Here is a 232,386-nt window from a genome sequence, read left to right as displayed (position 1 = left end):
GGGGGTGCGGGGAATAAGCATGGGGAAGTCGTTTTACTTTGTGTAATGACACATCCACTCTCAGTCTTTATTCAAGCCTAATTTAAATGTATCCAGTTTGCAAATTAATTCCAATTCAGCAGTCTCTTGGAGTCTGTTTTTGAAGTTTTTTTGTTGAAGAATTGTCACTTTTAGGTCTGTAATTGATGATCAGAGAGATTGAAGTGTTCTCCGACTGGTTTTTGAATGTTATAATTCTTGACGTTTGATTTGTGTCCATTTATTCTTTTACGTAGAGACTGTCCGGTTTGGCCAATGTACATGGCCGAGGGGCATTGCTGGCACATGATGCCATATATCACATTGGTGGATGTGCAGGTGAACAAGCCTCTGATAGTGTGGCTGATGTGATTAGGTCCTATGATGGTGTCCCCTGAATAGATATGTGGACACAGTTAACAACGGGCTTTGTTGCAAGGATAGGTTCCTGGGTTAGTGGTTCTGTTGTGTGGTGTGTGGTTGCCGGTGAGTATTTGCATCAGGTTGGGGAGCTGTCTGTAAGCAAGGACTGGCCTGTCTCCCAAGATCTGTGAGAGTGATGGATCGTCCTTCAGGATAGGTTGTAGATCCTTGATGATGCATTGGAGAGGTTTTAGTTGGGGGCTGAAGGTGATGGCTAGTGGCGTTCTGTTACTTTCTTTGTTGGGCCTGTCCTGGAGTAGGTGACTTCTGGGTACTCTTCTGGCTCTGTCAATCTGTTTCTTCACTTCAGCAGGTGGGTACTGTAGTTGTAAGAACTCTTGATAGAGATCTTGTAGGTGTCTGTCTCTGTCTGAGGGGTTGGAGCAAATGCGGTTGTATTGTAGAGCTTGGCTGTAGACAATGGATCGTGTGGTGTGGTCTGGATGAAAGCTGGAGGCATGTAGGTAGGCATAGTGGGGAGTGATCATTAGTTAAAACACACAAGTTGATGGAACCTTATAAATTAACTTCAGTCAAATATCTTATAATTCCAAACCGCAACCTTTACATTATTTTTTTGAGAATAGTACCAGGGGGTAGCCGTGTTAGTCTGTGGACTCCTTGTTGTTTTTTTGAGAATGAATACTTCTGCCCATATTTGTATTTCCATAACTGCCTACAATGCAGAGGGGTTTTTTTAATTATTTTCTATAGTATGTGGTACTGTCCATATTTGGACAGAGCACACTGGACCAAATGGACTTCTGGTCTGATCTAGTATGGTAATTTTGGTGTCTACTCCAGAATTTGTTCTGGTATTTGTTTGGTATTTGTTCTGCAGCAGACTGCAACAGAGAACAATTTGCTTCTCAAATATAAATTACAAAACAAAAATGAAAAAAATAGTATCTGGCTAGCAAATTTGATTTGTAGGGAAGATTTTACAAAATAAAAAATGGCCTGCTGTACTACTAATATACACAACTGGGGCTTGATTTGTCTGGATAGTAATAAACTCACATTTGTTCTAAAACACGGGTTAATTTGCACAAATTCAGAACTCTCCCCTTCCTCACATACATGCTCACTATTTCTCCTATAGAAACTAAGCTGGAAAATTATAGAAGAGATGAAGTTAAAAGAATGTATTTCTCTTCTTGGGACCAGGAAACTATCCTTTACCCTTGAAACTCTCAACTAGACAAATCTGTATTGTGTACACACACAGATACTGCTGCCCAACATTTATCACACAACCATCTAAGGAATGCAAAAACAGTAACATAAGAAAATAAAGAGAATCTAAACCAAATTTTCTAGAGCCATTACACAGCAATAAAAGACATTTGGCTAGTCAACCAGTGAGCCCTTAAACCAGGGGTGAGCAAACTTTTTGGCCCGAGGGCCACATCTGGAAATAGAAGTTGTATGGTGGGCTATGAATGCTCAGAAAATTGGGGTTGGGGTGCAGGAGGGGGTGAGGCCTGTTAGGATATAGATATTCAGGCCTGTCGGTAAAGGCCTGTACTCAAAGAATTTAGGTGTATTCTTATCACTTGGCTAGTTATAGAGGTATAAAAGAAAAAATCAAAATCACTGTCTGCCGGTGTAAGGTCCTTCTCTTACTGTGACAGTCTGAGGCCCTGTTCTTAGGCTAAGGCCTTTGGCTAAGCAGCAGAGACAGCCATAAACTGGGAAGCCAAGGGTCACATCCTTACATTCCAAACTAGTCACATTGAAAGAAGGTGCTATTGGGCTGTTAGGAATACAATCCTGTCCTGATAATGCCTATCGCCTCCAGAGAAAGGGAAGTGCCTAGAAGATGTAAAAGGAAACTTAATTTGATAGCATCCTGTCTGGCAAGAACTCACTTATCAATAGCTGGGCTGTGAAATCCTCACTTCTGTATTGTTTTGTCATTATAGTTCCCACTTTGCTATTGTTTGTCTGTATAATCTCTGTCTGGTTCTGTGATTGTTCCTGTCTGCTGTATAATTAATTTTGCTGGGTGTAAACTAATTAAGGTGGTGGGATATAATTGTTACATAATCATGTTACAATATGTTAGGATTGGTTAGTTAAATTTCAGGAAAATGATTGGTTAAGGTATAGCTAAGCAGAACTCAAGTTTTATTATATAGTCTGCAGTCAATCAGGAAGTGAGAGGGTGGGGGGCGGGGCTGTGTGTGTGTGTGGGGGAAATGGGAACAGGGAATGGGGGTAAGGAAATTGGAATCATGTTTTGCTAAAGGGGGAAATGGGAACAGGGAATGGGAGTGGGGAAATTGGAATCATGTTTTGCTAAGGGCAGGAATGGGAACAGGGACACAGGTGTAAGGCTCTGTGGTGTCAGAGCTGGGAAGGAGGATACTAAGGAAGGAAACTGGAATCATGCTTCATGGAAGTTCACCCCAATAAACATCAAATTGTTTGCACCTTTGGACTTCGGGTATTGTTGCTCTCTGTTCATGCAAGAAGGACCAGGGAAGTAAGTGGGTGAAGGAATAAGCCCCCTAACAAGGCCTCCAGGGTGGGGCCAGAAATTATGAGTTCAGGATGAGGGAGGGGCTCCAGGCTGGGACGCGGGAGTAGGGTGCAGGCTCTGGTTTGGGGATGAGGACTTTAGGGTATAGGAGGGTGCTCTGGGCTGGGACCAAGGGGTTCAGCGTGTGGGAGGGGGATCAGGGCTGAAGCAGGGTGTTGGAGCGTGGGGAGAGGCTCAGGGGTGCAGGCTCCGGGCGGCACTTACCTCAAGCAGCTCCTGGAAGCAGCGGCCATGTCCACACTCCAGCTCCTACATGGAGCCACGCCGAGGTGGCTCTGCATGCTACCCTGTCTGCAGGCGCCACCCCTGCAGCTCCCATTGGCCGCAGTTCCCAGCCAATGGGAGCTGTGGGGGCGGCGCTTGGGGTGGGGGAAGCATGTAGAGCAGCACCCCCTGGCTGCCCCTACACGTAGAAGTTGGAGTGGGGCCATGCTGCTGCTTCCAGAAGCAGCACGGAGCAGCCCCCGACCCTACTTCCTGGCTGGAGCGCAGCAAGCCCCAGACCCTGCTCCCCAGCGGGAGCTCGAGGGCCAGATTAAAATGGCTGGTGGGCCAGATCCAGCCCATGGGCCATAGTTTACCTACCCCTGCCTTAAACTAAGGATGTATCTTCATTTTAAAAAGAGCGTGACCTGCTGATCAAGAAAAGATTGAAAGGATAAGCTGGAATTTCCTGTCATCATTTCTTAAAAAATCATCAGACACTTGAGAATGGAAACCATTAACATCTTAAAACACACTGGAGTGTAAATTAGAGCTGCCACCTTTCTGAAAATGGAATGCTGGACAGTTACAGAAAACTTGCAAAGGGCTGTGGGTAGCAGCCCAAGCTCCAGAAACCTGAGGGGTTTAGAGCCTGAGATGCAATTTCCTTTATCTCTTACAAAATCCTTTAAAATGTCAACAACCCCCAAGGCTGAGATATGCCCCAATTTAAGTTTATACAGTCTTTCAGCTCGATTCTGTGTTCTGCTATATGCAGCTTGTGTCAAAACTCAAGAAGCATGGCAAATGGAATATAAAGTTCAGAGGGCAAGCTGCCTATGCATGGATTTATTCCTGTGAAATTCCAGAGCTCAGGAATGTATATGCTACTGGGCATGCAGTATGGGAGGTAGACACACTGCTCCAACCATAAGACTCTCTCTTTCCTGCCTCTAAGCATGTAGTAATTACCTAACTAAGGACAATGGTTGTCCCCTCATCTCCACCAAAGACCTGTGGGCTTGGCCCCAAATTCTTCAGTGATCTTTGCGACAGGCTGCTACCCCTACACATACCCGTGACCAGTGCTCCCCATCCCCAGCCATCTTGCATTCCCCCTCCACCACACATCCATTCCCTCCCACCTTCATCCTGCATTCCATCCTCTGCAACCCCATACAGATCCATAGCAATGCATGGCTGGAAAGGACCTCAAAAGGTCATCGAATCCACCCCTCTGTGCTGGGTCAGGATCAAGTAAACCTAGACCATCCCTGACAGGTGCTTGTTCAACATGTTCTTAACAACCTCCCTTGGAAGCCTAGTCCAGAACTACCCTTAAAATTAGGACATTTTTCCTAACATCTAACCTAAATTTCACTTGCTGCAGATTAAGCCAATTACTTCTTGTCCTACCTTCAGTGGACATGGAGAACAATGATCACCATCCTCTTTATAACAGCCCTTAACATATAGTCAGACTTATCAGATCCCCCCTCAGTTGTCTTTTCTGAACACTAAACATGCCCATTGTTTTTTTTAAACTTTTCCTCATAGGTCAGGTTTTCTAAACTTTTTATCATTTTTGCCAGGTTTCAGAGTAGCAACCGTGTTAGTCTGTATCCACAAAAAGAACAGGAGGACTTGTGGCACCTTAGAGACTAACAAATTTATTAGAGCATAAGCTTTCGTGGGCTACAGCCCACTTCATCAGATGCATAGAATGGAACATATAGTAAGAATATATATATATATATATACACACACACAGATAAGTTGGAAGTTGCCATACAAACTGTGAGAGGCTAATTAGTTAAGATGAGCTATTATCAGCAGGAGAAAAAACTTTTGTTGTGATACTCAAGATGGCCCATTTAGATAGTTGACACGAAGGCGTGAGGATACTTAACTTTATGGAAATGGATTCAATATGTGTAATGACCCAGGCACTCCCAGTCTCTATTCAAACCCAAGTTAATGGTATCTAGTTTGCATATTAATTCAAGCTCAGTTTCTATTTCCCTAAAGTTAAGTAATTTCATTTTATTTCAGACCAATTCTCTAATTTGTCAAGGTAATTTTGAATTCTAATCCTGTCCTCCAAAGTGCTTGTAAGCCCACCCAGCATAGTGTCATCTGCAAATTTTATAAGCATATTTTCCATTCACTTATCCAAGTCATTAATGAAAATATTGCATAGTACCAGACCCAGGGGTGACCTTAGTGGGACCCTACTAGAGAAACCCTCCCAATTTGACAGCGAACCATTGGTACCTACTTTTTGAGTAAGTCTTTCAACCAGCTGTGTACCCACCTCATAGTAATTTGCTCTAAACCACATTTCCCTGTGAGACTGTCAAAAGCCTTACTAAAATCAAGATATAGCACATCTCCTATTTCCCCCTATCCACTAGTATCTTAACAGGAATCAAAGTTAGGCTGATTGGTCTAGAATTCCCCGAGTCATCTTTGTTCCCTTTTTTAAACATAGGTACTATGTTTGCCCTTTTCCAGTCTTCTGGGACCTCACCTGTTGTTCATGAGTTCTTGAAAATACTTGCTAACGATTCTGAGATTGCTTCAGCTATTTCCTAAAGTACCCTATGATGAATTTCATCCAGCTCTGCCAAATTGAATACATCTAACTTAACTAAATATTCTTTAGCTGTTCTTCCCCTATTTTGGCTTGTGTTCCTTCCCCCTTGTTAATATTAATTGTGTTGAGTCTCTGGTCACCATTAACCTTTTTAGTAAGATTGAAGCAAAACTGGCATTAAACATCTCAGCCTTCTTGATGTCACCCATTATTAGCTCTCCTTCCAGAGGACCTAGGGTTTCCTTTGTCTTTCTGACTTTGGATGGGCTATCACCAGCAGGAGAGTGAATTTGTGGGGGGGGGGTGGAGGGTGAGAAAACCTGGATTTGTGCTGGAAATGGCCCAACCTGATGATCACTTTAGATAAGCTATTACCAGCAGGACAGTGGGGTGGGAGGAGGTATTGTTTCATATTCTCTGTGTATATATAAAGTCTGCTGCAGTTTCCACGGTATGCATCCAATGAAGTGAGCTGTAGCTCACGAAAGCTCATGCTCAAATAAATTGGTTAGTCTCTAAGGTGCCACAAGTACTCCTTTGTCTTTCTGTAGCTCCTAATGTATTTTAAAACCTCTTATTTCCTTTTATGTCCCTTGCTAGGTGCAACTCATTTTGTGCTTTAGCTTTTCTGATTTTGTCCCTGCATGCTTCTGGTATTCTTTTGTACTCTTCCTTATCAATTCATCCATGTTTCCACATTCCGTAGAATTCCTTTTTGATTTTAAAGATTGCCTGATGGAGCCATATTGACCTCATGCTATTCTTCCAATATTTTCTTCACATTGGGATAGTTTGTGTTGCACCTTGAAGACTGAAACTTCCAGCTCTCCTGAACTCCTTTTTCCCTTAGATTTTCTTACTTGTGATTTTTTTAAATTGGTTAAAGTCTGTGGGTTTTTTGTTTTGTTTTTTAAATTCCATTGTTTTTATTCTGTTACTCTCACTCCTTCCCTTCATTAGGATCATGAACTCTATCATTTTTTGTTTCAGAGTAGCAGCCGTGTTAGTCTTTCTATCATTTCTTGACCACTTTCACCCAAATTGCCCTCAACCTTCAGATTTGCATCTTCCTGTTGGTCAGAATCAAGTCAAGAATGGCTGCCCCCAGTTACATCCTTGACTTTCTGAAATAAAAAGTGGTCCCCAATATGTTCCAAGAACTTATCGGAAATATGGTTTTGCCATCTTACTTTTCCAACAGCTGTCTGTCTAGTTAAAGTCTCCCATTACTACCACTCCCTCCCACCCCCATCCTGCATGTCTCCCCCTGGCCCCACACGTCCAATCCCTCCCACCCCCGTCCTGCATGTCCCCCCCGGCCCCACACGTCCAATCCCTCCCACCCCCGTCCTGCATGTCTCCCCCTGGCCCCACACGTCCAATCCCTCCCACCCCCGTCCTGCATGTCTCCCCCTGGCCCCACACGTCCAATCCCTCCCACCCCCGTCCTGCATGTCTCCCCTTGGCCCCACACGTCCAATCCCTCCCACCCCCGTCCTGCATGTCTCCCCCTGGCCCCACACGTCCAATCCCTCCCACCCCCGTCCTGCATGTCTCCCCTTGGCCCCACACGTCCAATCCCTCCCACCCCCGTCCTGCATGTCTCCCCCTGGCCCCACACGTCCAATCCCTCCCACCCCCGTCCTGCATGTCTCCCCCTGGCCCCACACGTCCAATCCCTCCCACCCCCGTCCTGCATGTCTCCCCTTGGCCCCACACGTCCAATCCCTCCCACCCCCGTCCTGCATGTCTCCCCCTGGCCCCACACGTCCAATCCCTCCCACCCCCGTCCTGCATGTCTCCCCCTGACCCCACACGTCCAATCCCTCCCACCCCCGTCCTTCATGTCCCCCCCTGGCCCCACCCCCATCCTGCATGTCTCCCCCTGGCCCCACACGTCCAATCCCTCCCACCCCCGTCCTGCATGTCTCCCCCGGCCCCACACATCCAATCCCTCCCACCCCCGTCCTGCATGTCCCCCCCTGGCCCCACACGTCCAATCCCTCCCACCCCCGTCCTGCATGTCTCCCCCTGGCCCCACACGTCCAATCCCTCCCACCCCCGTCCTGCATGTCCCCCCCTGTCCCCACCCCCATCCTGCATGTCTCCCCCTGGCCCCACACGTCCAATCCCTCCCACCCCCGTCCTGCATGTCCCCCCCGGCCCCACACGTCCAATCCCTCCCACCCCCGTCCTGCATGTCTCCCCCTGGCCCCACACGTCCAATCCCTCCCACCCCCGTCCTGCATGTCTCCCCCCGGCCCCACACGTCCAATCCCTCCCACCCCCGTCCTGCATGCCCCCCCCTGGCCCCACACGTCCAATCCCTCCCACCCCCGTCCTGCATGTCTCCCCCTGGCCCCACACGTCCAATCCCTCCCACCCCCGTCCTGCATGTCTCCCCCTGGCCCCACACGTCCAATCCCTCCCACCCCCGTCCTGCATGTCCCCCCCTGGCCCCACCCCCATCCTGCATGTCTCCCCCTGGCCCCACACGTCCAATCCCTCCCACCCCCGTCCTGCATGTCTCCCCTTGGCCCCACACATCCAATCCCTCCCACCCCCGTCCTGCATGTCCCCCCCTGGCCCCACACGTCCAATCCCTCCCACCCCCGTCCTGCATGTCTCCCCCTGGCCCCACACGTCCAATCCCTCCCACCCCCGTCCTGCATGTCTCCCCTTGGCCCCACACATCCAATCCCTCCCACCCCCGTCCTGCATGTCTCCCCCTGGCCCCACACGTCCAATCCCTCCCACCCCCGTCCTGCATGTCCCCCTCTGGCCCCACCCCCGTCCTGCATGTCTCCCCTTGGCCCCACACATCCAATCCCTCCCACCCCCGTCCTGCATGTCCCCCCCTGGCCCCACACGTCCAATCCCTCCCACCCCCGTCCTGCATGTCTCCCCCTGGCCCCACACGTCCAATCCCTCCCACCCCCGTCCTGCATGTCCCCCCCTGGCCCCACCCCCGTCCTGCATGTCTCCCCCTGGCCCCACACGTCCAATCCCTCCCACCCCCGTCCTGCATGTCCCCCCCTGGCCCCACACGTCCAATCCCTCCCACCCCCGTCCTGCATGTCCCCCCCCGGCCCCACACGTCCAATCCCTCCCACCCCCGTCCTGCATGTCCCCCCCTGGCCCCACACGTCCAATCCCTCCCACCCCCGTCCTGCATGTCCCCCCCTGGCCCCACACGTCCAATCCCTCCCACCCCCGTCCTGCATGTCTCCCCCCGGCCCCACACGTCCAATCCCTCCCACCCCCGTCCTGCATGTCCCCCCCTGGCCCCACACGTCCAATCCCTCCCACCCCCGTCCTGCATGTCCCCCCCTGGCCCCACACGTCCAATCCCTCCCACCCCCGTCCTGCATGTCTCCCCCCGGCCCCACACGTCCAATCCCTCCCACCCCCGTCCTGCATGTCTCCCCCTGGCCCCACACGTCCAATCCCTCCCACCCCCGTCCTGCATGTCTCCCCCCGGCCCCACACGTCCAATCCCTCCCACCCCCGTCCTGCACTCCTCCCTTATTGTCTATGGTCCCCACCCTGCATGTCTCCCCCAACATCTGCTCCCAAGGCACTTCCTCTCCTCCCCCCCCCCCCCCCGGGGCTCCTTTATCTGCCCTCCGGTTCCCCCCTCCCCCCAGGTGCACCCAGGTGCCCGGATGGAGCTCGCCGTGGTCGGGCGGGGCTCGTTGCTAGGGAAGCGAAGGCGCCTCGTCTCTGTCCGGTCGCCAAGGAAGTGAGACCGGTTGCCAAGGCGGCCTGTGGGGCCGGTTGCTAAGGAAGTGATGGCGTGGGGGCGGGCGCGCGGGTTGCCAAGGAAGTGAGCGGCGGTCGATCCCCCCGTTTCCGGTGCAGCGGGAGTGGCGGCGGGGCTCCATGGTGACAGCGCAGGTGAGTCCCGCTCTGACCCCCCCCCCCGCCTCCCATTCACAGGGTCCGAACCGGGCCTGAAAGGGCCCCAGCGGGGGGATGCGCTGCGGGGGTGGGGGGCTTCGTAGCGACCGGCAGGGAGCCCCCTCCCCATCAGAGGGGCGAGCAAAGGAGGGGCGGCAGCGCTGTTGCACACGCCTATCCGCGTCGGGCCGTGAAAAGGAGAGATGGCAGCCGTGTCGTGCACGTGCGTGCGCAAAGGAGGACCGGCAGTCCCTGTTGCACATGCGTGTGTGCACCTGGGTGTGCAAAGGTGGGACGCCACCCCGTTGCACGCGCGTGTGCGTGCCTGGGTGTGCCAAGGTGGGACGGCACCCCCTGTTGCACGCGTGTGGGCGCACCTGGACGTACAAAGGTGGGACGGCAGTCCCTGTCACATATGCGTGTGCATATCTGGGCGTGCAAAGGGGGCATGGCAGCCCCTGTCATGCATGGGTGTGTGTATCTGTGTGCAAAGGGGGCATGGCAGCCCCTGTCATGCATGGGTGTGTGTATCTGTGTGCAAAGGGGGCATGGCAGCCCCTGTCATGCATGGGTGTGTGTATCTGTGTGCAAAGGGGGCATGGCAGCCCCTGTCATGCATGGGTGTATACACCTGGGCATGCAAAGGAGGGAGTGTTCCCACCCAGATGAGCATGTGAAGGAGGAACCAATTCCATGAGTATAGAAAGGAAGAAATCTCTCCTGTGGACATGTAAACGGGTACTTTTCCTTCCCCCATCCCTTTCCTATGCATGTGTCAACCTCTTAATCGGATTGCTGTGTATTTTCAGAATGATTTCTGTGGAGTTACAGGCTGTTGGTGATCTCATAACCCACTGCAATAGCTTTGAGTTCTCTCCACCACAAAGTTCACTATTGGTCAGCTGCATTTATTGTGTGTTATCATGACATTTAATGTCCTATCCGAGATCTAATGTGTCACAGTACCTACAGTATAGGATTGTTAGTCTGTATAGTGTGGTTCTCGTGTTGGTTTGAAGCTGAAAGCGGACACTCAGAAACTTTGTGATCTCATAACCAGAGATGAAGTTACAGCCTTAAATGTTCATGTAGCTTGGGGTTTACATAACTCTCTGTAAGCTCTGGTGGGAGGAAGGTATCTGGGAAGTAATAATGCCCAAACAGTGTTGGGATTGTAATGGGCAGCAGATTAAACATGGGTTTGCATTGTCATATGGCAACAAAAAAGGAGCAAAGGGGTGATGGTCCCTTTCTGTGGTATGATCACACCTGGGACAATCTGTTCAATTCTGGGCACTTCTTTAGCAGAGAGTGAGAGAGAAAAAATTAGTGGGAAAGACCAACAGAGTGGGGGTAGAAGGTATTGGGTTCTGAGAAAATATTAAAAGAACTAAATGCAGTTAAGTGAGTACATAAGTCTACAAATATCTGAAGACCGTACACAGCAAGAAGGGAATGTAGTTATTTAGGATGATGCTTGGCGGTATAACCAAAGTACGGAGATGCGATTTTGAAAAGTAAGAATTAGGCTGCATATTAACAAAGTCTTCCTGACAGAAAGACCTGTTAAGTTTTTCAGATATAGCTGCTCCTTTGCTTGGGAGTATTAAAAATAGAGAGGTTAAAGCACACTAGCATATGTTCAGTATGGTATCAGTCCTGTATTGGCCCCATGGACTGTTCACTACCATCTCTGATTTCTAAAATTCTAATGATTAAATGTGACAATTTGTGAGATCACTTATTTTTTTTCCGGGTATGACTTCATAGTGTAGTAAAAGAGAATAGGGCTTAAAATTCTTCCTGCAATCATTCAGGGCAAAATTTAAAATACACTAATCTCAGTCTTGAAGTCTAATGGATTAGAGGCCATTTGGGATTTTATCCAGATCTCTTTAGATTTACTGGTTTCATGACGAACAACTGTTAATCATAGCATACAAATAAATGGTGCTGTGACGCAAAGCAAGTGATAGTTTACAAGCCCCTCTATCTCCAGCTGTTTCTTGTAGTGCAAATTTTGCAATATAATTTTTGGTGACTATAAAATATGCAGTATAAATTGTCCTTTAATTTTTAGGTGAGACAAATTTCTGTTCAGATTCCCTAGAATAATTTATAATGCTTTCACGGGGAAGAAGAGTTCAACTAATTAATACACAAGTAACTGTTAACAACAGCAACCAGCAGCAATGGAAATGAATCATGATGAGTTAGCATGACAATAGTGCAAATCAGGGATGAGATGAGATGAAGGAACTGACTTGTTTGTGGCAAAAGTAGATCTGAGATGTGCATTTGAGCAAAGGCAGTCCTAGGTGACTGACAAATAGACAACATAATTCTCACTAAATATATATAGGATACCAAACTGAGAGAGTGAGTGGTTGATTCCTCTGCTGTTATGTGTATTTTCTCTTACATTCAAGATGGCCACATGTGAATAGCAATATGCCCTCGTACTGAAAAAAAAATCTACCAGAAGATTAAATGAACCTAGGATCACATAATCCTAGTCAATATCTCTTGCGGAAGGTGCCAGAGATAGAGGCAAGAGGATAACATTAAAAATAAAACACACCTCTGGTTCTGGCTGCTGAATGAATTTCATTTGTGAATAAAAAGTTAGTCTGTTGTTGATAAGGTACATCCCCAGCAGTATTAATTATTGTGTTGTTTTTGTTTTATTTTTCATAAACTTTTTGGCCCAAGAAGAATCTGGAGAATATGTCTTGTATATAGTTTTGATTAACAGAGTCTGCTTCAAAGAATCCTGTAGGACAGTTTGCTGCTACAAACGTTAGTTTAATTTGTTTGACAGAAGAGTGTTACCAAAGCAGTCGGAGATGGTCTTATTCAAAGATTATCCACATTGATTAGAGGTGGCATTTCTGTAACAGATCATAGCCCATGCTTTCAGAATCTCATGAACATTTCCATGCCTAATTTGAACGTACGTATGGTGGTAAAGGTGCAAACAGATGCACATTCATTTTTGTCCATGCGGTTCTGAGATATTTTCAGTTGCAGGAACTCTGCATGCCAGGGCAGAGGTGGAGGGAGAATCATATATGTAGGTGACATTCACAAGTTTATCAGCAAAGAAGGAGGGTATGCTTTGTGTGCTTTTACAAGTCTTCAATCTGACTTTCATATTTTCTCTAGACTGGCATTTTTAAATATGTATTCCTTTCTGTCCAGGTAGTAAGCCTATCCTTATTGGAGTTGTGAATCAGGAGGGAAAAGATCACTGTATTTTAGTCAGCAGCATCTGGAGACTCATTGGCTATACACTGTATTGAATCCTTTGTGCAAGTCTATAAAGCACTGATGCTTAGCCACTTTGGTCAACTCAATGCACGTTCCGGATCATCTACTTTGAGTTCTAAGTGTCTTCATATGGCATACCTTCTCCATGCAGGGAGGCAAGCAGTTTCCATTAAGGCACTGAGATAATTTTAAAGGTCTTACTGAAATTTCAGTAAATATTATTACATGTGTTTCTTCGGTGCTCTAAGATTACCTCCTGTTCTTATAAATGCCTTGTTCCCAGCATGGGCATTGGGATAGAAAATGTTGCTGGTCCTTTAGCTCTACACCTGAACTTCTCAGGAGGTCCCCTCAAGGACAGAGACAAGATGCAATTACAGAATCAAAAATGTAGTCCTCAAATGTGGTATTTTTGCTACAGATCCAGCTAGCATTAGAATAGAGGGAAAGCCCTGAGGGAACCAAACAAATTGACTTTGAAATGTTTCCAACAGCTGGACCTAAGTATAAAGCAAGTTCAGAAAAGCCCATCTAGGATTTAAACAGGCATCCTTCTTAGAGGGTTCATTTTTTTAAAATTGGTTTGTCTGAAACCTTTCAGTTGCGTTTTATGAGCTATGCAGTCACATACTTTTGGTGGCAGCCCATTGATGAATGGCTGCACATTTTCTTTTAAAGGGAAGCTCAATGTGCTAATGACTGGGGATGGATGAGCATGTTTCACCATCTCCAGGTGTCTCCTCATTACAGAACCCATAAACTGCGGGGCTTTGTGAATCAAATTGTTATGTAGCATGAGTTTTGTCTAATGCAGAACCTTGTAAAACTAGATGGCATTCGATCACTTAGTACTTTAGATCTTGGTTGTGGAATATATTCCATCATTTTTGGGTTCTGGAGCAGAGCTGGCCTAGACAAAGAATCCAAATAAAGGTATATTGAGACGAGAATAATTATGCCATAGATTTGTTGACCCTGTGACATCTAGAGTACATATGGCTATCTTCAGCTTAAGATGTATGAGTTGAAGCTGGGGGAAACTGGTGTTACTTTGCAAGCCCCAACCCTAAAGTAGCAGTTACACTAGAAGAAGGTGGAGTATGATCAAAGACCCATGTACTTTTTGCTCGTGTTATTTATTTTGATATTAAGTTTAATTTATTTTATTCTTTTCCCTAATTTTTAAGGACAGGGTCCTCGGCCTCTCATAACAAGTGGTGCAAACGGGCCTTAAACCAGCCTTAGGAGGGAGGAATGTCAGGCTGATGTAAATCTGGTATCCTGAGTCTCCCATTCTCCATCTCTCCGCTCCATGCAGAATATGTATTGGGGCTGGCTACGAGGGGATAGGGGCATGATGGGAGTTGGAGGATGAAGATCCAGGACCACACTCAGTGCACTTTGCTGATCCCTTGTCAGCTTAGTTGTCCCAGGTCGTATAAGTTATAATAGCCTATGGCTGCTCTAACTTGCACTAGGGGCTGGTTCAGGACCAGAGAGTTATAAACATAACCTAGAGCCATCTTTATGGCTTCTTCCTACCCACTCCCCTATGCTAATTGTGAATTGGGACCTGCGTCCTCTATTTTTAACATGCTACAGATGTTTGTATTGCAAATGCATAACTGCACCATAGATGTTGGTAGGGAGGAACCTGAAGGTTTTGGCAACGATCGGGAAGGGAAGCTGAGTTTTACAGCTTTTAATACTGTATGGGAATACTCCTTCCACCCACCTTATGAGCATAGTTGGTGGTGACTTGAAAGTTTGTCATAACCAGCAATGCAATCCTTAACAGCAAAAAGCTGTCTGATTGCGCCTGCCTCAGCATCATCCACTATCTCTAACATCCACAACAAGCACAGTAGTTAAATTAAGTGTTGATATTTAATTGCCAGTTCGTTTCAGAGTTAACACACCATTAAGATGAATGGGGATGGTTTACTCTGCTTTCCTAAGTGTGCAGACAACTCTGCCTTGGTTTGTGCCAATTCACATTGAAGGTTTTCTTTGCAATGTTAAGGACTATAAATACATTTGTGTGTGTGTGTGAGAGAGACTGTTTAGCCCTGGTACACGCTACAAATTTCTATCAGTATAACTACATCTCTCAGGGGTGTGGAAAAACCACACTCCTGAGTGACGTAGTTATACAAACCGAACTCCTGGTGTAGACAGTGTTATGTCAACAGGAGGGCTTCTGTCGACATAGCTACAGCCTCTTGGGGAGGTGGAGTTACCTATGCCAATGGGAGAAGATTTCCTGTTGTTGTAGGTAGCATCTTCATGAAGCGCTACAGTGGCAGAGCTGCACCAGTGCAACTGCAGTGCTGTAAGTGGGGACAAGCCCTTAGATTCTGCCACATGTTTATATCACAGACAGTTGATTCTGTATCAAATTCCAGGGCTCTGGAAACACAGACCATGCTAGGTATAATAGTTGAAAGGCGAAAATAAAGCTTTATTGGTTTCTCTTGAATCCTGGCAGCTACGGCAGTTCCATTAAAGATTTATTATGCTGTAATTAGACCTACAAAAGGTGACTTAAAATGTAACAAAGAAAAGGAAAAAGCATCCGTGGTACTTTTCCGGGCAATATCTTTCCTTTAAGAGATCCTAGAGATGAGTTTTAAACTTGTGGCCAGAAACTGAAGCACTGCATCTTTCTGATGACATAACATGTAAATAACATAGGACTAATTAAATCTGAATCCTGACCCTGAAGTGCCAGAACCCAAATGTGACTCCCTCCAGAATCCAGTGTATTTATATTTGATTTCCAAAGAACCTCACAGTCTGTCAGGTGCTGCTGCAGTAAAAACAATCAAGGACAATTTTTAGGCAACTAAAAATGCAGGCAGTTAAAGCTGGTAGTGCATAAGAGGCTGCACAAAGGCTGCTGTTCACCAGTTCCTTTTTGTCCTGTGATGGTCTCTGTGACCTTCCATTTCTCTGCAGTATAAGGGCAGCTGAAGAGGGGGAGGCAGCAGCATTAGGTTAATGTAACTGTTTGATGCCCTTTCCCTGAAATTAAATGTGCTGTGCCAGGAAGGGTTTTGGCAGGGGAGTGGCTACTCTAAGCTCTTCATTATGAAATGAAAATGTTTAGTAACAGCAGGTAGTTTTAATCAGAGACATCTTTCTAAATTTATGTATAAGTTCTTCAGATGTGTCCTGAATTTATAATTTTGCTGGATGAGTTGAGGCTCTTGATCTAAACACTGATAAGGTTCCTCACAAGAACCTCTAAACAGCATCTTTAATGCAGTAGGCAGCAGCATAAGCACCAGATAAAGTGACTCAAAAGTCATGTGTATGTTAGATTGATAAGAGCTGTGATTTGAACCTGAAGCTAATGCTTTTAATTGACTATTCCAAACCAGAATGTAGAAGAAGTTGATTGCAATGGGTTTAACTAATAAAAAAAAGTGTTAAACAGCATTTCTAATTTTTTTTTAAAGGGAAGGGAAAGGGGTAAATTGACCAACTATAGTGATTTTATTTCATGAAGATTCTTTGCAACATTTCTTTACATAACAAAATATTAATCCATATGTAAGATTTTGATAGATTGTTTCAAATAGATGAAGGCTTTTAAAAATGTTTACCTGAACTGTTATTTACAGGTCAGGTGACCCAAAGTCTGCAGAATTAAATGAGTTGAATCTGTGCCTTTGCCCAAAAAATGACTGAAAGCTGTAGTCACGCGCCCTTCCTTTGTTTATTTCTAGGTTTTCAGCGCTCCTGGCCTTCCTGGATCACCTGTCTGTCAAATCTCCCCTGCCACCGTCCTGTCATCATGTCCAAGTTAAAGAGTTCTGAATCCGTCAGAGTGGTGGTGCGGTGCCGGCCAATGAATGGGAAAGAAAAGGCAGCTTCATATGACAAAGTTGTTGATGTGGATGTCCAGTTAGGGCAGGTATCAGTGAAGAATCCCAGGGGAACATCTCATGAGCTGCCTAAAACTTTCACCTTTGATGCTGTCTATGACTGGAATTCCAAGCAGTTTGAACTTTATGATGAGACCTTTAGACCTCTGGTGGATTCTGTCCTGCAAGGGTTCAATGGGACTATCTTTGCCTATGGGCAGACTGGGACAGGGAAAACATATACAATGGAAGGAGTGCGTGGTGACCCTGAAAAAAGAGGGGTCATCCCCAATTCGTTTGACCACATCTTCACCCACATCTCTCGATCTCAGAACCAGCAGTATTTGGTTAGAGCTTCTTATCTGGAAATATACCAAGAAGAAATCAGAGATTTGCTATCAAAGGATCAGTCCAAGAGGCTGGAGCTGAAAGAGAGACCAGACACTGGTGTGTATGTGAAGGACTTGTCATCTTTTGTCACAAAGAGTGTCAAAGAGATCGAGCATGTCATGAATGTGGGGAACCAAAACCGCTCAGTTGGTGCTACCAACATGAATGAGCATAGCTCCCGTTCCCATGCCATTTTTGTGATCACCATTGAGTGCAGCCAGGTGGGACTTGATGGGGAGAATCACATCCGTGTAGGAAAACTCAACCTAGTGGACCTTGCAGGCAGTGAACGCCAGGCCAAGACTGGAGCACAGGGGGAAAGGCTGAAGGAAGCTACCAAGATTAACCTCTCCCTTTCAGCTTTGGGCAATGTTATATCTGCCCTAGTAGATGGTAAAAGCACTCACATTCCATACCGGGACTCAAAACTAACTAGGCTACTTCAGGACTCACTAGGTGGCAATGCTAAGACTGTGATGGTGGCCAATATAGGCCCTGCCTCTTACAATGTAGAAGAAACTCTTACTACCCTGCGATATGCCAACCGTGCCAAAAACATCAAGAACAAACCAAGAGTTAATGAGGATCCTAAGGATGCACTGCTACGAGAATTCCAGGAAGAAATCGCTCGGCTCAAGGCACAATTGGAAAAACGGTCTGTTGGTAAAAGAAAGAGGAGAGAAAGGAGAAGAGATGGTGGGGAAGAGGAAGAGGAGGATGGAGAAGAGGGTGACGAAGGGGATGACAAAGATGACTACTGGAAGGAGCAGCAGGAAAAGCTGGAAATTGAGAAGAAAGCTATTGTAGAGGATCACAGCTTGGTGGCAGAAGAAAAGATGAGGCTGCTAAAGGAGAAGGAGAAGAAGATGGAGGATCTCAAACGAGAGAAGGAAGCAGCAGAAATGCTGGGTGCCAAAATCAAGGTAGAGTGCTTGTTGGACTCCTTGAAGGGAATGTTCTCTGCGTTTAAGGAAGGATGGCAGTTCATCAAATTGGGACAATAACTTTGTAGAGAAAGTTTCAGAGTAATGGTGAGAGGAGGTGCCTGGGTCAGAAGTTTTAAAAATCAACTTTATGTAGACAGAGGTGGGAATTCCTTTAAAAATTGAATTTAGAATTAGTGGTTCACATTTGTAAGATGTTTTATATAATTTATAAACTGTGGTTGTAGAACCTACTTGTAGGACCTTGGGAAGTCAATACAAGAGATTAAATGTGATATACACACTTCTTATTGTGCTGTAACTTCTAAGTAACAAGCTTCATTCTGTTACTGATTATTATGTGTGAAAGCCTCCATCTCAACCTCTCAAAATGTGGGACAGATTGCCACAATGAAGAACACAAGACAAATTACTAGTGCATTAACCTTACAATTATGTAGGATTTGACAGAGAGAACAATTTCCATAACAACAGGTTTAAATTTGGCTGTTCAGTCAGTGACACCCGTTATAAAGGAGAGTTCAGTGGTAAGTATGTAAGGAATTGTTTTTTTTAAAAGGATGGGTTACATGGCTGCTTGAGAGGTTAACCTCTCGGTATATTTTTTCTTTCAGGCAATGGAAAGCAAGCTCCTTGTTGGAGGGAAAAACATTGTGGATCACACAAATGAACAGCAGAAAATCTTGGAGCAGAAACGTCAGGAAATTGCAGAACAGGTAAGAGGCAGGAAACAGTTTATTATTTTGTGGCAAAGAGCTGCTATTCTAGACCTTTCAGAAAACATGAAGGTAAGAGAAACTATAAACTAGTGTTCTTGAGATTAATGATTGATCCCTAGCCCTAGTTTAATGATTACTGGCAAAAGAGAGATAAAAAGGGCTTGTGTCCTTCTTACTGCTTTATGATGTATAGAGAAGGCCTGTAATCTTTTTTTTTTCCTCATTGTTTTTTACATTAGAGACTCTGGTCCTGTCTTGGTTAGAAATTTCTGTGGTGGAGGACTAATGAAATGATATCCTCATAAGACCCTAGAGGGTGAAAGCTGCAGCAGTTAAATGAGGGGAGGGATATTTAGTCAGACTATTTACAACTTTTTCTATTTTGTGTTTTTGTTGGTGCATATTTAACTGCAATGACTAATTAAGATTTTGGAGAAAGAAAGTCCTTGCTACGGTTTCAACACTCCCACTCCTTTAACTGAGTTTATTCACAATAAATATCCTATGCGGCGCCCAACAAACCCTTCAAAGTCAAATAAACACAGGGTTGATGTTCCTGATATTTCTAAGGTAAAAAACAACTTGAAATTGGAATCTAAATCAAGAATCCTGGATCCCAGGCAAAAGGGATGCCTTGGATGTGGCTTTCATGTATGCAGGCACCAAAAGCAGCAATATGACAGTGTTGATCTAATCTTGTTTGTGGTATTCCTTAGAAACGTCGGGAGCGAGAAATCCAGCAACAGATGGAAAGTCGGGATGAGGAAACACTGGAGCTAAAAGAGACCTATAGTTCCCTGCAGCAAGAGGTGGACATTAAAACCAAAAAACTCAAAAAGGTAAAAAGTAAATAATGCTAGATCAGATGGATTAGAAACTGAATGGCACTGCATGTGAAGGTGATGATAACATTGCACAGTCATTGCTCTGGTTCTTCTCACCTGTTCCAGCTTTTTTCCAAGCTGCAAGCTGTGAAGGCAGAGATCCATGATCTCCAGGAGGAGCACATCAAGGAGCGGCAAGAACTGGAACAGACCCAGAATGAGCTTACCAGGGAGTTAAAGCTAAAGTAGGTCCCATTGCTCCATATGCTGCCCTTAACTCTTGCTAAAGGTATTTTATTCTTGGGAGTGGATTGCAAACCAACTGCTTACAGAACAAGAGACAGAACTAGAAATTCCTTCTCTTTTTCTAGGGCTGTGTTGGAGAGATGGTGGGATGTTAATTCTCCTATTTGCATATGTCCCATTTTTGTTCTTGCCTGTTATCTACAGGCACCTGATTATTGAAAACTTTATTCCACTGGAGGAAAAGAACAAGATCATGAACAGATCTTTCTTTGATGAAGAGGAAGACCAGTGGAAACTGCATCCCATAACTCGGCTGGAGTGAGTTTACCCCCTAACCTTTCTTTAAAACTGGGTCACATGAAGACTTCAAGCTGGCCAAAGCAAGATTCTCCATATAGTTTTAGCCTCATCCAGTAAGAGTTCTTAAAGTCAGAATGAAGTTCTAGCCAAACTATAACCTGAGTATAATAAAGGTGAAAGCAAAGTTAGGAAAACTCTAACCTGTGAGGAGAGGAAGGAAGTTCTACTGATAGTCTTACAGATATATATATATATATATATATAGCATCTTTCTTCCAAAGGATTGCGAATTGCTTTGCAAACTACATATAGTACTGTGTTTGTGATTTAAAAAGTCAACAGATTCAACATATCTACTACCATAGTTATTTCCTATTTTAAATATAAGCTATCTCAGAGGCCAGTGTATAGGAACTGCTGACAAATCCTGACTCTCTATATATGAGGTTCCAAAGAGCAAATGTAGAATGAAAGGGCCAGAGGAATGTACATCATCCTATGGTTTGTACTATAGGAATGTGTAGGAATCCCACAGTAAGCACAAAACAACAAATTGTAGAGGCTAACTTGTGAAGGACAGTATCTAATACCACTTGCTTGGGTTTTTACTGTTAAGTTGGAGCACATTCCCAGGTGCCTGTAGCAATCTTCTTTTTCCAAATAGATACACTGGATTGCCTCAGGGCATTGCAGATATTTTGATTTATTCAAATAATGAGAAATCTTTTTAGTTTTTGGCATGTGAAAGATTCCGTACTCATCTCCTTTTCAGTAACCAGCAGATGATGAAAAGGCCAGTGTCAGCAGTGGGATACAAGAGGCCTTTGAGTCAGCATGCCAGGATGTCCATGATGATTCGTCCAGAGGCCCGGTATAGGGTAAGCCCAAACATGGATGCAGACTGCATCTGTTTACCTCTTGTATTCAGAGGAGTATGAATTTCTGAGAATATATAGTTGTCCTACATAAACTGTGTGACAGATGCAGAAGACTGTGGAGAGGAAGCTTCCCTCTTGACATATTAAAAATGTGTCTTAAACCCAGCAGTCTGGTGTTGCTCAAGAAGAGTTTATGACCTTCATGCTGCTGCTAAGTTACCTTCACCTAGTGTTGATCAGAAGTGATAAAGTAAAAGCTTAAGCAGGGTGATAGGAAAGTCACAAGCCAGAGAGAATGCAGTGGCCCGAGAACAGTCTTTGTGACAAGGGTAATGTGACCACAAGCACAAGGGAAATATATGCTTCCAATAAATCTAGGAGTTCTGGTAACAATCCTTATCAAAGTGTGGAATACGTCAGTACAGTGAGTGGAAAGTATGAGTATGTGTGGACATTGATGGTTCCGGTTCTGCTTCCGCTTTCTTAGGCAGAAAATATTGTGTTACTGGAGCTAGATATGCCTAGCCGAACAACCAGAGACTACGAGGGCCCAGCCATTGCTCCTAAAGTGCAGGCTGCTCTAGAAGCAGCTCTGCAGGATGAAGATGAGATACAGGTGGATGCCTCCACTTTTGAGAGCATGTCAAATAAAAAATCGAAATCCAGGTGAGTCAAGTTGTAGAAAGTAGGTTATATCCACCTCTGTCCATTGGACCCCAGTCAGCAATGTATGCATGCATAGGGTCACTGTCCGTCTGCAGGACTGGTCAGTGAGATGAAAACTAAATTAGCCCTGAGGTAGGTGGAGAGAGATGGGTAAACAGGGCAGAGGAGCAAGCTGAGATTGTTAGAGAATTATATCCAGTCAAACTCATTCAGCTTTTGGGAGATTCGTTTTGATGTGTAACAGGCAACTTTCTTTGTTTTTACTTCTTCAGGTCTAAAACTGGAAGGAAATCGGGGGGATCCTCTTCCTCAGGCACCTCTGGGTCTCAGCTCTACCCACAGTCCCGGGGGCTGGTTCCTAAGTAAAAACAACAATTCCTCTCCAGGGCGTGAACAGCATTTACCTTCTGAGAGCGAAGACAAGTAAAAATCTGCAGAGAGGACTCTCAGCCAGACTCCAAGCCCTTTCCTTTGGGGAATAGCAATTGGCTCTTTGCAGTTTAACTGACTTGTGTCAAAATGTGCCAGTCCCAGGTGTGCTGAACCTTGCAGGAAAAGATTTGCTCACAATCTAGCAATCAGCCCCTATTGGGAACAGATTTTAGTTAGGAAATCAGAAATGCATGAGGTACGTTAAAGTGTGTTAGAAGCAATGGGAAGCATGAGGATCACCTCACAGCATCGCCCTCTCTCCTTCTGTTCCAGCCCCCTTGCTGTACTGGGCTCTCTTGCTGTTGGGCAACAGGAAAGAGTTGAAAGTCATCTCAACAGAATCAACTCTCCAGAACCTCAGAATGAAAACTTAGGGAGGTTAAAAAGTGGAGGGTATATCCAAGCTTGACTAGGTGCATTGTTTTCCTCTTTCTATTGAAAGAATGGCATCTTCATTTGGGGTTAGAGTTGGGTTGAACAATCCTGAGAAGGGCGGGATTGGAGATCTGTTTCCATGCACTTCACAGCTAGACCTTTCCACTTCCCTTTAGAAAAGTAGAACAAGGGAGGATCTTGGAAGTATATTTTGCTCCTATAGAATGGAAGAAATAGAAACTGAAGTTCTCTATCTGTTTACAGACATCAGTAAGAGCTCTTCTAAACTGACCTGCTAAAGACTCAACCCCTACTGGCAGGAACCACCTTGTCAAAGAATAAGTCTGCATACCAGTGCCAGATCCATACTAGCTCTCTTCCTCTCTCTTCTCCATCCCACACCTGGCTTTTTAGACCAGTTTCCATACTGAATATCTAAACCCCAGAGCTTGTATGGCCATTTTCTCAGATCTTCCACCATTTGTAGGAAATGTAGATCTAGCTTGGTGCTAGGTCTCTGCCAGGAGGCACACGTGGCCGGTTCTGCCATTCCCTATGACGTGGATGGAATCTGGAGCACTATGAGGCAAAGCCATATTAGACTTCACTTTTCTGATAAGTATGCAACCTTTCCCTTGATGTTATGAGGAGCTTCAGTGCAGGAGCTTCCTTTTGTGTCTCATCCTGCTCCAAGTTAAGAACATTCCCTTTTCAGTTTTAAGCTTCCCTGAATACAGTGAGGCTAGGTGGGAATGAGGGCCATGTGTAATCACCAGTCTGGGGGTGCAAGGAAATCCGATATAAATCCCAAGGATGGTACACTGAAATTGAAAGGGGAAGAACTCCTGCTTTAGATGGTCTCTTTTCAAAGTTTGCCCTATGACTAATATCACAGGCCTGCATGGTCCAGTGGGGAGAGGGGAGCTGCTGTATTGGATGGGCTCAGAAGGCAGAGTAAGGTGTTCCTGTCTTGCGTCTCACTGTTCAACTTGTAACTTTTAGTTCCTTGTATATTGAGAGTTGAGCTATTTTTTTCTTGATTGTTGTCAACTGTTGTCCTGTGATTGTTTTTTTACCCATTACCTCTCCCTCGCAGATGACCTCTCACGAGACCGACCAGTGTATGAGAACTTGCCTGTTTTTAGAAATACTCTAATGTAGGGACTCTACTTTGTGTTCTTGTTAAGTATCCATTGACTGACTCTGTCCAGTCTGGAACAACTCCATTGTATCTGACCGCCATGAGCAGAAGGAACACAACACTTCTGGCATAAAGCTCTCCTCTGCATCTTGCTGGCATGGTGCCTTGGTGAGTCAGCTGCTCAGGCCTTTTGTCCTTTCTGCTTAACTTGGGTTAAGTTCTAACTCAGCTGCTTTGATTCAAGGAGTATATTTCTGGATGAGAACCAAATTAATATTTTTTTTAAATTTTGATGGGGGGGGGAGGAGAGTTTTGCCTATGGGTGAGGGAGGAGCCATCTGCTCATTTTCTGCTAACCTAATAATGGAAGCCTAACATAACTTTCTTTTTTGTAAACCACTGTTTCTGTACAAAAAGCCTTGTGATGGTCTCTTGTGGTATAAAACAGAGTGTCAACGTCCCATCCCCCCCCCCGGGTATATAATCTTGTTTACTTCATAATTGAAAAAGAGGATTGTATGGTTTAAGTATTCAGAGAATTGAAATGAGACAAAGTGACTGTACAGACTGCGATGGTACTATATACATCTATGCCTCTTCACTCACTACTATTCCATTGGGTTTCTGTATGAAATTTTGTAGTATTTCCCATGTGGCAGGAATAAGTGCATTGGAAATCACAGCCCAAACCCAGACTGTTCTGCTTTTACTCTTAATATGCTAGAACGGCTGATACCTCAGAAAGCCCTGTTTATAAATGCGTATAAGTGAGGGTGAGAGAAAGGGAATGGGGTAAGCAAAGTATAAAATTGACTTTTAGTTAGCTTTACCCACAGCTCCATTTTAAACAGTATGTCCAGTGAATAAGAGATAATAAGCAAATCTCAGGGCAACAGCAGCTTTCAGCTTCTCACTCTGATTACCTACCCCTTGAGTAGATCCATAGGGTACGTCTACACTGCAATTAAAAAATTGTGACTGGCCTGGGACAACCAGCCTGGGCTTGTGAGGCTCAGGCTAACGGGCTATTTAATTGCAGGGTAGACAATTGGGCTCAGGCTGGAGCCTGGGCTCCAGGACCCTGCAAGGTCCCAGAGCTCAAGCTGGAGTCCAAGCCCGAACATCTACACCACAATTAAACAGCGCCTGAGCCCTGTGGGCCCAAGTCAGCTAGCACAGGCCAGCCACGAGTATCTAATTGCAGTGAGGACATACATTTTGTGGGGCAGCGATATTGGGATGAAGTGAATGCATGTGTCTTAAATTGTACAATGTTAGTGAAGTTCTGGATTGACATGTCTAAAAAGTTATCCTGCCAGGCTTGTCTCTCTCTGCTGCATGTGGGTATGATCTGAACCATCTGGGCTTCCTGCAGGTTAACAGCCAAAGAAGACAGGAAATCCACCAAGTTCCTGGAAGAGACCCTGGGAGAGTGTACACAATCAGTCTCTTCAGAGGACTGTTTAAAATCCTCCTCCTCTTTGCTCTGCTCTGTATAATTGGATACGATTTTATTTTTCAAGTTACATGCAGTAAAGGTAGCTTTTCTGTTCCAGAGTCAATTCCCACATGAAACCGAACACATAGGAATTACAGCACTTAACATTCTTAATATAGGTCTGATAGCCCCTTGTTGAAAGGTTTGCATGCTGCTTGAATCTTATAGAACATATACCTCTGTGATGACCTTTTGAACTGTAATGATGCAATATACAGACTTTTGGTTTGATACAGAACTCTCTAGCTGTAGTACTTCCTCACTGTGTCTAGATTCATTGCCAAGTTTCAGAGAAGCACTGATTCCTGTAAATCTGGATATTTTATCTGACCTGTCTTTTAATTTCTGATATCTGACCATACAACCAGGCCTTAAAAGGGGAAGAAGTGATTCTTGTGGCTTTCTTTCTACAGTGTTAAACACATAGACAAATGAGAAGAACATATGTGCACAATGCAAAAGCCATAATCAGATGCTCAGCTGGAACTGAACAAGAACAGTGGTGCCTGGCTGCTTTGCACCGTGCAGTGGTCATTTAGCTCTCTATGATCTAGGCACTTAATACCTTACCCTCCTCAGCCCAATTTCGCTAGTTTCTGGAATGAAATGCCCAAGGATACTTGTGGGCACAACTGTCTTTGTGAGATTTCACTCCTTGGTCTTACACTGATCTTGACCTTTTCTTTGGCGACCTGTAGACAATGAAAGTCCCTAGTTCTGTCAATAGGTTTTACAACTTATATTTATTTGTATCATCTCTTTTGGCTAGGAATGTAAAAGTGATCCTAAAGTAAGATATGTAATAAAATCAATCAGATTTATTGTATCTACCAAAACGTGTCCTTTCTTCATTCTTAAATGAATTTATAAATCATTGCAATGTTCACAAATCCTTAGGTGGCTGTAAAACACCAGGCCCTCATTCTATTAGAAAGTGTCTGCAGAAGCTAGCCTGTTATAACAATGGAATGTAAATGTCATTGTGACAGGTAGCCCCAGAGAATAGCATACTCTTGTTATTAACAGAATATGTATAGTTCAAGCCATAGCAGCACAAACGTCCTCGTTCCCCTCCCCGAAAATGTGGCTCACCTCTATCTTGGAGAGACCACTTGTGGGGCTGAAAGGGTAGGTTAGTCCTTTTGTCCTTTCTGCTGAGTGACAAAAAGGGATCCAGTTAGTGGTAATTATGGTGGAGGTTTTTGTGATGTAAACGTCTGGACAATGGAGTGAGACCACTAAGCTCATTTCATATAAGTCACTATATGGTCTCTAATGAAAGTTGAGTATTTTGGTTGGGAAAAAACCACTGTCTTTCAATTTTGATAATTTATTACATGAAGCCTGGTGTTCTGTTCCTCAGGTATTTTATGACATGGCATGGTGAGGGACCTGTGTCCAAAAAAAAAAAAAAAAAGCTCCAACGGAAAAACCCTAAGCATTCATTCTCTTCGAGCCTCTCTCACTACACACGCTCAGCAGTAAGACCCAGCTCTACAAAGGTATTTAGGCTCCTAACTTATATTGATATAAACAGAAGTTAGAAGCATAAAAAGGGGGAGGGTGTTCACACGGGGGTTTATGGCCCTGGGTCGGAGGGGGGGGTTCACACATGGGTGAATGGCTCTGAGTGGGGGGAGGTGTATGGCTCTGGGGGGGGTGGTCACACGGGGGTGAATGGCTCTGAGTGGGGGGGGTGGTCACACGGGGGTCAATGGCTCTGAGTGAGGGGGGGTCTATGGCTCCGGGGGGGGTGGTCACACGGGGGTCAATGGCTCTGAGTGAGGGGGGGTCTATGGCTCCGGGGGGGGTGGTCACACGGGGGTGAATGGCTCTGAGTGGGGGGGGTGGTCACACGGGGATCAATGGCTCTGAGTGAGGGGGGGTGTATGGCTCTGGGGGTGGTGGTCACACGGGGGTCAAAGGCTCTGAGTGGGGGGAGGTGTATGGCTCCGGGGGGGGGTGGTCACACGGGGGTCAAAGGCTCTGAGTGGGGGGGGTGGTCACACGGGGGTCAAAGGCTCTGAGTGGGGGGGTCTATGGCTCCGGGGGGGGTGGTCACACGGGGGTGAATGGCTCCGGGGGGGGGTGGTCACACGGGGGTCAATGGCTCTGAGTGAGGGGGGGTCTATGGCTCCGGGGGGGTGGTCACACGGGGGTCAAAGGCTCTGAGTGAGGGGGGGGTCTATGGCTCCGGGGGGGGTGGTCACACGGGGGTCAAAGGCTCTGAGTGGGGGGGGTGGTCACACGGGGGTCAAAGGCTCTGAGTGGGGGGGGTCTATGGCTCCGGGGGGGGGTGGTCACACAGGGGTGAATGGCTCTGGGGGGGGGGTGGTCACACGGGGGTCAATGGCTCTGAGTGGGGGGGGGTCTATGGCTCCGGGGGGGGTGGTCACACGGGGGTCAATGGCTCTGAGTGAGGGGGGGTCTATGGCTCCGGGGGGGGTGGTCACACGGGGGTCAATGGCTCTGAGTGAGGGGGGGTCTATGGCTCCGGGGGGGGTGGTCACACGGGGGTCAATGGCTCTGAGTGAGGGGGGGTCTATGGCTCCGGGGGCGGTGGTCACACGGGGGTCAAAGGCTCTGAGTGGGGGGGGTCTATGGCTCCGGGGAGGTGTTCACACGGGGGTGAATGGCTCTGAGTGGGGGGGGTGGTCACATGGGGGTCAAAGGCTCTGAGTGGGGGGGTCTATGGCTCCGGGGGGGGTGGTCACACGGGGGTGAATGGCTCTGAGGGGGGGGGTCTATGGCTCCGGGGGGGGGGTGGTCACACGGGGGTCAATGGCTCTGAGTGAGGGGGGGGTCACACGGGGGTCAAAGGCTCTGAGTGGGGGGGGTGGTCACACGGGGGTCAAAGGCTCTGAGTGGGGGGGGGTTTATGGCTCCGGGGGGGGTGGTCACACGGGGGTGAATTGCTCTGAGGGGGGGGGTGGTCACACAGGGGTCAATGGCTCTGAGGGGGGGGGGTGGTCACACAGGGGTCAATGGCTCTGAGTGGGGGGGGTCTATGGCTCCGGGGGGGGTGGTCACACGGGGGTCAAAGGCTCTGAGTGGGGGGGGTCTATGGCTCCGGGGGGGTGTTCACACGGGGGTTTATGGCCCTGGGTCGGGGGGGGGTTCACACAGGGGTAAATGGCTCTGAGTGGGGGGAGGTGTATGGCTCTGGGGGGGGTGGTCACACGGGGGTGAATGGCTCTGAGTGGGGGGGGTGGTCACATGGGGGTCAAAGGCTCTGAGTGGGGGGGTCTATGGCTCCGGGGGGGGGTGGTCACACGGGGGTGAATGGCTCTGAGGGGGGGGGTCTATGGCTCCGGGGGGGGTGGTCACACGGGGGTCAATGGCTCTGAGTGAGGGGGGGGTCTATGGCTCCGGGGGGGTGGTCACACGGGGGTCAAAGGCTCTGAGTGGGGGGGGTGGTCACACGGGGGTCAAAGGCTCTGAGTGGGGGGGGTCTATGGCTCCGGGGGGGGGTGGTCACACGGGGGTCAATGGCTCTGAGTGGGGGGGGGTCTATGGCTCCGGGGGGGGTGGTCACACGGGGGTCAATGGCTCTGAGTGAGGGGGGGTCTATGGCTCCGGGGGGGGTGGTCACACGGGGGTCAAAGGCTCTGAGTGGGGGGGGTCTATGGCTCCGGGGGGGTGTTCACACGGGGGTTTATGGCCCTGGGTCGGGGGGGGGTTCACACAGGGGTAAATGGCTCTGAGTGGGGGGAGGTGTATGGCTCTGGGGGGGGTGGTCACACGGGGGTGAATGGCTCTGAGGGGGGGGTCACACGGGGGTCAAAGGCTCTGAGTGGGGGGGTCTATGGCTCCGGGGGGGGTGGTCACACGGGGGTGAATGGCTCTGAGGGGGGGGGTCTATGGCTCCGGGGGGGGTGGTCACACGGGGGTCAATGGCTCTGAGTGAGGGGGGGGTCTATGGCTCCGGGGGGGGTGGTCACACGGGGGTCAAAGGCTCTGAGTGAGGGGGGGGTCTATGGCTCCGGGGGGGGTGGTCACACGGGGGTCAAAGGCTCTGAGTGGGGGGGGTGGTCACACGGGGGTCAAAGGCTCTGAGTGGGGGGGGTCTATGGCTCCGGGGGGGGGTGGTCACACGGGGGTGAATGGCTCTGAGGGGGGGGGGTGGTCACACGGGGGTCAATGGCTCTGAGTGGGGGGGGGTCTATGGCTCCGGGGGGGGTGGTCACACGGGGGTCAATGGCTCTGAGTGAGGGGGGGTCTATGGCTCCGGGGGGGGTGGTCACACGGGGGTGAATGGCTCTGAGGGGGGGGGTCACACGGGGGTCAATGGCTCTGAGTGGGGGGGGTCTATGGCTCCGGGGGGGTGTTCACACGGGGGTTTATGGCCCTGGGTCGGGGGGGGGTTCACACAGGGGTAAATGGCTCTGAGTGGGGGGAGGTGTATGGCTCTGGGGGGGGTGGTCACACGGGGGTGAATGGCTCTGAGGGGGGGGGTCACACGGGGGTCAATGGCTCTGAGTGGGGGAGGTGTATGGCTCCGGGGGGGGGTGGTCACACGGGGGTCAATGGCTCTGAGGGGGGGGGTGGTCACACGGGGGTGAATGGCTCTGAGGGGGGGGGTCACACGGGGGTCAATGGCTCTGAGTGGGGGGAGGGTGTCGGTAATGAGCCCTGGGGTGGCTCCTACGAGATCCCAGGGTCAGGGCAGGGAGCGGCTGGAGAAGGGGCCTGCGGGGCTGCCGGAGCCCCCCACCGGCGTGTGGGGACAATGGCCGCCCCCGGGCAGGGAAGCCGGGCCCGGCGGGGCCCTGTCAGCTAACGTGGGCAGGGCAATGACGGCTCAAGCCCAGCGTGCTTCCGTCACCGGCACGCCGGCCCTGGGCGGCCTGGTGCCGGAGAGCCTGCTGGGAGGTGTAGTCTCGGGGCTGGAGCGGCCCGTTCGCCGTTCGCGCCGGGCCGCGGTGGGACTACAATTCCCATCAGACCCTGCGGGTTGTTTTCCTTCAAACGGAAAAGCTCCCCGCCTCTTCCCCCCGCCAGAGCCGAGCGCGGGGGTTGGATTGTCCTGCCGAGGCCACCGTTGAGGAGGTCCCTCCCCCTCCACCTCGGAGCCCTTTGACCCCGTTGTTATGTCGGGCCTGAGCCGCCACTGCTGCTGCATTCCATAGCGCCCGGGAGCTACCCCTCCCCTTGCCTCGCGCCCTCCCTGCCGCCGGCCGCGCCAGCCCCGCCCCCCGGCTAACGGTCTGCACCCGCACCGCGCGCTCCCGCCTCCGAACCCCGGCCCGCGTGCCCGCGCCCCGGCCCCCCACACCTCTCCCCTCAGCCCGGAGCAGGAGGAAGATGAAGGAGATGAAGCAGCGGAGGAAGAAGGAGCGCACATGGGCTGAGGCCGCCCGCCTGGTGAGGGGGAGATCCCCCTAGGAAGGGGGGCGGGGAGGCCCCGCGGTGGCCGGGGCTGGGGAAACACCCTGCCCCCGTGACTAGCGGGGCCCGTGCTGGGCGGGGGGGGGCCCTGCGGGAAGGGTTGTGAGGAGACGGACCCCGCTGTACAATGGGGAGAGGGCGGAGATCGCCTTCCCTCGGGGCGAGGTGAACCCCCCCTCGGAGGGAAGATGGGATGTCTCCCAGAGAGGGGCCCGGGCACGCTGGGGGGCTCCCCAGTGCAGCCAGGGCAGTGGTCGCTCCAGGGGGGTTGGGCGCAGGGGGGGACACCCCACCCTGTGAGGAGAAGGGGCCTGGCTCCAAGGGAGCTGAGAGACACCTCCTGAGGCTGCTTAGCATTATTTGTGTTGCTGTCGTGCCTGGGAGTCCCCATCCTGGACCAGGACCCCTTTGTGCATGCTAGTGCTGTGCAAACAAAATAAAGAGCTGGTCCCTGCGCCAAGGATCCTGCAGAGAGGCCAACATCCCCCTCCCACCCAATCTGGACATTGCTTTTCCCATACAAGAAAAGAGAGAGAGAGAGAGAGCAACCTCCTCCCCATCTTCAATATGAGATGGGAAAGAGAAGAGGCTGTTTTAGAGCACAACACCCCCCACACACATCCAGCCCAACATAATCACAGCATGACTTCTTCTGTAGAAAGGTGGAGAGTCACAGCTCCCACCATTACAACTCTGCCCGCTCCTTTTTTCACCTCCATCCCTCAAGAGAAAGAGATAAATTACTAGCCTCTTTTCTCTGTATATTACTGGTAGGAAGAAAGGGAATGGTTCTAGTCCTAACACATGCACACTCTGTACTGCCAGCAGGGTCTTCATTGCAAACTACAGGAGTGCTTCCAGAAACACTACCTCTATAGTTGCAAAAGAGTCCTGTGGCACCTTCTAGACTAACAAATGTATTGGAGCATAAGCTTTTGTGGGCAAATACCCACTTCGTCGGATGCATGCATGACTACATGCATCCGACGAAGTGGGTATTCACCCACGAAAGCTTATGCTCCAGTACGTCTGTTAGTCTATAAGGTGCCACTCTTAGTCTGGATCTGTAAAAGTGGCAAACATGTCTACCTCTCTGATACTTTACCTCGACAGTATCCTCTTGAGAGACTGTCATATTACATGGGGGAAGGGTCTACTGTCAGATATTTCTCCCTTCCAGATTGCCAGGTTTGTGGGGGCTTCTCTCAGAGAGGGTGAGAAACAGGTCCTTTCACATGCTCTCACACATATTACCAAGGGGAGGGAATGGGTCTTCTAGAAAGAGATTCTCCTTTAACCATGGAAAGAGGAGGATTTTCTCTTTTAGAAAGGTGTGACCACACACCCCATTTATGGTGGTTGGATAAGGCATTTTTCTGGAGAGGCCTTCAGCAGTTTGTAAGCATTGCTTAGATTTCTCAGTATCTGTCTTACAGTATCTTCTCAAATGGTATGAATAGTCTGACGAGGCATTGACAAGGTCTGAGGTGATTTCTTCACCGTAGAAAATGGTACTGTTTGTTAGAGAGCCTTTAATTTTTCTGCTTGGTTCAATTTTACTTACAGGTCAGCAAAGTCCGGGCAGTAGTATAGTAACCATTCTCAGTTTTGTCAGGTCCTACTTCTTATTCTGCTTTCCCTTCTTAGATTTATTTAAACCTCCTTGGAAGGGATCATAGCTTGAGGTCCAGAAAACATTACTGTCAGGAATTTCCTTCATGGCAACAAGCTTCTCCCTGACACCACTAGTATGGGGAAACTAGGTATTGTAAAGGCTATGGTGTTCAAGCGTACATGAAAACATAAATATCCCTCCTGTCTACCAAAGGGCTTTACTTGTTTAGTGTCTTCATGGTCAACATTTTCATTTGGTCATAAGCATGTTCTTGGTAACAAATCTGGTATGTGTGTGGTTAATTTTGTGGCATGTATTTTCATCAGTTTTTTAAAAATTCCATTCATTCAAGCGGCAGATTTCTAGAATAAATACCTGCTTTGGTTATAAGAACATAACGGCCATACTGGGTCAGACCAAAGGTTCATCTAGCCCAGTATCCTGTCTTCCTACAGTGACCAATGCTGGGTGCCACAGAGGGAATGAACAGAACAGGTAATCATCAAGCAATCCATCCCATCACCCATTCCCAGCTTCTGATAAACAGAGGCTAGGAACACCATTAATTATGTCCATTAATACCATCCTATTGGAGCCTTGCTGTACAGGCAAGTCTCATCTTAAGCTGGGGTTACGTTCCACAGTCAGTGCATAAAGCGAAAATTGCGTATAGTCAAAATTACATTGAATGTAAGGGTGGGCGGAATCACCCACACTACAGGTACAGTATTTAAATTGTTATTTTTCTCTTTTTTGTTTGTTTATTTTTGCCAACCGCGCAAAGCTGAATTCATGCGTGTTAAATGCACGTAAGATGAGACTCGCCTGATGAGATTCTGTTGCCTATCACCATGTGGGACAAACCTGTCTTTTATAAAAGAACTAAAGCCAGATCTTAATCTGGAATCCAGAGGTCAACTGTAAAATCTAAAATGGAAACAAATTTTTAAAAAGTCTGTACCAAATAAGAAAATATAAACCCACCAAGAAACTAGAATCAAACTAAAATTTTTAAAAGAGGAGGAAAAGACGGGAATATGGGCCAGTTGATCCAAGTGGAAATTGAACTCTTCAACTGTTGTCTGAACAGTTGGTGCCTTTAATACCCAGCCCCTTAATTCAGTTCATAACACTCTCCATTTCAACTCTGTTGGAGTGGGAGAATAGTCACGTTGCAAATGGCACACTCAGCTTTTTGCATGCTTTATTGTGCTGATTGTTGCTGCTATCTACTTTTAATGCTGATTGGAAAAAGTTTGTTTTGTTTTGTTTTTTCCTCCAGGAACCAAAATGTCTTCACAATAAACTTTTAAAAAATAAAATCCATGAATGTAAGTGACTAGGGGAGGCACAGTGATCCTGCTGTCTCCATGTGAATACTAGTGGATTGGATAGTTTTTCTTCTAAGCTCTGTTTGGGCCAAAGGCACTTGATCATTGATTTACTGGCACAAGATACTTTGTGTGTAGTATGTTGGCATCTATATAAATAATAATAAATGCGTCTTGGGGTTTTTTGTTATGTATTTTATGTATCAAGGTTATGTACCAGATCATGTAGACATTTAATAAGAGCTGGACAATTGTCTTGGGTCCATCCGATTTGGCTTTGCATCCAGTGGATTCTAGTAGTTATTCTAGCTTTTTCTGAATAGGACTTGCTTGCACGCAAGAGGAGATTCCCAGGGCTGACCAACAAAGAAAACATAAGAATGTTCTGACGCAGTATGGCCAATGGTCCATTTAGCCCTATATCCTGGCTTTTGATAGTGGCCAATGCCATATGCTTCAGAGAGAAAGAACAGGATAGGGCAGTTATTGCGTGATCTATCCCCTGTTGTCCAGTCCCAGCCTCTGGCCGTCGGAGTCTTAGGGACACTCAGAGCATGGGGTTGTATCCATGACCATCTTGGCTAATAGGCATTGATGGATCTTTCCTCCATGAATTTACCTAAATCTTTTTGGAACCCAGTTATAATTTTGGCCTTCATAACATCCCTTTGCAACAAATTCCACAGGTTAGCTGTGTGTATTGTGAAGAAGTACTTCACTATATAACCTATTCAGACTAGAATGTCTGCCTTCTGGTAGCTTGTATTGTCCTTTGTGTGAAGATTATTATTTTTGAGCTCACTTGACTTTGACTTTCGTTCTTCTCCTGCTCTTCAAGCTAAAAGTTGCAGCTGGAAAAAAACTAGTGCCAGGTTCATGCTCAGAAGTGCTTCAGCCCGCAGCTCCTGTGTGGGTCCTAGTCTTGTGGGTGGAATACTTGAATGTAGGCACTTGGGGTCACCTGCCAGCAGAGCAGCCCCAGTGTGGGGAAAAGACTAAGGTTATATGTGCACTAGAAATGCTACAGCTGTGCCACTGTAGTGTAGACACTTATTATAGCGAAGGAAGGGGTTCTTCCATCGCTGTAGTAAATCCACCTCTCTGAGAGGAGGTATCTAGGTTGAAGGAAAAATTCTTCCATTGACCTAGCACTGTCTACATTGGGGCTTAGGTCAGCTTAATTTACATTTCTTGGGGGAGTGTGTGAATTTTTCACACCCTCTGAGTAATGTAGCTAGATCAACTTAACTTTCTAGTGTAGACCAGTGCTAAGTCTGCTTGCATAATTTTTCTCGCCACCCAACACACTAAACTCTGTGGTAACTCACTGCTTATTGGCTGTCCAAAAAGTAAGTCTGCAACTCATCTACTTTGGCAACTCATCAGTAGTAATTTAATGGCATAGCACCCATGTTAGTTAATCCTCACTGGTATCTGGTCTACCAGTGAATCTCTTCATGGATGTCATTTGTTACCTTCCTCATGGTTGGGGCCTCTCCCTATGTGCATTAAGTGTATGAGGTCTCTAAACCCCAGCTTCATCTTTGTTCTATTTCTGGTTTGTCATTGGCTCAACCTCATACCAGATTATCCTCTTAGGGAGACCAAGCCTTTCCTAGCTGTTCTGGGTTGTGGGGCTCCTTGCAAGCTGATCTTAAATCCATTAAAAATAGATGTTTGTTTAGTACTAGGCTTTACCACACCCCTGTCAAAGTGTTTTTAATTTGACTCTGTTACATTTTTTATTCTGTTAGATGCCTCCATGGATGGGAAGGAAAAGAACTTTTTGCAGCTTCTAGTCCTGTGGAGTGAATTCTTTGCACATACTTTTTTTTTTTTTTTTTAAACAGAATTTTGAGATTCAGTGTAGTACATATAGCCACAGGGAATATTGAACAGGTGTGTTCAGGTATATATACCTGTTCATAGAATCCTAGATATATGTTCATATATATACAGGTATATATACCTGTTCATTATAAACCTGAGGATTATATTGCTAGTCTAGTAGTAGGGTAATTGGAAGAGTACCATAAAGGTTCACAGTTAGGGTCTTTGGGAAGGCAGGAAATGGAAATATTACAAACAACACATTCAATTTCTGTGGTAAGTGTTGTCTTATCCCAGTGGTACTCAAACTTTTGTGCTGGTGACCCCTTTCACATAGGAAGCCTCTGAGTGCGACCCCCTTTATAAATTAAAAACACTTTAAAATATATTTAACGCCATTATAAATGCTGGAGGCGAAGTGGGTTTGGGGTGGAGCCTGACACCTCGCGATCCCCCATGTAATAACCTTGTGACCCCCTGAGCGGTGCTGCCCCCCAGTTTGAGAACCCCCAAGATATTCCTTCTGGCCAGTGCTCAATACTGCATTAATAGGTTCCTAATGGAGCCACGATATCCTGCCATAATCAGCCAGAGGAGGCCTTGCTTCAGTGCATGCAGGGCCTTTCAGGGTAGGTGAAGGAATGAGAGAGAATCTTGTTGGATGCTTTCTCTTCCAGCTCTAACACTTAAAAGTAGTCATACATCTGATACAGTTGGGGGTAGGAACTGTTCTGAGCAGGGCTTTTTGTTTCTGGCAGTAAGTATTCACTCATTCTCCATTGTGGGCTGTGTTTTATTTGGTTGTCATTGAGTTCAGTGTTTTCCAGATGCATTATGGGCCGTGAAGGTTTTTCTTGATTTGGGAAACATGAATGTTCCATTTCGTGCCTCTCACATTTGACTGTTGAGTGATGTGTTGTCCACATCAGATGCCCATTTCATTTGGGTGATGAAGGGTGACAGTGTCTGATGATGGCACTGAATTATTGTACCCCAAAGAAAACTTGATCAGTGCAGGAGACTGTAGTAGAGCTGTACTGCCTCCAAATAAAAATGGTTTATTCCATTTAAATATAGGTTATCATACTGCTTGCAGTTCTGGCTGTCCCATCTCAAAAATATATTAGAATTGGAAAAGGTGCAGAGAAGGGCAACAAAACTGTTTAAGGGTATGGAACGACTTCCATACGAAGAGAGATTAAAAAGACTGGGACTGTTGCGCTTAGAGAAGAGACAGCTAAGGGGGGATATGACAGAGGTCTACAAAGTGATGAATAGTGTGGAGAAACTGAATAAGGAAGTGTTGTTTGCCCCTTCATATAACACAAAACCTAGGGTCACTCAATGAAATTCATAGGCAACAGGTTTAGGATAAACATAAGGAAGTACTTTTTCACACAGCACACATTCAACCTGTGGAACTCATTGCCAGGGAATTTGGGAAGGCAAAAATTAGAACTGAGTTCAAAAAAGAAGTAGAAAAATTCATGGGGGATAGGTACATCAATGGCTGTTAGCCAAAAAGGCCAAGGATACAACCCCATACCCTGGGTGTCCCTAAACCTGTAACTGCCCCAAGCTGAGACTGGATGACCAGGGGTGGATCGCTTGAAAATTGCCTTGTTTTCCGTCTGAAGCTTCTGACACTGGCCACTGTCGGAAGACAGGATACTGGGCTATAGGTGGACCATTGGTCTGACCCAGTATGGCCATTCTTATGTTCTTATTTCTTGGGCTTTCATTGCCTTTAACCATGGCTTTCACAATTCCAAACTTCCAGTCCCCTGGCAGGCTAATGCTATAGTGCTTTGTGTATTATTTTCAGATACTTAAATGTGACATGGTGGATATGATTTGGTTTTGCTTTTCTTGAGAAGTGTAGGTAGACTTTTAATTGCAGTACAACACTGGAGTGTGTCATTCAGTTTGGACTTTTTCTTTCCTTTAGGAGGCTGGGAAGTGGGGGTGATAGAGATGGTGACCTGCACTGTTTTCTTGCAGACAGTCCTGCTACTGTACCTTTCAAATGGAGACTTCAGTCATTGGTTCCTGACATGATGCTGCAGTGACTCAGTTCTAGACATTGCGGACATAAAAAGGGCATTCATTTTCTTCGCTCACTACTTGTACTAGTTGAATTGAAAGACAAAATTGCATTGCCAACTTGTATGAAGTACTGTCCCTCATAAAATCAGAATTGCATGTCATTGTGGCCATTGAGTTAGGGGAATTTATTAAATTATTACTAGCAGAATATCCCAAACTGAATATCTGTTGCCTCTTCTCTCAGGTACTTTAGGCTATATAGTGAAATGTATTTTTACATTGGAGTTGCTATACTGGATCAGACTAGTGGTCCATGTAGGCCAGTATTCTGTCTCTGACAGTACCCAGTATAAGTTGCTTCAGAGAAAGGTGCACGAACTCCTGCAGAGCAGGCAGTTATGGAGTAACCTGCCCCTAGGGAAAGTTTCCTCTTAAATCTGAATAATTAAAGGTTGGCTTCAGCTCTGAAACACTATGGTTTACATCTCTTCTGAAGCTTTGTTATTTTTAATATTTACGATTATAATTCTGGTTATTCTTGTTATCCATATAAATGCCCAATTCTTTTTTGAATTCTGCTAAGTTGTTGGCTTCAATGATATTTTGTGGCAGAGAGTTCCATAGGCTTATTCAGCATTGTGTAAAGAAATATTTTATTTTGTCACTTTGAATTTGTCATCTTTCAGCTTAATTAAATGTCCCTTTGTTCTTGTACTATGAGACAGATGAAGAGCAGCTCCTCATCTACATTCTTTAGACCATTCATTACTTTATACCTTTGTCATATCCTCTCTTACTCATCTCTTTCTGAGACAAACAGTTCCAATTGTTTAAATCTTTCCATGCAAAAAATGTTTCCATGCCCCTAATCATTCTTATTACCAGTCTCTGAAACCCCTCTGTTTCTTCTGTATTCTTCTTGAGATGGGATGATCAGAACTGAATACAGTGTTCCAGCTGAGTTTGTACTATTGATTTATGTAATGACATTCATATTTGTAACTCCAATATGATAGATGCTTAACAGATAGGTATGAAGAGAAAGTCTCTGCCCCAAAGAGCAAACAGTCTATATCTACTATGTTAATGTCTATTTCAGTGGAAGCCTTTGGTTCTTTTATATATTTTAAAGGTTGTGTGCAGTAAGGGCTTTGTCTGATGTTTACGAAAGTCTGTGGGAAAGCATCCATTAACTTTAATGGTGCGGGATCAGTGCCTAATTCCCCAGCTCTCCCCTTCTCCCCATACTTGCACAATTGTACACTTAATTAGAGACCTGATGACAAAACAGGGCAAGCCATTTGTAGCCCTAGAAAAAGTGCAGGGATCATGCATATATACCGTAGTCTGCTCTTGGGTTAACCTGAATTTTGTAGCAGGTTTTCTTGTGGAGATATTAAGTTTTAGCAGACATATTCCTATATTTGAATCCCAACCCAGGAAACAATTCAGCGAATAAGAATAGAAAATGTTGAATGAAACTTTGGTATTTATATCTCTTCAGGTGTTGGAAAACTACTCTGATGCTCCTATGACCCCGAAACAGATTCTGCAGGTCATAGAGGCTGAGGGACTAAAGGAAATGAGGTCAGTATTGATCTTCTTGTTTATAATGAAGTGTGTGGAGTGTGGGGGAAGGTGGATAAAAAGGGCTGGATTACTTAGTGGAGTTCGCTGTCCTTTCTCTAATCCACCTTTCTTTTCTCTCTCTCTCTGTAGCCCAATAATTTGGGGTAAGAATATACTAGCTGTTTTTCTTTAACTATTGCTACTGGAGGATTTCCAGTTTCTTGTAAACACGGAGTGAACATCTCTGCCTTTCAGTGGAGTTGTAGGATTTTTGTAAAATATTTTAAATGCCAACCATGTGTCTGGCTCTGATATAAATGCTTCTCCTTTGTGTGTTTCTTCTACAAATAAATTACTACTACTGGTCTTCCAGTGTTGGGCCTGTGTTTATGTAATGAGTCAAACTCAGTCCTCTGTAGAGCTTCACCTCTAGAGCAGAGACTCCTCCTTTTTCTGGGGTCAAGTAAGAAGCTTCCCTTATATACGCAAGTATACTGCTCTTTCTACATATTCTACCATACCACAGTGTTAATTCTGCTGTATTTTTTGTGGCCCTTGATATGGATCTCAGAACATATATCACCTGAAGAAGAGCCTGCACAGGAATGTAGGAAACTATAGGGATGGATGGAACCCCAGGTGTTGTCTTAAATTAATTTCCTGGAATTTCCATCTGCTTTTGTTGAATCTAGGAGAAAAGAGATACAAAATACCTTGTAGGTCAAAGGAAGTAGATGTTTGCTAGCCATCATGCTGCAAACTCCTTAACTTGGGTTACAAGATGAAAGTTCCCAAGTTTGACTGCACACAGTAAATCAAGCTATCTTTGGCAGTTCAGCATTCATTGACTCCCATGTGGGATGTTAACTCTGTGCTGTTCTAACTATGCTCTGTTTTTCTTTTTGGTTTATGAACTGTCTTCCACCATGTTGCCTGCATCACGGTTGAACTGCTGTATAACTATAGAAGGTAAATGAATCCCTTTGGGACTGAAGCAATTCAGACTGTTAACTTGTTTCTCATCTCACTATCCCTGAAATTAGGAAACAATCATGATGGTTAGAGTAGCGAACAGCTTCGTAATTAACAGACAGAGGTATAAGGTGAAGGAGTTACCATTGTTCAGAGAGGGACTGTGCCAGCATGCTTTGTTCCCTTGATAGCAGAGCTGTTAGAACACCACTCAATACTCAGGGTTCCTCACAACTAGGTTTATAGTGGGAATGGACTTGGGTGATGGTTTCACAGCATGGTATGTAGAGAGTGGAATAAGGATGGGCTTATAGTGAAAAGCTCCATATTCCTTCTCTTTTAATCAGATATTCACTCTGCACTGACCTACTTTCTTTGATCAGTCCTTTTACCTAGAGAGGTAGGTGCACTATTTGAGGGTCTGTGAGCACTATGCTGTCTTTACTAATGGCAATAACAGGGTGTCTTTTCACTAGTGCAGATTTTCTTGCTGTCTTCCAAGCTTTGACTGGTAACTTATCAAAATGGGTATTTAAAACCAGGCTTCTCTGCGTGTGTGAAGTTAAATCCTTCAGAGCTAAATCATTTTTCTAGAAATTGGTATTTCCCTCCAGGTATATCTGTTTCCCTTCACCCAATTGTTAATTTTCTGCTTTGGGGAAAGATGGCTTTCTTTCTTTATCGTATAACTGAAAGGATCAAGTATTGTTCATAGACCCAGTGTCAAAATACCAACTGCCCACCAAGGCTGTGATCTTGTGTAGCTAAATAGCATTGAACGTTTTCAATATTTACATGGGGTGCTTGCAAAGAAAACCTAAGTTCTGAAAGAAGTAGCATGATGACTCAAGGGACACTCTGAACTAATGCACCCTGATTCTACGAAACACTCAGTAGTTGGAGTGCTGCCTTCCTGAAGAAGTGCAAAATAGCGATCCCCTGTGGTTTATGCAAGAGCAGAGATGTTGGGTCCAGTCCCATGGCTAAATTGTAGCTCCAATGAATGTTTTGACATCTCTTTTGTCTACTGTTTCAATTAGGGAAGTTAATCTTTTCCTTTCCTAAAACTTGTCCTGTGGCTGGTAATTTACTTGCAGCATTCTGCTCAGTGCAGAGGGGGAAAAGATGTGTAATTTACAGGAGAGCGAGTTGGGATTTCTCTGTGGTGTATAAAATGACACATGGTAACTTTGGCTACCTCCAAGGCTTGCAAATAAATGCCAAAAAGCAAACCAGCAGAAAAACAAACTCAATCAAGATTAACTGAGAAGTTGTTCTAAACCCAGTTTTCGGTTTGAGAAGTTGAGACTCAATAGTTTAAGCTTTTGAGACTGAAACATTTCAATTAGACCAGTTTTCAGTTTCACTTTTAGTAATAGTGAACTCTTCCATTGCTTTAATAACGTCCCTTGCAGGCTCTAGAGGTAATGTTTTATATGTGCATGTGTGATTATGTGGAAAATCTGATGATGTGGTGTGTCACAAAGGTTTCATTAGCATGAGTGTGGGTTGAGTGGTTTACTTACAAATGACAAACAACCACTAAGTTATGAGGGCCATCCAAAAAGAGTGCCGTTAAATCCTTTCTGTTACACTATACTAACATGTATTCTCTTTGTGTTATGTATATTGAAAGAAAACTATTTCAGAAATACTTGATTTTATAAACATTTTATTGATAGGGTTTTTTTGAGGTTTTCCATCTATAAAGTAAGGCTGGCTTAGTACCATGAATCCAGCTACAAAGAATTCAGAGAGAGAGCGAGAAAAATATCTCAAGTGATAAACCTCTAAAAATGACCTAGAATGGCTTGAACATTAGTATAATGTGCTGCTTTCCTATTATCTGAGACTTATCTCACTATGATGTGCCTTAGTGGTAAGCAGCTCAGATAGGAAAGCTATAATAGTGTTCAGACTTGTTGAGATCCTGTACCTTAAATCTCGTCACCGTCCCTTCTGCTACCTGCCTTTGATTTAAAAAAAAGAAAAAAAATGCTGTAGGGTTTTGTGTATTATTTAAAAATTGGCAATTAGATACTCTAATCCTCATCTCCCTTTTTCTCTCTGGTTTCAGTGGCACTTCGCCCCTGGCCTGCCTCAATGCCATGCTACATTCCAATTCAAGGGGAGGTGATGGACTCTTTTACAAATTGCCTGGACGTATCAGCCTTTTCACACTCAAGGTGAATTGTGAACTCCTGTCTTCCAGGCTGGGGACAGAGTGTGAGGTCAACTTGTTACGTATTGCTGTTATTGTTAATCCATCACTGGTGATCGCTGTATGAGTTTAGCATACCGCCCTTGGTAACATCATGCGAAACGGAGGCTCTGGGATCCATAATTCTATACATGATGGTTCTTGTGCCTATAAGCTATATGTAATACATTTGTTTTTTAAATTTTATAATTCTTAAATTACACAAGCAAGATAAACTCTCTTCTTCCAGGACATGGAATGTCAGAATTTAGTTCATGCAGTCATAAAGGATAGAGCATCATCAAAATAATGAAACCTGTACGTTTCCCTTATACAGTATACTCCCGTTCATCCAAAATCCCATTACCCGAACCTTTGCATTATCCAAATCTCTTTCTTGTCCCCCATGTATCTCATGCTGGAAGACAAGAAAGGGATTTGAATAATGTGGAGGTTTGTATAATAGAGTAGATACTCCTGGTCAGGACCTCAAGGAGGAGAAAGACAAGCCCCTGGCTGTGGGGGAGGTCACTCTGCTGCTTAATGGATCCTGCAGCAGTGCAGGGAGGCCTGTTCAGCCCTGCTGTCATGAAAGTGAGTGAACAGGGCCATGGCAGTGGAGCTGCAGAGGCCTCCCTGCACTGCCGCAGGCGCAAGGAAGACTGCAGTCATCTGGCAGAGCAGAGTCCTGGCTGTGGGGTCTGTGCTTTGTCCTGCACCTTGCACCTGCAGGGATCAGGTTTCACTGGCAGGGAACCCTCTGCAGCCCCACTGTGAAGAGAGTAAGTGGGGAAGAGCAGATTTCCCCTTCCTCCCCCCGGCCAGGACTGTAAGGAAGATGAGACGGTTGAGTCCCTGACTGCAAGGGAGGCCACCTTGCTGCTGAATGGCTCCTGTTCCCTCCATTATCTGAACTCCCAGTTATCTGAATAAAATCCATGTACCCGTTGCTTTTCGGGTAGTCGGGAACTTATTGGATACCAATCTCAAAGGGATGCAGTCAGCTTACAGATAACATTTGTCTGAAAGTTTTGTACAGACAATAGATACAAGTAACACCTAATATTACTATAATTAAAAAGTTAACCAAAAATCATTTTTCAGTTTGTTTACTCTGTGTTTGACAGCAATCTGCATAGTTCATTCTCTCCTCCATATTGTCTGTCTTTGTGCTGAAAAGACCCTTAAAAACATCAACCAAGAAAAAGGAAAAAATGTATCAATTTTTTGTTTAAGGAATTTTTTTTAAAAGTCAAGACATGCTGTTTAAAGAGGCTTTACCTAATGCAGGTTTTTTAGTACAAGTTGACAGTCCCTTTAATTTGAAATATAGAAAAATATGCTTCTGCTCCTATATTTTTTTAGTGTCTCAGAGATGTTCCTCCTCTCCCACCCCACCTCCTCAAATGCACCTTTGAACCTCTCTCTTCCCCCAAAAGATGCCTTATGTTAATGTGTCATTCTGTGTTTGAAAATGGACTGAATTCCAAAATATTTTAATTTGCCATTTGTATAATGAATGAACATCACAAGTTTGGCATCTCTGCAGCTGTTTGCTGTTTGACACTGTTGTCTCTTTATCTCTAGGAATAAAAAGTGGCTAAATATTGTCACACAGTTTCTCAGCCCAAGAAAAAATAATTTTTCTGAATATTAAAAAAATACCCTCAGTAGTTATGCATGGACAAATATGAGCAAACTGTTTTATTTTTCTCAAGTGTGTTTGAGTTGCACATCTGAAAAGGGTCCACAGAGTATGCCAGTAATTCAGTTCTACTATTTGAGAAGATGGTGTGCGAGTTAATTTAATTAAAATGAACTGTGCTGACTTCTGTCCTGTTAGGAGCTTGAATCTATTGAAGTTCCAGGGGATTAAAATATGGAGGTGGAAAAATCAAGTAAAAGCTGAAAGTCTGCACTGCTGCTGTCTGTGTTGGCAGCATGGTATGAGATCAGAATAAAACCAATGGATTCTGCCAGGAAGTGGTGGGACAGTGGGCCCACAGTTAGGCAAAGGCAAGGGCAGTAATGACAGCAGAAAGTAAAACTGCCTGCTAACACAGAAACGGAAGAGCAGTTATTCCTCCCACTGCTTACATTTGTGTGCTCACACACACTGCTGCTTTGCAAATTTAACTCTGGAACACTGGATTTTAGACCTTAATATACATATGAAATGTTATATCAATGCATGAGTTTTTCTCTCTTTGCAGATCAAGCGTTCTCATACAGCTCTCGAGTTCTAGCTCCATAATTCTTGCACACGCACATTGTGCAATGCATCATAGTTGGACTGTTAAAAGATATGGGGGCACTTGTATGATTATGAATTCTTTAAGTTAATTCTTGCTTGAAATTTTTGATCATTTATAATTAGGGCTGTCAAGTGATTAAAAAAATTGCACGATTAATCACACTGTTAAACAATAATAGAATACCGTTTAAATATTTTCGGATGTTTTCTACATTTTCAAATATATTGATTTCAATTACTACACAGAATACAAAGTGTACAGTGCTCACTTTATATTTATTTTTGATTACAAATATTTGCACTGTAAAAACCAAAAGAAATAGTATATTTCAATTCACCTAATACAAGTACCGTAGTGCAATCTCTCTGTCATGAAAGTTGAACTTACAAATGTAGAATTTATGTACAAAAATAACTGCACGCAAAACTAAAACAATATAAAACTTTAGAACCTACAAGTTCACTCAGTCCTACTTCAACCAAACAAGTTTGGTTACAATTTGCAGGAGATAATGCTGCCCACGTCTGTTTACAATGTCACCTGAAAACAAGAGCAGGTGTTCGCATGGCACTGTTGTAGCTGGCATTGCAAGATATTTACGTACCAGATGCGCTAAAGATTCATATGTCCCTTCATGCTTCAACCACCATTCCAGAAGACATGCGTCCATGCTGATGATAGGTTCTGTTCAATAACGATCCAAAACGGAGCAGACCGACGCATGTTCATTTTCATCATCTGAGTCAGATGCTACCAGCAGAAGGTTGATTTTTTTTTTTGGTGGTTCGGGTTCTGTAGTTTCCACATCAGAGTGTTGCTCTTTTTAAGACTTCTGAAAGCATGCTCCACACCTCGTCCCTCTCAGATTTTGGAAGGCACTTCAGATTCTTAAACCTTGGGTCAAGTGCTGTATCTATCCTTAGAAATCTCACACTGGTACCTTCTTTGCATTTTGTCAAATCTGTAGTGAAAATGTTCTTCAAACAAACGTGCTGGGTCATCATTAGAGAATGCTATAACGTGAAATACAGCAGAATTTGGGTAAAACAGAACAGGAGACGTACAATTCTCCCCCAAGGAGTTCAGTGACAAATTTAATTAATACGTTATTTTTTTAATGAGCATCATCAGGATGGAAGCATGTCCTCTGGAATGGCGGCTGAAGCATGAAGGGGCATATGAATCTTTAGCGCATCTGACACGTAAATATCTTGCAATGCCAGCTACAACAGTGCCATGCGAACACCTGTTCTCGGTTTCAGATGACATTGTAAACAAGACGTGGGCAGCATTATCTCCTGCAAATTGTAACCAAACTTGTTTGTCTGAGAGATTGGCTGAAGTAGGACTGAGTGGACTTGTAGGTTGTAAAGTTTTACATTGTTTTATTTTTGAACGCAGTTATTTTTGTACATAATTCTACATTTGTAAGTTCAACTTTCATGACAGAGAGATTGCACTACAGTACTAGTATTAGGTGAATTGAAATGAATGTTTAACATTGGCACATAAATACCTTGCAATGCCGGCTACAAAAGTGTCATGCGAATGCCTGTTCTCTCTTTCAGGTGACATTGTAAATAAGAAGTAGTCAGCAGTATCTCCTATAAATGTAAACAAACTGGTTTGTCTTAGCAATTGGCTGAACAAGAAATAGGACTGAGTGGGCTTGTAGGCTCTAAAGCAGGGATGGGCAAACTTTTTGGCCTGAGGACCACATCGGGGTTCCGAAACTGTATGGAGGGCCAGGTAGCGAAGGCTGTGCCTCCCTAAACAACCTGGCCCCCACCCCCTATCCGCTCCCTTCCACTTCCCACCCCCTGACTGCCCCCCTCAGAACCCCTGACCCATCCACACACACCCCCTCCTTGTCCCCTGACCACCACCCCCACCGGAACCCCACCCCTTATCCAACACCCCCCCGTCCCCTGACTGCCCTGACCCCTATCCACACCCCCAACCCCACCCGCTGACAGGCCCCCTGGGACTCCCACGCCTATCCAACTGCTCCCTGACCCCTTACCATGCCGCTCAGAGCACCAGGACTGGCAGCCGCGCTGCCCAGCTGGAGCCAGCCACACCGCTGCACAGTCTAGAGCACCGGGGCAGGCCGGCGGCTCTCGCAGCTGCCCTGCCCGGCAGGAGCTTGCAGCCATGCTACCCAGAGTGCTGGCGGCATGGCGAGCTGAGGTTGCGAGGGAGGGGGGACAGCAGGGGAGGGGCCCGGGGGCTAGCCTCCCTGGCTGGGAGCTCAAGCACCGGGCAGGACGGTCCCACGGGCTGCAGGTTGCCCACCTCTGCTCTAAAGTTTTACTTTGTTTAATTTTTTGAGTGCAGTTATGTAACAAAAAAAACCTCTAATTTGTAATTATGCTTTCAGGATAAAGAGATTGCACTACAGTACTTGTATGAGGTGAACTGAAAAATACTATTTCTTTTGTTTATCATTTTTACAGTGCAAATATTTGTAATACAAAATAATATAAAGTAAGCACTACACTTTGTATTCTGTGTTTGTAATAAAAATCAATATATTTGAAAATGTAGATAAACATCCAAAATATTTAATAAATTTCAATTGGTGTTCTATTGTTTAACAGTGCGATTAATCGCGATTAATCTTTTTAATCACAGTTAATTTTTTTGAGTTAATCGCGTGAGTTAACTGCAATTAATCGACAGCCCTATTTATAATTATTGTGAACATAGTCAGGATTAGTGATTGGATTAATAAAAACAAGATTCTATGACCCAGTGTCATAATTTGGTTACGTTATATTCAAGAGTTTCTTCCTGAGGAAGTGTAACTGTAGCCATGATTATGTATGTTCCTGTCAGTCTAGCTCATAAAGCTGCAGAGGTAAGGACTCTAATCACTCATGTTCTGTTTGGCCTTTCTAGAAGGATGCCTTGCAGTGGTCTCGGAACCTATCTGTGGCAGAGGGAGAGGAGCTGGATGATGCAGAAAGCTGTGGGTCCAATGAAGCCAGCACTGTGAGTGGTGATAATGATGGTAAGTGTCAAATAATATTAATATTAGACCAGGGTTCTCAAACTTCATTGCACCACGACCCTGTTCTGACAACAAAAATTACTACCTGACCTCAGGAGGGGGGACCAAAGTCTGAGCCCACTCGAGCCCCGCTGCCCTGTGGGGGGTAGGGGCAAAGCCAAAGCCCGAGTCCCACCGGCCCAGGCAGGGAGCCAAAGCCCAAAGGCTTCAGCCCCAGGCTTTGGGGCTTGGGCTTCACCTTCAGCCCAGGGTGGTGGGGCTTGGGCTTTGGCCACAGGTCCCAGCAAGTCTAATGCCAGCACTGGCAACCCCATTAAAACAGGCTCGCGACCCACTTTGGGGTCCCAACCCACAGTTTGAGAACCGCTGTATTAGACTATAAGCATCTTCCTCAGGGTCTGATCATGTGTTATTTTCTTCCAGTGTCTCTTGATGAAACCTCTTCTAATGCATCCTGTTCCACTGAATCTCAGAGTAAGAGTCTCTCCACTTCCAGAGAGAGCTGCAGAGCAGCCTCACAGGTAGGGGTGAGTGTGGGGTTAATGTCAAGGGGCAAAGCCAGGAGTGTTTATTCTTGAGGAGAGATCTCAGAGCCACATGAAGGCTGGGTGGTAGGGAGAGGGATTAGACACACATCAAGGTCGTCTCCTCAAGCAGGGGCAGAATTATAGAGCCACCTCATGGAGTTGAAATGAGTGTGAGTGAAAGCTGCAGCAAAGGTAGATCTATTATATAAGGCCTTGATTCCAGGGTGGGTGGGTATGTGGCAGTGGTGCAGGATTCTCTGCTGTTAAAGATAAGTTTAATCAGTGAGTGACACTTGAATACTTGGCTGGTGGTTCATTTGTGGCCAGGTGGAGCGATGTGTCTGAATTCAGCTAGGAAGAGGTGCAGTTTAGGTGACCTACATGTACTTTAGCACCCTAAATAGTTTGTATCTTGTTTTTCTCTGGAACACAGACAAGCAAACAAAAGAAAAAGACTGGTGTGATGTTGCCCCGAGTTGTCCTGACTCCACTGAAAGTAAATGGGGCACATATGGAGTCAGCCTCAGGTGAGCATTTGTTGCACCTTGACTGTTTTCAGCCAGTTGCATGGCATGGCCCTTCAGCACTGGTTCTATACAGCTATCCCCATAAGCTCTTCCTAGGCCAGGACAGGAGAGAGATTTATTTAGTGCTCACTAAACATACAACTGATTCTAATTAATTTGTGCAATGCTGCCTTATTGGATAAAATTTGTGTTAACAGTCACCCACTCAGAACTGTCGGTGATGGAGCAATGACCTAATTTTGTCTGTCTAAAAATGGGTCTGTTGTAAGCAGATCGTTGTCATGTGCTAAGACCTCTCCTCCCGTGGAGCTTCTGCTACTCGTCCATGAATCTGTGACAAATGGCTTTGCCTTTAGGTTTCACAGGAAGGCATGCTGATGGAGAAAGCAGCAGCACTTCCAGCAGCAGCCGCTCCTCTTTGGCCCTGTGTAGTGCCACGATGCGCAGTAGGACAGAAATCACCAGGGATACTCCACAGCTGCTGAGAGGTATCCGGAAGCCAGCTGCTGGTACGTGCTTCTGAATAAAGTTGTAAGAACTGGCCATAAAAACCTGAAGCAACTATCAGTTGTGTCCAAGTCTGTCCCCTTCTTATGGAAGAACTCCAAGACTTTTATCCTTCTGAGTGTCTCTTCCAATGTTAAGGCTCCTCACTATCAAACAACTTCTCCTCACCCTCAGTGAGGAGGCAGGGAACTCCTAGATGCTATTTGCTTAATCTGAAATGGAGCATCTGGACCCTTGATGGTGTGTTCGTGAGAGCATGCGTACGCGATGTGGAGTTCCAGAGACGTACTTTCCAAGTCTTTGGGAACAAATGGTTTTTATAAAAACCATTGTGATTGAAGCTTAGTTTTTATCATCAGTTATCTTGTGCATGTTTCGCTATGCTGCACGTTTTTATCCATGTAATAATTCATAAGACACATTGGATTCAGTGACGTGATGCATCCAGAAATAGTGCAAGTCCCTCACCTCTATAAATGGTCTAGCCAGGTGAACTGGAGAGTGATCCTTTTGGAAACTCCTTAGTCCCATCCTTTGACTCTATCACAAAGATACAGGAGTAGAGAAGCGTTGCCTCTTTAATGCCATTGGCCCCATGAGCACAGAAGGTGCTGGCTGGGATCACTAGCCTCCTATATATTAGTCCAAAAGTGCTCTGACTGCAGGAACCCTGGAAAGGATGGTTCTGAAACATACAAGAGGATTGTGTTTGTATGCTGTGATTAAGGTATTCAGGGAACTAGTCTCTGAGCCACAGTGGGGTAGTGCCTTAAAAAGCAGCTCATTTATGGTGTTTGAAATCAAGTTATCTAAGAAGGGCACTCTTATGTCAAAACAATAGCCATCTCCTTTCTCTATTAAATATGCTACCTAGTAATGTAGTAAAATATGAATTACTTGTTTAAAGGTGTTTGAGAGATCCTTCCTTTGTACTGGCATGCCACAGCCTGTTCTCTTGTAATTTGCTCATTTGCAGCAGCAGGTTCGCTTATGAAATGTTGTCATAAATAGTTTTGATTTTATTTTTTATTTGGTTTTCTGAAAACTACAGGGCAAATGAAACGAAACAGAGGTGAGGATATAGATTTTGAGACACCTGGTTCCATTCTCGTCAACACAAATCTCCGGGCACTGATAAACTCCAGAACCTTCAATGTACTCCCCCAACACTTCCAACAGCAACTCCTCTTCCTCTTGCCAGAAGTTGACAGACAGGTACAGGCACACAACAATCACTGTGCATCTTGTGGCTTGTTATGTTGTATCACCCCTGTTCCCAAAGAGCTGATGCATGTGCTTTCCAACTATTATACTTTTGTCCTCCATAGATGGGGGCAGATGGGCTGATGCGTCTCAGTGGCAGTGCTCTCAATAACGAGTTCTTCACCCATGCTGCTCAGAGCTGGAGAGAGCGACTGGCTGATGGTGGGTAGAGTGCTGTTTTGAATGATTGGGAGAAGCCTGCTGTGTACCTTATTTGGTAGAAGAGAAATAAACTGTGGAGTTTGATTCTGTACCAGCTTTGGAGCCTGTTTGGCTACATTGCCTTTTTTTAAGATTTTACCTTACACTTTTTTTTAGATGCCCAGAGGCCTTAAAAACAAAGTGCCAGCTAGATTTGTGTGGTCTCTCTCATACTGCCTCTATTGGGTGGAATATGACTCTCAGACCTGTTCAGGTGTGTATGGTCATGTTGCCCTTTAGTGGCTGCAGTGTGCAGAAGCTGTAATCCCTAAGGTAGAGGGAGGACAGATGACAAGGCGGGGAATCTACCTCTAAACTATTTTCAGGTCCTAGCTACCATTAACTTATTTTTTAAATGTTGTTTTGGGGTTTTTTTTGTTATGGCACTTTCAAGATGTCTTTTTATTATTTATTTATTTATTTGCCTACTCAACCTTACTGTATTAAGTTGGGCTTCAGTTATTCTAAATTGAAAGAAAAATAAACAATAAAGAAACTTAATTGGGTGCTTTTTTTCTCACATTTTCTCTCTGGTAGTTAATGTATAAACTGAACACTGACCTCCTTATTGTGTGGCACATACAAGTTGCTTATTAATCCCATGGGTCCTCAGGCTTTTCCAGATAATGGGCTCATGTTACAACAGAGCAAAATGTTGGGGCCCTTTCCCCTATCTAGTCATAAAAGAAAGGGAGGGTGATCAGGACCTCCCTGGCTGTTTGTGACTCAATTGGAAACCCATGCTCTGATCGATGCATCTTTACTATGTTCATCTCTGTGGTATGTGAGCACTTACCCTTTTTTCCCTTCCTCGCTCCCCCCAGTCTTCCCATCACAAATAGTTACAGTAATTGCCCCTAGGAAGGGAGAATGCATATCCATTGGTGGTAATATCCCAGTCCAACTCCCTGTGTACTCTGTGGCAAACTGGACACCAGTTTTGTAGTAAGCTCCCTGGTTTCTGTGATATGGATGTAAATTGTGTGGCAGCTTCTAATAAATTTCAAAATGGAAACTTATTGAGTTAAGTATAAACATGAATAATACATGCAATACAGTATCCCTGCTACTGTTTTTTTATATTTAATGTAATTAACATTTCTTGTACATTTTCAATGTCAGAATTCATCTCTAATATAATGAGTGCGAGAATTTCACACCGCTCACAACTATTGTTTCACGCTGTCTGAATTCTCTGGGAGAAAGACATCCCTACATTGGTTATACTTATTTTACATTTTGAAGGATTTCTGTACAACTCTGAGAGCTAGAAACTTTTTTTTAAAGGAATGAAAGATTTAGAATTTCTAGCACAAGTACAAGGGAGGATTCTGTGGCTGAGTCTACACTGCACTTCAGGGGACTACAGGGTCACGAATAACTGAGCGCCAAAGCGCTGCGCTGTAACTCCCCCGTGTGGACCATGAGGGCATGAACGAAATGGTTCCTAGTTTGCATTAATGTAGTTCTGTTAGCGAGGACTACATTAATGTGAACTGGGAAATTTTTAGTTCATGTCCTCACTGTCCACAGAGGGGAATTACAGAATAGCACTTTGGTGTGCACTGCTATTTACACCCTTGTTGTCTGAATGGGATAATGTACACGTCCTGTGACAACTTCTGTGGCCCCTGAATCACCAAGTTTTCTTTTGGTTTTTGATGTTACTTAATACAGTTAGATGAGAGTCATTTCTTGCAATATAGTTTATCTCAAGGGGTGAAATCCTGACTCCATGGGAGTCGGTGGGAATTTTGCCATTGACTTGAGGCCAGAGTTTCACAATAGGGGTGGGGATGCTTGCTGTCAGTTGCATAAGTGTTTGGTCACAGCTGAGTATTGCTCTGGAGAAGACCGAGAGGCCTGCTTTTTTTCCCCCTAAATAAGTGATTTGGTGCTTTGACCATTAGCAATATTTCAACATGCCAGACTATCCCATCAGGATATCGAAAATTTCAAAGGGTAGAAAATGTCTATATACTGGCAGGATACTCTCTGGCAAGCACAGAATGTGTACTATGCATGCTCTGAGTGCTATGGATAGTAATGAAACTTGCACTTGCTTGTCTCTCTGCAGGTGAATTCACTCATGAGATGCAGGTTAGAATACGCCAGGAAATGGAGAAAGAGAAGAGGGTGGAGCAGTGGAAAGAGAAGTTCTTTGAAGACTACTATGGACAAAAGTAAGGAATGCTACCTCGTTGGTCTTGTTTTATTCAAGTCGGGTGGATGGGGAACTTCCCTTTTGGTAGCTAGCTGCTCTCTGAGAAGAAGCAACTCCATAATTATCCACTCCTTTTGGGATGCTAGTTACCGAGTGAATCATTCAGATTATCACTGCAAGGGAATACCTACCTAGTAGAATCCTAGAATCATAGAACTGGAGGGGAGCTCGAGTGGTCATCTAGTCCAGTCCCCTACGCTCATGGCAGGACTGAGTATTATCTAGACCACCCCTGATGGGTGCTTGTCTAACCTACTCTTAAAAATCTCCAATGATGGAGATTCCACAGCCTCCCTAGGCAATTTATTCCAGTGCTTGACTTCCTAACCCTTTCCTTTTCCTAATGTCCAACCTAAACTGCCCTTGCTGCAATTTAAGCCCGTTGCTTCTTGTCCTAGCCTCAGAAGTTAAGAAGAACAATTTTTCTCCCTCTTCCTTGTAACAACATGTACTTGAAAACTGTTATCATGTGCCCTCTCAGCCTTCTCTTTTCCAGATTAAACAAACCACGTTTTTTCAATCTTCCCTCATAGGTCATGTTTTCTAGACCTTGAATCATTTTTGTTGCTCTTCTCTGGACTTTCTCCAAATTGTCCACATCCTTCCTGAAATGTGGTGCCCAGACACAATACTGCAGCTGTGGACTAATCAGTGCGGGGTAGAGCGGAAGAATTACTTCTCGTGTCTTGCTTATAACATCCCAGAATTATGTTTGCTTTTTTTTTGCAACAGTGTTACACTGTTGACTCATATTTAGCTTGTGGTCCACTATAACCCTCAGATCCCTTTCTGCAGTACTCCTTCTTAGGCAGTCATTTCCCATTTTGTATCTGTGCAGCTGGTTGTTCCTTCCTAAGTGGAGTACTTTGCATTTGTCCTTATTGAATTTCATCCTGTTTACTTCAGACCATTTCTCCAGTTTGTCTAGATCATTTTGAATTATAATCCTGTTCTCCAAAGCACTTGCAACCCCTTCCAGTTTGGAATTGTCTGCAAACTTTATAAGTGTACTCTCTATGCCAGATTAGTTTTAGATTTTATTCTATTGTAATCTGTTACAGATTAGTTTTAGGTTGTAAATCCTGACATCATTTAATCGTTCTCCTTGTTCCCCATGACAGTTACCAGGAGTAGTGAATACATAATATATTTCTTTGTAGATTGATTGAGTGAGATGAGTGACTGCTTTGTAATCTGTAATGCACCATGTACTGCTCTGGTAGTACATACTGTAAATAAACAACAATTTACATCCTTCCCAGGAGATGAAATCGGACCTAACAAGCTTGCTCTGGGCTTTAAATAATTCTGTGGTTGCTTTGCAGGTTGGGTTTGACTAGAGAAGAATCACAACAGCAAAATTCAGTACAAGATGATGCTGAGAACAGGACGGGATTGTCTGTTCAGGGAGAAGCAGCAAAGCCACAGCATGGTCCTTCCACACGTCAGCGAGATGGACACTTCAAGAAACGCTCTCGGCCAGATCTGCGATGCAGAGCAAGGAGGAGCCTGTACAAAATACGTGAGCCCGACCAGTCTGAGACCCCCAAAGAGACTGCGTCTGTGGGACCAGATTCCTCCTTCCATAAAGAGACTAACGCTGAGGTGGATTTGGGAGGAGATGATCTGACAGGCTCTTCGTCTGCATCTTTGAAGCCAGAGAGTTCAGAATTGCTGTTTTCTCCAGAGGCTTCCAGACTGCACAGTAAAATGGAAGATCTGTCATTTGCAGCTGCATCTGTAAACCGAATTCCCAGTTTGCCCCAAGAAAACTTAGATCGGGAGTCAAAGGACCAGAAAAGGAAATGCTTTGAGGAGGCTGCCTCTACCTCCTTCCCCGAAAAGAAGCCCCGGCTTGAAGATCGTCAGTCCTTTCGTAACACAATTGAAAGTGTTCACCCAGAAAAGCCACAGCCTACTAAAGAGGAACCAAAAGTCCCACCCATCCGGGTAGGAGAGACACTTATACCTGATTATTACATTAGGGACTTTGTGCCCAGTAGCACCAAAGTAATATGAAAATGTCATGTCATGTCATTTTCTTCAAAGAGGGGAATGGAAGAGTCTTTCATTGATAGCGCTGGCTAAGATCTAATTACTGCAGTGTGTTGTCTTGTTTAGACAGCCAGAGAGTAGAATGGAAAATTATTCCAAGGTCTCCTGTACAAGAATGCAGAGTAGCCTCTTTTATTATACAGCTCATTTGTAGTTTTGTGAGTACAGAGATGGCTTTTCCTGAAATGGGCTGATTTAATGCAGTCAAGATTTTCAAACCTTCTCATTGTAACCTTGTAGACTCCTCACCTACCTCCATGTGGGATGGAATCCTCTTGTCTCCAGCTTATACTCCCCTGTAGGTGCAATTGCGGCTGTGTCCTTTTTGGCAGCAGGAGGGCATCCTACTAATTTCAGTGCGAATAGATTATGCTTGACAGAAATCAAAACTCTCTTCTCAAGAGTCCAGATTCAGCTAGTGTTTAAGCCATCAGTTTAATACTTGTCTGGTGGGTAATGACATAGATGATCTCACTATAAAGTGGATTTTAAAAGATACCATGATATGGAGCCTGAGTAGAAACCTCTTGAGGACCTCATCAAGAGGCCAAGAGCAGCAGCACTACCAAATGCCAAAAATTACTTCCTCTAGGAATCTTAACTAAATATACTGAATTTCAATGAACCGATTTAAAGGTTTTTGCTCTCTGAGAATATCAAGTGTTAGTTTAACATCTTCTCCTCTGATTCTTTTTCAGATTCAACTTTCACGTATCAAACCACCCTGGGTGGTTAAGGGTCAGCCCGCTTACCAGATATGCCCCAGGATCATCCCCAACACGGAGTCCTCTGGTCGGGGCAGAACTGGTGCCAGAACACTCGCAGACATTAAAGCTCGTGCTCTGCAAGCCCGAGCCCAGCGAGAGGCCGCTACAGCTGCCATTGGAGGTGGGGGTGGGCCAGGAGGAGGAGGGAACAGCACAGATAAAGGAGGTGGTGGAGGAGACTCCAGTAGCCATACAGAGTGCAGGAGATCAAAGAGAACTCATGGAAGGTGTGCGTCAGATCTACAACGAACACAATTACTGCCGCCTCTCCATCTAGATGGAGAAAAGACTAACTTTGCTGAGGTAGCTGTACAGGTAGCTAAAATAAATGTATGTGAACCTGCAAAACAGGACCCCTACACTCCTAATGGTATGGGAGCCTTCATTCTTGAACATGCTGCAGATGTTGTCTCAGGTGGAACAGAAGATATTGCTCAACATGCTGACGGTTTAGCTAACAGCCAGCTTGGTGATGCTTTGACTGGACCATCTTTTGACACTGCAGCTTCTCTGGGGCGGGAGGAGAACTTTGAGCAGTGCCTCCATGACGTAAGAACTGAAAATGCACCGCATATTGCCTCTCAGGAAGGGCAGAGTAATCAGCAAGAATGCAGCGTTCCTCCTGAGAATGATCTGTTTTGTTCTCAGGTACAGGGGTCTGCAGTTTATCTCATAGATGATATCAATGTTGTACCAAGAATTGAAGATGTTGGCACTCCCGTAGAGTTGAATTGTAGTTCTCCTATGAAGGAAACTTTCTCCAATAATTCTAGCCTTACCCCAGAATTCTCATCAGATGGTAAAGAACAACATGAGCCAGAAATTGAAGCTAGATTTAATGGATCAAAGCCACCCATGGGAAAATGTGTAGCTGATCATGATGATTCAAAAACGAATACTGTTGGAATGGAGAACATGGGCTCAGAGTTACATGCCTTTACACACCTACAGACAGGAAAACAGCATGAAAGTGAACTACAGAATGGAGAACAGTATAAAGGGTCTTTGGTGAAACCTTTTTCACTTGGTGGTTTAACTGTTCAGAATGGAATAGGTACCTCTGAGAAGCTTCCACAGCTGTGGGAGAGGCCATCAGGAGCAAACACAGAAAATGTATGTCAACACATGAGAGAGACACAAGGATTTAAGACAGATGGAGATGATGAAATCCAGAGTACGCATAGCGAAACAACAGATACTGCTTCAGATTTTGAAGCTGACCTAACTGATGAGAATGTGGAGGTGGATATATACTTCAGGAATATCCACCTTAAGGAGGCTACAGGAAAAGGAAATGCCAGCCATAAGCGCAACACTGAGAGAGATGAAGGGATTAGATCGAACTCTTCTGTGAACACTGAGAGTCTCCCATACATGGTGGACTTGCCATCAGTAACAATGGTGAGCAACGTGTCTCAGCCTCAGAGATGGGCACCACATATGCCTCTTCCTCAAAAACCTTCTGAGAGTCAGAAAAAGCCACCAGGCTCCACTCGGCCTATATCTTCTATTGAAGCCAACAACCCTCTGGTGATGCAGTTACTTAAGGGGAACCTTTCTTTGGAAAAGGTTCTACCAGTATCACATGCCAGCATCAAGTTGGAAATTACGGAGTCACTTCTGGACAGACCATCAGAAAACCACTCATTACAAGTGGAGAGAAGTAGCAATTGCTGCTTTGGCCAAGAGTCTTCCCAAGATGTGGGAATAAATACAAGTAACCTAAGCAGAAGTGATGATTTCCACTCTCCAAGTGCTTTAAGAGATCCTCAGAAAAAACAGTGCAACTCTGGGACGGTACTGCCCAAAACAGAAAGCATGGAGAACCAGCCTGATGTTCCAGACAAGCATTCCAAAGTTGGCCGTAACTTGAGCTCTCCAGACCAACTGGCAAGTATGGTGAGTGGCTCTCAGAAACGTAAAGAGTTGGGCCCTAGAGAAAGAACATCATCTTCCTGTAGCTTTGAAGATCAAAAAGAGCTGCCCCTGGTCCATGGTGTCCCACAGCACAGTCCACTAACAAATACTATTACAAGTGAAAGCCCTGAAAAGTTAAACCCACCTGCAGCACCTAGATTTTTATCTCCAAATGTAACCTCTCTTGGTCCAAATCGGATCGGTGGAACCTCAATTAATAAAAGTTGTGTTGGCGTCCAGGGCAAAAAGCTCTTTGGTTCTGGTTTTCCTTGCAACGCTGCTGCTAGATTGCATCATCCAAGAGCTTTGGAGCACATTGCAACCATGGGAACCGCATCCCCCAGCAAGCAGATTTCACTAAATAAGAGCTCTGCATCTGGAGACGGAGCACCAACTGTCAGGGAAGACTGGCCTTCGAAGCAACATGCAAACACTCTAGGAGGAATAAAAAATGAGAACGTACTGGCCTGTGGAGGCCCAACCAAGGGTAGTATCATGAAGAACAGGAAGGATGTTACACGCAACCCAGTGGAACTGATGGAGCATTTGCAGAGTGTTCCCTTTGTTATGGACTTGCCATTTTTCAAGTTACCAAGAGAACCGGGAAAAGGACTCAATCAGCCCTTGGAGCCTTCTTCCATCCCCTCTCAGCTCAATATCAAACAAGCATTTTATGGGAAGCTTTCTAAGCTGCAGCTTCATTCCACCAGCTTTAATTATTCATCCAACACAACTCCAGCTTTTCCCAGAAGCCTTGCTGGAAGCGTGATGCAGCTAAGCCACAAAGCGAACTTTGCTGCAAACCATAATACTTCCCTTTCTGTGCAGATGTTTGCTGATAGCAGCAGTGTTGAAGAAATATCACTCAAATGTTCCTGCAGCCTTAAAGCCATGATTATGTGTAAAGGATGTGGGGCATTTTGTCACGATGACTGTATAGGACCCTCGAAGCTTTGTGTATTGTGCCTTGTGGTGAGATAATAAATTATGGCCATCGGGAAAATTGTATATTTAGTGTGTGTATTTTGATAACTGACCCTAAAACCTGTACACAAAATATTATTCTGTTTATAATAGACACAATATTACACTTTAAGTTTTGGTGAGAGAGTTGATTTGCCTTCCCACTAAAATTCACAGTGCAAAACCTGTTGTTCTTACTCACAGTTACACTCCCCAATCTGTGGGTTGTGCCCTACTGGAGCAATCTTCTGCTTAACGCCATCATGGAAATGTTGATTTGTGCTCTGGGCACACGTGCTGAGGCTACTACCTGACTGAGAGGCAGTTTGCTCTGGAAATCCATGGACCTTTTCTAAAGGAAACGTTTACATCCAAAGGAACTGGAACAGAGTGCTGTCTGTTTTTAAGGGCTGAGCTAGGTTAGTCCCAGCCATGCCTTAGCAGAGCAGAATACAGTCTTCCACTCTCCGTTCCCTGTCTGTGTGGAAAAAGTACTACTGTACAATAAATGTGGACATGAAGCTTCTCTATAGGTGGTGGCTGTGCAGTACTTTGAATGCTACAGCAGAATCAAGTAACTAGTAAAACACTCGGCAGGTGGCTGAAGAGCCATATATGGGTGATTGCATATTGGATGGAGCCAGTTAAGGGAATGAAAGAAGCAAATAGTAGTGGCTGCCAGCTTCAATGCCTTCTGCTGGACTGAATAAGATGTGTAGTCTGTGGAACTGTTGGACCAGGCTGCCTCTTCTGGCCAAATGTTGCTACAGACTTGTATGAAAAGCCAAGGAGTTCATTAGTGTGGCCGGTAACCTCCCCATATTACAGCCCTACAATGAGAACCTTGCCATGCCAGCATCTGACCACCTGTAAGTGTCTGGCTGTGCATCTGTGTGTGATGGTCATTTTACATTCTAAGCGGTGTTTCCTTTTTTTTTTTTTATATTTTAACTTTTCATTCTTGGATGTATAAAGTGAATTATTTGATTCTTGTAAGTATCCTCTATGCATCTGTTTGATCATGTATTTATATGTTGTACACAGTACTGGCCAATTCTGTAAATGGATGTAATGTACATAGAACATAAAGGGGTTTTTTTTTGTTTCTTTATTTTCAGGCTCTACAGCAGTATTACATTAAAGTGGTGTTAGTTCTTAATCTACATCTGTAGTCAAAGCCACTGTATTCTGTGCTGCCTAATGTGAGGCTGAACATGCAAAGGGGTCACTCTTGGTTCAGATTGCCTCCCTCTGGCCTCCGTGGCTTTGCTGTGGGCAGATAGACTGCAACATGCAATCTCAAGGATGCCTGCCCTGATTTGCTGAGCTGGATGTAATTTGCTCCTCGCTCTTCTAAAAAATATTTCTATAACAGTTACTGGTCCTTGTCAGAACTGGTGAGTCTCCATGGACAGCTTGTGTGAAAGCCCGTACGTATCCAGAATTGATGCGAGCAGAAAAAGTGACCGACCCTCCTTTGAGTGTTTGCCTCTCGGGAATGGGTTGCTCTAAGTGGGGAAGAAGCAAACCTACCATTTCATTTACCAGCTTTCTCCCACCCCTTTCCTAGCTCCTACCTACCTCTTTCTTGACTATGCTTTTTTTTTTAATTGTAGACCTCCCTGTTTGAGAGCTGTAGAGAGTGTAAAATCTGTGGGCTGCAGAAACCTTCTTCGTCTCTGAAATGGTTTACCCATAACCCAGGTGGCAGTTTGATATTGTGAAATGGGAGAAAGAGAGACGGGGGTGAATTGAAATGCAGTATTAGTGAAGTCTTGAGGGGATGGTGTGAAAACCTGCTTACCAAAGATAGGGAGCAGAGCTGGGGCAGTCTGGCTCTGTATCCTTTGGGGCCACTGTAGGGTACAGATTGAAGCTGGTCTGGTCTGCAGAGCTCCCCAGCAGGGCCCTGCTCTTGTATGTCCCTTGTGGTATTGGAAAAATAAACATTCTGTAAAACCTGCATGTGTGGTTTCAATCCTCTTCTTCTGAAATGGGCTTGGTGTTCTGGGCTCGGGAACTTACCGGTTTGCTGTTGTCTTGCCATAGCCAGGCTCAGAGGGAAAACACTTGTTTTTTTCAGGCAGAGTTTCTCATTTTTGCCTTGGCAGTGTCCTCACAAGCTTTTAAACTGAGCTGATCAAAAGGGGACTGTCATTCTTGTCTGAACTTCAGTATGTCATTTTTATATACTAACATAATTGAAGACACTGCATCAACTGCCAGTAATGTATATGAGCCAAGTGAAGTTAAAAGTACTTACGGCACAAAACAAGTAGTTTGGGTTGTTGGACTTCTCTCCAGAGTGAAGTTCACTGCTGTACAAGCCCTTCTGCAATGGTATTGCTCCCGGATAGTCACCTTATTGGTGGTAATGCACTACACACAGTACAACCTACCTAGGGAATTCCTTAAGTATTCCTAAACAAGTATTTGGTCTCTGCTATTGTATGGCATTTTCTTCTGATGTCTGGTTAAATTGTTGGGTTAATGGGATTTTAAATGCTGATTTCAAATCAATGCAATGGTTTGGTACCAATTACAACACTTGAAACTAGCTGTAAGCTTAGATTGTCAATAAATTTGTTTCTCTTCCAGGCAGTGATGGTTTGTAGGGGATGGAGTGGAGGGAAGGTTAGTAAGACACTGACACTGCGGTCAGCTGTTGCATCACACGCCTCTATTCAGTAGATCCAGCTTTCACTGTAGTGGAATTTCAACAAGGCAAATGATCTGATAACTCATCTAATGCCACATTTGGAATATATAGATATACTACAGTATGGAAGCTAACTATAATGGTTTATATTCTACAGTGCTGCTGTTACAGTAGCACCCGGTGCTGTTGTCTTCTACTGGCTCCTGAACCTAGGTGACTGCATATGTTAGTTTAGCAGGAGTGGATTCATTCTTGCCTGTAGCTTCTTTAGTTTGCTTGTTAGAAAAAATTAATACCAGCCATAGAATCATAGAATATCAGGGTTGAAAGGGACCTCAGGAGGTCAACTAGTCCAACCCCCTGCTCAAAGCAGGACCAATCCCCAAATAAATCAACCCAGCCAGGGCTTTGTCAAGCGTGACCTTAAAAACTTCTAAGGAAGGAGATTCCACCACCTCCCTAGGTAACGCATTCCAGTGTTTCACCACCCTCCTAGTGAAAAAGTTTTTCCTAATATCCAACCTAAACCTTCCCCACTGCAACTTGAGACCATTACTCCTTGTTCTGTCATCTGCTACCACTGAGAACAATCTAGATCCATCCTCTTTGAAACCCCCTTTCAGGTAGTTGAAAGCTGCTATCAAATTCCCCCTCATTCTTCTCTTCCGCAGACTAAACAATCCCAGTTCCCTCAACCTCTCCTCATAAGTCCTGTTCCAGCCCCCTAATCATTTTTGTTGCCGTCCGCTGGACATTTTCCAATTTTTCCACATCCTTCTTGTAGTGTGGGGCCCAAAACTGGACACAGTACTCCAGATGAGGCCTCATCAGTGTCGAATAGAGGGGAACGATCATGTCCTTCGATCTGCTGGCAATGCCCCTACTTATACATCCCAAAATGCCATTGGCCTTCTTGGCAGCAAGGGCACACTGTTGACTCATATCCAGCTTCTCGTCCACTGTAACCCCTCAGTCCTTTTCTGCAGAACTGCTGCCAAGCCATTCGGTCCCTAGATTGTAGCGGTGCATGGGATTCTTCCGTCCTAAGTGCAGGACTCTGCACTTGTCCTTGTTGATTTCTTTTGGCCCAATCCTCCGATTTGTCTTGGTCCATCTGTATCCTATCCCTACCGTCCAGCGTATCTACCTCTCCTCACAGTTTAGTGTCATCTGCAAACTTGCTGAGGGTGCAATCCACACCATCCTCCAGATCATTTATGAAGATATTGAACAAAACCGGCCCGAGGACCGACCCCTGGGGCACTCCACTTGATACTGGTTGCCAACTAGACATGGAGCCATTGATCACTACCCGTTGAGCCCGACAATCTAGCCAACTTTCTATCCGCCTTATAGTCCATTCATCCAGCCCATACTTGGAGGGTATGGAGGAAAAGAGGAGGAAAGAGAAACATAGCTGAGCTTTGCTGCTATTGCCTAATACAAGGACACATGTTCTATGTGTGGAACAAGGTTCATGTTTTAAATTCTAGATTAGTCTCTCAGCACATTGTGTTGAATTTTATCTATATGTAAGCATCAGTTCTAATGACAAAGCAATCCCTCCAGTAATATGAGTGGAAATCAGATAGGAACTCATTGGCCTTAAATATCATCTAAACGCTGATGCTTTGGTAATGTATTGTTCTTAAAAGTCAAGTGGTTGCTTATGGCAAGTTTTGTTGTTTTGTTTTTGCCATCAGTTGAAGCTCTTTGACTGTAGCTGAGTAGGCCTAGAAGCATGCGTGCGGTTAGATGAGCCATCCATTAAAAGAAAACTTGATCTAATTGTGAAAAATACATGAACTCACCATTTAGAAATGTTAAATATAATTTTAAAATGGCTGAAAACCTGAGACGTCAATAGCTTGTCTTTCTGATGGTGCAGTGTCTGACAGTAGCAGAGTTAGCTGTCTCTGGAGTAGCAGGGATCTGGGAGATCTCACAGTTGGTTTTAAGGTAAGCCCTAATATTTTTTTGCTTGAGTCTCACATTGGTCCAATATGAAGAATACTTAAAAATTTTCTCCATACTGTTTTTCTAGTAAGTAATAGAATTTACTTTTTAAAAAAACCTGAGCACCTCCAACTTGCCTTTTGCATTTAGCTGAGCAATGCTCCGGTATGTGATCCTGTCGTAATGGAATGACTGACTAGCTGGGAAGTAACAGCAAAATCCATCACTTCCTTGAGTCAACAGAACCATTTGCAGGTGTGGAGTTACTGAAACAATGACAGGTATTTCTAACTGTTCTCAAAACTCACTGTAGACATGCACAGTAATCCCCACACCCCATAATTAGAATGGTTCTTCACTACTCAATGTAGATTTAAGAGTAGAGGTCTAGTATTATAAGACTTCATTATGCTTTCAAAACACACAATAGAACACATTTACTAGTGTATATATTATGAAATATCATGAATAATTACAACTAATATAGAATTGTTAGATAAAGTACAATTTAGGATGCCCTCTTCTTGCTATTTCTTATTGACTGCTTACTAATGTATAATATTCAGCCATTCACAGCGGGTCTCCTGGTCACTCCCTTGCAAGGGTCCGTCAGCCAACTTCTTGTCTGTCGCTGGGGAAGCCCTGCCCATTCTGGAATCAAAGGTAGGGCAGTGGAAACTTGTTTTAGCATACAGTCTGGCTCTTTAAAACCTGTCATACCTGTCTTTCCTAGGCCTTCTGCCTCTGTCACCAGATCACTGACGTGAATTAGTGAAGTTTAACTGTGTTGTGGTTTGAGATCCTTTAGTACAGAGGCACCATGTAAGTGCCACGTAGTTATTTATTTTATTATATGTAATTAACAGAGTTGGTCAGGAAACTATTTTTTATGGACAATACTGAATTTCATTTAAAAAAGAGAGTTTTTCACTGGGAAAAGCAAATAAAATTTCCATGAAAGCAGACACTTTTTTAGCAAAAAATTTCATTTTGTCAAAAAACAGCTTTGCCGGTCCCAGAAGTGACTATTGAGGTAGCTATCTAAAATATAAGAATAGCAGCAGCTGATTGTTAAGGAAGAGACAGCACAGCTTGTTTTAAGGTACTTGAGTGATGAAGGTGTTTGTTTATTTTAAAACACCTAAATTTGAAAGCTGTTCTTGGTACCAGTAACAAACAAACTGACTTTCCATGTGTTAGGTCACAGACTGACACTGGGTTGCAAATCCGAGATCTCTAATGGGAACTCGGGAGACAGCTGATGGCATATGTCTCAGTTGGTGGAAAAAGCCTTATAAGCAAGAGGTAAAAGTGACACTAGCTATGTTTGACACTAGAGATCTGAGTCCTGTTTGTTATACAGTGTTTATTAAGTAGATTCAGTCTTATATATGATATACAGATTCAAAAGAAAAAAAGGATTCCACATACTTATGAAATCAGTGCATTTAGCAAGTAATACCATGGAAATAACAGCTTGATTAACAGCTCATTGGTCTTTGTTAAGTGAGGGGGACAGGGAGTTGGCCTGTGCTAATCATTCCACAAACAGAACAGAATTAAGTTGCATCACATATAATAGACACACATTCTAAGAATTAAAATATTAAGCCACACTTACTGGAAAAATCCACAGTATATAACACAAATTTTTATACAGCTTATTGAGGAGGAAGTGCTCATCTGCTTAAAAGAGCCACATTAAGTTGCATAGGTGCCTATCTGCAAAAATATCATTTAGAAATTAATCAATTGATTAAGCAATAAAGTGTCACCTTCGAAGCTGGATTCTCTTTCCATGGTGATTTAAGTGCCTTATGCTCAGTTTCTGAGCGTGTCGTGTCGTCGTCCGTGTCCCCCCTCCCCCCCCCCAAAATGTACTAACTTTCTAAACGAACTGCCTCCTACTCCATTTGGGAGCTCCGGTGTCTCCAGAGAGAATACTCTCCTATCATTTTTATTTGAAATTAACATCTAAGATAATTTAATTGTGAATCAGTAACTGTTCAATTGTGCTGAAGGAAAGAGGGGTTTTGCCCTTCTCCCTGGCCTCCACTAGGCTTGAGCATTGTTCTAGACTCAACTGGAACCCTAAAATCAGCTAGGTAGTGTTCACCTTCATGCCTGGGATGTCAGGGAGGAGAGGCAGGGAAATACACCATCATATGGTTCTACTTCTGTTTGGGGTCCTGGCTGTTTATGGTCACCTCACCCCCTCAGATCAGCTCTCAAATTTTAAGCTACAGCTATTTTTTAAATTGATCACTTAAAAGTGTGTTCGGCTGTGCAAACGCTGACAACTCTTGCAGCACATCCCAGTTTTGTTTCTTTTAAGGTGGTTGATTATGTCAAGTGTGTCTGTGGCTTTGCTAAGCAGATGAACTGGGTGAGGTGCATCTTCCTCTTCAACAGCAGGTTTGCAGAACACACAGGGGCTGGGAGTTCTGTACATGTAAACAGTACACTTTCACTGAGTCCAAAATTAGGAGCAAAAATACAAAGGTTCACATTGGTCTTAGGTAGATACAGGCGAAGAACTGAGCTGTACAGCTCTGAAACAACCAAACAAAAGTTTCTAAAGCACCACTAAATTATATAAAAATCAGACCATGGACGGATTGTAGTTGGTATTCTGGTGAAATACTATGCTACCTTGTAAAAAGTGTTACAAAAAATTACAAATCAAAAGTATATTAACCCTCTGAGTTCAAAGCAGCATTTTGTAAATGACTGGTACTAAATCCTATGGTCACCTGTGGGAAGAAGGTGGCCCTTTGGAGTGGGGAGGTTCAGGTCACATCTGCTGGGAATCCTGTGAACACTTCCCCTTGCTGAAACACTGTCATTGGGAACTGAACATTCCCTGTGTACAAGTGGTGGTGATTAAGACGAGAGGTTTATCATCTTTTTCACTGGTTTTCCAGACCATCTGCTAGCCCAGTGCTCCCCTTTTGCCCCTCACAAAGCCTCTGGAAAGCCAGGGTATTTTGCTCCTGTTCGTTCCTTATCATTGAGAATCGTAAATTGAGATTCCTAACCCTTTAATATCTAGTGAAAACTTACAAAGATGGCTATGAAACAGCCTCTGAGTAGAGTCGGACCACTGATGAGTAAGGATCAGTTAGAGCACTGAGATGTTCTCTGGAGATAGCGCCAAAGAGACTAAAGATGCAGTTTACATAAAACTTTCCCTGACACCAATATGCAGTGGATCCCATTTGTTTCACAACTTGTCACAGGTACTACTGTCACCAGGGCTTCAGAAATCTGAGTTTGTGCCAGCCAGCTGCAGGTTATGAACATGAGTTGATGTTACACAGTAGGCTGTCAGTTCTTCTTCCTATGCAATCATAAGTCTCAACTGTGTTCTACCAGTGGTTTAAATATTAAGAGCTACTAAACATGAAGTTCCAGGGTGATCTGGTAAAAACAGCTAGATGTTGCATAAATACAATTTTAAACAAACTGTAGCTGATGTTGATCTGTTGTAATAAGCCCCTGGGCAATGTTTTTGTTGGCTAATTGGCTGGCAAATTTATGGCTGTGTGTTCTTGATGGCCTCTTAAAAGGAGCGGAGGCAACCATTAAGTAATGTCTATAGAGAATTCTGGGACAGCGATTGTCTCTGCCTCTCTTTAACATTAAGACTTTCACAAATGACTGTAGTTAACATTTTGTAAAAGGTTTGCTACTTCATGGTATTGTACACATAAAAATAAATATTTACATAAATTCAAAGTATGGGAGGATGCAGTGGACAAATCAAGCAGGCTTGTGAAGTGCGGACCTGAAATTTGGGCTTGTGTGTGGTCATTCTGTTCTCTGATACCTTCGCTATGATACTGACCCACACTCCCTGGAGGTTGGTCAGATTTTGTCTATTGTCCACATATGCTAAGAAACCAAATGTTAGAATGTTCCCAAAGAACCACCCTGCTGGCTCATGTTGAAATGAGGGGAATCAACTCTGATTTACAACAAAACCACCGCCTTCTCCCTGCAAGGGCTGTCTGAGTGTAGAAAATGCTCAGGAATTAAATCCCTTTTCTCCAGCAGCTGGGGAGAGTTCAGGGTTTGGGGAAAGTGGTCAATGCACTAGTTAATCCCTTTTAGGGCCAGGCTGGGCAGTCCTGTTCTAGAGAGCCAGAAGCCTGGTCTACTTTACAGCTAAGGAAAGGGATAGGGCCTTGTTTTTTAGCCAGCAGTTTTCCCACTAGCATGAATGGAAACTAATTTAGTTAAAAAGGTTCTTGAAAAACCATTTCAGGCTCAGTCCCTGCTGGTGCCCAACCTGTGCTGCCTGAAAGTGTAAAACCCATGTGTTAGTATGGTTATTTCTGCAGTATGGGGGATGGGGACGGAGGGGGGGAAGGACGGGGGACAAAGTAGACCACCACTGCAGAGCAGAAACCTTCATCACTGAAGTGAGTTCTCAATAAATTGGTCTAAAAGGAGCTAACTTCAGAGAAGGAAACCACCTGCATTTAAAATGATCAAAATTATTTTAATATTCTTCAAGTCTATCTGGTGCTGCTGCTTGTGGTCCTGGCCCTGGAAAGGAGGACAGGAGACTAATTCTGCCAGCACTGACAAGGGAGAGGGTGAGGAGAATTCTCACAGATTCTTAGGCAGCAATTTACTGCTGCTTTTTATGGCTACAGACTATGTTGCATTGCTTGGCCCTGCTCAGCATCTTGATGCTCGAGCAAAGTCCCTGGTTTTAGCAGCACTGCTAGTAGGTATTGCACTGAGCAAAGGGAAGTGCATTGGTTTTGTTTCTTGGGAGGGTGGGAGTTGGGGAGAAACAGCAATGGTGATCAGGCCAGATCTTTCCCCACACTTTAGGAATTGTGAGCTTTTACCAGGACTGTTACTGGGGGGATGAGGGGCGGAACCTGGGCCCTGGGGAGAATTTACACCCTTTCTGCTGCTGAGAGTCTCCTAATTCTTTCCTTTTGAGTAGGAATGAACTGATTGTTTAACTGAAGTAGTTTACTTTTCTCCCTAAAAGTCTGCACTGGTCTTTATTATTCACATGAGTTTCTCTAAACAGGTCTCTTGCTGCTGCCCCCAGCGCTGGTTTCCCGTACACTTGTGGAGACAGCCTGGGATTCCTCACTGAGGAGAGGTCAGACGTCATCCATTGTGACAGAGAGCTGCTGTCCATCAGCAGTGCATGTCCTTCCTTCTCTTCTGAACAAAAAGGGAGCCAGCTGGGGTCAGCTGTCTATCTGCTGGTTTAGCTTTGACTCCTCAGTGTTATCTACTTGTCTGCTCCCCAGTCTTGGATGCACATCATAGTGATATACATTATGGAGTGAACTTTCAGAACCCCAATGAGTCCTGGAAAAAGCCCACAATGGAGTGTGAGGTAGAATATGGATGGTGAATGCATGACAGTGGTTCTCAGATACTTCCTGTTTTGCTCTGCAATGAGCTAAATGAGTGTAAGAGGTCCTTCCAGTTGGAGGTCTACTGAGCTTGCTGAGTCTCTCTGCAGGAGATATTGGACCCCATTGCTACTGCTACAGGACCGCTTAGAGTAAAGGTCTAACAAGACACTCTTTCCTCATTGTTCAGGTTCTGCCTAAGCTTGCTGGAGGCTGAGCAGCCTAGAAGTTCTAGGGCTAGATGGCAAACTTGCATCCTGTGGAAAGGGGTCTCTCCCAGGAGAAGTCGGTGGAGTTACTCAGCCATTAGTAGTGTAGTGATATGGAATGTGTTAATTCACAGGAATAAATTCCTTCTGATCAGACGGACACAAAACTGGCAATCTGTACAAACTCAAAAGAATCCATTTTCAGAAAAATAAATTACTAAAGGGAGAGGAGGGACCATTTCTCAATAAATATGCAATTCTGCTCACCTAAGACCTTGAAAGGTAATTATCTGGGGATGGGATTCTAATGTTGGGGTCCACAAAGGTTATTCTAAATACATCTGCAGCCCCAAGCCTCCCCAAGCTCCCTTCCACCCTAAAAAAATCCCACACCCATCCAAGCTGTAGGTTTGGCTGCTTCTGCTCATCTAGGCGCACCTGTGTTGAGAGAGTCAAAAATATGTCCTTGTGCCCCAAGTCCCAGGTGCTTGGAGTGTGAAAGAAAACAGTTCTAGGGTTCCACCTTTAAAAACTAAATGTACCAGCTACTGGGTGGGAGGACGATGGTTAGTCCTGAGCGGGATACCAGTGGGAGCCTGTTTCCAAAGGGTGTAAATTGTCTTCTGCCACAGGAGCTACACAGACACCAGGAGTCAGTTCTGCTGTAAAATGAGGTTTTCCAGTTCATCTGCAGACCGAAGAAGAAAAGCCGCTGACTCTCGGTAGCCGGCAATCAATTGCCGCACGGCACTGATCTCTGTGGGGCTCAGCTGGGCAGCTGGCATCCCCCTGCTGGTGCTGTTAGAAGGGGCTGTGCTTGAGGCCCCACCTTTCATGCTGAGATCAGTAGGACCTGCAATGGAAAAGTAAGAGGGAGGTTCAGGAAAAGACACTAGCACAGTTGCTGCCCCAAAGTGGCGCATCCAATTTAGAGGCAAAAACTCCACCAGCACCTGCTGTTTTGATTCAGAGCCCCGTGTACAGCACTCTCCATGCAGTCCTGAGCCCTACAGAACAGACTGTCAACTTGTAGGCACCTTCCAACTGCTGCTGTGTCACAGAGGCACTGCCATGGCTCTCGGTTCCCCTTGTCGAAGAGAGCGGGGGTGTGTGTGTATTTTGTGAACATACTGTACGAACAGTCAGACTAACCCTCTGCTCTGCTAGGAGTCAGCTCAGGCACAATTCAGACACCTCCGTTTTAACACTGTAATAAAACCGGCAAGGAGGGAGGGGGTTTTCACCTACAATATGAAGATATATTCACTGCAGTTTGTAATGGGCTGGGATCGCAATGAAACACTGGGGAGCTTGGCTGAATGAGCATAAAATGTAAAGGCTCAGTCAACTCAGAGAAAATATCGTACCTACAGTTGTTCCAACCGACTCCTCAGAGTACTGAAACCTAAGGGTGAGGGGAAACAGTGTTCTCCGTTTCTGGTTCTTCTCTGCATTTGACAGCATGTTGCATGGAGTGGTTTCATTGTTTATGGTCAGTTGTGTAATTTTCATGCTCCTGGCATAGGTTCTGGAACTAGGAGGAGCCCCCCTCCCCCAGTGGTTTCCATCAAATACAGGGTTTAGTTTGGTTCAATGGCTCTCAGCACCCCCACTATACAAATTGTTCCAGCACCCCTGGTTCCAGCAGGGGCGCCCAAGCATACTCTGCAAGAGGGTGTTTCCCAGTGCCAGCAACACATAGGTGTGACAGGAGGAGCAGTAGCCTTGAGCATGTTTGGGGATGTTGCTCTTTGGCTCATCCAAAAAACCTCTTCAACACACAAAATGCCTTCATTTAAAAAAAAAAAAAAAAAAATCAAATGATGGGGACTAAAATATTGTTCTAGGACTGTGCGTTTGCATGATGTGCTCCACCAATGAGAGACAATCCCCGGAGCATATGAGTTAATTCCAACCCCGCAAACACAACCGTAACCTGATGCAAGTGAGTAACTTTTTCTCTCTCTCAGGTACTTTTCTAGTCCTGGTCCCTGGTATCTGAGCACCTCACAATCTTGCTTGTTCTCTCAGCACCCCTGTGGGGCAGGGCAGGGCTGTTCTCTTCAGCTTAAAACTGGAGAAAAGAGCCACTGAGAGGCCAGCTGATTTGTGCAAGCCTACCCAGGAAGTCTGTGCTGAACCCATGTCTCCTCAGTCCCAGGCTAGTGCCCTGCACACTGGGCCCTCCATCCACGCAAGGAGACCCAGCGAGTTTGGTGGCAGCTGCGGGGTGCTCTTTACTACTGAATGAATTTGGGGCTGCTTAAGCAATTAGGAGCCTACTTTCTGAGCAGGCTTAATCCCCCTGCTGTCTGAAGATCCTGGTGTGATTTGGGTTACAGATGAAGAGCAGACAGCACTTGAGAGGAGGCTGGTCGTGGCGAAATGAGGCCTAGTCAGTGGATCTGGGTCGGGGAGGACAATGAAAGAAGGCACAAAGGTGCTGGTGGGAGGAGGAGGGGATAGGGAGCAGTAAAGCAAGAACTGTGGGCAGGGTGCAAGGTGGGAGGAGGTGCAGACCGTGGCAGTGCTTTAAAAGCAGGGACAGTGAGTTTGACAGGAGAGCTGGTGAGCTCCTTGAGGAGAGGTGGTTAAGGAGGAAAATGACTTCAGTTGTTGTGTGTTAAATAGATTGAAAGGAAAGGGAGGCCAGCCGAGGCAGACAGCCACAGCGTGAAGCACAATTCTGGCAGTGGGGAAGGGTGGTGACAGTGGGAGGGAGGGAGGAGGCTGGATGCAATGAGAGAAGGAAATGGAAGAATCGAAGCTAACTCTGTGATTGTGAGTCTGAGTGATGGGGAGGGATGGAGCTGTCGGGTGATGGAGAAGTTGGGCTTTTCACTGTGTTCAGGCTGAGGAAGTGTTGGGACATGTAGGAAGAGAGAGCAGAGATGGGAAAGCTGAGAGTCTAGGCAGGGGTAGATTGAGAGCCATCAGTACAATGGAAATAAGGGACACCCCAGGAGGAGGTGAGGTCACCCAGAAGGTAAGTGGCAGGGAGAAGGGAGAGTACGAACCCAACAGTGGGGGTAACAGGAGGAGAAGGAAAGGGTCCCCTAAGAGGCAACATTAAAGCAGCAATCAACGAAGTAGGAGTAGAACAAACACTGGACAGTCAAGGGACGGGCTTGAGGAGAAGTAGGCAGTCGAAGACAGCAGAGGTCATGGAGGGGAAAGGAGTGGGGTTAGTGACTTGAGGGGAGTTTTAGTGGAGAGGGAAAGGCAACAAACAGCCGAGAAGGGAGCTGCATTGGGAGCATAAAGCTTGCTCAAGAGGAGGAAGGAAATGGGGTAACAGGGAAGTGGGTAGGCTGGGGAAAACGGCCTGTTTCTATGCAGAGTGATAGATAAGAGAGATGGCGCTGCAGCACAAACTCCAGGAACTCGGGTGGGGGCGCGGGGGGACACAGAATAGTGCAGACTTCATTCAAACAGGGGTGAAAAAGGGACACAGATGGGGATGAGGGAAGGAATTATGAGAGGATCTGGCAGGAGCTCTCTTGGCTTTAAAGGAGTTGGCAAGAGCCTGGGCAGAGGAGGGTTTGGGGCAGAGGCCAAAATGGAGAGAAGCACGATTTCAGCTTTGTGCTGCCTGTGCATGCCTGGAATAGGCCCTGGTTGGTCAATTTGCGGTAAGGTGTCATGAGAACAGCTGTGTGGGTGGGCAGCACCTCAAGGAAACTGCACAGTGGAAACTGCCACCTAACCCTAATCCTGCTTCCCCTCCTGCACTGGGAGCCCCGGAATGCCTGTGCTAGTCTAGAAAGGAAGTGTAACATCCTCTACTCTAGCTGTAAGGATTAGGTCTCAGCAGCTGGAGACTAGGGTGGGCTCTTTACTCAGGGTTAAGAGGCATTAGGAAGGGATGATAACAGTTAATCCCAGACAGGCATCTTTCAGGACTCTGGAAATCACATCCTTTCAAATCCTTACTCCATGCAGCTAGGGAGGGGTGGGGGGACGAGGCCCCAGGAAAGGCACTGAGGCCTGGAGCAAACAGGAGCGAGGGGTTCAGTGGCAAAGACTGCTGAGGGGAATGTCTCAGGGAGGAAAGAAGTCTTGTGCTATTGGTTGTGTGCTAATGGAGATGGGCAAGGTGACTTGCATATACCGTTCTAAAGGGGTTCTTAGAAGAACCCAGATAGATCCAGAAGCAAAAGCCCTGTTCCTCTCCGCACACTACTCCTGGCCAGGCTCTCCAATCAGGGTTTCCAGGCATGCACCTGGGTGCGAGGCTGTGGAAGCAGGTCAGGTGATTGCCTGACAGGTCTGGCTAGAGGGGCTCCAGCCACTACTGCTCAGGAGTGGCACAAGAACAAACCCAAGAGGCTACTGCTGAGATGTGTGAGATCCTCTGATGCAAGATCACCCAATTCCATGCTTTACAGAGAGAGGCTTCTGGTCAGGGCATGTCTATGCCAGGCAGGGCTGGCCCTCAGTGTGGTCCTATGCTTCCCCAGCCCAGACTAATCATTCTGTTTACTGGATCATTCACTGTCACGTTATTAAATCTAACTGATCAGGCTTGTTCTCTCCCTCTCCTCAGGTTCTTTCTTTCCCTACGCCTTGCAACACAGACCCCCCATCCCACGCTCCCTTTGCCTGGCCTCCTCCCCCTGACACTACTGCTAGCAAGAGGGTTATTATTTATTATCTTTTAGATTGTGGCAGCACCCACAGCATGATCAGTGCTTTCCTAACTCACAGGCAGACAGGACCCCTGGCCCAACCAGCGTCCTATAAAAAGACACATGAAGGGTGGGGGAAGGGTTGTCTCATATCAGCAAGGCAATCAGGGTGGTGACAGGTGCCTGCCTTGGTTAATTATTAATAGGTGGTACCTGTGGGTTTTTTTTTTAAGTTAAACTAAATTCCTTTCCCCCACAGTTCAGCCCTTGTCTTTCTCCCATGCTGTCTTCCAGCCTCAGTCAGCTAGTTTATTGTGGGAGTAGGGGGTCCTCAGGAGCAACTGAGGGGTGGCTCTGCAGAGGAAGGGGGCTGGTGTGAGCCCCTTGCATCGGCAGTGCTTGGAGAGCAGGAGCAGCCTCAGCCTCCCCTCATTCAGCCAGAGTTGGAGGCATGGCCTAGCAAAGCATCATCTTTCTAGTTGCAGAGCAGGGAGAGCAGAAAGGAACCTCCAGCTCCCTGCTTGTATTCTATAGCACACTCCTCTCAAGCAGTCTTCAAACCCCATTTGAATGGAGCGAGTGGAGACAGAGGAGACCCAATTCTGTGTCACTCCCAAGTGCCACTCCTCTGCCTTTCTTACCATTACTGTGGTTCCCTGTTTGCAGTGAAGTGGGTGGCTGCAGGCTGCCTCCAAGGGTCCCATAGCCACGGTAACTGTAGTTCAAGCTTCCGTTGATGTAGACCGGATCCTGGGAGTAAGATGAAGCTGGCAGTGAATAGGAGGAGTGCGTGATGGCTGTGGAATCTCTGGAGTGCTGCTTATCCAAGGGGATTGGCTCATCCTACAGCAAGGAAAGCAAACCGATTTATTCCAGTGAGGAGACTTTCCTGCCCTTCACTTCCAGTGGAAGGGCTGCACCAAGCACAGTTGGCTTTTCTACTCTCTGATTCCCTGGAATGACCTCTTGGGCCAGCCCACACCAACATCCTGGTATCCCAGCCAATCAGAGCATAGGAAGAGCAAGGATGGCTTCAAACCTAGTTACAGATATGTGAAGCTCCCGTGTTCCACAGCTTTCCCAGAAAATTGTGAGGAAGGTGTTTAAATACACACAGCCAAAGCATGCCTGACCCTTTCCCCCTGGGCAGAGCAGGCATGTGTAGCTGCTGCTCTCTCCTTGTGTTAGGAATGAACTACTGCTCACACGTCCTTGTCAATTAAAGGAAGCATCCCTCACCCACCTCCTGCACAAGAGTCCCTCCACTGCTAGTTTGCTTGTCCCTGTCCTCATCTCTCTTCAGTCTGGGCTCTCTCAGCCTCCCCTGCGCACACTCACTACCATATAAATTGTTTCTTCCTGTTCTCCAGACTGTCTTCCCCCGTCACATGTGCTCTGCCTACGTTCTCCCTCTACAACATACATGCACAGCCTGGTCTTTCCCTTTCTAGGCAAACTGTAAGCAGACCAAACTTGCACGGCTTGAACCAGGTATTGTGCACATCACCAGTGAGCAAGATCTCTGCTGACCTCATCTGTCAATTCTGGTTCATCTTCTGCCTCTGACTGGGGACAGAGCAGATGAAATTGTGCCTAGCATGCAAAGGATTACTGGGATCGTACCTGGGATGTCTGATATATCTCCAGCCGCATTCTCTTGGCTGCTTTCCGTGTTTCACTCTCGCATGCAGCTGCAAGGATATTTTCTGCCATGGCTGAGGTCAGATGTGGTGGGGTGGGTCTGGTCTGTGGAGACATAGAACCAGGTAGGTCATCTTTTGGGAAACATGGATACTGATGGAAACAATCATTTTATGTGTCTTGACCATTCAGATTGTGCATTGTACATTTGCCAGGAGCATGGCAAGAGCACAGAATACTCGCAAGCTCTTAAAAGTTAATATTTAAAATCAAGATATATAAGGTCTCAACTTTTTAACCCGCCAGTGCTTGCATCTGTTTCTCCATCCGCTAGTGTCAGTGTGTCTCTGCCATGCACACCCTTCGGGTGGCAGAGAACATGTAGTGACATTTCAAAAAAAACTAGCATTGGAAGCAGGGGCACAGACAATATCCGAAATGGATCATGATCTGGTTCCTCTCTTCCACACATCTGGAAGGAGGACAAGTCTGCAGGCACTAGGGAGGCCTTTCGAGCAGGAGGAATGTGAGAAAGGGAGAGCAGTAGGGCAACAAGGGCACGGAAGGCAGGGGAAGCAGCTCACCATCTCCATGCCGTTCTTTTTCATACGGCGGCAGGATTTGAGGTAAGTGCGAATGCGTTTGCGAGCTCTCTCCTGGAACTCAGGGAACTGTCGGCTGCAGGACTCGATGATCGCCTGGATTTTCTCTTTGGGCTGCTTGGAGATGGGAACCATTCGGTCCAGATTCTCATCCACAAAAAGGCGCACAAACATCTGCAAAGAGAATGGAGAAGGGTTGGGGAGATGGACGCAGCAGAGACCTAGGACAGCAAGACCCACTCGTCCCTAGCCTGTTACTCTTACATTGAAGGCCTTTAATCGCTCTGGATCCATCCCCTCTGAGTCATTTATCTTATCGTTATCCTCATGGTCGTCATGGTCGTCATCATCTTCATCTGCTGTGGGCGCTCTGCCAACGGTCAGGTCCTCCGGACAGCCACTGACCTCGGTCTTGATGGAGTCATAACTGCCAGAACTGTATGGAGGGGACTGAGAGAGAACAGGGGGAGTCATGAGCACCCAGACCTCAACTCACCCTCCAGTCTTTGCCAAAGGCCAGGAGCCTGATTTCAAACAGGCCAAGGAACGGGGGAAGCAGAATCCCTTTGTCTTTGCCAGTTTACTCTGGCTACTGTGCTCCTTTTACGGGTCTGTCTAAAAGAAAGCTTTCTCCCTCACCACATAGCCTTTCCTGCTGCCTGATCCTGCTATGAAGTCATATCCTTATGACATCACAATCTGCTGCCCTGGAAATGATGGAGCTGTCACAAATTCAGCGTTAGGGTCACTGCAGGATCACACAGGAGCAGATGGGCTAGGAGAGAAAATTAGCAAAAGAGAGACTCGGGCAAACTGTGATAAATAAGAGCATCAGAAGATGGAAGCAGCAAAGAGGCAAAGTCCCATGGAGCCACTCCCTCTTACGCGGAGTTTGTTTAAAGGGCAGGTGTGGGGTCCTTCTATTACCATCTGTGATGAATTACACTGTGGCCAATAGGCCATAAATTGTACAGGGATCTGTTCTCTAGAAAACCCTGCAGTTGGGTTGTGAGACCTCTCATCTTGTTCCTGTCAGGGAGAGGAATGGCATACGGTAGCCCTGTGGCTGAAGTCATGGATTCAGACTCTGCAGCCCTGGATTCAGTTCTCACCCTGCAACAGATGTTGCCTGTGTGATTTTGGCCAGGTCACTTAGAGCCAGATTTTCCAAGGTACTTAAAGATGAAGATGGGATGTGGTGCAATTTTCAAAATGGCCAAAGGAGATTAGGCACCTCGCCCCCATTTACATTTTCAAAGGACTGAAGTAGCGGCACCTAGCTGGCTTTTGGGCCTTTTGAAAATCCCACAGAGCCACTGTCTGCATCTTTAAGCACCTAAATACTCTGGAAATCTGGTACTTTGTGTGTCTAGCCTAGTTTCCTATCTGTAAAATGGGTATGATTGAGAGGCGCTCCCTATGGGCCCTTCATCCCCGTAGTGCAGATAAAGCAGGCCAAAGTCCGGAGCACAAAACAGGAAAGATTCAAGCCATCTGTCCTTGCCCACAGTTCTGTCAAGATCCGGTGGATGCTCTGGACTTGTCACTCTGATCATGGGCATAGGAGCTGTAGGGGGCGCGGCTTACGCATGTGTACACCAGGTGCTGTCTTCTGAAAGTTTTGTCACTGTTTTGATGTGTACACGCACACACAGAGCTTCACTGTGTTCCCAAGAACACTCAGTTGGGTACTCCTGGGAACGCTAACAGGCCCACTGGTGAACCTGTTCCTACAACAGCAGAGATTCACTTACTCCACCAGGCAACGGGCACAACGTGCATTCTGCCACCCAAACTTAGCTTTAAAAAGCTGGTTTGTGTGAGAGGGGATTGCTGAGGCATTACAGGTGGCTGATCCTGGATTTATGGTTCTGCAGTGAGATTGGGAGATCCACCACAGCAGAGACAGCATCTGCTGAAACCTCCTGGGAAGACGCTATGCTTGCGCTGACTGTTGGCTTTGCATCTGTTATGGCTAGGGTGTGGTGGGAGAGGAGGCTGGGGGAATGACTTTCACAGGGAATGCCTAAGGGGATTTTCTTCTATGAAACAGAACTGAAAGAGTTGAGGCTGAGATAAGGGTGGGAGATGCTTCTGTCTCCACTGAGGAGTGTTAAAAGCCCATTCCATAGTAATGTCTTTTATAGGCCATGCGAAAATAAACATGCTCAGCAGCAGGGTCTTTGTGGAGCTGTCTGGGGGCAGGGCTATGGCTGCATGCCATGGGCCCTGGGGTTCCTGGTACAATACTTCCTCTCTCCTTACCTCTGCTAACCACACTGTCTCTAGTTGGGCCTTGTTTTACTGAACAGCAAGAGCCCCAAGCCTGGAGCAAGGCCAGGCACAGCTGCTCTCTAGCAGTTCCTCAGAACCAGCAGAGCACAGCTAGATGCTTTCCCCTTCCCTCCCTAGAAGGGAATGCATTCAGCTCCCTGAGCAGACTCCACCCCTCTCCCAACCAGCCCCCAGGCTGAGCAGTGCTCTCTCCTCTCCATGGAGAGGAGCAAAGTCCTCTGCTGCCCTCGGACATCTCGTGTGCAGTTTCCTCCATTTTATTATCAGGCTGTGGAAGGCTGTAAATGAGGCTGCTCATTTTGCCCCTGCTTATGCAGTCTGTGCACCCCCCGAAGCCCCGCACACTTGGCCAGACCAACCTCTGCTGTAGTCTTTGCTGTGTACTTCACCCGGCTCCGCAGCCCGTCGGCACAGCTGTCTGACTGGTAGGAAGGAGTGACATGGGCAGGCGGGAGCTTGTCACACAGGTTGATGGGCTGGTCCTCGGCCGAAGCAGTGAAGTCCATGGGGGCAGCAGTTCCATTCCCGTTCATTTCCGGGAAGGTGCTGTCTCCCTGAGTGCTGCTGGAGGTGGAGGGGTTCAGGGTGGAGGAACCATTCCCACTGCAACTCTCTGATGAGGAATCATCTGCAATGAGAGGGACATGTTATCTCAAATCCCTCAGACCCCTTCCCTTAAAGCACCCATCGGCCCTAGACCCCTTGGGCACCTGCAGACAAGCCAGGAGAGCAGCTTCTGTGCCCTCCCAAAGGGAGGAGGTGGCATCCTGCTCCAGACAGCCAGCGGGCACACTGGCTGAGAGAGAAATGAGTTGTTTATGACCCTTCGCTCTGCTGAACCTGGGTTCCCAGAATCCCATGTGCTCAGTGTGCCTGGCTTGCACACCAGTCAGCATGGGCACTGCCAGGAACAGATACTCATAACACATAGGCCTAGGCTCCAGGCCATTACCCCTGGGCATGACCCCCCTGCTGAACGATGGATGGCAGCTTACGGGATCAGAACATTCCTGTTCCTGGGAGGCAGCTTGACTGTGTCAAGTCCAGCAGTTTACAGAGCCCCTCGCCGCTGGGGGCTTTCCTGCTGAACAATCCCCGAAGTGAAAGAATGGCAGACACCTTCCTTCCCTCCCTCCCCACCATGGGAAGAGTAGTCCTTTTCTTACTCACTCCCCTGAAGTCAATGGGAGTTTTCCTTGCTGTGGAATTTCCATTTTACCAACACTGTAGGAAAGGGGCCCTTCCCCTCCCTGTGCACTCTCTCTGGTTTTAGGCTATTTCGGAAGTGATGTTCTTCCCCCCGCAGGAAAAAATGAACTTCAGGCCCTCAAGCTTCCCAGGTACTGCCCGCTGCAGAGAGATTTCAGAGTCAGTAGTGACCCAAGAGGACAGACCTCACTGGGCCTTTTGGCAGAAATGCATATTAGTGCAAAATGGAAGAAGCTTTATGGGACCTAGGGGAGCCCTGTCATTAAAAACACAGGCACCCATCCCATCCCAGGGACTTCTTGCATAGGTCCTGTTGTAGCAATGGCTTCTGCAGATAGAACTACCTGCTCCTCTGCACGAACCACACAGACATATGGACACAGAAGAGGGATGGTACCCAGGAGAGAGGTAGGGAGTCAGTCAGTATGCCTGTCTTTCTATCGCTGTGGTATCGGAGCGCCTGAATGTAGACCCCAGATCTGTGCGTTGCAAAGAAACGCCATCCATTCGTCCTCCATGCACAATCCAACTTGCTTCCCACTGCAGCTCCCCCCAACTTCTCCCAGAGCTCCCTCCAATTCACAGTCACAGCTCACTCCCTTTACCTTCTCTCCTTTCTTTGGCTCACTGACATATACTGTCTTTCCCTGCACCTCTGTTATACAGACCATCCAGCTCCCCATTTCACAGGCACAGACACCCTCCCTTCGACCCTGTGCCTACACAGTTCTCCCCCAGCTTCCCGGCACACTTTCTTATGCATATGTCTGCTCCCAGCCATGGTGCCCTGCACATGCTTCCCAGTCTCCTCCCTATGCACAAGCCTCTAAATGTCTTGGACACAACCCCGTTATCACATACCCCTTTCCTTTCATGGACATGGACTGTGTCTTACACTTACACACACACACACGCCTTCACTCCTCCTCCTCATTTACACACACATCTCCACAGCTCCTCACACCATCGGTATGTGGCATTAGTGCTGCTCTTGAAAACAGTTTGATCTTGCGCAGAAATAGCTTTCCCCTCCTGCACACACCTCCTAGGCAAAGCAGCAGGGAGAGCCTGGCTCTAGAACGCCCAGGAGCCAGTCTCCTGGGTCAGATGTCACATGTTTAAACTCCGCTCTGTCTATTTCCTCTTCCCTTCCCCGCTGCAGAAAAACCTTTATTTCATTAGGTGCCGCTTGGAGAGGGAATGGGAGCTGCTTCCTGTGTACTCTGAGCTGTGCTTCAAACAAAGAAGCTGCACCGACTGACAAGCAGATGGCGGTCCCTGGCTTCCTGTTCCCTGTATCCTTGCTCATGCAGCAGGACAATAGGGGTCAGACTGCAAGAGAACAGATGGGATTCTAGCGCATGTGCAGTGAGTCCAAAGGTGTGTGTGAAAGGAGGGGGGAAGGAAGGTGTACTAGCTGCTGCTATCAGTCTGTCCCTCTCCTCCCCCACTCTTTGCTCTACAGGGAAACTTTAATGAGTGAACTTTCCTGTGACCCCTGTGGAGGCTGCAGCAGCAAGGACTTTGTATCCTTTAGAATAAACAGATTCAAGTACAATTAGGCATCTGAATGAAGTGCAAGGGGCCAAGCGGGACTTGGAATCACAGCAACGTAGGGCTGGAAGGGACCTTGAGAAACCATCTCATCCAGACCCCTGTGCTGATGCAGGACCAAGTAAACCTGCACCACTGGCTTTCAACCTTTCCAAACTCCTGTACCCCTTTCCGGAGGCTGATTTGTCTTGCGCAGCCCTCACTTAAAAACGACTTGCTTACAAAAGCAGACCTAAAAATACGAAAGGGTCACCGCACACTAGTACTGAAAAAGTGCTGACTTTCTCACTGGTACCATAGAATTATAAAATAAATCAACTGGAATATAAATACTATACGTACATTTCAGTGTGTAGTATGTATAAACAATAGAGCTGTATAAACAAGTCAGTGTCCCTATGAAATTTTAGCTTGTTCTGACTTAGCTAGTGCTTCTTCTGGAGCCTGATGTAAAACTAGGCAAACCTCTAGATGAGGGGATGTGTACTCTCTGGAAGAGCTCTGCGCCCCCCCGGGGATGCATGTACCCTTGGTTGAGAACGACTGACCTAGACCATCCCTGACGTATGCTCCACACACTGCCCTTCTGCTGATACCAGCTGTTCTATGAAACCCTTTTACTTACTTGTGCACCAGCTTCTAAACCGTTCCCTTCTTCTTTCCTCCTCCTCCCAAAACTGCCTGGTTTGTACCAGCCACCAGACTCTCGCCCCTGCCCTTCCTGTCACACAGTTGTTCTGATCCACTTATTTGTCTGAGCGATGACCAGAGCTGACCTAATCCTCAGTGTGGTATTTAAGTTCCTCTGTGTGGCTCCCTCCTGAATGGGCTGCAGTCCTAGGGTTCGCAAAAAGAAAAGGAGGACTTGTGGCACCTTAGAGACTAACCAATTTATTAGAGCATAAGCTTTCGTGAGCTACAGCTCACTTCCTCAGATGCATATCGTGGAAACTGCAGCAGGCTTTATATATACACAGAGAATATGAAACAATACCTATTCCCACCCCACTGTCCTGCTGGTAATAGCTTATCTAAAGTGATTTCCAGCACAAATCCAGGTTTTCTCACCCTCCACCCCCCCACACAAATTCACTCTCCTGCTGGTGAGTCCTAGGGTTGCTGTTCCTGAAACAGGGGCACAATTGAGCTGGAATATGTGGAATGCCGGGCTGTGTCCAGACAGGGCTGGGAGCTAATGGATGGGATTTGGCTGAGGAATGTGTCCGAGGCAGGAGAAGCAGGTGCGCCCCTGGTGCCCGGATACGAGTGGAAGAGCGTGCTTCCCTGGAGCATCCCTGACCCGTGTCTGTGTGCCCCTTGCCTGGGCATCTCTGTAGGTGCATTGTGCTTCAGCAGAGTTCGCTGTGTGGTCTGTTCATGCTGTGAACCTGCATGCGCTCAGTCCAATGACTCCTTGCTGGCGAACGTTCATACTCCATGTCGCTGTGCTTCCTGGGCCTGTGTGTTACGGCTGCCTGCCTGCACGAAGAGCGAGCCCTGGGCCTGTGTGTTACGGCTGCCTGCCTGCACGAAGAGCGAGCCCTGGGCCTGTGTGGATGTTGTGAGGGCAGAAGCCCCTTGTTTATTCAGCCTCTGCCATGAGGCAGGAGCACAGAAATCAGGCAGGCTGCTCTTGGAGAGCTGGGAAGGGCTCGGGATCTCTCTCCCCCTCTGCCTGGCTGACAGTTTGAGACCTGGCCCTCCCCTGCTCTGCTTCTTCGGGGCTAGACAGGGCTCCCAGAGGGAGGCTGTGGCCTTATCCAGTGATGCCTCTCAGAAGGATTAAGAAGAATTATTCCTCTGCGCAGAGGCACCAGCCGCACGACAGGCCCTGCTGTAAGCCTGGGCATCGCCACAGCAACAGAGCTGCTCCTCTCAGGGTGGCCAATCACAGACCTCCCTCTAGGCCAATGGGAGAAAATCTCAGCTGCCTTGGGACCTCTCCTTGCTGATCATTTTCTCCCTAGCTTAGAGGCAGCTCCTCGCCCCAGGCTGCAGCTGGAGTGCAGCACGCTTGCTGGCTGTGCTCAATCTACCTGCCCTCCTTCCTGCAGAGACCAGGCCTAGCCGAGAGCTCACGCTCTCTGCATCGTGACCGCACAACTGGCCAAAAGCACAGACCCAACCATTGCTACTTGCACTGGGGTGGAGAAGGCCTGGTTTCCAGGATCTCTGCTGCCTCCAACCACACCACACCCCCCAGCACTTGAGGCGGTAGTTAGCATTATTCTGGCTGAGTAATAATTTGAGGACGTGTTACAAAGGTGTCAAAACTCTAACTGAGGCAGATGCATTGCAGCCTTTCTCCTTACGTGCAGGTATCCACGCCAGCCTCAATCCCCAGGCTGGAATTACCCCGGCTGATGGTCAACCTTCCATGAATGCCCACTCTCCTCCCAGCCACCCTGTTGACAGAATGCCCAGTGTCCATCCCCCCAAGAGCTCACAATTCCAATCCATGTCAAAACCCACCAGAACCTCTACTGCCCAGCTACTCAAACACCTATCCACCTCAGCACAGAATTCCCACTGCTGTCTACAACCAAAGCAGAAGGTCTAAGAGGCCATCTCTAGGACAGCTGTCCACACCAAGTACCCTCCTAGAGAATCAAGTTTTGAGTCCATCTTCCCCAGGGTCTTGCACTTGCTTTTGCACACCATTTCAAGCATGCAGAAGACACACACTATCTGAAGATTAAATTTATATCCAATTTCAGTGTAACAATCTTGGGTTTGTTACAGACAAAAAATATGAAGGACATTCCAGAAAACTTGTTAGCAACCTGTACAGATGTAATAAAATGCAATGGCGGTCTGAAACAAATGCCCAGTAGCTTCTGCAGGGAGAATGTATTTGATTTCAATCTAGAATGAACGAAAGTACTTACCAAAGAAATCTGCAAACAAATTAGCCACAGTTTATACATTTTTATAGGCTATGCTGCTCGCAGCACCTCTCTATATTAACAGTGTCCAATTCATTCCAACAGGAATAAGACACTCTAAGGAAGTTATGGAGAAGCTATTTCAAATACAGATATAGACACCTTTGGATCAGGGTAAGAAGAGCTTTAGCAAACTTATGAATGCAGAACTTCACTGAAATCCCGGCTTCCTTCTGTTCAGGACCTACACATGAGGTTCTCTCAATAATTGTCACCAACACAGGGGTCAACAAGACTGACTTGCCTTACACTGCAAAGGGACAAAACACAGAGCAAGGAGTCCCTAAGGCCTGAGGGTTGAATATGGAGATTTTGTGAACAAAAGCAAGGGGCTCTGCTGGCAGGGCAGAGGTCTCCCTCCCAGGTACAAGTGGAGGGTTCTCTAAACAGAGCATGAATGATACCTAGTGCACTGGAATATAGCAACAGGACTCCCTGGGTTAGAGCACAATGAACATAGAGATTTCACCAGTGCCAGCCCATCACGCTCTCACCACGACGCTGTGCTAAGAGCAGGACTGAGCATCGGTGAAATGTAAGTAGCTGTACAAAGCCTGAGCTGCCCCACAGCAAGGGGGTCGAGGGACCATTTAGCCTTTTTTCCTGTTCATAAACCAATCCCCATTTTGTTATTTGTAACCATTTGCCAGATCATTTGGCTGGGAAAATTCCAGCCCTGTGGGGTGTTTGAGTTCTTTGCTTCAACCAAGCTATTTTGTGTTGCGATTGGTCGCTCTGTCCACATGGGCCTGTTGCCGCTTTCTGACTGGACGACCAACCTTTGGAGAATAGCTAGCAGTGAGGGATGCGTTCCCAGTTTGAATTCTCAGACAAATAACTGTTAGTGTTAAAAAGTGTGAAACTTTGCGGATTTGTACACGTTTCCACAAACGGTTGGCGAGTGCCGGAACGCACACATACACCAAACAGTACAACTCTGTGAACAGCAGGGGAGCAAAGCCGGGCTATGCAGCCATGAATATATTAATTATCCCAACAGCACAAGCCTCATGAGCAATGTTCCCTCTAATTTCTGACAGGCCGTGTGCGCAAAAAAATTCTTCTGTGCAAATGTTTGTGTGCGCGGTGTTTCGCCGTGTGTGTGGGCTTTAAGATCTGTGTGCGTGCGCACACGCGCACAGCTTAGAGGGAATGGTGCTCATGATCTCGCTGCTCTCAGCTGGAGTTTGGTTAAGTGAGAAGCCCCTCCAATGAGGATAACTGGAAGTCCCCATGCACCCCGAAGCCCTAATTGAGGCAGATGGAACTGTAAAAACAATGTAACTTTTAACTGTTCTGATCTTTCATTCAGAAAATAAAATATTTAAATTTCACATGTAATCTTTGGCAGCTGGAATTCCGATGGCAGAAGTTCTGATCCTGAGAGACACTGAAACCCATGAACTGGAATTTAACAGGTCCAAGTTGGCAATGCAGGCCTGAAACAAGACTGAAAATCAAAACTGTCTTATGAATCCAGGCTTGTGCAGAAAACCAGCTTGTCCACCAGCCACAGTTGCACAGGCCTTGTTTTAACGTGCTCTAGGCAGGAGTATTGTTCTCTGGTGCAGGGGCTGATTGAACACATGCTTGGCTGCAAACTCAAAGCTCCTCCGCCATAGTTATGAGCATCCAAGGGAGCACTGTCTGGCTTCTGGAGCGAGGAAGCTGACAGCAGCATCTCCAGTCTCTCTTCAGCTTCACCAATCCTAGGAAAGTGTCGAGGGAGGGACAGACAAATGGCTCGTGGCTCTTCAGGAAGGCTCAAGTGGGGGGATCAGTCATTTACTAAACACATTAATCAGGGCTCAGCATTTTCATTTGAAGGAGGCGCCTGGATTATCCTTGATTTCTGTGACACTGGATTTGCAGAGATCAGGAAGGGAAGGGGAGATTTTCAACACCTGCTCCCTAGGCGGTTTTATGGCCGGGAAGTGGTTGGGTTTAACGTCTATTTTAACGTAGGGCAATGTGCTACCGACCAAAGAGGGAATTAGAGATGAATGGGGCAAATTGTTCCTCCGCCTGTCACATCTCCAGCCTGGAGACAAAACCCTCTTTTGACTCAGAAAACAGTGAGCTTATGTAAGAGCCAGCAGCCCACGGGAACCTCCCAGCAATACAACAGCCCCACTCAGTCACAGTTCTGTCACAGCCCACCCAATCGCCACCCAGGACTTTGAAGGACTCTGGAATAATTGACCAATTGCTGTGCAGGACTTTCAAGGGCTCTGCCATCCTCCACCAGTCAACATGCAGGACTTTCGATGGCTTTGTGATTATCTACCAGAACTAGAAGCAGTTTGGGTCAGTACCGCCAGCTCCTGTTCTCACAGGATCACACATGATCCTGTCATATAATAAGCCAACCGCCCATCCGGAGTCTCCGTGTCAAGGCCATTGTCTCTGGCACAGATTCTCCCCTTCACTACAAAAGGAAATACACAGTTTCCACACTGAAATGTCACCAGCACCGAACTTTACATCTAGCTTTAAAAAGACTGTCAAAACTGTTCAAAGCACCTCACCGATGTCTCACTGTAACAACAGCCAGGAAGATGAAAAGTGCCATCAATTATTCACTCACAAAAGAGATGAGAAGGGGGAGGAGGAGAAAGAGGAGAGGCTGCAAAGGAGAGAGACTCAATACAAATTAGAGAGACAGAGTGAGAATGGGGGGGCCTCGTGCGGGGGCCATTGCTGGGAGGGAGACCAATGTTAATTAAAGGCAAAAGAGCAGCCTTGAAGGACTCCTCCTCACCCAATGACCAGAGGGGCCAGCCAGCACCAATCTGCTTCGATCCAGCCCCAGCTCCCACTAAGAGGCAGGGATGAAGACCCATTACCAGGAAGCCCATCTTCTCTAGTGCCTGCCTGGCTGATTTCCTTTGAGATGATTAAAAAAATTGTTCAGGGGAGCAGAGCAGGTGAGGCTGGCCAATATCCAGTTAAGGCGTCCTATTTCCTGTCTTTTTGCATTAATGCAAACCTCGTGATGCCCAGACAAAGTGTCCATCCTCCACCCCCGTGACTGTATTCTGCCAGTGTCTTCACTGAGCCAGACATCTGGTAATGCTGGACACAATGTGTCTCTACTGACAAGTTCAGCTGACAAGGGAGTGCTGTTTGCTCTCTCCTGCATTGTGTAGGAAAGGTGTCTCCTCGTGCTATCTCCCAGCGCATTTCCCCCCTCTCCCTCACCCCCCCTGCCAGCCTAATGGCATGAGGCCAGCTTTGCTGTACAGGCAGAAGGAGTGGCTGACTAGAGCACTCCTCAGGATCTGGGAGGGATGGAAGTTTTCCAGTTTGCCTACAGGAGCCAAAGCCCAGAAGCCAACACAGCAGAACAGCAACATCTCGACAAGCAGTCTCCTTGGCCTGGTCTTCCTCTTCCTAATGTGATGGCCTGTGCCATCCCCTCATGCTCCATATTGTGGCCCTTCCAGCACTATGCTTCCTTTGCCACTGTGCAGCCAAGTTTTGCCCTTAGGTCTTTTATTAAGAAGGATTTTCTCTTTCCTTTTCTAACAGGTTTTAGGCTTGGTTTGTTCTAAAAAAGAGTCTACGTTTGTCTCTGGGAAATGAGGGCAGGGCTCTAGGGTGGGTCAGGGATTAGGAATGGGAGACGGAGCCTTTCATCTCTCCATTGCTGGCAAGCCGATTCAAACGCAGCCAATGGGGACCGAAGGTGGTTACTGCCTGAGAACCAGTCAGTGCTGCCACCCATGGCAAATGCATTTGGTGGGTCTAAGCACAGTTCCTAGTGAGCAGATGTACATCATCACCACTGACACCAGCTGCTCCCCTCTTTGGCTGTCAATGGCTCAATGGGCTATGGAGACAGAGATGTCCTCTCAACCCCACAGGTGGGTACTTCTTAGGTCAGGGGGAGTCATAAAGGCTGGGTGGCATGGGAAAAACTCACCAGGCTGGAGTCTGTGTTGTGGTTAAGTTGGGGACTTCTGTAATTGGTGAATTTGGTCAATAAAATCCAAAATAGCTAAACTAAACAGTAACAGGGAAAGGGGTGAAATTTGCCATCAATTAACCGGCTTAATCTGCATCCCTGCTTAGGCACTGGGAGGGCAATTTAGGGAAAGCTCTGCTTGATTTACATGCAGAAAGCGTTACCATCTGGCAGAAGATGTTTTTTAGTTAGAAGCAAAGGCAGGCAGAAGCCAGACAGGAAGGAAAGCCTGGACAGAGAGCGTGCACAGGCTAGCAAGGATGTTTCGGGAGCAGCTTTGGATTTCCCAAACCTGCAGCAGCAGCAAGAGAAAAGGCTTCAAAAGCCTCGTATTCCTCAAAGAAGCTGACCTAAGGTGTCTGTGACTAGTCTGGAAAGGGCCTAGGAAAGAGAACAGCTGCCCTGAGAGACCTCTAGCAGGGTGGGCAGGATTTACTGATCCCTGCTGCAAGGGCTGTAGCTCTTCTACACTGATGACAGATCCAGGAGGGCTGGAAGAGCACAGAGTCAGGGAGCCTCAAGAGATGATGATGGGCCACTAGGTGAAATCTGCAGGAAGCCAGCCAATGGCCCAAGGCAGTACTCACTGGACTGTGATTTGAGAGGAAGCTATTTGGTGGTTACCTGCATGGGAAATCAGACATGTGTGCTCAGAGTGTCATAGAAATGCCAATTTGGCTGTCAATGTTCTATGGGTCAAATTCAGCCCTCAGTTACACCCCTGCCTGAAACCCCACTAAGTCCCTGGGGTTGCGTACATGTGACTGAGAACAGAACTTGCCCCTTCTCCGGAGGTGAGCTGGACCTTTAAGAGGAGCTCAGGCCCAGTCTCCACATCTGTGCCAGGGTTCTCTCCCCAGTCATGTGACCGAGAGGTAGGTGTGCTGGGAACTATAAAGTGCAGCCTCTCCATTAAGTGGGGGGAGTAGTAGTTTGCTGGGTAAGCCGGGGGGGGGGGTGTTCACTTAAGTGAGCTTGGGAAGCACTCAGTCCAACAGGGACTGTGGAAAAGGCCTGTGAGAAGACAGGATAAAAAAACTAGGAGGGGTGTCTCCAGAGGAGGAAAAGGTCTGAGGCAAGGCCTGGTGTGGGTATAGGTCCTTGTTTAGGGGCCCAAGCCAGGCCTTGTTGAGAGGATGAGAGGCACCCTACCCTCTTCTGCCCTGTATTAACATGGGGGAGACTGGGGCAGACCCTGAGAAGGGTGCAGGATTATGGAGCCCAGAGAGAGCCCAGGAAAGAAGTATGCTGTCTGGGGGTGGTGAAGGAGTGTCACAAAGGCCCTGTGTCAATGGAGATGAAGATTGTGGGCGGCCAAGGATGCATTTTCATTCCTTACCCTGGAAGGGGTGGGCTCTTGCTTTGACTGGAGGGCCCGAAAGCACCACAATGACCACCGATGGACACTTCAGCCTGGAAGGGAAACTGAGGAATGGATATGCTACTGGATGTGGTAAGTGACCCTGTTACAGCCCTATATGTATAAGCAGAAAAGTGTGCAGCAGCTCTGAGGGGCTGGGAGTGAAGCTTTTGTCATGTCTGAGGGGAACATGTAGCATCATGCTGGAGGCTAGTACCAGGTGTGACCTGGGCACCTGAGAAGCCTGTAAGCTGAGGGTGCAGCAATGCTGATAGCTAATGGTGAACTTGCTGCATGAATGTAAACCCCAGTTCCTGGTACGTGCTGACCTAGACCCATGCTCTCCTGGGAGGCTCCTCTCCAAGCAGAATGTCCAGCAATAAATTGCTTAGGAAGTCTAAAGCCTTGTGACACACCAAGGTAACCATGCACCACAGTGCACAAACTGCACCAGAAAGGAGGTGAGTGTCTGGGGACGTCCTGGGTACTGCCTTCACCCCTCACCCAATCCACAGTGGTTGGTCCAAGGAATCTCTGTGATACCCCTCCCAGGCCCCACTCGAGGAGCATGTCCAAGGAATACCCCCAGTATCTGCCCCATAGCTGCCTCCTTAAAACATTCTCAAGGGAAATGCTTCCTTCCCCTGGCCTTGAGGAGCATCTCCAGGGGACATCCCTGATAGCCTGTTTAGCACTAAGCAGGTTAATCATGTCCTTCCTCTTAGGGTGGGGATTAGTGACCACTCCCCGACGCAGAACAGATTCTGCAGTGGCCCTGCCAATCAAACACTGGATCAGTACCAAGGCATGCCTTGGCTGAAAGGGGATCTGTCCCAGCAGTGACACAGGAGAATGCTGTGCTGCCCACTCCCTGCGGTAGGGAAATGAGTCTACGCTCAAGGGCTGGTTTTCCTTAGACTGGTTTTTTTTGTTTTGTTTTTTGTTAAACTGATGTGGGGATGGGTTAAGATCCCTTCTCCCTCCCCCATGCTTTGTGCTGAGAGCACCTGCAGCCTGATCCCTGACTAAGGTAGCTGAGTGGTGACAGTTCTTTGTGGCAATGTCACGGATTGCAATGTATTATCCATTTTGGGGAGAACTCCTAGAAAATCTGGTGGGACTTCGCTGCTCCATACTAGTCCCAGAGAGACCATCAGGAACCAGTTAGCAAGTAAAAAACCACCATAAATACACATGATCCAGGGACCTGCCTCCCTAAATGCTTGGTATTTAGTCTGAATGATTTGTAATCTGTAATCTACTAGTAAATGCACCATAATGCAGTATGTAGAAATACAATGTCCTAGTGCCATGATTCACTGCGGCATTGGGTATTACTCTCTGGCTGAGATGGGGACAGACCTCCAGGCTGCATGCGCAATGGATAGACTTCACTATACTTCTCTATGGTTGACAAGTTCGGCCAGATGGAGAAGGGCAGAACCAAAACTAGTAAGAAAATGGTTCACCCCTTGCAGTGAGGTAAAGCTCCCTGTAACCTCCTGGGCATGAGAAAGCCATAAGGCCCATTTGCCTAGCAAGTTTCTGTAACTTGTGTTTTGTTGGACTGGATGATTGCATGGGATGCCTAGAGAGGAAAAGGCAAATTCTGCACTGTATACTGACACTGTACCAGGTGATGATACCGTGATCATCTCTTTGACCCCAGCAAATTAATCCCTCCAGGCTGCCCTGGAAAATGGCTCTCGCAGTTGGTAGTAAAAAGTTCCCATTCATCTTTGCTCAGGCTTTGGGCATCCAGTCACTTCCTTTTGGGCAACTTAAGATATGAGTAACATTCAAGTTGGGCAGGAGATGTGCAAGAACCTCACATTTCCCATTGCGGGAGCAGCAGAGTCATAGAATCATAGAATATCAAGGTTGGAAGGGACCTCAGGAGGTCATCTAGTCCAACCCGCTGCTCAAAGCAGGACCAATCCCCAATTAAATCATCCCAGCCAGGGCTTTGTCAAGCCTGACCTTAAAAACTTCTAAGGAAGGAGATTCCACCACCTCCCTGGGTAATGCATTCCAGTGTTTCACCACCCTCCTAGTGAAAAAGTTTTTCCTAATATCCAACCTAAACTTCCCCCACTGCAACTTGAGACCATTACTCCTTGTCCTGTCCTCTTCTACCACTGAGAATAGTCTAGAACCATCCTCTCTGGAACCACCTCTCAGGTAGTTGAAAGCAGCTATCAAACCCCCCTCATTCTTCTCTTCTGCAGACTAAACAATCCCAGTTCCCTCAGCCTCTCCTCATAAGTCATGTGTTCCAGACCCCTAATCATTTTTGTTGCCCTTCGCTGGACTCTTTCCAATTTATCCACATCCTTCTTGTAGTGTGGGGCCCAAAACTGGACACAGTACTCCAGATGAGTCCTCACCAATGTCGAATAGAGGGGAACGATCACGTCCCTCGATCTGCTCGCTATGCCCCTACTTATACATCCCAAAATGCCATTGGCCTTCTTGGCAACAAGGGCACACTGCTGACTCATATCCAGCTTCTTGTCCACTGTCACCTCTAGGTCCTTTTCCGCAGAACTGATGCCTAGCCATTCGGTCCCTAGTCTGTAGCTGTGCATTGGGTTCTTCCGTCCTAAGTGCAGGACCCTGCACTTATCCTTATTGAACCTCATCATATTTCTTTTGGCCCAATCCTCCAATTTGTCTAGGTCCCTCTGTATCCTATCCCTGCCCTCCAGCATATCTACCACTCTAGAGTAACACACAAGAAAACGGAAGCAGCTGGTTCTTGCACTATTACTGTGCTGTAGAGTGAGTCTGTGCACTGTGGGACCCCATGGCTCACTCTGTGTACTTTTATGCAGTTAGCAGTGTCAATCGTATGTGAACCCCACCTCTGCTGCTGATACAGGGCCTCTGAAATTCTCCCAGACAGTGTCTTTTACTATCCCTGTTGGTATGTACCAAAGTCATTAGCTCTAATTGGGTCCCTTTGCTGTTTCAAAGGTTAACACACAGTTTGCAGCAGGATAATAGCAGGCCAAGGTTTCTGAGCACTGAGACAGAATAAGGTGGTTTTTGTCTGAGTTGCTTATTGCTCCCTAAAGATTTAGCAGACACCAACACCCCAAGGCAAGACAAACTTGCCTCTTGTGCACCCTCCCACCACACCCACTATCGCACTCAGAACAGGCTGTCAAACCAATCGGGAGGTTCTGTATAGCATTTCCTTGTAGGGCTCTTCAAATCATGGAACTTGCTGCTTTGTCCTTAAAATAAAGTTTTTGAAATCTATCTATAGTTCATGATCTTAGCACTGGGTCCCTCTGATTAGATGGCAACTGTGCATTACAACTTTCTTTTGTAAACAGTCTTTCATGGAATGTGTATTGCAAATGCCTTTACAGCTAAACAATAGCAGGACAGAGATTTTCAGACACAGAAGAGGAAGGATAGGAATGTTTTCCAATGAGATGTAGCGAAAAGATGAAATGTGCCTGTTCCCATGGACAGGAACTGCAGAGGAGACGGTGCTCATGCACCACTGGCATTGGGACTGTGGGAGCAACAGAGAGAACTGAAACAGACACGGCTCATGAGGCAAGTCCAAGGAGGGTTTAAAAGACAAGGAAGGAAACTGGACTCTGCTCCATGTTGTGAGATACTTGACAGTGCGGGTACCTCTTTTTCTATTTGTCAAACAAAATATCTGACACACACATCCCTTCCTGCCAACTGCTCCAGCTGTGCATCCTGCCCTATTACTGACCCAGCCAATGACTTGTTTCTTGTGCTTGCTGGAGTAATCCATGGCCACAGTTTTGGAGCCATTATCAGGTCTTGAAAACAGCCCTCACTAGTCAATGCGAAGACCAAAGCACTCACTCAGACTCCTACAAGACCTGGCACTTAAATGCAAAGTGTGTTTCCGCTGTCCAGTTGCAACTCCTGGTGTAGTGCAGTGTTTGTTCAGGTCAGTTGCCCCTTCACCTGCTGGCTGCTGAAATCCAGCCCAGGGCTGTTGTGACAAAGCTGTTAGCAGATGGCCTCAATCCAGTTCCTAGTGGACAGATGTCCATCCCAAAACCCCTTACAAAATGGGGACTAACTGGTCCCTTTGTTGGCCGTCTCAGCAGAGAGGGTAAAGGACTGAATGGTCCTGGCCATCCACCCAGCTGGGGAGGGAGGGGGCATGGCCCCTTCAGGTCAGGGGCAGGGTGTTTGCATTGCTACTCTCTGGACTATCCCTGTCCTATGGACAAATAGACAAATTTGGGCAATAAAAAAATCGCCATATCCACTCGATAGCTGTAAGGGGACAGACCCTTGACCCAGGACTCCACGGAAATGGGCATGGTTTAAAAACTGTGGCTCATTAAATTCTCTCTCCCTTTAAGCCCCATTTGCCTCTCCATTTCCCCAACTCTCAGTAGCTGTTGTCCTGGACTATCCCTCCCACCATCACATTTTCCTCACTTCTGTTTTGTCTCCTGTTCCTGAAGCATCACTTCATTCCTCCCCTCTCAGCCCTTCCCATCACACCCTCTGGCTGATTCCATTCTTGATGTTGCTGGCAACTGGACTGGCCAAGGCCTTCCATCCCAGTGGCACCAGTCCACATCCTAAACTCACTCCAGCACGTGATATGGGCCATTGGTATTCACTGGAAATACAAAATCATCCCTAGCTCTTAGTCAGTCCTGTAAAATTCCATAGTATCTGCCAGTCTAATGGAGACCCCAATAATCTGGTTTCAATTAAAGTGTCCTCCACAGCCAGCATGCTTATTCTTTGTCTCTATCACCTCTGATCAGTATATTCCATCGCTCTCCTGCCCCTGACCCATATGAGAGAGACCCTAAGGCATGTGCACAGACTCGACAGGGGAGAAGAAATCACATGTACAGTTTAAACTCTAGTCGGCCCCTGAATTGAATGAAAGGAGCTACAGAAGAGAGGGTTTCCCTAAGCAGAAACCAGAGGTGTGGAGCCTGATTGAAATGGAATGCTTAACGTTTAATGAGTGATTATAAACCTTCTGTGCCAAAGATCTGCAGCCCTTCCTCCCCTTGTCCTACACTGACACCTGCACCATGACAGCCCCACAAAAATAAGGAGCACTCACCATCCGGGGTGTAGAGCTTTTGTGGGCTGTGCATCCTTGAGAAAGGATACTCGCCCTTGGAGAGAGAAGTGTTATTCCCATTATACTCACACTGCAATTCCCAAAGTGGGTGGGGAGACAAAACTTTAGTCTCAGTGAAGAAATCTTAAGCTTCTGCCTAAACCATTGTCCTTTAGCACACTGCAGCGCTGGGGAAATGGATCCAAAGCATTTCATTCTAGAGCATTCATGAACAACAGGCATTGGAATGCCATGCTGCATCACAAACCGTGGGCTGGGAAATGTTCTGTCACCAGAGCTGCAAAGTACAGTGGAGTAGAGAAATACGAGCCTAGAACCATAGGTGTGGAGGGTACTACGTGCTGAAGAACAGAGTGCTGAGTGCAATAGATGATGGCACAGCCTGATGCCAAGCCCTTCTAAGCATCACTTCTGCGGCACTTGAAGTGGTGTGACAACAAGCTGTGTTACCCTCAACAGGTCCCTCCACCTACCGTGCTGCAATTGGACTGTACAGGGCTTAGCGATGTATTCATGAGGGGGGGAGAAAGGCTAGCCTGTCTTCTACCACTGACACCGGGACACCCTGCAGAGCAGGCAAGTTTCACATCCTTACTGCTGCCTGTGTGAGCCTACTGGGCAGGCGCTGCTAGCTTTAAAGACAGCAGTTTCTCAAAACAGCAGCTTTGCAACATAAACCAAACTTGCCCCGTTGTATCTGAGTGGACAACGCACCAGGGCACCAACACTCTGCCTCTGGCCATGAGTGGCTAAAACCCACGCCAGGCAGATATGCTGGCCCAAAAGCCCTTTCTTTCTCACAGTACAGGGTGGCTTTCCAGTCCCTCCTCTTAAAGCACCACTAACTTGATCTGAGTTGCCCCAAGATGCACCCACTTCCTATCAGCTCTCAAACTGCCTCTGCACAGAGCTCTCTGGAGACAATGAGGGATTCAGCCACTTGAGAATGGGGCAGAGTCAGTAGTCTGACTCTCATTCTAATACCATGGAGATGAACTTTGACCTGAACTCGGACTTCCACCCCTTAGTTACTTTTCTAAAGCCAACATGTTTCATGGAGCACCCCTCCTTACCAGCCTGCCTCCCCTCACCCATTCCATGCTGCTCAACCTTGACCCTTCTCAATTACCTGCACTACCCAGGCAGATACCCCCGCTTCTCATCTATGCATCCCATTCCCACTGCTGAGCATCCAGCTTCTTCTTGGGGATCAAAACCACTCCAAAACGTGTAACTCAACTGAATGCTTCCGGCTGCGAAGCCCATATCTCAGGGCCTTGCCATGCTCCTTCATCCCTCCCTCTGCACCTCCTGCATCACAGTGCTCAGACCTGATTCTAGCCCTGCCAATGTGTTCAGCTCTAGGAACAAGTGTGTCCAGTGCATGTCACGGTAACTCCATTGCCTCTTGTCGCAGGAAGTGTCTCTTATCCACTATCTGGATTCATGAAAAACTTAGAACCATGTTGCGATGCCCCAACCCACGGAGACCTTATCACAACCATCAGCTGCAACAGAGTATCGCCAGACAGGTGCCAGCAGCACTGAGAGAGATGGAACGTACACTAGTTCCACGTGGTACCAACAAGAGGGGTTTGACTCCAGTGCAGTCCCTGGGCACGTACTGCTATGAAATCCATCCCTCAGGTGAGACATCGGATTGAAATGGAGCAGTTAAAGTTTAATGAGTGACTAAAAACCGCCTATGCCAAAGACGTGCAGCCCTCCCTTCCCCTGCCCCATGGACGTCAGGAGCACTCACCATCCTCCTGGCTGTGGAGATTCTGAGGGCTGCGCATGCTCTCGTCCTGACTGGGGCTCAAACTGGAGTTAAGATGCTGGTCAGCTGAGATCCATGTGGAGTCGTTCATATCAAAATCCTCGCTGCTCACCGATGTCTCATCCTGAAAGCGAACGGCAAAAGGGTTAAATCTGCTTTGGTTTTGAAGCTCCTGACCACATCCCTTTGGGGGTACAGCAGCTCCTGCATCCCCAAAGAAACGTGTTCACCTCTTGGCATTCAGGGACTCTGAAAATAGCCCTTCCCATCATGCTCTGGGCTAGGTAGCATTTCCCCTGCGGAGAGCACCAGTGCTCTGCTTCCTGTTTGAAGACGTGCCTGAGGAATGGCTCAGTCTGTAATTGAGGACAATTAGAAAGAGCTCGCATCCTGTAGGAGCGGATGGCTGAGCCCTGCAGTTTACCCTTTAATCTCCATCGACACTACAGTGTGTCCGTGGCAGATAAATGGCTCTGCAAGTGGCGCAGACAGGGTGTGACTTTCTTCAAATGGTTTCGAAAAGTATTAGACTGAACATTGTGTTTAAAAACCAAAAACGCACACCCAAACACCACCACCACCATTTCTCTAACCAAGCAGGAAGGGTCAGGCCAGATCAGCCACTAGTGAAAATCTATGACAGTATGCATCCGATGAAGTGAGCTGTAGCTCACGAAAGCTTATGCTCAAATAAATTGGTTAGTCTCTAAGGTGCCACAAGTACTCCTGTTCTTTTAGTGAAAATCTGCAGACCAGCTCTGATTTCCATGGAGATATGCCCATACACAGCAGCAGGGGATATGCCTGTAGTGTGGACAGGGCCTAAGAACCTGCAGCCTAACACTTAACCTCTGGTTTTCAGCATGAGACTAAGATCTTCAAAGGCTTCACAGGCCCTTGGATCTGCCTGCAGATTCCTGGGACTTTTCAGCAGGGCCAGGGCCAGAGATGCCAAAGAAGCCACAGTAACACCATGAAAGTGATGCAAATGGGACCTGAGGGGGAATAGCGAGCCCAGACACGATCCAGAAACATCTGTAGAACCCCAATTTTCTGGGTTCCCCTGCAGAAAGGGATGTCTAACCGCAGAGAGAAACCCATGGAGTTGGGTAAGCCAAGATGTGACCCGGAGGCTCTTCCACTCTCCGGAACAAGCATGTATGAACCACACGCAACACCACGATAGTGTGAAATGCACCCTTGCAATCTGTAGCAGGAGTGAGGCCTGCATTTTTTTTTAATTATAAATAATGCTCTACTCACTAGTCCTGCTGCTCTGAAAACTGCCAGCACTGAGGAGGGAACATGCCATTTCAGAAGTCATGGACACCCTCACTCGGCAATCCCACTGACTTTCCTATGGCATAGATTAAATTCCTCTCTCCCACTCCCACAGCTGCAAGGACATTCTTTCTCTTCCTCCTTTCTAACCTTTACTGTGCTTCAAGACACAGCCCTTGGATAGCTTCCAGAGCCAAAAGGTCAGCCACTGGATTTCAAAATCATCAGCATTATAAAAGCAGCAGTGAGATTCTGAATGAAAGGAGGAGCTAAGGAACCACAGAGCTGGGCCTTCCAAGCAGAGGCCACAGCAATACACTGTAATGAAGGAAGCACTGATAACATGGGGATATGCAACACATGTGCTGTAATGGTTCCTCTATCTGCCTTTTCTCTTGTTCCCTCCCAAAATAAGACCGAGACCCCATCAAAAGCTGTGGAGACACTGAACACGTGCCCAGAGTCACTTTCTGCTTTAGCTACTATTGCCTTGTATTTAAAACAACCTTTCACGGGCTTGTAGCCTCTCCATTTCCCTCCAGCGTTTTGAGCACTGGACAAAATACCAATCCCCACTCCTCTTCCTTGCACCAAGTAAGTGCCCCTCCAACCACCACCTGCACCTTGTAAAGCTGCTCTGCCTCCGGCAGACTTTTTTTTTTTTTTAAATTGTGAACAAAATTCTGTAAGAACAGGTTTGACCTTTCTTCCTTCCTTGTCCCTGAAGAGCCATCTGCGCACTCAGGGCAGGAATTGCTGGGTTTAGCCTGCTCCCTCCCCCAACCCCCTCCTCACTGAGTTGTGCCTCAGAGGGAGTTTCCTGGAATTTACAGCTTCTGTACAGCCTCAGCTTGGACATTTGTAAAATCATACACTGGGCACAGCTAGTTACACGGGGAGGCTTCTACTAACCACACATGCACTCTTGCACTAGAAGGACATGGGCACACTCATGCTCACATGACAGGGCTAAAACATGCCGCTTCCAACCAAGTATGGACATACACGACTAGAACCCAGGCAGAAGCACACACATGCTTCCAAACCCATGGCAGCTTGGCCCAACAGGACACACTCAGGGTAAACAGCACTTTTTCTTGGCATTTTGGCTAAGATCCATACAACTTTTCTCTGTCTTCATTTGCAATTCATGGTTATAACATTTTTGACAAACGTGAACTGACATGGCTGGGGACAATAATGCCTATTCGATATGTGTCTATGACCTTAAATATTCTCTAAAAGTTTTAATCTGATACCCTTAGTTTCATAATAGGTAATGTATGTTGACACTGCAAAAAAAGAAACACAACACCAACAACCCTGGGGCAGTGAGTGTCAGAGCCTGGGTCTACAGACCTAGATAGGCAGGGCTCTCACTCCAGCATTAAAAATAGCAGTGTAGATGTTCCTGGTTGGGCTCTGAGACCCACTCCCCTCCCTGGGCTTCAGAGCCTGGCTCCAGCCACAGCAGGAATGTCTACTCTGCTACCTTGAATGCTCTGAGAACTGCTGAGGCTCTGAGAACTGCTGCCGTGTTTGTTTGTGTTGTGTGGTTTTTTGTTTTTGTTTGTTTTTGTTTTTTTTTCCTCTTCTTACACATAGACTGAACTGGAAGGGGATCTTCCACTGCTAACATTATATATATAGATATAGAGAGAGACACCAACCGACCATCACCATGGTATCTGGGCATCCTTACAAAGCTTAACCTGGAACAATGATCTTAAGTGGACAGACTAAATGCCAAGGTCTCCTGCTGCTCACAGCTTTCCATCGGACCAGTCCACATCAAGAGAAGGAGTGGGCCCAGAGTGCATCTTGCAGGGCTGAATGAAAATGGCCAGGCCCATGCTTAAGAAAATATCTTTAAGGTGCAAATTCTAGAGGAGACTGCCCTGTCTCAGCACCCACAAGCTCACCCATCGGATACTGGATTCTAGTACATATGTACAGATGTATGTTTATGCACACATGTACATATAGCATCTTTCCTATCAGTGTATTGTGAAACGCTGGGTTACATATAAAATCCCCCTCCGTACAATATATTGGCCTGTTATCCAACGCATTAATTTATCCGAGAGATATCGAGAAAGAAACTGACCCAGCTGTAAATGACTGAAGTCCAATAAGACTCAGGGCATGACTAGCAGTCTCTAACATGACCTATCAGCAAAAAGACCATGCTATTGAGGTGGAACCTTACAGAGGCAGGCGTCCTCCGCACCTTTTCAGCCTGGACTCCAACTGGGAGAACAAGAGCATTTACATTTAAAGACTCCAGTAGGATTAAGTTCCTGGCAGCGGTGCCCCGTTTTTGCAGCATGCAGATCTAGCAGTGTGACCAGCAGCATGGCAGTACCCCATCAATACCACACATAAAGCCAGCAGTGGGAACTGCCTCTTGGTAGTGTCCAATCAATACATCACCCACAGCTAACTCGTAACAGTGTCCTATCACAGCCACACACAATGGCTCCTGAAGTTCCTTGCAGCAGCACCCAAATAATGCTGCCCTGGGAGCTGCTTAGCCCTTGGTGCTCTTCCAGTCTCTCTAAACTGCAACACAGCCCAGAGTCATGGATGTGAGAGGCAGCATCTTCCTTCGCTGCCTTGCTAACACAAGTTCTGGATTTAGCCATTTAAGATGCCCTTAGCAGTGTCCTGTCACTACTAGCTAGTACTACACTGGTGGCAGTTGCAAACTTCCTCATCAGCGTATCCTGTCAAAGCAAATAAGGCCCTGAGCTCTGTGACTTCCTTGCAGTGCCCTATCAATGCCAGCAATGACTCGTGGCAGTGCCCTCCTTATGCCAGCGAAGATTCCAGGGATGCGAGACCCATCCAAACAATAACCTACAGCTTTTTTCCCCAGCTAGGACTCCAGTAATAACTTACATTTCAGCTTGTATGAGAGGGATAATTTTTCTGGCTGCAGCACAAAAAGGCTCGTGCACCCGAATACAGCATGGTGTCAAAACGAATGAAACAAGCCAGTTCAAAACATCTGATGGAAAAATCCCCTCTTAATTTTGCTCTGAATACCAATCCTGTGACTGGACAGTGGAGACGCTTATTGAAGCCGCCTCAGATTAAGTGAAATTTTTGAACAGTAGCACCAGCTACAATTCAGAGCAATACGGTAAATATAATCTGCCCTTCCCCTCCCTTTCAGCCTGTGAGTCAGGCAGCTCATTCTTTTCCTCTCTGGATTCTCAGGAGAATTCTCTCTGCTAATTTCTTCTTTCCTGTAAACAAACTTCAAATGAAACTTTCATTAAAAAAAGAACACAGTCCATTACCACAGCCTGGCTCCAGATTTGCCTTCTCTTCACCCGTACCATGCCAGTCATGACACAGATGAAAGCGACAGCAGCTGCCCTAATCAGCTAGCACAATCTCTTTTTCTTTCTCTTGCTCCCTCCTTCCTAACCTAACCTTCCTTCCTCCCTCCCACTCCCTTATCCCTCCCCTTTCCAGCTCTCAGGAGAGATCTTCTCACACTGCAGTAAAGTTCTGTTGCTTCATTTCTAGTGTTCATGGGATTGAATGATTAGGGGTCATGAAATACTCGTGCAGCTCCTTTTCTGAAAGGCAAAGCGAGTGCCTGTCGAGTATATTCACAGGGCCACACCCAAATATCTGAACGAGGACTCCAGGTACAGCAAGGGACTTGGAAAAACATCACTGCCACTCTCCTTCTCTCCAGTCCAATATTCACATCTGCTCTACAGATGGATTTGATCTAAACAGGTATTCTAGTTAGCAAAAGAAAATGCATGTGCAATATTAATAATACTTTGCACCTCTATAGTACCTTCCATTCAAGAATCTTCAAGCACTTTATAAACATTCGTAAATTTTAAGCCCCACCATTTCTCTTTGAATTAGAGCAACAGTATTCCTATTTCAGAACTGAAGAAACTGAGTCACCAATAGCTGCAGTGATTAGCTGAAAGCCTCAGAGTGAGTTGGTGGCAGACCCAGGAACAGAACCTAGATTGCAGAACTCCATCTTGTGCTTTAATCACCAGACAATGATTCCCTTTTTCATGAATAATCTTTTCTCTTCAGAACTTCTTAAAGAACAACCTTTCACACCACAGGCTGAAACTGAGTAGGGTAGGAAAGCTCTTCTTATAACCATGCCTTGTAAATATATGCAGGCGATATCAGTAACCGGCTTATTTTACAGGTAGGCTCAGTTTCTCTGGAACTGGTTTGCAAATGCCTCCAAAGTCAGTTACACCCTCTATCACAATTTATTTTCCAGGATCTGAGAACTGTTGTTGCTGTGTTGCTTATTTTCTTTTTGAGGTTATCTGGTTTTATTTAGAAGTATATCTCTACTTTTTTGCATGACACGCTACCCTGGCCTGTTTTTTCTGTGGACTCCAGAAACCAAAATCTAGGGTGGTGATTTCAGAGTAGCAGCCGTCTTCGTCTGTATTCGCAAAAAGAAAATTTCAATGGAAATACCAATTGCTCCACCTCACTCAGACAGGTGACAAGCATAGTCACCATTTGCCAGTGTTAGTTTTACAGTGGAGTCAGCCACCTTTTTTAGAACCAACTCCGTGTGGCATAGTTGCCTGCCCTTGTAGCTGCTTTACCTGTACGCAGCAGCAACTTGGGAGAATGCTACCAGAATGTTGTCTTGAAGGACGGCACCTCCCACTGGCCCCCTTGACGGTAGTATCAGTCTGGGGGAATACCCTACCAAAAGGGTAGCCTCATCTCCATGTCAGCATGCGTTAAACACAGTCTTCTGAGCATGCCAAGAAGGTACTGAACCACATCTGACCTTAACTTAACCACTTCAGTTCACAGAAAGGCTTAATAATGGAGGATAAAACTCCTCAGGTCAAAGGCACTGGATATTGTAGCAGCCAATTAATGCACCACAGAGCCCAACAAAGCTAAAGCATTGCTGATTCAATTCAGTTTTAGAGTTAGGAATCCATAAGATCTGGTACCTATTTCTATAGATTACAAACCAACACTATATTATGAATGCCCTTCCTATCAGGTTGACTAGAGTTCTTACTTATAGTAAATCCTGTTACACCCTAGAAGAGAATGATCTTGTGTGATAGAGTAAGGGGAAAGAAGCTGCTTAGCCCTTGCTAGGACATGAAAAAATAAGAATTTATTCTTACTAGTTCCCCAAATCAGGTGAGATGAGACCTAGCTGAATATTTTACAGGAAAAGGGAATATTCATGAGCTCTGTTGTCTTATGTTTTCCCTCCTTCCTAAGATCTTTCTCTAAAAAAGACCCCAAAAGAGACTGTTACTAAACAGCACATGCACATTCCAGATGTCATTACCCAAGGCAAGGAGGAGCAGGCATTCTTCCAACAGATTCTGAATGTCTGCCCTCCGGGCTGGGTGGAATCTTCAGGTGCTCTTGCTGTTCAGTTGGGAGGTGCTGAACAAAGGGTATAGGACAGTGGTTGTCAATCTGAGGTCCGCAGGCCCCTATGGATCCGCAGACTATGTCTAAGATTTCCAAAGAAGTCTGCATCTCCATTTGAAAATGTTTAGGGATCCGCAAATGAAAACAAGTTGAAAAACCGCTACTGTAAGATACTGAGGGGGAAAGTGTGAATTTTCCAAGCAACTACAGCTACGGCTAGGTACTATTAACATTATATATGTTTGAATACTCTGTTTAAGGTGCAAGTCTTCAATCCACCTTCATGCAAACAGATCTTGGTCAAAATCAAACAAGTATTTGATTTTATATGAAAGGACATGATTAAACCTCCTAGCCCATAAATCGCTCAGAATGAAAGGATACTTTAGTCTTCCATGGACACCGTAAAAAATGATCAAAAATGTGATGGTCTGAGTATATAGATATTAAGAGATGTTGCCAAGTCCAATCTAGACCCAAATTGAAAGTTTTGTGAAAACATATTTTTGCACGACATATAATCAATAGGAACATTTTGGTCAATATATTTTCATAGCAGTAGCAAACAGTGCAAGAACAGACTCTAACAATCCGTTTCCCACCAAACCCAAGGGACTATTGGGTTAATGCCTGAAAATGTAGAAATGAAACTGGCTAGAAACTATGAACAGGTGAAAATTGACTAGCCTGTTTCCATTGTATACTATGAGCTAAATACAGAAAAATAACCAAACTGCCTAAAGAGTGAAAAGGCTGTTTATTTGTTTGTAAGATTATTTCCAATGTAGTGTCTATACACACAGGTGGGGCTGAGATCTATGCAGTGTGAAATGTGAACTCTGAAAGGAAGGAAGTTTCATTCTTTCCATTTATACTCATCCAAATATATGTAAATAAATAGATCAGTAAGGCAAATCCGTCTGAGCATGTGTGTAAATAGCTCCAGCCCTGGTAGGCAGGGGTTTCAGCATGAAGCAGGGATTGACCCATAAGTAGGGCTTTACCTTTAGGAAGAAAGCTATTTCCAGCACAATCCCTCACCAGAAATGGGAGGAAAATAAGGCGCAGAGACAGCGAAATGTTAAAGCCCTGAGCCCCTTCTAGGTGTAGTGTGATATTATTCTTGTGCCCTGTGCACCAGGGAAAGGGAAAATCGATGCTTCAGGGAGGGAGAAAGGTTCCCTGTGAATTAATGGGTCTGTAGCTTCCCCCATTGATCTGCCTCCTCCCACTTTCTTTCTGCGCTTTTGTGCTCTTCCGGGGAAGGGGGAGGCAGCTCTCCCGATAAGGGAAGGACGCTCTAACCTTAACCTTTCTCCAGGAATAATGCTAATTAGAGACGTTAATGAGAACTTCCCGGGAAAGCGGAGCAGGGAGGGAGGAGCAGCCGCCACCGCCAGCCGGGTTCGGTTTGAAACCGGGGGAGATGGAATCAGAACGCAGAGGGGGAGTTTAAAAAACGGCGAAATCTCTTTCCCCCCCCCCCCCCGGCACAAACGGGACCACGCTCTCTGCACGCCCCTGTGCCGAGCGGTGCACGCGGAACCCCGCACCCGGCACAGGACACTCGCCCCGCAACCGTCCTCCGCAATTCCCCCTTGCACCCCGCTAGGCAACCCTCCCCCCAGCAATGCATTACGGTGGAGGGTGCACCCCCACAAAACAGCCCTTCCCATGCAACCCCCTCAACCCATAGCACCCGCCATGAAATCCTTGATCCCCCAACATCCAACCCTTCCTGCTAAGCCCCGGCCGCCACCTAACCAGAGCTCACCCCCTCACCATCGGCCCGGTCCAGCCCTAGCCCCGTCCAACCCCCAGCGACCCGTGCACATTCACCCAAACAACCCCAGTGACCTCTGCAAACAAGCCCCCAGCACCATGCGCGCACCCCAACAAACTCGCTGCAACTCACGCTAATGAGCTGCGTCCCCCTTCACTCAAACACCATCCACCCCACTGACCTGCGTGCACCTCCAACCCCACAGAGCAGCGGGCAACCTTCAACTAGCGCCATCCAACCCCCCCAATGATCCGTGTGTGCCTCCCAACAAACCCCTCCAACTCCCGGTGATCCCTGCCCCCCAACAAACTCCAACTCCCAGTGCCCCTGTGCACCCCAAACTAACCCCTCCAACGCCTAGTGACCCCTGTGCCCTCCCAACAAACCTCTCCAACTCCCGGTGACCCCTGCCCCCCAAACTCCCAGTGATCCCTGCCCCCCAACAAACTCCAACTCCCAGTGCCCCTGTGCACCCCAAACTAACCCCTCCAACGCCTAGTGACCCCTGTGCCCTCCCAACAAACCTCTCCAACTCCCGGTGACCCCTGCCCCCCAAACTCCCAGTGATCCCTGCCCCCCAACAAACTCCAACTCCCAGTGCCCCTGTGCACCCCAAACTAACCCCTCCAGCTCCCGGTGACCCCTGTGCCCTCCCAACAAACCCCTCCAACTCCCGGTGACCCCTGCCCCCCAAACTCCCAGTGATCCCTGCCCCCCAACAAACTCCAACTCCCAGTGCCCCTGTGCACCCCAAACTAACCCCTCCAGCTCCCGGTGACCCCTGTGCCCTCCCAACAAACCCCTCCAACTCCCGGTGACCCCTGCCCCCCAAACTCCCAGTGATCCCTGCCCCCCAACAAACTCCAATTCCCAGTGCCCCTGTGCACCCCAAACTAACCCCTCCAACGCCTAGTGACCCCTGTGCCCTCCCAACAAACCTCTCCAACTCCCGGTGACCCCTGCCCCCCAAACTCCCAGTGATCCCTGCCCCCCAACAAACTCCAACTCCCAGTGCCCCTGTGCACCCCAAACTAACCCCTCCAACGCCTAGTGACCCCTGTGCCCTCCCAACAAACCTCTCCAACTCCCGGTGACCCCTGTGCCCTCCCAACAAACTCCAACTCCCAGTGCCCCTGTGCACCCCAAACTAACTCCTCCAGCTCCCGGTGACCCCTGTGCCCTCCCAACAAACCCCTCCAACTCCCGGTGACCCCTGCCCCCCAAACGCCCAGTGACTCCTGCCCCCCAACAAACTCCAACTCCCAGTGCCCCTGTGCACCCCAAACTAACCCCTCCAACGCCTAGTGACCCCTGTGCCCTCCCAACAAACCCCTCCAACTCCCCGTGCCCTGTGTGCACCCCAAACTCCCAGTGACCCCCTGCACCCCCAACAAACTCGCTCCAACCCACCCCTAGCGCCCCCAACCCCCCCCCCCCGCGCCCGCTGTGCCCCCCAACCCCCCAAGCCCCGCGGGCCAGGTGGCCCGGAACACCGCCTGCCCCCCAGCCCGCGGGCCGCCCCCCGCGGGCCCGGGCAGGGGGCAGTTGTGTCCCCCGCCCAGCCCGAGGGTACCGAGATAAACACCCCGGCCCCGCACGGGGACGCGGCGGCCGCCGGAGCCCCGCACAGCCCGGCCCCCTCTCAACGGCCCCCGCCGGCCGCCCGCCGCGGGGAGCCGGGCCCGGTGCCTACCTGCTGCGGGGCCGGGGCCGCGCCTGGGGCCTGCCGGCCTGCGCCAGCCCGGCGGCTCGGTGCGGGGACGGGAGGGGACGCTGGCCCGGCCGCGCTCCGGAGCGGCTGACAACCAGCTGCTGCCCGCCGAGAGGGGCTGGCGCTGCGGAGCGCGTCACTCCCGGCCCGGGGGGAGCGGGGGGCGCGGGGGGAGTGACACGCGGCGGGGGGCGCTGGGGTGAAGAGAGGGAAGCGCTGCAGGGACAGACGGACGGATACGGGGGGGGGGTGACCCAGGGCGGGGGGGGCGCTGGGGTGAAGAGAGGGAAGCGCTGCAGGGACAGACGGACGGACACGGGGGGGGGGGTGACCCAGGGCGGGGGGGGGCGCTGGGGTGAAGAGAGGGAAGCGCTGCAGGGACAGACGGACGGACACGGGGGGGGGGTGACCCAGGGCGGGGGGGGCGCTGGGGTGAAGAGAGGGAAGCGCTGCAGGGACAGACGGACGGACACGGGGGGGAGTGACACGCGGCGGGGGGCGCTGGGGTGAAGAGAGGGAAGCGCTGCAGGGACAGACGGACGGACACGGGGGGGGGGTGACCCAGGGCGGGGGGGGCGCTGGGGTGAAGAGAGGGAAGCGCTGCAGGGACAGACGGACACGGGGGGTGACCCAGGGCGGGGGGGGGCACTGGGGTGAAGAGAGGGAAGCGCTGCAGGGACAGACGGACACGGGGGGTGACCCAGGGCGGGGGGGGCACTGGGGTGAAGAGAGGGAAGCGCTGCAGGGACAGACGGACGGACACGGGGGGGGGGGTGACCCAGGGCGGGGGGGCACTGGGGTGAAGAGAGGGAAGCGCTGCAGGGACAGTCGGACACGGGGGGGGGGGTGACCCAGGGCGGGGGGGGGGCTCTGGGGTGAAGAGAGGGAAGCGCTGCAGGGACAGACGGACACGGGGGGTGACCCAGGGCGGGGGGGGCACTGGGGTGAAGAGAGGGAAGCGCTGCAGGGACAGACGGACGGACACGGGGGGGGGGTGACCCAGGGCGGGGGGGCACTGGGGTGAAGAGAGGGAAGCGCTGCAGGGACAGTCGGACACGGGGGGGGTGTGACCCAGGGCGGGGGGGGGGCTCTGGGGTGAAGAGAGGGAAGCGCTGCAGGGACAGACGGACACCGGGGGGGGTGACCCAGGGCGGGGGGGGCACTGGGGTGAAGAAAGGGAAGCGCTGCAGGGACAGACGGACACGGGGGGGGGGTGACCCAGGGCGGGGGGGGCTCTGGGGTGAAGAGAGGGAAGCGCTGCAGGGACGGACAGACGGACACGGGGGGGGGTACCCACACTGCTGAGGAGGAAGCACGGGCGGGCTGCACGGGGTGAGCCCCACTGTGAATGTGGGGCCGTGGGGGGGGGGGCTGGCCCACACCGCGCGTGGGGGGCAGGGACAGACACCCATCGCCGGGGGCGGGACAGCGGCGCGCTCACACTGTGGGGGGGCGCAGAGAGACAGGCGCGGGGTGGAGAGTGGGTGTGGGGAGGAGCAGTCGGAGCCCATCCATTTTCTAACGAGAGCGACAGTCAGCCTGGGCACGGTAGGCTGTGAGAGCCTGGGACTGCCATCCTAGAGGACAGGCAGTGGCCAGAGAGAAATGCTGTAGTTTGGGGGGAACACACCTCCTGAACAGGCAGCGTAAGACACGCCCAGCGTGAGACTGGGCCGGGAGAGCTGCAATAACCGGGGAGAGGCTGTGCGCCGAGAGAGAGACAGCAATAGTCGGGGGAGGGCGCAGCTGCCCAGACTTGGACAATAACACTGGGAAAGGGCCAGCGGGAGGGGGCTGGCCAGTGAGAAACAGTAACACTGAAATACCTGCTACCTGTTAAGTATTGTTATTCAGGAGAAAATACAGGAGTACAGTCGGGAAGAGTGTGCTACACAGAGAGACTGTAACCATGGAAAAATACAAAGCAGCAATGAGAGACATTCCAACAGCCATCCTACACAGAGGGGGGTGTGCTCAGGGCAACGTCATTCCATAGAAAATTACGTGGTATAATCTTGTGAACCATCCATGCTCCACTCTCCCAGTCTCTTTGGTACCCAACCTTCCCCACTGCAATCTCCATCTCTTCTGGTTGCCCTGCAAACCACCAGAAAGGGCTCCCCGAGTTACTGGGGTCCATGGATCCAGTCCGATAAACACTGACCAAACTAACATATTACATCAGGAGAGTTTGAAAACTTGTAAGTGAAGTGAGAAATCTAGGGTTCGATAAAGAACTTAACAATGGCCATACTGGGTCAGACCAAAGGTCCATCTAGCCCAGTATCCTCTCTTCCGACAGTGGCCAGTGCCAGGTGCCCCAGAGGGAATGAATAGAACAGGGAATCATCAAGCGATCCAACCCCTATCGCCCATTCCCAGCTTCTGGCAAACAGAGGCTAGGGACACCGTTCACTGCCTATGTTCTGCAAGCTAAGTAATCCTGGGGACAAAATCAGCCATGAGCAATGGTACACCAGGGCAAGCTATCATTGCAATGGAGGAACCTGGAGCAGGCAGTCACAGCCCTGTAAGTGGGCAGGACCAGGGAATCCATCCAGGGGATGCAATGATCCAGTGTATCTCCCATGCTGCCTCTACCTATTAGGTCCCTGCTGGAATTTAAAGCTGCCCTCCCTTTGTGGAGGGCAATGGGGATACTACCACTTGTATGTCCCCTACTGAGTCCCCTCTGGGATACTGCTGCCCCCACACGCGCAGCCATGTTGGGGGGAGGGGAGAAGGGAGGATGTGGATGTAGCAACCCCTTAGTTTGCAAGGAACAGAATGATTCACATCACTTTTTAAATGTACAATCTCAATTGTAGCAGTTCCTCAGGGAAGAGACCTTGATGCAGAAACAGCCTGTCACTTGCAGGTCTCAACTGTACTTCACGGGTCTTGCACTGGGTCCACGTAGCCACAGTGCCCCACCACAGCTCTGGGAGAGGTTGTGTCTCAGGGAGAGCACAGGTGCCCCACCATGCCTTAGGATGCTGAAGTGTGTCCTTCTCCCCACCTATAGTCTCCCTTTACCCCTTAACATAACATCACGTCACCCAATGAAATGAACAGGCAGCAGATTTAAAACAAAAGGAAGCACTTCTTCTCACAGTGCACAGTCAACCTCTGGAACTGGTTGCCAGGGGATGTTGTGAAACCCAAAAATAAAACTGGGTTAAAAAATTAATTAGATAAGTTCCATGGCTATTAGGCAAGATGGTCAGGGATGCAACCCCATGTTCTGGGTGACCCTAACCCTCCAACTGCCAGATGCTGGGACTGGACGATGGGATAGATCACTCGATAATTGCTTGTTCTGTTCATTCCCTCTGAAGCACCTGGCTTTGGCCACTATCAGAAGACAGGATAATGGACTAGATGGACCATAGGTTGAACCCAGTATGGCCGTTCTTATGTTTGTTGCCCCCCAGGCAGGATTCTAATTGGCCCAGGCCAGGGATCCATTAGTTATTTTGAGACTGGCGCCTTGTGCTCCAGAATCTCAGCTTTCCTTTTTTATTTTTTGAAGTCTTCAGCTGTTACGGTTGAGAAGAAATCCTTAAAAACTTGACCCAAGTGTGGTGATGTCTGGCTGAGTCTGCAGACAGCCCATAGCATACTGAGAGGTCTGAATGGCTACATTATTCTCAGTGGAGTGTTAACACCGATGCCCAGGTATGATGATTTATATTTCAACATTAACTATTTCACTGCTGAGCAAAGCATGTCAGAAAGGAGAGTGACAAGCTTATTATGAAGATCTCCTACTGACGACTCTTTTTGGCCCCCATTTCCAAGGGCGGGTAAAATGGGTGAATTTGGTAAAATGAATACCCACCCTTTGCATGTGCAAAACCCTGCATTTGTGCATACCAATGGTGTGTCCACGCACACAAAGGGTAGATGCATGTACAGTTCCCCATTGTTGCATTCTGCAGGTACAATGATCTCAAATTAGGGCTGTTGATTAATCGCAGTTAACTCACGCGATTAACTAAAAAAAATTAATCGTGATTAAAAAAATTAATGGTAATTAATTGCACTTTTAATCACACTGTTAAACAATAGAATACCAATTTAAATTTATTAAATATTTAAATAAATGGCATTCTATTATTGTTTAACAGTGTGATTAATCACGATTAATTTTTTTAATCACTTGACAGCCCTAGTTCACACGCATCTCACATGGTCTTCAAACAAATATTTGAGATTGTCTCTGGTCATCTGAGAACTCCTCTTTCATACCAAACCTTAATCTGGGGCCTAAACTAGCTGAAAATGGGTAAAACTTTCAAAACACCTATGTGATTTAGGAGTTCAAATCCCCATGAGATTTAGGCTCCTAAGTGAATTAGGCATTTATCAACTTTTATCTAATGTATCTTTAGGTAGCTATTTCTGGATCCAGGGGGAAGGGGCAGGCAGTTTGATACAGGTTCAGTAACAATAATCCCTGTAGTAGTAAGGACCAGGAGTTAGTTTTTAAAGGATTTTTTAAAAAGGAAATAAGTAAAATTGTAATAATTAAAAATATTATTTCACATTCCTTCCTTCTCCCACTCCTTTGTGACTTGTTCATTCAGGCCTAGCAGCTGAAAGCTATTTCACATGGGTACAAGAAGCTACCCGTGCAGAAACCCTGGGGCTCCCCACTGGGGTTCTCTTGCCTGGAACAGCCTGTAGCATGGGAGCTTTAGCAAAAGTTCTTCCCAACAGGAGCTGTGTTGTGCTTTTTGTCTGTAAAGCACCTAGCACACTTGTGGGTGTATATGTGCATACTAAATAATACACTGACTACATCTTTCATAGTTTCCCATGGAAAAGTTCCACAAGAACTTCCACGGCAGCTCTCAAATGAAGGTACAAACTACACAGCAGCTTCATTTAACAGATATGTTTGTTGATTAATATCAGTCCTGCATCTAGTGACTAGTGCAAAAGACTGAGAGCTAGGAGGATCTTAATTCTCATCCCAGAGCAGTCACTGACTCACTGAGCAATCTTGTGCAAGTCACTTGATGCCCTTGTGCCTCTGGCTAAGCAGGCTAAATGAAAAGATGGGCCTTACTGCATTAGATTCTACATCACTACCGAACCCTCCTAGAGAATTAGCTTTAAAAAATGCAAACCTTTTATGAATGAAGCCAGTAAGGAAAAAGGGGTGAGAGTGTCACTGGAAAGCAAGTTGCTGAGAGACAGCCATAGTCAAAGAATATTTCACTTCTATTTTCACATCATCCTTTTGGCAGTCCATAGCTTAGGGAAGTCAGGAAATAGAGAGAAGATCTGTGAAACTTTTCTGTGGGCTGCATCATGTACTTTAGCTTGTTCACCCTTAGTTATAATTCCATCTTTCTTTAAAAATAAGAGTTATTAATCAGTGGCATAGGCATAAATAAAATCCTCAGTTCTAGGAGCTAAAATAAAGAGACAAAGGAAATGCAGCTTCATCCTCTAGGGCGTAAACTGATCATCATCATCTGAAAGAGGAGAGAAAGGATTGTTTTGGGGTGAGGTTGCCTTCTTTGGAAGTATCAGGTATTGGGCACTTCCAAAGTCTCAGCACTAGGGTCTGAGTAAATATGGAAATTCCAAGTCCCTCTGTCTCCTATCAATTTCACTCTGAGTATTAATGCACACCACCTGGTGGTATGTTTACATTGTGATAAGGACTGACATGGATAGAAGGACTCTTAAATGCTGCCGCATATTTCTTGGCCACAGAAAATAGAATCAAGTAGTTTCAACACAGTAGCTATTAGAAGGTACGGAACTGAATCATTTAAGGCCAAAATTTTAGCCAGTCCAAAGCCACGTTCTGGTTTTGAATATTCCCATTTGTAAGCACAACTTATTACACAAAAGTGGCTGCACAGTTGTTTTGTACATGTATATGAGATCATAGAATCATAGAATATCAGGGTTGGAAGGGACCCCTGAAGGTCATCTAGTCCAACCCCCTGCTCGAAGCAGGACCAATTCCCAGTTAAATCATCCGAGCCAGGGCTTTGTCAAGCCTGACCTTAAAAACCTCTAAGGAAGGAAATTCTACCACCTCCCTAGGTAACGCATTCCAGTGTTTCACCACCCTCTTAGTGAAAAAGTTTTTCCTAATATCCAATCTAAACCTCCCCCACTGCAACTTGAGACCATTACTCCTCGTTCTGTCATCTGCTACCATTGAGAACAGTCTAGAGCCATCCTCTTTGGAACCCCCTTTCAGGTAGTTGAAAGCAGCTATCAAATCCCCCCTCATTCTTCTCTTCTGCAGGCTAAACAATCCCAGCTCCCTCAGCCTCTCTTCATAAGTCATGTGTTCTAGACCCCTAATCATTTTTGTTGCCCTTCGCTGGACTCTCTCCAATTTATCCACATCCTTCTTGTAGTGAGGGGCCCAAAACTGGACACAGTACTCCAGATGAGGCCTCACCAATGTCGAATAGAGGGGAATGATCACGTCCCTCGATCTGCTGGCAATGCCCCTACTTATACATCCCAAAATGCCATTGGCCTTCTTGGCAACAAGGGCACACTGCTGACTCATATCCAGCTTCTCGTCCACTGTCACCCCTAGGTCCTTTTCCGCAGAACTGCTGCCTAGCCATTCGGTCCCTAGTCTGTAGCGGTGCATTGGATTTTTCCATCCTAAGTGCAGGACCCTGCACTTATCCTTATTGAACCTCATCAGATTTCTTTTGGCCCAATCCTCCAATTTGTCTAGGTCCTTCTGTATCCTATCCCTCCCCTCCAGCGTATCTACCACTCCTCCCAGATCATTTGGTGCTGTGACAGGATCAGGCCAGATGGCTACAGGAGAGAAAGAGAAGGCAGATATATTAGCCCCAGGTTAAGTAGGTCACTTTTCCCTGGGTAAGGTAACAGGGAAGGTTCCAGAACAATCAGGAACCTTCTGGAGACAATTAAGACAGGCTGATTAGAACACCTGCAGCCAATGAAGAAGCTGCTACAATCAAGTAAGGCAGGCTAATCAGGGCACCTGGGTTTTAAAAAGGAGCTCACTTCACTTTGTGGTGTGCGTGTGAGGAGCTGAGAGTGAGAACTCGGACTGTTGGAGGACTGAGGTGTACAAGCATTATCAGACACCAGGAGGAAGATACTATGGTGAGGATAAAGAAGGTGTTGGGAGGAGGCCATGGGGAAGTAGCCTAGGGAGTTGTAGCTGTTGCATAACTGTTCCAGGAGGCACTCTAGACAGCTGCGTTCCACAGGGCCCTGGGCTGGAACCCGGAGTAGAGGGCGGGCCCGGGTTCCCCCCAAATCCTCACAACTCCTGGTCAGACACAGGAGGAGTCGACCTGGACTGTGGGTTCAGAAAAATGGCCAAACTGAGGGCTGCTGTGAAGCTCCAAGGCAAGCAAATCCACCAATAAGCACAAGACCCACCAAGGTAGAACAGGAATTTTGTCACAGTGCTTAAATTTCATGGTGTATGCAACTGAACCTGGTGCAAGCCTACTTTAGTGGGTTTAATAGATGCACATGCAAAAGTGAGTGTGGAAATTCAAAGATCAGGGTTAAACAGCAGAACATTAGAGTCTCGTCTTCTTTAATACTTTGCACTTTTAAACCACTTCCATGCAAGGCTCTCAAAGAGCTTTACAAGCATTAGTGAATTTGGCTTCACAATCCCTCTCTGAGGTTTTGTTATCTGCATTTTAGAGATGGTGAAACTGAAATATACAGAATTTATCTGACTTTACCAAGATCACATTGCAAGTCTATGGCTGAGCTGGATACAGAGCCTACATAGATTTATTGGCTATGAAGCATTTTGCATGTATTGGACACACTGCATTAGATACATTAAGTCCATTGTATGGAAAAAATACCATATAATAAAAAATAAGCTGTGTTGTAATTTTGCAGCACCACATCTTTACAGATTTGTTGATTCTTGTGGAAGGCTTTTTTATATACTCACTAAACAGGTTGATATCTGAACTTGTTTAGGATTTTATTGGGGGGAGAAGTTACATGACGCTTGTCATTCTACTGGGAAGAGTCACTATCCAGACGACAGCAGACTGAACACATTCAGTCATTTGATTAACACGTGGTTCACAATGGTCAGGAAGAAATGTAAATTAATAAAGACAGAAGTATATTAATTTTGGAGGAATACTGACACCACTTATTCAGTATGCTCAGTTCCAGGCTAAAGCAAGCGGGCCATATTCACGGTCTGCCAGTAGTTAATATGCACCAGAAACTAGGAGTGTGTTCACTAGCACTGACAATAGTTTGCACTTCTGCATATCTCCGAGCACTTTACCAAAAACAATTAAGAAAGCTGCACAACATTACAGTGAGGAAGGGAGCTGCCAAAATCTTAACAACCGGTTCCTTCCTCACCCCATGAGGGGGTCGTGGCCCGCCCCCCAGGACTCCTGCCCCATCCAACCTCCCGTGTACCTTGACACCCCCCCCCCGGTACCCCTGCCCCATCCACCCCTCTCCCCTGTCTGCCCCCAGAATCGGGCAGGAGGGTCTCGTGGGCCACCGTAGTGGGTGCTCACCGCACCCCGCCCCTAAGAGCCAGAGGGACCTGCTGGGGGGCGAGGTGGGGAGTCCCGGCAGTGCTTACCTGAGGCGGCTCCCAGGAAGCATCCGGCAGATCCCTCTGGCTCCTAGAGGTGGGGTAGCGTAGCTGGGGGGGAGCAGCCACTCCCCCCACCGATCACACCAAAAGTGGCGCCTTAGGCACCGACCCCCTGGGTGCTCCAGGACTGGAGCACCCACGGGGAGAATTTGGTGGGGGCAGAGCACCCACCAGCAGCTCCCTGCCTCGCGCCCGGCCCCAGCTCACCTCCGCTCCTCCTCCGCCTCCTCCCCTGAACATGCTGCCCTGCTCTGCTTCTCTGCCTCTCCCCCCGCCCCCAGTTTCCCGTGAATCAGCTGTTTGCGCGGGAAGCCTGGGAGGGCTGAGAGGCAGGCAGTGGCTTTGCGCTCAGGCCCAAGAAGGTGGAGGTGAGCTGGGGTGGGGAGCAGTTCCCCAGCGGCGCCCCACTCCACCCCACTCCCGGGTTACCTGCTGAGGCGTGGGCGGTCCTCCTTGCCCCCCCTGCCCCCGCTCCCCTCTGCTCCGCCTCCACCTCCCTGGGCCTGAGCGCAAAGCTGCCACTTGCTTCTCACCCTCCCAGGCTTCCCAGCAAAGAGCTGATTCATGGGAAGCCGGGGGGGCGGAGAAGCAGAGCGGGGCGGTGCGTTCAGGGGAGGAGGCGGAGGTGAGGTGAGCTGGGACCGGGCAAGGAGCTACCGGTGGGTGCTCTGCACCCACCAAATTTTCCCCATGGGTGCTCCAGCCCCGGAGCACCCACGGAGGTGGCACCTAAGGCGCCACTTTTGGCCAGTTGTTAAATTTAGAAGACCTTTTAGAACCGGTTGTCCCTCTAAAAGGGCTTCTAAATTTAACAACCGGTTCCAGCGAACCGGTGCGAACCGGCTCCAGCTCACCACTGGGTACCAGATAGCTCAGGACCGGCCTCTCTTGGCACCACAGCTGCCTCTCAGGGAACACAGAGCTGTTTAGCAGCACACAGCAACACTACACAATAGTTTGGGACAGGAAATAAAGACTATTATGTTCAACTAAAAACACAGGAGTTTAGGGAGGTGGACTGTAATTTGGCCAAGGCACCAGGGTTAATACCTTTATTCTTACATAAAGTGCCATGTGATCCTCAATAACAACAAAGGGTTAGGGCCTCGTTTCACATCTCATCTGGAATATGGAAGCTTCAGCAGCATGGTTTGTCTCACCCAGCCCAAGTTTTGCATCAAATTGTTTTGTTTGTACTTGGACAAGTGCATTGAGCACACAATGCTATCTTACAAAGCCTGGGAAATCTACTCTGGGAAAAAATGTTTGTAATGACCTACACAGTCTAAAAGCTTTTAAGATTCAGTCTAGTTTTTACTATCCTCAGTGTTATGGTTAATTATAATAATTAAAAAATTACATTCATTCAAAGCAAGCCGTTCATACAGTCATCATCTAGCCTGACTTCTGATATAGCACAGGCCATTAAATTTCACCGTTACCCCTGCATTGAGCCCAATAACTTGTGTTTGCCTAAAGCAGGGGTGGCCACCCTGTGGCTCAGGAGCCACATGTGGCTCTTCAGAAGTTAATACGTGACTCCTTGTACAGGCACCAACTCCGGGGCTGCAGCTACAGGTGCCAACTTTCCAATGTGCCAGGAGGTGCTCACGGCTCAACCCCTGGCTCTGCCACAGGCCCTTTTTCCAGCCCTCGAATAATTTTTATGGCTCTTTTCTGCACCCTCTCCAGTTTCTCAACAGCCCTTTAAGAATGTGGACACCAGAACTGGACACAGTATTCCAGTATCTGTCTCACCAGTGCCATTTACAGAGGTAAAATCATCTCCTTATTCCTACTCCCCTGTTCACATATCTAGGGATCACATTTGCCTTTGTGTCCTAGCATCGCACTGGGAGCTCATGTTGACTGCTTGTCCACTCTGACCCCTAAGCCTTTTTCAGAGTTCCTGCTTTCCTGGATGCATTCTGCAGGTGTGACCTGCATTCCTTGTAAGTAGCTGCATTACTTTACTTTGGCTGTTAAAACACAATTTGTTTGAGCGGGTCCGGCTTACCAAAGGACACAGATTGTTCTACCTGTCTTGTCTTCATGATTATTTACTGCCCCACCAACCCCTTTTCATCCCCAGATTTTATCAGCAGGGATTCTATATTTCCACCTGCTTTGATGAAAATGTTGAATAGCAACGGGCCCAGTACTGATCCCTGTGGAACCCCGGTAGATACACCCCCATTTGACGAACAATGATGAATTAAAGGAGAGGAATATAATTAATGCCAGTCAACATCATTTTAATGGAAAATAGGGCTTGTCAAACAAACCTGATTTCATCCTTTAAGGAGATCTGTCAGTTTGCTGATTCTTAATCCATTTAAGGTGTGCTTTATTGATACTGAATAGTGCTAATTTTTTACAAAAAAAAGTCTATTACACCCATGCAGCTACCTTTATCAACTACACCTGTAATCTCCTTACAGGTTTGTTTGACAAGATCTATTTCCCATAAAAATTATGTTGAGTGGCATTAATTATATTGACAGGTTTCAGAGTAACAGCCGTGTTAGTCTGTATTCGCAGTCTCTAAGGTGCCACAAGTACTCCTTTTCTTTTTATTAATTATATTCCTATCCTTTAATTCTTTATCAACTGAATCCCTTATAATCTTTTTCTTTATTTTGCCCAGGGACTGGCCTATCTTTCTTGCCCTTTTTGAATATTGGCACAACATTAGAACTCTTCTAGTCTTTTGGAATTTCCCCAGCATTCCAAGATTTGTTAAAAATTAACATCAGTGAGCCAGAACTCTCCTCCACCAACTCTTTTAGGACTCTTGGATTCAAGTTATTTGGACCTGATGATTTAATTCTTTTATCCTCAGTAAAAGTTGTTTAACAACCTCATTAGTTACTAATGGACTGGAAAGTACTTCATTATCTTCATGTGATATGAGTATATCAACCTGCTTCATTCCAGATACAGAACAGAAATTTTTACTGAACACTTCTGCCTTTTCTGAATCACGATTAACAATTTTACCATCTCCACTGAATAATGAGCCTATACCATTGTTAGGATTTCTTTTGTTCCTAATATACCTTTTAAAAAACCTCTTTATTGTCCTTAGCTCTGCCAGCCATGGATTTTTCCCTGATACCTTTGCTTTCCTTATCAATTTTCTACACTTCACAACTTCTAAATTATATCAGTTGTTAGTCACTTCCCCCTTTTTCCATTTGTTATGTGTGGCTTTTTTATTTTTAATTGCTGCCTGCACTTTGCCACTTAACATGGATGGTCTGTTAACCAAAGTTGTCCTCTTTCTTGATGGTGGAATCATGGCTTTTTGGCCTTCTTCTTAAAGAACTCCCAGTTTTCATTCACATTTTCCTGTCTAAATTTTTCCTCCCAATCAATTTTTCTCATAATTTTCTTCAGATTTGGGAAATTAGCCTACTTGAGGTACCAAATCTATATAAGGTTGGTTGGGACTGTCCTCTGTTTGCCCATGTTGAACGTAATCAGGTTAGATCATTGTTCCTAAGCAACCACCAACTTCCAATTCAGTGATTAATTTATCTTTATGCATCAGAATGAGATCCAAAACAGTTACCTCATGTTGGGTGCAATACCCTTTGTGTTAGAAAATTTATCATCTGTAATTTTTAGAAACTCTAATGATGATTAACTACTGGCAGCATGAGACTTCCAGCATATGTCTCCCAACTTGAAGTCCCCCATAAAATGCCAGGAAAGTTACAGGTGACAGGATGGGTATAAACTGGTATGAGAGTACAGGCTGAACGCAGAATATAGATATGGCTGTAAATTTTAAAGGGCAATATAGTTTAAACCACACAAATACAATCCTGAACACTGCTCTAATACAGCTTTCACCAAAACACCAAGGCAACAGAGATTGTGACAATGAACTTATCTTGAGTGGTTTACACAAAATAATTCACAAGAGAAGGGGGAAAAACAATACATGAAAGTAGTGAAATTCTTAAATTTAGAACCATTTTGTCCCCAAATATTATTCACTGGATAATTTTTATCATCGTTAAGAGTTTCAAGCCAATATTCAGAGTTGAATCAAAAGGCTAATATACATACTAACTTGCACCAATTCAATGTAATTGATTTCCTAAAACCAATTTAGTTATTTTGCTGAAAGTCTATGTGTTGATAATTACTAACTTTAGCTAAACTGACTTCAGCCTTATTCTGAAATAAGCCTGTCAACACAGAGAATTGCACTGAAATAACTAAATCGGTTTTAATTCACAGCTATTATTATTTCATTGTAAGTCTGTGTGTAGCCCAGTCTTAAGTGAGGCTAGAGAAGAGCTAAGTTGTGGAATTTATATCTTTTTCTGATTCCCTTGCTACTTGTACCAGCTACTTAAGACTCCTTCGGCTCCCTTTGACTTACACCCATTTGCCAATACATAATTTGTACTTGTCTCTCACTGCAACCTCTGTTTTTCTTCTTGGCATTGTATTTATCAGTATTTAATTTAGGAACCAAAGGAGATTCTTCTTCAGGGCAGAAGAGGGCAAAAAATATCTCTACAAAATAACATTTATTTTCAAGTGACTGAGTGAATGCAGTGCTCATGAGAGGAAGGGATAAAAGTCCTGGCTACAGCCAAGCAGCACGATATGTTTCCCTGTACAATTTTGCCAAATACAACTTCCTCCAGTACTGTAACACTCTCTGTTGTCCCAGCTATGGGTCCCCGCAGACAGCTCGGTCCAGGCACCTTAATCCTGACCTGTGACACCTTAGCCCAGAGCAGCAGCTGCCAATCATGGCAAATTTGATGTTGGTTCTGTGAGCTGCACAAAGGGATGAGACTACCAAACTCACTCTCACGTGACAACAAGTCAGTTCTGAACTAAAGATCCTGAAGAGGAAAACCTTGTGTGCTACATAGAGCCAGTCCCAATATTGCCAAGACTGCCGCAGATTTTAGAAACCCTGTCCCAAGAATTTGCATTGCTGACAAAAGACCCTAGGCTATACCTTTTTCCTGCTACCTGGGGCTGCTCTGAACTGTGGGGCAGGCAAACGGAGAGGTTAGCAGCTGACAAACTTCTTTCCCAGCCAACCTAACTTAGCTCTCTCTGTGCCTCTGTCTTCCCCCAGTTCCAGCTCTGCTTGTCTCATTGAAAGCCTAGAGTTAAGAATGGGGGTGAATCCCAAGCAGGCTGGCTTGATAGAAACTCTCCGAGGATGTCTGAGAACTTGATTAATGAGTACAGCATGGAGAAGGCAGAGGAGAGGGAGCCAGGAGGACTCAATATTGCATACAAACTATTGTAGACACAGGGATCCTTTCATCCCTTAGTCCCCCAGCTGGCGCTTGATCCTGAAGGGTGTTTAGCAACCTCTACTCCCCTTGACTTGAGTTGGACTGGGAGGTGCTCACTACCTTTCACGATTATGCCTCTGATATGGAGAAAATGTTTTCTGAAAACCTGTTCTGCATACACCTCATCCTGCCCTCCTAGCACATCTCAAACTCCCACTGAAATCAGTGGGAGCTTGGGATGTGTAAGGAATGCAGGACTGGGCCAGGCCCTACCATTCCTCCCAATCTCTTAATATAGCACAAGTTAGTGTGGGAAACCTACAGCCACCAGTAGAAAGCTTATGCTAGTTCAGCTCCAACAGCAGCTCCTGCCATTTGTTCATTATATAATCTCCTGGCCTGTTTCTGTATCATTTATACCTGGTTACCAAACCCCAGACTGGACTGTATTGAAACTGCCAAAACAGCAGCATGTCCAGATCAGAGGGAGTCAATTTGGCATTTCAATTTAAAGATTTGTTCCTTTTAAAGTCTTTAGAGTCTGCCAGGCATTGTGTAAGATAGGAGGTCTTAATGGAAGTCATGCTGAATGGCTTAGTATGAACACTGAAAAAATAAATTCAGGACTGAGCTGGAATAAAACCAGAAGGAATAGCTTGCCCAGAGAACAACTGCCCCAAACTTGGACTACCCAAGCATTTAAAAAATGATAGTAATTCATCATTTAAAAATTAGGTGGCAAGGCTAAACATTAGGGCTAAACAGCAAACATTTTCTTTTTGCTCTTTTTAATTACTAGCTTGTAACAGTCAGGAGTTCAGCAGATACTGTAGTGCACCAGCAGTCATCCTACAGTGAGTTACTTCTGCACAATGTAGAAAGTATAAGGGGCCTGAGTCTCCTCTCACACCTGTGCGAATTTGTTTAAAACCAGTGTGAGAGGAGACTCAGGCCCCAGGAGCCTCTGCATGTTCTTGTGATCTCAAACTAAGTGGTCTGAGTCATAATTCTGCTCTGAGTTATGCCAGAGTAAATCTATTGACTCCAATGGAGGTATTCCAGATTTTCTTAGGAGTGAGAATAGAATTTGGTCTGTGGTTTTCAGAGTAACCTCATTACTCATGGGGAGCTATTTTGTAATGTTGCTTTCCAAGGTCTGTACTCTCTGCAGGAGCCCCTTCTTGTCATTTATGAAGGCTCAAGTAGACACTCCTGATTTTACTATCTTCTTTGTTCCTCAGCACAGATAAAACATTCTAATATTCTTCCAGTCTGTGCTTCCTTTTGAAGACACTGCTATTTTAATATTCGCGTGTCTAGCAGCACCCGTAAATCATAGACATGGCACACAATTTTTCCTGGATAATGAAGTTAAAAGGCCATCTTGACATCCATTCATTTAATGGTTTCAGTAGATCAGTTACCCCAAGAAAAGTGAGTTCCCCATGGTGCTGCTGGGCACAATTAATCATTTATGGCAGAAGCCAAGAGGAACACAAGTCAGTTATTTACTTTACTTCTATTAGTGCCACCAAATGCTAGTTGATTGCATGGCAATAAGGTGACATTGCTTTAAAGATGAACTAGAAAGCAATAAATAATTACTTAAAACGGTGTTTGTGATGTACAAAAAGAACCTCAAAATGTGTTCGCTTCCACTTCTTCTTAGAAACAGGTCCTGATTCTTGGAGGACTTTTGCAGTCCTTGGGGCATCTGGAACATCATAGCTGGAGACCGAAACCAGAGCTGCAGCTTTCTAATCCTAAAACTCCACATCCTCTCTGCCTCAACTGGGGACTGGGAGAGCAGCAACCTCTAGCTGTGTTTCACATTTCATGTCTTCCAAAGACTGCCCAAGTCCTCCAGAAAAAAGAGCAACATCATTACCTGATGTTTCTAATGTAGACTACAAACAGGGGGAAAATGGGAGGGGGGGGGAAACGAGGCCTTTTTATTATTATTCATCACACACAGCAAGATCACCTTTACACTTATTTTCTACACAGTTCTAGGGATAGTGGGGAAGAGAAAACATGGGTTTCTTGAGCTCTAGCTGGCAAGCCAGGCACCTGACATTGGTGAAAATTGTAAGGATTTGCCCATCAGCTCTCCTGTCCTTCAGTCCCCAGTCTTTCCACGCTAAAGTTGCCATGAGACTGCTTCCTTGAGGAGATCACCCACCCATCTGTATTCTGCATTCAGTGTTCCAGGATGCAAATCAGCCTCTTTTTCCTTAGTCTTTGGATTCTCCTGTAAATGTCAACTCAAGTAGAAATTCCAGTTGAAAACTTTCAACTGGTTCCAGTTGGCCAGCTAGGTTTTGGAACAAAGAATGGCTCTGTTGGTTGTGGGGGCCACTAGTCCTTGACAAACCAGTACAAAGCAACAGAATCCAAAGGAAAACATTAGAAATTAACAGAGACCAGCCAAAGGACTCTAATAAAGATGACCTGAATGTCAGCTAGAGAGGGCTTGAACATGATTCAATAATGTGGTCCAGGCTCCTCCATCCAGGCAATCCTGAGCACAGCACCGCTGAGGGGCCACTGCACTGTAATACAGTTCCCCACACGGTCAGTCAGTCTCTATGGACAGGCCCTAAAACTACCCTGGAAAATTTTACTTTAGGTAATGTGTCCCTTTGCTCACAGACTTGGAGACCTTTGGGCAGATTTTCAAAAGAGCTCAGCTCCCTTCTTTAGATGGCTAAAGAAATTGGCCAGATTTTCACAAGTGCCAAACAGCTCGCGCTCAGAACCATGGGAGATGCTGCATGCTGAGCACGTTCAGAAATCTGGTCCATTGTGAATTAACCCTCTTAGGCCATGTCTACACTAGAGAGCTTACACAGGCACAACTGTATCAATGCAGCTACCCAGCTGTAAGATTGCTTGTGCAGCCACTCTATGCTGATGGGAGAGACCTCTCCCGTCAGCATTATAAAACCACCTCCATGAGCGGCGGTAGCTATGTCGGCAGGAGATGCTCTCTCACCAACATAACACTGTCCACGCCAGGACTCTGTTAGTGTAATTTATGTGGCTTAGGGTTTGTTTTTTTTCAAATCCTCGAGCAACATAAGTTATATTGACAAAAGTGGTAGTGTAGACGTGGCCTTAATTCTTACTCCTTTCATAGCTGTTTTGCCCATAATAATTGGCATTAAAATGCCTTCATAGATTATAAGCCAGAAGAGACATTCTGATCATTTTAGTCTCACCTCTTGTGTAACCCAGGCCATAGGACCTTCCTGAATTAATTTCTACTTTAAACTAGAGCAGATCTTTTAGAAAAACACCCAGTCTTGATTTAAACATTTCCAATGATGAAGAATCCACCACAATCCTTGGTAAATTGTTCCAATGGTTAATTACACTCACCGTTAAAATTATGCAGCTTCCTTCTAGTCTGAATTTGTCTAGCTTCAACTTCCGGCCATTGGATCTTGTTATCTTTTTCTGCTAAACTACGGAGCCCTCTGTTATCACATTTCTGTTCCTCATGTAGGTACTTATAGACTGTGCTCATCACTTCTTAACCTTCTCTTTGTTAAACTAAGCAGAGTGAGCTCCCTGAGTCATTCACTATAGGGTATTTTTTCAATCCTTTAAGTGTTCTTGTGATTCTTCTGTAAACCTTCTCAAGTTCATCAGCATCCTTCTTGACTTGTATAAACTGGAGAGGGTTTGGAGAAGAGGCATAAGAATGATTAAAAGTTTGGAAACCATGCCTTGTAGTAAAACACTCAAAAAACCTTGAATTATCATATGTGCAACTCCTGTGTCCACTTCACTTTTCCTTCACCAATACCGTAACCCTGTCAGGGTCCAATGCATTAGTGACTGTTCTAGGCACTCGGTCACCCAGAAGAAGTCAGAAAATGTCCTTAAGGCTCAAGGTTGAGGGCACCCAGGACACACTGGCTCTCCCAAATATCCCCTCAGGATTAGGTCATGCAGCTAAATCTGATGGAAAGTCCTTTTCCTGTGGAAATTTGAACAGCAGCACTCATCTCTGGCTGCTCTTCTGCTCCCAGGAATCTCACTGGAGTTTAAGCCGCAGACTGAAGGGCAAACTATCAACATTGAATAATTTCTTCCCTCAGTTGTTATATCTTGGAAAGCCTTATGGAGCAGTGTACTCACCTAACCAAGAAACGCTGGTGACAAGAGGAAGAGTTCACAGGATGATATGCCTGATAAACTGAGGGTGAGAAAATATCGGCATTGTGAAGAACAGCTGCAACCCAGGCGACATGTACTGGTTGATGAAGGTAGAGCTGATTATATGCAGAGTGGAAGCAGCTCGAGACGGTAGCCAGTGTATCTGCTTTCTAATTCAATGGGCATTTGGTGAAGCAAAGGGAAAAAGAAACAACAAACTGAAAATCCATGAAATTGCATACTGAGGGACAAGAATGTGACCAATTCAGATTTCTTTTTTCAAAACTAGAAGATCTAAGAGAGGCCAGAGTGAATTAGGTAAACAATGTGATACTTTTCCTTGAGCTAAGAAATCATTTAGGGCCTGAATCCTATAGTTCCAAGTGGGGCATAACTCCTGTTGACATTAATGGGAATTTTTTTCTGAATAAGTATTTCAGGATTGGGTCCTTTAAATATCCTAATCCTCAGGCCACATAGGTCGGTCTTCTTCAAGGATTCTGGGATCTTCATATTTTGCAGAAAGCATGGTTTTTCATGTTGCAGAGTTGGCACTGGATGTGGAAGATTACAGTCAAATCCATGATGCAGAGTAACATTTGCAGAGCTACTGGGCTAACTGAAGGCCCAGCCCTGCAGAATTTTCTCATGCTAAACTCCTATTGAAGAAATCAGTGAAGGTGATGGTACTGGGCCCATACTTATGAGTTTTTGTCATGTGATATGGGGCCATTTCTTGCAACAGTAACTCCAAGTAGACATAGAAATGCCCACTGCTTAAACAGATGTTTAATATGGAAGAATTAATAGTGTTACAGTATCCAAGGGTCAGTTTGGCAAAAACGCTTTCCTCCCTTTATAAATATTTTATATTGATTTTTACGTAGTTACATAATTTATATAAAGAGGGAAACACTTCACATCATAGTCACAAGGCTCAAATCCTATGAAATACATGACACTCCTAGGCCTTATAAAGAACAAAATGGTCTGATCTGGCACCCACAACATCACTGCGAACTTTGTCATTGACTTCAGTGGAAACCGGTCAAAGCCTTAGACTGCAGGCTCTTTGGAGCAGGGAACAGGTTTTATTTATACAGAGCCCAGACTTGCAAGGCGCTGAATAACCTTCAATTCCCACTAAATGTGGTGGGCGTTGAGGACACCCAGCTAGGGCTGCCAACTTTCTAAGTGCACAAAAATGAACACCCTTGCTCTGCTCCTTGCCCCACCCCTCCTGCTCTGGCTGCGGGTGCAGGCGCTGGGGATGAGGGGTTTGGGGTGCAGGAGGGGGCTTGGGCTGAGGGGTTCAGAGTATAGGAGAGGGCTCTGGGCTGGTGCAGGGGGGTTGGGTACGGAGGGGTGTGAGGGCTCCAGCTGGGGGTGCAGGAGGGGGCTCTGGGCTGGGACCAAGTGTTCGAAGGGTGGAAGGGGGATCAGTGCTGGGGCAAGGGGTTGGGGTCAGGGGTGCAGGCTCAGGGTGGTGCTTATCTCAAGCAGCTCCCAGAAGCAGCATCATGCCCTGCTCCTGCTCTTACGCAGCCAACTGGTTCCCAGCCAATGGGAGCTATGGAGCTGGCGCTTGGGACAGAGGCAGTGAGTGGAGCCCCCGGCTGCCCCTATGCCTAGGAACAGGAGGGGGGACATGCTGCCGCTTCCAGGAGCCGCACAGAGACACGGCAGGCAGGAAGCCTGCCTCAGCCCCGCTGCACCACTGACCCGACTTTTAATGGCTCAGTTGGCGGTTCTGACCAAGCCACCAGGGTCCCATTTTGATTGGGTGTTCTGACTGAAAATCGGACACCTGGCAACCCTACACCCAGCAGGATCAAGCTCATGAGTTTGCAAAGTGTTGTGTAAATATACAGAACTACAGAAAAGCTTTATACAAAGAAGCATGAAACAGAGCCTCAGAATAACTATGTGCTCTATGAAACTTTATTTGCATAAACTTAAAACCCAAAAGCCACATCAGGAGTTGCAGTTGCTCAGCATTGCTCAGAATTTAGCCCTGAGGCTGTATAGCCTGATCAAAATCTCCAAGTAATTTAAATAAATGCCTTTAGCACCAGTGAAATAAAGAGCATCCATTTGGGGGAAGGAGTGAGCCAGCTAAGCGAATGTGAAACATTAGGATTTCCTTTTAACATTAAGCATGAAGATTTAAGTCACAGCAGCCTCTCAAATTAGCCACCACATCCTTGGGCAGAAATTGGTCGTCGCAGGACCCACTACCTTCACACAGCAGAAATGGCATGGATAAGTTACAAATGTAAGATTAGAATGGATAATACACAAACATTTGGTTCAGCCCCAGGCAGGAGGGATCCAGGGAGATTAGTCCATTTTAACAGATTGCCCCTCTGTCACTTTTTCCACTCTTTCCATCCTGAGCAAAATGATCCTCTTTAATCTTTGTCTGGCTGATTCCATATCCGGAAAAGATGAAAGTTCTATTATAAACAATATGACGCTTTTTGGGAAACTGAGGTGTAGCATCAGTTCCATAAGGTTCTAATACTGGTTAACACCTTTCTCCTGTTCTGAACCACTGGGATAAGGTCAGGCAGAGGAGAACATTACTGTATTGGTACCTGATTTCCTGTTTGTTTCCTTTAATATGTGCTCTTGATCCATCACGTCCAGATGCACCACAGCTAAAGTAGAGTAACATTCATGTCTTCTTTCCACTACGGCACGCTCCCTCAAGCCCCATCCTCCCTACCCCGAGTGGTGCACTCCTTCCTACCACCCAACCTCTCCCGACCCCTGCCTTGACACACTACCCTCTGCCCCACACCTCCTCGACTCCCACCCCCAGGTACAGCAGGCTCTCCTTTGCCCCACCCTGCCCCCCAGCTACGGCCAGAATCGCCTCAAGCTTTCAGAGGTGTAGGTTATATTTCCAAATATTGTAGATCCTATTTACAGTGGGCCCTGCCTGGCCTGACTTCAGGGGGACTGCATGGCTGCAAGTGACGGCAGGATTTGGCTAGTATGTCCTGGTTTAAAAAGAACCTAGTACATTATCCATGACTGGAACCAGGCTTGAGGACTCTTTACTGACAGATATTCAGTATAATCATTTGGATGTATCTTTCTACTAACAAAGGAATTTTTTGAAGTGGTTTTAACCATGATGGGAGAGCCAGGATTCCTGGAATCTGTTCCCAGTTCTGTCACTGACTTGATGAGTGACCTTGGGCAAGTCACTTAGGGCCATTTTCAGAGGTGCTGAGTACCTCCAGCTTCCATTGACATCAGCTGCCTACCTGTCTGTCTTAGGAGTTCATATGGCAGCCCGTCAAAGTACTCTTGGAGTGTCTTCCACAGAAGATTAAATTGGCAATAGCGAAGTCCCTTGTGAACTTCAACTGGAGATGCAGGTGCTCAGTAACTCTGAAATTCAGACCCTTAACATCTCTATGCATCATTTCACCCATCTGTAAAATAGAGATAATAATGCTTACCTATGTTACGGCGGTGTTGTAAGGTTTAATGAATGTAATCCTTGTATAGCGCTGTGAGAGCCTCAGATAACAATTGCTTCCGAAGTGCACAGCATACATTACAATGTTCTTCTTGTTATGCCTGTGTTGCTGTTCCCTGTTTCCTGGGCAGTGCTGAGAGAATCTTGCCCCTTTTCTCTCATGAACTAGTAACTTATCAGGCTCCTCTCCACCTGCCCGTGTCCTCATGGTGATAACTCCTAATCTCCCCTCCAGTGAAGTCTCTGATGTATTTGACTTTGTATGTTTATGAACATAATTATTCTAATAGTTTCCTTATGGTGCTGTGGTTTCAAGGTACCTCTGTTTGCAAGTCCGAGCTCAGGACCAGGATAATGGAATATGGCACCTGAGAACCTTCTGCTGTTATCAGCTAATTAGTTTATTTTTTTGTTCTTATCTCCAGTCACCTTCTACTCCTGAGCTGGGGAGCCAGGGAGAGGGTTAGTTTCAGAAAGGGAAATAGATTCAGTTAGTAAAATCAAATAGCTCTGGGTATTGGTCTGCCCCAGCAGCAGCCATCTTGTTTGCAGCTTTCTACTCCCCACATTGGACTGTTTTCTAGGCTCAGTTAACCAGATGCAAAAGCATTTCTTGGTAGCAGTACATTTCCTATACATCTTTTTACTGACAGGTTCAAGAACAGAACTTTGAGGACACACACTTGCTATTGCTGTAATTTATTGAGAAAAAATTCCAGACACAAACACTCCTGAACTCCAGAGTTCAAAACTCAGGCCCTACCCCAAATTCTACTGACTTCCAGGGTATTTGGGTTTGGCTCATTGTAGAGGTAAATTCAATCTGGAAATTCAGATCCATATTTATGACTTGGATCCGGGATTTTGGTTAAGATTCATCTCATATTTTTAGTGAATTGAGTTTTAGAGACCAGGTGAAGTCATCTCTTTCACAGAACAGGTAAAGCACAAGCAGTGATTAGGCAAACCTCCCACACAACCCTGCTAATATGCCTCGCCCCTGACGTGAAAGGACCTCTTCCTGTGTTGAGATAGGAGCTCAGTCTCCATGACCCATTTGGTTCATAGCCTTGCAGTAAAAAATGCCGATTATGGTGGGAGTTTTTGTGGACTGAGACCCACCAAACTCATTTCACAAAAGCCACTAAACAGTCAGCAAGTGTTAACAACTTTTGGTCACCCCATCCAAGGATGGACATAAAACCAGTGATCAGATTCTTTGTTTTGCTACTGATCCCGTGAGCCATCTAGCCCCTTGAACTGATCCAGTTTAGAATCCAATTTTCTCATGATGTTCAGAGCCAGTTTCTGAGGAAAAGAGGTTTTAGGCTGGTGAAGATGTAGAGCTGTCCATAATTTTACAGCATCAGACTCCACAGCTGATGGCAAAATCATTAGAACCCCCCAGTTTTTCACAGTTCTAAAACTCTAATATTACCCACTGCACAGAGGCTGTTAAACTCGGGTGTCCAGCATATGCAAGGAAAAGCTATGCCGAAGTGCACCCTCCAACATGTAACTTAGCCCCAGGGGAAGGTGTTTTTTCCACTGACCCAATGAAAAGATTCAACATCTATTTCCTCAGTCCCTGCAAATAACTGCAATCTGGCACTTTACACCCCTGCACTGAATTCTCTCTTTAGGCTGCCATCAGACAACAACCATCCATGGACTTCAACTTCACCGTTCAGGTTAACAATTTACCAATGCCTCCTGCTTGCTACAACACACACACACACCTCCTCAGCTCCTGGTGGTAACGGGGAGGTAGAGAGAAAAACAAAAGGCGATCAGACTCCAACCTCTATTTGCTGGGAAGAAAATCTGACACTTGATTTCTGAAGTGCCAGCAATGGAACTTTGTGGGGAGTCAGTAAAGTGTATTCTTTTTATAGTCTGTTTCCATGGTGCATTGAGGATCCCCTGGCAAATTCTGCAGCTGCAGAACGTTGGAAAATTCCATGGTCTAGGTATAATCATGTGGCAGTCTGCCCCCTCCATTCCCAAATCAAAATCCAGAGGCATAATATTGTCACCAAACAGCTGAGCCTCTTCCCAGCTGGAGACAAGAAGGAAGTGACTGGAGCTGACTCTCCAGCAAGATGCTGAACAACTCATGAAAAGAGAACACCTGAGCAACAGAAGCAAAGCCTAGGGATCAGTCCCGATCTGCTAAAGCCCTTCAGCAGTTTGGAAGATGGCAGAGAAATACATTCCTCTTCATCATGGATATTTTTACATTAATTTCACTTAAAACCACCATATGTCTAAAGAACATGCAGATAGTAATGAAAAATAACTGCACTGAATACATTTCTGTTCCTCTCCTCCGTGCCCTTTTGGCAAAAACCTTGCATGGATTTTTAGAGACAGACTTTCAAAAACAAAATGTTGTGTGCACACAACCTACACACAGCAACACTGTCTGCAACCTGCATGTGCACACAAGCTAGACATGTGCAAAACTGTTCCTGTGAAAATCTGGCCATCACTACTTTGAGCTGCCAAGCATCAGCCATTCACCCTACCCCTTCAGTCTGGACAGAAATCTGCTCTGCACCTGGTGCCTCTCAGCACCTCTTGGAGTAAGACACTCTGTTAGTCAGGAAGAGAGCAACTCACCTGCTCCTGTGAATTCATGACCCGCAGTTTCATTTGCTTCAGATAGGTGGAGGTGAGAGGCATGTTGTAGTCAATGATTCCAGAGACCAAAGAGGAGGGTGGCTCATTTTCTGAAGTAAAAAACAAAAGGAAAGCTGCTTTTAGATGTGGGAGCATTGCAGCACGGACCTGACACTGTACTACCATCAGCATTATTTAATATCTGAATTGCAGTCACCCCCCAAAGCCCCCATTCCGAATTTAGGCCCACAGTGCTACACGCTGCATAAATGCCCCACCCTGACAGGAATTCCCTTTCATTGCAATGAACCATCCTATGTGGAAATGGTTACACACAATGTAACATTTTTAGTTTGGGTGACTAAACATTAAACGCAGAATGAAACATCGAACCATGCCAGAAGGCTCAAAACCACCTCTGTCCAAATGGAACACAGAGAGAGTTTCACAAACAACCAGCTTTTTCCAGCCAGTTGTAGTGCTGCAAAGTCACTAAACTGGGAGGAGTGGCAGATACGCTGGAGGGTAGGGATAAGATACAGAGGGCCCTAGACAAATTAGAGGATTGGGTCAAAAGAAATCTGATGAGGTTCAACAAGGACAAGTGCAGAGTCCTGCATTTAGGACGGAAGAACCCAATGCACAGCTACAGACTAGGGACCGAATGGCTCGGCAGCAGTTCTGCGGAAAAGGACCTAGGGGTGACAGTGGACGAGAAGCTGGATATGAGTCAGCAGTGTGCCCTTGTTGCCAAGAAGGCCAATGGCATTTTGGGATGTATAGGTAGGGGCATTGCCAGCAGATCGAGGGACGTGATCATTCCCCTCTATTCGACATTGGTGAGGCCTCATCTGGAGTACTGTGTCCAGTTTTGGGCCCCACACTACAAGAAGGATGTGGAAAAATTAGAGTCCAGCGGAGGGCATCAAAAATGATTAGGGGTCTGGAACACATGACTTATGAGGAGAGGCTGAGGGAACTGGGATTGTTTAGTCTGCGGAAGAGAAGAATGAGGGGGGATTTGATAGCTGCTTTCAGCTACCTGAAAGGGGGTTCCAGAGAGGATGGCTCTAGACTGTTCTCAGTGGTAGCTGACGACAGAACAAGGAGTAATGGTCTCAAGTTGCAGTGGGGGAGGTTTAGGTTGGGTATTAGGAAAAACTTTTTCACTAGGAGGGTGGTGAAACACTGGAATGCATTACCTAGGGAGGTGGTGGAATCTCCTTCCTTAGATATCTTTAAGGTCAGGCTTGACAAAGCCCTGGCTGGGTTGATTTAGTTGGGGATTGGTCCTGCTTTGAGCAGGGGGTTGGACTAGTTGACCTCCTGAGGTCCCTTCCAACCCTGATATTCTATGATTCTATGAAAGTCGCACCCATTGTCATGGATACTCCTTCATTTTGGGGTGAATGTTAAGGCAGTTTTGGAAGTATCTCCCTCTTGTGAGGGAGATTGTGTTTCAATGAGATAATTAAAATAATCTTTTTATTTATTTATTTGCTTAAACTGTCCCTACTGACAGCTTTCTATACATCCACATGAAGACTTAGTGATCATCAGGAAGACAGATTCAGACCACTCAAGCAAACAGTATTTCCAGCCAGTCAAGTAGAGTCCACCGTAAAGCAAACTCTTAATTATTTTCTAGACCTTATGTCATCTCTCCCTTGTCCGCTAGGCCATAGGCATCGACTTCCTGAGTTCCCAGGGGGATGCTTGACCTCTGCTCCGTCCCAGGCCCCGCCCCCACTCCCACTCCACCGCTTCCCGCCCCTGCTCCTTCCCCTCTGGGGAACTAGCCCCAAATGAGAGAAATAGACAAAACTTCAAGAATGCATTCAGGGCAGCAGCCAACTGACCCGAGAGCAGCCAGTGGGCCATAGTGGAATAGCCATTGTCCCAAAGTCCATTGTTAATAAAATACTGTATCTTAATTTTCTTTCTTTTGGATGGCTGGATGTTGCTCTTCTCTTTCCCTGGCTTTGGTCAATAGATTAATTAACACTTCCTTGCCTGCATGTCACAAGCACACAAAATAACCCACTATCCTATGGGGGATAATGTTAACTAGTGAAACAAAAACTGCTAACAACCCAGAGCAGAAGGCACTCCTACAAACTGGTTGCAGGAAAGGGGAGAAAGCTCCCAGGGACACATATCATGTCTTTGCCAAATGGGACTAAAACTAATTCAGAGCATCGTAAGATTCAAATAAATAAATCTGCAGGCTAAAAGCTGTGCTGAGATCAGGCAGTCTCAAGCAGCATTAATGAAATGAAAACTATGATCACAGTAGGGTCTATGCGGTAATATGATCAGGCACCTGACTGGAGTTCCTGCAAAATACTATTTCCTAGCACTTGGTGACAGAACTTGGAAGCTGACACTTACTCCAGAGCATGAGCTGGACCTGGCAAAGGACATTTAGTAAGAGCACCCAGCAAGTCTGAGCCTGTAGCCTCTCAATATCATGGCAAGACCTGATTGTAGAAGAAAAGAAAGAATCTAAGAGGACGGGTGGAAAAGAGCAGTGACTTCTTCAGGGAAGAAGGAAACACTGCACTTTCATCTGTGTATGTGGCCATAGTATCTTGGTGTACCCTATGGCTAGTGGTTTTTGTCTTCCCAAGAGCAGTCCCGTGTTATGAATCCAGTTTTAAGAAAAGAGGACTCATGCACAGAGTGAGAGAAGCATGCATTATGGGTTTGCAGCAGCTATAGAGCTAGTGTGATGGGGTACAGTCCCCACACCGTTGAATGAGGTCAGGTAGGCCCAATCAGCCAATTAAGCTGGAAACACAGGAGATGTAGGCTGAGTGGAGGCCGCTAATTAGAAGGAAGCTTACCTGTGAGGGAACAGGGGGTGTCTGTCTATAAAGCCATGAGGCTGGAAACAGTATGAGAGGCAGCCTTCAGTCTCTCTCCCTGAGGCAAGGGAGAAGGAAGGGAAGCAAAGCTTAGAGGAGAGGAAAGGAAAGGAAAGTGATCAGGAACAGTCAGCATGGATTCACCAAGGGCAAGTCATGCCTGACTAATCTAATTGCCTTCTATGATGAGATAACTGGCTCTGTGGATGAAGGGAAAGCAGTGGACGTGTTGTTCCTTGACTTTAGCAAAGCTTTTGACACAGTCTCCCACCGTATTCTTGCCAGCAAGTTAAAGAAGTATGGGCTGGATGAATGGACTATAAGGTGGAGAGAAAGCTGGCTAGATTGTCGGGCTCAACGGGTAGTGACCAATGGCTCCATGTCTACTTGGCAGCCGCTATCAAGTGGAGCGCCCCAGGGGTTGGTTATGGGGCCGGTTTTGTTCAATATCTTCATCAATGATCTGGAGGATGGTGTGGATTGTACCCTCAGCAAGTTTGCAGATAACACTAAACTGGGAGGAGTGGCAGATACGCTGGAGGGTAGAGATAGGATACAGAGGGATCTAGACAAATTGGAGGATTGGGCCAAAAGAAATATGATGAGGTTCAACAAGGACAAGTGCAGAGTCCTGCCCTAAGGACGGAAGAATCCAATGCACGCTACAGACTAGGGACCGAATGGCTCAGCAGCAGTTCTGCAGAAAAGGACCTAGGGGTTACAGTGGACGAGAAGTTGGATACGAGTCAACAGTGTGCCCTTGTTGCCAAGAAGGCCAATGGCATTTTGGGATGTATAAGTAGGGGCATTGCGAGCAGATCGAGGGACGTGATCGTCCCCCTCTATTCGACATTGGTGAGGCCTCATCTGGAGTACTGTGTCCAGTTTTGGGCCCCACACTACAAGAAGGATGTGGAAAAATTAGAAAGAGTCCAGCGGAGGGCATCAAAAATGATTAGGGAACTGGAACACATGACTTATGAGGAGAGGCTGAGGGAACTGGGGATGTTTAGTCTGTGGAAGAGAAGAATGAGGGGGGATTTGATAGCTGCTTTCAACTACCTGAAAGGGGGTTCCAAAGAGGATGGCTCTAGACTGTTCTCAGTGGTAGCAGATGACAGAACAAGGAGTAATGGTTTCAAGTTGCAGTGGGGGCGGTTTAGGTTGGATATTAGGAAAAACTTTTTCACTACGAGGATGGTGAAACCCTGGAATGTGTTACCTAGGGAGGTGGTGGAATCTCCTTCCTTAGAAGTTTTTAAGCTCAGGCTTGACAAAGCCCTGGCTGGGATGATTTAATTGGGGATCGGTCCTGCTTTGAGCAGGGAGTTGGACTAGATGACCTCCTGAGGTCCCTTCCAACCCTGATATTCTATGATTCTATGATTCTAAAGCTAGGAAGGGTTTACTTAGTAGGCCTAAGGGAGAGGGGGCTGATGAAAAAGAAGCTTCAAGGAGCATGGTAGGCAGTCATCCAGGGGCAAGAGCAGTAAGATTGGTAAAGTCCCTGACCAGCTGCTTGCTATAGGGCCCTGGACTGGAACCCAGAGGAGATGGCAGGCCTGGGTTCTCCTACCATCCACTGCAGAGTGGTATTGCTAGGGGCAGTGAATAGGAAGACTGCTGGAGTCACTGTGGGCATGACACAGGGCAGCCGCATGCTGCTGGTGCAGAAGGACTTTGAAAGACTCCCTGGGAAGGGGAAATCATGGTGTAACCCAGCCAGAGGGCGGAGTCATGAAGCAGCTGTATTGCGACTCCGTGAGCGAGAGGAGAGCTGCAAGGGTGGAAGACCAGAAAGGGGGCACTGAACCGGGTGGAGCTAATCCCAGAACTGCCAGAAGGGGGCACCACCCAACAGTGAGTAGAGCGCCCTGTGACAGAGGGTTGTCATATTTGGGCCATATCCTCTTTTTCCCACTGCCCCAAGCATGAGCAAGGGTGGGTCTGTGTGAGATGAAAAGAGAAAAATCTCTCCCTCTAGGATGCTTCGTATCCACTGCTGAAGCCCTGAGGCTGAAGTAGCCTTTGCCGCTCTTGCATTTCTGCTCTGCGGGGATCAAATGGTTAGTGGATCTGAACATACCTGGGCTTGTCTTCCACTCCTCCTCCTATCCCATCCTATGTGGCGATGCGCAAGGTGTAGTGCCCAGAGGTGGGGACTCACTATGCTTTGGCAGAATCCCAGCTAGGACGGCATGAGTAAGAGCAATGGGATGAAATTCTTACGAACAGAAAATGGAGGCGATCAGGAGGAGACAAAGGTCTATTAGTCTCCAGGAGATGTGGTGCAAGCACCATCACCCTGGGACCTTTAAAACTAGTCTGGACAAAGCACTCCTGCATTGTAAGGGGGTGGACGAAGTGGCCTTAAGGGTCTTTTCATCGTCTAGCGTCTATGATTATACCTTCCATAGCAGTACTACTATATGGCGGGGTTGTTTTTTTTTTCTCACTATGTTGCTTTGCTTTGGTTGTCTTCTACCATCTCTCTGTTAAAATATTAAAACAAAAAATAATAGCTTTAACTTTCTGTAAAAAGTCACCATACAAATATTGGGGTGTTTCTGTCATTATGACACTCTTTCTGCCTTTGTTTCACTGGAATCAAAAGTAGCTGAACCTCAACTGTTGGGAATGGGCCACATCCACCCTGAATGAATTGGCCTTGTTAGCACTGACCGCCCCCCACTTGGCAAGGCAACTCACATCTTTTCATGTGCTGTATATTTATACCTGCTTACTGTATTTTTCACTCCATGCATCTGATAAAGTGGGTTTTAGCCCATGAAAGCTTATGCCCAAACAAATTTGTTAGTCTCTAAGGTGCCACAAGAACTCCTTGTTTTTGCTGATACAGACTAACACGGCTACCCCTCTGAAACTCAGTTGCTTTAGATATTCAGATAAATGAATATAGCCCTTCATTAATAAGGAGTGAGCATAGAGTGCTTATAACATGTCAGCAGCAGTCTAGGATTAATCTGTTCTTCGTTCTCAGAGGGCTGGTTTCGGGGGTTCCTCCAAGGACTGTATGTGCAGAAGGTTTATTGGTATTCTAGGGATCTCTCTCCCCTAACTAATGTATACAGAGGACGTGAGCTGATAATGACAAACACTCTGCCCTCCAAAGACCTCTGCCGCTGGCAAGAGGAAGTGGCCTGAAAGCAGCTGGACCTTGAAGACCTCTGCTGTCTGACCAGGTGGGGTAGCAGTTTGAGGAGCACAAAGTGATATCCTCAGAATATCTCAGTAGCGTGAGTCGGGGAAGGTGGAGGGTGTGTCTGCAGTGGCTTTTATCCAAGAACCTATGCGATCAGAGTGGGAGAAGAGATTAACAGTAGCCTCCTTCCAAAGATTCTTGCTATTCGGGGCTTAAGGCGAGCAAGGTGATATCAGCTGACCCTCAAGGATCCCTGCTTTGATGACCAGTAGTGGCTTCTCATGAGGCTCTCTGCCCCTGCAGAGCCTGGTGGCAAACACTACTTCTCATAGATTGTTCCCTGCTTCCCGCCAGGCTTCCATCTTTCACATCACAATTGGGTGCTGAAGTAATTAATGCAGTTCCACAAATGGGGGATGATGTCATCAAATAGCGAATAAGGAGCAGGAGCAGATGAACTCTGACAGTCAGATTCTGCCTTCAGTTACACTGGTGTGAATCTGGAATCATGCCATTAACTTCAACACATTTACTGTGCATTTACTTCACTGTGACTCAGATAAGAATCTGGCCCTATGAAAACAAAGATTTTTCTTTTTCCCCCAAGCCAAAGTATCTAGTAATAAAAGCTAAGGGAAACCTTTTTTTAACAAGCCCTGCAGGGACTCCACATTTTATAGTCCTGCATACTGAATCCTACTAGGGGGCTGCTGCACTGGTTTATGCCGTTATTGTAAAATACTGTCTTAATATTTTTATAAAGAGAAAAATACACTAACTCCCTGCCATGTCCGGAAACTATATATAACACAGGCAGAATTGTTTAGACTGGAACTGGACTGATCCTAATTCCACATCGGTGTAGCTCCAGCGGAGTTACTTTTTACACCAGCATCACTGAGATTATGATGAGGCCCAGCGTTGTTCTAAGTTTCCTATAAGCAAGACAATTTGTTTTCATGCATCACATTGGTGCCCTGCAGAGTTCAGCACAAGACCCATTTACTTAGGGATTTTTCTGATCTGGAGTGCTGCGAGGTGAGATTTGTTTGATAAATGATGGAGATGAGGACTGGAAGGGAGGGTTCAGATCTTTTCACCCTACAGAGTTACATTTTATATGTGGGTGTGTGATCTTTCACCAAATGCCAATGTGATCTATTCCAAATAAATTTCCACATAAATAAATATCAGTGGAATTAGCCAATGTTCTTGATAAGAGTTAATCTATTCCATCTGTCTTTTATAGGTTTCTAGGTAGGCTCTGTGCACTGCACAAAATTAAAGAGGAGAAAAGCTCAGAACAGAAAGGCATTTGTCTCTTTCTACCCTCCTGACTGAGGAGCAGTGTGAAAGATTTTTTTGTCTGCTTGGTTTATTTTTGAAGAGCATTGATTTTGAGGGAAGGCTTTACTGAAAAGGTCTCTATTACACTTTGATCAAGACAGTCAGGCTTTGGCTCAGTCTAGTCTCTTCCGACCATGAGTTCCATAGCTGGGTTCAGTTACTGAGGGTGTGTAGCATCCAGTGCTGTCTGGCCAGAATCTGAGCCTGTACAGCTGCACTGCCTGTGGGAAACACAGCTGTTTCAGGAGATCAGGAACAATAACGCAGTATCTGAAATAGCCAAGTCCCATTCCATTAAGGGCTTGGAAGAACAGGGTCATGGCCTATCTCAGTGGTGGGACAGACAGCTCTGTTGGTGCTAGATGTTATTCAAGTGCTGTGAATTGGGTCTAGGGGACCCCTTATCAGACTATCCTATGGCCCAATGGTCAGAGCACTCTCCTGAGAGCTGGCAGATCCCTGTTCAAATCCCTGTTACCCCTTGGGTGGAGAGGGAATTTGAACTGGGGGTCTTCCGCATCCTAGGTGAATACCCTACCACTGGGCTAAAAGTGATGAGGGAGCTCTTCCCTCCCCGAAACCCTGACCTCTAGCAAAAGCACCTAACTCCAAAGAGGGTTTCCAGTTGACAATTGCTAGCAGAGATAAGTGCATCCCTGAAGTCAAGACTTAGGTGCCTATCTCTGAGAGAGGGGTGGTGTTTAGTGTACACCGCTAAGTTGTATCTCCCCTTGTCTAGCTTAGGCAGCTTCCTGACTAGCATACTGGCTTTTATGAACGACAGTCGAAAGCACCTCTCTCCCCACTCATTGTATAGGGAGCCTAGGTGCCTAACTCAGGCTTTGTGAATCGCAGTGTGTTTCTGTGATTTTTTTTCTAGGCACCTAAGAACCTTTGTGCATCCAGGCCTGATTCTTTAATCAGCAACATGGGAATATGCTGTAGTAATGAAGCATAGGCTAATAAATCCAGGAGAGCTGGCTGTATTTCAAGGAATCCCTGTTGAGGTTACAGGGACAAACCATCCCGATGTGTCGAAAGAATAGTAAATATGGCAGGCGACCAGCTTGGCTTAATGGTGAAATCCTAGCGGATCTTAAACATAAAAAAGAAGCTTACAAGAAGTGGAAGGTTGGACATATGACCAGGGAAGAGTATAAAAATATTGCTCGGGCATGTAGGAATGAAATCAGGAGGGCCAAATCGCACCTGGAGCTGCAGCTAGCCAGAGATGTCAAGACTAACAAGAAGGGTTTCTTCAGGTGTGTTGGCAACAAGAAGAAAGCCAAGGAAAGTGTGGGCCCCTTACTGAATGAGGGAGGCAACCTAGTGACAGAGGATGTGGAAAAAGCTAATGTACTCAATGCTTTTTTTGCCTCTGTCTTCACTAACAAGGTCAGCTCCCAGACTGCTGCGCTGGGCATCACAACATGGGGAATAGATGGCCAGCCCTCTGTGGAGACAGAGGTGGTTAGGGACTATTTAGAAAAGCTGGACGTGCACAAGTCCATGGGGCCGGACGAGTTGCATCCGAGAGTGCTAAAGGAATTGGCGGCTGAGATTGCAGAGCCATTGGCCATTATCTTTGAAAACTCATGGCGAACGGGGGGAAGTCCCGGATGACAGGAAAAAGGCTAATGTAGTGCCAATCTTTAAAAAAGGGAAGAAGGAGGATCCTGGGAACTACAGGCCAGTCAGCCTCACCTCAGTCCCCGGAAAAATCATGGAGCAGGTCCTCAAAGAATCAATCCTGAAGCACTTACATGAGAGGAAAGTGATCAGGAACAGTCAGCATGGATTCACCAAGGGAAGGTCATGCCTGACTAATCTAATCTCCTTCTATGATGAGATTACTGGTTCTGTGGATAAAGGGAAAGCAGTGGATGTATTGTTTCTTGACTTTAGCAAAGCTTTTGACACGGTCTCACACCGTATTCTTGCCAGCAAGTTAAAGAAGTATGGGCTGGATGAATGCACTATAAGGTGGGTAGAAAGTTGGCTAGATTGTCGGGCTCAATGGGTAGTGATCAACGGCTCCATGTCTAGTTGGCAGCCGGTGTCAAGTGGAGTGCCCCAGGGGTCGGTCCTGGGGCCGGTTTTGTTCAATATCTTCATAAATGATCTGGAGGATGGTGTGGATTGCACTCTCAGCAAATTTGCGGATGATACTAAACTGGGAGGAGTGGTAGATACGCTGGAGGGCAGGGATAGGATACAGAGGGACCTAGACAAATTGGAGGATTGGGCCAAAAGAAATCTGATGAGGTTCAATAAGGATAAGTGCAGGGTCCTGCACTTAGGACGGAAGAACCCAATGCACAGCTACAGACTAGGGACCGAATGGCTAGGCAGCAGTTCTGCGGAAAAGGACCTAGGGGTTACAGTGGACGAGAAGCTGGATATGAGTCAGCAGTGTGCCCTTGTTGCCAAGAAGGCCAATGGCATTTTGGGATGTATAAGTAGGAGCATAGCCAGCAGATCGAGGGACGTGATCGTCCCCCTCTATTCGACGTTGGTGAGGCCTCATCTGGAGTACTGTGTCCAGTTTTGGGCCCCACACTACAAGAAGGATGTGGATAAATTGGAGAGAGTCCAGCAAAGGGCAACAAAAATGATTAGGGGTCTGGAACACATGACTTATGAGGAGAGGCTGAGGGAACTGGGATTGTTTAGTCTGCGGAAGAGAAGAATGAGGGGGGATTTGATAGCTGCTTTCAACTACCTGAAAGGGGGTTCCAGAGAGGATGGTTCTAGACTATTCTCAGTGGTAGAAGAGGACAGGACAAGGAGTAATGGTCTCAAGTTGCAGTGGGGGAGGTTTAGGTTGGATATTAGGAAAAACTTTTTCACTACGAGGGTGGTGAAACACTGAAATGCGTTACCTAGGGAGGTGGTAGAATCTCCTTCCTTAGAAGTTTTTAAGGTCAGGCTTGACAAAGCCCTGGCTGGGATGATTTAATTGGGGATCGGTCCTGCTTTGAGCAGGGGGTTGAACTAGATGACCTCCTGAGGTCCCTTCCAACCCCGATATACTATGATTCTATGATTCTATGAAATGTCACATGCTTAATTGGGACAATTTCTAAAAAATATACTCACCGCAATGCCTTTCAATAACTAGCTATGAATAAATGGCACACGTAATCCATTTAATTGGAACCTCTAGGCTGTCCATAAGTCTGCTCACAGGAGTTAACTGGTGGGAGTTGGTATTTAATAGGAGAAATTTCCTGGTGTAGGGCACTCTGTTCATTTTATTTTGCTTCTCTGCTTGATGAGAGTTGCCAAATGCATCACATTTGCCTTAATATTTTAAAAATGTTTTAATTCTCTGTATTATGGGTTGTGTTTAATTATTTTTGTTCAAGAAAACCTTCCTGAGACAGTTTTGTTTTGTACTTGGTAACACAAAATACAAGTTTACAACTCACTATAACAAATATTATAAACACTGACTTCAGTGGCATTTTTTCCTTTTACACCAGCAGAGAATTTTGCCCAGTAGTATGCATTGTTTCTGTCTTTAAACTCCAAGAACTGATAGGTTTACAAAGGAAGGATAATGAAACTAAATACCAGAGTTGTGGTGATAATTTGGTGTATACTCTGATGTAGCATAATCTTGATTATCCAAACACTCTGTTATCCCAAATAGGGTCACAACCTGCATGTCTATTAAGTACTGCAAATTACTTCATTATCAGAAACTTCAATTATTCAAACTTATTCATTATCTTTCATTATGTAACTAATAGTTTATAGGGGAAATTTAAGACCAAACTTGCTCAGAAATATAAGTTTTGAGGCGGGGAGGAGAAGGCCTTTGCAAAATCTAAAACCAACAGAAATATCTGCAGTGTCTTTGACCAAACATTAGGGCATGGTGCTAGTACAGGAGAATTAGAAAGTGAAACTGACCAGAAAAAAAAATGAAACTGACTAGTCTATTGTCCTTGTCCAATTTGAGAAAAGGCAAAAAACAAAACCAAACAGCATAAAAAGTGAAAGAATTGTGCAAAAACAATTTACTGTTCAGTTTTAATATATTAATGTATTATCAATAATATAGGTAATGACATTCTTTTGGAAAAGAAATACCATTGCTAACCACACCACCTCCCGATATCCAGTCAATGACAGCATTTCAATGTGAAATGCCTAGAGTGGCAGTTTTCAAACTGTGGATTGGGATCCCAAAGTTGAGTCCCTTTTTAATGCGGTCGTCAGGGCTGACGTTAGACTTCCTGGGGCCTGTGGTCAAAGCCAAAGCCCAAGCCCCGCTACCTGGGACCCAAGATGAAGCCTGAGGGCTTTGGCTTTGCTCAACCCCCATGGGGCATCAGGGTTCAGGCTTCGGTCCTCCCCCTGTGGTCATGTAGTAACTTTAGTTGTCAGAAGGGGCTCATGGTGCAGTGAAGCTTGAGAACCCCTGGCCTAGATTTGCCTGTACTAGCAGAACTAGTGGAAGGTTGGACATATGACCAGGGAAGAGTATAAAAATATTGCTCGGGCATGTAGGAATGAAATTAGGAGGACCAAATCGCACCTGGAGCTGCAGCTAGCCAGAGATGTCAAGAGTAACAAGAAGGGTTTCTTCAGGTATGTTGGCAACAAGAAGAAAGCCAAGGAAAGTGTGGGCCCCTTACTGAATGAGGGAGGCAACCTAGTGACAGAGGATGTGGAAAAAGCTAATGTACTCAATGCTTTTTTTGCCTCTGTTTTCACTAACAAGGTCAGCTCCCAGACTGCTGCGCTGGGCATCACAAAATGGGGAAGAGATGGCCAGCCCTCTGTGGAGACAGAGGTGGTTAGGGACTATTTAGAAAAGCTGGACGTGCACAAGTCCATGGGGCCGGACGAGTTGCATCCGAGAGTGCTGAAGGAATTGGCGGCTGTGATTGCAGAGCCATTGGCCATTATCTTTGAAAACTCGTGGCGAACCGGGGAAGTCCCGGATGACTGGAAAAAGGCTAATGTAGTGCCAATCTTTAAAAAAGGGAAGAAGGAGGATCCTGGGAACTACAGGCCAGTCAGCCTCACTTCAGTCCCTGGAAAAATCATGGAGCAGGTCCTCAAAGAATCAATCCTGAAGCACTTGCATGAGAGGAAAGTGATCACGAACAGCCAGCATGGATTCACCAAGGGAAGGTCATGCCTGACTAATCTAATCGCCTTTTATGATGAGATTACTGGTTCTGTGGATGAAGGGAAAGCAGTGGATGTATTGTTTCTTGACTTTAGCAAAGCTTTTGACACGGTCTCCCACAGTATTCTTGTCAGCAAGTTAAGGAAGTATGGGCTGGATGAATGCACTACAAGGTGGGTAGAAAGCTGGCTAGATTGTCGGGCTCAACGGGTAGTGATCAATGGCTCCATATCTAGTTGGCAGCCGGTATCAAGTGGAGTACCCCAAGGGTCGGTCCTGGGGCCGGTTTTGTTCAATATCTTCATAAATGATCTGGAGGATGGTGTGGATTGCACTCTCAGCAAATTTGCGGATGATACTAAACTGGGAGGAGTGGTAGATACGCTGGAGGGGAGGGATAGGATACAGAAAGACCTAGACAAATTGGAGGATTGGGCCAAAAGAAATCTGATGAGGTTCAATAAGGATAAGTGCAGGGTCCTGCACTTAGGACGGAAGAACCCAATGCACAGCTACCGACTAGGGACCGAATGGCTAGGCAGCAGTTCTGCAGAAAAGGATCTAGGGGTGACAGTGGACGAGAAGCTGGATATGAGTCAGCAGTGTGCCCTTGTTGCCAAGAAGGCCAATGGCATTTTGGGATGTATAAGTAGGGGCATTGCGAGCAGATCGAGGGACGTGATCGTTCCCCTCTATTCGACATTGGTGAGGCCTCATCTGGAGTACTGTGTCCAGTTTTGGGCCCCACACTTCAAGAAGGATGTGGATAAATTGGAGAGAGTCCAGCGAAGGGCAACAAAAATGATTAGGGGACTGGAACACATGAGTTATGAGGAGAGGCTGAGAGAGCTGGGATTGTTTAGTCTGCAGAAGAGAAGAATGAGGGGGGATTTGATAGCTGCTTTCAACTACCTGAAAGGGGGTTCCAAAGAGGATGGCTCTAGACTGTTCTCAATGGTAGCAGATGACAGAACGAGGAGTAATGGTCTCAAGTTGCAGTGGGGGAGGTTTAGATTGGTATTAGGAAAAACTTTTTCACTAAGAGGGTGGTGAAACACTGGAATGCGTTACCTAGGGAGGTGGTAGAATCTCCTTCCTTAGAGGTTTTTAAGGTCAGGCTTGTCAAAGCCCTGGCTGGGATGATTTAACTGGGAATTGGTCCTGCTTTGAGCAGGGGGTTGGACTAGATGACCTTCTGGGGTCCCTTCCAACCCTGATATTCTATGATTCTATGAACTCATTTGCGTTTACCTTTGGGCTCCAGTCCGTTGGAGTTAAAATGCATCCTCTTCTGGCACTCAGTGCAACTCATCAGGAACCTGGTCACAGCTTCTCTTGGAAGGAAAGCATAGGTCTCTGCAATCTGGGAAAACAATGAGATGTCTGTGTATCCTCGATAAGAGAGACTGCTTAACGCACAGAACCTGAGTGATCACAGGCCTTGTCCCACTTCACCTTGCTCAGCATAGGAAAGAACAGTATTAACTCAGAGTGAGATACTCCTTTAAAGCCCTAGCCTGTGAAGTGCACAGTGTGTCCTTATCGCCATAATGGTTACTGGTGGAGCACAGCACCTCTCAGGAGGTGCTCTGCATATCACAGGATAAGGCCAATAGTGACCTCAGATGACAAAAACAGACCTCTGGACTTCCCATACAGCTGACACTCCTATGCCATCTCCTATAATTACGCCTACAGGAAAGGCTGAGAACAGTGTAGCTGTAAGTTCTTAAACTCAGTGAGAGTGAGGTCTCTGAGGTTCTTGTTCAGTTAGCATTGTTAATTACCATTATACCGGTAATTGGAAGAATCCATTACTCTTTTTAGGGGAAGTTCTGTCTTTTCCACACTGAAAATCTTCTATTAACATTTTGTATTTCAATGACACATTTTATTGAGGAAACAGAAGACACTTACAAATATTAATGAATTAAATTTCTTAATACCTCTGAGGTAGGTATGAGTTACCCCTGTTTTACAGATAAGGAAACAAGGGTACAGAAAAGCTAAGGTCAAACTTTGGTGCCTAAAGTTAAGCACCTATATCCATATTTAGGCACCCAAATATGCAGCCTGATTGTGAAGCTGGGCACCCACTACTCTGAGCTGCAGCAGGTGGCTCAGCACCTCTGAAAATCTATATTTGAACCTTTTGATAGATTTTTAAGGCCAGAAGAAACCATTAGATTATCTAGTCTGACCTTCTGGATAACACAGGCCAAAGAGTTTCATCAAGTTACCCCTGTATTGAGCCCAATAACTTCTGTTTGACTAGAGCATCTTTTCCATAAAGGCATCCAATCTTGATGTGAAGGTAGCAAGAGATGGAGAATCCACCACCTCCCTGGGGACTTTGTTCAAAGGATTAATGACCTTCACTGTTTGGTCCAAATGATGTATCCTAGCAAGGGAGTAGAGGAGTCCGGAAGAGAACCCAGGAAGTCCTGGCTCCTGGTCTCATGCTCTAATCAGTGGAAACGCTCCTTCTATTTTGTTTTGCTAAGGAAAATGGAAAACACTTAAAAAGCCATAGAGACAAGGTAGATGAGGTGATCTCTTTTACTGGACCAACTTCTGTTGGTGAAAGACAAGGTCCAACCTGAAGAGCTCTGTGTAAGCTCGAAAGTGTGTCTCTTCCACCAACAGAAGTTGGTTCAATAAAAGATAATATTCTGGGACCAACACGGCTCCAACAACACTGCAAATACCTTAAAAATCCAAACATTTTATATCCCTTAGGTAAGGTGAGAGGGGTGAAGTGTGAACATGTTGAAAAAGAGAAAAAAGTCTCTTAGAGCAAAGGGGGCAGTATTTTGGTTGATATTTTGGATTTCTGCAAGCTAAAGTTATCATGGGGAAGAGAGACATTTATCTCCACTAAGTGGCAGCATAACCCCAGTTTTGGACGCATGCTAATAGCAGATGGATGGAAAGTTCAGACAGGGATCTTGTCCCAAAGCTTCAAACTGGGGACACAGAGCCTGGATCGCATGGGATTTGCCTTCAGTCTCTCTAGACAAAGACCAATCTCACCATATCTTTTATGGCTGAATAAGTGTCTTTGGTTTTCAAGGAGTCTGTTAGACATTCAGTCATCAGGAACTCTCCACAAAAGGACTAAAATTCAGGCACATGAAGAATGCTGCTGGAAAACATGAGTATCTGTGAACTGCCCCTTAGCCATGCCTGTAGGACTATGACCAGTTCCCACCTCTCATGGTGTCTGCTGCAAATTTCAGCTAATTTTAGTGATACAATTGTTATTTCTCAGCTGATTTGATGCTCTGCAGAGCAGACAGCTTTCTTGATGAGTTATCTCCCATCCAAATTCCCTTTCTGATTGCCTCTCTCTGGAGGTCATGGACAAGGGCAAACTCTCCAGTGACTCTCTGATTAGAGATGGTGGAGAGAGTGTGTCCCCTGCTATTTCTCTGAGTCTTCTGGAGTTGCCCATCCAGACAGAACCCTTTGTGCATCAAGCCACCAGGATCTGAAGCTATATTTAATATAAAGTATTTCACATTCCAAACCTGGCAGCAAATGAATTCTAGGGCAGCGTGATGGGGTACAAGAGAGGACAGACAGTCGAGTCCTGCCAGGTCAGAAGGGGATACACACTGTTAATGTGATGATCTCAGCTCAGGAGGGAATCTGAGGGGTGGAGCATGGAGCTATCTGACTGCTGTTAGCAGGCCTGGGAAAACAGACGTATTCAGCCTGGTCCCCTGAGGCTGTGCAGTGCACAGATTAGTACTCCAGAGAGCTGAATTGAAGGAATTAGGGGAGGGTCAGAGCGGTCTGCTGTGGAAATGAGCAGAAAGTTTCTGAATTACAATCATGCTGGTGGAGTTGCCCTCCTTAATGACAGAGAGGTCATCTGCCTCCAGCCAGAGAGCATCACTGCATACAATCACACTGCAGGCCCTGCTCTACTGCAGGGACACAAGCAATGGGGACATGAGATGTACACAGAGCTCTCTGCTCCTCAGTAGGGGCTCCAGCAGCACACAGGTCCTGTAGAGGGACTGGGCTCCACCATAGGCACTCAAGGGGTGTGCAGAGCCCTGTGGAGCCTGCAGTCTGGAGCAGGGGACAAGAGCATACTCAGCAGCCTGTATCCCTGTGGGGACTCAAGTAGCATGCAGAGCCCTGCATGATCCCAAGCAGAAGGCAAGCTCATTGCAGGGACCAGGGCAGCATGTACAGCCTAGTGGAGTCTCAAGCATGAGCCTGAAGGGTGCATACAGCAGAGAACAAGCTGCTGCTGCATGGCCAGTCCTAACAAAGAAGGAATTTTCCAAGTGGCCAGGTCCTCAGGCCTCCAGGATTCAACACACCAGCAGGAACTTGGAGAGTGAATTCCATGCTCCATGTACAAGAAACAGGACACACATACTTGTGTTAAAAGAATATGGAGAGGAAGGAGAAATATTAACGTTTGCTAAACACACTTCTGGACAAATTCATTCCTGGTCTAAGCCTTCAGGCTGCATAGACAGAAACATGGCGCTCTGTTCTCTAGGCAGCACTTTACGAAATGTCCCACTTGTAGGTGACTGTCACTGCCTCAGTTTTGCAGATGAGGAAACTGAGACGGAGTTAACATGGTTTACCCAAGGCCACTCAGCAAATCAGAGCTGGGAGAAAAACAGCAAACTCCCAAGCTCTAGCTGTACCCTTTTCTTCAGCGATGCTTCTCTGCAACTGAGGGGGGAAGAGAGGCAGACGGCACAGAGCAGGAGACGCAGGGGTGGATAAACATCCCCTCTCACCTGAGTAGTGCTCCAAGGTCAGTAAGGGTCAAAGCCTTTCTGATTATGTGTGGAGTTGCGTTTGTGTGTTGTTTAGCTGTGCCCTTCCCTGCCACTGTATGCTTGTGCCTCTACCCCCCACACCTTTCCTGTGTCCTCAACACAGCTGCTGTGCCGTTATACCATTCTTTCACACCGCACACGAGTGTGCATACACAGCCCTTTCCCTTGTGCCCACTCTCCCCCACATCAGACCCATTCCTCATTCTCACGGAGGAGGCCTTTCCCCTTTGCGTCCATGCCCCCAGCTGTCTGAGAAATGCTGGAGGAAGTCTCACCGCTCGATAGGTTTTCTTCTGCCCAGCATGTTTGGGTGCTTTGCCTGGCTCTGCTGAGCTCTCCACATGCATCGAGTAGATGATGTCAAAGAAATCTTCCACCACAGCAACGCGTTTCAGAGAGATGCCCTCAGGCTCCGACAGTCCATCTGCCCCCTACAACAGCACAGGCACGTTGAGTTAGTATCAGTGATGGGTGACAGGGGTGATGAGATGGGCCTCGGGCTAATGTGGTTGGAGGGGGGGACAGGCACAATGTTCCAACCCTGAGCTGCCTTGAGCACATAGGATATGGGGGGATAAATTAAATAGCGCTCCAGGGAGGTTCCTATCGGAGCCAGGGCAGCGGCGGCTGCTGCTGCTGTTGTGCTACTAAAGCTTCCAGTGAAAATGGACCAAGAACAAAAACAAGGGAAGAGTCCGGAGTGGAATTTTAAACAACTGAAAATTTCCATTTTCATAATTTAGAGCAATCTCACTAGGCTGGGAATAGGCAGAAGAAGCTCTTTGGATTTGCACATGATACCCACCCTTCTGGGGCCGGGGGATACTAAACAGATGCAACCCCCCCAGACTCAGACCAATTAGCAGGGCCAGCTTTTACTGTGATGCCAGGATGAGGTCCCTGAAGAACAAAACTGAATCACCTTCCTACCCTGCGCTGACCTTTCCAAGATCACTCTCACACACACAGCAGCTGAGCACTAGCAGGACCATCACGGCTCTTTGTGTGTTAGGATGTGCTGAAGAACATGAGGCTGTAATCCTGCCACATGGCAATGGCGAGAGACTGGTGAGGGTGGAAAACGTGGTGAGCACTGTACCTCTTATCTGGCTGGCACGAATGGTGTCAACTCACAGTGGCAAGGTTTGCCAAGAAAAGAAGCAGCATCCTTCAGTACCCAGCAGCTGCTAATGTCGCTCCATCAAACAGAACCAGAGCCGGGTGCATTGATGGGAGATGGTAGGGATATCTAGTCTAGTGTAAAAGTAAGGCTAGTTTATTCTAGGAGTCAGGCTCCTGGACAGAACATTCAGCCTGCTGCTTAAGAAAATAGAATTATTGTATATATGAGTGTGTATATATACACACATGCACTTAGGTGGTATTATGGGCCTGATTTCCAAAAGGTTAAGCATGTAAGCCCAATTTGCATATGAAAAGATTGTCAATGCACATGCAAGTTGGGCACTTGTGCACATAAATGACCCACAACTCCTCTTTTGGATACCCATTTTGCATGTGCAGTCACAGTAATTACACATGCAAATTATGCATAGAGTTGCACATCTATTTTTTTATTGTCTTGTGTACACATTTACTATATTCAAAAAATGAGCCCTGTTCTTAAGCAACCACTCAAGGGACTGTCAAAAATCACTTGTTCAATGGAGATGGCCTTCTAATAAAGGTTATATTCAATATGGATTTGTAGATTCCAGGACCTGAATGGACCACAGTGATCATCTAGTCCAGGGGCAGTCAATAGGCGGACTGCAGGCTAAATCTAGGCAGCCAGATACTTTTGAAAGGACCCTGAAATCTTTTTATTTACTTATTATCATTATTTCTTTAATTATTATTTTCTCTGGAGTCTGGACCTGGACTATTGCTTGACCAAGAAATTTGGACCTTGACAAAAAAATAGATTATCCCTGATCTAGTCTGACCTCCTGTAAAACACAGGCCATAACACTTCCTCAAAATAATACCTAGAGCCAGATCTTTTAGAAAAACATCCAATCTTGATCTAAAAATTGTCAGAGATGGAGAATCCTTTCAACTCTTAGTAAGTTGTCCCAATGGTTATTTACTCTATTAAAAATGTATACTGTCCTTATTTTCAGTCTGAATTTGTCTAGCTTCAACTTCCAGCCATTGGATCGTGTTATAATTCTCTCTGTTAGACTGAAGAGCCCATTATTAAATATTTGTTCCCCAGGTAGGTACTCATAGGCTGTAATCAGTTATCCCTTAACCTTCTCTTTGTTAAACTAAATAGATTGAGCTCCTTGACTCTATCACTATAAAGGCAGGTTTTCTAATCCTTTGATCATTTTTGTGGCTCTTTTCTGAACCCTCTCCAATTGATCAACATTCTTCTTGCGTTATGGACACCAAAACTGCACACAGGATTCCAGCAGTGGTCATACCAGTGCCAAATACAGAGGTAAAATATCTCTATTTCTACTAGAGATTCCCTTGTTTATGCCTCCAAAGCTCACATTAGCCATTTTGGCCACAGGGATGCACAGGGAGCTCGTGTTCAGCTGATTATCCACCACGACCCCCAAATCTTTTTCAGAGTCACTGCTTCCCAGGATAGAGTCCCATCATTCTTTGTTCCTAGATGTAAAAAGAAAAGGAGTACTTGTGGCACCTTAGAGACTAACCAATTTATTTGAGCATGAGCTTTCGTGAGCTACAGCTCACTTCATCAGATGTTTACCGTGGAAACTGCAGCAGACTTTATATACACACAGAAATCATGAAACAATGCCTCCTCCCACCCCACTGTCCTGCTGGTAATAGCTTATCTAAAGTGATCAACAGGTGGGCCATTTCCAGCACCTGGATTTGTGCTGGAAATGGCCCACCTGTTGATCACTTTAGATAAGCTATTACCAGCAGGACAGTGGGGTGGGAGGAGGTATTGTTTCATGATTTCTGTGTGTATATAAAGTCTGCTGCAGTTTCCACGGTAAACATCTGATGAAGTGAGCTGTAGCTCACGAAAGCTCATGCTCAAATAAATTGGTTAGTCTCTAAGGTGCCACAAGTACTCCTTTTCTTTTTGCGAATACAGACTAACACGGCTGTTCCTCTGAAACCTGTTCCTAGATGTGTACATTTACATTTAGCCATATTAAAATGCATATGGTTTGCTTGCGTCCAGCTTACCAAGCCATCTGGATTTTAGTATCAGCACCTGTCCTCTGCATTATTCAGGCACCCCCCAATTTTGATTTTGAGACCTATCCCTTAGCCACCTTTTAATCTATTTAATGTGTGCCATTGTAATTTTGTATCACTCTAGTTTTTTCATCAAAATGTCATGTGGTACCAAGTCAAATGCTTTACAAAAGTTTGACATGTATATTATATCAACATTATTACCTTTGTCAACCAAACTTGTAATCTCATCAAAAAAATATCAAGTTCGTTTGACAGGATCTATTTTCCATAAACCCAAGTTGACTGGCATTAATTAAAAATAAAAGGAGGGTAATATAATTAATTGAGTTCTGTATCAGCCACTCCATTATCTTGCCCAGGATCGATGGCAGGCTAACAAGCCTATAATTCCCCAGGTCATCCTGTTTATCCTTTGTAAATATTGGCACAACATCATCTTTCTTATAGTCTCCTGAAACTTCCCCAGTGTTCCAAGACTTACTGAAAACCAACATTCTATGATTCTAATGGTCCAGTGAGCTCCTCAGCCAGCTCTTTTAAAACTCTTGGATGCACGTTGCGGACCTGCTGATTTTAAAACGTCTTAACTTTCAGTAGCTGGAAAGAATGTTGTTATATGATATTATGACATTTGTTTTCTCCCCAGATCAGAACAGAAATATGTATTGAACACTTCTGCCTTTTCTGTATTATTATTATTGATAATTCTACCCTTTCCATCTAGTAATGCACCAGTACCGTTTTGTTCCTAATATACTTAAAAACTGAGGCTGTGTGCAGACCACCAATCCTCAGTGCAGGGTCAAAATGGGGATAATTACAGCAACGGGACAAAGAAACTGCACAATGTGAAAAGCACAAACAGACATGACATATAAGGTTCTTACCAGGTTCAAGGGGAGGTGTGCCCTACAAACACCTCAATAAACCACCCCTTACAGGGCCTGCAGCCACTTCCTCTCTTCCCTTCACCCCCCATTACTGCTCGCCACAAGTGTTCAAAACCATGAGCCAGGCTCCCATAATAGCATGACACTGACTTAAAAATCATGAGGAAGGTGGGGACCATGAGGGCAGTTTGGCTTCAGCCCCCTTGACAGGGCTCCCAGTTTTGGTTGGACATATTCCTGGATGTTTTTTCCATGACATAATCTTTAATTCCTGGAGACTCCAGGCCAATCCTGGAGGGTTGGCAACCCTACTCCTTGAAAGTAACAGGAAGTAGCAGCCATTTTGAATAAGGGGAAATTCATAAGTTTTACGTCAGGAATGATGCAATCGTGTGAAACTTTAGAAAACACCAAATATTGCAAAACTCGAAATAAAATCATGAAAGTTGGCAACCCTTATCTTCCCTCACACAGGGTCTGTGATCTTGCATCCTTATCCTCTCTCCCATTCATGGGGCCCATGCTCTCTTCTAACACACTCTCCACACAAGGCCCCTGCCATTGCACCCATATCTTCTCTCCCCCCACTTAGGGCCCAGGGCTCATCTTCCCCCTCATGGGACCTGTGTGCTGTTTCTCCCTGTCCTTCTCGCAGGGCCCATGCCTTTGCCCCCAAGCCTTCCCTCTCCCCTCCTGAGGCCCACCCTTTCTCCCTCCCTCTCTCCTTCATAGGGCCAGTGCCCCCTTCCCTTCACAGGGCTGTGCACTTCCCCTTCTCAACCCTCTCACCAGGCCCAGGCCCCTTCTTGCTCTTCACAGGGCCTGTACATTTGCACCCAAGCCCTCTCCTGAGGCCCATGCCCTTTCTCCCACTCTCTCCCACTCCTGGGACCAGGGCTTAGGGTTGCCACCGCTGAGGTACAAAAAAATGGGACATCCGGGATGATCCTGAGCCCATAAAACTGGCCAGCTGGCAGCATGCACTGAGCACCCTTAAAGATTTCCCAGGACAGCTACCTCATAAAAGGACTGATCCTTGGAGAACCTGGACCGGTGGCAGCCCTTTCGGTGCCCCCTCTTCTCTTCTAGACCTATGCTCCTTTCCCCTTCACAGGGCCATGCCTCCGCTTCCTCTCTCTTCACTCACTGGGCCCATGTCTGTTCCTGCTCTCCCCTCACGGGGACCATGTACTTTTCCTCCTGTGCCTTTGCACCCAAGCCCTCTCTTCCCTTTCTTGAGCCCTGGGCCCTTTCTCCTTCTCTCACCCTTATGGAGCTAGAGCTCCTTCTCCCGTCTTACAGGACCTGTGCTCCTCTCCTTCTCCCCCGGCTCATGAGGCCTGTGCCCTCTCTACCTCTCAGGGGGCCATGTCCCTCTCCTCTCCCCACTCATGAGCCCCACGCCTCCTCTCCCTCTCCCCCTCACGGGACCCATGTCCTCGCCCCTCTGGGCAGGGATTTTCCCTGTGCACCATGCGAACTGCAGCCAACTCTGCAGCCTGCCTGGCGCAGCAGTTCCCAGGCTGGGGGAGGGGTGAATCACTGCCCACATAGGCTTGGGGCACGGTGCTAGAACCCTGCTGCCGAGGACCCTGCGCCCCCGTTGGGGCTGGCAACCTGGCTTCGGGATCTACATAATAGCGGCAGAGCATCTGAGTCAGGCTCCATCCCACCCCGGCCCTTGTTCCTCTCTAATAACCACACCACGCTCCCCGCCCTCCCTCTGCAGGCAGCCAGAGTGGCCTGCTGCCAGGGCTTGGTGCCTGAACCGCCCAGCTCAAGGCTGGGCGCCTTCCCTCGCGAGTGTTAATGACTGTTGACAGAATACAGAGGCTGCTTCGGTGACATCTGCTCAGTTGGCTGCGTGCAGCAGGGTATGACCCGGACTCCTCTCAGCACTAAGGTTGTACAGAAAGGAAAGGACCCTCCCTTCACCCCCCAGCCCTGGCCTCTCACCCCCTGGCCTCCCCAGGCCCGAGTTTAAAAGCCCGGTTGGAACCACCAGCGCCTCTTCCTCAGGCAGGTAATGAGGGTAACCATGGTAACCCGGCAGAGGAAGTGTATTCTGCAGGAGACGTTAATCCGCGCTCCCTCGAGCTGGGACAGCCTGACTTTTCATTCTCACACAGTAATTAGATACCAGCTGTCAGTGCAGGGGGAAAGCTCAGCAACTAGGGGCTGGCAGCGAGGGGGCAGGGAGGAGGGTGTTAAAGACACAGGGGTCCTTTTCATGGGACAGGGAGGGATCCCCTGGCCCCTGTGCATCCGCATTGGGTGGGGGATGAGAATGAGTGGCTGCCACAGCGTTTGCCCTGCCTCGTGTCCAGCTCCTATTACACATTCAAAATCCCTCCCATCCCATGCACACCTGCTGCAACCGTACATTTATCCCACCTGTCTTTATCCCCTCCCTAGACACACACGCCATCATGCACAAGCCTGGTGCCACCCACTCACTCCTTACAAGGGATGTGACTTCTCCTGTTTGTTGCCCACCTGTCTATCATCCCTCCTTTATTATAGCTCCAAACACCCCACTCCATCCTACAAAGGCCTGGTGCCACCCAGCTCACTGCCTGTCATATCTCTCACATGCCTCTCAATTTAGATCTGAATCCTCCTCTGTCAAACAGACGTCTGCTGCCTCTCGCTGACCATTAAACCTCAGGTCTACTCCTCATTATGGTTGGAATCTTCATCCTCTTGTCCAGCACTCTCTCCCACCTATTACAGTGTTTCTATCAATATAGCCCATTAAACCCACTCTTTTCATTCAGCAGGCCACATCCTCACATGTGCCTATGTCCCCTTCCAACACACTAATCCCCATTATGACTTGGGTCATCACTGGAGGGCTCTGCAACCATTGATGGTCCATCAGTGGTCGGCTGTGTGATGTCCACTGTAATCAGAGATATGTGTAGCATAAACTTTAGAGCAGTGGTTCCCAAACTTTAACAGCCTGCGAACCCCTTTCACTAAATTATGAAATCTCGTGAACCCGCTCCTAAAAATGAGTATTTCCAGGGATTTAAGTATAAATTTCCTCTGCCCTCTGTGGGGCTCCTGCTGCTGGACCCCATTGACCGCCCCAACTGCCTGGCCCCGCTCTCCCAGCCCCACGCAGAGCGCTGGGGTTTGGGCGGCCAGCTCCCCCGCTGACGGGGGGCAGGGCTCGGGCTGCCAACCCCAGCTGCCCGGCCCCGCTCTCCCTAGGGCTCGGCCTGTCTGCCCTGCAACCGGGTCCTACCTGCTGCTTCCAGTGCCCGGGGTCCTCTGGCCGCCATGAGTGACATTTTTCCGGAGAAGCCCCTGTAACGTTCTGCGACCCCCCATTTGGGAACCATTGCTTTAGAGGAAGGAGCAGCATTGAAAAGTAAAGCTTGTTGTCTTTCCTCAAAGTGATGTGTCTAATGCAGCCAGCTGCCATCTGAGCCCCTCTATGCTGCCATGCCAGTGACCTCTACCCTGACCCAGTGCAAGTTACCACCCCCTCCAGAAGTAACCGGACACTCCCTTCTCCATGCTGAATGAATCCAGTCTCAGAGCATCTCTGAAAGAGACCAAATTATGAGTGGTGGGCTTTGTGTTGTGGGCCACAAACGATCCATCAGCAAGTGCATCCAGCCCAACTCCAGCCCTGACTCCAGTTAATCTGAGTTGCAAGCAAAGGACCCAGTCCTGCAAGGTACCACGTACTCTCAACTCCCTTTAAAGTCAATGGGTTGAGGATACTTGGCACCTCTCTGATGTGGCTCAAAAGCAGTACTGGGACCTGAAGCTGTGAACCCCACATAGGCCAGAAGGAAGAATCCCTGCCTGTTAGGAAGAGCTGCCTGCTCCATTCTGAGGACATGGAAGTGAACTCTCCCCCAGCTCTCCATGGAAAAGTAGCAAATTTTGGGAAGGGACAACATTAGCCCAAATGTACAAGAGGCTTATCCTGGTGTGTGGCGGGGGGGACGGGACTTGGTGCTTCCCTGTTTGCTCTGTTTGACTAAAGATAAATGCTCTCCTGGCCTTCAGACTAAGGGCTGATACCAGCTGAATTCAACTTCCTGTCAATAAAAAGCCACTTCCTGCCAATGAAACGCTGCCTGATAATGGCAGAACTCTTATTTTCTGTCCATACAGCGGACCCTCTACCAACGTTCATTAGTTTCCATCTCTCCTGTCTCTGTGTCTTCCTCACACACTGCAAAAGGGCTTGTCTCTGTCCCTCTCGCTCTAAGCACTCCCTTTGCCCCATACTGGGAGGGGGCCAGCTCTGTCATTCTAACTGCTTGAGTTCCTGCTGTCTCATAGTGGGGTGGGGTATTGCCAGTGTGGTGTGTCACATGTCACTGACCTTCTGTCTTTTGGTTACATTTGTATAACTTTCTAATTAAGTGCTATTGAATTGACCTGAAATTGAGTTCCCTGAGTTGAGTCCTGACCCCATAGTGAGAAATGCTGTTTCCATACTCCTTACCCTCCCCCATCCCACACGTGGAGGTGCTCTGTGTCTACCAGTCAACAGTCTGTCCCTCCTTACTGCAAACTCCCAGTGGTTCTGTCTGGCCCATGTAAAGGGATTCTGTCAAACACCTGTTTTGGAGTTATTAAGCATGATGTTATACACTTAATCTCAGGAAGTTTTGCTTCTCTCTTAGTTGTTTTTTTTATTATTATTCCCTACAGGTTTTATTTTATTTTATTTTTGAATCACTGTCTTGTAGAGAAAAACTGCCTGTCAGCACCTGGAATTGGGAATTTATTGAGAAACATTTACAAGCCAAGCTACCACCCAGAGAAGGAGCTGCAATTTACGGTGCAGAATCCAGTCCTGTCAAATCTGGACAGCAGAATTAACTCCACAAAGCCTGCCTGGTGTGCCCTCAGTGTTCTACACCTTGAATGCAAACTGCTCCACCTGACTTCAATCTCAGATCCCCAAATCTGTTATTTGCATCCTGACACTGGGGAGGTATGTGACTAGCTGAAATGTAGAGTGCAAGGGTGAACAAGTCCCGCTTGACAATTATTACTTCTTCACACCCTCCTCTCATAATGACAGGTTTCAGAGTAATGAAAGGGATACCGTTTCAATATGAACTCTTGGAACTTTTGACAAAGAAACTGTTCCTGGTACTTGTGCATTTATGGGAAGCTGGTCCTTGATTGACTTCTATATTTAGGTTTCAGAGTAGTAGCCCTGTTAGTCTGTATTCGCACAAAGAAAAGCAGTACAAAAGCTTATGCTCAAAATGGAATGCATCCGATGAAGTGAGCTGTAGCTCACGAAAGCTCATGCTCAAATAAATTTGTTAGTCTCTAAGGTGCCACAAGTACTCCTTTTCTTTCTATATTTAGACTTTTCTGGAGCTTTAGGAAGTTCACTCCTTGTGGTATTTAGGTGTAGGATAAAAGCAGCTTTTGCAGGGGATATGCTAAATCACAGCAGGCTCCCTCTACTGATGCTGCTATGAGCGAGAAGTTCTAGCTCCCTAGAACTTCATTATTCCTTCTAGTCTACAGCGCATTGGACACAGTGTGTGCTTGAGGCATACGGGCCAACATTAAGGTGAGAGAGAGAGAAAGAAGATCATTTGGCATCAGCCATACAGCAATAATCAGAGATCATCAAAAATGTGAAAAAATGTTCACGACATTTTTGTTCTTTTCCCGTTTTTCCCTGAAAATATTTTTTCTAAGAATATTTTCTGATCATCTCTAGAGCTGGTTGGAAAACAGAAAAAATTTGTTGCTAAAATTTTCATCGTATTTCCCCCCCTACTGCACCTAATAAGCACTTGTATATCACTTGTATTTTCAAACCACTATACAAACACTGAGCCCAATCCTGCACTTATCGCTGGACCCCCACTGATTTCAATGGGAACAGACTGGGTGTATTAACCAACTAATCCTCACAGCCAGATGAGAAAGGCAAGTATTTTATACCTGGGGGAAACTGAGGCAGAGAGAACAGGCAACTTTCCCAAAGCCACACAGTGATTCAGTGACAGAGCTGCAGGATTAGCAGTCAAGAGTTCCTAGGTCCCAGCCCCATTCTCAGTGCTGACTAGACCACATTGCTGCTCTAAGTAGAGTTTTACACTACTTTTTTCTAAGGTAAATACTTATTTGTGAGGAAGAGATGGCTACAATATTTGGAATACGAAGTTGCAGAGATATATTCCTTCTATGGGAGCACAAGGGTGAAATCCCAGCTACTGGGAGAGATCTACTGTTTTTAAACTGTCACGGGGCAAGCAACTCCTTTAAGGGAAATTCAGGCCTTAGCTCTGAGTTTGGCCTATTTTCCTCCCAGATCCTGAGTCTGAGCTGCAGTCTGTAGGCTGAAAGCAAGGATTGCTGAGAAGGGGGAAACAGGAAATTAAAGGCAAGTCCTTTTCTCCAAGCTGGAGAGAGAGATTTAGGGACAGTAGTGTAGGGAGAGCTTTACAGGGTTCAGGACTGAGGTCTGTACTAGGGTTCTTGGCTGAAAGGCAGCTGAGAAAGCAGATGAACAGGATAGGAAGTAGCCTGGGGGAGGGGTGAAGCAGAATACAGAGGCTGGAGTAGATAGTTGTGTGGCTCCACATGGCCCTGGGCCTGCAACTAGAGGTAGAGGGACTAGGCTGCCCTTTACTTCTGTTCTGCTACCTGGAGGTGGTGGGCAGAAACCACTGCAGCAAAAGGCCTTGTTTGTTTGGATTCCTGTTTGCTTTCAGAGCGGGAGGATTTTTGGAAAGGCTGGAGGGCTAAGCCGCCTCTCCATGAGGAGACTGTGAATTGGTGGAGGGAAACTGAGGCTGAAGACACACCTAACAGCAGAGAGGTAAGTGTCACACTCACTAAATCAACATGCTTTTATATATTTGGGGCTAGAAACAACTGGGCATCTGGCTCTCCTGCACCAGAGCTGGTGTCCTGAGTTAGGAGAGGTGAGCGTAAGATCATAGAGCAGACTACTTCAGAGGTAATCAAAAGCCAGTCCGTCTGGGCTTTGGAATGGCCTAAGCTGCTGCCAGAGGGCTAGTCTGGTTGTATTCAGGGAGAAAGCTGGAGCTAAAGAGCACTGTGTTCACAGCAACTGCACATCAGTAATGGCACCCTGATGTCAAAGTGAAACTACAGAGAAGGGGTAACACCGCTACAGCAGTTCAACAGTTCAGGGACAAGGACAAGCAAAACTCTATGCAAAATAAGTTACCACCCATACTAAAGCTAATACACACTGACCAAGGTCAAGAAACTGTGAACTAAGACTATAAAACATCCTTAACTCAGCCCACAGTTCCCCGGTAATGCAACATACATGGGCCATTATTGGAGTCTCCATGGGAATGGCAAGATGTACCTCTAGGAAAAGGCAGACTTCATCAACTTGCATTAACCAGACTGTGAAAACTTTAGCCAACACCTACTATCACAAGGTTTACAGCTTCTCATCAGCCTTGTTATCTACTTGCTGATCAAGCAACCCCCAGCTGCTTAGGCCTGAAATCACCAGTCTCCCACCAAATTAATCTATGTTGGCCCCACACGAAGTCCCCTGATGGGGTGGTGGTGATGTCTGTGGGGTGTGGGGGGTGTTAGACTTGGGCTGCCCTTGCTCCAGGGGCTGAAGTGCAGTTCTCTCTCTGCTGACTCAGAAAACATGTATTGTTACACTAGGTTCATGTCTGCAAGGCTTCACAAACATAAGAGATGAACTTAAAAGTCATATTGTGTGTGAATGAAAGCTTAGATTCTGCAGAAGTTGATGGCATTCTCCAGGGATAGATTCCTAACCAATGTGGTCAAGTTTGTGTTTCAAGTTAAAGGAGGGTTATGTAATTAATGCAAATCAACATAGGCTTATGGAAAATAGATCCTATCAAACTAACTTGATATTTTTTTATGAGATTACAAGTTTGGTAGATAAAGGTAATTATGTTGACATAATATACTTAGACTTCTTGAAGGCATTTGACTTGGTACTGCACAACATTTTGATTAAAAAAATAGAATGATATAAAATTAACATGGCACACATTAAATGGATTAAAAACTCAGGGACGGATAGGTCTCAAAATGCAATTGTTCACTGAAGAGGTGTGGCCAGTGGGATCCTGTGGGGATTGTTTCTTGGTCCTAAGCTTTTTAACATTTTTATCGATGACCTAGAAGAAAACATAAAATCCTCACTGGTAAAGTTTGCAGATGACTCAAAAATTGGGGGAGTGATAAATAATGAAGAGGACAGGTCACTGATTCAGAGCAATCTTGACTGCTTGACAAACTGGTCACAACCAAATAATATGCATTTTAATATGGTTAAATTTGAATATACATATCTGGGAATAAAGAATGCAGGTCATACTTACAGGATGGGAGGACTCTATCCTGGGAAGCAGTTACTCTGAAAAACATTTGGGGTTGGGGTGGATAACCAGCTGAGCATGAGCTACCATTGTGATGCTGTGGCCAAAACAGCTAATGCAATCCTTGAATGCATAAACAGGGAAGAATCTCAAGTAGGAGTAGAGAGGTTATATCACCTCTGTATTTGGCACTGGTACAACCACTGCTGTATTTTTGTGTCCGGTTCTGGTGCCCACAATTCAAGAAGGATGTTGATAAACTGGAGAGGGTTCAGAGAAGAGCCCCAAGAATGAGTAAAGGATTAGAAAACCTGCCTTACAGTGATAAATTGAGCTTTTTGAGTCTATTTAGCTTAACAGAGAGAAAGTTAAGGTGTGACTTATTAAAGCCAATAACAACCTACATGCAGAACAAATATTTAATAATGGGCTCTTCAGGCTAACAGAGAAAGTTGTAACACGATCCAGTGGCTGGAAGCTGAAGCTAGACAAATTCATGCGGGAAAGAAGGTTTAAATTTTTAACAGTGAAAGTAATTAACCATTGGAACAGTTTACCAAGGGTTGTGGTGATTCTTCATGACAGGAAAACTTTAAATCAAGACTGGATGTTTTTCTAAAAGATCTGCCCTAGGAATTATTTTGGGGAAATTGTATGGCCTGTGTTATATAGGAGGTTAGATCAGATAATCACCATGGTCCCTTCTGGCCCTGGAATCTATGAATATATACATGCTAGGCAAAGAAGATTGGGGAAAACAGAACTCTAGCATGCTATACAATATGATTGCTATAACCTGGTAATCCATCTATAAAGACCCCTTCCCCAAGATCTGACACAGTCCAGTGCTGTGGAACTATATTCATGCAATGACTGAACCTTAACAGGGTAGTCACATGGGCAATATGGCAGACATAAAACTGGCTGTTCTTTAGCTTTTTGTGAGGTTTGTCTTTGAAACATGGCTGTTATTGAGAGCAGGAGGTAGAATATGAAGGGAGAAGGCAATCCAAATGGGGAAGAGAAGATAGACAATTACAATAATCTGCCCTCCCCATGGAAGATAAATTGGCAGCTGACAGGTTATACTTTGTACAAACAGAAGCTTTGCAGGAGAAGTGAAGACTCCAGAGGGGCCAATTGGCAGGTTAATTAGGATGAAGCAAGGGATTAATGAAAATGTTTAAGAAACAGGGTTTGAGATGCAAAAGACTCTGAGAGATACTTGCTAAAGAGGAATCACCTCTGGTTTGGGGGAGGAGATGGGAGGGTAAAATAGCAGAACAGAGAATGACCAATGCAGATGTCTCTGAGAACCAAGGAAGGGAGAGGGGATTCCCGAGGAAGAAGCAGGGAAGTTCAGGGAAGGACCCCATGACATCTTATTTTTCTAGAAATAAATGGGCTGTCCCCCTCCCCCAGTAAGACCAAAAAGGCATCAATAATGCAGAATAACCTCTCTCCAGGTAGCTGGCATACAGCCTCCCGCGGCCAGCCAGTAGGCTATCTGTTTACCTTGAAGACACGGGGCAGGAGGAAAGCAATTAAATTGGAGCTTTGATTAGGTCTTGCAGACAACAGCTTGCGTTAGAAATGCCCGAGCCTCTGTCACTGTGCTGGCTGTGGCTGAGGCAGGCCTCCTCCATCCCCTGCTCAGCGCTTTCCCGGTACAGCAGAAGCATGACTGATGCTCTCTGTCCCACACAAGCTCAGGGAGCTCAGAGGTAGGAACCAGTTGCTAAGAGACAGGACTGTACTTTCCAGCCCACATTCAGACCTTTGTCACCAGCTCAAGGGCTTTTGCTGGATCAAAACACACTATGCAGGTGAGAAAATGCAGGCAGCCTTTCTCCACAGCTAGTCAGATCTCATGAAAAATCACATGGTTCCAGTTAGGGAAGCCACTCCACAGGCATCAAAACTGATGATGGGAATAAAGAATCTTAAAGCGTTTGTAAGGAAAGGGGTGGGAGTGGAGGGGGGTGCAGAAACACACACAACCCTGCAGCAAAGCTGGCTGCTTATTCCTAATGCTGCAAGATTCAAAACAGCAATGCTCTGCTGCCCGCTGAAATCCAGGATCAAGGGGATGATACCCGCAGCACCAAAACCTAGAGGGCTTTAGATATCTAGACAAGACAGGTGACTGGATGACTCTAGGTAGTGGGGGTGGAGACTGGTATTAAGATACGGCGCCTTTTGTTTCTAGGTCACTCACTCAAATCCATCCCAGACTAGTAGAGTCACCAACAAGTTTGGGGGTTTGGTTTGCCTTATACTGGCTTGGGAGATGTGGGCTTGATGTCCACATTGTGAAACAACCACTACATCTAGCAGTCTCACCAGAGAGCCACAGACTGAATGGGCCGTGGAGACTGAACTACCCTCTTCCGCTCAGCAGTGGTCCCTCCAGATCAGGATTAAGGTCTGTAGGGAGCCAGTGTGGGGGAAGCTAGCATGACGGCTGTCCATGCTACTTCTAGTGTGTGAGCAGAAAACCTTGTCCTCCTGGACTGTCAAGCCAACACTGCACAATCACTGAAAGAAAATATTTATATTGCATCTATTCCTGAATCCTCCCTCTCTGAAGTGTCGTGCACCACGGTGGTAAAACTTAACCAACCTCCTTTCAACTCTGACAGGTTTCAGAGTAACAGCCGTGTTCGTCTGTATTCGCAAAAAGAACAGGAGGACTTGTGGCACCTTAGAGACTAACCAATTTATTTGAGCATGAGCTTTCGTGAGCCACAGCTCACTTCATCGGATGCATACTGTGGAAACTGTACAGTACGCATCCGATGAAGTGAGCTGTAGCTCACGAAAGCTCATGCTCAAATAAATTGGTTAGTCTCTAAGGTGCCACAAGTCCTCCTTTTCTTTCAACTCTGAGTGACTGATGGATGTTCCCATGCTACATAATACAGGAAAATGCTATTCCATATCCCTAAAGCTAGTGACACTCCTCCCCACCCCCAGCGCACACATGCACAAACACACACACACACACTCTGCAGCTATTTTCTTTTTAAATAAATTGCTACCGTTTTGTTGGCAACCATGCTAAGAGTGGAAGTCAGCAGTGTTCCCATAAAGAAGCTGATTCTGGCCAATAGGTCTCCTCTGTACCACCCATGGCTACAATCAGCTAATTAGACTGACAGGACACTGAAACTCAGTGGTGGCTTTGGCCCATCCTCAGTGCAGTTCCCCAGGGAAGGGAACAGCTAATATGAGAGCAGGGAAAGGTAATTTCTAATTTTTGCTAGAGAAAGGATCCAAAGACAAAGAGAAATAAATATACGTTTTGCTGTCAAAGCAATGCAGACAAGTTTCTATGAAGCTAAAAAGTCAACACAGGTGGATAAACGGAACCTCCATTAATATCCCTCCATCCATCTTTTTGCCTTCTCAGACATTTGTTTGTCCACAAAGTAAATTTACACACTGTTCATGTCTGCTCTAATTTAACAACAAAAACAATACAATTTCTTTTGGTTTACCTGAGAGACTCATGTTGATAATGGTTTGGGCAAACAGACCCTGAAAGGGCTCCCAGTGAAACAAGTTTTAGTGGCCTCTGCTGGGCTTTGCCGCCATCCTTTACCAGTTACCTCAATCACCTTCCTGCTTAAAGTATGGGAAAGCTCCTTCGGGTCAGGCGACTGGAAAGACTTAGTGGAGAGGGAGGGCTGAATTATGCTTATATATGCAGGCTGTCTTCCTTCCTATTGCTTCCAGCATGCTCAGTCCCCTTTCTCCCTTCACAAACACTGCCTGTAGCTTGCACAATTTAAACAATGGTGTTTCTGATTGGAGCTCGATTTTCTTTCTCTTCATTTTAACTTTATTGTAACAGGCCTTTACAAAAGTTTTGTGCTCAGTTGCTTTTTTTACTTCTTCTTTAAATTAATGCCAATCAAGAGCTGTAAATCTGAGAGCAATTTTGTTGCGTTAATTTCAAGTGATAGAACCAAATTATTTGACTAGTTTTGGGGGGCCTGGGAGGGAGCTCGTTATCTCAGATCCAGATCCTGCCTGTTATACCCTATGCAACACCAATTAAATCAATGGAATTGTGTAGGATGCACAATTTAGATGAGAGTCTGTATTTTTCTTTAAGAATTGTTCAGTCAGCCAGAGCTAGAGGACTGGATGGCTTAGTGAACTAACGATGGGCCACAGACCCTTTCACTTGTAGGTTGCAAGTTCACTTTTAGCCCAAGTTGGTGGTAGTGACCAAAAATTTTTACCACCTGATGACTGCTTTGTGGTCTCTGATGGGAACTGGACCATATGCATGTCACAAAACTACCCAACACAATTGCTACTAACAGGGAACCTGTTGGAAATCTTGGCAGAGAGGCCAAGGACCGAATGAACCATGGAGATTGATCTCCTAGTGATTCAGCAGGTCAGGACCAAGGTCCAGTTGGCATTGCCACTAGTCATGGTCTCTCTCATGGACAGGGAACTTCATTCTCCAAGATTGCCAATTCTCTTTATACACACACAGAAAGCCAAGGCTGTGTAAATTCAGCCTGCAAATATATCAGAGACTATTGCTGCTCACCAGTGAACTTTAACCAAGAACCCTGAGAATCTCATCAAGAGTAAGCCCTTCGTTAATGTGACTCTTATTCCTGAAACTGCTCAGGGTAAAATTGCAATCGATCCTGTGCAGACACAAAGAGAGCTAAATCTGGAAGTGTTATAGGCTGTTATTTTGGGGTCACACTGGACTTGGTTTACAGGCTCATGCATTTTGTCAGTATTGTGCCAAACTGTCAAGTGCATTTCTAAATGTGAAGCTACTCATCAATTATTTGGGAAAAGTCAGACCCACAGTGCATCCTCACCCCCAGGCTTTTCATGCAGGGTGACGACTCTCTGTGTTGCAAGTAGGTTTGTGTCAAATAATAAGCCATTTCTCACCTTGGGATCCATTTGCACCACCTGCGTCTTTCATTTCAATAATCTTTGTTATTGTTTTCTAATCCAGACCAAATGAAGATCACAGAAAATCTGAGCTGTTAGCTATGACAGTGAAAACTTTTGTAGACTAAAGTTCTCAAAGGTTTTGCCACTGTGGTTTGGGGGAGGGGGGGGCACCAAATGACAACATTAGGGAATACTTGTACTGGGAAAAAGTGTCCTCTATTAACCGTTAGGTCTGCCTTCTTTCTACCCGTCTGGCTTCCTAAATCTAGCTTGTTCCTACTATGCTATACCATCCTGAGATCTACTGTGTTTTAGTTTTCATACAGAAACTAAGACTTTTTAGGCATATGTTGTAATGGTCAGATTTATACAGTGTCACAGTGATTTTTCTGCTGTTGATGAAAGGCCGCCATCCATTCCCCTCTTGGTCTCTCTCCTCTGTTTATTATGCTTCACTCTTAGTCTAATATCTTTCTTGAGGGATCTCCAAATGTGTCATTCTAAGATGATTTTAAAACACCTCTACTTTCTGGGGAGTCTGCCTTGAAATATCTAGAAAGGTTCTACATGTAAATCAATTAAACCCCACCATCAGAAATGGCCTCAGCCTTTTATTAGTGTCTGGAATGAACCCTGGAACCATATATCAAGCTCTGCAGGGGTAAGAAGAGGCAAAGGAAGGCAAAAGCAAATGCACGTACTGCCACAGAGCCTCACAGATCCCTGAGCAGCGCCCAAAGGGTCAGTCTAATGTGAGGCTTTCCCATGTCTCATCTTGCAGTCCCATTTGACTCACTCTTGTAGCCCATATCACAGGCTGCCAGAATGAAGATATCCTGCTAGGTTGGCCAGTGTTCCATAGCTGTGACAAGCGCACACCATGCAGGGTGAAGTATAGCACTGATTTACAGAGTGTGCATATCCACTCCTGCAGCTAATGCCCAAACCAAAGGCTGGGTCTAACCTTTCCCCTAACACCTGGTGCTACATGAAAACAAATCAACACCTCCAGCTGTCACTAAAAATGTCGTATTTTTCCTTACACAATATCTCCATCTCAACATACATCTATAGGAAAACTCTGTCCAAAGGACGCTAAATACTTGGGGTAAGAGAAACATGAGACGATAATAAAAGCCACATTTTAACTCCCCATCATGAACAGATACTCTCATGGTTTTGAGGCAAGATCAGAGATATACAAGGCCAGCTGGCTAATGGATGCTGGGGTTCAAGCACTGCTACACTGGTACTAACATACCAGCAACACATCAGCCTATTATAATTTATAATAGTTGAGCAGTGCAAGGGTACACTTAGGAATTGCAGGATACCTGTTGTTTGTATTTTGCAGTAGCACACAAAGGTCCCGTTGTGCTAGGCACTCTGTATGGATATTTTTTAAAGTCCCTGCCCAAAGAGCTTACAATCTAATTAATATCTGAACAGGCTTGTTATGCTGCCAGTAAGGTACCAAATTTCCTACACGGACTAGGACCTCATTTCTTTTTTTTTTTTGTTGTGTGTGTTAAATGACCTGAATCTTCAGGACACTCATCTGGGAAAGGGAAATCCAAACTCCCTGTGCCAGACCTCACTGCTGTCTCTATTCCCAACCCATTCGTCAACAGAAAGACCACCATCTGCTGCGACCATCACCTAAGGCAGATGCCCCCTTCTCACTGTACAGTCCTATTTTTCAAACCACCCAAATCTGATTAGGCCTGCTCTGATAAGAGGCCTGAAGGAGGGCAAGGGAGAGTTACTCAAGAGAGAAAAGAACCACACGTTAATTGTGTTTTAGCCACAATTGCACAGAAAACACTTATGTCAATTAGGAATAAACAAGGTCAAAAGGGACACCAATAATCCCCCATCCCCCCAAGAACAGGAGTGGCCCTGACTCCGTCATTAGAAGGAAAGACCTTAACCCCACTAGTGCCCTCCACACATTCTTTAGCTCTTCTCAACTTTTCACTCACGGTACAGTACTTCATATTTCCTGTGACAATCTGCAGATACTGAATAGCAACATGCAAAATCCCCTCCCCCTCTCACCCCAGCTGCATTTTGGCTATGCTTATTCTTTCCCGGGGTCCCAAGCCTCAGGACAGTCCTGAGCACATTAAGTCTTTGACAGATACACTCGGAGAAGGAAGATGGGACAGAACAAGAGGTGTCAGATAGATGAGTAGCATGATGAGGGGAAAGCCAATTGAAGCACCAACCCAGAAGTGTTTGGAAAGAGCAACAGAATAACGATAAACCAGAACATGCACTTGATTGTTGAGCTGAATGCTAGTATCAGCTTCATAAATTATTTGACTGCACATATGTGAATAATGAAGTGCACCCATCTATACAAAACTAGGGAAGACCACTGAAAGATACAGAATCACTGAATTATCACCAACTAAAGAGAAACCCTGTCACATTATTTATAAATGTTCAGAGATGTTTCAAACAAAACAAAAAATAGCAAATGCATCAACTCAAAATCTTTCACTGGATTTACAACATAATGGTTCCTCTTAAGTAACTGAGTCAAAAAGGGCGGGGGGGGGACGGGGGACAAACAACTTCTACACACTTGACACCTTAAGATTTAAGGGGGAGCAGCAGTGATGGGTCTTTCCTGCAGTCAGTGTCTCTTTACAGTGCCCCCAGTTTTCATTTCTTACGGTATTACAGTCTCTGGCAAATGTGCTCTATGGTCCCGTTGAAAATTCATCTGTCTCCTGCGGGTCTGCCTATTTTTGGTTTGTTGATTTATGGAAGTCTAGGTGTGTCTAGTATTTGTAGCCTGCAGGGACTGTAATAGAGGAGTTCGGGGGTCTAGATACTCTCCCTGCTGAGACTTCATCAGGACATGAGGCTTTTAGGGAGCCTGGTGCCTGCACTGGTCTCGCTGAGCCATCAGGTGTAAGGACCTGGTTGTGCAGCACAAGGGGGGGGGGGTGTCTCACTAATTAACAGCAGGGTCTCGGGAGTCTAGCATGGCCTCTCTGGGGTACCATGACTCTGCAGCATTGGAAAGATCAGGGCATGTACACTGAGTAGCTAGTGAGACTGAGAGGCTCTGGGGGAGATTATGATGTGCTCTGCGTGGGAGGGGGTGTTTCTCACTACCTCAGCCAAAGCAGGGTTGGGTGGCTTTTGGGGGGGGAGGGGGGCTGTTGTGCGGAGCAGGCTGTCTCCCACAAATTCGAGAGACATTTGGGGTGGAGGGGCCAGAAAGACCCAAGAAGCCTCTCTGCCCTGCGGAGGGAAAAGAGAAGAAATGCTGACCCTCCCCCCTCCCCCAGGAGGAAGGCAGGCCAGATGGGAGGTAAATAGTGCGTTTAGAAGCATTTGCCACAGATGGGCTGCCCTCAATGGCAGCATGCTCCAGCCCTCTCAGGGCTGGAGCCTGCGTGCGTGTGCTCGGAAAACACTGCACCCTCAGAGCAGCAGCAGCAGCAGCAGCGAGGGGAAGAAAAGAAAAAAAGGAAAAAAAAAAAAAAACCCCACCAAACCCAGCCCACCCCCGCGCCCAGCTCTGCCCACTTTCCCGGGGCGCAGGCTCCCCCCCCCCCCCTGGGCCGCAGCGTCTCCGGGCCGCGCGCCGGGGGACACCCGCCCCGGGGCACTTGAGGAGCCGCAGCCCCCTGGGCTGCCAGGCGCTGGGGCAGATGGTGCAGAGGCCGGGGAGGGAGTTCCCAGCCAGCGAGCCCCATGCTGTGCCCCCCCCCGCCCCGCGGCGGAGCGGGAGCGCCCCCCCCCCCGTGCACACAGGGGTCAGCGCCCGCCCGCCCCCCCCAGCTGGCAGGGAGCGGGTCCCCGGCGCGGGGGCGCGGCCGGGCAGGACAGGGAACAATGGCTCCAGCGGGGCCGACTCGTCCCCGGGACAGCAGCCTGCTGGGAGGCGGGGGGAGGGGGAGCGGCGCTGCAACCTCCAGCCGGGCTCTGCCCTGCGCCGTCGCCCCAGCCGGGCAGGGAACAATGAGGCTCCCGCAGGGGAGTTTCCCGGGACAGCAGCCCGCGGGCAGGCGGGGGGGGGGGGGGCACGGCCCCGCTCCAGGCTCTGCCCCCCCCCCCGGGATAACCAGCGGCGCCGCGGGACAGCAGCCTGCGGAGGGGGAGGGGCGCGCTCCCATGGCCCAGCGGGGCTGGGCTCCAGCCTGCGCCCGGGTCAGCGGGGGCGGGGGCACGCGGCCTGGCCGAGGGAGGCGATGGGGGGGGGGATGTGCCCGCCGCCCCCACTCTGCCCTTGGCTGCAAAGCGGCCTGCGGTCACGGGGTGGGTGGGAAATGCAGGGCGAGCGTCATGGGGCAGGACCTGCGCTGGGGTGGGTGGGGGGGGGGGGGTGCAAGGGGGCTCCCTCCCCGCCGCGTGGGCTGCACGGGAGCCGCAGAGTCTGGGAGCTGGCCCCTGGGTTGCACCCGCCAGGGACTGACACCCAACCCGGAGCTCTCTGCGAGTCTGCACCCATCGCGGGGCGGGGGTGGGGGCAGGTGCAGTGGCCTGGGGTGGAGGGAAGGGATCTCCTCCCCCCACCCTAAAAGAGGGAGCTACCGCCCCTCTTCTTCGCCGCTCAGCCGCTGGGAGGGACCGGCTGGACCGGATGGGGCAGGAGGGGGGAGGGGAGGGTGCGTGCGAGGGGTTTTCCTCCCCTGGGCCGGGTGTCTAACCTAATCTGCATCCTCCCCCCGTTGCGAGGCCAGCTGCTGGGAGCCAGGCTGGCCCTGCCCAGCCCGGGCTGGAGGCTTGGCTGGCCCGCGCCGAACGCGCACCCCTCCCTAGCCACGCATGGGTGGGTGGCGGATGGGCAGCTCAGGTTGGACGTGATCGGACCGGGGTGGGGAGGGGTCCGCCCCAGCTGTGCCCGCCACCACCGCCCCACTCAGCCCCCGCCCGGCGGCGGGGGGGGCGGGCAGCCCTTGCTCCGCAGGAGGCTCTGCCCCACGCCCCCCAACAAGGGGTCTGTCTGCAACTCAGCGCACTGGGGCGGGGGGGGGGGGGGGGGCTGGCTGGACCTGTCCAGACAGGGGCGTGGGACGGCTGTTTTCTCATGGGGCGCAGGGGGTGGGTGTCTCGCCCCCCATGGGGCATGCGCGCTCATTTGCACCCTGCTGTGTGTCTGGGATGTGCCAGTTAGTGCTGATGGGACAGGGGCCGGGATGGCTGGCGGGGGGGGGGGTGATGCGGGGGGGGGGGCTGCCCCACATTGGGTCTCTCCCCTGCTCTGGGCCCCAGCCCCTGGGGTGTCGGCGGCGGGAGGGAAGGACACACAGACACAAGACAGACAGACAGACAGCGAGCCCCCGGGGCCCGGAGCGCACTAACCGTTCCCGTTTTCACCGGCACATACACCACTTGACCCATCTTCGCCGCCTCCCGGGTGCCGCTTCCCAGCCGGAAGCCCTTGGACCGGACCCAGAACTGGAACTTGCCTTTCTCCCCCCCGCCGGCGCCGCTGCCCGAGCCGGCGCCCCCCTGCAGCACCTCGGCGATGCGCTGGTACTTGCTCCGGGTCACCGTCTTGGTTTTGGCCGAGTCCCCGTAGGTGCGGAGGCACCAGTCCCGGAACTGCCGCCCCAGCTCGCTGTCCCCGGGGCGGCTCCCCCGCAGCAGCAGCGGGGGCTTCGGCATATCCCGGCCGGAGGCAGCGCCCGACCCCCTGTCCCGGGCTGGAGACGGCGGCGAGCCCGGCCGGCCCCTGCGCTGCGCCCTGCCCGGCCCGGCCCGGCCGGCGGGGCTGGAGTCGGGACGGGCTGCGGGGGCGAGGCCCCGGGAGGGGCCGCTGCGGGGCGGGCGTGGAGGGAGCGCGGCAGCCGGACAGCGACCCAGCGAGCCGGGCAGAGGGAGGCACCGGCGGCGCCAGCAGCAGCAGCAGCCGCTCCTGTCACAGGATCACAGGCGGCTCCGGCTCGTCCCCCTCCCTCCCCCCGCCCGTCCCTGCCTCCTCCGCCCCCCTCCGGCCGCCTCCTCCTCTCCGCGGGATCCCACCTGTTAGAGCCGCGGCACGGCCGCCCCGACCGCCCCCCCGGGCCGGGCGCGGGGGTCGGCGCTAGCCGCCTGGGGCCGGGGCCGGAGCCGGGCAGAGGCGCGTGGGGGCTGGGCAAGGCGGCACAGGGGGGAAGGGGGCGCCCGGGGGCGGCGGGGGGAGACCCAGGGGGGCGCCCGGGGGCCGGGCAAGGCGGCACAGGGGGGAAGGGGGCGCCCGGGGGCCGGGGGAGAGGGGAACGGGCCAGGGGACTCAATAAAGAGCCGCTTCCTCATTCGCAGGGGCGCACGTGTCCCTGCCCCAGGCGGGGCCGGGGAGAGCGCGGTCTCCTCGGGACAGGGGGCGACTGGGGAAGCAGGCACCTGTCGAGCTGCGCTGGCTGGGACCCTGAGCCCACAGGCAGACGCAGACCCCGGGATTATCAGGGTCCCTAATTTCTCTAAAATAATCCTCTCGAAACGACCGGTGACTTCCCTGAACCTTTGCGGGTCCTACCTCCAGAAACCACTGGGAGCCCCTTAGACTGGCCCAGGGCTTCCGAACTGCACCAGGAGACTCGTGGACAAAATCCAATCGCTAAGATTTGCCTGCTCCTGCCCTAAATTGTGCCAGGGCTTGGACCCTTAAACACACCGGGGATTGACCAGCACACCCTGGCTTTGCAGCCATCCCCTGAAACAGTCCAGTTAATGCCCCCCACCCCCCAACTCAAGAGGCCTCCTCAAACTATGTAGTTCACTGAATCCAGTCTCCTTGGACCAATCACAATCCCCTAAAGCAAACTGGGACTGAAAAGGTCAGTCTCTCCTTAGCTGGAATTAGCCTTTCTTGGTACATTCAGAGGGTGAGCTCAGCTCACCTAGTTTTTGTGATCAACTGATCAATGAAATTGCCAATATAATTAAGATCACCGCCATATTCTGCCTGATTTCTGGTTCCTGTGTCACCCGGATGGTCAAGAAACAAAGGTCTGTTGGAAACCTAGCCCTCTGTGACTTCATGCCATATTGCTCTAGGGAAGAAAGATGGTGGTGTGGTTAAACCACAGGACAGAGAGTCAGGAGCTTTGCTGTCTGTTCATAACTCTGCCACAGACTCAGTGAGTGACCATGGAAAAGTCACTTAATCTGTCTATGCCTCAGTTTCCCCATTGGTTATATGAGGATGAGTACAGGTATCTCAAGATTTGTAAAAGGCTTCAACTTGATGGAAAGTGCTGTATGTGTGTACTTTATTACTATTTATCTGTATAATAGACTGCCCACAACTTTTTGATATATTGAGACAGGACCAGCCCTAGACCAAATGGTGCGCCAAGCGAGGAGTGTCATCTGCCCCCCCACCCTATTTGTTAAGCTTTTGAATATCTTATTTTTTATTGTATTTGTAGCCCATCTCACAACTTGGATGAACGATTTGAGTGCATGATTTAACTCTGTCATATGACGATAAATTTGCATGCTAGGATCTGTACATCTGCGAGCCCGGCGCCCCCCAAGCCCAGCACCCCAGGCAGTCACCTGGGTTGCCTGTCCCTAAATCCAACCCTGCATTGAGATGCTGCCTGGGTAATTAATAAGATGGGTGAATCGATATAAAGTAGACCTGGCCCAAATGTAGCACAGAGTCAAATTATTATAAGTTTGGGTCTTTAGTCTTCTCCCTTCCCCAGTATTCAACAGGCCTCTTATGGCGCTTTTGCTGAAACCCAGATCTGAGTCTTGGCAGGTCTGTCTACCACTGACAGGCCACCTGCTGTTTGAAAACTTCATAAATTCTGGGGTTTCTCTGGGGAGAGAGGGAGCAACACATTACAGGGCATCTCTGACCCAGATAAATAGGTACCTGAAGCACTGCACAGACCTCAAAGACCCTTTTGTCCCTCTGTTATGACAGTATAACAGTCTGCAACCATAGTTGCCAAGATGCGGCACACCATGGGCATTAGCAACTTTTCAGTCACAAAGAGGATAGAATTCAGACCGTTCTGGCTCCAGAAGCGCCGGCCTCCGTCACTTGAGCTAAAAGCCAGTGCTATTTGTTGGACCTATGACACATGTCTGAATTGTTCTCATTCTAGCCTGTGGAGGCCAGTGGTATACATACGAACTAACAAGTCATGATGTTGTTATCAAAGGTAGGGGTGGGCAAGGGAGATGGGAGCTTGTTTGGAATCTGGGAAATGAATTTGGGGTATCAGTGAACCATTTGGGGCACATAGAGATTGAGCTGGAGGTGAAGGGAACAGAAGGAGCTGGATGGATTGGGAGGAACGGGTGAGTAGAAAAGGGGAGAGGAAAGAAGAGTTTCGTGAAGGTTCAGATAAGCATTAAATATGGCTAGGAATTGGGAAATGCTAATCGGTCCATTCCAAATGTGGTGTGACAGAATAAAAAGCAAAAAGTAATTATAGGTGATATGTGTCCATGCTTACTAGGAGTTTCTTAAAGCACCTAGAGTCAGTTGTGAAATACATAATTACAAACATGGTTGATCTGCACTGTGTGGGTCTCCATGCAGACCTGACTAAACTCCCAAAGTTCTGTCCCACCATCCACCAGGCTCAGCATCAAACCTGGAATGAATATTTGGAACACAGCCTCGTTTATGGTTGTTCCAAAGATGCACAAGATGGGAAACCTGGAAGGGAAGTCCTCAATACACCACAATATTTTGATTGGTCACTACAAATAAAATGGACACCTTTTCAAGAATCAACGGACCATAGAAGTACTGCTTTGACCAAGTGACAGTGCTGCCAGGGAAAGCTGGGATGGCGGCGGGAAGGCATCATGGAAAAAAGTATCTGCATACTTATGACTCAACAACCAACCTCCCTGCAAAGAACGTCTTGCATCCCAAGTCAAATTCAGCCTGCGAGACACTGAGCAATGAAGCAGACCAGCTGAACTCCGTGTCAAGGAGTGGCAGGCACAAAAGAGAAAGATAAGCTAGAAAAGAAACCCTTTTTATAAATTGGCCAGGGGAGCAGGTATGGTAGTAGCTACAGGACAGGAACGTAGAGGAAATACTGGAGCACCATAGTCCAGCTGTTCAGCAGAAGGTGTTTAGTTGGAAGGGGAGAAAGGAGAAACTTTTATTAATACAATTAAGTGTATGTGTTTGCACTATCATGGTAACAGGAAGGGGTTTTCCATTCTCAGCAACAATCAAACCCCTTGATTGAGATAAATTGCTTAGTTTCCTATCTTGCAGTTTAACCACTTAGGAGCGGGACTGTTGCCAAGGAAAAAAGAACCCCCCACTCCCACCTTTTATTCCCATAAATTATAAACTCTTGTCTGAATTACCTTTGGAGGAAGGGAGTGCCCAGAAGTCTTCTCCCACCCCTGTTCCCACCCACTCCAAAGTGTGCTTAAGAGTTAGCATGGCCATAGAATCTGGTCATTTTCCAATCAACTGAACTAATTTGTAATTTATGACTGCCAGTTCATGGCAAGCATCAAACATATGGGCTCCATCACCAGGAAGTAGGCTAATATGCATTATTATTATTATTATTATTTATTATTATTACTTATTATTAATAGACACCTTTCTTACATCATAGACATAGATGGCACTTTGCAGAATATGGAATAAGGCTGAGGTTCTGCTCTGAAGATCTTAAGATCTAGCATAGACAGGACAGAACACAGGGCATCAGCTCAGGTAAAGGAAGGGTGGGGGAGACGAATAGCAAGGAGGATGGTGTCAGGGGCTAAGAAGGCGTGAAAGGGGGCTTCAGGAGGGGATTTGAAAGAAGAAAGGTCAGTGGGTGGACAGGAAGTGGGGCACCATGTCAAGTGTAGTGGGCAGCTTGAATAGAGGTGTGAAGCAAAGAGTGGGACAAGGGATGCTGTAAGGAGGAGGGTTGAGGGGGACTGGACACACATTATAATATTGTACTAATAATGTAATTATATTATTTGCATTAGTAATTATTACTACCGTTTTATTGTTTGTTCATTTATACAATGCTAGTGGTGTGCATGGCACTGCAGAGACAAATCAAATCGCATGTCCTGTGGAGCTCCTTGCCAGAGGATGTTGTGAAGGCCAAGACTATAACAGGGTTCAAAAAAGAACGAGATAAGTTCATGGAGGACAGGTCTATCAATGACTATTAGCCAGGATGGACAGGGATGGTGTCGAGCCTCTGTTTGCCAGAAGCTGGGAATGGGTGACGGGGGTGGATCACTTGGTGATTCCCTGTTCTGTTCATTCCCACTGGCGACTGTTGGAAGACAGGATACTGGTCTAGATGGATCTTTGGTCTGACCCAGCATGGCTGTCTTATGTTCTTATGTCCTTACTCCCAAGGAATTTATAGTCAAAGGCCTCACTCCTGTAAAGTGTTATACAAGAAACTTTACTCGATTAGTAAACCCATGGAAATAATAATAGTCCCATGTGTAAATTTAGTCCCCAGCATAAGACTTTGTAGGATTTACACTCACGAGTAACTTCACTTACATGAGAGTTCCTGTTGAGCTCAATGACATTATTTGTATGAGTAAAGTGGTTTGCATAACTCTTTGGAGGATTGAGCCCTAAGGGCTCTGTCCAGCGACCACTGACACACATGAGTAACATTACACACATGAGTATTCCCATTGGACACATAAGACTAGTCACCTGAACAAAGGTATTCCTGTGCATAAGTGTTTGCAGGATCAGGGCCTAAATGTATAGGTGATATTAGCAGGATGCAAGGACCAAGAGCAGAGATGAAGAGGGGGGCTGAGATTATTTACAGCCTTAAAAGGTGAGGAGCTTAAATCTGACGTGGTGAAGAAATAGGAATCCAGTGAATGAATGATTTCAAGGAGGGAAGTGACATGTTCGATTTGCTAGCCAATCAGTCACAGATTCCTTTAGAGACCATTCTAAGCAGTTTGTTTGGGTAGGGTGTCGGCTTGAAATGTAGCGAAATGGCCCAGTCTCTGCACCAGGCACACCATGACAGTGGTTGATGGAAAGGAAATACTTAATGGTCTTCTCCCTGACAAAGATGGACCCCGAAATAATGGATCTTGAATGGGAAATTGCAGTATTTACAAGTGAATATCCGTGGATCTGATATGCAGAGCTGGCTGGGTTTGGGATGGTTTTTTTAATTGTCTAGATTTTGAGAATCGTGTCCTGTTTGCCTTTTCATTTGACCAGATTTTTCTCCCTTCTTCCAGCTGGTTTGATTAATTGTTCCAACTAGCTGCTTTTGCCTGCTCTTCCATATGATGATCTGAATCTATCTATTGTTTCTAATGAGTGGGTTTGGGGCTTTACCCAGGAAACAATACAAAGGATCTTTCCCCTGAGAGTCCGGGGCTGAGTTGTTCTGATAAAACAGAGGCAACACATTAAACAAAAGGAAGGAATAGCATTTTCTGGATGAAGATTTCTGAAGGCCATTTCCATACAGGATCAGCATACAGATCAATATCTGAGGCCTCAGTCATAATAAACTCACACATAGGTTTAACTTTAAGCATGTGAGTAATCTCATTAGGATGACACGCTCGTCCATAATAATGCATGTCATTGGGACCACTCATATGCTTAAAGTTAAGAATGTGTGTAAGAGTTTGCAAGTGGTGGGCCTTAAACTGTGAACTCTGGAGAGTAGAGATACTGATTGTTGTTTAGCACATTTTACTTCTTATAAATTGCTGCGTGCATTTCATTCTATCAAACTAGATGCATTATTGTTTACATTCAATAAATAATTATCATGCTTAGTAATGTTTAACAAATGTAGATGGGACATCAGTTCTTTTTATAATGGCATTCTACAAATTCATGGTACATTCTCATCTGGGATACTGTGTTTAGTTCTGGTCAGCCTCTATCAAAAAGGATAGTGCAGAACCAGAGGAAAAGCAGAGACAGGAGATGAAAATGCTTGAGTGGAAAGACTGGAATAGTTTAGTTTAGAGAGGAGATGAGTATGAGAGGACAAGACGGAAGTTTACAAAATAATGAACGGTAGAGAAAAGGTAAATCAAGCAACTTATTTACCTTTTTTCATAATGCAAGAATTAGGGGCCACCGATGAAACTGAAAGGGAACAAACCTGATAAAAGCAAAAAAAATTTGCACAATTTATGGAGTTAACCTGCAGAATTCAGTGCCACAAGATAATATCAAAGCCAAGAGCTTTGTAGGGTTCAAAATTTGGATAAGAAAAAGTTTTAGCATTCTAGGGGATTTTAAAAAAATCAGAGGGATATAAACCGTCACACTTCAGGGAATGCGTCATGGGTAGGGAAGGAATTTTCCTCTAGGTGAGATTGGGATTTGTTCCCCTTCCTCTGCAGTGTGGGGCACAAGTCACTTGCTAGGATCACCTGGGAATCTCTCACTGAACCAATTCCCTGCCATTGCAGAGGCCTCACACATTGGTGAGCTGGATCCCTCCGTTCTCTCCCTGTGGCACACAATAGTTTAGCATCCTGAGACCTGTAATACTTTGTTCTAGTTCTGGTGGTTGGACTTGGTGTGCCAGTGGCTGGGTGGGGGCAGCCTGTGATATACACAAAATCAGACTTGATCAGGTGGTCCCTTCTGGCCTTACATGCTCTCTAAGCCTAAAACTTGTTGCCTAGGGTTTGGAAGAAACTTTCCTTATGGATATTTCACTCCACAATCACCCACTAAGGGTTTCAGAGTAGCAGCCGTGTTAGTCTGTATTCGCAAAAAGAAAAGGAGGACTAGTGGCACCTTAGAGACTAACCAATTTATTTGAGCATAAGCTTTCATGAGCTACAGCTCACTTCATCGGATACATTCAGTGGAAAATACAGTGAGGAGATTTATATACACACAGAACATGAAAAAATGGGTGTTACCATACACACTGTAAGGAGAGTGGTCACTTAAGATGAGCGATTACCAGCAGGAGAGCTGGGGGGAGAAAACCTTTTGTAGTGATAATCAAGGTGAGCCATTTCCAGCAGTTAACAGGAATGTCCGAGGAGCAGTGGGGGGGGGGGGGGGAATAAACATGGGGAAATAGTTTTACTTTGTGTAATGACTCAACCACTCCCAGTCTCTATTCAAGCCTAAGTTAATTGTATCCAGTTTGCAAATTAATTCCAATTCAGCAGTCTCTCCTTTTAGAGTCTGTTTTTGAAGTCTTTTTGTTGTAATATTGCGACATTTAGGTCTGTAATCGAGTGACCAGAGAGATTGAAGTGTTCTCCGACGGGTTTATGAATGTTATAATTCTTGACATCTGATTTGTGTCCATTTATCCTTTTGCGTAGAGACTGTCCAGTTTGACCAATGTACATGGCCGAGGGGCATTGCTGGCACATGATGCCATATATCACATTGGTAGATGTGCAGGTGAACGAGCCTCTGATAGTGTGGCTGATGTGATTAGGTCCTGTGATGGTGTCCCCTGAATAGATATGTGGGCACAGTTGGCAACGGGCTTTGTTGCAAAGATAGGTTCCTGGGTTAGTGGTTCTGTTGTGTGGCGTGTGGTTGCTGGTGATTATTTACTTCAGGTTGGGGGGCTGTCTGTAGGCAAGGACTGGCCTGTCTCCCAAGATCTGTGAGAGTGATGGGTCGTCCTTCAGAATAAGTTGTAGATCCTTGATGTTGTATTGGAGAGGTTTTAGTTGGGGGCTGAAGGTGATGGCTAGTGGCGTTCTGTTATTTTCTTTGTTGGGTCTGTCCCGGAGTAGGTGACTTCTGGGAACTCTTCTGGCTCTGTCAATTTGTTTCTTCACTTCAGCAGGTGGGTACTGCAGTTGTAAGAATGCTTGATAGAGATCTTGTAGGTGTTCGTCTCTGTCTAAGGGTTGGGTTTTTTTGGACCTTTCTTTAAAGTCCCTAGTATTTGCTCGTGGCAGACACCACATTCTGGCCTGGATGGGCTGACTGAGCATGGCAATACAGCTAGTCCAACGTTTCCTACGAATTTATATCCACCTCTAACTCTGACAACAACTAAACCGTGTTACACTAACTGTTAATCCTTGTCAGTGTTGATGCAGTGAATCAGTGCTGGTCTAAGGGCTTAGCCCCTCTCTTGAGTACTGAGAAGACTCAACTTCTAGGCACTGACTTCAGAGGAAGTAGCGGGCGCTCAGCTCCCCACTGGATCAGGCCCTTAGGAATGGGAGTGTTCCAAGCAGTGAGATTAGTTTAACTTTCCTTTGCCAAAGAGTGTACAGGAAAAGGGAATCAGGTCAGTTCATTGAGGGAAAACAGCCTGTTTCAAGTTGCCACCTTCTACAAGCCCCTGGCTGATTGTCAGGAGCTGCTAAGTGAAAGCTGCTGCTCAGAGTCAATAGGAAGACAGAAAATTTCTCATTTGAGTGAGTATGTGTTTTTTAAAACGCTATGCTGATAAACAGTACCAGGGCTCTAAAACACTTCCCTAGCATGGACTGCATCTTAATGGAGAGATCATCCTCTGGACACGTCCCATCCCACGCAAGATCCCATAACATCCCTGGGACAACTACAACTATTGCTTACATGGAGAGGTGATATGAGGACGATACCTAGTGTATTTGTAGCTGGTTTTAAACACAGTTTAGCAACTGGAAATAGGGATAGCCAGCATCATCTAAAAGTCCAGTCTCCACTGCCCACCAGCAGGTGTTTCACAAATCTTAGCTTGAGAACTACTGACTTATACCATAAAAACTAGGGCCCGAGGCTGCAGTGGGTTGTTTTGTTTTTATCGCTCACTATCTGGATTGCTATTCAGAGTTGGACCCAAACTGGAACCATTCATCTGAAGTTCCTGAACTTTGCTGGGTTTGGATAAAATAGGAATTCAGTTTCAGGTCACCCCTGGTTTTGGCAGACTGTGAATCCAAGCAATGAGGCTTTACAAAAGCAAAAGGAAAACTACTCCCAGGTTTTTCCCCAAATCTAATGCAAACCTCGGTCAAATAATGAGTCAGGATAGTTTTGGGTGGAGGGCCAAGAGGATGGTCTTATTCTTGACTCTACTGGATTTCTATCCACATCACAACACCAAAACCCAATTTGGTCTGGCTTGCCTCAGGTGAGGCCTGGGACGACAACAGGCAGAGGTATTGCAGGGAAAAAGTGGAGCCCGAATGGCAGAACTAGCTTAGTAGCTGCTCATACGTTTCCTGGATCTAGCTTAGCTTATCATCCTCTTTGGTCCAGGACCTGAACAGCTCAAATGCTGGTTTGAGGTGCATTGGAAAAGCTGAGGGGGCTCAGGACTAGAATAGCTGAGATGCTTTGTCCTCTGGACTGCAACACCGTTACAAAGCCTGTGTTGTGATGTGGGAGCCTGGGATTGGAACAGCCAAGACGTTGTAGGTCAGGATTGAGTTACATTTGCAGAGCTGCGTGGGGGAGCCTGACAGCACCTGCCCACATCATGCCTGACTACGGCTTATGCCACCCATCCCTCATTTTCATGATCAGCAAATTCACCCCCTTTCTTTTCAAAGCAGCAAAGCCTTACAATCAAAGTCTGGGAGCTTCCAAGGCTAGGCTGTCGATGGGGTAAGAGCTGCCATCAGGAAACCTTGAACAGATAGAATGCCCACTTGATAGATTTTTTCATAGTCTGAATGGCAGAGAGCAAAAAAGGAAGTCATATGGATCAAAATAGTTCTACGGTTTGGGAAGTGAAACCTTGATACCGAGACCTCTTGCGTTTGCACTGACTTGCAGGATGGCAGGTTGTCTCCCTGACCCTGTCCAGGCACAAGGTTTGCCTCCGTCTCTCCAAATGTAACTCATTCCTAGCGTTACAGACGTTTGGTTTTCTCCTTTCTAAAGATTCCCTCGTTTCCATCTTCCTCTTTTGAAATCCCTGCCATGGCCCTGCACTGCAGCCTTTGTAGCTGCAGACATGTGGGCAGGACTGTCTTTGGGAGCCCCTTAGTGTTGCTCCTCCTTTGGCCAGAGGGATGGCTGCAGAGTAAGGTGATGAGCCCCTGTCTCCACTCTGTAGGGTCCCCAGCTATTGCTGGCATGGGAATGAGAGGTCAGACCTTTTAAGGGCCAGTTTCTCAGTTGGTGGAGGTCTGTTCACTTCAGTGGAGCTTTGCTGATTTAGACCAGCTGAGGGATCTGGCCCTTAGTTTCAAAAGTTTAAACTCTGCTGCTTAACTTAATTTTTAGGGTGGGCGTAAAGGGCTAACAGGGCTGCCCTAGGCACCCGTGGACCTTGTGGCCACAGAGAGCTGCCCAATCCCTGGGGGCCTTCAGTGGATGCTCAGTTTAAAGTGGGTGTCATTTTCGTTGCTGTGGAGGGCATAAAAGCCCCTGTTTCAATATTTGTGGGTGGGCCTCACATCAAGTTGGGGCAGCCTTGAAAACCCTGCTTAGCCATGCAATGTCATTTTCATCCTGGTGAACCCACCCCCTAGTATCTCAAACGCTTTGGCACGGCTTTTAATGTCACACGGGTTGCTCCTTCAAGTGATTTCTCTGCCCTGTTTGGATGCACAATAGAATATCTTGTGAGACCACTATTTAGTTAGTGACCACATCACTGCCTAGCATGGAAACCTTCACATGTTATTAACAGATATCCCCAAATGGACACCTCTGAGTTCATCCACCTTCAGGTACTTGCTGCCATCAGCCTTCAAACCAGACCTCAAACTGCTTCCTGGCAAATGCTTTATCTCACTGGGGCTGCTCCTTACTCTACAGGTGTCCCATGGCCTGGGTCTAACTCCTCACTTCAGGCACAGCCCCTGCATTTCAATCATAGTTTTGCAGTGACTCGTTTGGCCTTTTCCCTATTTCTGGTTAGCAGCGCAGAGACCAAAATTGTCTCCTCCAAGTGATTTCTGCCCCCCACCCCACAAGCCGCCGTGTGGGTGCACAGCAAAATATTGTTTGTGACCACTATGTAGAGAATAGAAACCTTCACATGTTATTAATACACATCCCCGAATGGACACCTCCTGTTTCCTACATAACCTCTAGAATTACACACTCAACACCTGATCCTGCAAGGGGCCAACCGCCCCCCTGGGAGATACTGAGCATCTGTCATTCTCACCGACTTTCGCAGGAGCTGGGGGTGCTCAAGTGGCTCACAGGTTCAGGCCCCTACTCACCTGGTAACCAGAGGTTGCCATAGGATATCAGCTTCCTCCTTGCCAACTTTTGATGAAGTATCATGACTGGGTGAATGTCGGGACTTTTTATTTTATTTATTTATTTATTTTATTGCTTTTTTGTTGTTGTGTCTGTTTTCCCAGGATACACCAGGAGATGTCAAAGTCCTCTCCAGTCCAGGAGTAAAATGGATTCCTTGAAGTCTTGGGCCTGAAGAGGTTAATTTTTGTGCTTCGCTCCCCAGCTCACTGCCGGGCTCTGGCTGGGACAGAACATCTGTCTGTTGCTATGGTTGCAGTATACTTGAAGGGGATGACTGGATAATTATTGCAAACATCCATCCTGCGATGCTGTTCCTGGACCCTCTGTCGCCAAAATTAAAGGCTGATGGACAAAAGGGTCAGAGTGGAACTTCTGTTACGGGGATCCTATCGAGGGATGGGGTGTCTGCAACACCTTTCATTTGCATAATTAATGAAGCTGAGGCTGCAGGGTTCCTGGGAAATGTAACATGGACTAGCAACAATAAGATGGCAGTGAGGACTCCAGCTTCCTAGTTGGCTGGTTAGTGCTCTGCATTGTGCTAACACGCAGTGGTGCACCCCAGTTTGGAGCTAAATGGGGAAACAGCCTCCAATTTCCATTCAAAGTAACTGTGTGAGATAAACTCTCTGAACTGATGCCTTCGGGCCCAATCCTGCAAACACTTCCTACCAAGCAGCGGACTCAACCCTGCCGGCTGAGGAGATCCTGGGATGCATTTAGGCCTGTGGTTACCCTGAAGCACAGGGACAGTCACATTGTCTTCAGTGGGATTACTCACTTGCTCAAAATTAAGCATGTGCTTACATGCTTTACTAGATTGGGCCATAGGTGCTGCTCCTTTCCTTCCCCCAGAAATCCTGTCCTTACAGCAGCCTGTCAGGGGTGATGAGCAGATATATTGGCAAGTGCATTTCCTGCATGAGGGATCCTTCCAGCACAAGGCAGGTTGTTGTGATGCAGTGAGAGACACTTTGCTGGTCCTCTGGGCAGGAGTGAATCCATGCCAGTCCTCTGCCAGCTCGTGCTTGCTTAGACACTAGGGTAGTAGGTGCTGTAAAATACCATAGATCAACAGCAAATGTGCTAGCCAGTGTGGGGCAAACATGCTCCTCTCTCAGCAGACTATGCCTCCTTGGGTTTGTGGCAAGGACCACATGTTGCCTCTTGGGCACTCCTCCCTGTGCTTTGGGGGATTATTCTGCCCAGCTGCTTGTATGGAGAGGGCTGAGTCACAACACCAAAACCACCCCAATCTAGAATTTGCAGCTGGCCTATTTTTCTGTGGGGCTTAAACTAAGACTCTTGATCCAACTCCCTGGGAACTTTGGGATGTTTGAAATCCAGATCTGGACCCCAAATTTGCAGCACAGCTCCCTATTGGCCAATTTCTGCTGTCATCTCCAGCACGCTAGTGCAAAGAATGGTGCAGAAGTTCCCCTTTTTACTTGCTACTGTTGTACCATTTGTTTCACTACATAACTTCAATACATCCATTGTACAATTTTTCTGTTTATCCACAAGTGGTAGGTTGGTGAGTCAGAGAATTGAGCTGGAATCACAATGAACACAGACCTTGTGCAGCCACTAGCCAATAAACAGAGTTTCACAGTGAAGGGCCCTCAGCCAAAGGCACGCATTATCTCCCAAGAAGTCTAGGTAGGCTACCGGGGACGAGACTGCTCCACGCTCTCCAAGCTACCTGTAACAGTAGGAATCAATAATAACACAGAGCATTTAACAGAGCGGTTTACATCTGCAAAGCCCTCTGCAGACGTTAACCAGTAGCTCTTCCCTACACCCCATTTTATAGGTTGGGAAGCAGAGAGACTGAGTCACTCGCCCAAAACTGGTCGCAGGTGTGGAATTAGACATGTTTGGCTTATTCCACAGGTAATGCTGCCTCCTTAAATAAGAATAAGTGGAGAGTATAGAGAAAACCCTGGGCTGCCAGTTGGGTTCTCCTTGAACATCATCATCCATCCACAGCATTTCATATATGCTAAGAGTGAGTCCTGAAGTCCTTGCACACCTTACTGATTGCAACAGAATGACTCAGGTGCATGAGGGCTACGCGCATGTGATTAGGGGTTGTCAGACTGGGCCCCATGGCTGGAGAACCCTTTCTGGATTGGTGGGGGCAGAACCAAGTTCTTCCCTCCCAGTGGCTATTGCACAAGGAGAATGGGATAAACATGGGTGGAACTGCATGCCCCGCAGTAACGATACACAGGGATGTGGTAGACTTTCAGACAAGCTGGTATGTGAAGTACAGGTCTCCATTTGTAAAGCTGGCAGAATGTCTGTTTTGGTCTCTGGTGTGTCTGTTCAGTCACAACCTCCCACTAGGGTTGGTTCACTCCTTCAGGGCCCCGGGAGAGCTCTGGGAGGTATTGTCCTCGAGTCAGACTCAGTGCCTCCTGAAAGTACAGTAGGAGCTCAGCCATGCCTCCTAAAGATGCAGTGTCTACTCCCCCTGAGCTGATTGCAGCAGGAACAGCAGGTGCTCAGCATCTCTCAAAGCCAGGCCATTTATATGTAGATGCCCAAATACGGTGTGAGATGCCTGACTTTAGTTTGGAAATAAGTGACTAGCCTGAGGGTCTCAGAGTGAGTCTGCAGTGGAACCAGGAACAGAATCCAGATTGCAGGCCTTCTGCCTGGTGCTTAGGCACCAGAGTCAGCCCATGCTGCATTCAAGCAAGTGATTGCATCTGAAAAGGGCACAGGTTCCTTTAAATGGTTTACAATAGACTGCCCTTTGTACTCTGGCACCACTATGGTTTGATCTGAATCAGTCACTGGAAACTCAGGATCCTTAACCTCTTCTGCTGGGGCTGCAGGCTGGAGGGCTGTGGGAGCAGATCCTGGTGTGTCTGTTGAGAGGACCTCCTTGGCAGGGGGAAAGAAAGAGCAGCCCCACTGGTGTCAGGTCTTGGATCTGAAGCTATGGGGTTGCTTCACCTTTACGTTCTCGTTCTCGTATTGCAGGTACTTTGGGAGACTATTTTTTTTGCAGCCTCTGCAACAGCTACAGCAGGACCCAACCCATAGGATGAGGCCAAGGATGAACAATTAATCAAACACTTCGAGATCTTCAAAGAGCCCAAATCAAAAATCAAATAAAAAAGAGCCTAAACAATCAGACACTGTTATTTGTTCTGTTAGGGGGAAAATAAACGCCAGCCTCTGAAACTTTCCAAGGCAGGCAGGTCACCCCACAGCTGCCCGTGCAGGGTCCATCTCACGTTCTTCGGAAGCAGCTGCTACTGACCACTGTTGGAGACAGGCTCCTGGATTGCCCGGACCCTGCTCAGGTCCTGCCTGGTGAGTCCTGTGTTCCTATCAAAGCTCTTGTCGGATAAAAAGCTCTCGAAGGTCAATTTTGTCTCTGAGCTGTTAACCAGAAATAGAGAAAAGGCCAAATGAAGTCACTGCGAAGCCATGGGTGAAGTGCAGGGGCTGCACCTCCACAGCGGGTGTGAGGAATCAGATCCAGGTGATGTGACACCTTTAGAGTAAGGAGCAGCTCCAGCAAAGTCAGCTATTTACCAGGAGGCAGTTCAAACCCGGGAGCTTCCAGCAGGGACAGGTGTAGGAATGGGAACTGCTCCGTGTTCTTTTCTCGCTCTCTCAGATTTCTGCTGATCAGCAAAAAGCAGGGCAGGCCCTGTTCATCTGCTTCTGGATCAGGCCTGCTTGTCTAAGGCATTTGTGCAGCCCCTATCACTGTATGATCTGAGGCCTCACAATCTTCAGTGTATTTATCCAGATAATACTCCTGTGGGCAGGGCAGCCCTATTATCCCATTGTACAGATGGGGAACTGAGGCTCAGAAGATCAGTGACTTACCCAAGATCACATAATGAGTCTGTGGCAATCCTTTCTCACTGCTCCAGAGCAGCCATCCCTTTAGCATCCCTTGAGGTTCACACACGTCATTCTGGAGCTAAAGCAACAAAGGGTTTGTGTGTACTTGAAGCAGAGTGTGAGGGTTACACAGACCCCGAAGCAGACTCCAGTGATGGGACAGAGTCTGGCACAAGGGAAAAGCAATAGCTTTTGAATGGACTCATCAGGACACAGGCTACAATTCTGCTACAAGGGTGTTAACATTGCCCAGTAGGAAAACATGCAACTTTACAATACACTCCACCCAGTCTTGCCCCTTTGGGCGCAAGAGCCTAGTCTGCAACGCCTGCCATCTGGAAGAGCCGCTGCCTGTCTCGAGCGCTGACTATCTCTTCCCTCTGCCCTTCAGTGTTCAGCTCTCTGCCATTTAACTCAGCCAAGGGTTTTGGCATCATTTGCATGAAAGATGCAAAGCAAGGCCCCATCCCTGCTAGAGATGCAGATTTTCTGCCCGCCCTCAACCCAGACAATCTAGGGGAAGTTAATGCTTCTGCTTCCTTCTCAGGGTGATGCTTCGGCTGCTGGGACAGCATAAATTGCTAGTTAAAGGGATTGTCACCCTGGCATTTCCATTGGGGGTCCTACTGCACTCAGAGCCTTTGCTGTGGCTTGTGGGGTTGGAATCCCCTTGTGCGCTCCTGTATTTAACAGAATGATTTTTCTCTGTTGCCTTGATCTAGACAGGCTTTCTGTGGTACTGACTAGGGGCCAGTGCCTGCTCCTTTTTACTCACGTGAGTAGCCCTGGGGGTGAGAAGGATTTGGCCTGCAGCAGAAACCTACAGATGGGGGTTTTTATTAGACTCTCCAGCCTGTTCCTCCTCTCCTGTATAATTCAGTCACATGAAGAGAAGCTGTGGAAGGAGGGGAGAGGAAGGGGAAACTTGCAAAGTCAGCCATGGAGAGGAATCTGTGTCAGAAAGCATTACAAAGGGAGCTGGGGGATTGGCTCCAGTTGCTTCCAGTTGCTGTTTATTTGTGCCAACCCCTTAGGAGATTGCCCAGTGCGATGCAAGGCTCTTTTTTTCCCTGCGTCCCTCTCTCCTTTTATTGCACTGCAGACTCCGGCTGGGACAGCCCATCTCTGTTGCTATGGCTGCAATATGCTGGAAGGGTTTGGCCGGATAGTACATGCGAGCATCTCTCTCTTTCCTGCCTTGTGGTTCTCCTCCAGTCCCCTCTGTCCAGACCTTGCAGCTAAACGGCACTCGGGAATCACTCCGTCTCCTCCATGGTAAAGCGATGGCATGGATTTTATACACATTAGGTTAGACAGGTCTGTGCATGTTGCTCTCCGGCTGGCCTTCTTTTCTTGGAAAATAGGAGCCTGAAAGCAGGGGCAGATTAACGGCTGGTCTGAACTGGGAGGGTGCCTGTGAGCTCCCAGAGGGCGGATCTTTGGCTCCTGGGACCGGGGTGGCTGGTGATTCTCTAAGGCGGGCAGGGAGAGGTGACTCATAAATGTGTGTGCACAGTGAATGCACAGTCGTGAGTAAAGATTAGACCGTGCCTGCCCCGCCTGCCCTGTGGAGCTTTCACCGCACGGGGACATTGGTCCTGCCGCTGTCCACTGGGACCAGGGAGCAGGAGGGACCAGCCGAAAGCACTGAGCACAGCTGATCCCAGGCCCTGACAGGCAGCTGATCCTCCAGCCTGCCCACCCCCTCCCTGCCAGCTGCTGCAGTGCACGCAGCTGGGTGCTGGCTGAAAGAAGGAGCCACTGTCCAAACCAGCTCCCCCATAGCCTGGCCCCACACTCCACCGGCCTGCAGTGACAGCCAGGGTTTACAGCATCCACTCCCTCCTCAGTTCCCCCATCGTGGCCCCGGGGGCCGACAGGGCTTCCAGCCGGCATTACCCGGCTGGCATGAGACCAGGCCTAGTGTCTCAATCACACGGAGGGCAGGGACTGTGGTGCTGGGCCTGCTGCCTCTCCTCACCCCAGGCCCCTTCTAGGAGAACCCCAGCCAGGCCATGCAGCCACAGAAGGGGGGAGGTAGTTGGGGGCTGAGGGCATGTTGTTGGGGGGCCTCGGGACTGAGGTGGGGAGGAGAGGCTGTGGGGAATGGGGCCTGAAGGAGGAAGGAAGAGAGGATGGACTGAGAGAGGTGAACGGAGGCCTTGCGGTTGAGCAGAAGGGGGGGGGGTTGAGGGGAAAAAGGGGCTCAGTGGAGAAGGGAGAGGGTGTTTGTTGTTCCAGAAAATGGTGGAAGTCCGTGGCAGGGTCCCTGGGGGAGGAAATGGGGTCGTGGCGCTGGTGAGGATGGAGGGGCTCAGGCTCAGGAGATGGGGTTGAGGGGCTGAGGCCATGAGGTGAAGGGGCTGAGATAGAGGAGAGGTCAAACGGTTGGTATCACCTGCCCGGAGTGTTCCAAAGGCATGAGTCAGGCCCCCCCAAATCACAAGACTGGCTTAAAAATAAAGAGATTTTTTTAAAAAAAGTTCTTCCAGGGTCGTTTTCTTTGCCTGCTGGGTTTGAGCCCATTGGGTCCCCGTCTTCCAGCTTTTCTCCACGGCCACAAGGGCTGGAGAAATGAGAGCTGAGATTCTCGTGCCTCCAGGAGCTGGGGCTGTAAGGAAGATGCCAAATACCAAGTTCCTGGCGATGCCCCATTTCCCTCAGCCTCTGCTCCACATCTCAGTCCCAAGGCCCCTTCCTGCCCTCCCCACCTGCCCTCAGCCCCCAGCTACTTTCCCCCTTCTTCAGGGGCTGCATGGCCTGGAACACTGGGAGGAGCCGTTTGGGAGGAAGCGTTTTCCTGAGGGTGGATCAGGGCCCTTTTGTGCTTTGCTCTATCCCTGTATGAACTGGGGCGAAAGCAGCTTGAGACGGGAGGGGGCTCACTGCACCAGCCAGCAAGGGGATGGGAGGTCCCCTCAGCTTTTAGCGCAGGAAGGGTGTTTGCCAACCCCTTGGGTTCCCTTCCTTTCACCCTGAACACGAGAGCTTTACTTTCACAGTCCCTGCTAGCTGCTCCACCGCGAGGGGCCTCTCAGCACCACCAGGCCAAAGCCTGTCTGCAAACGTTTTTAATTTGGCTACCGACATTCAGCCGGGGGTCAGTGTGCATATGCAAGGGCTGAACCTGGAGCGGTGTTTTTCTCAGGGGCGAAAGCTGATTAGCACCAGCCCTCTGGCAGGGAACAACCAGACTCAGTGCGGGGCAGCCTCTTAGTGCCGGCACACGTATGTTTGTGAACTGGCATGTTTTTAAGGGACAGTTTTGGCACTACGGGCACCAGGTGCTCCTAGCCACGCCGCTCCACCGGGATGGCTCTGCTCTCTGCTGGAGGGACTGTCTGTAACCCACATCTGCAGTACGCTGCGGAGCGTGCCATGGCAGCGACCAGGCTCTCACATACTCGTCTGACATGGTTACTGCAGACGCGGTTCACACAGCAGCATTTTTCCTGGCACAGCCATGTGGCGACTGCGTTGGCTTGGCCACACCTTCTGCCCTGCCGCTGTATTTGTACCGGAGTAACTGGGCAGCTGTCCCATGCTGCCTCAGTGGCTGGTGCCAGGAACTGGGGCTGTTTTTCACATGACTCACACCCTGGGATATCCTGCCCAGCCTCTCTGCTGAGTCTGCCGGTTGTGCTGAGGACACCTGTCTAGCAGGAGCTTTTCTGAGATGAGCAAATCCATTTCGTACAGGGCCCTTATCAGCCACGGGCTGACAAAGACTTTAATTCACTAGCAACCTGAGGAAGCTTTGACCCAGCGAGAGTTTCCTAGCCTGCCCCTAATGAGTCTAAAACAAGGCCACTTCTGCTGTTTTGCTGAATCATCTGCTGGGGTGGAATCTGGGGTGGGGTGTAAACTACCTGTCATCCCATACCAGTGCCTGTGATGGAATGCTCCCACAGGGGAAAGGTGCTTTAATGATACTGCCAAAGTAAGACCCATCTTTGGCCAAGAGAAATATGTGCATTTGTAATAACAGGCTCATTTCTGAGTCCCCAGCCACACTGGGCTCGGAATCAACTCCAGGAGCCATGTTCAAACTCAGCGTAAATACAGTTCCAGCTAAGTTGGTTTCTAGCAGTTGGGAGACCTGTGAGGGCATGGCCAACGCATCTTCAAACCATGGATCCTTAGCTCCATTTGGAGCCCAGTGTAGCTAGGACCGAGGCCTTATCTGCACTGCAGCATCTACTGCATTTAACCCCACTGCTTCCACACAGTCCTGCTCCAGAAGTCTGGGCCGTGCAGACAGGACAGAGCCATGTCCTAACCATGTCAAAGACCCAGGCGCTAACGGTTGAAAAAGCCCACCCAGCCCAGCCCAGCCCAGCCGACTTTCTGTACCGCGCCGCAGCATGTGGGGGTCATTCCCTAATGTGCAGTGGGCTTGTGGAAGGGTGACACTTTCTCACTTGCATTCAGAGTCACTCCTGCTGATTGTAGGGACAAAGATAAGCTTTTACTGCTTTCTACTCCTCACACTCCAGCCCAGAGTGAGGGAGTAGCTGGGTTCTGTCCCTTCCCCTGAATAAAGCAACAAGAGAATCATTTCCCAAGCTACATTTACAATGTCAGTCAACTACACCTGTGCAGCCCTATGTAGTGGGCATCTGGAGTCACCAGCAGAAGAGGTTCTGCAAGTCTCTAGATAACACAGAGATCTGTATAAGTCTGTCTGTCACAGGGTGAGTCACACCTTCACCTCCAGGCTCTGACCTGTACTTCCAAGTCATAGGGCTGCTGCAAGGCCTGCTGGGGCAGGGTGGGGCGAGGAAATAAAAGCCAAGCCACTTTCCCTGTCTGAGGCCGGGAAGAGCTAGAGAGAGCAGCAGCTAAGGAGCCCTCGAGGGAGAAGAGCCAGTGTCTGAACAGGGCTCCCAGTGGAGAGAGAGCTGGTAGCAGTGCTGCAGGAAGGAGGCCTCCAGGCAGGCTGCCAGTGACCCAGACAAGCGAGGGTAGGAAGTAGCCTCAGGAAGGGAGAGGGAAGCGTGGTTCTGAGGTGGGCGTGTGGAGTGTGGGCCTGGAGTATGGTCCAGAGGAACTAGGTGGCTCTGCACCTCAGTGCTGCCACCCGGAGATCCGTGTGGAAATCCCAGCAGTCAAGGCACAAAGGGACTTGCTTTGATTTGTTTGAACTCCGATTTCTCCCAAGAGGAGAGGACTCTTGGCATAACTGGAGAGCTGAGCCATCCAGGCACCAGAGGGAGACTGAGGCGAAAACTGCACCTGATGGGAGAGGTAAGCCAACCCCCTCACTGCCCCAGGCTACACCTGCACAGCCTCCCCCACCTGCCTCAAGGCTCTTTCTCCTCAGTCCTGAAGCATCTATTCCCCCCCATGCCCCCACCCTATTACAAACGTTCTCTCTTCCTTCTCCTGTGGCTGCATTGGCAGCTGTGGGGTCGTACAAGGGGGAACTGGTGGGATAATTTGGTCTTCAGAACTTGTTTTATTGGTGATGATGTGCAAGAAGGAAGAGCCCAGCTTGACTCTCAGATCCCAGGTTGAGCTTCTGGGGCTGGCCATTAGAAAAGGCATCTCTTCACTCTGAAACTGAGCATACCTGATATGCTGTCAGTGAGGCACAATAAACACGGGCACCCTTCCTCTCCCTACCTGTTTTACAGAGTTGCTTTGCAGAGCAGAACTGCACTTCAGCATGGTATTAACGCAGCTCTGAGGAAGCCAGACAGTGTTATAACCCATGCTGTGTAGAAACAGGCTCATGCTGCATTATCAAATGCAGATTTGCAACACTCCAGAATTCAGCAGTCTGTGGAGCTGGCATTTTGGCTTGGCCTGTTATAAAGGCAGGGACCATTTGCAAAATCTGAATCCACAGATGGGTTTAGATCTTAACACTTCCCCTCACCTAAAGTTTGGGACAGTGGGAAAGACTTGGATCTGGGGCACGGTTCAGAGCCATCTCTACTCCTGTGCTTAAGCATGATTTCAGTGGGGACAGACTTTAGATGAGACATACACACATGGCTAACCATGTAGTTCTATCCCATAATTGCATCTGGTGCTTGGTGTTTACTTATGAACCCAGTCAGGTAAAGTAAAAGATTTTTGAAAATGCAGAGATTTGCCCTTCTTCCCATACAATGACACGTTCTTAACTTTAAGACCATTTAGGGACTTTGTGCCGATAGCTTTGCTTCACGTGTGCAAAGTAGGAGCATTCTTTCTCTGCGGCTTGTGGAAGCGAATTTGCAGGCCAAAATCCTGCAATAGGAGTAATGACACTTACTGAGTTCATGAGGGGGGTTGTGAGGCTTAATTAATCAGTGTTAGTAAAGTGCTGTGAGATCCTTGGGGGGAGGCGAAGGGAGGGTTTGGGGTGCTGCATAAAACCAGAGCAGTATTACTGTCTCCTGTTCTAGCTGCCGTCGGGCGAGTGTCCCACACAGTCTGGATTATTTTGGTGTTTATGTCCCATAAGAGCTACAGGGGAGGCCTTCTAAGAGCTACAAAGAGGGGGTGGGTGCCAAGTCTCTTTGAGAGTCCGTGCGGGCTGGGTGCCTAGTTGCCCTTCGAAATCTTCCCTGCATCTGCAGGGGGTTCCATTTACAGGCCAAAGAGTAACTAAGGGCCCAGTCCTACAAGGTTCTGAGCACGTCCAGCTCCCATTCAGGCCAATAGGAGTTGGGGGCGCTTGCCATCTTACAGGATCAGGCTCTGAATAAATAATGGATTGGGAACTTACCTATAAAAGCTGATTCCCTGGCAGTGGAAAAAACTAAAAATGCCTATGTCCCTTCCAGCCTGCTGGTGTCTGTAACAGGATGCCTCAAGAAAGCCCCAAATGAGCAAATAGTTTCTTCTCTGCTGTTAACAAACTGGCTGTGACAGGTGAGGTACTATGTCATTATAGGCCAGAGGGGCTTGTCCCATTTTTAGGCTGTAGCCGGGGTGCCCAGAGATGGAATGGAGCTGGTTTGCCTCAGGCTTCACCCTGGAGCTGAAGAGAAATGGGGGCACCAACTTTTCCAGTTAATTGAATTTTTAAGACTCATGTTTTAAAAACTGGGTGAAATGACGTAAAACAGTGTCACCCTCTTTCAGGTGGGAAGTCGAGCCGACGCTCGTAACATGAAGGACGCTCTAGTATAACTAGAGTTCGTCTGTGCAAACACTCGGATTTATTGCTGGAATAAGTGGATGTGGCTCATTGGCTGCATCTTCAGCGCCACTTCCACCATGCGGCACCATCTGGGATCTGGACTTGGGAGAAGAAACATCCCATGTTGGTGCAGGTGGTTGGAGTTGTAGCCAAATGACCATGTCTCCTATGACATTTAAAGGTATCAGGCCAAACTCTTTGCTGGTGTAACTCCACTGATGTCAGGATTAATTTGGCCCATTATGTTCAGTGGCTCACCCAGAGAGCAGCAGGACAGAAAGTACCTGGGCTAGAGCCTCAGCTGTGCCCGAGGAGCACACAACACACAGCTCAGTAGGGGCTGGGGCTGAGCAAATGCATGTGCTTCCTTGATCCTGGAGCTGCTTGAGGCAGGGCTGTTGCCTAGGTAGGAGTTATAGCCACCTGAGGGCTGCTCTAACTTACACCAACTAGTAACAGTCCCAAGCTGCCAGGACTGCAGCCAGGAATTGCTGGGGCTCTGGCCACGCCCCCTCTGCTTTGGCCATGCAGCAAAAACAGCAGGGAAAACGCTGTGGCACAGACCCCGGCGGGGGATAGGGACACAAATACGTACCCAGGGCTCTGGGCAGGTTTGTACAGTCCATGCTGATGCCCATGTTGCTGCATCTTCACTGCTATTTTTAGCTGCCCTTGCTAGATTAAAGCTGGTGCAAGCTGCAGTCACACCTCCAACTGCAGAGTAAACACCAGAAGATCTCCTCTACTCCAGAGTGATCATCCCGTGGCTGGGTAAGCCTGTGTTTAGGGGTGCTTTGCACCTGCTGCACCACAGCACAGAATCTGGGCCTGTTTGCAAAAAGTGGGGTTCTGAGGGTTAGCTTCCAGTTAAAAAAAATTCAGCTGGTTCTAGCTGTCAACCAGGCCTTGGAATGTGGCCATAGATCTACTCGCCTGCTTGTTCCTGGGGCTAGTGATCCTTCAGCTAAATCCTAGAGGGGCTGGTAGAAACCAACAGAGACCAGCAAAAGGCTTCTAATGGCAGCTGCAGGGATTCCCACCCGCAGAGTTGCAAGTGCTGCCTTTGAGGGCACAAGCTGGACACGCACAGGAATGCAGAGGGCTACATCTCCCCGGGGTGGAAAGCTGCAGGCCACGAAGATGTTGTTAGAATGCGGTTAATTAAATGGTGATTCTGGCAAATCTGTCTCTGGTGGGGCGTGGGGGAGATGTGGGGTTAGGGTGTATCACACAGTGTTGTAACACTGCACACTCCGAGCCCGGCAGTACTGATGGGGCCCACTGTTCTGGGAGCCATCGCACAAGAAAAGACAGCAAGGAAACCAGTCACTCAAGTCAGCAGCCCCTTTCCTTCTTTGCCTTTGACCTGCAACGGCTGTGCAGAATTCTCTTAGTGGTCCTTTGCCACCCTCTGCTGCCTCACTCTCTGCATTGCAAGATGGCATCTTTCCTAAGCTATAAATAATGCTTTGTTTCAGAGTAGCAGCCGTGTTAGTCTGTATTCGCAAAAAGAAAAGGAGGACTTGTGGCACCTTAGAGACTAACCCATTTATCTGAGCATGAGCTTTTGTGAGCTACAGCTTTGTCCATGAGGGGGTAGTTATTGTGCATGAGGGAAATGCCAGCCAGGGGACAGAGATGTGGAGGACAGCTGGGTGTGACTTAGCAAGCACTCTAGGGAAACATTTCTTTGTGCACATGGGCCTGCACTGGATCAAATGGCTCATGGTCTGAACTGCCCCCAAGGCTGGCTGGTGGGGATGCTCAGGTATTGTGTCTTGGTTCTGATCCATACAGATGAGCTTGAGTCATTAAGTACAGACTTGAAGTTCCCAGGGTCTGAAAGGTCTGGTGCTCAGTCCCTGCTTCTCTGCTGTGGGGAGGCTCTTTGGGAGAATGACTCTGTAGGGAAAGAGAAGCAGAGTGAAGCAGCCTGCTGGGATGGACTAAATGCACCGACAGTCCTGTGCTAATGGAGGTGCTGCAGCCTAATGGCTAGGACACAGACCTGCAAATCGGGATCGGGTCCTGGCTCTGCCCTTGCCTTGCTGTGTGGCCTCAGGCAAGGGATTCTGCCTCCGTTTCCCTATCTGTAAAATGGGAATAATGCTACTCATCCACCATCGTAAGATGCTTTGCAATCTCCTGTTGAAAGGGGCTGTACATAGTAAGCGCTAAGCACAGTTTGAGCTTCTGTGTATTAACCGTGTGAGCACCGTGTTTGTGGACTGAAGCATGTGTCTCAGTCCCTCGCATCCTTAGGCTGTGCGGATGAGACCCACAACGAGCAGTAAATGCAACTCCTGCTCAGACTGTGGCACCTGGCAAGGGGGGGAGGAGGACATGTACGTGTTGACTGATTCTTTAAGCCTGTAGCAGGAGGGAGGCAGGGGATGGTTTAGGGAGAAGCTCTGTAGTGAAGCAGAGCTTGAGGAGCTTCAGGGATGACCATTATTTGCCCCGGTTCCTATGAAGTCTCTTGTTCAGCGTTTGAAGAAAGCGCCTCTCTCGCGCCGAATACTTTGTCACATGACCGTGAGGAACAGATGTTTGCTTTGAAATGGCAGTAAAAGTTAGCTGCGAGTAGATGACCCAGGGGAGTGTTCGCAGGATCCCAGCTTTTCCCCCTCTAGCTGACTGGTTGAAATCCAGCAGGGATAGCTACTAAATGAAAGCTCTTAACTCGGGGGTCTTGATCCAGTTTCCAGTGCACAAGGGTGCCAGCCCCCACTGGTGTAACGGGCGTCTTTTGTTGGGACTCTCAGTACAGAGGCCAGGACTGCACAGGCCATGGAGACTGGGCTCCCTTCAGCTCCTCCAGGTCAGGGCTGGGTGAGCCTGGGGGGTTTGTATGTGTTCTCCGATAAGGGGAGGATTTCAGCCTGTAGATCGGTCAGGCTGCCAGCCCCTCCCGCAAACATCACATGGACACACGTGGCGGGGAGGGGAAAGGGTTAATCTGCTGTTGTACCTAGTACCCTGGCAGTAAAGGAGTTAACACCCGGACTCCCTTTCTTTGGCGACTAAATCAGGTGGCATGGTCTGGGGATAACCTTATTAGTGCTTCAACTGTGGGCTAAATCAATGCCGCTGGGACAGCACAGACCTATAAAATAGCTCTTTGAACTGTAGAAAGAGCCCTGGGAAACAGGGGATGGAGTTTCCTTTGCTGTTTGGTACATGGAGCTTTCCAGCCCACTAAGAAGAGTTAGACATGCGCATTTCCCTATAGCCACTATAACAGCTCCGATAGGTTTATTTTATTCTTTGCAGTTGCATCTGGGATGATTCATGACTTGTCAAAGCTGAGCAGCCACACCTGAGTGATGGAGGCACCGGATCGGTCACTGCAGGGACTTGGTTTAGTTGCTCTGAGATGTTTTTAGCATGGGGGAGTCTGAGAAGGAGGGTGAGCAATGCTTCAGAAGTGACTGTATAATAGGTATTTTGGGGTAAAGACCCACCACGGCCTCCACTGAGCCACTTGCCCTTCCAGAAATGAACGTGGTTCTTTTGTGTTTGGAAAAATCACCAAAAGCCCAGTGCCTTTGAGTTAGATATTAATTTGAGAAGTAATTATTTGAGATGTGTCTTGGGATCCAAACATCCCTGAACCTGGGTGGGCTTTTGAAATCCAAGCCTGAACCCGAATTTCTCGGAAGGTCCCAGTTGCTGTAATGGGCCAACCCCAACCACAAACACCCCCTCCAACGTCCCCTTTTGGGTTGAGACGCCCAGCCCCCTTTCCCTCTTGCTGCAGTACCATGAGGCTCCAAAGTCCCACAGAGAAACTTAGCAGAGTCTTTGCGCGACTTAAGTTTGCACTTGCGGGAGGAGGCCCAGTGGAACTCTGAGGAGGCTGGTGCTGCCAGGAGGAGATGGAATGAGCATGTGTAGTGCCGTGGTCCTCGGTTCGCTGCCCTTATGCCTGTAGATCCCGATTTACAGTGGAGCACAGAGTTCCACGGCCAGCTGTTGGTCTGCGTGCAGGAATCACTGGGTGAGGTTCTCTGGCCTGGCTAAGGCAGGGCATCCAATTACGTGATCATAACGATCCCTTTGAGCCCTAAAATCTGACTTCTTGGAACGTTGGTGCTCAAGCGTTTTCCCCGAGGCAGGATGGTCTGTGTGATCAACCCACAGGATTCTTTTCTTTGTTGGTCCCCACCTCATGGTGCGAAAGTAGGGGGCATTAATTCCGTGTACGGGTAGACAACACGGGGTCTGGTCTGAGAATCACCAGTGTTGCCGACACCGCTGGTTAGGGGGAGGAGAGAAGCCAGGCTAGTCGGCAAGATGAGGGGCGAGAAACATTGCCATTGCCTTGCGAACCAGAGCTCTTTCCTCATGCAAGCCGGCATGGGAGCCAGCCAGTCTTGTCCAGATCCATATTCAGCCCTGGGCTACACATAAAATGTAGATCGAGGTGAAAAATTCACACTCCCTGGACACTGCAGGTAAACTGATCTAACTCCTGGTGTAGACATGTGTAGGTTGATGGAAGAATTCGTCTGTTGACCTAGATGCTGCCACTCGGGGAGGGGGAGTGCCTCCCTCGACAGAGATCCCCCTTCCGTCACTGTAGGAAGTGTCTACATGACCGTGCTATAGCAGCATGACATAGCACAACACAGTGCCCTCGGTGTCTAACTAAAACTCTTAGTAAGAGCAGGGATGGGACAAGAAGATTCTTTCTGATAGCCGGGAGAAATCCCACTTTTGGCTGGAGACTTGGCATGGGCCACTGTTGGAGGATTCTGGGCCCAATCCTGTGCCCACTGCAGTCAATGACAAAGTGCTCATTGACTTCAATAGGAGCAGGATTGGACACGGGGACTGATCTGATCTGAACCCAGGGGTGCTCTTGAAGTTGGGTGCAGCGTTGTGTAATGCAAATCTTTGTGGGGGGAAGTGGAGCTCAAACACTCTGAGTGCTCTCCATGATATTTGTGTCTTGGCGGAAATCTGGAAGCAGCCCGGTGTTTTACAGTCTTATCTAGTATTCTAGTTGCTCCTTGAGGAGCAAATCCCCTTTTAAAGGGAGGCTAAGCAGCTCTGATTTAGGGGCTGTCTGCGCATGCCGAGCAGAAGGTTCGGCATGCTGGGCCAGGTCTTCAGCCGGCGTAAATGGCATTGCTCCATTGATTTCAATGGAACTGCGCTGGCTTAGACGCCAGGAGCCAGAGCTCTATAGATACTCGTGCATCAATTCCACTGGAAGGAATTTAAGGCCTCTGGCCAATGAGACGTTCTGAATCCCACCACCTTCTCCCCCACAGTGACTTCTTTCTAGAAAAAGCCTTTGGCACTCCTCCTCCAATTGTTTGCACTGATTGGTTACATTTTGTGTTTAATATTTGTTTTCAGAAAAGACTGGGGAGGTGGAATGGGACAGGAGGAGAGGTGTGTACTCAGAGTGCAGAGCTTTCAAAAGACAAGGGGAAGGTAGGGGAGTGAGGTAATATCTTCCATTGGTGAGAGACACACACACTTTCGAGCTTACACAAAGCTCTTCTTCAGGTCTGGGAAAGGTACTCGGAGTGTCCCTTGAAATATGTTAACTACTTATGCTAAACAATCTGTTCCACTTTTTATTTAGCTGTGACACTCCGAGTACCTTTCCCAGACCTGAAGAAGAGCTCTGTGTAAGCACCAAAGCATCTCTCTCACACCAACAGAAGTTTGTCCAATTAAAGACATTACCTTCCCCACCTTGTCTCCCTAGTATCCTGGGACCAACACAGCTACAACAACAGTTCATATGAGCTTTAAAAAGGCAAACAGTGCGGTCTCCCTGTAGTGCCCTCTGAGTTCCTAGGGTTAGTCTTTGACACAGGTCTGTGTTAGCATGGTTCTAAAGAAGTCCTTGTCCCAGCTGAACTGAGAATTTGGACTAGAGCTGCACTGGCAACAAGGATGCTGTGAATGAGTTGTCCGGCATGAATCAGGATGACCAATTTTTGAGCAGGGGTGGTTAGTAGCATGGTTCAAGCCATTGTGTGGATCAGATCTAAAGGCTTAGTGTGCTAGAGGGACTTGCAAGTATATGTGGTAAAGACTGAAGCAACTCCAGAGCATTATTCAGAGGGCTGGAACGACACCAGAATGACTATTTGGAGAGAGATTTTGGCCAAAGGGCCACCAGCCTTGGGAAAGAAGTGATTCATCTGTAGTGTGTAGAAATCAGCTCAGGTTTGAAAATACAAGTGGTACTTCTGTAGTGCCCGGGGTAGGGGTGAGTGGGTCACCTAATCATAGAATATCAGGGTTGGAAAGGACCTCAGGAGGTCATCTAGTCCAACCCCCTGCTCAAAGCAGAACCAATCCCCAGTTTTTGCCCCAGATCCCTAAATGCCCTCCTCAAGGATTGAACTCACAACCCTGGGTTTAGCTTCACCTCCACTTCACAAGGGAGGAAACTGAGCCTCTGGGAGGTTAATTGACTTGTCTTGGGTCACATTAGAGGTCAGAAGCAGAGATCCGAATAGAGCCCAGGCTCCTAGTCCTGTGTTCCGCCCATTAGACTTCCTCTCTCCTCCTCAAGTGTTATGAAAAACCCTTGACTGAGTTACAGCTTCCCATCAAAGCCAAGCCAAGGAAGCCAGACGAGCCTTCTGTAAATAGAAACTGAAGATAGGTTTGTACGGAAATCTTGGGAACAAAAGAACCATCGTGTGTATTGCATGGTTCTGCCAGGAATCATCAGAGTTTCCAAAAACTGGTCACTGCGTTCCTTCTGCGATCAGCCCTGTGAGGTCTAGCTTTATCCCCTGATTTACTGGCTGGAGGGGTGTGATACTGAATCCCTTTTCTCTGAGCACTGGGGTTCCATCTCTAGTTCATACTTCTTGATACTTTTCTAGTAGACGAGTGGACTCAATACTGTGTCTTTCTCCAGACTTGGGAAAGCCCAGACAGATTAGCAACAGCACCGTGCTCTACAGCCTAACTGCAGAAAACGCTTGCAGTAATTTACGCACATCTTTTGGTTTGTTTTTGCTAGCAGGTCAGAGACTTTAGCAGATGTAATTCACATCCATTAGCAAGGCAAGCAGTGATGACCTCCTGCTGCCCTGTCCAGCTGCTGGTGGCCTGGTGTTATTCCCCACATGCCCTCTGCATTTCTCAGGAATTCCAAATGCAGTATTCTCCCCCCACCCCCAGCACATTTCTAGTAAGAGATTCTGAGTTATTCCCTCTTCCCCCTACCAACATCACAACCTTTCACCGTGAAATGCAAAACATTCTACCCAACTGATTTAAGAGTCCACAAAGCAGAATGACAGGTTTCAGAGTAACAGCCGTGTTAGTCTGTATTCGCAAAAAGAAAAGGAGGACTTGTGGCACCTTAGAGACTAACCAATTTATTTGAGCATAAGCTTTCGTGAGCTACAGCTCCACAGTATGCATCCGATGAAGTGAGCTGTAGCTCACGAAAGCTTATGCTCAAATAAATTGGTTAGTCTCTAAGGTGCCACAAGTCCTCCTTTTCTTTTCACAAAGCAGAAGAGACCCATAGAATTAAATGACTATGCACCATAAGAGTACACAGGGCATGTCAGACAAACAAAGGGGCTCTGACATTGCAGGGAGATCATCAGGGTAGGAAGGCTTCATGAAAGTGGGTTTTAAAGAGAAATCTGAAGGAGCTGCAGGAGGATGCATGGTGCAGTTGGGGGGTGTTCCAACCACAGGGTGAAAAAGGATGCAAAGCCAGGCATAAGAGATGACAAAGAGAGCATTAGGAGAGGGGTTGTTATGACAAAGCAGTTGAAAACAACCCTCTTTCTGCTCTAAGTACGTACCAAGGCCCAGATTCAGGATGCCAGGTGACCCCTCTGACACCTGCTGACCTCCTAGCCTCTCCATACGCTAGTCCAAGTGGCTGTGATAATGTTATTGCAGAGGAAACAGAGCCCCTGAGGCAAAGGCACTTTCAAAATAGTTTGTTTTAAAATGTCACCTACGTCTGCAGGCAGTAGCCCCTACTCTGCTGGGTTCTTAGTTCACTTTTAAGAAACTATGCACAGCTTCCTTCTCTTCAATTTGTCTGGGGCTTGGGCTGTAAAATAAGAATGAATCACCCACAGGCTGTCTAAGCACTTCCCAAGTGTTACTGACGCCATGGGGAAGGCTGGTTACCTCTATTTTACAAATGGGGAAATGGAGTCACGTTAAGGGCCAGGTTTTCAAAAAAGCTTGGCATTCAGCTGCTCCCACTGAAAACAGTGGAGTGGGATTCTCCACGATTGTCAGTGGGAACTGCGCTCTCAAATATCCCACTGCATATGACCTGAACAAGGTCACAGAGCATGTAATTGATAGGTTTCAGAGTAACAGTCGTGTTAGTCTGTATTCGCAAAAAGAAAAGGAGTACTTGTGGCACCTTAGAGACTAACCAATTTATTTGAGCATGAGCTTTCGTGAGCTACAGCTCACTTCATCGGAGAACAGAACTCCCCATTCCTTCCTCTCCAGCCCATGCGCTGACCACTCCCAGGCAGGCACTGAAATGGTGCCTGTTTTGTGCGCTCCAAGCAGGGGGAGCTCGGCTACTTCTGCTTTTCATGCTTACAGGAGTCCTGTATGGATGAACTAAATGGCACAGAATTACAGAACAAAGTAAAGACACCATGAGCTAAAACTTCCCTACTTGCCACATTATTAGCAGCTGGAGACGTTAATAATCACAACTGAATCTAATCAACACCTGAAAGTAGCCTCTCTGGGAGCTGTGTGGGCAGCACAGCGCCTTCTCCCTTCAGCGCTGCTACAGAGGTCTAAAAAGAAATATCATATTAAAATATCATAAACATATCAGAGCACAGGACCAGTCGGGGCCTATCTCCCAAAATGGTCTCTATTTAGAGGACGCTTCAAAGGATTTGGCAAAACTCCATCCAGCACATCTCACAAGGAGTCAGTCTGTTCCTGGATTGGCCAATCACCCTGACCAAGGTGAAATTCTCTCCTGTGTAGAGTCTGTACAAAGTCTAGGTGCTGCTTGAGTAGCACACTGGTCATGTGCTGGCCCTCTGCAGAGGGGAGAACGGCAGTCCCTTGACTGTCTCACATTCTCTAAGTATTTTGGGAGGGGTAAATCAGAAAACCGAGCCAGGCTCAGTACTGTAGCTTTGGTCTGAATTAGAGCAGAATGGCTCAAAGGTCTAAAATTAGACAACAGAGTTAGCTCTGGTTCCTTCACTGCTTTCAGACACGCCTTACCTGGGGGAAGGAGGGAGCAGCCCAGCCATGAAGTGTAAATACCCAGGATTGCCCCTGCCCTGCCACTATTGCATAAGGGAGTTAGGGAAAGCCTCTTGCTTTGGCTGCTTGCTGCTGAAAAAGAGGCGAGATCTACCCAAGGTTCCTATGCCTGTTTGGAAGTGTGAAACTGTAACTTTTCATAGCCCTTCATAGAGCTCTGAAAAACAAAGCGGTGGGAGGGGGCGAGAGCTGCTGCTGCTCCCTAAGGAAATGGGCTGAGAAAACGACCAGGGAACCAAAACCACTGCAGAAATACAGTTAGCTTTCACCCCAAGCTATAAGAGGCCCTTATTTCCCTCTGAGCCTGCTGTCCTGTAGAGATTAGCTCTCGGCTCACTGGGCTTGACTGGCAGCCGGAAAAGCTGGTCCCACACTGAACACAACAGGAGGCCAGCTGAGTCAGCCTTTGTACCTGTCAGGAAATCATTCATAAAACTGACACATGGACCAGGACACAACAGTACTCTCCTCACCCGCCCCCTGCTAAAGCTGCTGCAGTAGGAACTGAGGAAAGTGCTCCATCTGTTTTTCAAAATTCTCGCTGTCCCCCTCCCCTGCTCAGTGTCTGACTCCAGCATTCCCTTCCCCCTTGCACTGCTAACACCAAGAAAGTAAGTAAGTTCAGGACCAGAGAGAGCGTGGTCAAACACCGCTCCCCACATCACTCTTAGACCAAGACCTGGGCGTGGCTGTGGAGGTGAAGAAGGGGATGAGACTTGCTGTGCAGTGAAGTCAAAGTTGTTTCATTAGATTTCTTGTCGTGTCTCTGGAGGACAGGTCTCCTCCCAGACCTGACAGTCCAATGTAGAGAGATCCACTTCCATTTTAACCCACTGCAGTTGATGTTCCTTCATGCTTATGCCACAGAAACGTTTCGAGTCACAGCATCCAGGGCTCCACTCAGGCCATCTCACACAGCTCATTTCCAAAGCAGCACAGTCATGCACAGTCAAGTACGCAGGATGAAAGGGGGTATTACAGGGCTAGCCGAGACCTTTGGTAGCACAGGAAGGTCACCTCACATTAGAGAGGCATTGTGGGTGCTCTAATGCTGCCTATCAGAGAGACTCCCCCAGGGACTGTCAGGCTGCAGAGCGGGAGCCCTTAGCTGGAGGACATAAGGCCTCAGCACTCACCACGCCAGAACTTAAGGCAGGGGAGCAGGTTAGATTGTCCTAGATCTGCAGCTGACAGTGGCACCTTTCAGGGTGTCACTGTATTCCACCCCCTACTACAACTATCATGTAATAGTGACAACCTAGGAGCAGCAGGGCTGGGAGAAACCATAGGAACAAGCAGCAGAAATCTTAAGGCAGAAAGGCCCCTCTTCTTGACGCGACTCTTCGGCTTTTCTGTGTGAGATAGTGGTGGGGGGACAAGGAATGTTTTAAGGAGGGATTTTATTTCTCAGGGTTTTATTTCCAGTTTCCAATTTTGTGTGACAAAGCAGGGATCCCTTATGAATGGAGTGTGACACCAGGAAAGAAAAATGCAAATATTGGCCTTGAGTCAATCTGGGACATTTCAAGTAGGATTCCCCCATGTTACTCTCTTCAAACACAAGACACCATTCTCATTTGTCACTTGGTCCTACTTACAAAAGATAATGGGGGGTTATATTTTCCTGTAACAGATTAAAATTAGCATGTAATACTGCACCCAAAGGGCAATCTGTCAAAGTTCTGGTATTTATTTATAATCTCACTGTGCATGGTTTTAATGGGATGGGAATGTTGCAACTGGAAGAGAAGTGATTTAAGAAAGGAAGGTCTCATGTTTGATCATTCATTGAAACTAGCTAGGAAGGAGACTCTGCTTATTGCAGGACTTAATTATTTTAGGTGTTGGCTGCATGCTAGTTCAAGCTCTTATTCCTACACATGGTTCTTTCCATCATACGTGTTATGACTAGAGTTGCATGTGAAGATCTCACCTCCTCAGGAACACTTAGTGTTGGAAAGAGAATACGTTGCAAGAGGGATCACCTTTCAGAAGACCTGTCCCAAGAGGTGTGCTTAAAGTGAATTTAGGCTGATAAAAGGTGCTAGTGACAACCTTGGAGAATGAAATCTAGTCATCCACAAAACAGGTCTAAGTGAGGGCAGCAGTAGGTAGTTCAAGCCCTGTGTTTGGCCCTAGAATTCCAAGTGAAGAGTTCATCTTCCCAAGAGACTAACAAGTGTGACAAATGTACTAGGAAGTAGAAGACTTATTTCACCCAGGCCTGTCTTTAAGAGCTCTTCACTAGAATCATATATTTGTTCAGAAAACCGGGGGATTTGTCTTATTATCAGGGAGACATTTTTTTTAAATAAAAGCCCAGTGTTCTCCCATGTCTACCATTTAATAATAATTTCCATAATGAGGCATTATGGGGCAGTACATTATCAGTCAAGTTCTTAACACGAGAATAAGAGCTTTGATGGGGAACACTGCTAACTAATTCATCTAGTTAGGATTCTCTCTTTTTTTTTTAAATGGTCTTTACTCACAAGTTTGCTTTATCTCTTTTATACAAGGCCAATACAAAAGGAAGCAGGACACTAACATGGATTCCTAGCTTGCATACCTCTATAAATGTCTACATAGCTCTGACAATATTTTCTTCTAATGGTTACTACAGAAAAGCAATACGAGTACTTATGTCTGTAGCTACTACATATTTGTAAAAGTTTCAGTCTCTGAAGGACAGAAATATAAAAATTTTTAAAGACCATTTCCATTCTGGGTCCAGAACTATTTGACAGTGTTGTTTATTAAACAGTGCAATCTTCATCTAATATGTTACAAATCTGCGGAGTTAAGATCAGACATGTTGGCCCACAAGGAGAAATTACCCCTCTATGGTATAAATGCAGTCCCTTGGGGTTTCAGCTGAAACATTCCAGACTGGTTTTGACTCGTTCCATCTCATGCAGAAAACTGTAGAACTGTGGCAATGTTAACTCTGAAAAAGGAGAGGAAAAAACCCCCCCAGCTATATTTAAAGTCCCATGTCTAACACAAAGCTATTCACATCCATATCAAGGAGCAATTTTCATCCCCACCTGGGCTGGATTGTATTAGAGATTCTAGCTCTTAACATGCTTTTCTACACAACGTCATTTGAATGTAACAGGATTCCAGGCAAAGATTTTCATAATATGACAGACATTGGGATTGCCCTCATTTCTGTTAGTATGCTGCTCTCTAATGACTACTTCTAAAGGCTCCAATTGTCAGAGCTTTATGGTATATATTTTGATATGCATAGATATGAAGACCCTCCACACAGTCATTACTTCTCAATTATTTCCTACAGTGCCACCATCTGGGACAGGTCAGGGTTGGAATAGTTGTGAGCATCTATAGTCAGTGCTTCAACAGCAGTGGCTTTCAACCTTTCCAGACTCCTGTACCCCTTTCAGGAGTCTGATTTGTCTTGTGTACCCCCAAGTTACACCTCACTTAAACTACTTCCTTACAAGATCAGACATAAAAATGTCACTGCATACTATTACTGAAAAATTGCTTACTTTCTTATTGTTACCATATAATTATAAATCAATTGGAATACAAATACTATATTTACATTTCAGTGTATAGCAGGGATCGGCAACCTTTGGCACATGGACTGTCAGGGAAATCCGCTGGTGGGCTGGGATGGTTTGTTTACCTGCAGAGTCCGCAGGTTCAGCCGATGGCAGCTCCCACTGGCTGCGGTTCGCTGTTCCAGGCCAATGGGGGCTGTGGGAAGCAGCGGCCAGCACATCCCTCGGCCCGTGCCAGTTCCCGCAGCCCCCATTGGCCTTTAACGGGGGTCCGCAGCCAGTGGGAGTTGAGATTGGCCGAACCTGCGGATGCTGCAGGTAAACAAACCGTCCCAGCCCGCCAGCAGATTTCCCTGATGGGTCGCATGCCAAAAGGTTGCCGATCCCTGGTGTATAGGATAGAGAGCAGTATAAACAAGTCACTTTATGAAATTTTAGTTTGTACTGACTTCGCTAGTGCTTTTTATATAGCCTGTTGTAAAACTAGGCAAACATCTAGATGAGTTGATGTATCCCCTGGAAGACCTCTGCGTACCCCAATGGTACACACATCCCTGGTTGAGAACCACTGTTCTATAGTGATCCCCTGCTGGGAGCTGGGTCTGCTTCCAAAGCTCATTGAGATCCAATGAATATATGTGACGGTTCTATAAATACTTGGACTCTCAAATACATTTCAAAGGCTTCATGAAATACTTCTGAAGTCCCTTCATGAAATGTTTCTGCTCTAGAACTCCCCACTGAAGTTAGTTAACTCACCTACATACACGTGATCCGTTTGGCTTCCGTTTTTAACCACCAGTTTCAACTGGGAAGGAATCAGACATTTAATTGAAATAGCCGAGCATCTCAAAAATCAAGGCATCAAACGTTAGTTTCAGACAGCATAGACTATTGTAGAGAGACCACTTCTTCAACTAGTCTTCCAGGAAAAGCTACTATAGGGGTAGATCCTTCAGAGATCATCCTAAGGAGTGTCTTTTATCTAAGTAAATCAAACCAACCTCTCGTACACAATATCAGGACCTCTACTAGACTGCAAATGCCGGTACCTCATCATCCCTACGGTTGGCCACAAATCTCCTTAGATAAGTGAAGCATGCAGAAAAAGCAGCAGCACTGTACTGGTTTTAGCTGATGTCTTCAAGAAATCAGAAGCAGAGCCAACTCCAAATGCCATACTCTTGGGTTCCCTTGGCTCCCACTGGAGTCAGCACCAGCAGGTTCATCCCTTTAGCTTGTCCTTTACCAAGTGATGAACTACAACCCATTCCCTAAACTCTCATTTTGGGAGACTTACCTGTAAGAAAATACTTCCCACTTTTTCCAGTTCACTGCTCCCTGCAGTCACTGTGAAATGGAGAGAAGAGATGGCAGATAACTCCCCTGAGGTCTAAAGGAGATTAGTTAAGTGAAAATATTTCAAGAGAGTCTACAGCTAAGAACTGCTGCTGGATTTCAGCCTTGACATCAAACAGACACTCCAGCCTACTCATGTCTTGCATCTATTACCTCCAAATTTCCACTCCATATCTATAAGCTGGTTAATCATCAGCGTCTGTCCAACAGCCAGGCGTGTCAGGGTGGGGGAATTCAGCTTCCACTGTAGGAGCAAAAAATGGACACTTAACCAATTGATGCAAAAATACTACTCCTTACCGTACTACCTGTAGCTCCAACACCAATAAGCAATTGGGCAGAGCTCCAGCAGAAGCATAAAGCAGATGTACATGCAGCACATATCAAGGGACTGCATAAATGCCAAAAAATGAAAATGGACGGGGGTATAAGTTTAAAAAATGTATTTATTTTTATGTAGTTGATTTAGGCATTTTTGAAAATTTTGCCATGGGACCAATTTAACATGTTAATGCAAAAAGTCCTGTATTTATTTATTTGGATAACGCTGAGGTTCAATGCAAGCAAAGGCAGAAACAGAATCAAAGCCACACTTAATTGCCGCAGTCAAAACTGTAAGGTGCTTATATGCTACAATGCATATGCCATGCCAAATCAGAAGTACTGCTTAGACAAAACGTTTCATTCAAGTTGTCATGGCATCTTTAGTTTATGATTTTCATAAGGTATGAAGCAACAGACAGCCTGACTTCTTGGGACCTCTGAATATGTGGCCACAAGTTTATGAAACCACCCTGTCCCAATGAGTGTGTTTTGTTTTTTTAAAGTTAAGAAGAAAAGGAATTCTACTAATACCTGCTCTGCAAAATAACTAGCTTTCTCTTCACTGAGCCCTGTAGGAGAAACCACACAAGATTAACAAAATAAAAACCAATGAATATTTAATATTTAGTAAAGTCAAGTGACCTACCCAGAGCAATGAAATCTGCTCGGACTTGTTCAGATGACAGATTCCTCTTCAGGGCCCCTAGAATAAACCGTGCAAAAGGAGGAAATCATTTTTACTGAAATACAGCATTGCACTGTGTTAAGTCAAACACACACAGGGACAGAGAGGTTTTAACAGGATGTTTTTGTTCTCCAGTTGTGCTGTTCAGCAGCTTGCTACTCACCAAAGTAGGAAATACTGTTGTCTCCTACTGTACCTTAGTAGACACCAAAGCTACTGCTTAAAGCGTCAGTCGGATGCATGTGCATGAGAGCAAGATGAAGCTACATTGTTGGTCTCCATGGTAATGGCACCAGCAGCTTCATTTTGAAGTTACTGCTTTTTCCCTTACAGAAGCTTTGCTTGTTAACGGCTGGCAAGCTACTAATTTGACCTACCTGCTGCGTTCTGGATGGTGGGTGGGACCATGTGCCTGTAACATTTTCTCCTGCTGTGCCTGCCTGCTTTGTTCTTGGGGAGCAGGCTGCACACTGAAATTTACAAGGACCCTGTTCTCTAAAGCCAAGAGAAGGAGTCTGTCCGGTAAATTTTGATAGACTGCCTGCCCCACACGGCTTTGTATGCGTATTGTACATAAGCACTCAGTGAAGTTATCAGAACAGATGGCAGGTATCGTTCATGGTATCTCAGCCCTGACAAAAATGATACAAGGATTTGAGGATAAGGCATATAAATAGCAACCAAGGGAGCTAAATGTATGTTGTCTAGAAAAGAAAAGCCTCAGAATGGGGAAAATTATGATTTCTGACTGTTAATACCTTCAAGGTAGCTATATAAAAGGAGGAAGGAAATTTTTTCACTGCCTTTTATGCTAGCAGGAAAAGGAGAAATGGCCTGAAGCTACAAAAAGAAAATTTAATACAAGCAAAATGCTAGAAGAAAATTTGCGCTTAAGTACTATGGTGATGGGAAGTACAGAAAAATCTAAGACCAACAGATAATAGTAAAGGTAATGGATGAACAGGAGACACTCCCAAGGGAGGTGGTTGAAGCACACAGCCACTGCAGATTGCTGAGAATAAGTTGGCTACAGTGGTAGCAGGATTGCTGTAGGGAATAATCTTGTACAACAAAGTGGTCAGACTGAATGACTCTGCTGGTCTTTTCTGGCTCCGCTATGTGTGATTAACATACACTTGTTTTGGGGAGCTGCTCATAGATAAGTGTTTCTCTAAAAGGAGGCTGCAAGGATAGAAGTCATCTTAACACAGTTTTAAATGGCTCTGATTTCCAGAGTCTTCTAATGGGGTCTCAATTTGCTCAGCCCTCTATCTGATGAAGCTCATCTGCCTACTGGGAAGTACAATGCTGCATCATGTAGATGGCAGCTGCTACAGGGTTTTTGTCTGAAGATAAAATTGCACTAGTTTCACCAAATATATTAATTTTTACAGGTGCAAGTTAAACCAATAGATGTGTGGGTTGGATGGATCACCTGATGATTACCTGTTCTGTTCATTCCCTCTGGGGCACCCAGCATTGGCCACTGGGCTAGATGGACCTTTGGTCTCACCCAGTCTGACTGTTCTTATGTGTCCTCATAAAGGATTTCTGTAGGTTCAACTAAAATATTTTTTTAACAGACTTTAGTTAAGCCAGTGGAACTTGTGTATAGACATGGCTTAAGAGACAACAGCCTGATGAACTGAACAGGGATTCTTCAACAGAGAGAGGGATTTCTAAAGTATGTTGGAGAACTCATTTTTAATTCTTGATTACTGCTTACTTAGCAATCAAAGGTTCTATCCTGCAAGCTGATGGGCACAGTGAAATCAGTGGGGCTCTAGATGGATTAGTGTGCAGGCACAAACACAGCAGTTCCTTTCAGGCTCAAACCAAGAGTAACATTCTCTCACACACACAACCATTTCCAGGCTACTCACCATTAGGTATCAAGAGGATACTTTTGATAATATTTTTCAGAGGACCTAGGCTGATTTCATTCATGGTGGCAAATTCAGAGAGCTGAGTCAGAAACCTTTCTACCTGCAGACAGCAAAGAGAAGAGACAAAGCCTTAACGCTGCGCTCATCTCATCTGACCGCTGCAATCAAACCCATCTCCACATTGTGCTGCAGAGGCCTTACCTCCTTGGGCTCTGTTAAAAAGCTGAAGACTACATCAGTCAGTGCTGAGAATTGCTGTGAAGAAATAGGACAGTGTCACTAAACCAGGGACTAGCAGGCTACATTTCTCACTCACCTCTTCCAAATTCTCCCCACAGATCCTTGAAAGTGGAACATCTGCTGTTCTGCGTTAACACCCTTCTCCTATTCAGTGCAGCTCTAGAGGCCCAGATTCATTTCACCACTATACAGTTTACTTCCCAGCACTTCGGTGGCCACCTCCCTCCAATGGCAAGAAGGAAATAACGCTTCCCCACACAACTTTCTGGCTTTGTAGAGGTCACTCCCTGATCCTTTTTGGAATACTCTGTCTTCAAGTTTCAGAGCAGCAGTCGTGTTAGTCTGTATTCGCAAAAAGAACAGGAGGACTAGTGGCACCTTAGAGATGAACCCATTTATTTGAGCATCAGCACGCTGCATCCGACGAAGTGAGCTTCAAGAAAGCTTATGCTTAAATAAATGGGCTCGTCTCTAAGGTGCCACAAGTCCCAGTGGTTTGAGCAGTGGCCTGCTAAACCCAGGGTTGTGAGTTCAATCCTTGAGGGGGCCATTTAGGGAACTGGGCCAAAAACTGGGGATCGGTCCTGCTTTGAGCAGGGGGTTGGACTAGAACCTCCTGAGGTCCCTTCCAACCCTGATCTTCTATGATTCTATGAAGACTATTCACACAGCTAGCAGCTGGGGTGGGAAAGGATTTTGTATGGCGCTGAGGGAGCACAAGACGGTGCAACCCAAGTTCCGCATTTAGAGGCGCAACAGGGAGAAGGGCTGTGGACCTACCCTGGTATTTCCACAACTCTACAGGGTACCTGGACTGGTGCTGGAGCCGCTAACGTCCCTTACCTCTCCCTCCTGTAAGCAGGTTGTATGTAACCTCTACCTGCAAATAGAGACCGAGGGTTTCTCTCCATAACATTTTTGTAAGGAGCTTCTGCCGCTAGATGGTCCGTGGCCGCCAGGGCTCTGGGCCGAGGGTAGGCAAAATGAATCGGGGGTAGTTGCTGCCCTTCTGAAGGGGACTCGGCTGGGCCCACCCGTACGGTTCCCAGGGGGTCAGGCGAGTGGATTCGAAACAACTGCGGGCAAACGGCGGGAGGCCGGAGCGGCCCTTCAGAGCGCCGGGCCTCGGGCTCTCCCCCGCCGGGCTGCTCAGCCGCAGGGCGCCGCGGGGGGGGCGGCGGCGGCGGCGGCGACCCCCCCCCGCACAGATTAAAAACCCGGGGGGGGGCATCGGTTTAACACCATGAGAAATGCCGGGGGCGAAGCGGGTTTCGGGGGGCCGGGGCTGGCCGCTCGCGACACCCCCCCCCTCGGGCCCCGGGCGGGAACCGGCTCGCCCCGGCCCGGCAGCCCTCGGCCTGCGGGAGGGAAGCAGCCCCCGGCGGCCCCGGCCCCGGCCCCGCACCTCGGCGCGCAGCTGGTTCAGGCTCCGCATGGCGCCGCTCCCCGCCGGCCCCGGCCCCGCGTCCCGGCCGCGCTGCCCCATGTCCCGCCGGGCCCCGCCCCGCGCCGCGCCGCCGCCGCCGCCTCAGCCTGAGCGTTGGCGGCCGCACTTTCCGCACGCGCGGCGCCGCCCCCCCGCCCGGGGCCCCCGCGACCCCCCGCCCTGCCCCCCGCCTGGGGCCCCTCGCCTGGGCTCCCTACCGCCGCCTGCCCCTCCCGCCCCCTCCCCTGGGCCCCCCGCGACCCCCCCGCCCTGCCCCCCGCCTGGGGCCCCCGCGACCCCCCCGCCCCCTCCCGTGGGTCCCCGCAACCCCCCGCCCTGCCCCCCGCCTGGGGCCCCCCGCGACCCCCCGCCCTGCCCCCCGCCTGGGGCCCCTCTCCTGGGCTCCCTACCGCCGCCTGCCCCTCCCGCCCCCTCCCCTGGGCCCCCCGCGACCCCCCCGCCCTGCCCCCCGCCTGGGGCCCCCGCGACCCCCCCGCCCCCTCCCGTGGGTCCCCCGCAACCCCCCGCCCTGCCCCCCGCCTGGGGCCCCCCGCGATCCCCCGCCCTGCCCCCCGCCTGGGGCCCCTCGCCTGGGCTCCCTACCGCCGCCCCGGCCCCCCCGCCCCCTCCCCTGGGCCCCCCGTGACCCCCCCGCCCTGCCCCCCGCCTGGGGCCCCCGCGACCCCCCCGCCCCCTCCCGTGGGTCCCCCGCAACCCCCCGCCCTGCCCCCCGCCTGGGGCCCCTCGCCTGGGCTCCCTACCGCCGCCTGCCCCCCCCGCCCCCTCCCCATGGCCCCCCGCAACCCCCCGCCCTGCCCCCCGCCTGGGGCCCCTCGCCTGGGCTCCCTACCCCCCGCCCCCTCCCCTGGGCCCCCCGCGACCCCCCCGCCCTGCCCCCCGCCTGGGGCCCCTCACCTGGGCTCCCTACCCCCCGCCTGCCACCCCCCGCCCCCTCACCTGGGCTCCCTGCCCCACCCGTGCCTTCCCCCCCCCACCTGAGCCCTGCCCCCCACTTGGGCCCCTGCACTCTGACCACCTGGTACCCCCTATGCCCCCTCACCGGGCTCCCTGCCCCGCACCTGGACCCCTCCCCAGCTGGGCCTCCCCATGCTCTGACCTCCCAGGACCCCCCGCACCCCCTCATTTGTCCCCCCCACGCCCTGCCCCCCACCTGGGCCTGCTGCACCCCCTCGCCTGAGCCCCCCCCCCGACACCCTGTCAAGGTTCCTTCCCCACTCTGAACTCTAGGGTACAGATGTGGGGACCTGCATGAAAACCTCCTAAGCTTACTTTTACCAGCTTAGGTTAAAACTTCCCCAGGGTACGAACTATTTTACCCTTTGCCCTGGGACTTTCGCTGCCACCACCAAGCATCTAATGGGTATTTATTATTGGGAAAGAGTTCGTTTGGAAACGTCTTTCCCCCCAAAATCCTCACCAAAACCTTACACCCCCCTTCCTGGGGAAGGCTTGATAAAAATCCTCACCAATTTGCATAGGTGACCACAGACCCAAACCCTTGGATCTTAAGAACAATAAAAAAAACAATCAGTTTCTTAAAAGAAGAATTTTAATAGAAGAAAAAGTAAAAAGAATCACCTCTGTAAAATCAGAAGAGTAAAGATCTTACAGGGTAATCAGATTCAAAACATAGAGAATCCCTCTAGGCAAAACCTTAAGTTTCACAAAGACAGGAATCTCCATTCCATTCAGCACAGCGTATTTTCTCAGCCATTCAAACAAACAGAATCTAACGTGTCTCTAGCTAGATTGCTGACTAAGTTCTCAGACTCCACTCCTGTTCTGTCCCGGGCAAAAGCATCACCCAGACAGACCCAAACCCTTTCTTTCTCCCGCCTCCAGCTTTGAAAGTATCTTGTCTCCTCATTGGTCATTGTGGTCAGGTGCCAGCGAGGTTATCTGGGCTTCTTAACCCTTTACAAGTGAAAGGGCTTTTCCTCTGGCCAGGAGGGATTTTAAAGGTGTTTACCCTTCCCTTTATATTTATGACACACCCACACTCCCTCACCAGGTTTCCCTGCTTCCCCACCTGGGCTCCCCATCCTGTGCACCCCCACCCGGGGATGCTGTGTCCTTCCCCCCTCCTGGGCACCCTGTGCCCCCTCATCTGGGCACTCAGCACCCTGTTCCCCCACCTGGGCATGCTGCACCCCCTTACCTGGGCCCCCCACACCCTTACCCCCTGGGATCCACATGCCCCCTCATCTGGGCACCCCACACTCTGCCCCCCTGGGAACTCCATGCCCCCTCACCTGGACACCCAGTGGCCTACCTCCACCCACCTAGGCACTGCGTGCCCTGCTCCTCACCTACCTGGGCACCTGTGCTGTGCCCCCCTCACCTGGACACCCAGTGCCCTGCATCCACCCACCTGGGAACCCCATGCCCTGCCCCACTCACCTGGGAACCCCATGCCCTTCCTTTCCACCTACCTGGGTACCCTTTGGCCTGCCTTCTCCCCTACCTGGGGAGGTGCCTGCTTACCCACTTGGACACCCTGCACCTCCCCACCTGGGCTCCCACACCCCTATCCTGGGCACCCCACACTCTGCCCCCTACCTACATGGGCACCACGTGTCCTGCTCCCCCTCCCGGGCAGTCCTTGCCCTTCCCCAGACACCTTGTAGGGTTGCCAGTTTTGTTTGGAGGTATTCCTCCCCCCCCTTCATCACATGTCATGATCTTTAATTAAAGAATAATCTTTAATTAATCTTTAATTCCTAGTGACTCCAGGATAATCCTGGAGGGTTGGCACCTCCATCACCTAGTATCCCCTCCAGGCACCAGCACCTTGCCCCCACCTCACCTGGCCACCCACCACCCAGTCCACTCCCTCCCGACTCACCTGGTTTCTTTGTCCCCTCTACTCACCTAGGCACTCAGCACCTGCCCTCTCCATTCACCTGGGCACCCAATACCATCCCACTCACCTGCAATCTAGCACCCTGTCATCTCCCACATTTTGCACCCAATACCCTGCTCCGTCACTCAGCTGAACACCCAATCCTTTGCCTCTCCAACATGCTTGGTACCTGGGCAACCAATACACTGTCCCCCAATACAACTGGCACCTGGATAATCTGCCTCCTACTCACCTGGGCACCCAAAAATTGCACCCTGACACACACACACACACCCCCGGTACCAAAAAAAATAGCCTACTTCTGCTCCCTCCAAGTACACATTTACACATACAAACATTTGACTGGTGGTGCCATGGACAACATATTCATTGTCACAGATTCCAAGGCCAGAAAGGACCACTGTGATCATCTAATCTGAACTCCTGTAAGACACAGGCTAGAGACCTGCCCCAAAATAATTCCCAGAGCAGATCTTTTAGAAAAACACTCAATCTTGATTTAAAAATTGTCAGTGGAGCATCCACCATGACGCTTTGTAAATTGTTCCAATGGTTAAACACGCTCATTGTTTTAAACATTTGTCTTATTTCTGTTCTTGTGTAGCTTCAACTTCCAGACTTTGGACTGTGTAATCACTTTATTTGTTAGATGGAAGAGCCCATTATTAAACGTTTGTTTCCCATGTACATACTTGCAGAATGTAATCAAGTCACCCCTTAACCTTCTCTTTGTTAAGATGAGAATATTGAGTTCCTTGAATCTGTCCTTATAAGACATCTGTATTCTAATCCTTTGACCAGTCTCGTGGCTCTTCTCTGAACCCTCTTCAATTTATAAACATTTTTCTTGAATTGTGGGAGCTAGAACTGGACACAGGATTCCAGCAGTGATTGCACCAGTGCTAAATACAGAAGTAAAATAGCCTTGCGACATCTACTTGAGATTCCCCTCTTTGTGCCTCCCAGGACCACATTTGGGCAGTTATCACACAGGGAGCTCATGTTCAGCTCATTATCCACCATGGCCCCCAAATCTTTTTCAGAGTCACTGCTTCCCAGGATAGAGTACATTTAGCTATATTAAAATCCATATTGACAGGTTTCAGAGTAACAGCCGTGTTAGTCTGTATTCGCAAAAAGAAAAGGAGGACTTGTGGCACCTTAGAGACTAACCAATTTATTAGAGCATAAGCTTTCGTGAGCTACAGCTCACTTCTTCAGATGCATATCGTGGAAACTGCAGCAGGCTTTATATATACACAGAGAATATGAAACAATACCTATTCCCACCCCACTGTCCTGCTGGTAATAGCTTATCTAAAGTGATTTCCAGCACAAATCCAGGTTTTCTCACCCTCCACCCCCCCACACAAATTCACTCTCCTGCTGGTGATAGCCCATCCAAAGTGATAACTCTTTACACAATGTGCATGACAATTAAGCTGGGCTATTTCCTGCATAAATCCAGGTTCTCACATCCCCCCCACCCCCATACACACACAAACTCACTCTCCTGCTGGTAATAGCTCATCCAAACTGACCACTCTTCAAGTTAAAATCCAAGTTAAACCAGAACATCTGGGGGGGGGGGTAGGAAAAAACAAGAGGAAACAGGCTACCTTGCATAATGACTTAGCCACTCCCAGTCTCTATTTAAGCCTAAATTAATAGTATCCAATTTGCAAATGAATTCCAATTCAGCAGTTTCTCGCTGGAGTCTGGATTTGAAGTTTTTTTGTTTTAAGATAGCGACCTTCATGTCTGTGATCGCGTGACCAGAGAGATTGAAGTGTTCTCCGACTGGTTTATGAATGTTATAATTCTTGACATCTGATTTGTGTCCATTTATTCTTTTACGTAGAGACTGTCCAGTTTGACCAATGTACATGGCAGAGGGGCATTGCTGGCACATGATGGCATATATCACATTGGTGGATGTGCAGGTGAACGAGCCTCTGATAGTGTGGCTGATGTTATTAGGCCCTGTGATGGTGTCCCCTGAATAGATATGTGGGCACAGTTGGCAACGGGCTTTGTTGCAAGGATAAGTTCCTGGGTTAGTGGTTCTGTTGTGTGGTATGTGGTTGTTGGTGAGTATTTGCTTCAGGTTGCGGGGCTGTCTGTAGGCAAGGACTGGCCTGTCTCCCAAGATTTGTGAGAGTGTTGGGTCATCCTTTAGGATAGGTTGTAGATCCTTAATAATGCGTTGGAGGGGTTTTAGTTGGGGGCTGAAGGTGACGGCTAGTGGCGTTCTGTTATTTTCTTTGTTAGGCCTGTCCTGTAGTAGGTAACTTCTGGGAACTCTTCTGGCTCTATCAATCTGTTTCTTTACTTCTGCAGGTGGGTATTGTAGTTGTAAGAAAGGTTGACAGAGATCTTGTAGGTGTTTGTCTCTGTCTGAGGGGTTGGAGCAAATGCGGTTGTATCGCAGAGCTTGGCTGTAGACGATGGATCGTGTGGTGTGGTCAGGGTGAAAGCTGGAGGCATGCAGGTAGGAATAGCGGTCAGTAGGTTTCCGGTATAGGGTGGTGTTTATGTGACCATTGTTTATTAGCACTGTAGTGTCCAGGAAGTGGATCTCTTGTGTGGACTGGACCAGGCTGAGGTTGGTGGTGGGATGGAAATTGTTGAAATCCATATTGTTTGCATATGTCCAGTTTACCAAGCAATCTAGATTGCTCTGAAGCAATGACCTGTCCTGTCCTGAGTGCATTTTTTACCACTCCTCCATTTTTTGTGTTATCTGCAAACTTTATCAGGGATGATTTTATGTTTTCTACCAGGTCCTTGATAAAAATTGTAAGTAGCATAATGCTAACCCCATCTCCAGTCTGCCTGACACACACCCTCATTGCTGCCAAACAAGCCCTGCTCCTAAGCTCTCTTCCTCTCGCTAGGCATGGTTCAACAAAGCAATAACAAATACATGACATGCCGTATATTCTTGGCCCTTCACTCAAACCCAGGGATTGCGAGATATCTGTAATATCACCTGTGTGCCAGTAGCCTGAGCATTCAGTGTCCTTTACTCTGGGTGGGAATTACTCAGGGCTTGTACACACTGCTACTTATGTCGATATAACTTATGTCACTCAGGGGTGTGAATAGGCCACACAAGTTACACCAACCGAAGCACTCTCTTCCGTTGGCATAGAGCGTCTTCACCAGAGGCACAACAGCAGCGCAGCTGCACCGATGCAGCTGTGCTGATATAGGGCTTGCGCTTCTAGCGTAGACTAGCCCTCCTTTGCTGCTCTTGGCCTTCAGAGGCTTTTCCCTGCTGCATGGTTGCTGTAATTTCCCCAGACTCTGATAAGTGGGAAAAAGGCATTGTGGGCGTCCATCATCATTCCCTCTTGAGTCTTCCACCCACTTGCTTGCTTTAAAGTAACATGGGTTACACATCTGTTATTTGTTCTGTTTTTCTGTTCTCAGTTCTGCTATTAACGTGAGTGTTTGCGAACGCTTAGCTCACTTCTGTATAAAACCATTTGGGCTATCTTCAGAACGAAAGGCCCCATACAATTGTCCACGTTCTCATTTGCAATGGAAAGCGACAGCGTCAGCAGCATGGCAGTCTGCAGCACTTTCGCTTTTCACAAAGGCAATACATACATACCGGTCACTCAGGCAGCCAGTCAGAGACTTTAAGGAAAAATGGATCTGATATCACATTGACAGGGAAACAGATTAGGTCCCTGCTCTTGGAAAGTTGCAAAGGGGTAGCTGGAGGCCCCAGTCAAGTATTTAAGCACATGATCAGTTCCATTGTCTTCAGTGGGAATACTCCCAGTCATCAAGTTAAACACGTCGCACAGCCGATGAAGTGAGCTGTAGCTCACGAAAGCTCATGCTCAAATAAATTGGTTAGTCTCTAAGGTGCCACAAGTCCTCCTCTTCTTTTTGCGAATACAGACTAACACGGCTGCTACTCTGAAATTTGACTTCAGTGGCATTGGGATGGAGTGCAGAGGGCAGCTGTAATGAGAGTAAGAAGGTGACACTTTTACAATCAGATCCTTTTACAAGATCCATAAACCTGGAAATCCTGGGCGCCCCATCATCTCAGGCATTGGCACCCTGACAGCAGGATTGTCTGGCTATGTAGACTCCCTCCTCAGGCCCTACGCTACCAGCACTCCCAGCTACCTTCGAGACACCACTGACTTCCTAAGGAAACTTCAATCCATCGGTGATCTTCCTGATAACACCATCCTGGCCACTATGGATGTAGAAGCCCTCTACACCAACATTCCACACAAAGATGGACTACAAGCCGTCAGGAACACTATCCCCGATAATGTCACGGCTAACCTGGTGGCTGAACTTTGTGACTTTGTGCTTACCCATAACTATTTCACATTTGGGGACAATGTATACCTTCAGATCAGCGGCATTGCTGTGGGTACCCGCATGGCCCCACAGTATGCCAACATTTTTATGGCTGATTTAGAACAACGCTTCCTCAGCTCTCGTCCCCTAAAGCCCCTACTCTACTTGCGCTATATTGATGACATCTTCATCATCTGGACCCATGGAAAAGAAGCCCTTGAGGAATTCCACCATGATTTCAACAATTTCCATCCCACCACCAACCTCAGCCTGGTCCAGTCCACACAAGAGATCCACTTCCTGGACACTACAGTGCTAATAAACAATGGTCACATAAACACCACCCTATACCGGAAACCTACTGACCGCTATTCCTACCTGCATGCCTCCAGCTTTCACCCTGACCACACCACACGATCCATCGTCTACAGCCAAGCTCTGCGATACAACCGCATTTGCTCCAACCCCTCAGACAGAGACAAACACCTACAAGATCTCTGTCAAGCTTTCTTACAACTACAATACCCACCTGCTGAAGTAAAGAAACAGATTGATAGAGCCAGAAGAGTTCCCAGAAGTTACCTACTACAGGACAGGCCTAACAAAGAAAATAACAGAACGCCACTAGCCATCACCTTCAGCCCCCAACTAAAACCCCTCCAACGCATTATTAAGGATCTACAACCTATCCTAAAGGATGACCCAACACTCTCACAAATCTTGGGAGACAGGCCAGTCCTTGCCTACAGACAGCCCCGCAACCTGAAGCAAATACTCACCAACAACCACATACCACACAACAGAACCACTAACCCAGGAACTTATCCTTGCAACAAAGCCCGTTGCCAATTGTGCCCACATATCTATTCAGGGGACACCATCACAGGGCCTAATAACATCAGCCACACTATCAGAGGCTCGTATACCTGCACATCCACCAATGTGATATATGCCATCATGTGCCAGCAATGCCCCTCTGCCATGTACATTGGTCAAACTGGACAGTCTCTACGTAAAAGAATAAATGGACACAAATCAGATGTCAAGAATTATAACATTCATAAACCAGTCGGAGAACACTTCAATCTCTCTGGTCACGCGATCACAGACATGAAGGTCGCTATCTTAAAACAAAAAAACTTCAAATCCAGACTCCAGCGAGAAACTGCTGAATTGGAATTCATTTGCAAATTGGATACTATTAATTTAGGCTTAAATAGAGACTGGGAGTGGCTAAGTCATTATGCAAGGTAGCCTATTTCCTCTTGTTTTTTCCTACCCCCCCCCCCCCCCCAGATGTTCTGGTTTAACTTGGATTTAAACTTGGAGAGTGGTCAGTTTGGATGAGCTATTACCAGCAGGAGAGTGAATTTGTGTGTGTATGGGGGTGGGGGGGATGTGAGAAAACCTGGATTTGTGCTGGAAATGGCCCACCTTAATTATGCACATTGTAGGGAGAATGGTCACTTTGGATGAGCTATTACCAGCAGGATAGAGAGTTTGTGTGTGTGGTTTTTGGGAGGGGGGTGAGGGGGTGAGAGAACCTGGATTTGTGCAGGAAATGGCCCAACTTTATTATCATGCACATTGTGTAAAGAATTGTCACTTTGGATGGGCTATCACCAGCAGGAGAGTGAATTTGTGTGGGGGGGTGGAGGGTGAGAAAACCTGGATTTGTGCTGGAAATGGCCCACCTGATGATCACTTTAGATAAGCTATTACCAGCAGGACAGTGGGGTGGGAGGAGGTATTTTTTCATATTCTCTGTGTATAAATAAAGTCTGCTGCAGTTTCCACGGCATGCATCCGATGAAGTGAGCTGTAGCTCACGAAAGCTCATGCTCAAATAAATTGGTTAGTCTCTAAGGTGCCACAAGTACTCCTTTTCTTTTTACAATCAAATAGTCACTTTTCCAGCCATAGTTACAATTGAGGCCCTTCTCCAGCAAAGCACTTTAGCCTGTGTTTAACTTGATGACTGGGAGTATTCCCACTGAAGACAATGGAACTGATCATGTGCTTAAATACTTGATTGGGGCCTCCAGCTACCCCTTTGTAACTTTCCAAGAGCAGGGACCAAATCTGTTTCCCTGTCAATGTGGTATCAGATCCATTTTTCCTTAAAGTCTCTGACTGGCTGCCTGAGTGACCGGTATGTATGTATTGCCTTTGTGAAAAGCGAAAGTGCTGCAGACTGCCATGCTGCTGACGCTGACTGTCGCTTTCCATTGCAAATGAGAACGTGGACAATTGTACGGGGCCTTTCGTTCTGAAGATAGCCCAAATGGTTTTATACAGCAGTGAGCTAAGCCGCAAAGCACCAATGTTAGAGGAGATGTTTACTGATGGTCTGACTAGAAAAATCAACTCCAAATTTTTTTTTCTATATCTATTAATATCACAATTATTTCTTATACAACCTGAACTCAGTGAGACTGTTGATGTGAGAAAATTACTTGTATTGTGACAGGTTTCAGAGTAACAGCCGTGTTAGTCTGTATTCGCAAAAAGAAAAGGAGGACTTGTGGCATCACTTGCATCCGATGAAGTGAGCTGTAGCTCACGAAAGCTCATGCTCAAATAAATTGGTTAGTCTCTAAGGTGCCACAAGTCCTCCTTTTCTTTTTACTTGTATTGTGGCAGTGTTTGCAGGCTTGAGTCCTAAGTATATGAAACACTTTAACCATAAAGAACAGGAGGACTTGTGGCACCTTAGAGACTAACCAATTTATTTGAGCATGAGCTTTCGTGAGCTACAGCTCACTTCATCGGATGCATGTAGCTCACGAGAGCTCATGCTCAAATAAATTGGTTAGTCTCTAAGGTGCCACAAGTCCTCCTGTTCTTTTTGCAAATACAGACTAACACGGCTGCTACTCTGAAACCTGACTTTAACCATATTTTCTCTGAAAAATAAAAGAGGCTCATTTGTGCTAAATTTTAATCATCAGTTAATATTTGTAGCTAAAAGAAAGGGAGGACTTGTGGCACCTTAGAGACTAACCCATTTATTTGAGCATGAGCTTTCGTGAGCTACAGCTCACTTCATCGGATGCATACTCAAATAAATGGGTTAGTCTCTAAGGTGCCATGAGTCCTCCTTTTCTTTTTGCGAATACAGACTAACACGGCTGTTACTCTGAAATCTATTTGTAGCTATAATCCTCCAAACCCAGCAAAATCCAAGCAAAATTACCCTGAGGATTGCACTACAGGAACAGTGTGAAATAATGGCAAGACAACTTTCTGTAGGACACTGGATCCTGTGACAAGTTTCACAATATGGCACTTAACCAATGTGCTTGCATCCTTCTCCCTTTCCCTGGGGAATGCTTTAAGACAGTTAATAAAAGAACTTGTTAATGTGGGGTTGGGTGGGAAGTTAGCACTGTTCCAGTATTTCTCATGCAGCAAGTGGAATCCCTAGGAAACTCCGAGTGTCCAAGAAGAAGAGTTCTAATCAAAATATATGTTCATAATATCCTGTTTTAGCAATCAGCAGGAAACTCAGCAATCACACCTCATAGGACATTGAATATACCTCTGAAGTGAGGTATATTACAGAAGTCCATGGTGCTGCACTAGCGTTTCATAAAGTACTGTTCAGACCATTTTTTTGGTTTTGGTCGTACTCTTTGAAGAAAGAAAAGGAGGACTTGTGGCACCTTAGAGACTAACCAATTTATTAGAGCATAAGCTTTCGTGAGCTACAGCTCACTTCTTCAGATGCATATCGTGGAAACTGCAGCAGGCTTTATATATATATAAAGGAAATAGCCCAACTTGATTGTCATGCACATTGTGTAAAGAGTTGTCACTTTGGATGGGCTATCACCAGCAGGAGAGTGAATTTGTGTGGGGGGGTGGAGGGTGAGAAAACCTGGATTTGTGCTGGAAATGGCCCACCTGTTGATCACTTTAGATAAGCTATTACCAGCAGGACAGTGGGGTGGGAGGAGGTATTGTTTCATATTCTCTGTGTATATATAAAGCCTGCTGCAGTTTCCATGATATGCATCTGAGGAAGTGAGCTGTAGCTCACGAAAGCTTATGCTCTAATAAATTGGTTAGTCTCTAAGGTGCCACAAGTACTCCTTTTCTTTTTGCGAATACAGACTAACACGGCTGTTACTCTGAAACCTGAAAGGAGATAGTGTCACTTGGTTTACTTTCAATGTAGAAGACTCTTAGGTCCCATACCATTGCTGCATTTCTTGCATATCTAAAACTCCCTTTGGCTACCGTGGGTGCATGGAAATTCAGGCTCAAGTTGAAAGAAAGTTTCTGTCCTCAGTCATCAGATGTGGGGACATGTGCATGTCCTGAGCCATTCTCATGCAGAATTTGTCACTGATTGACTCATCACGTTAGTAGATATCAATAGCATTTGTTATGCTGCAGATAAGCCCTTTGTAATATGTAACCATCAATACTGGAGAGCAAACGGCAAGAGGAAATAGCAGGCAAAAAGGAAACAAGGAAGCATAAAAAATGATTTGCTTTAAAATGAGTCCCAGGATAAGCATCTCCTGCTTTGAAAATAAATTTCACATCTTCAATTCAGCATCTATTTTCTTTAAATTGAAAAGTGTCTTCTCAGCCTTTACTTGGCAGTTGGAACCCATTAGCCTGTGAAAATTCCTTATTCTGTTTGTGGCAACATCTAAACACCATACACCGACGTTTTGCACTTTGATAGCATCTTCTATCCAAGGATCTCAAAGCACCTAACCAACATTAGTGAATGGAGCCTCATAACACCTCAGTAAAGTAGGGAAATGTTTTCATTCCCGTTTTCTGGATGGGAAAACTGAGGCAAAGAGAGATTAAGTGACCTGATCAAATTCACAGAGTGAGCCTGTCAATGAGTCAGGAATACAACTCTGACCTCCTGACATCCAGACTCATGGATCAGACCACCAATTCTATTATGTCTGATCTACAGTGAAATCTCATTTGGAGTAGATCTTGGATAATACCTGTACCCCTAAGGAAGTGGTTCTCAACTCTGGTCCACCGCTTGTTCAGGGAAAGCCCCTGGCGCGCCGGGCCAGTTTGTTTACCTGCCATGTCCGCAGGTTCAGCCGATCGCGGCTCCCACTGGCCGTAGTTCGCCGCTCCAGACCAATGGGGGCTGCAGAAAGCGGCGTGGGCTGAGGAACGTGCTGGCTGCCCTTCCCGCAGCCCCCATGGGCCTGAAGTGGTGAACCGCGATCGGCCGAACCTGCGGACACGGCAAGTAAACAAACCGGACCGGTGCACCAGGGGCTTTCCCTGAACAAGCGGTGGACCAGAGTTGAGAACCACTGCCCTAAGGGTATGTCTACACCGCAGCTGGAAGTGTGTCTCATGTCTCCCAGCCCATGTAGACAGACATGCACTCGGTCCAGTCAAGTTAGGGCTCTAAAAATTGCAGTGTGGACATTGTGGCCGCCCCAGTACAAGCCTGCCTGGCTCCGTGAGTCCATACGTTGGCAGCTAGCCGGTGCCACAACATCTACATTACTATTTTCAGGGCACTAGCTTGACTCTGTCTCTTGGGCTGGGACGCACACCCCAGCTGCAGGGCAGACGTGTTTTTCTAAAAGATCTGCTCTAGACATTGTTTTGGGGAAGTTCTCTGGCCTGTGTTACATAGAAGGTCAGACCAGATGATCACAATGGTCCCTTCTGGCCTTGCAATCTATAAAGTCCTTTCCTATTTGTTGTATTGACTGGTTGATGTTAAAGAGCTGGTAACGCCTGATAGAGAAATTGGAAACAACTTTTCTGGGAGCATTTCTACTCACACCAGGAGACTTATTTGAACAAGATTTTTGTTTCTCAGAATTTCAGCTCCTCCTCCAGGTTATTCCCCTCTGGATCCCATCATCCTGTGTAACATCACAGTCTTCTGCAGGAGCACATTATTATGAATATTGCACTGTAGGTGCACGTAACACAGTAAACAGGTTTGGCAGCTCTGTCAGGACTCCTGGGTTCTACTTCCAGCTCTATCACTAACTTGCTGTGTGACCTTAGACAAATCGCTTCCTCTTCCTGTGATTCATAAAAACATCAGAGCGGCCAGACCGGGTCAGACCAAAGGCCCGTCTAGCCCAGTGACCTGTCTTCCAACAGCGGCCAGGGCCAGGTGCCCCAGAGGGAATGAACAGAACAGGGAATCATCAAGTGATCCATCCCCTATCGCCCATTCCCAGCTTCTGGCAAACAGAGGCTAGGGACGCCGTCCCTGCCCGTCCTGGCTAATCGCCACTGATGGACCCTGTCCTCCAGGAACTTATCTAGCTCTTTTCTGAACCCATCTGTGCAGTGGAGATAACAATACTTGCCCAGAGTTGTAAGAATTAATTCATGTTTGAAAAGGGCTATGGGGTCCCTAGATGAAAGACAGGTTAGAAGGGAAGAACATTCTAGCAGTAAAGATTACATAAACCCAAAGCAGTGGTTCAGGGAATTCGAATCACTTTCGTTTAGGCTCCTGGTTGCCACATTCATATTCTCTCTCTGGGAAAAAGGAGATTTTCTGGTCTGCTCCCTCCGAGCTGTGTTGGTGATGTTCCTTTATATGCCTGTCTTTGGAAGGTTTAATACTGGGCTCTACAGTCTTGCTGAAAGTATTGGTTAAACAGATGTCATTGATTATTAACCTATTTTGTAATTAAAGGGCTGTATTATGTGGTCCTGCCCAGCCCACAGGAAGCGTCCTGTAAGAGCGATAACACTTCCTATCTAAGAATAAAGAGAATTTCCCAACAGGCGCGAAGCACCAGCCCAGCTATGAGTGGAGGCGAGCTGCTGGTTCTCATGCACGGTAGCATAAGGGGACTTTCATGCAATCAGAACAGAGTTAGACTTACACTTAAGCACACAGGGACAGTAAAGGCATGGTGTATTGCTCCGTTGCCATTCATAACAAACACACTGCAACTTCCTTTTGTGTCGCGTCCTTCATATAACCCCGGGAGAGCAAGCTGGGGAGATGGGCAGAGAAATTTTTCAGAGGAGCTTTGAAATGGGATGGATGGTCAGTGTGATATATGGAAGTCGTTCCACTGCAGAGAAGAAAGCTCACCAGCAAGTCTGAGGGACTAAGTGAAGTGCGAGGCTAGATAAACCCATGGGATGGGGAAGGAATGGGGTCCATGTGATAAAGTAGGATGGAAAAAAATCATGAAAGATTTTAAATTCTAGAAGGACAGATCCACACTGGGTTCTGAAATCAGTGGGGAATAATAATAACAAGTAGTAAATATTGTTATTGGATTTGTTGTGGGGAGGGCCATTGTTCTAGGTGCTGTACAAATGCCCACAAAGATATGGGGTGAAATCCTGACGCCTATAAAATCAATAAGAGTTTTGCCATTGACTACAGTGGAGCCAGGATTTCCCAGAGTCCCTGTCCCAAGGAGCTGACAATTACAGAGCAATGTTTGGTGAAGAGATGAGGATGATGTGATGGAGCACATTGGTGCTTCTTTATATGTTTGAGAATGCAGAAGAAGCCCTCTGCCCATGCAGGAGTCTGGAAATCTGGGACGTAAGGGGACCAGAGGAGGGGGAATTGAACTAATGAAAGTGATGCGAGATATTATTTATTTTATCATATTTTGCATTGTGGAGCGCTTCGGAGCCTCAGCCACGGACTAGCCACTGTGCTCTACAAACACAGAACAAAAAGATGGTCCCTGTCCTAAGGAGCTGACAGTCTAAGTATAAAACAAGAGACAACAGATGGATACAGACATGCAAGGGAGCACAAGGAAACAATTAAATTGGGGGAAAACAGTAGGAGTGATATATCTTGATTTTTGTAAGGTTTTGACACAGTCCCACGTGACAGTCTTATAAGCAAACTAGGGAAATGTGGTCTAGATGAAATTACTATAAAGTGGTTGTATAACTGATTGAAAGACTGTACTCAAAAAGTAGTTATCAAGGGTTGGCTGTCAAATTGGGAATGCCTCTCAGATGGGTCCTACAGAGGTCAGTCCTGGGTCTGATACTATTTAATATTTTCATTAATGAGTTGGATATTGGAGTGAGAGCATGCTTATAAAATTTACAGATGACACCAAGAGGGTTGGGGTTGCTAGCACTTTGGAGGACAGGATTAGAATTGAGAATGAACTTGAAAATTAGAGAATTGGTCTGAAATCAACAAGATGAAATTCAATAAAGACAAATGTAAAGTAGGACACTTAGAAAGGAAAAAATGAAATGCACACCTACTAAATGGGGAATAACTGCTGAAAACGATCTGGGTTTATAGTGGATACACCGAATATGAGCCAAAAATATGATGCAGTTGTGAAAAAGTCAAACATAATTCCAGTGTTTATTAACAGAAGTGTTGTATGTAAGACCCGGAAGGTAATTGTCCTGCTCTGCCTGGCACTGGTGAGGCCTCATCTGCAGTACTGTGTCCAGCTCTGGGTGCCATACTTTGGGAAAGATGTGGATAAATTGGAGAGTCCAGTGGTGAGCACCAAAACTGATACAAAGGTTTAGAAAACCTGACTCATGAGGAAAGTTAAAAAAGTTAGGCATGTTTAATCTCAAGAAAAGAAGACTGAGGGGATGTAACCTTGTGTAATCTTTAAGTTGAAATGTTCCCAATTAATATTAAGTTGTTAAAGAGAAGGGTGCAATAAAACCAATTTAGTTTTCAGGTTTGAGCCTTTAGGTTGGTTACAGCAGAAAATGTATTTAGTAGAGGATCACTAGGTGACACTTGGATTGATATAACCAAACTTTATTTAAAAGGAAAATAATTAGTTTAGCAAACAGGCATGCAATTACCACTTACACAATAGTACAGTTATACTTACACTCCAAGATGAAGTAGTGTATCCAGGGGTGATCCTTCTGCTGCCATAGAGTGAAGTGTAATCCTGGGACCTAACAGTAGTCTGTGGATGTTAATTGGAGCTCACTTGCAATTTGGCAAAACTACACCTTTTATACTCTGTTATAAAACTAATTAACATTAAACTGCCCTTTACCATAATTATATTTCTACCACCTTCTTATTGGCTCTTTAATTACACATTATTTAAATTAACATCTGCACCAATGTCCTTCCCATACTATCAATATAGATAGCATTTGAATAGAACATTCACAGTTCTCAAAAACACTAAAAACCTTGCTTAAATCAGTTATAACCAAGAGATAACAGTAACATAACCCTGGCTTATGGCCTTGCTAATGCTTACTTTCCCGTAACACTCTGTCTTCAACTTCTTTCTAACTTTTTCACACTAGCAATTTCCATTTCCCATACAACCTAGGCGCAAAACCTAACTTCTACTTACTTTTTTAATCCAAACTATACTCTTGGTTACAAGGGGGACCTGATAGTTTTCCAATACATTAAGGGCTCTTATAAAGAAACTGGGAATGAGTGACAGGGGATGGGTCACTTGATGATTACCTGTTCTGTTCATTCCCTCTGGGGCACCTGGCATTGGCCACTGTCGGAAGAGAGGATACTGGGCTAGATGGACCCTTGGTTTGACCCAGTATGGCCGTTCTTATGTTCTGATGTAAAGAGGACAGCAATCAGTTGTTCTCCAAGTCCACTGAAGGTAGGATAAGAAGTAATGGTATTAATCTGCAGCAAGGGAGATTCAGGTTAGATGTTAGGAAAAACTTTCTACCTATGAGGGTAGTTCAGCTCTGAAATAGGCTTCCAAGGGAGGTTGTAGAATCCCCCTCAAGAACAGGTTGGAGAAACGCCTGTCAGGGATGCTCTAGGTTTACTTGGTCCTGCCTCAGCACAGAGGGCTGGACCTAATGACCTTTTGAGGTCCCTTCCAGTCTTACATTTCTATTGTTCTGTAATATGGCTCAGCAGGATGAGCAGTGGTCTTAGCGCAGCAGCCTAAGTGTGGGCATAACAGCAAAGGAGAGTTTTAGGAAGGTTTTTGGAAGAGGACCATGAGGTAGATGAAGGCATAAACGAGGAGTGCAGCAGAGGTGCTGCTGGGGCAGTGGTATACACACGCAATGTGGCAGAGAAGGCAAGAGGCCAATCTGCAGGCAGATGAGATGTCGGAAAGAAGGAGTTCAGGGTCAGGGATGACACAGGAGTTACACATGGAAGGGCTGAGATGATTACTAGAGAGACAAGGGGGATGGTGTAATATCTTTTACTGGACCAACTTCCGTTGGTGAGAGAGACAAGCCCATCTTACCCAAAGCTCTTTCTAGGGTCTAGGGCGTCACAGCTAAATACAAGGTGGAACAGATTGTTTAGTGTACGTAACACTTATTTTAAGGGACCATTCAAGGTGAAGTGGCCTGTTAACACCTCTGCAGTCATAGGACAAAAAGAGGGGCTGTAGAGAGTTACAGATTTTTGTAATAAGCCATAAATCCAGTGTCTCTGTTCAGGCCATGACTTTTAGTGCCTAGCAGAGCTATGAATTTAAGCTCCCAGACTCATCTTCTGAAAGTGTCTTGCAGGTTTCCTTTGAGGATGAGGACTGATAGGTCAGATAGAGAGTGATGGCTTTGTGAAAAGTGTTCACAGTGATAGGGTGTCTTTATCTTTTGTCATTTTCCTGTGTCAGTTCATTCAAGTGCATAGTGATTGTCTGGTTTCACCCACCTAGTTGTTATTGGGGCATTTAGTGCGCTGGATGAGTTATACCGCATGTTGTGATAGGCATGTGTCGGCAGGGCCATCCCTAGGAAGAGGCGGGGCCCGGGGCGGAAGTGGCGGATTCGTCTCTTCTGGGACCGACTGCGCCGGCCAATCACACTGGCTCTTGGGGCCCCCCAAAGCGTGGGCCCCAGAGTGGTCGCCCCAATTCGCTGTACCCAAGGGACAGCTCTGTGTGGGCCCCTGGATCTTGAAAGGTGTGTTATGGGGGGTGTTGATCATTGTAGCAGTGGAGCTCTGGCTGCAGGTTTTCCATCGGTTGTTCTGGCAGGGTCCGGTGCATGTTACTAGAACGCAGCTGTAGTGAAAGCTGAGGACATGTCCCTTTTGATCGGAATGAATGTTACCGATTCAGTGCAGTTTTGTTATGATGGTCATGACAGATAGTGCCTCTTTGTGCTGGGTGGTTAACGGGCTCCATGTATTTAAAGTGAGGGCTGAGGAAGACCAGCAGAGTGACAAAAATGCTCAAATAAATTTGTTAGTCTCTCAGGTGCCACAAGTCCTCCTTTTCTTTTTGTGGATACAGACTAACACGGCTGCTACTCTGAAAACACACTTCTCGTTACTGGAGGGATACCGTCTCTTTCCAGACTTCTCTGAATCACCCTGATAGGGATGTGCAGCGAAACTCAGCTCCAAGGCCCCCACCCTGCAACTCCTTGGTCCTGCTTTGAGCAGGGGGTTGGACTAGATGACCTTCTGGGGTCCCTTCCAACCCTGATATTCTATGATTCTATGATTCCTTCCAGGCAGATGGACCCAGGGCTCTGTGTGGAACAATGCTGGGGAGCAGTTGGACTCAGGGGTTCAGTGTGTGGAGCATTGCTGGAGAGCACATAGCCTTGGAGTCCGTTTGCCCAGAACAAGTTGCAGGATCGGGGCCCTATTTGGCAGGAGTGGCTGAATTAATGAACTGAGCATATTGGAAGGATCTATAAAGGTTAATTTAAGTACCAAATCCTCTCAAAAGGCATGTCCTTTCTCCTCCTGATCCACAGACAAACTCCCTTTACTGTTGAGAAATAGATTCAAAGCATCATTGCATTTTACCCAGTAGTGTTGCTATGGATGGGTGGTGGGGACGGGGGACGTTACATTATAATCCAGTACAATGCATCTTTGTTTTGTACTGTGCCTTTCATACAAACAATATCCCCCCAAATGCTTTCCCTAAGTTAAAAAATAACAGAAGGGGAGAGGACATGAAAAGGGGCATTTTCCAATGAGCTTTGAGTGAGATGGATAGTCAATGGGGAGAAAAGTATCAGGGGGTAGCCGTGTTCGTTTGTATCCACAGAAACAACAAGGAGTCTGGTGGCACCTTAAAGACTAACAGATTTATTTGGGCATAAACTTTCGTGGGTAAAAAACCCACTTCTTCAAATGCACAAAAGCTTATGCCCAAATAAATCTGTTAGTCTTTAAGGTGCCACTGGATTCCTTACCGGGGAGAAAGAAACAGAAAGGATTTTAGCAGAGGAGCAGAGTTTGTGGCTCCATAAGGCAGAAGAATGTGGCTTGGCGATAATCACAAATTCTGTTCTGAACCATGGCCTACAACATCTCAAGAGTCTGGCTTATGAAAACATTTTATTTTCCAAATTTGGAAAAACAAACAAAAAATAAAACCTATTTGCCTGGTTTTAATCTTCCCAGCAGAGAGCAGATTAGCTATAGGTTTAGGTGGCTTTTTGTTTATTGAAACGGCAATCTCCAGTGTTTCAGAAGGCTTATCCAGGACTAGGTTTTTGGACTTTTTCCTTTATTCACTTGTATATTTTGCATGTGCAGCTCCATTTTTCATCTCTGTCTTTTGCATGAAGTGGAAGAAAGGTCTTGGAGTGAGAGTCCCAGTTCTACTATGTATTCCTGTGTTACCTTGGCTAAATCACTTTGCCTCTGTGAAATAGGGATAATAATATTCCTGTCTCTTACAGGTCTGTAGCAACCTACTGGTGAATCAGGTACAGAAAATAATGGCAATTAGACATGGGGCATTAAACCCCAAATGCCCTCTGATACCTTGTCCTGGGCAGAAACTGGGCACATTGTGTCTCTCTCTCATCCAGACTTCAAAATTTCTGTCCCCTTTTTAAACATTGGTAACCCCAGCTTAGCTTGTCATGAGGATTTTGCATTTGTTGTGAGGCTTCATTCATGTTCAAAAACTGCTTTGAAATCCTCAGATGTGTAGATATGCAAAGTGCTGTTGGCAAAGTGACTCTATCTTGTGTAGGCTGGTTGACCTGAAGGTTATGGGGTTTACCGATCCTTTGGTTCCAGCTGGCTATCGTGGGATGATTGGCTCTTTATTTTGATTGCAGTGTGTTTTTGTTGTTGTTATTTAACATTTAGAACGTAAGAACGGCCATACAGGGTCAGAACCAATGATCCATCTAGCCTAGTATGTTGTCTTCCAAGAGTGGCCAGTGCCAGGTGCTTCAGAGGGAATGAACAGAACAGAAAAGGAGGACTTATGGCACCTTGTAGAGACTAACAAATTTATTTGAGCACAAGCTTTTGTGAGCTACAGCTCACTTCATCAGATGTATACAGTGAGCTGTAGCTCACAAAAGCTTATGCTCAAATAAATTTGTTAATTTCTAAGGTGCCAAATTTCAGAGTAGCAGCCGTGTTAGTCTGTATTCGCAAAAAGAACAGGAGGACTTGTGGCACCTTAGAGACTAACCCATTTATTTGAGCATGAGCTTTCGTGAGCTACAGCTCACTTCATCGGATGCATCAAAAAGGTGCCAAAAGTACTCCTTTTCTTTTTGCGGATATAGACTAACACGGCTGCTACTCTGAAACCTGAACAGAACAGGTAATCCTCAAGTGATCCATCCTCCGTTGTCCATC

General features: G+C 47.3%; 4 protein-coding genes across 9 annotated transcripts; 2 read left to right on the top strand and 2 right to left on the bottom strand.

Annotated features, from left to right (window-relative positions):
* The first annotated feature begins 9,490 nt into the window (after positions 1-9,490).
* On the top strand, positions 9,491-26,050 carry KIF3B (kinesin family member 3B). The gene is made up of 9 exons (XM_073308757.2): positions 9,491-9,683; positions 16,688-18,138; positions 18,774-18,875; positions 19,595-19,717; positions 19,829-19,947; positions 20,153-20,266; positions 21,021-21,126; positions 21,614-21,792; positions 22,065-26,050. The coding sequence occupies exons 2-9, from the start codon at positions 16,756-16,758 to the stop codon at positions 22,156-22,158; spliced, it is 2,220 nt and encodes a 739-aa protein (XP_073164858.1). The 5' UTR covers positions 9,491-9,683; positions 16,688-16,755; the 3' UTR covers positions 22,159-26,050.
* A 4,195-nt stretch (positions 26,051-30,245) lies between these two features.
* On the top strand, positions 30,246-61,054 carry ASXL1 (ASXL transcriptional regulator 1). 2 transcript variants are annotated; one of them, XM_073308641.2, is made up of 12 exons: positions 30,246-30,602; positions 38,953-39,035; positions 42,067-42,175; positions 47,346-47,457; positions 47,881-47,978; positions 48,418-48,511; positions 48,868-49,020; positions 50,070-50,233; positions 50,347-50,443; positions 52,560-52,665; positions 54,032-54,656; positions 55,460-61,054. In XM_073308641.2, the coding sequence occupies exons 1-12, from the start codon at positions 30,543-30,545 to the stop codon at positions 58,424-58,426; spliced, it is 4,668 nt and encodes a 1,555-aa protein (XP_073164742.2). In that variant the 5' UTR covers positions 30,246-30,542; the 3' UTR covers positions 58,427-61,054. The 2 variants fall into 2 exon arrangements, with proteins under 2 accessions (XP_073164742.2, XP_073164743.2); XM_073308642.2 differs by lacking the exons at positions 30,246-30,602; positions 38,953-39,035 and adding an exon at positions 39,055-39,986 and having other exon boundaries at positions 47,881-47,984.
* A 3,320-nt stretch (positions 61,055-64,374) lies between these two features.
* On the bottom strand, positions 64,375-170,548 carry NOL4L (nucleolar protein 4 like). 3 transcript variants are annotated; one of them, XM_073308637.2, is made up of 11 exons: positions 170,133-170,548; positions 147,712-147,867; positions 143,874-143,985; positions 130,100-130,209; positions 95,702-95,843; positions 78,148-78,416; positions 75,758-75,943; positions 75,476-75,667; positions 74,874-74,996; positions 73,892-74,093; positions 64,375-69,475 (listed from the first exon to the last, which is right to left on the bottom strand). In XM_073308637.2, exons 1-11 carry the CDS (start codon positions 170,436-170,438, stop codon positions 69,276-69,278), a joined length of 1,998 nt encoding a protein of 665 aa, XP_073164738.1. In that variant the 5' UTR covers positions 170,439-170,548; the 3' UTR covers positions 64,375-69,275. The 3 variants fall into 3 exon arrangements, with proteins under 3 accessions (XP_073164738.1, XP_073164741.1, XP_073164739.1); XM_073308640.2 differs by lacking the exons at positions 130,100-130,209; positions 143,874-143,985; positions 147,712-147,867; positions 170,133-170,548 and adding an exon at positions 105,898-106,095; XM_073308638.2 differs by lacking the exons at positions 130,100-130,209; positions 143,874-143,985; positions 147,712-147,867; positions 170,133-170,548 and adding an exon at positions 100,306-100,446.
* Positions 170,549-204,926: 34,378 nt separating this feature from the next.
* COMMD7 (COMM domain containing 7) lies at positions 204,927-211,724 on the bottom strand. 3 transcript variants are annotated; one of them, XM_073308906.1, is made up of 9 exons: positions 211,619-211,724; positions 210,175-210,228; positions 209,971-210,073; positions 208,049-208,105; positions 207,934-207,971; positions 207,232-207,322; positions 207,020-207,069; positions 206,479-206,527; positions 204,927-205,136 (listed from the first exon to the last, which is right to left on the bottom strand). In XM_073308906.1, exons 1-9 carry the CDS (start codon positions 211,697-211,699, stop codon positions 205,060-205,062), a joined length of 600 nt encoding a protein of 199 aa, XP_073165007.1. In that variant the 5' UTR covers positions 211,700-211,724; the 3' UTR covers positions 204,927-205,059. The 3 variants fall into 3 exon arrangements, with proteins under 3 accessions (XP_073165007.1, XP_073165009.1, XP_073165008.1); XM_073308908.1 differs by lacking the exon at positions 206,479-206,527 and having other exon boundaries at positions 205,050-205,136; positions 207,020-207,112; XM_073308907.1 differs by lacking the exon at positions 204,927-205,136 and having other exon boundaries at positions 206,478-206,527; positions 207,020-207,112.
* Between the last annotated feature and the right edge of the window lie 20,662 nt (positions 211,725-232,386).

The sequence above is a fragment of the Lepidochelys kempii genome, chromosome 13 (genome assembly GCF_965140285.1).
Source record: "Lepidochelys kempii isolate rLepKem1 chromosome 13, rLepKem1.hap1, whole genome shotgun sequence".
In the NCBI taxonomy this organism is placed as follows: domain Eukaryota; kingdom Metazoa; phylum Chordata; order Testudines; family Cheloniidae; genus Lepidochelys; species Lepidochelys kempii.
The sequence above is the reverse complement of the archived record's forward strand: the minus strand, read 5'-3'. Positions and strand labels throughout refer to the sequence as shown.

Coding starts and splice junctions, on each gene's coding strand:
- KIF3B (XM_073308757.2), top strand. CDS start 16,756: ATGTCCAAGTTAAAGAGTTCTGAATCCGTCAGAGTGGTGGTGCGGTGC. Junction 19,948..20,152: donor ACCAGGGAGTTAAAGCTAAA/GTAGGTCCCATT, acceptor TGTTATCTACAG/GCACCTGATTATTGAAAACT. Junction 21,127..21,613: donor GTCCAGAGGCCCGGTATAGG/GTAAGCCCAAAC, acceptor CCGCTTTCTTAG/GCAGAAAATATTGTGTTACT.
- ASXL1 (XM_073308641.2), top strand. CDS start 30,543: ATGAAGGAGATGAAGCAGCGGAGGAAGAAGGAGCGCACATGGGCTGAG. Junction 30,603..38,952: donor GGGCTGAGGCCGCCCGCCTG/GTGAGGGGGAGA, acceptor ATATCTCTTCAG/GTGTTGGAAAACTACTCTGA. Junction 49,021..50,069: donor TATCCGGAAGCCAGCTGCTG/GTACGTGCTTCT, acceptor TGAAAACTACAG/GGCAAATGAAACGAAACAGA.
- NOL4L (XM_073308637.2), bottom strand. CDS start 170,438: ATGCCGAAGCCCCCGCTGCTGCTGCGGGGGAGCCGCCCCGGGGACAGC. Junction 130,210..143,873: donor CAACGGACTGGAGCCCAAAG/GTAAACGCAAAT, acceptor TTTTTACTTCAG/AAAATGAGCCACCCTCCTCT. Junction 74,997..75,475: donor AAAAGAACGGCATGGAGATG/GTGAGCTGCTTC, acceptor ATGTCTCCACAG/ACCAGACCCACCCCACCACA.
- COMMD7 (XM_073308906.1), bottom strand. CDS start 211,699: ATGGGGCAGCGCGGCCGGGACGCGGGGCCGGGGCCGGCGGGGAGCGGC. Junction 210,229..211,618: donor TGAACCAGCTGCGCGCCGAG/GTGCGGGGCCGG, acceptor ATTTCTTCACAG/CAATTCTCAGCACTGACTGA. Junction 207,972..208,048: donor AGCAGATTTCATTGCTCTGG/GTAGGTCACTTG, acceptor TTTCTCCTACAG/GGCTCAGTGAAGAGAAAGCT.